Here is a 288,358-nt window from a genome sequence, read left to right as displayed (position 1 = left end):
TTTTTTATCAATTTTTCATCAAAATTCTATATCCTTCCGTCTTCTCAAATTTTATTCCTTCTATTTTCTCCCTTCAGGATAATGGGTTAAATCTTGAAAATTGGACCGCATATCTGGTCCACCTAAATCATGGATCATAAATTCTAAATCTTATCATATCCTTTCTAAATTCAAGTTTCAAGTTATCTCGTCACAAAATCTATTCTATTTCCCCTTCAGGTTAAGGGATAAACCTGAATCATTCTTTTCTTAAATTCTCTTCAAATATCTATTCTTTTTCCCCTTCAGGATAAGGGATAATCCTGAAACCCCGACCATTCTTCTTGCTTCAATCTCTAAATATCTTAAATAGGCCGATCTCCTTCCCGACTCTCAGTTGGAAAACCTAGTGTTCACACAGGTTATTTTGCTAAGTTTTCAAAATCTAAAGATCAAGTTCATCACTCCTCGTGTTGTTTGTCTCTCAGAAAGTCTCAAATTTTAGATCAGATCATTAAATAAAAAATAATTAAATGAAATGTCCCAGCTACTTCGCTGGTCGTTAAATGATTAAATGAAATGTCCCAGCTACTTTGTTGGTCGGTAAATGAAATGTCCCAGCTACTTCTCTGGTCGTTAAATGAAATGTCCCAGCTATTTCGCTGGTCGTTAAATGAAATGTCCCAGCTACTTCGCTGGTCGTTAAATGAAATGTCCCAGCTACTTCGCTGGTCGTTAAATGAAATGTCCCAGCTACTTCGCTGGTCGTTAAATGAAATGTCCCAGCTACTTCGTGGTCGTTAAATAAAATGTCCCAGCTACTTCATTGGTCGTTAAATGAAATGTCTCAGCTGCTTCGCTGGTCGTTAAATGAAATGTCTCAGCTACTTCGCTGGTCGTTAAATGAAAGGTCCCAAATTGTACTGGTCGTTAAATGAAAGGTTCCAGCTCTTTCGCTGGTCGTTAAATGAAATATCTCAGTTTACTGGTCAGAATGTCCAAAATCATAGATGCAATTAAAGGTCACATCAAAATCTATATTGAGTGATTATTTCACGAAGAATTCTCGAAAACTTTGCCAATTTGCTAAAAGCATTTGTTGATTCTAAATATTCTTACTGCACAGAAGAATCGCCTCTGATTACCTCTAGTATTCTTTCCAAAAAGGTAAAACGTTTTCGCGAAAAAGAGGTAAAATTCAAATCTTTTCCCTGTTGATCAACCAAAAGGATGAGAGAAATATCCTCGGTATGATTGGTGAAAGAAATATTCAATGACGTTGAAAAGCCAGAAGCGAATTGATATTGATCATAGCTATGACGCATATTTTAAGATGATTTTCTGGCAATCAGACAGTGGAAATATCTTGAGCTACAAAAAGAATTCACTTAATCCATATGCTCTCATTTTAAAGATGCAAATCAAATATCTGCAAAAGGGATCTCTCAATTGTCGTCAAGATCAAGGCGAATAAGCGAGCAGAACCCCGGGGCCAAAGAAGATTTGGATCATCTACCGAGATGAAGGAGTTTGTGAAGGATCCTTCCAGGGAAAGTTCAGATCACCGTCGAGATGAAGGCGAGTATGATGAACCTACCAACAAACCCTAAATGATATTTGATTTGTGCTATCATCAATAGACCCTTTGAGCCAATACCATCATATATAATCCCTGAAAAAATGAAGGATCGGAACATCTTCAAGATGAAGGAGTTTGTGACGTACCCTTCCCCTGAAAAAGAGAGAAAAGTCAGGACATCTCCAAAATGAAGGATGATGTAAAAAGCCCGAAAAAGTTCAATGACTCAAAAAGAGTGAAAAAAGATCATCATGAGAAAACACTCAGATATCAAACTACCTAAATTGCCAGAAGTCATCTTTTCTTATGCAAAATATTTGTTATCAATATCTTTTCTTTACTTGCTTTTATGAAATTGAGAATATTTCTTCTCTTCTCATATCAGGGAAATGGATAACTTCCTTGAAGAAAATCATCAGCGCTAAAAATTTTGAATTTGACTCTTAAAGACCGAGAGGTTAACCTCGTTGTAGGAAATACTCTGGGTAAAAGAGGGAATATCTTTGCACACATGCGCACATTTTCAAGCGTGGAAGTCAACTGTAAAATTCAATTCATCTTTTTCATTTTCAGTTCTATTTTCCAATCTCAAAGTTCAATTTAACTTTGAGATTTCCAATTCATTTTATATTCAAAAACTCCGATCAAATTCAAAGTTCAATTTAACTTTGAGATTCTTGATTCATCTTCTAAATTCCAAATTCAAACTTCAAAATTCAAGGTCTAATTTGACTTTGAAATTCATCTTTTATATTCAAGATTCAAATTCTAAATTTCATTTTAAAAGTTCAATTCAAACTTGGAAGTTCTTGATTCATCTTCTGAATTTAACAGCTCCAAATCCATTTTAGGATCCAGGGTTCAACACTCAAATTGGATCTCAGACTTTAAATCCAATTCCCCTTTAGGATCCAGAATCCAAATTTCACTTTGGATCTTAGACTTCAGATCCAATTTCATTTTAGGATCCAGAATCCAATTCCACATTTGGATCTCAGATTTCAGATCCAATTCCATTTTAGGATTCAGAATTCAACTTCCATCTTGTATCTCAGACTTCAGATCCAATTCCATTTTAGGATCCAGAATCCAAAATTCCACTTTGGATCTCAGACTTCAAATCCAATTTCACTTTAGGATCTAGAATCCAATTCTACTTTGGATCTTAGACTTCAGATCCAATTCCATCTTAGGGTCTAGAATTCAATTCTACTTTGGATCTTAGACTTCAGATCCAAATCCATCTTAGGATCCAGAACCCAATTTTACATCGGATCTCAGATCCCAGATCTTAAATCCATTTTAAGATCCAATTCCATTTCAAAATCTAGATTTCAAATCCAAGTCCATTCCCAGATCTCATTTGATCTCCCTAAATCCATTTCTATTTTTAAATACATTTTATTTTCTCAGATCCATTCTAAAATTCAAATTCAATATCACTTCAAAATTTTATCTTTTTCTCTTAAATCCATGATTAAATTCAAAGTCCATTTCTGACTTTGAAACTTCATTTCCTTTCATTTCAAAGCTTTAAATCATTCTTTCTCGAAGTCAAGATTTATTTTTCCAACTCTGATTTACTTCAAAAACTTAGAACTTCTCTGATCTATCTCAAGTTCTAAGTTAGATTCAATCATTTCTTCACTCCTTTACCAAGTTCATCTCAGAATACTTGGAAATTTCCAAATCATTCTTTTCAAAAGAGCATACATTCTTGCATTGCACAAGCATGATTCTTTGTGCATTTAGATCTTTAGGATAAATTCTTAGATTATATTTAGGCAAAGCAAAAGGCATAGATTCGATCCTTGGTTCGATTACCCCTGGTAAAGGCGCCAGGAATGGTCGAACCTCATACCGACGAGTGAATCCCATCTCTCCATTTTCTCGCAAATTTTCAAAACAGAGGCGAGTTATATTTCTAAATATTTTTCAAATCAACGTCAAGTGAGACCGCGCAAAAAAGTTCCTCTTCTCTTTCTTTCTCTTCTTTTCTCTTCTCTCTTTCTTTTCTTTCTTTTATTCTTCTCCCTTCAAAAATGAGGAAAATAGAGGTTAGAAAAGGAAAAGAGAAGGAAGAGAGAGAAATACACAAAAGAGGAAAAATTTTGAGATGATCACAGTTTTGGTGACCGTGATGGGACATTGTCTTTGTCTGGTCGAATTATGCCTTTGCTTTGCTTTAATATTATCTAAGTGTTTATTCTTCTATGTCAGCTTCATTTTTCATGCAAACCTTAGGAGCTTAGACTCTATCCTAAGCTGACATCATTGCATATAGGATCTAAGTATGGTTTGGTAGGACCATATTGAGGAGATTATATCCATGTTCACATTAGATTTAGGTCTTAAATACAACTCTCCTCAATTCTAGGGATTGAATGCAAAACAATGTATGCAAGTGTATGCTTCTCTTTATTTAAATCTATCTCTTTAGGACTTGCATTAGAGCCTTCTGATTTTATTGCATGTTGATCATATTTTGAAAAACATCCCTACCTATATTGTCCCGGTCTTCACGTTGCTAGTCTGTCTCACTGAACCATAGTTCGGGAGAGAGCCTCACAACTAGACCACATATTTGGGTTCGCGCCCCCCTACCACTTACCTAAGGGCCATAGTCCGAGGTATATCGGTAGGTGCTCAAGGATGTTGGGAAGCCTTTACCATAGAACCGAAGAGATATCTTATATGCCACGTACTTCGAGCTTTGGCTTGAGTATATCGGCGTACCTTGATTGGAATCAGATGATATAAATCTTAGAGTTAGGATTAAGGTCCTATCAACCATTTCAAATATTGCATATAGAGTCAGCTTTAGGGAGTGTTGTTTGTATATCCTTGCTTGTATATATGTGATTGTATGATATTTTATATCTTCCTTATATTTTCCAAAACCCTGGGTATATATTTCAAAATTTTCCTTTTTGTTTCTAAAAACCCAGGTGTATTTTTCTTTCTCTTCCTCTAAATTCCTTCAAAATTCTTCTGATCCTGCATGCAAGTTCTTCAAATTTTAAATCTTTACCATTTATTCTTAAATTTCATTTATTCTTTTTTTTTCTTTTTCTTCTGATTTTATATTCTTGTTTATATTTTCATAAAAATCTATTTTCATCGAGAGACATCCTTTTCAAAATGGTATTTTCTTTTATATTTTAGTCGGTTACTCTCCTTCGTAGGGTAAACAACGCAAATTGTCACAAATTTTGTGGCGACTCAATCCCTAGTAATGGGATACAATTTTTAGATTTCAACCTAAATCCTTCCTCTTGTCAAAAAGGTTTCTTTTGGTCTAAAAACCTCCAATTTCCTCTACAGAAAGCGCTGATATTCAAAAATGGTTCAGACAAAAGCTGGAAAAGAAAAGTTCCTCAACACAGCGATAGTGAGGCGGAAGAGATGAGCTCTCCTAAATCAGTCAGAGGACAGGGTCAGAACAAGAAAGATGACATCGACCCCGCTATGTACGATATGTTCCAAAAGATGATGGCAAGGATGATGTCGGAGCAAGCCGAGGCCAAGCTGAAAGAGGCAGTTCCTAAAAGCAAGCTGAAGAAGAAGCCTGTAAAGAAGCAAGTCAGAATCATCAGAAAGAAGGTATAGCCCGACACTACTTCTGAGGAATCAGAGTCAGTCGAGGAAGAATCAGAAGAAGAAGAGCAGATTGTCTACAAATAGAATCCTCCAAAGCAGTCCATAAAAATAGCTGCAGAAGAGCCTGAATCCGTAAACAAGCCCAAGTCTGGGGCTCCAGCAGAGGACCTGATGAGCAAGCAGATGAAGGAGATGAATCGAGCAATTAAGGACATTCAAGCCAAGGGTAAGGGCAAGCAGACCTACACTGGCGAAGATTTTTACGATGGTCTAGATGGGGATGATAACCTGGAGAACCTTCCTCGTAAATTTCTCAAGTTTGATGGAAGTGGCAACCCTAAAGCCCACTTAGCCACATTTTATGCAGAGTGCAGCCGTTTTAGGAAAGACAACAGGGCTCTGTTCATCTGTTTTCCCCGCAGCCTAGAGGGCGTAGCAGCCAGATGGTATGCTGACCATGTAAATCCTATCGAACTACGAGAGTTCGATAAGGTAGTAAATTTGTTCATCGAGCGCTTCTTATTCAACACTGAAGCCTCACCTACATTAAATCATCTTTACAACTTGAAGCAAGGAGAGACTGAAAGAGCAGGTGATTTCATTCACAGGTGGAGAAGCACCTGTAATAAGATGAAGGTACCCATTCCAGAGGAGCACGCATTGCAGGTGATCCTCAATAATTTCTCTCAGCCCATAAGGAGCCTCATCGCCACTTCCCCGGCAAAAACCTTCATCAAGTTGATTGAGCGAGCTGAATGGCTCGAAGCAGGAATAGAAAGCAGGCTTTACGAGGGCACACCTCTGGTCAAGAATGTCCAAGACTAGAAGAAAAAGGCTCAATTCACTCATTCAGTTGATGCCTCCTGCAATAATCTTGGCAGCATCAGCAAAGGAAACAAGAACAACAGTGGCAGTGGTCTGAGAGTAGATCAGCGCAAGGGGCAGAAGGAGAGATCTTATAAGAACAATGACAAGCCGCTTCCAATTGGCCCTCAGCAAAAGGCTGATCTTTAAGAGAAGCCCAAGTACATTAAGTGGGAGAAAGATCGAGTCTTCACTCCGTTATCTGAGAGTTTAGAAGTAATTATGAATTACCTTTTGAAGCACGGGATGATCAAACTCCCTAAAATCGCAGATCCTCCCGTAATGTTGGGAAAATTCAAAGACCAATTCTGCAAGTACCACAGGGCAATGGGGCATGATACAGAGCACTGTTTCGTCCTCAAGCACATGATACAAGACTGCATTGACAGAAGTGAGCTGATAGAGAACGAGGAAGAAGAGCGCCCAACAGTCCTGACAGAACCATTTCCAGATCACTCCAAGAATTGAGGATGCCCAAGTTTTTTTTTTCTACACTGTCATCTTCCTTTTTGTTAGTCATCTTGTAGGGGTAAGTCAGCCCAGTCTTTTATGAATATTTTTCTTTTAAAGTTCCTGTAAATATTCAGTCTTGTTATCGAACCTTTGCTTATCAATGAAATGTCAATTTTTCTTTTTATCTTTTTACTTCCTTCTTTTGCCATACTGGGGCATTTAAGTTCCTGTTCTTTCAGCATCATTCATGAGAGAAATGATATTACCTATGAGGGCTTTTCAAAAATCATGAAATTTTGAAAATATTCGTTATGACCAAAGAGTTCAAATATTCTTTGGTCCAACCTTTGTCAAAGATCAACCCTCGTGTTGAATCTTCAAAAATAAGTTTCTGAACCATTGCATTGAAAATTCAGAACTCGTGTTGATCCTATCTTCCAAGATCGGTTTCAAAATGTTATATTCAAAGATCAACCCTTGTGTCGGTCTTATCTTCCAAAATGGATTTCAAACCTTTATATTCAAAGATCAATCCTTGTGTTGGTCTTATCTTCCAAAATGGATTTCAAACCTTTATATTCAAAGATCAATCCTTGTGTTGGTCTTATCTTCCAAAGTGGATTTCAAATCTTTTTATTCAAAAGATCAACCCTTGTGTTGGTCTTATCCTCCAAAATTGATTTCAAATCTCCATATTCAAAGATCAACCCTTGTGTTGGTCTTATCTTCCAAAACTGATTTCAAATCTTTATATTCAAAGATCAACCCTTGTGTCGGTCTAAATCTTTCAAAATGAGTTTCGAATCATTCAAAAATCAATCCTTGTATTAATTTTAAATCATTATATTCAAAGATCAACCCCTGTGTTGGTCTTATCTTCCAAGATTGGTTTTTAAAACATTATATTCAAAGATCAACCCTTGTGTTGATCTTATTATCAATTTCGAATTGTTATTTTTAGAAATTTTGATCTTTTTTTTCGAAAATTAGATTTCAAACCATTGCCTTCAAAAATTGACCCTCATGATGATCTCTCATGTTTGATTTAAAGGATCAGATCTCGCGTTGATCATTCTTCTTGTGGTGGATTTTCTTCCCCAAAATGATTTCTCACTTATCTTTTAAATAAACATTTTCCTTTCAAGCTCCCATATGCAGGCAGGATCAGAAAAACTCCTTTTTCTCAAATCTTATAAATTTTTCAGTTAATTTTTGGTATCTTTATATGTTTCATTCATTTTATTCATATTTTTTATCAAGTTTACATCAAGTTTTCCTCAATTATATCAAATCTTATATTTCCTTTTCAGGTTAAGGGATAAACCTGATGCCTCTTTTTCATGAGGTATTTTCTAAATCTTGTTTACCCTTTCAGGTTAAGGGATAAATCTGATGCCTCTTTCTCATGAGGTATTTCCTTTATTTTTTTTGGCCCTTTCAGATTAAGGGATAAACCTGACCCTCGTTGTCTAAGGTGTACCCTTACAGGTTAAGGGATAAACCTGACCCTCGTTGTCTGAGGTGTTTCCCGCTCAGGTTAAGGGCTAAACCTGACCCTCGTTGTCTGAGGTGTTCCCATTCAGGATAAGGGATAATCCTGAGACCCCTCGTAGGAGCAATAATGCTACCAATGAGAATTCTTTTGTAAATACAAGTTTTGTCAATCTTTGTTAATTTTCTAGATTTATATCAATTTTCCTTCATTAAATTTTCTTAAATTCTATTCTTTTTCCCATTCAGGATAAGGGAAAATCCTGAGACCCCTCGTAGGAGCAATAACGCTACCTATGGGGATTCTTTTGGAAATACAAGTTTCGTCAACCTTCATTGATTTTCTAAATTTATATCAATTTCTATTTTATAAAAATTCCCTAAATTCTTTTTCCCATTCAGGATAAGGGATAATCCTGAGACCTCTCGTAGGGGCAACAATGCTACCTATGAGAATTCTTTTTGCAAATACAAGTTTTATCGATCTTTATTGCTTTCTAAATTTATATCAATTTCTCTTCAAATTCTATTCTTTTTCCCATTCAGGATAATTGATAATCCTGAGATCACTCATAAGAGCAATCATGCTACTCGTGAGAATTCTTTTTACAAAATAATTAAATTTCCTCAAATTCTCTCCATTTTTTATCAATTTTTCATCAAAATTCTATATCCTTCCGTCTTCTCAAATTTTATTCCTTCTATTTTCTCCCTTCAGGATAATGGGTTAAATCTTGAAAATTGGACCGCATATCTGGTCCACCTAAATCATGGATCATAAATTCTAAATCTTATCATATCCTTTCTAAATTCAAGTTTCAAGTTATCTCGTCACAAAATCTATTCTATTTCCCCTTCAGGTTAAGGGATAAACCTGAATCATTCTTTTCTTAAATTCTCTTCAAATATCTATTCTTTTTCCCCTTCAGGATAAGGGATAATCCTGAAACCCCGACCATTCTTCTTGCTTCAATCTCTAAATATCTTAAATAGGCCGATCTCCTTCCCGACTCTCAGTTGGAAAACCTAGTGTTCACACAGGTTATTTTGCTAAGTTTTCAAAATCTAAAGATCAAGTTCATCACTCCTCGTGTTGTTTGTCTCTCAGAAAGTCTCAAATTTTAGATCAGATCATTAAATAAAAAATAATTAAATGAAATGTCCCAGCTACTTCGCTGGTCGTTAAATGATTAAATGAAATGTCCCAGCTACTTTGTTGGTCGGTAAATGAAATGTCCCAGCTACTTCTCTGGTCGTTAAATGAAATGTCCCAGCTATTTCGCTGGTCGTTAAATGAAATGTCCCAGCTACTTCGCTGGTCGTTAAATGAAATGTCCCAGCTACTTCGCTGGTCGTTAAATGAAATGTCCCAGCTACTTCGCTGGTCGTTAAATGAAATGTCCCAGCTACTTCGTGGTCGTTAAATAAAATGTCCCAGCTACTTCATTGGTCGTTAAATGAAATGTCTCAGCTGCTTCGCTGGTCGTTAAATGAAATGTCTCAGCTACTTCGCTGGTCGTTAAATGAAAGGTCCCAAATTGTACTGGTCGTTAAATGAAAGGTTCCAGCTCCTTCGCTGGTCGTTAAATGAAATATCTCAGTTTACTGGTCAGAATGTCCAAAATCATAGATGCAATTAAAGGTCACATCAAAATCTATATTGAGTGATTATTTCACGAAGAATTCTCGAAAACTTTGCCAATTTGCTAAAAGCATTTGTTGATTCTAAATATTCTTACTGCACAGAAGAATCGCCTCTGATTACCTCTAGTATTCTTTCCAAAAAGGTAAAACGTTTTCGCGAAAAAGAGGTAAAATTCAAATCTTTTCCCTGTTGATCAACCAAAAGGATGAGAGAAATATCCTCGGTATGATTGGTGAAAGAAATATTCAATGACGTTGAAAAGCCAGAAGCGAATTGATATTGATCATAGCTATGACGCATATTTTAAGATGATTTTCTGGCAATCAGACAGTGGAAATATCTTGAGCTACAAAAAGAATTCACTTAATCCATATGCTCTCATTTTAAAGATGCAAATCAAATATCTGCAAAAGGGATCTCTCAATTGTCGTCAAGATCAAGGCGAATAAGCGAGCAGAACCCCGGGGCCAAAGAAGATTTGGATCATCTACCGAGATGAAGGAGTTTGTGAAGGATCCTTCCAGGGAAAGTTCAGATCACCGTCGAGATGAAGGCGAGTATGATGAACCTACCAACAAACCCTAAATGATATTTGATTTGTGCTATCATCAATAGACCCTTTGAGCCAATACCATCATATATAATCCCTGAAAAAATGAAGGATCGGAACATCTTCAAGATGAAGGAGTTTGTGACGTACCCTTCCCCTGAAAAAGAGAGAAAAGTCAGGACATCTCCAAAATGAAGGATGATGTAAAAAGCCCGAAAAAGTTCAATGACTCAAAAAGAGTGAAAAAAGATCATCATGAGAAAACACTCAGATATCAAACTACCTAAATTGCCAGAAGTCATCTTTTCTTATGCAAAATATTTGTTATCAATATCTTTTCTTTACTTGCTTTTATGAAATTGAGAATATTTCTTCTCTTCTCATATCAGGGAAATGGATAACTTCCTTGAAGAAAATCATCAGCGCTAAAAATTTTGAATTTGACTCTTAAAGACCGAGAGGTTAACCTCGTTGTAGGAAATACTCTGGGTAAAAGAGGGAATATCTTTGCACACATGCGCACATTTTCAAGCGTGGAAGTCAACTATAAATTTATCTTATTGGCAAAATTTTCTAGATATTCTAAGAATGAAATAAGTATTCAATATCCATTTTGATGCAATCTAGCGTTGTTTATATCTTCTAGAAGAGTTACCCCATTCAGTTGAAGTATCTCTCCTGTCCCATTACGGTTTCGAGAAATCCGTATGGTTGTTCCCACTCAGGTTAATGGTCAAAACCTGTATTTTCTGCGAGAGGTCATTAAATTCAAAAGCTGATTTAGTCTCAGCAATGAGACGTCCAAGTTCATCCCTTTAAAAAAAAAAGCTTTAGAGAAGCCATTTTCTTCCTCCTTTCGCAAACCCCTTTCGGATTTGTTCGTCCAAACTCCGAAGGTCCCATCATGGTCTCTTCACTCGAGGATTCCGTATGGTCATCCCCTTCAGGTTAAGGGTTAAGCCCGAACCTCGTGCATCGAGGTATCTTCCTTTTTCAGGTTTGGGTTAAATCTGAGTCTCGTTCTAACAAGTTTCCCTCGTTTCGACGAGGTGTTCTTCTTCCAGTCCCATCATGGTTCTTCCCATCGAGGAAACCATGCTTTGTATATCCATTTAGGATAGAGTCCTATTTGAGCTTCATCTCATGAGGCATTTTCCAAAAATGTCCCATCAAGATCCTCACATATTCCTTTCCCCATTTAGGTTATTTTGAGATATATTCATCCAATCCAGGTTAAGGGCTAAACCTGAGTCATTCCACAAAGATTGATCTTGCCTCACCCATGAGACTTGATCAAAACTCTTATCTTTCATCATTTCGGGATCATCACCCAAAGTCCCATCACGATTTCCTCATTTTCTACTCAATTATATCATTTTTGAGGATTTTGTCTTCCCCAAGCCATTCAGGATAAGATTTTAAACCTGAAAAACCATGTCTTTCAAATAAAATTCTTCCACACCCAGTTCAGATTTGCTGACTGGGGCATTTTCAAAATTTGGAGTGTTATCTTTGCCACTAAGCTCGGCTTTCAACCGGCTTAGTAGCAAAGAGGGGCATCTGTGAACACCCCAAATTTTTCAAAATCTTTTAAATATTCCCTTCTTGCCCCTAAATTCATTTTTGAGCAAAATGAGTCATTTTTAAATCTAAATTCCAGTTCAATTCTCAAGTTTTACTGAAATTAAATTCATTCTATATGTTTAAATTGATTTCGGATCTGGATCCATTGTCCAGATCCAAATCTGAGTCTCATCGTCCAAATTTTAAATTAAAATTATAGAAAATACCAAAAATAGTTTTTAAATAGCTCAGACAATCCATCCGATATCCGTTTGGATCCATCACATGTATTTCTCGATTCAAGTTTCAAAAACTCGAACATTTTTCTCAAAACTCGGGTCCAAACCCATTCTTCTGAAAAACATTTCCCCGAAATGGTCTGAAATTCTCAGAAAAATACTTTTGTAAGTATTTCTCAGAAAAATACAAAAAAAATTAGTGTTTAATCTTTGTTTTCGTGTAAAAACTTCGATTTTTGTTCCAAAAATACAAAAAAAATGGAAAAATCATGCAAAAAACCAAAAAAATCGGAAAAACTACGAGAAAAATAAGTGATTTTTAAAGATTTTGCCAAAAACCTCATTTTGAGCCATTTTACAAAAATCTTAAAAACAGGGAATCCTTCTTTCGGAAATTTGAGAAAGGGGAAACGGCCATCTCCCGCACGCTCCTCCCTCTCATTCCAAGCCTACATATTCAACAACTTCTTCTTCTCTCAGCCTTCCATCTTCAACTAATCTCCCGCTCAAACTCTCGATTTCCCCTTTAAGAAGAGGCCTCTGAGCCTCTTCAATGGATCTGTCTCCTACCTCTCACACTCTCCATTACGATCCATCCCTTTTTTTTTTTCCTCCTTCATTACTTCTTCTTCTTATTTTCCTGTTCTTCTTCCCATCGATTGAAGGAAGCCAATCCAGCCTTCTTTTTCAGAAGGCAAGCAGGCCAGTTGAGGGAAATCAATTCTCCCTACAACAATACATAGAAGCGGCATATCTTCCATCTCATATCGGATTCGCACACAGTAAGAGTCGCCTTCTCCCCTGTGCTCCTTCTGTAAGCATTTTTTTTTCCTTTTATTCTTTATTGCTCATCTCTTGCTACTTTTTTTTACTACATTCCATCTTGAGTTCCCCTTTTGAGTTATTTTTTGGTTTTCCTTATTTCGGGCCCCGTAAACGCACCCTTGAAGGAATTGAGTTGCCTATAGCAATCTAAATATCTCTCCGTGCGAGATTAACAGAATGCTTGCATTCCAACATTGCCTTTGATTGTGCGTTTTCTCCAAATTTCTTTTCTGATCTCTCAATTTATCTTTAATATTTTACCAATCTCATCTCTCCTTGCTGTTCATAATATTTAGTTTGCTTTAATTATACTTGGGTCTGATTATGGCGCTGCATTTCCGTTTTCATCACCTGATCCAGGGGATCATCGTTGTAGGTTTCCTGTATCATTTCAATTTCCTCTTTAAATGTTAATGTTCTTTTTTTTTATTATTATTCAGCGTTTAGTATCTGGTTTTATTGTCATCTCTCACTCCACGTCTCGCCTCCAATATTCGGCTACCCTTTTATGCATTTTCATTATTAATGAATTTAATGGATTTTCTTTTTCGCCTGATTGCCTTCTGCCCATTCATCATCTGAAAAAATACAGAAGTATTCAGAGCAATCAGCTCTGTAGGTAGATGCGATGGTCGGTAATCAGAAAGCAGATCACATGAGTGTTCACGATTCTCTCTTATTCAGATCTGAACTAAAAAACAAACAGAGAGAAATACGATTATTAGTCAAGGACTTTCAGAGGGTTCTCAAGATTTGAAGCTATCCGTCCTGGATCATATTACCGTTGTAGGGATTATGAATAAAATGATAACAAGATCAATGAGGACATCAGAATGGTGATACACTCAGGAATTCTAAGGTTTCCTCGAGGGGATGGGGACTGGCGTGAACACTGGACTCGGATCGTGTGAATATCACTCGAAGAGATTTTACTCTCTCTCTCTCTGATAATGCTGGTTGTGGCATGGTCTGAAGGTTACACATGCCCCATTTCATTATCTGATTTAAACATCGTTCGATAGCATTGCCATAATATTACCATGTATGCGTGGTGAATACTGGAGTATTAAAAACCCTGAGGTACTTTTCCTACTGCCTTGTAAAAACTGAGTTTCATTTTCTGCTATTCATGTAACCAGAATTTTTTTTTTGCCTATGACATTCCTGAAATTATTAGTTTTAAGCCATTCCAATCGCAGCCAGTTAGCAATGATTCTGCAATCCTGGCACTGAATATTCTTGTCAGAAACACTGACATTAGTGGGTTGAATATAAGAGACTTATGATGGTCAATTTTTAGAAAGAAGGTTGGCTTGCTGTATTCGTGTGGCTCAGGTACATATGCGCCAGGTCTTATGAGAGTGTTGCAACCTCCGCTCAGGCTTTGCTACAATGAAGATCTTGAGAACTGAGTCTCCATGTGGAGACAAAGTTTTACAATCGGCTATCGGCACTATAGTTTTGAATGAGAATGTTATCCAGGAAAGCTTTCAATGGAGTGAAATTTTGGTATGTAAAAGCTTAATATGTTCGTCTGGAATATCAAGATATCTGAAGATTTAGAGGTTGTTTGACATATTAAGAACCTTCGGTTCAAAATCCTCTGAAGCCTTGAAAGTTGTTTAAATATGTTGAGAGAGGAAAAGTTAGCATATTTGCTGTTGTATATTCCCCCTGCATCCCCATCTTGCACCATGTTCAGTTTAACATCATTATATCCATTATAGTACATCTACAACATGCGCGGTCATAATACCTCTTATACATATCGCATACCGATATCCATTTGGTCATCTGATGTTTTAATATACCACTATGATTCCATTAAACTTTTTCATTATACACTCACATCTGCTATGGCATTTTTGTACAAACCCTCACATTAGCTTAGCAAAACCCATTTCACAACCATCACACAACACCTCCTGCAATTTGTACTATTCACAATTACCACCTATCAGCACCTGTCAACCCCTTTCTACTATCCCACAGTGCCTCACCCTCACTGCCTTCATTTTCCATTACTAGTCCATTTCATTCCTAATTATTCCCTGCTCATCTTCCACCATTTATAAGTTGTATTGTACATTACTTTCTGCACCGTCACAAATGCACATACTCATCTCCATTTCCCACTGTTGGTACTATCCTTTAGCCACATCCAGTGTTCCCAACTTCCCCTTTACTACCACTGTGCTTGCAGCAGGACCCTGTGTAGTCCTCACATCACCACCAGCACGACATCCCACTATACCCATAGCATCATGACTACCTTCCTATGTTTTATCTCAGCACTTAAGATATAACAACGTCAAAATCTATATGTCCAGTTTGATCTAATAACCTTAGTAGGAAATATAACACCATCTAATGTCATCCAACCCATTTTCACCCTTTTGCTTGCCAAAATCTCATGGTATATGTCCGTAGAAATGTCAATGTATCCCAACATATTACAGCACCAACCCACCTCCCCTCCTCTACTGTGATTACAGTGATAGCCTTCCTCTGCTGGAACCTCCTCTTTTGCACCTCTACTCTTCTTCATATATAACCATAACATTATACCCGTGTGTTGTCACCTACCATTCTATATTACATAATATCACCTTCCGTAGCAACACCACTTATAGGTCGGTTCACTATATAAATGGCAACATTACAATGACATACTGCATCCTGTATATATCATTTAGGTACATACACTTCACCTCACTCAGCCTTCACTACCATCAACATATACCCTCCTGTTGAGTGTCTCTGTTAAACACTTCACCTGCACTTTTCCCATATTTCCACTTCACCGTCAGCATCTAATAGCATCTACAGCTTCAACATAGCTTACCCTCCAATAAACATCTGCACATCACCACCTATATACTTCACTTTCTGCACTATTTTCATCTACCATTCACACACTGCTGCATCTTCTCTTGTATATCATACTGTTATCACCTCTATATTGCCCTTTACTCAGCCCTAGCACAATACCACCTGCATCACAGCATAGCACTTTCACACATTATATCCTCATTTTCATTACCATTCATATCCTCAACATTTAGCATTCATTGGTTGTATCTCCAGCCCATCTCTTGCTATGTCTTCCCTTGTATATCATATGTATGTTACCTTTACATTTTATCATAACATATCATATAGGGCATTTGTTTCATCATTTCAATATACTCCAATGTATATGCTTCCTCATTTATGACATATTAGAAATTCATTAGCTTGAAGCATGGGCATGAGCATTTCCATTATTTACATTTTCAATCCAGTATGATACTTGTCTCTATATTTCTTTTACCTTGTCCTAACTTGAGTTTTTGCAGGAATCAGGTAGAAAAGGCAATCTTTCTACTTAAATTAGAAACTTGTGGTGTCAATTCCATTCAAATTGTAATAACTTAGATAATGAATAAAAATCTTACGCTTCTAGCCCTAGATTAGAATGTATGAGCATGCATCTTAGAAATTGCTCATTTTCATATCATTTCCCCTTTTATTTCAAAATTCACGAATGGTGAAACACGAATGGCACGTGCACCATTTTGTAAGAGGTAAATTAATCCTAAGTTGATGATTTACATCAACGGCCATAGTTGGGATGTAAACAAGACTTAGGATTTTTATCTTTTACGAAATAAACCTGGATCCACACTGTATCCGTTTCCAAAATTCATCATGTTTTCCTTAAATATTTTCTCCTTTTATCAGAATATAACTTAAAATTAACTCAAAATATATACCAATGGCCATAGTCAGAGTATATTGAGAGTTAATTTCATTTTAAATTCTATAAAAGCACCAAATGTATTTTATTCTTCTCTTGAATTTAAATATAGATTATTATATAATACATTCAATGACCATAGTCAAGGATGTATTATATCTTCAATCTTATTTTAATTCATTTAAAGAATGAAATCCAATTTCAAAAATTTAAATTCATTCATCATTTAGGATAGAACTGCATCATGTTTTTAAAAATTCCTTTTTCAAAACTCCAAGTAATGTAAATATCTTCTTCAATCAATCTTCAATTCTTGTAAAATTCAATTCATCTTTTTCATTTTCAGTTCTATTTTCCAATCTCAAAGTTCAATTTAACTTTGAGATTTCCAATTCATTTTATATTCAAAAACTCCGATCAAATTCAAAGTTCAATTTAACTTTGAGATTCTTGATTCATCTTCTAAATTCCAAATTCAAACTTCAAAATTCAAGGTCTAATTTGACTTTGAAATTCATTTTTTATATTCAAGATTCAAATTCTAAATTTCATTTTAAAAGTTCAATTAAAACTTCTTAGTTCTTGATTCATATTCTGAATTTAACAACTCCAAATCCATTTTAGGATCCAGGGTTCAACACTCAAATTGGATCTCAGACTTCAGATCCAATTCCCCTTTAGGATCCAGAATCCAAATTTCACTTTGGATCTTAGACTTCAGATCCAATTCCATTTTAGGATCCAGAATCTAATTCCACTTTTGGATCTCAGATTTCTGATCCAATTCCATTTTAGGATTCAGAACTCAACTTCCATCTTGGATCTCAGACTTCAGATCCAATTCCATTTTAGGATCCAGAATCCAAAATTCCACTTTGGATCTCAGACTTCTGATCCAATTTCACTTTAGGATCTAGAATCCAATTCTACTTTGGATCTTACACCTCAGATCCAATTCCATCTTAGGGTCTAGAATTCAATTCTACTTTGGATCTTAGACTTCAGATCCAAATCCATCTTAGGATCCAGAACCCAATTTTACATCGAATCTCAGATCCCAGATCTTAAATCCATTTTAAGATCCAATTCCATTTCAAAATCTAGATTTCAAATCCAAGTCCATTCACAGATCTCATTTGAACTCCCTAAATCCATTTCTATTTTTAAATACATTTTATTTTCTCAGATCCATTCTAAAATTCAAATTCAATATCACTTCAAAATTTCATCTTTTTCTCTTAAATCCATGATTAAATTCAAAGTCCATTTCTGACTTTGAAACTTCATTTCCTTTCATTTCAAAGCTTTAAATTATTCTTTCTCGAAGTCAAGATTTATTTTTCCAACTCTGATTTACTTCAAAAACTTAGAACTTCTCTGATCTATCTCAAGTTCTAAGTTAGATTCAATCATTTCTTCACTCCTTTACCAAGTTCATCTCAGAATACTTGGAAATTTCCAAATCATTCTTTTCAAAAGAGCATACATTCTTGCATTGCACAAGCATGATTCTTTGTGCATTTAGTTCTTTAGGATAAATTCTTAAATTATATTTAGGCAGAGCAAAAGGCATAGATTCGATCCTTGGTTTGATTACCCCTGGTAAAGGCGCCAGGAACGGTCAAACCTCATACCGACGAGCGAATCCTGTCTCTTCATTTTTCCGCAAATTTTTAAAACGGAGGCGAGTTAAATTTCTAAATATTTTTCAAATCAAGGTCAAGTGAGACCGCGCAAAAAAGTTCTTCTTCTCTTTCTTTCTCTTCTTTTCTCTTCTCTCTTTCTTTTCTTTCTTTTATTCTTCTCCCTTCAAAAAGGAGGAAAATAGAGGTTAGAAAAGGAAAAGAGAAGGAAGAGAGAGAAATACACAAGAGAAGAAAAATTTGGCGATGATCAGAGGGTCCCGAATTCGGGGACAAACTATAAAAAATACATTATAAATTAACCCTTAAATTTTCAGAAGCTAATTCGTCCAGAATTAGGCACTTCTTACTTACACAGTTCATCTACGCGATTTTCGGGTTGCACGCACAAAGCAGAAATACAAAGCACAGTCAATTTACATCAAATTATGTGCTAACACCCAAAAGCATACATTTCAATATTAATTAGGAAGTAAATTCCTTAAAAAATTTGCGGGTGTTACATTCTACCCTCCTTAAAAGGGATTTCGCCCGCGAAATCACAAAACAACAAGCAACCAAAAATGGTCAGATTTCGTCTGACAATGCCTAATCGGCCACAACTAAGTCTCTCGCAGACTTCTTCATACAAAACTTGGCAACATGCCTAGGTTGTTCACACTTGAAACACTTGCCATCAAAACGAGGACAAGTTCCATGACCGTGATGTACGTCACATTGTCGACACTTTTGTTGAACTTCTGGTCGCTGAGGTCGCTTTCGCTGGGCATTTGATCACTGAGATTGCTTCCGCTGGCGATTCGGCTGCACTTTTTGATGCTTCCACTCTCTAGTAGGTGGCGAAGATTCCACCTTACTAGGTTTCTTCTCGCTCGCAATTGCAAAAACTTGAGCCTGATGCTCAGCTTGGTCTTCATTCAGCAGAGTAGCTACCTCGATAGCTTCTTCGAGCAACTTAGACCCGCTAGTGAACACTTTAGTTCTCAAAGTAGGCCTCAGACCACGAGCAAACTTCATTGCTCGATCATGCTCCGCAACATAAACATTCAGGCAATATCGTTCCAAACAATGAAACTTCGTAATATAGTCTGACAAGGTCATCGTTCCTTGTTGCAAGTCCAGAAATTCTTGCATCTTCTTACTGCGCTCGTGCTTCAAAAAATAAGCAAAGTTAAAAACTTCGACGAATTCATCCCACGTAACAGTCGCGTCCTTGAATCTGACCAAAGAGACAGTGTCCCACCACTTCTCAGCATGGTCTTTCAAACAATAAGTACCAAAATTCACTTTCTTTTCCTCTGGGACATCCAAAACAGGGAAAATATGCTCTATCTCACGTAACCATGACTCAGCAGCTTCAGGGTCTGTCTTACCCATAAAAGCAGAAGGATCTAACTCCATGAATCGCTTATAGGTAACCGCACTACTGTTCTGCACACCTTGGGCTACGTGCTAAAGATTCTCACCCATCTGATATATCACAACCACTTGCTGCTGCATAACCTCTGCAAGGTTGTTCGCAATGCCCATAACGTCATTGCATCTAGTCCTCCAAGTCATCTATCTTGACAAAAAGGCAAAGTAAGTCAATCGATAGGTCTGAAAAACCTAGCTCGCGAAACGAAAATCGCAACAATCATAGAACAATCATGAACACAAAACACACATAATTCAGACCGAAACCACATTACAATTCAATCGTGCAGCAACAACACGACAAAAGCATGTTTTATGAACGAACTCGAGTGACACCAAACAAGGTCGCTATCGCTAGAAAATCACTATTCTAGATGACAAAAGTTAGAGAAACACCATTCTATCGAAACAAGGAGGGCCATCAACGAACTCGAGCGACACCAAACAAGGTCGCTATCGCTAGAAAATCACTATTCTAGACGACAAAAGTTAGAGAAACACCATTCTAACGAAACAAAGAGGGTCATCATCGCAAGACACGACAAAACACGAGAGTCATCATTACTCATCTAGCATCGTCACAAGATATCATCATCGTAGCATCATTAATCTTATCCTTGTTAATCACATCATCGTTAGAGAATCACCACCCTAGAGGCATCATTAGGAAATCACCTTCCTAATGGCATCGTTAACGAATCACCACGCTAACGACATCGTCAGTGAATTGCCATGTTGACGGTTTTGTGTGATCATCGCAAAATTTTTCCTCTTGTGTCTTTCTCTCTCTTCATTCTCTTTTTGTTTTCTAACCTTTATTTCTTCCCTTTTTAAATGGAGAAAAAATAAAAGATAGAAAAGAAGAGAGAAGAGAAAGAAAATCTCTTTTGCGGGGTCTCACTTGACCTTAATTTTGAAGATATTTAAGAAAATAACTCGCCTCCGTTTTGAAATATTTGCGGGAAAATTAAGAGATGGGATTCGCTCGTCGGTACGAGGTTCGACCGTTCCTGGCACCTTTACCGGGGTAATCGAACCGAGGGTCGAATTCATGCGTTTTTTCTTTACTAAAAGATTATCTAAGAATTTATTCTAAGTCTAAATGCAAAAAAGAATCATGCTTGTGCAATACAAGGATGTATGCTTTTTTTGGAAATGATTTGGAAATCTCCAAGTATTTCTGAGATGAATCTGATAATAGAGTGAAGAAAAGGCCTCTAACTTAGAACTTAAGATTAAAAGTTCTAAGTTTTTGGAATAATCAGAGTTTGGGAAAATAAATTTGAACTTCGAAATGGATGATCTATGAACTTAAGGTAAAAGGAGAAGAAAGGAAGTTTCAAAGTCATAAATAGACTTTGAATTTAGAATTTTTGAATTTTCAATCTAGGAGAAGGAATGGATATTTAGAATGGAATTGAATTCTAATTTGAAGCTTTGAAATCAGAATGAGATCTGAGAAATCCAAATAGAATTGTTTCTTGGACTTTTGGAAATCAAGATGAACTTTGGATTTTGAAATCTGGAATGAATATGGAATTGGATTTGGAATTGGGAATAGAATTTGATTTGAACTCTGGAATTCAAGATGGAATTTTAATCCAAGGTTTGGATCCTAAATAGAATTGGGATTCAAGATGAAATTGAGTTCTGAATTTAGAATCCTAAATGGGATTTGGATCTGAAATCTGAGATCCAATGATGAAGTTGAATTATGGATTTTAAATAGAATTGGATCCAAGATCTGGAATCCAAGATGGAATTTAGATATGAAGTCTGAGATCCAAGATGGAATTGGATCCGAAATTTGGAATGGAATTTTGATCTGAAATCTGAGATCCAAGATGGAATTGAATTCGAGATCCTAAAATGGATTTTGGATCTGAAGTCTGAGATCCAGGATGGAATTGAATTCTGGATCCTAAAAGGGAATTTGGATCTGAGATCTGAGATCCAAAAAGTAGAGTTTGCTTTTGGAAGTCTGGATCTAAGTTAGGATTTAGGATCTAACTTTTGATTTTTGGATTTTGAAAGTCCAAATGGGACTTTTGAATATGGATCTGGGTTTTGAAAACCCAGTTTAAAATTTAGGAAGGGTCAAACTTTTGAGATTCAGAATCAATCTCAAACTTTGGTTTTTAAAGATAAGAAGATAAACTTGGTTTTGATTTTAAAGATGAATCAAAAACTTCAAAGTTAAATTAAACTTTGAAAGTGAATTTTGAATTGAATTGGAAATTTGAAGTTTGAATATAAGATGATTTCAAGATTTCAAAATTTCAAAGTCAAATTGGACTTTGAAATTGAATTTTTTGAATCTGGAAATGAGATAGAATTGAATTTGAATCTATAAATAAGATTTGATCTGAGAAATGAAGAAAAAGAATCACTTGGAATTTTGAAAAGAGAATTTTGAAAATATGATGCAATTTTATCCTAAATGATGAATGAATTTAAAGAATTTGAAATTGGATTTTGAAAATCATATTTCATTCTTTAAATGAATGTAAATAAGATTAATGATATAATACATTCCTAACTATGGTCATTGAATGTATTATATAATAATCGCATTTAAATTCAGGTGAAGAATCAAACATATTTTGGTGCTTTTATAGAGTTTAAAATGAAATTAACTCTCAATATATCCTGACTATGGCCATTGATATATGTATTGAATTAATTTTAAACTAAACTCTGATAAAAGAGGAAAATATTTAGGAAAATATGATGATTTTGAGAAAGGATCTAGTGCGGATCCAATGTTATTTTGTACAAAGATAAAAATCCTAAGTTTTGCTTACATCCTGACTATGGCCATTGATGTAAATCATCAACTTAGGATTAATTACCTTTTATAAAATGGTGCACGTGCCATTTGTGTTTCACCATTGTGAGATTTTGGAAAAATAATGGTAAAAAGCATGAAAACAAGCAATTTATGACATTTACGATGCTTATTCATTCTATCTAAAAGCTGGAAATGTAAGTTCTCATTAAGACCTAACTTATTACAACATATAAAATTGACTTTACAACTCTAATGATATTTTCCATATATTCCCTACAAAACAACTGGATTAATATGAAAATAAAAGAAAATGGCACAGATCATATGGATGTTAAAAAAAAATGCTCATATACCAAGATATAAATGATGGAAAAATGACATATATGCTTATACATACGTATATATACATGCATATGTATAGGTATATGTATAGGTATATATATATACACATATATATATATAGATATATATAGCATGAGAGAGGAGATGAGATAAGGGGTTGTAGCCATAACAGGAAAAACCATGACAATGCATTGGTCATTGCTATGATTATGTAGGAGACTAAGGCAGTGCAAAGCATAACTGTAAGTATATGAAAGGCTGCGTGAAGGATCATGGGAAATGGATATATACAGGGGAACTGACATGCATCAGGTAAGAAAGATAATATGTGTGCATATATAGGGGGACTGACATTTAACTAGCATGCACTAAATGATATACAGGGGATATATGTGCACAGGGAATGGGAGTTGTGAGCTACAACAGCCTTACTTGGGTTGTTTGCGGGGAGGGTGAAACTGATGATAATGCTATAAATGGGCCTATGAAACTGAGAATGGATGTCGTGACCTGGCCTGCAACAATGGGCCGCGTGGGTTGATGGTAAAGGGGATGCTGTTATAGGATTGAACAACGGCAATCGTGATATTTGACAGGACTGTAATGGCTGGTTTTACTATGTTGGTGACACAGGGGGTGATGGAGTCATAGGTATAATGAGGCGGGATTACATATAGTATAATAAAGGGTAATTAAAGGGTTGTTATGTAACAGCAGGTAGGGGAGGTGTTTGCTGATGCAATGGACACATGGAGATAGCAAGGTTGCTATGGACGTTATTTCTGTGAGTACTGCTGTGAAAATCACAGCAGATGGAGGTGTTTTGTAGAGGCTAATGGTGCAAAGGGGTAGGTGCCTACATGATATTCTGGTTAATGAGGGCATACATTGGATGCCCTGAATTAATGGATATGTGGACAGGTGCTATGACGTACCAACACAGTGAATGTGGTATACTGCTGAAGGTTGTTGGATGGTAGTGAAATGAAGGGTAATTGGTGGCTTTGAGTGAAACATAGTAATAGGTTGAGGTGTGAGTGAATGGTGTTGAGCAAGCCATTGCGTGAATGAAGTGAGTTTATCATGCAGGATATACATGTCACATAAATGATGATTGAAGCTAAGAATGCAGAAGTAAAAAAAAAATAAGAAGAATTCCAGATAAATGTTAAGATGGTTGTTTGAAATATAAAATGACAATCTTCATTATACAATATTTAATATTCACAGGCTTGATAAAGAAAATGACTTCTAAAGGTAAAAATAAAGCAAAACTCGGGTAAAGGTGAGGAAACTAAAAAAAGTAACAGGTTAAACTGATTCAGACTATAGAATGAGTCCAATCCACAATATATAAAAGAAAACAACGTGTACCTGGAATGCTACAGATGAGTTATAAACATGCAGGGATATTATATGATAATAGTGAACTGGATGCACAGACGAATGTATCTGTGAGAGGAGAGCGGGGTTATCAGCTTGAATTTCATCAAATGGGTTCTATTAGGCAACAAGGTCCTCTTCATCTCGGTCAGAAGAGATGTCATTCAACCTCATCACGCTCCTATGTTCATCAGGAATTGGAGCACCACCCTGGATACATAGTTCAACAATTGTTGGGGCTTTGCCATAGTACCTCTTGAACTCATTTAGCATAGTAGGACCATTGGGGTTTGGCACATGCCACACTTAATTCACATCTTCCATTGTTACTTCCTGCCATACATGCAGACCGTTGCGAAATTGACGTTTTGTAGCTTTGCACATCCTCCCCTTGTGCCCCACAGGACTAGACTCGCACCTCAAAACAATACCCATAGGTCTTTACAACAAATTTCTTCATAATTTCCACTGCTCCATTTCTCATTATCAACCAGGACTCCAAGGTCTTGATGCTCAATTCATCTTCAATGGAATGGATAGGTCTAGTTCTTCTTCTAGTTGGGAAATTTGGCAAGTCTAGTCCTGATTGAATGCAGAACTCTATAATAGCAGGCAGCCTCTTGACTCTGAATCTTTCATCGTGCACAATTCTTGGTTTCTTTGTCCTGTCATCAAGATGAAAACACTAGGGAAAAACCCACAACATCTTCAACTTTTACCCTTGGTCCAGACATGCATGTCACTTATAAGACCACCGTTTGGGCCTGTATCTGTTCTGATTTTGTGGCCAACATGCCCAACATGAACTTCTGAACAAAACCTGCATTCACTATCTTTGTCAAGCCATTAAGAAGGTTGGTTTTTGCTTTGTAAACTCGATGAGCAATGGGTACAAGTTCTGGGATAAGTAAACCATTGTTAGGAGGTTCAAGTGTCCCACAAGGGTTTAATTTTCTTACTTCTGCCTTTACTCTTTGAATGAGTACTTTCATGGGTGTTGGATATGACTTTCTTTCAGATTTATCACAAGCTGGCCTAGGAAGGTCAACGCACTCCAAATCATTGTGGGCTTCTAATGAAAACAAAGAGCAAGAATATGGTACAAACTCCACTTTGTTGCTTACACATCTTTCAAGGAACTAGTTTTGGCATCTCATCTTTTGCTGCCTTTGTTATGCAGGTGAGCTCTTAGCAAAAATCGAGGCAATTCACAACTCTTGCTAACACAAGCTTCTCATTTGAACTAGTAAAAATAACAACAATCATGAATGGGCTCTATCATGAATCAAACACGCATCAAGCACTAACGTGCCATTTGGGTTCATACTGCCGATTGGCACTTCAGATTGGGGTCCATATCACCAACTGATCTCAGCCACTGGATTTCATTTCAGCAAGGCAATCCAAGCAGATCGGCTTATCAAAGAATCACCATCGCATATTGATCCGAGCTTATAGATACAGTAGTTTATCTATATCCACTCACCCTCAGCACTTGACTTGATAGAATTCACAGAGTTGGATATAATGGGGGATAAACAGGAAAGTGGAAACAGATAATCACCATTAATATGCAGGGGTTATGATGGTTGAGATATTACAGTAGTGATGATGCATGAAATGCACATCATGTTAACAAGTTAGTCATGCATTTTATGGTGTGATTAAGGTTTAAAACCCATGCTTAGATGCACTTTGATAGTAAGGGGTTGTGGTTCGAATTTCAGAGAAATCAGAGTTAAAATGAGAGAGTTATGGCTATTTCAGTGTTCGGGCACGGATTTTGAGGTGGATCAAATCCATATCCGACCCAATTAGGCTATTTTGGACTTTGGATCAACCTTTAGAAAGCCCAAATCCAACCCACACGCATATTCATACCCATTTAGAAAACATTTTGCAGAAAACCTCTCATAAAGTGGCGCAGAGTAAAAAATTTTATTATAACACTATTTTTAAAAATACCAAAAAGTATAAATACAATTTTTGAGTAAACCCTAGGCGTCTTTGGCATTGGGATTGATGCCGCCTACTGTGACTCTAACACCAGCCCCTTTCCAACCCCTCATTCCACCTCATTTTCCATTGAAGATCGGTTTTTGCTTAGAAATCAAGCAAAATTCTATCTCTCTTGTCATTTCTATTCATTTCTTTATCCTCCTTGCTGTGCTTAATCACCATTTGCTGTGTTTTTGCAGGTGTAGCAGATGTGGAGACCATTTATCTTGCTTGGAAGTGCGAAACACCCCAACAAGATGAGCTGGCCCTACCTCCATCCGGTTTTCTAAGCCCTCCGATCGCGAATCGGCACCCGTTCCATCTTCGGTGGATCTTCAATGTGTTGCAGCTGAAGAAACCCTGCTTGTGGTGATATTCCAGCATTCTCGAACAGTCCGGGACGTCAAGATAACGCCATTGTCCGCTCTCTTCTCCCCCACAATCGTTGGATCACCCTGGAGGTAGGTCTTCTTCTCTCTTTTCTTCTAGTTAAAGCCCAAATCATGTGTGCTTGTTTTTCTTTTGTTATTTTCTGTGTGTTTGATTTATTTTTATTGTTTTCACCTTAGAATAGCATTCGTGCACAGACCCGCACAGTAGATCTAGGTTTTGTTTCATTGTTTTTGTGTTCGTGTCTAAATTCCTCATCGTTTTCACTTAAAACGTGAAAATCGGCTAGATCCCCTTCTAGCCGATTTTCTCCTTCAGTCCATCATATTTTATTGTGTTGTTTTTTATGAAAAAACAGTAAAAAAGTTCATTTTGATTTAGTTTGGTCGTTGGTTTGATTGTTTGTTGTTTCAATTAAAAAGAAAAAAATCGGCTAGACTAATTCTAGCCGATCCTTGCATTTTGGAAAGTGCAAGTTTTGCATTTTTTTTTGTAGTTTTCTCGTGTCATCTGAGTTTGTTCCTCTGTTTCCAGTGCCCTTTATCTTCGTTTTAGATGATGGTAGGTTTAATTAGATGTCGTGTGATTTGTTTTGAAATAATTGTTGGGTTAGAGTTAAATTCAAGTATGTGCGTGTGATTTGAGTTTCAAGTTGTGATTTGTTTGTTTGTTTGGTGGCTTCACAGTCTCGTAAAAGTTGTGTTGGTCAATTTCATCAGTTTAGGATTCTTCTAAATATCGTCTTGGCATTTTAGTGTTTTGGGTGTTTTAATCATATTGAGAAAAATACAAAAATCGAGTTTTATTGTTTTCTTTGTTTTATAGCATTGTTCAGTCGGCTGTAGGTTTTCTATATAGTTTAGTTTAGTTTTTTTTCAATAGTATAATTGTTGCTTCATGCTTAGTTAAGTTAGACTTTAATTGTGCAATAGGGTTATTAGTGTTCATTCTAAATTCTTAGTGTTTTAGGTTGTTGTTCAAGTTTTATGTAATGTGTATTTCCAGCATACAATTAAGTTAATGTGTTTTCATTAGTGTATTTAGATTAATTAAGATCATGTGTTAATTTTGAATGGTCATTCAAATGGTATTATTTGATTAGTTTTGAAATTGTGTGTTAGTAGTAGAAAAAGTTGATTTTTAGTGTAAGTAGTCATCTTCCCCAAGGAGGGGCGTCAGCCATTAGAGCTCCAGTCGAGCTCTAGGCTGCTTTTGTTAAGTGTCTTGTGCATTTAGAAAGTCATTAAGATGTCTAGATTCATTGTATTAGGAGTTAGTAGTTTTAGACGTTTTTTAGTATTTGGCAATTTTGAATTAAGTGTTGTTTCCTTTATTGTATAGAGGGATATTTTTCAATTTCAATCTTGTCTTATTTTAGTTAGGTTTGGATTCAATTCATTTATAGATAGGTTAATTTCCTTGTCTAAGCTAAATTGATTTTTAGGAAGAGGATAGGTGAGTAATTGTGTTTTGGAATTTAATTTGGTAAGTTGGAAATCTTCTAAAATCGTGTGGTGTGTTTAAAGAAATATTTAAAGCTTAATTGTCCAAGTCAAAGTAGAAGAGAATTACCTATTGAGATTTGGAAATTTCTTTTGCAATTTAAAATACCTTCCAAAGGAGTGACCATGGTTTTGGAGAAAGAATATTTAACTGTTATCCAATCATTTTGAAAAAGTTCAAAATGTGTGGCCCTTGTTGAGCTGGACGGTTTCAACCCTTTGTTTCCCAGTTTATTCATCAAGCCATTATGGTAATTGTTACCCCCTTGGCTTGGACGGTTTTGAGTTGATTTAAAATTTCCAAAGGGAGCAAAGTCAAGTTCAAAAAGTGTAACTCCTCTCTAGTTGGATGATTTTGGATAGTCTAAGTTTTCCAAATTTATTCCTGAGCATTTACTCACATTTATCTTCATTTATTTAATAGTATATTCTAGATTTAGAATTACTTATTTAAGTTAATTGGTCATTAACTTTAGGATTAAGATTGAGTCCCTAATTAGATAAGTTTTAATTCCGAGTAATATAGTAGTGTTTAGGTGTAGAGATTTATTAGTGATAATTGACTTTGTCCTTTTTAATTCATTAGATTTTTATTTTAATTTCCTAATTTATTTGGTGTCTAACATAGTCAACTTAGTTGACCTAGCTAGGCGTGGCGTGAAACTAGTCCAAATCATATTAAAACCACACCATATTGGTCTTTAGCTGCTTATTTAATTTTAATTTAATTAATATTAGATATAGTGTAATTTAGTTTAGTGATTCATTTGTTTGGTTTACTTAGATTTTAGAAGTCATTGTTGGTTTAATGTGTAGTTGTTCATTGTGTTTGATTTGAGTAGTTTCTTTAGTTAAGTGTATTTAGTTAGTATTAACTGCAGCTGCTCATTCATATAGTTAGGTTTGCACTTTTAATTAGATTAGTTGCATTTGCATTGGTAGTTAACTTAGCTTTAGGCGTAATTTACATATTGTATTGCATTTTCATTTCATTTAGCATAATTGCTTTCATCATCTGCATATAAACTGTCATTCATTGTCATTTAGGTTTGCATTAGGGTTAGATTGCATTCTTAGTGTTTAAAATAGACTTACAAAGTGAATAGTGCATTGAAATCAAAACCCGGTTTTTTCCTATCGCACCATCATTATTTCATTTGCAAACATTTCGAGTTTTCTAGAAATTCTTTTTCTGTTCACTTTATTCATGTGTTAACTGTCTGCAGACCAAATTTCAGCTTGATCCGAGTTGGTTTGGTCTGATTTTTAAACGTTTTGTGAATACCGCTCTTTCGGATTTTAAAATTTCGGGACCTGCGATATCCAGATTTTTCCCAGTTTTGAAACACTTATATTTGGAATTCCAAATATTATTTTTTAATTCTGTAAAAACTGTCAGATTTTTGAATCTGTTAGTTACAGAATAAAACAAATTTTGAGAAAATCGAACCTTGTTTGTTTTGGAAAACAGTCATTTTCTGAAGAGCTGTCAAAAGTCTATTTTGCACTAGTTAGGGGTAGATTTGTAATTTCATTCATTTAGTCATTTTCGGTCTGTTTTCAGTATTTTCTGTATTTTAATTGCTGCATCTGCATCATTCAGCATTGTTAGACTTAGGTTAATTGATTTTAGAATTAGTTTGATATTTTCTTTATTATTTTATTATTAATCAGGTTTTAGTTGTTTAAATTCTTCAGAATTAGTTTTAATTTACATTTTAGTTTAGTTTCATTAAGTGATTTACTAACTTTGTATTTTCCTGTGTTTTTAGGTTGAAAAGCATAATAATTTTTCAGGGATTCTTGTTCAAGTGCGAAAAGTGAGAAGTGGTGAAAAGACAAAAATACCCTTGGTGTGCAACAGAAGACTGAATTGCTTTTCTATTTTATTTTTAGTGTTAATTTATAATTGTTATTCATCTTGTGATTGTAGACTGATTTTTGTGATTAATAAATTAAATTTCTTAGAAATATTTGAGTAATTCCTGTTCCCTGTGGATTTGACACGTACTTACCACTTTGTGGAAAGTCGGTTATTTACTTTTGGTTGATGATTTTCCAAAGATTTTATTGAAAAACTATCTTTTAAAAAGAACATTATCCAAAAAACCAACCAAATTTTGGCGCCGTTGCCGGGGAACGGCGAATTACTTATTTTATTTCTTAGAGTTTGATTTATTAATCTGTGTTAGCTAATTAGTTAGTTAGTTGTTTTTACTTTCTAGTTAGTAGGATTAGTAAGTGAATATAGGATTAACATAGTTAGTACATATAGGATTCACGTACTGTTTTCTAGGATTCACTTTATATTCATTCTGCAAGGAGCGCTTAGACAGGTGGGTTTTAGAAAAACTTAGTTTGTGATTTCCTGTATTTCTCTTTTCCATTAAAGTAGAATAGTTTACTTTGTTATTTCATTTACTGAGTTAGATATTTCTGACATAGATAATTTAGCATATTTGTTTATTAGTTGCTTTATTTATGTTATTTACATTTTAGTATCTATGTTAGTTTTAGTTTTAATTTTAGATTTAGGTCGTGTGCTTACATCTGGTCTTAGTACCAGTGTATGCAGGGGCGAAGAGCTCTAGGAACCCCATTACATCCATTTGTTGACAACCCAGAGAGAATTTTACATTCTCCTCAAAGTTCGACAACAATGGACGGTATGGATCATCCAGCTCCACCTCCAGTTTCTCCCCGTCCTTTGAGGGAATACTTCATTCCCACATATTATGTTCAGGCATCCTGCATTCGGAGACCCGATGTAGGAGCACATCACTATGAGATTAAGGCCAGCATTATTCAGATGCTTCCATCTTTTTATGGCCTTAGTCACGAGGATCCCTATCGGCACTTAGATGAATTCCTCGAAATTTGTTCTACTGTGAAGATACAGAATTTCAACGATGATGCTTTGAGGTTGACCTTATTCCCGTTTTCATTGAAGGACAAGGCCAATTATTGGCTAAAGTCCTTAGATTCTGTAGAGATAGGGTCCTGGGATCAGTTGTAGCAGGAGTTTCTTCAGAAGTATTTCCCCATTGGTCGTACGAACCAGTACCGGAGAGCCATCACTAGCTTCTCAGAGTTAGATGGTGAGCACTTTCATGAGACCTCGGAGAGAATGAAGGATCTCCTTAGGAAGTGTCCCCATCATCAGGTGCCGAGATGGCAGCTGGTGCAGAGCTTTTACAATGGATTGTCTGACAGGAATCGTCAGATGATCGACTCTTCATGCGGTGGGACATTCATGTTGAAGAGCGAGGATGAAGCATGGAGGTTGTTCGATACATTGGTAGAGAATTCCCTCCACCATGCTTCGAGCTCTCATTCGAATAGAGCCACACCCAGCATTCAGAAGAAAGCTGGTGTTCTTGAGATTGAACCATCTACTGCACTACAGTGCAAGGTAGACATGATTGCTCAGAAGTTGGACCAGCTTTTCTCAGGACCACCCACTACTCAACAAGTGTGTACTCTATGTGACAGGGCAAACGAAGTCCAAAATTCTCAAAATTTCTTAAGTTCTGTAACTAACAGATGCAAGAATCTGACAGTTGATTTGAAAATTTTTTTCTGGAACTCCAGATATAAGCATTTGAAAACCAGGATAATTTTGGAAATCGCAGGACCCGAAATTGAGAAACCCGAAAAAGTTGTTTTCACAAAACACTTAAAAACCAGACCAAATCAACTCAAAATGAGCTGAAATTTGGACTGCAGACAGTGAACACGCCAATAAAAAGAACAGAGCAATAATTTCTAGAACACTCAAAAATTTTGCACATAAAATGACAAGTGCAAGACAGGGCAAAAATCGGTTTTCAAAATTAGTGCACTATTCACTTTGGAAATACACTTTTGAGACTATGAATGTAAACTAAATGCAAACACAGTCCTAAATGCTGCTAAATGGCTGTCAAAACGCAGTGAATGAATGCAATTAAAAAGACTAAACAAACATGGAAATGCACCACACGAATCAATGCTAAATGTAAACTAAAGCAATCTAAAACTCTAATCTATACTAATTGAAAAACTAGAAACATGCCTTGCACAATCACACTTAATTTAACATTAGAAATATAAATGAATACGCTTGAACGAATTAGTTTAACTAAAACAAATACTAACTAAGGTTAATCGAAGACTAGGATTAATTAGGTGAGATGGTTCGGACTAGGGTTGGACTTTGACTAGGCTCACGACCCACCTAGCCTCACTAGGCTGGTTAGGTTAGGCAACTAATAAAATTAGAAACCTAAAGCTTAATTATTTATTAAAAACCGAAAATGAGAGGAACTAATTAAGCTAAATTAAATACACGTCTAAATAGAATTAAATACACACTAATTAATGCTTACCTAAGGACTCAATGCCTAATTTAACATTTAAATCAATACTTACTAAAAAGATTAAGTCTAAATCTAATCTATGTTAATATAGAAGGTTAGAAAAGAGGGTAATAATTGACAAGCCACGAATTTTGGAAAACTTGGGCTATAAAAAAATTGTCTAGCCCAAAGGATATGATTTTCCTTAATTGCTTTCAAAACCGATTTGGGAAGTTTAAGAAAAAACGTCCAGCCTAGAGGCCCACACGGTTTTGACTTTCTAAAAAAAAATTAAATAGCAATGAAACCCCTTTCTCAAAACCGTGGTCACCTCTTTTAGAAAGAAATTTTGAAACTCAAATTCGATTTCCCACAATTTAAGAGATCAATCCTGGTTCTTTTGGCTGGATACCCAAGGTCAAATCTTTCTTTAATTGTACCCAATGAATTTGAAGAAATCCAAGTTTGCCAAATTCGATATCCACACTTCAATTACCCAATTGACCCTTATCTAAAATGCAACCTTACCTAATTAATAAAATCAAACTATTACTAATCTAATTAACCTAACTTCTAAATAATGTAATGCAGGGGTATGAATGGAATATCAAACTCGACTTTCAAAAAGACTAATGTTAGCTAAAATCAAAATGAAAACTTAACTAAATAATACTACAAGAAAAAAAATGTTTTTATCCTAACTCACACAAATGAACCTAGACAATAATATGAATCTACCTAATCCTAAAGGCTTACCAAATACAACCTAAAACTCAAGCTTGACCTCTAATGGTAGACATCTAGCTTGGGGAAGACAACCTATTCTAACACCAAAGACTCGATTTTACCTAAACTAAGAAAATCGATAATAATTTTTTTCTTGTTTTTTATTTTGACAAACTCACACTAAGGAACAACTAACTTAATTATTCAACTAAATCAAATGAACATGCTGGGACACGACCTACTGGAATTTCAGCCCACAAAAACTGATGTTAAACTGAAATAAGCACAAATGCTTCCACTAGGACACGACACACCCTAAACGATTGATCTAACTCCACAAACATACACTATGACCAACGACCCAACAAGAAATAACACTAATTGAAACTGGAAATTAATTGCAACAATACATTTTCGACACACAATACAGCTAAATGAATTGCATAAATCAGAAAATAAAGAAACAATATAATCGGCTAGATTAGATCTAACCGATTGAATTTTCACCTCACGATTTTGCAAAATCAAACTGCACGACACACTTGGAACTAAGCCCACTTGAAATTTAAAACAAATTACACTAGCAATGACTTGAACGAGATCTGATTGACAAGTTCTCACTGCATAAAAATTTAAGACACACACCCTAAAGCGCCAAGAGCGACTAGATTAGATCCCCGGCAACGGCGCCGAAATTTGGTTGAGTTTTTAGAAACGATATTTTTAAAAGATAATTTTCAATAAAACACTGGAAAATCGTCAACCAAAAGTAATAAACCGACCTTTCACAGAAGTGGCAAGTACGGGTCGAATCCACAGGGAACGGGAAATATTCAAGTAATTTTAAAATTTTCAATTTATTAATTTAAACTTCTAAGTCAACCATCACAATTCTAACAAAATTACAAAATAAAACTAAAATTAATCTAGAAAAGCAATTTAATTCTTCTTTTGCTCGCCACGGGTAATTTCAACCTTTCACCAATTCTCAATTTTTCACGCTGGACAAGAATAACCTTGAAATCTTTAGTATGCTTTTCAACCTAAGACAAAGAAAATACAAAGTTAGTAAACAATTATAGAAAATTAATCTAAGAGTTAAAATAAACCTAATTCTAAAGAAATTAACCGACTTAAATCTGAATTAACACTAAAAATCAAATACAATACCAAAATAATTCTAAAAACTAATTAATCTAGGTCTAACTACGTTAATGGATGCAGATGCACTAACTAAAATGCAGAAAACACTGAAAATTAACTGAAAATAAATAAAACAATGAAATGGCTATCTTACCCCTAACTAGTGCAAAAATGACTTCTGACAGCTTTTCACAAACGGACTGTTTGACAGGGAAAATGAAGTCCAAAATTCTCAAAATTTCTTATGTTTTGTAACTAACAGATTCAAGAATCTGACAGTTTTTACGGATTTGAAATTTTTTTTCTGGAACTCCAGATATAAGCATTTGAAAACCAAAAGAATTTTGGAAATCGCAGGACCCGAAATTGAGAAACCCGAAAAAGCTGTTTTCAAAAAGCACTTAAAAACCAGACCAAATCAACTCAAAATGAGCTGAAATTTGGACTGCAGACAGTGAACACGCCAATAAAAAAAACAAAGCAATAATTTCTAGAAAACTCAAAAATTTTGGACATAAAATGACAAGTGCAAGACAGGGCAAAAATCGGTTTTCAAAATTAGTGCACTATTCACTTTGGAAATACAATTTTGACACTATGAATGTAAACTAAATGCAAACACAGTCCTAAATGCTGCTAAATGGCTGTCAAAACGCAGTGAATGAATGCAATTAAAAAGACTAAACAAACATGGAAATGCACCACACGAATCAATGCTAAATGTAAACTAAAGCAATCTAAAACTCTAATCTATACTAAATGAAAAACTAGAAACACGCCTTGCACAATCACACTTAATTTAACATTGAAATATAAATGAATACGCTTGAACGAATTAGTTTAACTAAAACAAATACTAACTAAGGTTAATCGAAGACTAGGATTAATTAGGTGAGATGGTTTGAACTAGGGTTGGACTTTGACTAGGCTCACGACCCACCTAGCCTCACTAGGTTGGTTAGGTTAGGCAACTAATAAAATTAGAAACCTAAAGCTTAATTATTTATTAAAAACCGAAAATGAGAGGAACTAATTAAGCTAAATTAAATACACGTCTAAATAGAATTAAATACACACTAATTAATGCCTACCTAAGGACTCAATGCCTAATTTAACATTTAAATCAATACTTACTAAAAAGATTAAGTCTAAATTTAATCTATGTTAATATAGAAGGTTAGAAAAGAGGGTAACAATTGACAAGCCACAAATTTTGGAAAACTTGGGCTATAAAAAAATCGTCCAGCCCAAAGGATATGATTTTCCTTAATTGCTTTCAAAACCGATTTGGGAAGTTTAAGAAAAACGTCCAGCCTAGAGGCCCACACGGTTTTGACTTTCTAAAAAAAATTTAAATAGAAATGAAACCCCTTTCTCAAAACCGTGGTCACCTCTTTTAGAAAGAAATTTTGAAACTCAAATTCGATTCCCCACAATTTAAGAGATCAATCCTGGTTCTTTTGGCTGGATACCCAAGGTCAAATCTTTCTTTAATTGTACCCAATGAATTTGAAGAAATCCAAGTTTGCCAAATTCGATATCCACACTTCAATTACCCAATTGACCCTTATCTAAAATGCAACCTTACCTAATTAATAAAATCAAACTATTACTAATCTAATTAACCTAACTTCTAAATAATGTAATGCAAAGGTATGAATGGAATATCAAACTCGACTTTCAAAAAGACTAAAGTTAGCTAAAATCAAAATGAAAACTTAACTAAATAATACTACAAGAAAAAAAATGTTTTTATCCTAACTCACACAAATGAACATAGACAATAATATGAATCTACCTAATCCTAAAGGCTTACCAAATACAACCTAAAACTCAAGCTTGACCTCTAATGGTAGACATCTAGCTTGGGGAAGACAACCTATTCTAACACCAAAGACTCGATTTTACCTAAACTAAGAAAATCGATAATAATTTTTTTCTTGTTTTTTATTTTGACAAACTCACACTAAGGAACAACTAACTTAATTATTCAACTAAATCAAATGAACATGCTGGGACACGACCTACTGGAATTTCAGCCCACAAAAACTGATGTTAAACTGAAATAAGCACAAATGCTTCCACTAGGACACGACACACCCTAAACGATTGATCTAACTCCACAAACATACACTATGACCAACGACCCAACAAGAAATAACACTAATTGAAACTGGAAATTAATTGCAACAATACATTTTCGACACACAATACAGCTAAATGAATTGCATAAATCAGAAAATAAAGAAACAATATAATCGGCTAGATTAGATCTAACCGATTGAATTTTCACCTCACGATTTTGCAAAATCAAACTGCACGACACACTTGGAACTAAGCCCACTTGAAATTTAAAACAAATTACACTAGCAACGACTTGAACGAGATCTGATTGACAAGTTCTCACTGCATAAAAATTTCAGACACACACCCTAAAGCGCCAAGAGCGACTAGATTATATCTAGCCGATTTTCTTTTGGATTTTGACTAAAACAAAAATTAAACCAGACCCAACGACAAACCTAGATCTAAAATGGACTTTGAAACACATTTTAACACAGAGAAATTCTGAAATAAAATCCAGAAAACAGAAACTAATAAAAAGATTGGAATCGGCTAGATTAGATCTAGCCCATTTAACAAGGATACCACACGCCTAATGCTGGATCGATTCCATCCTTCCAAACGACTTTCAAAACACAAAAATAGGGTAAAACGACAGTGGTTTTGCTGTCAAAGAACAGGAAAAATGCAGAGAATGGGCTGAGAGAGAGAGAATCAACTAGGTGGACTCGAATCTATCTAAAAGAACGGCAAAAGAGTAAGACCAACCTCCAGAGCGATCCAACGACTGTGGGGAAGGAAAGAGCGAATTTAACCATTGAAAACATGCCTCATCATCTTCGTTGATGCTGGAATATCACCAAGGAACTCTCCTTTGCAGTTGCACCACATTTGAAGTCCATCGAAGATAAAAAAAAGGAGCCGATTCTCGATTAGGTGGCTTAGAAGATCAGATGGAGGTAGAGTCGATCCTTCTTGTTGGAGTGTCTCGCACTTCCACGCAAGAAAAGGTGTCTTCAACCTCTGCTACACCTGCAAAACACAGCAACCAAGGTGAATATCCAACAAGGATGAAAAAGAAATGAAAATATCTGAAAAGAGAGATGAAGAAATGCTTGAATCTCAAGCAAGATCTTGATCTTCAATGAAGAATGGCATGGAATAAGAGTAGAGAAGAGGGCTGGAGCAAGAATCATGTGAGGGGCATGAAATCTAAGGCAAAAACCAGTTAGGTCTTGCTAAAAACGTTTATTTATAGTTTTGGCATTTTTCAGAAAAAGGGTTATAATAAAATATTTGTCTTTGAGCCCCTTTTGGAAGGGTTTTCTGAAAAACTTTTCTAAATAGATATGGATTCACGTGTGGGTTGGATTTAGGATTTTTAATCATTGATCTAAGGTCCAAAATAGCCTAATTGGGTCGGATATGGATCTGATCCACCTCGAAATCCATGCCCGAACACTAAAATAGCCATAACTCTCTCATTTTAACTCCGATTTTTCTAAAATTCGAACCACAACCCCTTGATATCAAAATACATCAAATCATGGGTTTTAAACCTTAAAATTATCAATAAATGAATGAATAAATTAATAGCATGATATGCATTTTATGCATCATCAATGCATTTTAGACTTAGAATAAATTCTTAGATAAAATTAAGGCAAAGCAAAAGGCATAAATTCGATCCTTGGTTTGATTACCTCTGGTAAAGGTGCCAAAAATGGTCGAACCTCATACCGACGAGCGAATCCCGTCTCTCCATTTTCCCATAAATTTTCAAAACGGAGGCGAGTGATTTTCAAAACATTTCTTTGGTCAAATGAGACCTTGCAAATGAGTTCCTCTCTCTTATTCCTTTTCTCACTCTCTCTTTCTTTCTTTTATTCTCCTTCAAAAAGGGAATAGAGGCTAGAAAGGCAAAGAGAAAGGAAAAGAGGACCGAGAGGAAAAATTTTGCATGATCACAAGATGGAAATGTGAGTAATTCCCATATGTATGTGAATCACATCATCGTTACATGGTGTGTCGCCGCTCTTGCGGGAGAACCAAAGTATTTAAGATCACAAAAGATATGTGTAAGCATTTCACCTTTCTAGGTTACGTAGTTTGACACACTTACGTGTCAAGGATGGAATCTAGGATATTTTCAACTTATGGGAATAACATTAGCATTTCCACGGTTTAGGGCATCGCGTATGCGGAGCCTGCTAATGATGTGATGAAGAATTCTAAGTTTCATAACTAGTAAAAAGGCTTCATATTCGTGTGGATGGCATAGAGCTCACCCGATTACTAATATTAAACTATTGAAACAGGAACAAAGGAAAGTACGAGGTTCACTATGGACTCGTGGTCAAATTTGGGGCCATCCGACTAGACAACCACAAGGTATAATACCTATGTGGCACAAACTCACATTGGAGTCTAAGGGATTACTGCCGAAACATTTGGACAAGGCACAAGAATGCCACGTGCCCGACTAGGTTCCACTAGATAGCGGACCCAAATCATATATATATATATATATAGTCTTTTCCTATCAGGTTCATGGAGCCCTAATCAAAACGTGGCCCTAACATTTGCACAAGGGGCAAAAAAAATATGGGAAAAAAAGGGGTTCGAGTTTGATCCTTTGGACCGGACCATGGCCAAGACACGGTCCCGGGTCTGAACCCCAAGGTTCAGACCAGGTGGTCACCGAAGGTGACAGCAGTCGAAAGGGGCACCTAATCCACAAAGGATTCGGGTGCAGTTGGCACCTGGTAGCCTATTGCAGTGCCACTGCAATAGGTTGGGTGAGTGCGGGTCTGGTCCTCTGAACCAGACCACTAGGTCTGACAAGAGTTCTGGTATGAACCCACGGTTCAGACCAGACGCCTATGATAGGCTGGGCGAGCTCGAATCGGGCTACCAAGGTGGCTGACACCCTATTACTAACATGTCGCCACGGTAAGAGGGGAAAAGGTTTGACATAGGTCTGGTCCTTTGGAGCAGACCACTCAGGTTTGCTGGGAGGACTGGTCTGAACCCACGATTTAATCCAGTTCCAAGGCGGTACAGTAGGGGTTCACTAACCTAGAGCGGCCAGCACTTGGGCGGCTACCTTGATGACAAGGCTAGACCGGCCATGCTGGAACTCGGGTCTGGTCCTCCGGACCAGACCAAGGGGTCCTAGCAAGGGTTTTGGTCTGAACCCACGGTTCGGACCAGACTCCCTGGTCAGGTGCCCGACACCCCCAAAGAGTCTGGCCAACCTGAGTGCCTTTGGCCCCGGGTGACTCGATGCTAAAAATGAATGGGTCAAGAGTCCCTTCCCCATATGGGACCCAGGCCACACCGTGGCCCTGATCAAGGTCCCAAGGGAAGCTGTACCAGTCCTAGATCCCTTGGGACAGGGTCTGTACACAGCTCCTCGAAGCGACAAGCTAAGCGGACGATGGTTGCAACTAGCAACCAGACTTGCACCAAGAGAGAGCGCCAAGGGTTTGGGTGCACCTGGACGAGCCCCGCTCGGTCCAGGGTGTACCCAGTAATGCTCATCACGCACAGGGGCATACCTACCATATCCAGCAACAGAGAAAACAAAATCAGTGGCATAAAAAAAATGCAGAGGCAAGAATCTAAGGAAAAAAAATAATAGCGAATTTCAGCGAGAAAACAAAGGAAACCATGGCCGACAAAATGCAATGCCTTCATCTTTCTTTCTTTTATCCTTTTTTTTTCAAAACTACAACGCATAGCCCAAGTGCAACAAAAAAAAGATTTTCTGGAACCAACATGATAAAAACAAAACAAAACAAAAAAAATAATGAGACGCACAAAATGACGATCTACACATTGGGAGCACCCTCTTGGTTCCATGCATCGAAAATAGGGAAAATACTTGGCCAAATAGAAATGCAATTTGGAAGAAGAAGAACACCACTAAATCCATTGGTGAAACATGCATACACAAATGCCTTGCCTTCACGGTTTCATGGTTCGATTACATGAAATTTCTGAAAAAATAAAACCAAATAAATGTATTGAATCTTCACCTTGGATGCTTGGAAGAGGAAGGATTCAGCTGCAAGGCTCTCTCCCAATGGTGGTTGAGCCACACCACACGGCTAAAAGAGGAGAAGAGTGAGGATGGGAGAGAGAGAGAAAGAAAGTCTAAAAAAAATTGCCCCTTTTGGGCTCTCATTTTTTTCCAAAAGGGGTTTTAAGGAGGTAGGTGGGTGTATGGACGGTGGAGATTTGCTTCACCAAGATGAAGGGTTGGGAGTGGGTCACGGTTTTCCACAGCCGCCCAGCTCCTCCATTCAGCTCTAAGAATTTGAAAAGGCCTTACTAAACTTTCAAAGATGCCATGGGGCTGCCGCCCCATGCATCCAATGAGGTACTACCCTCCTCATAATGGCTTCTATGAGGAAAACGAGAAAGGGATTTTGAAATCCCTTGGGGCGCCACCCTAAGCACTTGTCTTGGAGTGTGCCCAACCCCCATAATGAGATCTCATGCCTTATTATGAGGTCATGCTCATGGTAGGCTGGGCCAATCGTGGCCCACCCTAAGAAAAATCGGCTTACATAGTTTACCAGACTGCCATTACCCCCAGCTGGTCAACTTGACCAGCTGGTCTCATGGCCAAATTTGTCCCAATGCAGTCCTAAGTGGTCGGCCATGGGCTTGGTCGATCCTTGACCAACTATATAAAAAAAAGAAAGAACGTTTAATAATTCCTTTTATTAAGTAAGATTAAAATTAACTACGTCGTATACCTTATTTTGGTTTTAAATTTTCAATATCATTATCTATCCAACCCTATCCAAAAGGAAAATTTTCTCTTCTTACGGCATGGCTCTCGTATATGCCCTCGTTAAATTCTAGGTGATCTCTCATAAATCACATGCACTGACGGGGTTTTTCCATCATTTAGGTCTCAAATTTGGGGATAGCCCAAATATACATATTATAAACTTGACCTAAAATTTTTGGAGGTTAATTCGTCATAGTTTTCCCTCAATTGCTATTTACATTAAACTTACGCGATTTCCAACTTCGTGTTCTTACAAAGGTACTAAATCAAAAGTTCACGAATCAAACAAGAAATTTCCATTCACCACAACATTCTAATGCATTTTATGTGCAAGCATGAAACCGAGTATCCTCTAATGCATTTTTAAGAAATGCATGGTGGATTCAGTGGATTAGAACTGTGAAAGATGTATTTTGTTTTCGTTTTGTTTCATCCATGTATTATGCATCGCATGAGCACACACGCACACGGTTTCCTTCATGTATTTCAGACCTTGTTTCGACCCACACCATGGTTGGGTGTCCCACGACCTCTCTGTGGTCGTGTGGACCCCAAGCATGTGGAGCAACTAGGTGGAGGGTGGATGGAACACACCCTCTCAGCCTTGAGTGCTTGGGTTGCCCCTTTTTTTGGCACCCTAGCTCGCAAAACAAAAATCAAATTTTTATTTTGGTGGGTTTCCCTTTCATTTCTAGATTTGGGCTTCAGCTGGGAGACCCAGACCAGGGTCTGAACCACATGGTTCAGACCTAGTCAGTCTGCCCAGACTGACGTGTCTCTGGTCTGATTCCATTCAAATCAGACCCGGGTGCATTTTCTTTAGCCTTTGGGCGGCTGTCGCATGGCAGGCGCACCCACTCAGTTGGGCCGAGTTGGGTGCATCCCAGGCTGACCCTAGAGCAACCCAGCACCTTGAGGTTTGCTCAATTTCGGGTCTGCCAGCGTACAAAATTTTTTTATTAATGAGAAAAAAATAAAAGAGAAGAACAAACATGCCTAAGTCAAATTGGTTTTTCATGCACAAAATGGTATATAGGTTTCTATGTTTTTTTGTCTTTGCTTGCCTTGGCTGAACGGGTGAGTCTAAACCAGCTGGTCAACGAGCTGACCAAGCTGGAGGTCTGCCTTGTGGTGGCAGAAACCTGGCACTCCCCGGCTCAGCCATGAGGCGTGCAAACCGCGGTGGCCCGAACTTTCTACTTGTTTGGGTTTTGCGGCAGCAGCCTGTGCTCTTATACAACAGGTCTGCGTCGCATGATGGGTGTGGCAGAGACACACCGGGTCCAAACTCCCCCTGTTCATACTCTGTTGGGGTCTAAACATAGCTGGTCTAGGTCTAGACCCGTCAAACCAGACTTGGGCCTTCGTTTTTTGTTCCCTGCACATGGCAAGGATCGGCCCTTTGCTGCTGCATGCAGTGCAACAAGCTGGCAGCGTGCCTGCCCTGCTGGATACACCCTTTAGCTGTAGCTGGCAGCAAGGTGTGTGGTAGGGGTTGGCCTGCAGCAGGGTAGCTCAGTGGGCGTCCCACCTCGGCAATCGGGCTACAGCACCTCCTTGCTGCAGCAAAAGGGTTGGTGTGGCATCTCCTTGGCCTCCTTGCGAGTTGCGAATGCGAGGGTTAGGATAGCCTTCCTCCAAGTCACTTGGGCAGCAGTTTGCAGGCAATGTGTGCTGCCCATGGCCTGAGCATGCATTGCAACTAGAGTGGATTGGGTGGCAGCACCATGATTGCCGCCATTCCTTGCCAATTTGCAATAGCAAACGCGATGGTATGTTGTGGAATGATTCAAGAATCATACACGAAAATTATGGTTGTTTGTGTAACGAATGTTGTTGCTAAGCTACATCTCCACACTTGCACATTTGGCACGATCTTGATATGTAACATATGTGACATGCTTAGTTGGTACAATCCGCACTTTATCACGTTTAAGGAATTGTCGAAAATATGCTTGATGGAATTGAAATGCTTTCACATGCACATGGCTCATGTAAGGGCAGCAGGATGGTGTTAATGAATTAGCACACTTTTTGCACCACGCTTGACTATGTCTTAACACACGTGCACTACTTGACATGGCTACGAATTTCCTATCATATGCATTATATTCAAGCGTTGTGATGTTTCACACTATGCTTAATGAAGCACACTACTTGGCACAGTTACGAATTTTATGTTATGAGCATGATATGACATAAAAACATCAATGTTATAGCACGAATGAAAACTTGCCACTTGCACATCATGTCACTCAACTCAAACAAATTGATTGAATCATGCTTATAGTCAAGTGTTTTATGCTTATAGTTGAGCCATGAATGTGTAATGTTATTGCTTGCATAAATGTCTCGAATGAACTCTTATATGTTTCACATCTTATGGATGTATTTTCATATTTGACACTTGACTCATCCCAAATGACAAGGGGGCATGAACATCACAGTAGGGTTATGACACATGTTTACAAATATGGGTGCACTTTGGAACTCCATGGCAAGTTGTGTTGGGCGTTGGGCTCTTTTCTTGAGTAGAGCTCACTTGTGCTTGTTGTGTCATAAACCCCTAAATAATAAATGTGTGATGGTCGCCTTCACAGACGAAGTGCTCTTTGTAGTTGTGTGAGGCTTGAGCATGTGAATGGGCCCGGCTAGACTTTGTGTGTTGTTCGTGTTGCCCTATGGGAAACACAAGGCCAGATGGGCCTAAGTACCTCAAAATGAGGGAATGTTTACTAACTGAAGCCCTAAAAAGATAAACTGCTCAGTTGCCCATTCACAAAACAGTTCACCTTAAAGATGGTGGATGGTACAACCCTGAGTGACCGGTCGATTTTACGACATGTTTTAAGGAGCAAATGCGTCTTTTGGCCTCCAGTCACTCAGAGTTAGAGAGGTTGAGGTGACACAGCTACTACAATAGTACGAGTTGCAATCTGTCACCTATGCAAGGTTTTCTCTCGGCCACAGGCCGCTTGCATGAGGTTTACTCGGTATGTAGGTACCCCGGTTATCACATAACATAGAATAATAAATGCTGACGATATTTTTCACAGAATGCGAGGTTTTTTTGTGTACCCGAAGGAGTAATCAAGACAGAACAATTAAACTAACTTGCTAACTACTAACTTATGAGTTTATGTTTATGTCGTAGTTTATTTCTTAGTTGTTTAATTGCTTAATTTCACTATTTTAAGCATGCTAGTCACTTGATACTGTCATTTATTGCTTACTGCTCCTTGCTTATAGTTGCACTTGTTTAATTATTGCAAATGTTTTTAATTGTTCCATCATATTAGATTTACTTATGCTTTTATATTGAATAGCCATGTTGATATTTGCATATCATGCTATTACTGTTTATGTTTTTCATAAAATGGTATGTTGTGGATATTATCACACCAACTTGCAAGAGTACTGACCCCGCTTTATGGGGATGAAGGTAATGATTTCTAGTGTTGCAATGGCATCAGATATGCGGCGGAGAATTCAACCCACACTTTGGACTTCTGCGATCTTGGCAGTTGGTTTTAGGGAAATCCCTTGTTTTGGGAGATATTCTGTAAATGAAATGATGTATAATTTCTTTCTGTCTCATTTTGTAAACCAATGGTAATGAAATGTTTCTTATTGTTGTTTATCTTGTAATCCGCTCAGAATTTCCAACTGATTTCCCTTATGGTTTTTCGCTTGCGCAATATTTCAAAAAAAAAAATCTCTAAAAATCTAAGGGTTTTCCAAGTTGGGATTTTGGGGCGTTAAACTACCCGACCGAGCCCAGTCGACCTTGCCTTGCCCAACCTTAGTCTAGCATAACCTAGTCTAGGACTCAAATCTCTATCTCACTCGTCTTTTGGAGCCCGCTCCTAGCCAAAGTGCTATTTGTGCTCTCTCGTGCTCGTCAATCATAGAAAGGGCTACCTAAGCCCGAGGTGATATTTGATTTTTATCTTAATGTTTATTTTAATTCTTTAATGTGTGTATTTATGTTTTGGGTTATCTAATATTTCGTATATTATTTGTCTTGTGTTCTTTGAGAGTTTTAGTGGTCCCTTAACTCACTTTTTTTTATAAGATTCACAAAAGGTACGAATCACCACAATGCCACTGCTCCACATACAATGATCGAGAGTTCCTAGTTAGGTTGATCCCTCATCATCAAAGGAGGAAAATCTCTTAACCTTGAATAACGTACCCCACATCTTCTCAAATTCGGATCTTGTTTTTCAGACCCATTTTTAAAATGACTTTCTAAAGTGGAAAAACTCATATTTTTGTTTTTCAAAATAAAGGAGATTCACATAAGCACATCTTATTTCCAGTGGTCCCAAACAAGTTATCTTTACATATTCAATACCCTATTCTATTTGTTCGTATGCCTCATAAATCTAATTATTTTGTTTATAAATTATGTAGCTTTTATTATAAGCATGATTAGGGAACTTACTCATCTTCGTAAATAGTTTGTTTGTTTTTTACAATGCTTTTTCAATATTCACTCTCTTGTTATTATAGAAAATTTTGAATTTATTTAATACAATATGGCCACTGAGAAGACTGTGTCAGAGGGGTCCACACCCACATCATCTTCTAGTATTGGAGCACAACAACAAAAGCCAATGAAGAATTATGAACTCGGCCATCCTGATTATTTGTAGGCACGAATTAGTGTTCATAAGTGGATATAGAGAGAGAGAGAGAGCCACATCCAAAGCCAAAAATTTAGGTGTTCAACATTTTCCACAAAAAATGCACTCTCGATAAACACAGAAAGTTGTGATCAAACAAGCAGCAAAAACTTTAAGTGTTGGCCAAACAACAACTACAAATTTCAAAGTAGCCCATATCTAAGGCAACATGTACAAAAAAGATTGATTAGTTTGTAGGTACATTCTAGTCTCTTATCTTAAAAGCATCTAAAGAAGGGAAAGGTGACTATGTAATAAATTGCAGTGACCCATTAGCTTGCATTAAGGTTGTTGCTAACCTTAATGCCCGAATAGATGAAGTTGAAGATGCAGCCACCTACAATGGTAGTGGCGAGATAAAGATGAAGAGGATGAAGGAGGTACCTCACCAAGGGAAGGATGCAAACCTTAAGGCTAAGGATAAATACAAATTAATTTGATTGCAGCACCGGTTGTACTGAAACCAAGTCCACCATTGGTTCGTAACACTAATGGAAGAAGCGATGGAGTTACTACATTGGATTAATTTTCATAAATTTTTTAATATCACACCATGGAACATCAGTCACCCCCTCTTAGAGACCGTTGTGCAGTTTTGGAATTTGGAAACCAACATATTCCAATTCTGAGATCTTGAGATAACCATCATGGTGGAGGATGTATCACGAATCACTAATTTAAGTGCCATGGGAAAACATTGAGTGGACATTGATAGAGAGATTTCAAGTAGTTGTGTGATCTTTACTTGCAAGCGAATGATGATGTGTTCAACGAAGAAATGATCAAGTTTCTATGGCTTAGGAGCAATTATGACCCCATTAGGGAGAGAAAGATGAAGATGAAACTACCGTGTGTTAGAGGGAAGAGCAGTAGTAGGGTGGACAAGGAAGTGAGGGCATTCTTGATTTACTTCTTTAGTTCATGCTTATTCAACGACAATAGAGAAAAGTTTGTCCATGAACCGTATATCGAACTATTGCAAGACCTGGATTATATCGATCAATATGCATGGAAAGTAGCCTCACTTGCACACCTATATACAAGTTTGAGTAGCGCAAGGAGTGAAAAAAAAATATGGTTGGAGATATTGGTGTTGTTGGAGGTATTTATTCCTAAATTGTACCTAAACTTTTGATTTATACTCATACATTACTTAACATTGTACTATACTAGCAGACTGTGTATTAATCCTACACTTTTAATTTATACATACATATTGTGTATTAATCCTAATCTCTTGATTTATAGATATATATTATGTATTAATCTTTATTAATCATTGTATTAATCCTAGGTTTGGACATATCCATTGCAAGGCTCTAGATACGTGAATTTCTCCATGAATTTTCATGTGACACAATGTGGAGTTGGTCATGCAGCGAAGAGGGCCATGATCAAAGATTGGTGGGTCCTCGCATGAAAAGTGCCAAATGTATTGCATCGTTATGTAGGCTCACTAGGGCAGCTATAAATATTGTTGTCGATATTTCCTATGTTTTTATAAATGTATGTACGTAAGATTAACCTTGAAAAAAGTTTAAGTTTTGTAGGTAAATTGGTGCCCCTACGAAGGTGCGAAGGAGGATAAGGAGAATGTTGATGTGGTTGTAAGAGCACAAGGAAGGATATTTTGTTGCACAACATGAATGAAGTTGAGCGCCAAATGCCTAGCCGAGTCATCCGACAATTCGGATTTGTTTAACAACCACCCTGTCACCGTCGCATAATTAGTAAATTTATATCACTTTTCACAAAGGATCGGTATTCTTCTTTGAACTTAAAAACTAGCGTGATAGCGGTGAAAACATCAGCTTGTCGTCTATGGTACGTGCCACAAATGACGATTTTGCAACTGCTTAACAAGTTTCATGTTATCTCTTTGCAAAGAGGGCCTTTTAAGGAGAAGCACATAAAACCTTAAGTGGATTGGAAGCACAGTTGGATCTTGCACTAAAAGAAAACCACACATTGAAGGATATGATATGGAGTCAACCTCACATTCTTGAAAATGCAAATAAGGTCATTGAGGAGTTATCAGCGCACCATTGACAACATCCACAACAATTACTTCATGTGATTGTAATGTAAATCTGAGTGTGGAAGAAAAAACATTGTAACTCAATGATATTGTATATAATGTGATTTGAGTGTAAATGAGATTCATACTTGATATGAATTGTATGATTTGAGTGTATCAGCATGTTCATTTTGAATAAATGAATGCTGATTGCATGAGCATGTTTAGTTTGAATAAGTGAATGCTGATTTGGAATGAATAAATGTATGTATGAGCAATTTTTTATTAGAATGAGGAAGGTCGCAAAAAATAATTGCAAAAAATGACAAATATTTATTGAAATAAGAAAGTCTATATAAAATAAATACAAAAAATAACATATTTATTCGAATGAGAAAGACTGCATAAAATAACTTCAAAAAAATAATCTATGCTCATACAAACTTCACATCCATCATTGCACCTATATCTCAAGCATAAATTACAAAGTCCAACAACGTATACCTAGCTTTGTCATCTGCCTGGGAAAGATGGATGTCATTCAAATTACTATGATGAAGATCATTGGCACTAGTTTTCCCATATGGTTCTACATAATCTACAATGATCCCTTGACCATATACAACATTTTTCACTGTTTGAGACAATTTGATGATCAACAAAGGACTTAGCTCGATAGATGGTGCCTAAGATAAATGCATATTCTCCATATAATTCACAATTGTACAACACTTTTAACTGCTTCTCGTTTAATTGCTTATTGATTAACTTTGCTAACATCCAAGTAAACATCACTACTAAATAACATTGATTCTACATCATCATCATCTCAAACATCTATCTATATTTCTTAGCTATCTATGTTTGGAAAATAACTCTACTGAAGGCTCAATAAGTCTTCAACATATCCGGTTTTATGAGATATTAAAGTCATAAATTCCTTAAAGCTATTGTTTTTGGAGACTACTATAAATCTTCAATTAGAGTAATTTTTAAATGCCATCATTAACTACCTAAAACCACTATAAATCTTCAAAAGCTAGCATGTGAGAAAAGGTCATACATATATACTTCATACATTCAACTAACAAAACTATCAACAACAAGCACTTTGAAAACTAGCTACCCCCTATTCAATGCTTGTGCATAGTGAACCCTACCTCCATTATACCAATACAAAAACAACAAATCTTAATTAAAGGATAAACAAACAAACATAAATGATCTACAACATAAACAAATATATATCTATAAAAAAAACCATAAACATAGTAAACCCTAAATGATAAATTTGATGACAAATATTAAATAAAACACAAAAAAATATAAAAAAATATCTATAGTGACAACCAAAGAGAAATACGCATGGGGCTATTAAATAATCATATCTAAAAAAAAAAAGTTTAGAGCAAAATACAAAACAATACACATATATATAGTTTATATGAAACTCAACTTTTGAACTAGTAAATGGGAAAGTCGATGACAAAGAATACAGAGGGTTTTACAGGGAATCGCCACAAGAGAAGAAGAGCAATGCAGAGGGTTCTACATGGAAGTCCTCTTGAGACACAAATGAAAAAAAAAACAAATAAACAAAAATAAGTTTATATATGATTCAAGAACTCCACAAAAAATAAAGAAACTTGCATAGTATTCATCCTAAACATATCCGATGTATTGAAAATTTTGAATATTTATTAGAAAATCTGCATATATGTAAAGATGAACACATATATGTCATAAATTTGTAAATATTTGTCTAGTATTTACGATGTTGTGACCTTCAGTTTAAGTGGAGGTCACATGTTTTTCATGCAAATTTATGAAATATATGAGGATTAAGTTGGACATTTGCAATATTGCGACATTCATTTTAAGTGAAGGTTCACACATATATTTATGCGAATTCGTGAAGTATATGCATATTAATAGGATATTTGTGATGTTAGAGGTTTCAATCTAACAGGATGCGCGCAAATAAATTTATGCGATGTCTGTATTATGTATGTGACATAGGTGGGATATTTGTGATGCTTGAGGTTTCAATCTAACTTGATGTTCACCAATAAATTTATGCGAGCTTCGTGAGGTCCGCATAACAAAACGTGTGATTGTACATTTAAGTGAGAGTTTGCACAAGCTGACGAGCGGAGCGATATATCACAAAATTCCATCTTTTCGCACATGTGAAGGGTAAAAAGGTTCTAACGAAGTTGAACATTTGCGATTTTGGACATAGGAAGAATAACAAAAATTTCGGGATAGTTAGGGAAACATGTCAATTTGCCCGTACAATAGGGTCATTTTCCGTTTATCTTTTCTACAACTGTGAATCTTAGTCAAAACTTGGGTCAAGCTTGAGCTTGGTATGAAATTTGACAAACCATACCCATCTCTATATATTAATTGGACCCTTTGAATCTGACCCAGATTGTAATCAAGCCTCCTTGTTTATCACCAAAACTTGACCTTACAGGGTTTGGTATGGGTCCAGGTCAAACTCAACCCATTGACACCCCTGCATAATTGCATGTTTGGACCCGGGAGGTCCAAAAAAAATTTCATTTCTATAAATGTGAAGAAACCTGAAAAATGGTTATGGTTTGGACTTGGGCAAGTGACCGACCATATTCTACCTGTTTGCAATCCTGAGTCCTGAGTAGCCTCTCTGCTGCGGTTCATGATAGAATCGGAAGGCAATCACGAGTCCTTATCCGATACGAGTCGTCAACGAACCTGGAACCATCTCGGACCCCTCGATGCCTTTAAATATAGCTGCAGCTTCTCACATTTTGCGGGCAAAGGCGACTTTGAGTCTTGATTCTCAGAGAAGTCCAGATCGGATGGTGCAATACGATTGCACAAAAATTTGTCCATTAAGCACCCCCATCACCCTCCATCAGATCTTGGGTCCCACACCTGACAGGCCTATCCCCAAGATGGAGGGTAATCATGGAATTAATGCACAAATATTTGTGCAATCATATTGCACCTGATCTTTTCACGAGTCACGAGAGAGAGGTGGGACGGGCAGGCAGAGCAATGGGGAAGAGGCGGTTCGCTCAGGTCGCCACGAGCGACGAGGAGGATGAAGCCAACCCTCCGCCGGCGGCTGCAGGGCCACCGCCACCCCCGTCCTCGTCGGTGCCCTCTTCCAAGAAGAAGAAATTAGGGCTGGAGGAGGCGGCGGGCAAGGAGCCCGAGAACCAGGAGGACAAGGAAGCACCCGTCGACCTGAAGCCCGTTGGTGATGTCGTCAAGGTTTCTGGAAAGGGCCGCGACAAGAAGAAACACTACACAGCGTTTGAACTTGACGGCAATATGTACGAGCTTGTAAGTCTTCGAATTCTTTGCTTCTGTTGTTTCCTTCCTTGGTCGTGTTTGCGTTATCATGGGAATTCAAAGGCTTTGATTGATCGCAGTTGAATTTGGAATAATTTCTGTGGCGATTGCGGCAATCCGTTCATTTTTTCCTGTGATGTGAAGCTTTAATTTTGTTTGACTGCAAGGGAATTGAGGGATTTTGTGCAAAATTGTTTTACGTCTTGAGAAATTGTGATTTTGGCAGTTGGAGAGTAATATTTTTTGGTACTGCTTCTGATTGAGTTGCTTCCCTGCTACTGGAATCCATAGAGAAGATGAAAGTTGCAATGACAATGCTTGTTTTGGTTGATTCTGTCTAGATGAAAGTTCTGAGAAGATGGCAATCTGGTGTAGAAGTGAAAAGGTTGGAAGATATATTATCTTTTGATAAGTGTACCAGGCAGCGATTTCATGTATATATATATATATATAAAAGATTCTCCTGGAGCATCTACACCCACCTAGTAGAAACCATAGGTGTTGGCTGCATCTTCTTTCTCAATAAGACTTGATAGATACATTCAGCATAGTTTGTTTGATAGGAATCGTGACCTGGATGATGTTTTTTGGACATAGGAAAAGTATTTTTAAAGCCATGAAATTTTGGTACATTTTTGGGCCATTGATTGTTGAAGATCTTAAAAAACCTATATGTACTTCACAATGACATGATCCAAAACTTTTTTTTCTACTATAAATGCATGTGGATCATATCCATAGGGTCTAATCAATAAAAAATAATTTTGAAAAATTATAGTTTATATTAGGTGGATATTATATATCTACATATAAATAAATAAATAAATACATATAAGGTTAATCTAACATTAAACTTGTTGTGTTTAACATTAGATGCATTCAACTTTATTAAAATGACTAAAATACCTTTGAAAGAATAATATTTTTTAAAATGCATGGTTACTTTTTTGAGCATTATAGGTCATTTGAACTTGGAAGGAATTGAAAAGTTAACACCTTTTCCCGACAAGTAACTTTATGAAGCTATGAACAAACGATCCAAGCTCCACTCACAATTCTTCTCTTGATCTTCACGTACAAGAGACCAATCAAAAGATCCAATGGCTTTGATACCATGTAAGGAAACAAGAAATATAGCTAGAGAGTGCCTCTTATGAGCTTACAAGAACACAATCTCAAAGAACACAAAGACTACTTATTGGTCAATCACATAAGCACATACACATGGGCCACTTAGGAGCCAAGAACACCATAAAAAAATATAAAATTTGTATAACAAATATGCTTCAACAAGCATTACATACAAGAGGGGTTACACCCCCTATTTGTACACAAAAAGAAGCAAAGAAGAGCCATTGGGAAGTGCTCCCAACAACTAGAAATATAATTGTTGGGAGCACTCCCAACAGCTCTATTTGAAAAGCATTATAAGGACTATAATGTTCTTGATAAAAATAATAAAAGCCTAAAGTGCTCCTAAAAGTAATATAAAGGACTGTTATACCTCTAATGAGTACAATTTATTATAAGGATGTGAAAAGACTAAAATACCCTTATTGGGTATTTAACTATTACAATGACAAATATATATATATATATATATATATATATATATATATATATATATATATATATATATATATATATATATATATATTAACAATCATAACCGACCCATCCAGGTGTCCAGAGAGATCTTGGCTTTGGATAAAAGAAATTATTTGTCTTTTCCAAGTAAGAAAGTTTAAGGTAGTCATTTTTTTAATAAACTAGATGGTTAAGAAAGCTAGCTGAGACGACTGGAAGTAGAAGAGAAGTCCATAACAGGTAAGATGCAAAAAGGGAATAGACAAAAATTTTCTAAAGGACTGCTGCTGTTGTGTAGAAGAATGCTAAAAATTTAGTCACAAATCTGTCTGCGTTTTTTTATTTTGCAAATCTGATACAGTTACGAAAAGTATGTATTGCTAGCAGAAGATATTGAAAACAGCAAGAAGCGATGAATTTACAAAAGAAGGAAAAGAAGGTTTAACGTAACTCAAAGAAAGTCTCAATTAAAAGTAGGATCAGATCTAGGTCAGAAAGAAATAGGGAAGAAACCCAAACAGATTTAAGGAAAAATGAGGGAAAACCCAAATCGATTTTCCCTTCTCTTTGCCTCTTTTCATTAAATAAAGAGGACCCAAAACCAATATTAGGTTTTGATCAAAAAAGGAGACGGCAATGGAAGATGAAACAGAAAAAATAGGGCAGTACAATCGGGAGAAAAAAGGAAGAAAGAAAGAGGGAGAAAAGAAGAAAGAAAAAAAGAAGAGAGTGAAGCCAAGAATCTTTCGGGACTTATCTGAGTGGGGAGATTAAGGCCCAGCCGTGCTCATGATACCATGAAAATCATGCTCACGTCACCAATAACTCACAAGAAGGGAAGATGCGAAAACGGAGAAGAAGAAGGCTGCAGCAAATGATCTCCACACCCTACAACATAAGTCGTGGGTTCCTTATATTATCAATAAAAGTATATGTCCTATGTCACATGGGTGCGGGTGCGGGAGCGGGTGCGGGTGCGGGTGCGGGGATTCGGCACTTCCAAAAAACCTGGGTGCGGGGGTGCGGCAGGGGCAAAAATGTAAAAAAAAAATATATATATATATATAATTTTGAAGTTTTAACAGTTTTAACATTTAACAGTAAACATTGTCATAAACTCATAATATGATTTATCATGCATGTAGTATATCAACCTAAATATCAAATTACCTAAATATCAAATTATCAATCAAATAAGTAAAGCAATTACATAAATCGACCTAAATATCAACCAAATAAGTATGCATAAAAGAACTAAATTACATACCAAAGTATATCCTGATGAAGTAATGGATGCTAATAATTTTCTTCTTCATCATCAAATGCATCATTAGAAGGAATACTGGGCTCAGCTAAATCCATGTTTGTTACGTTGAATTCATGTTCTCCCTCGAAGTCACACTCTTCTGGGTTTACATCCCAAAATTTGGATGTTCCTTGTATGCATTATAAACCCAATTTGAAAATGATAAATACAATACAAGTATATTTAAATGAAAACTAAGAAATAATCAAATAACTAAGAGAGCAAATTAGTACCTGTATTCATCATTGCTTCGCGAAAGTAATCGAAGATTTGAATGAACATATACTAAATCCTCTACACGCTTGCTGGTGAGTTTATTTCTCTTCATGTTGTGGATTTGAGAATATGTGCTCCAATTTCTTTCACAACAAGATGAACTAGCAGGCTGCGATAGCAATCTTAATGCAAGACGTTGCAGAAGAGGTGTTTCCGATCCAAATGTTGACCACCATGTGATAGGATCTATATTATCTTCTTCTCTCGCGAATAATGCCGGTGCATATAATCTCGAAGATGAAAATTTTCCAAACTCTTGTGTGACTTGATGTAGAAGATGTGCTTCTGGAAAAAGTCTTGTCATACACATATTTCTATGTCTTGATAGCTCTGGGTCTAAATTTTGAGGGACACGACCAATACCACCAGCCCGCCACTTATTTGCATAATATTTTGGATTAAGAGAATCTGCCATGCAATGCAAAGGAGTGTTGCTCTTATCCCATCTTCTGACTAAAATTGAATGAATATGATTAAAAAAATCTGAATCATCCAATGCAGGATTTTTTTCTTCATGCATGAAAACTATAGCTTGTATTTTTTCAATCATATTATCCCACATTTCATAAACTCTGTGAAGCATGGGCTCATCCTTATCAACTTCTCTTAACATTTCCCAAATAGGTTGCGTAAATTGAAGGAAGTATACCACTCTGTCCCAAAACTCATCATCAAGAATGAATTTCTTAATTTTTTGAGCCTTCATATCATCATCAACACGATAGAATGTCCAATTTTCATCAGTCACCATGTTAATCAAAGCATTCTTCACTCTTTTAATCCTCTTCATCATCACAATGATGGACGCAAAACGTGTTTCAGCGACCTTCAACAATTTCAAATCAGAATGCCTATTAAATATAGCATTAGCACGATGGTGGTTAACAACAAAATTCCTAATGCTTTTGACATTTCTTTCTAAATCTTCAATCCATGAACATAAAGCATATGCTTGTGAATTTTCTTCTTCTTTGGGGTTGCATATGCTCTTTAGGGCTAGATTTAAGCTGTGTGCTACACAGGGAGTCCAAAAAATATGAGGGTACTCACTCTCCAAACTCAACGCTGCACTTTTACAAACCGGAGCGTTGTCTGTAATGATTTGTACCACTTTCTGATCACCCACTTCTTTTATCACTTCTATAAACAATCCCTTCAAATACTCTGCATTTTTATATTCCCCAGATGCATCAACTGCTTTCAAGAATATTGGGCCACTAAGCGAACAAGCAATGAAATTGATTAATGGACGCCTTTGAATATCTGTCCATCCATCAGACACAATGGAAACTCCATTTTGCTCCCATGAATATTTTTTAATTTCTAGCAACCTCTCCACGTTTGCCCTCTCTTCTGCAAGAAGTGTGGTTCGTATTTTTTCTGAACTTGGAGGCACATAACCACTCAAATTACAATTTGCCAAGGATGTTACTAAATCCTTCCAATAAGGATTTCTAGCCGCATTAAATGGGAGTGAACCAGAATAAAAATACCTCCCAACTTTTCTATCCAATTCTTCTCTTCCATATGTATTGAATGCTGCTTGTATCGTTCCTTTACCTCCTAGATTGACTTTTCTTTTTTTTTCAGCATCTTCTTGATGGCTTGCAAATGGCACACTGACTGCAGAAGAATCAGCCATTGCCTTTCTCTTCTCATATTCTTCTTGTATTTTCTTGTATTGCCTTCGCATTGACTCATCAACTTTTCTGCAAGCTGAAATGCCATGTCCTGGTATCTTCAACAAATGAGCCTTCACTCTTGTGTAAGACCCAACAAAATCTTTTTCACAGAGCTTGCATCAAAATCTTTTGTTCCCACCACCTCCTTCTCCAGTTTTTGCAAGTTTATCTACATGTATCCATAGTGGCCCCACATCATCAATCCCACTGCAACTATCAGCAAAACTAGCAGCAGAACTCACATGTTGGGATGAGGATGACGCAAGTCCTTTCCCTTTATCCGTCATTTTTATCCTGAAAACACAAAAAAAAAAATCATTACAATTTTCAATTCAATTCAAAAAAAAAAAACAGATGGGGGAGGGGCTCGGCCCCTCCCCTGTCAACCCAAAAAAAAAAAGCTGATGGGGGAGGGGCTCGGCCCCTCCCCTGTCGACCCAAAAAAAAAAAAGATGGGGGAGGGGCTCGGCCCCTCCCCTGTCGACCCAAAAAAAAAAAAAAGATGGGGGAGGGGCTCGGCCCCTCCCCTGTTGACCCAAAAAAAAAAAGATGGGGGAGGGGCTCGGCCCCTCCCCTGTCGACCCAAAAAAAAAAAAAAGATGGGGGAGGGGCTCGGCCCCTTCCCTGTCGACCCAAAAAAAAAAAAAAGGATGGGGGAGGGGCTCGGCCCCTCCTGTGCCGAAAAATGAGGGAGCAGGGGAGGGCTCAGCCCCTCCCCTGCCGACCCAACAAGAGACCGAGAGAGGGGGGGGGGGGTGCTCGGCCCCTCCCCAGCCGACCCAAGAGGACGAGAGACATACCTGCGAGCCGAGAGGAGGAGCCGAGAGGAGGAGTCTGGGAGGCGGAGCTGGGGGCGACGATGCTGGGGGCGGCGGAGCTGGGGCGGCGATGGGAGAGCTCGAGCTCAGGGGGAGAGAGAGGAGAGATTAGGGAAAAATTTTTTTTTTGCCCTAATCCTCCTCCTTTTCATCGGGGGGGGGGAAATTTCGCCCAAAAATTTGGACAAAAATGACCCTGGGTGCGTTGACCGCACCCAGGGTCGTGTTGACCGCACCCGGTGCCGCACCCGCACGCGATCCCGCGTCGCGTCGACGCGGGTGCGGCACCTTTTTTGCCGAGTCCCTGTGACATAGTATATGTCAATAATGCCCCTAAATTAGTGTACAAAGTAATTTACATAAGAGGAGCAAAAAAGGAAAACAACAAATATACATAAGAAGTTCCATAAAGGGCATCACACCAAAGACGTCAATCTGGATCTGGATCCAGACCCGTAATGTCACGTCTCAATAAGGTTGCCATGACCAAATATACACACGGTGATATTTGGTCATGGCAACCTTATTGAGACGTGACATTACGGGTCTGGATCCAGATCCAGATTGGCGTCTTTGGTGTGATGCCCTTTATGTAACTTCTTATGTATATTTGTTGTTTTCCTTTTTTGCCCCTCTTATGTAAATTACTTTGTACACTAATTTAGGGGCATTATTGACATATACTTTTATTGATAATATAAGGAACCTATAGGGTAAATATCTGGTACTAGTGAAGGTACAGACAGAACTATTGGGTAGAAATGACATTTTTTTTAAATGTTTAAATTTGGTGTTTCAGATCAGATACTACAGAGGTGTTCTAGGTGGTTTATTTAGTAGGAAATGATTTTTGAATCACACAATTGTAACATGTTTGTAGGTTTTAAAGGGATTAAAATAGCAATGGCCCACAATGTGCCAAAACTTCATTACTCAAAAATTGTGTTCTTACGTTGGAAAACACGATCCAAGGTCCAGCAACAAGCCATGCTGAACACATGTTTGTGGTTACATTAAGTTGATACAGCTTGCACCTATAATTTCTTGTTCATGAGTTCCAAAGCTTCATTAGCGCCAAATATTTTCCTTTATATAAATGTCTATTTATTTAGTTATGAGTAATGCATAGGTGCTTAACAGGTTTATCTCCTAAACCATCCTAAATGGCTTAAAAAAGCATGTGTAAGTGTTAGCTTGGTATGAGCTTACAAATGTATTTTTATATAATTTACTTATTAAAAAATGTGATTTAGATGGGGCACTTTTCATGTTTAGATGCATTTTTAGAGTGATAAAAAAATCAATGGCTCATATTACACTAAAATTTGATGATATTTGTGTTCTTACATTGGAAAACATGATCCAAGGTCCAATCCTCAGCAACAAGCCATGCTGAACACATGTTTGTGGTTACATTAAGTTGATACAGTTTGCACCTATAATTTCTTGCTCATGAGTTCCAAATCTTCATTAGCGCCAAATATTTTCCTTTATATAAATGTCTATTTATTTAGTTATGAGTAATGCATAGGTGCTTAACAAGATTATCTCCTAAACCATCCTAAATGGCTTAAAAAAGCATGTGTAAGTGTTTGCTTGGTATGAGCTTACAAATGCATTTTTATATAATTTACTTATTAAAAAATGTGATTTAGATGGGGCACTTTATGTTTAGATGCATTTTTGGAGTGACAAAAAAATCAATGGCTCATTTACACTAAAATTTGATGATAAAACAAATTTCTGGTAAAATTAATTCGATTCAAAGCACCACTTTTAGTAAACAAACAATAATAAACACATCTGTAGGTTCAGATTTAGCAAAAAACACCCATAACTGTATCTTTTTGAAGTGTTTAGAACATTTATGAGCTACTTGTTTTCCATATATGCATAAAGAAACTCTCAAATGGCCTTTTATTTCATTAGTGTATGTTTCCATGTCAATATGTATGTGTTTCTCTAGTTCTTGTTGGTGTGTGAATCCTCGAGGTACATCATGCAACCCTTGTGGCAAATCCCTGGCTTCTTGCATTGGCTGCAAATGCTATAAGACAGCAAGAGAGATGCTTTCTGTTTGAGGGCTCAGGTCGCAGAAAATAAGTCAGTGAAGCATACTCTTCACAAACTCTAAAACTACCCTTTATTTCCTTATATCAGTTTCACTTATCATTGTACAATCATCTTGTTGAAGAAATTGCCAAGGATTATTAGAGAACCATTCACGAGGTCTTAGGCAATTGCTAAGTTTTGAAGGTTGAAACTACAAATGTAGTTCCATTTATTCATGGAGAGCATTCTTTGGTAAATCTTTTTAATGTCCTTAGGTAAGCTTGTTAGGTTGTTTATTGCTTTTCATTCTTGTCATTTCTTTTTTGTTTTCTTATAGGAGGATCCTGTACTTTTAACTCCTGAAGCGACCAATGAGAAGCCTTATGTTGCAATAATTAAGGTTAGTGTGTTTTATCTCCTCCTTTGGATTGCATCAAACACTATCAGTTGTTTCTTTTGTTTGGTTCTCATGGACCAGCTGTTGACAACATGAATAGTAGTCGAGTGTTAAATATATATATATATATATATATATATTCTGTTTACTCCAAAATACCTGATAAGGGTATTTTGGTCTTTTCACATGTAACACAAGTTATTTATAAAAACTTATATTTAGGTTTTTATTTTTTATTTTTTTACTTTTCTTTATTTTATTTTTGGGACCCTTGGGGACCCCACAATTGTTGACGTTGGGGTCCCCAACGGTCATAAATGTGACCGTTGGGGCTCCCCAACATCTACCGTGTGGGAGCCCCAAGGCCTCCCTCTTTCCCCATTTTTTGTGTATAAATAGGGTGTGTTCCCCTCTTCAAATGTAACTTGTTCTCTCACTCTCTCTCAATAATATTCCTTTTTATGCCTTTTGGCATTACCCCTTTATGGGTTTATGTGTTTGCACATTAAGTGCTTATGTAATCTTATTCGTTCCCCAGGGCGAGACGCTAGGGCGGATGAATCCTAGATCCATCAACTCCTGCAACTGCTTCTTGAGCTCTTTAAGTTCGGCTGACGCCATCCGATATGGAGCCTTAGAAATTGACGCAGTACCCGACAGCAACTCGATGCTGAACTGCACCTCACGAGGTGGAGGAAGGCCTGACAGTTCCTCCGGGAAGACGGCTGGAAAATCTCGAACAACCTCCAAGTCTCCCATCGGGACTCGCGTCGACTCAGACTGGATGACACTGACCAAAAAGGCAGTGCATCCCTTCCTCAGGTAGCTCTGCGCCTTTAGCGACAAAATCAACTTGCTCGCCCGAACGGGTTTCACAATCTTGAATTTCACCTTGGGCATCCCTGGTGGAGATAAGACAATCCTACTATCTTGGCATCATACTTATTCAGCCAATCCATGCCTAGGATGACATCAAATTCCGTCATCACTAGCAGGATAGCACAAGCTGGTAAATGCCGATCTGCCAAGACTACATCCAACTCTGGTAGGTAGGCTGCACAAATGATGTTTTTTCCAATTGGGTTATACACTTCAAGGGTATTACACAAGGGTTTTACAGGTATGTGCAAAAACTCGACAAAATTTATCGAAATAAAAGAGTGTGTGGCACCACAATCAAAAAGCACAAAAGCCTTTTGGTTAGCGACAAAAAAGGTACCTTGTACTAGGTCGCCCTTGGTCAACCGCTCGGCCTTGGCGGTGTAGACACGTCCCGGCGCCCTCCTCTGCCCACTCGATTGCAGTTGTGGCGATTGATACTGTTGTCGCTGCTGTAGTGGTCGAAAGAGCAGAGGTGCTCCGCTGTTCTACCTGTAGTGGTCAGCCGCCTTTTTGCGACAATTGTGGGTGTAGTGGCCCCATCTTGCCACAATACAGGCATCCGCCTGTCTCGAGTGGGCATGCCTGCCCATAGTGAGAACGTCGACATCCGAGGCATACATTGCCAGTCTGCTGCCTGGTTGGAGGGTTGTCCTGAGGCCACTGACGCTTCGAAGGAGAATATCGTTTCCTTTCTTCTTCGCTCTTTATAGGAAGGAACGACCGTTTGCCTAGGCCGTCGGAAGGTGTCTTCGGCTCACCACCCGCAGCGGGTGGCTTCCTGCCCTTAGTACTCCTAGAGCGCTCCCAAGCTTCACTCAAGAGGGTGGCGGCAGCAACTGCCGCAGAGAAGGTCGAGGGCATGCTGGTTAGGACCCGATCCATGAGCCCCTCCTTCAGTCCCCGAGTAAACTTTCCTGCCTGCTCGCGATCATCAGCGAAAAGATTAGGGCAATAGGGTTCTAAGCTCTGGAATTTGGTGATATAATCCGTCAAACTCAAATTGCCCTAGCTGAGCTCCAAGAACTCCACCACCTTCTTCTTCTCCCTCACATGAGGCGGGAAGTAGTTCTCCAAGAAAGCCTTTCTGAAAGCTTCCCAAGGAATGAGTGAAATTCCCGAAAACTGCACACCCCGAGCGGGCATTGTCCTTCAACCTAAAGGTCCTGAATAACGTATTCTTGTCGTCAGGGACTGACAAGACTTCAAACACTTGTTCCACCTTTTCCACCCAGTTATCGGCCATGTCTGGGTCGGGCTTGCCGTCGAAGGTCGGGGGGTCAAGCTTTAAAAATTTCTCATACGTCACTGCAGTATGCGGGCTCGGCTCAGGAACGGGCGCTGGTTCCCTTTAAGAACGAATCTGGTCTCGCATAGCCGTTGCCAAGGAACTTACAGAATCCATCACGAATCTCCGTTGATCTGACCATTCGTCAGCAAACTCTTCATTCAAGTTCCTTACCATCATTGAAGTAAACAAGAAATACCAAAAATTAGAAATTTCAGGAAGCTCATAATAAAAACAAAAAACAAAAGTACTATTCATGCTTAAAATGAGTAGTTTACAAAAAACCCAGCAATGCTGGTACATAAGCAAAACGTGTCAAGCTACTTAACTCAACAAGGCAAAAATAAACCCACAAAGCAAGACGAAAAAGTATACTTACAACGCGATGCGGATGCTCAATGGTCAAGAATCTTTGCTTCCGTTAGCTTTGATACCAAGTTGTAATGCTCCAAATTTCAAACTTGCGAACCTTTTCAGAAAACAGGCAAGAGACTAGAAATATCTCTTTCCTTTAGAGTTTGTTTATGAAATCAACAAAAGACTATTCTTTTGTTAAATTCAGAAAGACAAGCTGACAACTTTAGGCGCGTTAGCTAAAAGAACCAAAACACACAAACCATGCTACTTGCAAGACACTTGGAAAAGCCATTTCCATTAAAAAAGTTTTCAAATAGTACAAAATTCGGATATCCCAAGGAAAATCCGTTACAAAAACCAAAACGTCTAGTACGCGAGCTAAGAGCAAACAACAACAAACAACAACAACAAGTACGCCTTCATCCCAAAACAATTGGGGTCGGCGATATGAACCAAAAAAGAAAATCATTTTGGGTCTTCCACATGAATCCTTCTCCTCCAATCATTTCTATCCAATGCCATGTCCTCGGTGAGGCTCAAAGCATTCATATCCTTTCCTATCACCTCCATCCATGTCTTCCTAGGCCTACCCCGACCTCTTTTAACTAATATATTTTCCCATTTCTCCATCCTTCTAACTGGAGCATCATTAGGACTTCGCCGAATATGTCCAAACCACCGTAAATGATTCTCTCTCATCTTATTTTCAATGGGTGCAACACCTACCTTCTTACGTATCTCCTTGTTCCGAATCTTATCTTTTATTGTATTTCCACACATCCATCTCAGCATACGCATCTCAGCTACACTCATTTTTTGAATATGATGTCTCTTGGCAGCCCAACATTCTGTACCATATAGTAAAGCAGGCCTAATAGTCATCCTATAAAACTTTCCCTTCAACCGCAATGGCATTCTACGATCGCACAACACTCCAGTTGCACTCTTTCATTTCATCCACCCAACCTTTATCCTATGATTTACATCTCCATCAATTTCTCCATACTTTTGAATGATAGATCCCAAATATTTGAAAGAATCATCCACCGGTATTTCTTGCTCACCAAGCTTCACTACACTCCCATCTCTATTTCGTTGCTTACTAAATCGACATTCCATGTATTCTGTCTTACTCTTACTCAACTTAAAACCTCTTGCTTCCAATGTCTGTCTCTATAATTTTAACTTAGCATTAACCCCAACTCTAGACTCATCAATCAAAACAATATCATCAGCAAACAACATACACCACGACACATTTTCTTGAATTGATCTCGTAAGCTCATCCATCACTATAGCAAATAGGAAAGGGCTTAAAGCAGATCCTTGATGTAACCCAACCGTTATAGGAAAATTGGTTGTCACCCCTCCACAAGTGCGGACATTGGTTACTACTCCTTCATACATATCTTTAATTATACTAATGTACTTGAGAGAAACACCTTTCTTCATCATTGTCCACCAGAAAACGTCCCTAGGTACTCTATCGTAAGCCTTCTCCAAATCAATAAAAACCATATGCAAATCTTTGTTCCTCTCTCTATTTCTCTCAATAAGTTGTCTAAGAAGATGTATAGCTTCCATAGTAGATCTTCCAGGCATAAAACCAAATTGATTCTCTGATATCACGACAACCTTGCTCAACCTATACTCAATCACCTTCTCCCAAAGTTTCATAGTATGACTCATGAGTTTTATACCACGATAGTTTGTGCAATCTTGTATATCACCCTTATTCTTATATAGAGGCACCAAAGTACTCTTCCTCCACTTATTAGGCATCTTATTTGTCCTTCAAATCTTGTTAAAAAGATTTGTCAACCATTCTAAACCTTTCTCTCCCAAGCATTTCCAAGCCTCGATAGGTATACCATCTGGGCCAACTGCCCTTCTTGATTTCATTTTCTTCAAAGCCTCTGCAATTTCCTTCTTTTGAATCTTGAGCATGAAGTCACGATTCATCTAATGAAAAGGAATGGACAAGTCTCCAAGATCCTGAGCTTGCCTTTCATTAAATAGCTTATCAAAATAATCTTTCCATCTCTCCTTAATCTCCTCATCTTTGACTAAAACCCTTTATGTTTCATCTTTGATACATCTAACCATACCCAGATCCCTCGATTTCCTATCTTTCATCTTTGCACGCCTATAAATATCCTTCTCGCCTTCTTTGGTATCCAACTTATCATAAACCTCCTTATATACCTTATCCCTCGCGCTGCTAACTATTTTTTTTAGCTTCCTTCTTTGCTATTATATACTTCTCCAAATTCTCATTATCATGACTCTTACTTAGATTTCTATAACACTCTCTTTTAACCTTAATAGATAATTTGACATCCTCGTTCCACCACGATGTATCCTTACCTAGCGGTGCATCGCCTTTAGACTCACTTAATACCTCCTTAGCCACCTTTCTCATGCCACCCGCTATCTGATTCCACATTGATTCTGAATCTTGCTCGAGACACCAATCAACTTCCTTAACTACCCGCTCTACAAACATTCCTTGTTTAGCTCCTTTCAGTGCCCACCACTTAATTCTAGGATCTATCCTATGTCTATCCCTTTTGCAACATTGTCTAATTCTAAGATCTAAAATTAATACTCTATGTTGTGTAGCTACACTTTCTCCCGGTATAACCTTACAATCGATGCAACAACCCCTATCTCTCTTTCTAAGTAGGAAAAAATCTATCTGACTCGTATTAACCCCACTTTTAAATGTTACTAGGTGAGACTCCCTCTTCATAAACCAAGTGTTTGCTAAGATCATACGCGAGCTAAGAGCAGGAAGAAGAAAATCTTGAAGCCATCTTGCCATCGCTCGTGGTGTACCTAATCATCACATGTACCCATAGAATTGGTTAGTTATGCGAAAAACTAGTAAGTGCACAAGAGAGACTACAGAAAACTGAACTATGTACATTTAATTCATTATGCTAAACAGTGTAAAGCAGATATGCAGTTAAGCGAGTAAGTAGTGCAAGCGAGTAAGTAGTGCAAGCACGTAAGTAGTGCAAGCGCATAAGTAGTGCAAGCGAGTCTCACGACCTAACAACCAGTGTGAACAGACTTTATGTTTCGATATTACTGGCTTGCGGGTACGCGCAAGCAAAACGTAAAAACAACTAAGACTAGTTCGGGCGTCTGTTATTCTATGTATTTTCAATAACCCTAATAGGTAGTTGTGTCCGCTCCTAAAGGGCGACTTTAGCCGAGAGAGGTTTCCCCAAAGGCAGGTAAGCAGTGCCACAGATGCATCCAACTTCTGCAGAACTGTTGAGCTAACTATTGTAGCCCCTTTTCCCTAACTCCAATGACTGGGGAGATCAAATCATTGCTCGTGGGGTGGTTGTTAACAACCTGTCCATTGGAGTTTTGTACCGCTCTGTCCTCTCCCTTGACAGACAACAAGAAGCGGATGAGTGTGTTAGGGGTTGCTTAACTAACGACCCATCGTATGCTGTGGTCTTTAAAACACTCGAGCATCTTGCCTGTGAAGGCGAATCAGTCACAATTTAAGTGATTACAACATTGTGCATTTAACACTATTCGAGGTCGAACAACCGTCTCATCCGATCATCGCAGTACTAGCGTGTAATGCACGACTACAAGTACTTTAGGATGAAAGGGGTATAACTCCTCAATAGGAGCCTCAACAGGAGTGTTTCACAAAGATGTAATGTTTATCAAACTTTACTTTTGACATTCTTTATCTTTTGAAACAACCAGCAACTTGTGCCAACATTTGGCATGCGATTTTCTAGAATCTCATCCGCTATCGGGGTATCTACATGCCGCATGACTCGATACCGGCCTCGATAGACGGGATACAGGTTTCTCAACAAAATCTCAAATCGTCTGCAGGACTGCGTACTCGAAGAACCCAAATCCCTGCTAGGGATCCCTCTCCTTCGACGATGATGAATCGCTAAGCTCCTGACTCAACTCTTGTCGCAAGAGGGAGAGCAATAAATGCCTCTTACATCCTCCACGAAGATGCCTTTAAAGCGTATGCAATGAGCAAAAACCTGAGCGTTATCTGCAATAACAAGGCAGTAACAACACATGCAAAAGCAAGAGCCTGGGCGCAAAGCGCGACGACAAAGTAAAGACTGACAGAAGGTAAAAGACACGACAAAAAGTAAAGGGCAAAGATCGCGAAACCGCGTCCTTGAGTTAAGTGTATACTCGTATAAATATATATATATTTGTATATATATATATATTTATTTAATGGTCATTTTTAGTTAGTTGAACTTAATTCAATTGTCCAAGTCTTCCGTGCAATCTTTCCCTACCTCGGAGAGTTGCAAGCTTGCTGGCGTCTGCGGGTGTACACGCTTGACGGCTCGGGTCGCGGAGCGCGAGCGGGATCCGTCGTACGAGCTGCAAAATCGACAGTCTTAGCATACTAATACCAAAAATAGAAGGTCAGGGACATTGCCGTGGTCCTGACGTGAAGGAAGCAGAGGCAGGGGCATCGTGCCCCTGCCCTCCTATTATCAACGCAAGAAGCAGGGGCAAGGGCTGCGAGCCCCTGCTGACCTGCTGTCAGCAAATTACGAGGAGACCCCTATCTTCAGAAAGCGAGGGCAGGCAGGGCTGCGCCCCTGCCTGACAAAGTAGAAGAGAGGCAGGGGGCTTCGCTTTTGCTTGTCGAACATGCACGGAGGCAAGGGCTTGGCCTCTGCCTAATGAAATGCGAACAGGAAGGGGGCAAAGCCCCTGCCTGATGTCAAGGAAGAACGAGGCGAGGGGGCTTGCCCCTGCCTGCCGAAAAACAACGGAGGCAGGGGCGATGGCCCCGCCTAAAGAGCGAAGAGGCACAGGGAGGGGGCTCGACCCCTCCCCTTCCGAAACAAAGAGCAGGGAGGGGCTCGACCGCCTCCCCCACCATAACAAGAAGCACGAGGGGGCTGACGCCCACCCCTGCCGTAACAAGAAGCAGGGAGGGGGGCCGACCCCTTCCCCTGCCGTAATAGGGAGCAGGGAGGGGGCTCAGCCCCTCCCCTGCCGTAACAGGAAACAAGGAGGGGGCTCAGCCCCCCCCCCCTCCCCTACCTACAAGGGTGCAGGGAGGAGCTGGCCCCTCCCCTGCAACAAGAGGGTACCGGGAGGGGCTCGGCCCCTCCCTTACCAACCACGTCGCAGGGAGGGGGCTTTGCCCCTCCCCTGTGATTTAGGGCAGTAGGGAGGTGGCTCGGCCACCCTCCCTGCACAACAGATAGGTGAGGGAGAAAGAGAAATGAGGGAGCGAGATGGGAACAAGAGAAAAAGAGGGGAGAAAAGGTGTACCTGTGGGTCGCCGGAGGAACTCGCCGGAGGGAAGGGGGTCGCCGACGAAGCTCCGGTCGGTCGACAATCGGAAAGGAGGTCGTGGGTGGCAACGATCTGACAGTGGTCTCCGGCGAATCGAGGAAGACAAGAGAGTCGGTGAGGAAGAGAGAGTCGAGTGAGTGAGTTGAGAGAGACAGTGAAAAGGGTAGAGGGGAAGGAGGTTTTGAGAAACCTCCCCCCTTTGCCTTGCTGTCTCTCAAAGGCACGAGAGGCGGTGCCTCTAGCTGAATCCGGGTCGGGTCCGGATCCGACCCGAATCCAAACTTTTTTTTTATTGTTACAGTTGGACCTACAAGTGTTTCTCACTTGTTAGTTGTATTTCCGCTCATTTCATTACAGTCGAGATCATAAAACGAAGAGTATGATATGTTCACATAAGTGTATCCATTTTTGTGCTTAATTGGTTCATTATGTTATTCTTTGCAGAGCTTGCCTTATTTTTTCTATTAGTAACTTCTTCCTTTATCTTAAGAGCAACGCACTGGAAAATTTAGTTCTATTTTGCATGGTACTGGTTGAAAAAGGAGACATAAAGGAATAGGTCCAAGAGTGCAATAAGTTCACGCAAGCAAGTACTTCAACTCACACAAGGCCACCAAAGGCAAATAGCAAATAGACCAGGGCTCCCAACCCACTCACAGGCCACAATGGGCATAAGAGAGAGGACAAAATAAAAATTAATAATTTTATTAACGAAGAATGCTCAAGAGCAAGCATGCTTCAAATGGGGTCTAAACCCAATATATACACAAGAGCGAGGGGGATTAGCCATTAGACTAGACCTAACAGCTGGAATTTCAACCAAACCTCTGGAATTAAGTTGTTCCAATTATGAAATGCAAGCAAGGAACCAAAATGATGCCAAGTTGCTAACAGGAAATTTTTAATAATTCTGGGCAAATTTTGAAATTTCATTGGTGTATAGATAGTCAACATCAGCATAGATGTAGATGGGTGGATGCAAATGTAAAACAGGTCATACTTGCTAGAAGCAAAAACTGCACAAACTTATGCCCAAAGAATCAATTCTTCTTGCTTTAACTCCATTTAAGACATGCACATGCACATGCACACAAACACATTTTGTATGTATATGCATGTATTAAGTTGATATATATGACGTGCAAAGATACCCAGTCTTTTAGTTTCTGCTTGTAGCTTTGTAGTTCAAATGCTGCCGTTAGGAGGAATTGTGTCAAGGATGACACTTGAGAATGCCCTTTAATCTTATAAACTGCTGTTTCTATTGCTGTTCTTCTGCAAGTCAAAACTTTTTGTGTACTTCCTTGTATGGTATGGTGGTTCTTTTCATTTTCCCTCCACTTTTGGTTCTAGGATATTACACAGGCAAGGGATGGGAGTATGGCTGTACTAGGACAATGGTTTTATCGCCCTGAGGAAGCAGACAAAAAAGGTGGAGGAAGCTGGCAGGCATGTGATACACGGGAACTGTTTTATAGCTTCCACCGTGACGAGGTCCCTGCTGAAGCTGTTATGCACAAATGTGTAGTGCATTTCGTTCCATTAGGAAAGCAGCTGCCACTTCGTTCAGTACATCCAGGTTTTATTGTGCAAAAAGTGTATGACACAGTTGAAAAAAAGCTCTGGAAGCTTACTGATAAGGATTATGAAGATAGTAAGCAGCATGAAATTGATCTTCTTGTTCAGAAAACTCGAGAACGCTTGGGAGAGCTTCCTGACTTGGAAGTTGAAGAGGGTTCTGTTGATCAGGATGATCATTTGTCAACTAGGAGAAATCTCCGGAGGAAACAGATTTCTTCCATTAATGTTTCTAGGGATGATGACACAGCTAAATCTGATCAGTTCATGAAAACAGAAACTCCGGGAAGTTGTACAAATGAAGCTTCTGAGTTTTATATAATTTTATCAAACTTCAAAGCGCTTACTGGAGATAGTTATCGTGATAAGTCATTAGAGAAGCTGCTTCAAGCAATTTACTCTGTACGTGACACAAATGAGCAGATAGACAATACAGCTAAGGCTGGGGCTGTTTCTAATAGGCATGGTGGTCTGTCAGCTAAGACCATAGATACATCAAATGGATCTCAAGAGAAAACTCAAAAGGTCAGGCTTTACCTTCCATCTAAATGTTCTCTGTAGTTTTTTATCATGCTACTTTGTATCTAAAAAGAATTTCTTTCTAATCGTTTTGGCTGTCAAGTCATCGTATTCTATTGCTATCATATCATATTCCATTCTGTAGTGTGTGTGGCATCTTTTGGTATATCTTCTTCTCTCACTTGTAAGATGTATAATTTTCATGCATCTCTCAATCATATTGAAGTTAATTATAGGCAAGTTTTTTCACTTCTGAGGCCTGCAAGGCATGAATATCTATAAAAGAACAATAAGATACAACCTACAGTTATTATACTTTGTAAGCTTATGGTCATCTGTGCTGATATGCATCTCTTGAGGCTTTTAAGGCTAATGGAGGCAAAGTGAACTTTTGGCCTCTTTGTGGGTGAGGTCTAGGTTGAATTTACATCCTTGACCTTTTTGTTTGCTAGTTCATTGATGTTTATGTGGTTGGAGATTCCATTATCAAATGCTAAAATGACTTTTATATTCATCTAGAGGGAAAGAGTCCATCTATCTCACCATATATTTTGTTGGGGTTGAAACTAACAATCTCCTAAACTGTTTATTTTGTATAAAAAGGCCATTTCTTCATGGGGTGGGGAGGAGGCAAATAAGTTTTTTCTTTTCTTTTTTCCTTATCGCTTTGTGCTTTCTTTTTTGTTGTTGATTCTTCTTATGAAGTGGTTGTGGTTTTATTGTATTTTATTTTTCTTGTTACATTATGTATGTAATATTAGTTCTTCGTTCTTGACTTTATATTTTGATTTATTTTTGTTAGAGTTATTTTGTGTAAAATCACTGTAAAGGAAAATAATTCACTCTGAAAATTTTCTTATTTATTTATTTGTTTGTTATTCATTTTTATTTATAAGTTTGTTATTTTTTGTGGGTTTCCTTTTTTGAAATAGATGCTTTTTATCTTTATGAGATTATTCATTCATTCTTGATTTTGGCTTCTTATTTTAAAGTTTAAGTTTGTTATTGCTAGTGGTTTTTTTCAGAGAAATAAAATTAATTAAAAAAAAGAGGATGTGACTGTGAAATTGTCTACGAAGAGACAATACGCGCACAAGCACAAATACTTTATAAAAGATGTGCACGGAGGCACTCTCACAACACTTGAACAAAATACGCAAAAAGCGTAAAGATAGCAAACACGCACTAAGGCATGTATTTTATAGAAAAGAGCAAATGCTTGAGGCTCTCAAGCTTATCAAATAACAAGGGGGAACACCCCTATTTATACAAAAGCAAAGAGGTGCAAAGGGGGGCTCCCAAAGGAGTCGTTGGGGAGCTCCCAACAGTCACATTTGTGACCGTTGGGGGCTCCCCAATGCACCTTTATGAAAAAGAAAAAAAATAATAAAAAAAAGAAATACAAAAAAATAAAGAAGGAAAATACAACATATTCCAAATGGAATATGCGCAAGATAGGAAATTACAAGAATATCCTTTTCGGGTAAAAATAAAATATGTATATAAATATATATATATACTTATATATATATAGATACATATATATATAATATATATATATATATATATATATGTATATGTATCTCTATGTATATAAGTGTACATATTTATACTTACAACAATGGTTTTGGAGATACATTTTAACACCCCCCTCAAACTTACGGTGCAATAACCACAAGTTTGTCAAGAAGGAAATGAAATCTGGGCGAACATAGTGCTTTTGTGAAGAAGTCTGCAAGTTGATACTCAGACGTCATGTATGGTAGATCAATGACCTTCTTCAAGTATTCTTCTCTGACATAATGACAGTCCATCTCTATATGCTTTGTTCGCTCGTGAAAGATGTGGTTCTTGGCAATATAAATTACACTTTTATTGTCACAACATAGCTTTGTTGGTTCTCTGATAAACACTCCCATATCTTCCAAAAGGCGTCGAATCCATACAATTTCCATGGTGGTAGATGTCATGGATCTATATTCGGCTTCAGTGGATGACAAAGAGACCTGTTGCTTTTTACATCGCCATGAGATCAAAGACTCACCTAAGAAAACACAAAAGCCAGTGGTGGAGTGACGATTACTAGGGTCACCTCCCCAATCTGAGTCAGTATAAACAAGTAATTTTAATTCAGAAGAAGAAGATAAAAATACTCTCTTATTCACTGTGCCCTTCAAGTATCTGATGATGCGAAGAACAACACTCATATAAACGGTTGTGGGAGCGTGCTGAAACTGACTGGCGATGTGGATAGCATGTGACAAATCGGGTCGAGTAATGCTAAGGTACATCAAAGAGCCTACCAACTGCCTGTAAGGAGTGGGATCAGTTAGAGGAACACCATCGTCAATCTTGATTTTTGATTCCACGACTTCAGGAGTTTCACAAACTTTGTCATCAGAAATCCCTGACCTGTCAATAATCTCACAAGCAAGTTTAGATTGAGATAGAAAATATCCTTGTTGAGAATAGGCAACCTCAATTCCAACAAAATATGTCAGAAAACCCAAGTCTGACATCTCAAATTTTGAAGTCAAGACGACCTTAATATCCTTTAACTCCTTGAACATCATCACCTGTAATTAGCATGTCATCAACGTAGAGTAATAGTATCACAATCTCTGCATTAGATTTTCTAGTAAATAAAACACTATCAGTATAACATGAGGAAAATCCATTTTCTAGCATAACACTGGTAAAATCTGTCATACCAGGCTTTGGGGGCCTGTTTCAAACCATAGAGGGCCTTTCGAAGAAGAAAAACTTTATCTTTAGGAATCTTCATGCTTGGTGGGGCATCCATATACACTTCTTCGTTAAGATCATCATTTAAAAATGCATTTTTCACATCCATTTGAAAAATGTTCCAATTTTTAATAGATGTAATAGTAATAAGACAGATGTAACCATTCGGGTTACAGGAGCAAAAGTTTCTTCATAATCAATTATATACTCTTGCCCATACCCTTTTGCGACTAGGCGAGCTTTATACCTTTTCAGAGATCCGTTGCTCTTAGTTTTAACCTTAAAAACCCATCGACAACCTATAGTTTTCTTTTCTATGGGTAGAGTTTGGAAATCCCAAGTTTTAGCCTTTTTAAGAGCATTAAGTTCATTTTGCATAGCTTCTTGCCATTCTATACATTTTTTAGCTTCTTCAAAATTTCTCGGTTCAAAATAAGAGTGAATGACACTAAGACAAACCCTATATCGAGGTGAAAAAGAATCAAAAGAGACAAAACGAGTTGGAGGTCTCCTATTCCTTTCAGATCTTCTGTGATCGAGAGTAGGGACAAGCTCACTATATTGGTCAATAGCACTTCTAAAGGTGTCTTGGTTTCTACGAGAGTAGGTTATTGGATCACTTGAAATTCTACTTTCTTGTTCATTGAGTGAGTTATGTCCACCAACATCACCATCATTTTCCTCATCATGGTTTGATGGTACATCATCATCACTAGATATATCATCATTACTGGACAATAAATCAAATAGGAAGGAGTAATCATATTTTATGTTTGTTGTGAATGTTTATGCTTTGCTACTTTCTGAGGCATATGCCTCAGCTCAGAACACTCCTACCATATCACTTTGTTTTTTGCTTTTTCAACCTTGTTGTACACTAACAGAGGGGAAATCCACTTGAACAGAATGAGTGCTAGAATTTGACAGTCAAAGTTGTGTCATAAGAACGAAGAATTTGCTAAAGGTACAGTATGTGTATGCAATGCAGATGTGTATGTGTGCCTGTGTTTTCGGTGGATGCATTGTAAATACTTGTAATGATCTCAATTTCATGAATCTCAAAGATATCAATAAAAGAAAAGAATAATGTTGTGACTATAGTAAAAGAAAAAAAGAAGAATGAAGCACTACTCCCTAGCATTAACCTTTGCAGATAGAGATGTCATGTCACAGAAGATTAGAGTCCTGCTTCCCATCTTCAGATTTTAAGCAGAAAAGATGATAAGACCGGGCAGTTTCCTGATGGGGACTGCTTCATATGTCTGTGTTACTGTTTGTAGGTCCCACAGAGATTGGTGCTTTTTGTGAAAAGCACTCAAGCACCTGGGCTTTTAGGGAAGCTGTAGGCACCTTAGTCAAATTCATAAAAGAACAGGAAAGAGTACCAAAGTCGAAAGCATGAAAAATGGAGGCTGATGGGAAACCTAGTCACTAAGTTCATTAGGTGGCCATATCTAGAGATTAGGAGAAAGTTCCATCAATGATGGCTGAAGCATGCACCATTTCTTCAGTTCTAATACATTAGTTCATGGATCAGCAGTGAGGTCATCCACTTAGATATATCATTCTCAACCTCCAACAATTCTAGATTCTCCACAAATAGTTGGCTGACCATTGTATTACTTAAACTGACTATCTTGCATAGATATTATCATTTTTCTGAAGTTTTCAATATGACTACTATACAAGGGGACATGATACAGGTATCCTGTGACATAATTTACTGGCTCAGAAAATGGTGTACTCTGATATCTCTGCTAACTCAGTGCATCCAAACTTGATTTTGGGATATTCTCCAGAGATGTGATTAACTATGTTCAATGGGTCCAAAAACATGCGTAGTGCATGCTAGCGAATTGATCAATTTGAATCTCATCTGAGTTGTAACTTGCTGGCAAGGGTATATTTGTTCCTTCATCCAGATTTCTTTTTCTTTTTTGTTTCAGATTGTTGTTTTAAATTTCTCTGTTGAACTGGTGTAAGATTCAGGACTTCCATCTTGCTTATGGTTTCCAAATTGTATATTTGTTGGTAAATATATCAGGACTTCCATTCTGCACATATTCCATATGAAGGCGATGTGGAGAATCAATGACATGTTTGCTCTTTTATTTTTCTTAAAGCCTTGATGAAATGAGGTCATTCTTTTAGGGTGAGGAAAGCATTGGTTGGCCAGATGCTGCCGTTTCAGCTGTTACTGCTCTTGAGAAGGCTTCACATGAGAGTCTTGGCTCAGACCTTCAAAAGTATAACCAAAAGATGCGGCAGTTGGTTTTCAACCTTAAGGTTTACATCTTCTGCATTTGTTGCATCTACATTTCTTCACTAACTTTTTGTGATGAATAAGTAGGTTTCTGTACTGTCATGTATTTGCATTCCAAATGCATCATCTTGAAAAATATGCATGACATCTGATAAGAGATCTTCTGAGTTAGGCAACTAGTGTCCAGATGCTTTTTACATGGTAGAGCAGGCTATGCAGCTGTATATGCCCTAGATTATGATCATTGGCTTCGTTGATATTATCTTCTTCTGCTGGATTTCTTTTGCTTGTTATTTTTTTATTCTTTCTATATGCAGTATATTATGAATCCTTGGCGTAGGTGAATAGCTGGATAAGCAGTCTAGTTTATGCAAAAATGATCCACGTTCTTCTTCCTCTAGACAAAGTGCACTGCAAATTGCTGTTTGTGTTAACAAGGAAGAGATTTGAAGCAATATTAACCACTAGTGGTAATGAGTTTGTAGCCTTTGATGATGAAAATCAGACTGTTATAAAAATTCTTGCTTAACAATGACAGAGAAGGTACGATGAGTTTGTCTCGAAGGTGGTCTTCTGGAAATCTCTAGGGACTTATCAAGCAAAGCCATTAGCTGAATTGAGGAAACAAAGGTATGGGTGCGGATGTGGGTGTTGATGTGGATGCAGCGATGCGGCACTTTCAAAAAACGCCAGCGCAGGGGTGAAGATATCTATAATATATCTATATCTATATACACACACACGCGCGCACATGCACACACACACACATGAGTCTGTTTTGACCTAGGTGATTCAGACCTGGGTCTTGTTTGACCTAGGTCTGATAAAGATTTTGGTCAAAGCATCTGAGGTCTAATTTTAATCAGACCTTGGTGGTCAAACCAGACCCAGGTCTGAATCAGACCTGGGTCAAAAAGGCCCAGGTTTGCTTCAGACCTGAGTCGAAACAGGCCAAGGTCTAATTTCAGACCTGGATCAGTTTTGACCCAGGTCTGAATCAGATCTGTGTCTCGTTTTTGGGCCCAGGTCTGGTTCAGACTGTTTGAACTGGGTGGTCAAACCAGTCAAATAGGCCCAGGTCTGCTTCATGTTAGAATCTCATCTGGTACCTGTATTGAGAAAAGAGAGAGAGAGAACAGAAGAAGAAAGGGAAGAAGGGGCCGCGGCTGACACGATTTCAACTATTGAAATCGTGACCTAAACTTGTATTAATATGTTTAAGAAACAATATGGATCCGGGTCTGGTGCATTGTCCAAACCTGAATAAAATAAAACTTTACAAACTTTACATGTCGCGGGTCCTATCAAGACTGTACATACAAAAGGTGTATTCGGGTCGGGTCCTAATAACCTAGAATACACTTTTTCACCCCCCCCCTCGTCAAGTTGATCATGATTTTGGACCATGAACAACTTGCCTTTAAGCATCCAAAAACGATCCTTTGTCAAGCCCTTTGCAAATATGTCTGCAACTTGTCTTTCAGTATTGACGAACTCAGGCTTGATCTCTTTTTCTTCAACCTTTTGTCTTACAAAGTGTTGGTCGATCTCAATGTGCTTAGCGCGATTGAATGACATGTTGAGAGCACTTTGATTGTCACATAGCAAGGTAGAGTGTGAGATCTTTTCTTCTACTTCAGTTAGTAGATGCCTGATCCATGTGGCTTCGACAGTAGCGGCAACCATGGATCTATACTCAGCCTCAGTGCTTGACCTAGCGATAGCCTTTTGTTTTCTACTGCTCCAAGAGACTAAATTTCTTTCAATGAAGACACAGTATCCTGATGTAGATCTTCATTCATCAGGATCCCCTGCCCAGTCTGCATCACAATGTACAGCAAGTTCATGCTCATTTTTGCCATATGACTGTGGTGAATATATCAATCCATCCCCAATGGTCCCTTTCAGGTATCTAAGAATCTTCTTAACCGCTTCCATATGTCCAGTACGTGGTGCATGCATAAACTGAGACACTTGATTGACTGAATAAACAATATCAGGACGGGTGAATGTGAGATACTGTAACATCCCTATTAAACTGCGATACCTGGTGGGGTCCTCACACAAATCTCCATCATGAGCGCTAAGTTTTTGGTGAAGCATACTTGTAATTCCTAGAGGTTTGCAGTCTTTCATGTCTGCCTTGCAGAGAACATCTACGGTGTACTTGTGCTGAGTGAGCGTCAAGCCATGAGCCTGGTTGTCAACTTCTACACCAAGAAAATAGCGCATGACAGCAAGATCTTTCATTTTGAACCTTTGACCTAGTAAGTTTATTACTTCTTTGATGTGAGCTTCAAAGTTTCCTGTGATGACAATATCATCAACATAAATTAACAGTAGAGTGGTCACATTCTGGCTTCTAAAAATAAATAATGAGTGGTCCAGTAGGAAACGTGAAAATCCATGTTTTTGAATCTCAAGCGAGAAGCTGTCAAACTAAGAACAAGATGCTTGTTTTAGACCATTGATAGCTCTCTTTAGCCTGCAGGCATGAGTTTTACAATTTTGTTCTAGATATTCAGGGGATTGTTCCATGTAAACTTCCTCCTTCAAATCCCCATGCATGAATGCATTTTTCACATCAAGTTGACTCAACTTCCATCCATGTTCAACAGTTAGGAAAAAAATAATTCGAATTGTTCTCGTTCTCACCACCGGACTGAAGGTCTCATCATAGTCTTGCCCTGCTTCTTGGGTAAATCCTTTTGCCACCAGTCTTGCCTTGTACCGTTCAATGGTTCCATCTGGTTTATACTTTATTTTTTAGACCCATTTACATTCGACAACATTTTTGTCAGGTGGTCTGGGAACAACTTCCCAGGTTCCACATTCATGTAAGGCCTGCATTTCATCATTCATGGCTTCTACCCATTTGGTAGAAGTGGCTGCCTGATAGTACATAATAAGTTCATCTTCCTTATTGAGAGCAGTTAAAAAGAGCTGAAAATTCAAGGAGAAGTTGTTATAGCTGCCCACCTATCAATAGGATGTCGTATCCGATTTAATTTTTTAACCTTTAGAGTATGAGAGGAAGTAGGATCGGCGACTGAGGCATGATTTGGATGGCTTGATGCTTTCGGTCTCTGTCTAGAATAGAAAATGCCTTTGTATCTGCCCGGTACGGATGATGGTACTTCTTCCTCATCCTGAGATCTCGATGTCCCAGTGTTCTCAAACATTTCTTCTTCTTGCTGCACACAATCTGGGGAACAAACTTCATTGGAACTAGCAAAAAATTCTGAATTCAGCCAAGGATAGTAAACTTCAGTTGTGTTAGAGGCCATGTCCGTTGTGTCGGCTCTGTGATCAAAATTTTGCTCATCAAAGACAACATTCCTTGAGATTCTGATGCGCCTGTTGGTTGGATCATAACACCTATATCCTTTGTAGTCATTAGCGTAACCCACAAATCTACACTTCTGAGCCTTGTCCTGAAACTTGTTTCTAAGAGACTGATCAATGTGCACATAACAAACACATCCGAAGACTCGCAAATCATGATAACTAGGGTGAGCTTTAAAAAGACAGTAATAAGGAGACTTATTTTCCAGAACAACCATAGACAGTCTATTTATCACATGTACGGCAGAACGAAAAACTTCTGTCCATAGGTTGATGGTAAGATTACTGTCATGAAGCATACTCATGACACTTTCAACGATATGCCTATGTTTTCGCTCAACAATCCCATTTTGTTGAGGGGTGTGTGGACATGACACCCTTCTTTCTATTCCGTTATTTTGAAGAAAAGAAATAAAGTCACGAGATGAGAACTCCACACCTCCATCACATTGGAAAAATTGGATGGACTCAGAAAATTGATTTTTACTAAGGAAAGAAAATTTTGAAACAAAAGGAAAACTTTCGACTTATTTTGTATGAAATATATCCAAGTGTATCAAGAATAGTTATCAACAAAGATTACGTAGTATCTGCTCCCAGATGCAGAGACAATTGAGGCGGGTCCCCATACATCAAAAAAAATTATCTCAAAAGGTTTTGAAGCTCTCTTATTAATGGAATAAAAAGGCTATACATGACTTTTGCATGAAAGACAACTGAAACACTTCTGACTTTTCTCATCCCCATTGAGACTTTCTTTTGGAATGAGATTATCAGAGACAAGTTTCTCAATAAAATGACTCCTACAATGCCCTAATCGACTATGCCATATGAAAGACTTATTACATTCAGAAATACTAAAAACATTTGCAGAAGAGGAGGAACACGACTCTAATGAAGACTTCGAATCTCGATGAGCATGGCGAACAGAATGACATGGAGCTTCTTTAAAGACATACATATTGCCTCGTCTCTTTCCTTCAACGAATGTTTCCCTCGTGCGTAGGTCCTTGACCTGCATAGAGAAGAGAGTGAATTCAACTGAAGCATGATTATCATAAATAAGTTTGGAAACAGAGACAATATTTTTCTTGATGTCAGGAGCGTGAAAAACATCAGAAAGTTCAAAAGTAGAATGTGACATGAGAATGACAGTTTTTCCAACATGAGAAACAGGATGGTGGGATCCATCACCAGTGACAATCTTACTCTTGCCAAAATAAGGAATAGGGTTAGAAAGTTTACCTGCATCACCTGTCACATGTTGTTGCCCCTGAGTCGACAAACCAAGTGCCTTCATCACTCTGCTTCAATTTTAATTCTGACAAGGCGGATATCAGCAGATCTTTAATCTCTCTACTATCTCTGATATTTGTGAACTTTCTTTTGGTTTCTGTCTGTGGAGCATTTCCTTTATTTTCTGGATTATGCCAACAATTCGCCTTGATATGCCCCCTTTTATTACAAAGGAAGCAAGTGAGGATGGATCTTTATCCCTGCGCATGAGTCAACATATTTGGAGTAGAAAGTAAACCACGTCCTCCGTGTCCACTTTGCCATTGCTCCTCTCGTCCTCATCCTCGTCCTTAACCATAAGTTACTTCTGTGACAAAAACTTCTTGGCTAAGTCACACAAACTCGGCTAAGGAGGCGCCACACTCGAGTCGACACACCCCGACACGGGTGCGGCTTCGGACTCGGCCCATACTTGGTCAACGCCGAGGCGTACTCGGTCAATGACTCGAGGCCGAGACCGTCCACATTTTGGACTCGGTCAACTTTGACCGAGTCCAAAAATGTCCGTTTTGATTTTTAAAATACGTTTTGGATACGGGTCGAGTCAGTTTCGGACCCGACCAGATCCAAATTTCATCTGCAGCCAAACCCTAAAAGGGGTTTATCGATAGGGAGAGGGGCTTACCCTCTCAATTTTGCCTCTCCCCCTCAGCCCCTGCAGCTTTCTCCTACACCCACGCCGACGATCCAGACTCCGACGACGGTACGCACATGTGCCAGCCACCGTCTCCCCCTCCGTCAACATTCAACAGGTATGTCGACCCTTCTGCACCCTCTGCTCGCAGCCTACCTCCTTGCACCCTCTGCTTGCAGAAGAGGGGCTCGACCCCTCTCTGTGCCTTCTATTCACAAAGGAGGGGCTTGGCCCCTCCTCGTTTCGCTTATGTCAGGCAGCACCTCCCGCCTCCACCCTCTACCCTCTGCTCGCAGAAGAGGGGCTCGGCCCCTCCCTTTGCCTTCGATTCATAGCAGAGGGGCTCGGCCCTTCCTCGTTTCCCTTATGTCCGGCGTGGCAAGGCTCGGCCTGTCAACCGAGCCCTCTCCTTCCCCTATCGAACAAAAGGGAAATGAGGAGGGGCTCGACCCCTCCTTGTTTTCCCTGCTGCCTTTGGCTTTTTGGCAAGGGCGAAGCCCCTGGCACTGATAAGGTTCAGTAGGGACTTGCCTTGCCCCTCTTTTTTGCGTTAGATAAGGGGTAGAACCCCTATCTCGAACCTGGTTTGCAGAGGAGGGCCTGGTTTGAACCTGATTTGCACAGGGGGAACGAATCTGGAGCTCCTACTACTATTATTTTGAAGTGTTTATTAACTTTATTTTATTTACTTATTTTCTTTTCAGTTTTTACTTTTCAGATATAATGGCGAGTTCTAGCGGTAGTGTCAATACATTTGGTTCAAGTTCTAACCCTGAATTAGAAGTTTCTCAACCACTTTGGAGGCTTGTGACAAAAGGGGTAAAAGCTAGTAGTGGTGGTGGTGGGAATATGCAGTTTTATTGTAATCTATGTAAGACTGTTTTCACAAGTTCTTATACGCGTGTGAAAGCACATCTTTTGCATATTCGTGGTCAAGGAATTAGGGCATGTTCTGGGGTTGACAAAGACATGTTAAAGCAATTAAAAAAAGAACATGAGGAAGCTGAAAAGAAGGAAATTGCAAAGATAATAAGCGATTCGATTAATTTGTCTTTTTGAAGACTGTTGATACATCTTGAGAGTATAAAGATATTAAATATTTAAAGAGATTATTTGTCGAAGTGATAAAAGAAGTGTGTGAAGAAAGTGTGGTGCAAATCATTACTGACAATGCTCCAGTTTGCAGTCGTGCATGAATGAATTTGGCAAGTGAAGATACATATTCACATATTTTTTGGACTCCTTGTGCAACACACAATTTAAATTTGGCACTTAAGAGTATATGTAATCCATCAAAAGATGATACACATGCACGTAAAATATGTTTATGGATTGAGGAAATAGAGCATGATGTTCGAAATATTAGAAATTTTGTTGTAAACCATCATCATGCTCTTTCTATATTTAATAGGCATTCTTATCTCAAGTTACTGAAAGTTGCTGAAACTCGTTTTGCTTCTCTCATTGTTATGATGAAAAGAATTAAACAACTCAAGAATGCATTGATGATGATGGTGGCTGATCAAGATTTGGGATTTTTATCGTACTGAAGATGATGTCAAGGCTCAAGCTATCAAAAAATGCATCTGTGATGATTTTTGGTGGGATAAAATTACATATTTTGTTGAATTTACAAAGCCTATTTGAGAAATGTTGAGAGAAGTTGACAAAGATGTACCCATGCTTCATAGAATTTATGAAATGTGGGACAATAGGATTGAAAAAGTTCAAAGTATCATTTTTAAACATGAGAAGAAAGATATTTCACTTGATGATTCAGAATTTTACAATCATGTACATTCAGTTTTAGTGAAAAGATGGGATAAAAACAATACACCTTTGCATTGCATGTCACACTCTCTCAATCCAAAATACTATGCAAAAAAATGGTTGACAACAGGTGTTGGTCGTGTTTCTCCAAATGAAGATCCTGAGATATCAAAAAATAGAATGATATGTTTGGGAAGACTTTTTAATGATCCTCACATGTTTAAGGTTGTAAATAGTGAGTTTGACAAGTTTTCTACTGGGAGATTTGATTATTTAGCAGCACTCGTGGCAAGGGACGAGGAAGATCCCCTTAATTGGTGGGCAACATATGGATCAGAGACACCAAATCTGCAACGTCTTGCAATGAAGTTGTTCTCCCAACCTGCTACATCATCTTGTTGTGAAAGAAATTGGAGTACATATGCTCAAATTCACAACATTAAAAGAAACAAACTCACTAGTAAAAGAGCAGATGATTTGGTTTATGTTCACTCAAATCTACGATTAATTTCTCGCTGCACCAAAGAAGAGTATAGGTACTTTTTTTTCTTTGTATTCAAAGTTTGTATTTAAATATTTGTATTCAAAATTTGTATTTAAATATTTGTATTCAAAGTTTTAAGTTAAACACTAATATAGTCATTTTTTGATGCAGTTGTGGACCATCCAAGAATTGGGATGTAAATCCCGAAGATTTTGACTTGGAGGGAGAACATAATTTGCATACTCTCAACATGGACTACCTTGATCCTGTTCTTCCCTCTAATTCAGACGATGAGGTAGATTTATGATAAGTTTTGTTGTTTATCACACTCGCGAGCTTCTTTATGTGTTATATTTTGGTAAGTTTGTGTTAAGAATTGCTTTTTTATTTTTGCTTTAAAATTTACAATCTTTATGTGTTAATTTATTGTTATATATATACAACAACAACAACAACTACGCCTTCATCCCAAAACAATTGGGGTCGGCGATATGAACCAACAAAGAAAATCATTCTGGGTCTTCCACATGAATCCTTCTCCTCCAATCATTTCTATCCAATGCCATGTCCTCGGTGAGGTTCAAAGCATTCATATCCTTTCCTATCACCTCCATCCATGTCTTCCTAGGCCTACCCCGACCTCTTTTAACTAATATATTTTCCCATTTCTCCATCCTTCTAACTGGAGCATCATTAGGCCTTCGTCGAATATGTCCAAACCACCGTAAACGATTCTCTCTCATCTTATTTTCAATGGGTGCAACGCCTACCTTCTTACGTATCTCCTCGTTCCGAATCTTATCTTTTATTGTATTTCCACACATCCATCTCAGCATACGCATCTCAGCTACACTCATTTTTTGAATATGATGTCTCTTGGCAGCCCAACATTCCGTACCATATAGTAAAGCGGGCCTAATAGTCGTCCTATAAAACTTTCCCTTCAACCGCAATGGCATTCTACGATCGCACAACACTCCAGTTGCACTCTTCCATTTCATCCACCCAACCTTTATCCTATGATTTACATCTCCATCAATTTCTCCATACTTTTGAATGATAGATCCCAAATATTTGAAAGAATCATCCACCGGTATTTCTTGCTCACCAAGGTTCACTACACTCCCATCTCTATTTCGTTGCTTACTAAATCGACATTCCATGTATTCTGTCTTACTCTTACTCAACTTAAAACCTCTTGCTTCCAATGTCTGTCTCCATAATTCTAACTTAGCATTAACCCCAGCTCTAGACTCATCAATCAAAACAATATCATCAGCAAACAACATACACCACGGCACATTTTCTTGAATTGATCTCGTAAGCTCATCCATCACTATAGCAAATAGGAAAGGGCTTAAAGCAGATCCTTGATATAACCCAACCGTTATAGGAAAATTGGTTGTCACCCCTCCACAAGTGCGGACATTGGTTACTACTCCTTCATACATATCTTTAATTATACTAATGTACTTGAGAGAAACACCTTTCTTCATCATTGTCCACCAGAGAACGTCCCTAGGTACTCTATCGTAAGCCTTCTCCAAATCAATAAAAACCATATGCAAATCTTTGTTCCTCTCTCTATTTCTCTCAATAAGTTGTCTAAGAAGATGTATAGCTTCCATAGTAGATCTTCCAGGCATAAAACCAAATTGATTCTCTGATATCATGACAATCTTCCTCAACCTAGACTCAATCACCTTCTCCCAAAGTTTTATAGTATGACTCACGAGTTTTATACCACGATAGTTTGTGCAATCTTGTATATCACCCTTATTCTTATATAGAGGCACCAAAGTACTCTTCCTCCACTCATTAGGCATCTTATTTGTCCGCCAAATCTTGTTAAAAAGATTTGTCAACCATTCTAAACCTTTCTCTCCCAAGCATTTCCAATTCTCGATAGGTATACCATCTGGGCCAACTGCCCTTCTTGATTTTATTTTCTTCAAAGCCTCTGCAATTTCTTTCTTTTGAATCTTGCGCATGAAGTCACGATTCATCTCATGAAAAGGAATGGAAAAGTCTCCAAGATCCTGAGCATGACTTTCATTAAATAGCTTATCAAAATAATCTTTCTATCTCTCCTTAATCTCCTCATCTTTGACTAAAACCCTTTGCGTTTCATCTTTGATACATCTAACCATACCCAGATCCCTCGATTTCCTATCTCTCATTTTTGTAATCCTATAAATATCCTTCTCACCCTCTTTGGTATCCAACTTGTCATAAACCTCCTTATATATCTTATCCCTCGCGTTCCGAACTACTTTTTTAGCTTCCTTCTTTGCTATCATATACTTCTCCAAATTCTCCTTATCACGACTTTTACTTAGATTTTTATAACACTCTCTTTTAACCTTAATAGATAATTTGACGTCCTCGTTCCACCACGATGTATCCTTACCTAGCGGTGCACCGCCTTTAGACTCACCCAATACCTCCTTAGCCACCTTTCTCATGCCACCCGCTATTTTATTCCACATAGATTCTGAATCCTCCTCGAGACACCAATCAACTTCCTTAACTACCCGCTCTACAAACATTCCGTGTTTAGCTCCTTTCAGTGCCCACCACTTAATTCTAGGATCTATCCTATGTCTATCCCTTTTGCGGCATTGTCTAATTCTAAGATCTAAAATTAAGACTCTATGTTGTGTAGCTACACTTTCTCCCGGTATAACCTTACAATCGATGCAACAACCACTATCTCTCTTTCTAAGTAGGAAAAAATCTATTTGACTCGTATCAACCCCACTTTTAATTGTTACTAGGTGAGACTCCCTCTTCCTAAACAAAGTGTTTGCTAAGATCATATCATAGGACAAACCAAAATCTAAAATCCTTTCTCCACTATCGTTTCTTTCTCCTATACCATAGCCTCCATGGATACTCTCAAATCCATCCCTACTAACACCTACATGCCCATTAAGGTCACCGCCGATGAAAAACCTTTCTCCATAAGATATCCCTTGTACTACTCCATCTAAATGTTCCCAAAATTGACGCTTAGTGGAATCATCTAAACCTACTTGAAGTGCATAAACACTAATAATATTAATAATATCCGTACCTAATACTAATTTAATAAGTAAAATCCTATCACCCTTCCTACGGACTTCAACTACATTATCTATAAACTCACGACTCATAACAATCCCTACTCCATTCTTATTCCTATTTATTCCTGTATACCAAATCTTATATCCCCAAGGTTCTATCACTTTTGCTTTCTCACCTACCCATTTGGTCTCTTGTAGACATAAAATATCAATCTTTTTCCTACACATAACATCTACTAACTCTACCAACTTACCAGTTAAAGACCCTATGTTCCAAGTGGCTAACCTAATTTTATGGTCTTGGACTAACTTCTTTACCCCCACCCGTCCAACAAAGTGAGGGAACCCTTGCCTATTTGACACCACACCCGGGCGCCGGTGTGACGCGTCGCTTCCGGGCGACGACCTAGCAACCCTTGCCCATTTATCACTGCCTCCGGGCCTATAGAGTACAACGCGTCGCTCAGTAGGGAACGCCCCAACGAAATTCTCATATTGGTTCATATTCATAGGGTATGACTAAGTTTTTATGCTGGTTGTCACAGGCCTACCGCAACCCTCCTCCTTTATCCGGGCTTGGGACCGACAGTGTATAACTAAACAGTTATACACAGGCGGAGTTATTGTTATATATATACTTATATATATTTAAAATATATATTTTTTAATATATATATATATATATATATATATATATATATATATATATATATATATATATATATATATATATAATATAGTCGAGTCCCCGTGTCCAATTTTTTGGAATTGCGCCGCACCCGCACCCATGTGACATAGCTTCTTGGGAATTTGTATGAACACGAGTTTCTTCAAAAAAACCCTTCAGAGTCATTTCATACTGGATCAATTTTACTGTCAAAACGTAGCAAAACGATTCATTTGATCATAAGCTGGATCAATTTAACTGTCAAAACGTAGCAAGACGATTCATTTGATCGTAAGCTGTGAACCTCCTCGCAACAAACTTGTTCTCGTTTATAGAACGGGGTCTCTGCATTTAATCATTATCAGGGCATCGTTTGTCGCTCTCACTATTCCTAACAAACGCTTGTCCTGAACAACCTTAATCTATTCTCATCTCTCAAAGCCTTACGCGGCCAACTGTCACCTGTTATGACTCACTAAGGCGTCATACTTTCTCAGAAAAGCTCACCCATCCGTAGAAGGTCCAAAACATGACCATGATCTAAAATCGCTAAAGATCTGATTTTCACATCAGGTATCAACATATAATCATGCTAAAACAGAAAGCCAAAACTATAGATTTATAACTGGCTTTCTCAAACAATCTCAGAAGATCATCACAGCTCACCATAACTTTTTATGGTAAGCAAAAACACAAGTTCCACGTCGGATCGCTCGATTCGAAAAATATACGACCGGACAAGGAATTACCGCCCTAGAGGGTATACCTGGTCTTGAACCATACAGTTCCTCACAGGAGTTCACCGTCTTTGCGGCTACCCGTTCGTGGACAGTATACATCCTCACAGAGAATCTACCACTCTAGCCGGGTCACATGGTCTTGATCATACATATCCTCACAGTGAAACCTTTGGGAAGCTGGTCTCCAACAAATGTCATATCCAATGAAAAAATCATTGTGATACACGCATCAACACAAATGACCGCTCTCAGGGTCGATAGCCACTATTACAATCAACAAGATCAATGCCGGATCACCTGGTCTGGGAAATGTATAACCTCACAAGGAATTCCGCCCTAGATGGTATACCTGGTCTTGGACCACACACTTCCTCATAGGAGTGCACTGCTTACTTGCTTTGAACTGCTTTCCTATTTGCACCGCTTACCTTGTTGCACTGCTTACCTGTTTGCACCGCTTACCGCTTGCACTACTTACCTTGTTGCGTTACTTGCCCGTTTGGACTGCTTATCTGTTTAGCTGCATATCTGCTTTAAACTGCATAACCTGCTGAATTAAATGTACTTAATTAAGTTTTCTGTTAGTCTCTCTTGTGCACCTACTAGTTTTTTGCTAAACTAACCCATTCTATGGGTACGAGTGATGATTAGGTACACCCCGGGCGATGGCGCGATTGCAATATGATTTCAAGACTTCTTCTTTCTGCTTTTAGCTCGCGTCCTCGACGTTTTGGGTTTGTAACGGATTTTTCTTGGGATATCCGAATTTTATGAGTTTTGGTTCTTTTAAATAACGTGCACAAAGTTGTCAGCTTGTCTTCTGAATTAACAAAAGTATAGTCTTCCGCTGATTTCATAAACACACTCTGGAGGAAAGAGATTTTCTCTAGTCTCTTGCCTGTTTTCTGAAAGGTTCGCAAGTTTAAAATTTTGGGGCGTTACAGATTGGTATCAAAGCTAAGGAAAGTAAGGATTCTTGACCATTGAGCATCCGCATCGCGCTGAGTATACAATTTTTCTTGCTTTATAAATGTTTTTAGCGTTGTTAAGCTAAGTGGCTTGACACGTTCGACTTATCTACCAACATTGCTTGGTTTTTGTAAACTACTCATGTTACGCATGAATAGTACCCATGTTTTGGCTTGTATTTCGAGTTTCTTGAGATTTTTGATCTTTGGTATCCCTTGTGTTACTTCAAGGATGGTAAGGAACTCCAACGAAGATTTTGCTGACCAATGGTCAAATATTAAGAAAAATTACCCTGACTTGTATTTTTACTAATGTAGGCCAAGGTAATTTCGCGGACGAAATTTTTTTAAGGAGGGTAGGATGTAATTACCTGAGTAAAAAAAAACCGTTTGGATCCGGTCCGGATCCGGATCCGGACTCGGATCCGGACCCGGATCCAACCCGGGTGATGAGTCGGCCGCGTGCTTTTAAAAGCACGCAACGACGAAGGGGGGGGGGGGGAGGTTCTCAAAACTTCCTTCCCCCTCTTGTCTCTCAGTCTCTGCATCCTCTCCCCCTCTCTCACTCTCTCGGTCTCTCTCCCCCGACCAACTCCCTCTCTCTACGTTGCCGAGCACTGCCACCGACGCCCCCTCCTTCCGGCGAGCTCCCTTTCGACGAGCACCTTTCGGCAGCCTCCCCAAGTACGCCCCTTTCCCCTCTTTGCTCTCTCGTTTCTTCCTCGATCCTCTCTCTTTCTCCCTCACCTTTCTGTTGCACAGGAAGGGGTTCGAGCCGCCTCCCTGCTGCCCTAAATCACAGGGGATGGGCAAAGCCCCCTCCGTGTAACTCTTTTCAGCGAGGGAGGGGCCGAGCCCCTCCCTGCACCGTGTTTGGTAAGGGAGGGGCCGAGCCCCCCTCCCTGTGCCACTATTAGGAGGGGAGGGGTCGAGCCCCCCTCCCTGTTCCTTACTCCCTGTAGGGTCACTGGAGGGGTCGAACCCCCTCCCTGTGTCCACTCTTAGCAGGGGAGGGGCCGAGCCCCTCCCTGCTCTCTATATCAGAAGGGGAGGGGGGACGAGCCCCTCCCTGCTCTCCTGTCAGCAGGGGAGGGGGGGTCGAGCCCCTCCCTGCTCTCCTGTCAGCAGGGGAGGGGGGGTCGAGCCCCTCCCTGCTCATAGATGTGACAGGGGAGGGGGTCGAGCCCTCCCTGCACCCTCATCTTCTCCGTGTTCAGCCGACTGACAGGGGGCAGAGCCCCCTGTCATCACCTCTTGTCGGCAGGGGGACTTCCCCCCTGTCTCCCTCTTTGGTTCGATCGACAGGGGAGCAGAGCCCCCTCTCCTTGTTCTTTCACATCAGGCAGAGTGGGGCAGAGCCCCCTGCCTGTGTCTTTTCTTCGACCGGTGGGCATGGTGGGAGGACTGGGTTCCTTCACGTCGCCCTATGCTTACTGGGTAGGGGAGGGCCGAGCCCTCCCTGTGTTCTATTTCTGCTTGGCAAACAAGGGCTCGTCCCCTGTCTTTGTTTCTTTTTTTTGCAGGACAGAACTGAGTCGTCGCCGCTGCCCTTTTTGCAAAGAAGGTAGATGACTGAGCCTCTTAGCCCTCTTTGCATATTCGGCAGGCAGGGGCGAAGCCCCTTGCCTCCCCGTTAGTGGCTTGCAGGGAAGGGCCTCCCCTCTTTGCTCTCTTGGAAGACAGGGCAAAGCCACCCTCGTTGTCTTCTTTAGGCAGGGGTGCAGCCCCCTGCCTCCCTGTTTCTCGCTCACAGCAGGTTGGTAGGGGCTCACAGCTCCTGCCCCTGCTTCTTGCGCTTATAGCAGGTGCGCAAGGGCATGATGCCCCTGCTTCCCTTACGTCAGGACGACGACAGTGCTCCTGACTTTCTATTTTTGGTGTTAGCTTGCTAAGATCGTCATTTTTGTAATTCGTACGACGGATCCCGCTCGCGCTCCGCGACCTGAGCCGTCCATCGCTTACAGCCGCAGACGCCAACAAGCTTGCAACTCTTCAAGGTAGGGGAAGATTGCACAGAAGACTTGGACAATTGAATTAAGTTCAATTAACTAAAAAGGACTATTAAATAAATAAATAAATAAATAAATAAATATATATATATATATATATATATATAGAAATATATATATTTATAAGAGTACACATTTAACTCAAGGACGCGGATTCACGATCCTTGTCCTTCACTTTCTGTCAGTCTTTACTTTGCCGTCCCGCATCACGCAAAGGTTTTGCGTTGCACTCCTGCTTACAGCCTTTACTTTGTCGTCATGCATCGCGCAAAGGTTTTGCGTTGCACTCCTGTTTACAACCTTTACTTTGCCGTCGCGCATTGCGCAAATGTTTTGCGTTGCACTCCTGCTTACAGTCTTTACTTTGCCGTCGCGCATGACACAAGGGTTTTGCGTTGCACTTCTGCTCACAGTCTTTACTTTACTGTCGTGCTTTGCGCCCAGGCTCTTGCTTTTGTATATGTTGTTACTGCCTTGCTATTGCAGATGACCCTCAGGTTCTCGCTCATTGCATACACTTTTAAAGCATCCTCGTGGAGGATGCAAGAGACATCTACCACGCTCCCCTTTGCGACAAGAGTTCAGTCGGGAGCGAGCGATACATCCTCGTCTAAGGAGAGAGATACCTCGCAAGGATTCTGGCTCTTCGTGTACGCAGTCCTGCAAAGTCAACTTGAGATTTTAGGGAGTTGCGCAAAAGCATCAAATATTGCCCAAATCGAAGCATTTGGAAGGAGGTGATTGACTGGTTCTGTTGAGAAACCAATATCCCGTCTATCGAGGCCGGTATCGAGTCATGCGAGGCGTGTAGATACCCCGATAGCGGACGAGATTCGAGATAATCACATGCCAAATATTGGCACAAGCTGCTGGCTGTTTCAAAAGATAAAGAATGTCAAAGTAAAGCTTGAAAAACATTACATCTTTGTGAAACACTCCTGTTGAGGCTCTTATTGAGGAGTTATACCCCTTTCATCCTAGAATACTTGTAGTCGTGCACTACACGTCTAGTACTGCGATGATCGGATGAGACGGTCGTGCGACCTCGAATAGTGCTAAATGCACAATGCTGTAATCACATAAAATGGCCTTACTTTCGCCTTCACAGGCAAGATGCTCGAGTGGTTTAAAGACCACAACATAGAATAAGTCGTTAGTTAAGCAACTCCTAACGCACCCATTCGCTTCTTGTTGTCTCTCAAAAGAGAGGACAAAGCGGTACAAAACTCCAATGGACAGGTTGTTAACAACCACCCCACGGACAATGATTCGGCCTCCCCAGTCATTGGAGTTAGGGGCTATAATAGTTAGCTCAACACTTCTGCAGAAGTTGGATGCATCCGTGGCACTGCTTATCCGCCTTTGGGGAATCCTCTCTCGGCTAAAACCGTCCCTTTAAGAGCAGACTCAACTAGCTATTCGGGTTATTGAAAATACATAGAATAACAGACGCCCGAACTAGTCTCAGTTGTTTCTACGTTTTGCCTGCGTGTACCCGCAGGCCAGTAATATTGAAACATAAAGTCTGTTCACACTGGTTGATTGCTTGCTTGCTTGGTAGTTCAGTATGCTACTCATTGAGCTGTACCCGCATGTCGAGGCGTTACTCTAGTTTTTTAAACTGCTTATGCAGTTTTTTGCTAACATCTAGCTTCTGATACTAGTTAACTGCTTATAATAATAGGATTATGCCAGGTGCTACATATTAGCATATGACTTGCTTTACCCCTTGGTTGATCTGCTTGATGCTTGTTGCAACATTGCACTTGTTGCAACATTGCACTTGTTGGCTTGCGTCTCTTATGATTGATGTGATTGCATACAACTCGTAATGTACGAACTGGTGGCAACTAATATTGTGATATAACTACTGTCGTATGATTGCTTATCATGTGTAGCTTATGAATGGCTTGCGATGCAATGGTTTATGCCTTACGATTAATTTAATTACTTGCTGATGGTAATTATATGTATTACGAGCATTGTTATGAGTGCTTGTCTTATTTAGTTGTTTTGTTTGACTGTTGGATATAGTTAGTTACTCTTCGCCTATAGAATCAACTGGATTGCCATATCTGCATGTTCTCGTGTGTCGTTTACGCATGCTTTGTTGTCCTATTTGAGGATTGCAATGTTCCTTGTGGCAATAACATGATGCGTAGTATTATATGTTTCTGTGTGATGTGATTGATATGCCACGTGATAAGAAATGTTGGAAGTATGCGATAATATGTTCATGGTTCTTATAACCTTATTGGAGGAATGGGTGATCGTGTGTTTTATTTTACTATGTGAAGTGATATGATGCATATTGCTGATATACATGCTTGTGCCCATATTGTGGCTATTGACCCCAAGAGCGGTCAATTGTTCGGAGCAGTCAATTATATGCATGCATGTATCACTAAGTAGGGTGTTTGTTGAGGACCTCATTTCCAAAGGTTTATCTGCGAGGACATGTATGATCAAGACCAGGTAACCGGTTAGAGTGGTAGATTCTCTGTGAGGATGTACACTGTCCACGAACGGGTGGCCGCAAAGAAGATGAACTCCTGTGAGAAAGTGTATGGTCCAAGACCAGGTATACCATCTAGGGCGGAATTCCTTGTGAGGTTATACATTTCTCAGACCAGGTGATCCGACATTAATCTTGTTGATTGTAATAGTGACTATCGACCCTGAGAGCGGTCATTTGAGTTGATGCGTGTATCGCAATGATTTTTTCATTGGATATGACATTTGTTGGAGACCAGCTTCCCAAAGGTTTCACTGTGAGGGTATGTATGATCAAGACCAGGTGACCCGGCTAGAGTGGTAGATTCTCTGTGAGGATGTACACTGTCCACGAACGGGTAGCCGCAAAGACGGTGAACTCCTGTGACGAAGTGTAGTGACTATCGACCCTGAGAGCGGTCATTTGAGTTGATGCGTGTATCGCAATGATTTTTTCATTGGATATGACATTTGTTGGAGACCAGCTTCCCAAAGGTTTCACTGTGAGGATATGTATGATCAAGACCAGGTGACCCGGCTAGAGTGGTAGATTCTCTGTGAGGATGTACACTGTCCACGAACGGGTAGCCGCAAAGACGGTGAACTCCTGTGAGGAAGTGTATGGTTCAAGACCAGGTATACCCTCTAGGGCGGTAATTCCTTGTCCGGTCGTATATTTTTCGAATCGAGCGATCCGACGTGGAACTTATGTTTTTGCTTACCATAAAAAGTTATGGTGAGCTGTGATGATCTTCTGAGATTGTTTGAGAAAGCCAGTTATAAATCTATAGTTTTGGCTTTCTGTTTTAGCATGATTATATGTTGATACCTGATGTGAGAATTAGATCTTTAGCGATTTTAGATCATGGTCATGTTTTGGACCTTCTACGGAAGGGTGAGCTTTTCTAAGAAAGTATGACGCCTTAGTGAGTCATAACAGGTGACAGTTGACCGCGTAAGGCTTTGAGAGATGAGAATACATTAAGGTTGTTCAGGACAAGCGTTTGTTAGGAATAGTGAGAGCGACAAACGATGTCCTTATAATGATTAAATGCAGAGACCTCGTTCTAGGAACGAGAACAAGCTTGTTGCGTGGTGGTTCACAACTTACAATCAAATGAATCGTCTTGCTACATTTTGACAGTTGCACTGCTTACTTGCTTTGAACTGCTTACTTGTTTGCACCGCTTACCTTATTGCACTGCTTACCTGTTTGCACCGCTTACCGCTTGCACTGCTTACCTTGTTGCATTACTTGCCCGTTTGTACTGCTTACCTGTTTAGCTGCATATCTGCTTTAAACTACATAACTTGCTGAATTAAATGTACTTAATTCAGTTTCCTGTTAGTCTCTCTTGTGCACCTACTAGTTTTTCGTGAAACTAACCCATTCTATTGGTACAGGTGATGATTAGGTACACCCTGGGCGATGACGTGATTGCAAGATGACTTCAAGACTTCTTCTTTCTCTTCTTAGCTCGCGTCCTGGACGTTTTGGGTTTGTAACGGATTTTCATTAAGATATCCGAATTTTGTGAGTTTTTGTTCTTTTAAATAACGTGCCCAAAGTTGTCAGCTTGCCTTCTGAATTAACAAAAGTATAGTCTTCCGCTGATTTCATAAACACACTTTGGAGGAAAGAGATTTTTTCTAGTCTCTTGCCTATTTTCTGAATGGTTCGCAAGTTTGAAATTTTGGGGCATTACAGAATTTGTCATCAAAGGTCTTGTCCTAGAACGCCGCAACAAAAATGGTTTAGCGAAAAGAAAGATAGACATATAATAGAAACCATTAGGACTCTTTTTAATTTCAAAAGATATTCCAAAATTTTTTTAGGCCGAAGCCGTTCTAACCTCAACATACTTAATTAATAGAACTGCTTCGTCTTTGTTAAAAAATGTTTCTCTAATTACAAAACTTTTTAAAATGACTCCCAATTTTAAAAGACTGAGAATCTTTGTTGTAAGTGTTATGTTCTTACTCATAAAAATGATAAACTATCGCCAAAACCAAGGTTTGTATTTCTTTATTCATAGCACTCGTTCATTAAGGACAATTTTTGGCCTGATTATATGACTCTATATCGAGGGGCAAAGTTTTCACAGGATACAAATATATCTGGAGGCCTATGTATTCTAGTTGATTTCCTAAGAGTGCTTGGTTCTATGCTAGAATATTGTTCTAAGGCATTTTGATGTCTGTCACTAGTTCTTATTTCATATTGGATAACTGGAGGTTCACTACCAATGTCAATAGACCCACTATACTGAATGTTGGATTGAGGTTCATCATTAACATCATTGTTTAATATCTCACTATTACTTTTAAGAAGTAATTAAAGAAAAGAGTAATCGTTATTTTCTTTAATAGGCACATTTAAATAAGAGAAACTTTCTTGCTCTATAAACGTAACATTCCTTGATATATTTATCATTTTTAAAGTCATAACATCTAAATACTTTTTGGGTTTCTCTATAAGCAAGAAAAATACAAGGAATAACTCTTGGTGAAAGTTTGTTATTTTTATTTACAAGGACAAAACATTTATATCCAAAAGTCTTTAGTCTGAAACAGAGTTACCAGAAGCTTCTTAGGTAGGTGGGAAGCTCGCTTCGGAAGCGCGATACTATTCGCTTCCGAAACTTCATGGGAATCTCGATTCCCTCACGCTTCTTCTATGCTTCCCACACACATGGTCTATGCTTCCTATATGCTTTTCTCACGTTTCTTTTCATGTATTTTCTCTCATGCTTTCACTTACTTTCCATGTACTTTCTTTAAATTAGTAACCATCATTGTTAGATTTTAACAAAAATTTAACTCTTTTACTGAAAAATCATGAAATATAAGAATCATCAATTTTATTTTAGTTTTTATTGGTTTCTTGTTCGATTCCTATTCAATTAGCATATTGCTTCATTTTTTTTAATATTTTGCTTTTAAATTGATACTTTTCTTCCTGCTTCCTATAAATTTTAAAATGCTTCACTTCTCGCTTCCACTTCCCGTATCCTTTCCTGCTTTCGCTTCCTAGTTTGACAACCTTGGTCTGAAATAGTCAGGGTTCTTTATAAAGTTTTTCATAGAGAGAAATATTTTGAAGTTTGGTTGAAGGAAGTCTGTTTATGAGGTAAACCGAAGTGAGAGCAAATTCTGCCCAAAAGTGTTTCAGAACATTTTTAGATATAAGCAGGGTTCTAGTGGTTTCCACTATATGCCTATCTTTTCTTTCGGCCAAACCATTTTGTTGAGGCGTGTTTGCACAAGATTTTTGATGTAAAATGTCGTGATTCTCCAAATAATTTTTAAAATCTTTTGACGTATACACTCTCCCTGAATCAGACCGAAATATACAAATATTGGTTTTAAGAAGATTCATGACAAGTTGTGAAATGTTTTGAAAGTTTCAAAAACTTTATATTTGTGCTTAAGAAAGAATATCCAAGTAAAATATGAATAATCATCCACAAATATCATAATAAGTAAATCCTTCTTTAGAGGCAATAAGAGCAGGACCCCAAACATCCAAGTGTATTAATTCAAGCGGTTTGGAGGCAACAAAAGTTTTCTATTGATAGTGAATGACTTATTTTCCCAACAATACAGTCAGTACATTAGATTTTTTTTTTTTACAAATTTTTCTCAAATGAGATATATTGGACAATTTATAAATGCTAGGATGACCTAGTCTTTGATGTTATAGAAAAATATCCAATTTTGTCTCTTGAAGCAAAAAAAATCTTTGGAAATGATCAACCGGTCAATGTAGTAGAGATCTCCTTATCTATGTCCTTCCCCAATTTGCTTGCTGGATTGAAGAACTTGTATAAAACAGTGGTTAGATATGAAGGAGACCTTACAACCATGGTCGTTTATTGGGGAAGCTAAAAGAAGATTTAAGTTAAGTTTTAAAACAATTTTGATTTTTAGAATAGAAAAATTTGAAGAATTATTCAATTTCCTTAATTTCAAGAGAGGATCCATCCGCGGTAAAAACATTAGATCTACTTGAATTAAAAACACAATAAGAGAGCATAATACTATAAGGGGTTATATGAAATTAGGCACCAAAATCTAGGAGTTAAAAATCTTACCGGGAGGTGAGGAAGAGGAGACTGCAGCACCAGTTAAGAAGGATGAGCTTTTGAGTTGCGGTTGTAGAGCTTTTGAATTGCGGTTGTAGAGCTTCTGCAAGTTGAAACAAGGACATGCCTTGGTAGCCGGAGTTAGAGGCTTCCTTGTTCTCCTGAGAAGCTTCTAGGGTAACTACTCTTTTTTCATCGCTTTTGAATTCAGAGCAAAGAGATTTGATGTGCCCCGGTTCTCCACGATTATGACAAGTAACTTTTCTTTTTTACCATATCTCCTATCATTGATCCTTGACTTCCAAGAATTATTCTTATAGAAGTGAGGAGGCTTATAGGAATGAGTATTGACACCGGGTTTAGAAACCGCCAATACCTTGTCTTTGGTCTCCCTAGATTCGGTCATGGATTTTAGCCTTGTTTCTTCCATACAAACTTAGGCTAAAGTCTCATATAAAGGTGGAAGCTCCTCTTGATTTTTGTTCTGGTGGATGATGGAAACACGAACATGTTCAAATTTGGGCCAAATTCCTCTCATGAATTGAAAAAATTGCTTAATAAGGATTTGATTTTTTCTACGGCGAGCATCATCAAGGGTATCCCAAATATGTTCCATTTTAGCCATTTGGTCCCAACGTCTTTTGAGAGTACCATAGTACTCTCTAACGCTTCTATCACCTTGCTTGCATTTGTGAATCTTATCTTGTAATTCCCATTTATGGGCACCATCATGTTGGGTATAGGTTTATTTGATATAAACCCATGCTTCATCCGCCCTCTGAAATTCTAATATATTCTTGCAAGGTTCTTCACACATACTCCCTATAAATATGAATAAAACATTGGCATGTCCTACATCCTATGCCTTAATGGCCTTTTTGTAATCTAAGATAGTCTTTTCTCTCTGTTTGTCTTTAAGAGATTCCTCTTTTGTAACATCATCTTCTTGTGGGAATAGGTTGAGGTTCTGATATGAAGTCATCAACATAGTCCCACAAATCTTTGCCCACCAAAATTCTTTTCATAGGGGTGGCCTACATGTTATAGTTTTTCCCATCAAATTTGACGAGAACAACCGTAGCTACTGTTTTTTTGACCATTGTTCTAAGAAAAGAAAGAGTAGGGGAAGAGAATAGATAGAGAAAAGAAAAGAAGATTGCAAGAATTATGTTGAAGAAATTTGATGGTACACTTTTCGAGGCAACGAACCAACAAACTAATGCTCCACCAATCTCACGATCCTCCTATTGATCTTCAAGTACATGTTACAACTCAAAAAACCAATGCTCTGAAACCATGTTGTAATGAAATGAGCAAAGTAATACAAGGGAGTGCCTCTTATGGGCATACAAGAACACAATAGCAAATGGCACAGGGACTTCTTATGGGTCAACGCAAGATTACAATCACATAAGCCACTTATGGGCCAAACACAAACATAAAAAATATAGGATCTTATTAGAAGAGTGCTTGAGAACAAGCTTGACATACAAAAAGGGTTACACCCAAAAAAAGAAGCAAAAACGTGTCATTGGGAAGTGCTCCCAACAACTAGAAATATAACTATTGGGATCACTCCGAACAGCTCTATTTCAAGAGTATTATAAGGACTATAATGCCCCGCAAGATTACAATCACATAAGCCACTTATGGGCCAAACACAAACATAAAAAATATAGGATCTTATTAGAAGAATGCTTGAGAACAAGCTTGACATACAAAAAGGGTTACACCCACAAAAAGAAGCAAAAACGTGTCATTGGGAAGTGCTCCCAACAACTAGACATATAGCTGTTGGGATCACTCCGAACAGCTCTATTTCAAGAGTATTATAAGGACTATAATGCCCTTGATAAAAAGAATAAATTATAAAAACCTAAAGTTCCCCTAATGAATACAACTAATTACATAACGGGAAATAACTAAAATACCCCTAATGGGTTTTACTTATTACATCAAGATATATATATATATATATATATATATATATATATATATATATATACTTTAACACGTAACTAAACCAACAAAATCACAATACAGTGCCACTAAGGCTACAATGGATCACAAAAGCAAAGTGGCCACTTATGGACCTACACACTCTCACAAGGAGAAACACAAAATGCTTAGAAAAGCATACCTATTACAATGGGGAAGATCCCCTTATATAGACAAAAAGAAAAGACACAAGAAGAAGAAGACACAAGAATAAGACAAAAGAAGAAGAAGACTAAAGAATAAGACAAGGGAGAGAGCAAGGGGGGCAGCCCAACTAGAGGTTGGGCTAGCCCCCAATGGTCATAAATATGACTGTTGGGACTAGCCCAATGACTAGTTGGGCTGTCCCAACAGGCATATTGACTATAAAAAAACCAAAAAAGGAAAATAATAAACAAAAGCTACAAAGCCCCTAATAGGCTGACTGCTATTACAACGGGAATGACTGAAATATCCCTGTTGTGTATTTCAGTTTACATACACAACAATAAAGTCAGCCCCTAATGGGCTGACCCCTATTACTATGGAAAATGACTGAAATAACCCTGAGGACTATCTCAGTTTACATACACTATATATTTACAAAAAGTACACAATCTCTTAACACTTACCTTGCAGTTGCTGCTTATGTAATTCTTGCTAATATATATCTTGCCTGAAGTGCCTCAAGTTCTTATTCCATGTGACATTGATGACCTAAAAACAACTTTCAGACCAATGCTGTGCTGGCAAGGCGTTTGCTAGACCAAGAATTGGAACCATCTGTTATTTTGAACATGTCTCCCACTGAACTGAAGGTAGTGCATCCATGTACTCACTTCAATTTATCTTATTTACTGATTTATATGTGTCACATATTGTGCAAAGTGAATTTTAATTCTGAAGTAGGCCATTGGTATTAACTTCTCTCATATGGCAATAAATCATGAATCTGTATGTTCATGGAGTTCTGTTTCTGTATGGGTACTTTATGTGTGCCCACAAGTAATTCTGTTTTAGTCCAAATTTCGTTCATGTTCAACTGAGCTGCATATATTAGATGTCCTGAAGGAAATTTTTTGTCTCTATTCTTCCTTAGGAAATGCTTCCACAGATTTTATTCTTTTATTTTGAAGATAACAATGGTAACAAGTATAGACATTGTTAATGGTATTGATATGTACAGGAATGGAAATTTTTCCTTTAGATGACAAATATTTAAGTATATAGTGTGCCAAAACTAAAACCCTTCACAAAATAAAGTGTTAAACAGAATGAAAGATAAACTGAAATTTTGCGGTTCAGGGCGTAAAAGATCTCTAAAAGTTGAAATTTTATTATTCCACTATATATAGGAAATTTTCACAATAGGAACACTGAGCATTTAAAGTTCTTGTGATTTGTCAAGTGCCAATGCATACACATCTCTATATACATGTACCAACATTTGAAACTTTCAAACATGCTGATTTAGGGTTGATCAACCATTTTAGAGCACAATGCAGACTTTCAAAGGACTTTCCATTTGATGTCATATCAATTGGGATAGGTGTCACATATGGACCTGTGAATTTGGACAGTTCTGAGCAAGGAGGTTTGGGAATTTGGCGACCTTAGAATTTTAAGAATCAACTGTATATGGATCTTTGGTTAGTGTAATTGAAAGTGAAGGATCAAAAGGAGAGTGTAGAAACAGTTTATAAATTCGCCCCGATGGAGTGTGACTAGTCCATTAGTATCACAGACATTCAGCAAGGAAATTGAAGTGAGAGGAGAGGTGCTGCTTGTTATATATATATATATATATATATATATATATATATATATATATATATATATATATATATATATATATATATATATATATATATATATATATATATATTCTTTATGGATTTATATCAAAATACCCGATAGGGGTATTTTGGTAATTTTGTTGTACATTTTATTTTTCTTAGGTTTTTCTTTTCTTATTTTTTTGTATTCTTTTTTTTCTCTTTTCTTTTTTATTTTCAATGTATTGGGACCATTGGGGGCCCCACTCTTATAGTCGTTGGGGTCCCCAACGGTCATTAATATGACCGTTGGGGCTCCCCAACGACTATAATGGGGGAACCTCGTTAAGGACCCAATTAACTTCGAGGTTGCGTCGTTTAAGCCTCAAATCCACCATAGTTGCGAGAGCGAGAGTGGTGGAGGCCGAAGCACATTCCATGAGGTCGAAACCATGGAATTCTACGTGAAGAATGCAACAGGGAAAAAGCATGTGCAATGACAAGGCAAAAACGAAAGACAATAATGCGAAAAGCAAGAGCCTGGGCGCGAAGCGCGATGACAAAGCGAAATAACAGAAATAGGAAGTGCAACAGCAAGAGACAAGGATCGCGAAACCGCGTCCTTGAGCAAAAGACATGAAGTAGTAAATACGAAAGCAAAAGCCTTGGCGCAAAGCGCGGAGACAAACAGAAACAGGAAATGCGAAAACAAAGGACAAGGATCGCGAAACCGCGTCCTTGAGCAAAAGACAGTAAGTAGTAAATACGAAAGCAAAAGCCTCGGCGCAAAGCGCGACGACAAACAGACACAGGAAATGCGAAAGCAAATGACAAGGATCGTGAAACCGCGTCCTTGAGCAAAAGTGTAACGACCCCAACTCATCCCCTTTGAAAATGTGGATTTTTTTTTTCAAACAGTGCGGAAAACTTCCCAAAGACCCAGGGTCCTCACAGTTCCAATTTCAACTGGATAGCCACAAAAGAACTTGCAATTAACATCCATAATCTAACCAATACCTTTATTCATGAATTAAAAACTAATCTCAAATATAAAGTGTTTGACTCAACAGAAAGTAATGTAACCACTGATGACCATAAGCAAATAACAAGAACACTAGACTGAAAAACCAAAATAAAGAGCCACTCTGTCCACAAAGGAAACTGTCAAAACTCATTGTGACTCCCGCGCCCTCGACAGTAGCTGTCGACTTCACTGATCACCTGTTTCTGCGAAAAACCAATGAAGTAGGGTGTCAGAATCGAAATCCTGAGCACAACTACTTCTTAATGAAACAAGTTAGATAAAGAGTTAAGATGAGATATCATGCAACAATTGAAGGAAAATACATACAAGACAGTTTTATATCATTTGAGAAACTATTCATGCAACAATCGTAAATGCTAAACATGCAAAGACAGTAAAGCAGTAGCATGTACTAAGAATTCAGCATGTAACACGAAATAAACATTCAACACTTACCATCATGTAATGATTACGGAATCATTAAAGTATGCATGCTCTAATGCATAATAGGAAAATGCATGTCTTTTGTGCAATGCATGAATCATTTTATTATCTTCCATTAAGTCTTTTGTTTCCTTAAGCATGCTCTATTAAATGCATACAACTTTAAGTTTCTCTTTTTAATTACCGTTGCCCGCGGATACACCAAACGGGTACAAACCCCGAGGTCAAGTTAGGTTCCCAGGGTAGCTTAGCACACAATTTGTATTTTATTACTAGGTTCCAAACTTAGCCCTCGACCGAATCACCTTCGGAACATTAGACCTCCATATTTAATGTCGGGGACACAAGGGACACCCCACGCCCACAAGTGCCACTTCCTTGGTACAAAAAACAACAGCTGTGTCAAACACACCACTCTCGGGTAAGGTGGCGGACTCTCCCTAAAACCGTGGCCAGGAGAAGGAACCTCAATATCGGGTTCAGGGAACCAAAGTTAAGCACACGGAGTTTTGTATCCTCACAGTCTCCCCAAGACCGGATTTCTAAGATCCCCATTCTCCAGATGGGTGATCCCAGAAGGTGTATTACACTGTGCTTTATTATTACTTTTTATTAAAAATTAATTTTCTTAAGTTTTGCAACATCATATGCAAAAAGAAAGATAAAAGCTCGCATCTACCTCGCGAGAGCCATCACAGGACTCCGGCCTGTGGAAACATATAGAACAGTGCAATAAAGCTGAAATATTAATAAAGCATGATCTTTGCAATGAATTGAAATGAGTAAGGGAAACATTTCCACAGCTCGGGTTTACCAAACCCTCGATGATTCATTTTGATCACCGGAGCACTAATGCAAGAAATCACAATCATATGTAATGTATGCAGTGGTATTAACATGCCTGCAAGGTATAGTCATATATGTACCAAATTAATCCATTGATAATGAACATGAAATATGACATTCCCATATGCAAATTAAACTGCCCATGTTATACCCTTTTTCCCGTTCATATGCATGGTATGCACATGCATGCATCTTTATGCAATTATCACCACATATGGTTCTAACCATGAATTGTATTGAGATGAACAAAAGAGCATTCATGTATTTATGTATATGCAACAACACATTTCAAGTTCATCAATGTGTAAGCATGTTCCAACAGTCATGAAAACCACCTCAACTCCTAACGTAAAAAGAAGTAAAACTGTAGGTACATAATTCATGCTCAAGATTTATCATGCATCAAAAGATTAGAATTTTAACTTTCCAATCACATAACCAGGCCTTGTTTTCATATGCTAACAACCTATGTTACTAACATGTCATGATTCCCAGCATAAGAGAAGTTTTGTAATTAACAGCACAGCCCAGCCGACCCTATCGGCTGGGTCTGACAACATATACACAGGCCCAAAACAGGGACTGTGTATGCTGTCCGGAAACGTATCACAAAAGGGAAGCCATGTGCTAACATCCCTGTTTATATATATATACAGACCTATATATATATGTCTGTGAAAAGATTAAACCCAGCCCAGCCGACCCTATCGGCTGGGTCTGGCAGCATATTCACAGGTCCAGTGTGGACCTGTGTATGCTGTCAAAAACGACAACATAACCCATTTCGAAAACCACCATTTAATTACTTTATATATATATATATATATTTTTTTCTTAAAAGAAACACACCAAGCCCAGCCGACCCTGTCGGCTGGGTCTGACAGCACATTCACAGGCCCAGTTGGGCCTGTGGAAATTGTCAAGTAACCCCCACCTATGCAGAAAATACATATATAACATTTTTGTTACAACCCTGCCCAGCCCAGCCGACCTTGTTGGCTGGGCTTAACAGCATATACACAGGCCGAGTGTGGGCCTGTGTATGCTGTCAACAACAGCATAAAAATTTATTTACGCAAAACTGCCTGCAAATGATATTATGTGTTTTTTTTTTTAAGAAGACACCCACGCCCCAGCCGACCCTGTCTGCTGGGTCCAACAGCATGTACACAGGTCCAGTTTGGACCTGTGTAGGCTATCACAAACAACAGCACTACAAATTTCAAAGAACTGATTTTTTTTTATTGATTCATATACCTTTTTTTTTTTGAAAAGAGTGGGTCCAAAAGCATGTACACAGGTCCAGTTTGGACCTGTGTATGCTGTCAAAAACAACATACCACCGATTTTGCAAAACTGCCCCCTAGTATATCATATATATATCTACATATATATATTTTTTTCTGAAACAACAAAAATACAGCATATGCGAAAAAGGATAACGGTGGAAATCGAGGGTCCACTGTTCCTCTATGGATTTCCATCAAAAGATGCATGGAAAATCCAATCTTTACTTTATTTCTCACTCGTTTCAAGAAGTACCTGTACCTTTTTGGAAAAAAGAGAATAGAGGTTGTGGAGGGCGTTTGGGCTGAGCTCCGATGCCTCCCACCTTCTTCTTCTACCTCCTGCACTCCTCCTTTCTTTCTCCTCTCTCTCTCTCTCTCTCTCTCTCTCTCTTCTTCTCTCCTCTCTTTTTCCTGTTTTTTTTTTCTCCAACCAAAAGAAAGAGAAAGGGCTGCCCCCCCCCCCCCCTTCCTTCTCCTATTAGTAGCTGGAAACTCTTTAGTGAGTTTCCAAATTTGGGTCTCCCACATTAGGGAGTTTCGAGGTTTTTGGACTCCTTTACTAATAAATTTTTTGTTGACTTTTTGACCTACCTTACTAAAAAGGTATGGAAACCTCTAAACCCCTTTTAATTAGGGAAGAGGGTTAACCCTAAACCCTCTTAACCCAAATCCCGAAATTAATAAAAATCATTAAATTAATAAATTTATTTTTTTGAATTTACTTATTAATAGGTATTCAAAAGTTCCCAAAATTGGTCATGTTGACCATGGGGACTTTTTATGTGCTAATAACCCCAATTTAAAGCTTTCAGCTGAACTTAAAGTCATAAAAATGTTAAGCTTGGATTTTGGATTGGATCCGGATCCAAGATCCAAGATCCAAACCCATACTCATACAAAATTTGGATTAGGACTTGTATCAACTCCAGATTTTTATAGGACCTAACTAGGACCCAAATCCATAAAAATTTGGATCCTACACCTTGGATTCAATCCGATCCAATTTCGGATCCGTATCAACAAACTGCTAAAATTTTAGAAAACGTGATTTCTGGGCCAACCGAAACTCGGATTTGAAAAAGTAAAATACCATTGCGCTCAGAATTTCGAGACGCATCCAACGATATATTACATGAATATCAAATTCCGAATTTCGCCCGAAAATAACCCGAACTTCGCTTGAATTTTGCTTGAATTTAAAGGTTGAATTTATAACTCTTTGCCACACATCGATTGGCTTGTCTAGACCCTGATGATGAGACTTGGGTCAAACCCAAACTCTAAGACCTTGGTCTAAAACTCGAGCCTCAAACGATTTTCTTACCAGACTTAGCCAAATTTCAAAGTTTTCATGAAGCGACTAAGATCTGAAAACACGAAATCTTACATCCCTACCCCCTTAAAAGAATTTCGTCCTCGAAATTAGAACGTACCAAATAAAAGAGGATAGTGTTGACGCATATCTGCCTCAGGCTCCCAAGTGCATTCATCTAGCCCATGATGCTGCCAACGCACCTTTACGAACGGAATCGTCCTACTGCGTAGTACCCTTTCCTGGCGTTCCACAATCTCTATCGGCTTCTCGTCCGTAGTTAAGTCAGGTTGTACCTCGATCGCCTCATAATAAATTACGTGTGAGGGGTCAGGTACGAACTTTCTCAACATCGAGACATGAAAAACATCATGAATCTGCGAGAACTGAGGAGGAAGTGCTACCCGATATGTCGTCTCTCCGACACGTCCAAGGACTTCGAAAGGTCCGACGTACCTAGGACTCAACTTTCCTTTCTTTCCAAACTGGAAGATACTTTTCGTAGGCGAGATTCGAACAAACACGTGATCGCCTACCTTAAAACTGAGCTCTCTACGCCGCTGATCGACATAACTCTTTTGCCTACTCTGAGCTGCAATCAACCTTTGCCGAATTAAACGCACCTGATCCGCATAGTGCTGGACGATTTCTGGAGACTCCATTGCTGTCACTCCAACCTCATCCCAACAAACTGGAGATCTACACGGTCGGCCATACAATGCTTCATACGGAGCCATACCAATACTAGCATGAAAGCTATTGTTATAAGAAAACTCTGCAAGCTTCACATGTTTGTCTCAATCACCTGCCCAATCCAAAGCGCACGCTCTTAACATATCCTCGAGCATTTGAATCGTTCGTTCTGACTGCCCATCTGTCTGCGGATGGAAAGCAGTACTAAACTTAAAGGTAGTGCCAAGGGCTTTCTGAAGTTGGCGCCAAAATCGAGATGTGAACCTCGGATCCCGATCTGACACTATCGAACGAGGCACTCCGTGAAGCCTAACAATCTCCTCTACGTAGAGATCGTCCAAGCTTTCCAAGCTTTGACTAATCCTGATCGGAAGAAAATGAGCACTCTTTGTCAACCGATCCACAATCACCCATATGGCATCTCGTTGAAGTCGAGTCTTAGGCAGCCCTACGATGAAGTCCATTGAGATATCATCCCACTTCCACTCTGGAATCTCAAGAGGCTGCAAAAGACCACCTCGTCTCTGGTGTTCAATCTTCACTTGCTGGCAAGTAAGACACCGAGATACGAACTCCGCGATGTCCCGCTTCATCCCATTCCACCAATACATCCTCTGAAGATCTTTGAACATCTTGGTGGAACCGGGGTGAACAAAATACTTTGACCTATGAGCTTCACTCATCAACTCTTCTCGTAACGCTTTTGGAACCCACCATCGGTCCCCGAACATAATGGTTCCGCCCTCCTCCAGGCGAAACTGCGCTTCTGGCTTCTGAGCACTTTCGCACAACTTTTCAAAGTCCGGATCTTTTGATTGGAGTTCCTCGATTCGATCTATGATCTCTGGTCGTGCCTGCATTCCGACACAAAGGATGCGCTCGGAGTCGTCAGAAAAAGGTTGCCATCGTACGAACTCCTTGACCAGATTCCAACTGCGTCCAATCAAGCTAGCTGCTGTGACTGACGCCTTTCTACTAAGTGCATCAGCCACCACATTCGCCTTACCCGGATGGTAAGCGATGGAGAAGTCGTAATCCTTTAGGAATTCCAACCACCTACGTTGCCTCAAATTCAAGTCCCTCTGGGTGAAGATATATTTGAGGCTCTTGTGATCGGACATCACCTCAAACGTTTCCCCATAAAGGTAGTGGCGCCAAATCTTCAACGCATAAACTACTGCCGCTAACTCCAAGTCATGTGTGGGATAATTCTTCTCATGCACCTTTAGCTGTCGGGAAGCGTATGCTATGACATTTCCATGCTGCATAAGAACACAACCCAGTCCAGTCCCCGACGCATCACTGTATACCACAAAACCGCCCGTACCGGAAGGCAATGTCAAAACCGACGCTGTGGTCAACCTCTTCTTTAACTCTTGAAAACTGTCTTCGCAGCGAGAGGACCACTCGAACTTCATTCCCTTCTGCAACAACCGAGTCATCGGAGCCGCTATACGCGAGAAATCTTGAATGAATCGACGATAATAACCCGCCAATCCCAAGAAACTTCTAATGTCTGCCACCGTCTTCGGTTGTTCCCATAACAAAACGGCTTCCACCTTGGCTGGATCCACCTCTACACCTCTCTCGGATATCACATGACCAAGAAACATCACCCTATCGATCCAAAACTCACACTTTGAGAATTTAGCGTAAAGCTGATGTTCTCTCAGTGTCTGCAGCACGAGTCGCAAATGCTCTCGGTGATCTTCCACACTCTCTGAATATATCAGGATGTCATCTATGAACACGATGACAAAAGAATCCAGCCACAACCTGAAAACCCGGTTCATCAGATCCATAAATGCCGCAGGGGCATTTGTAAGTCCAAAGGACATCACTAGAAATTCATAATGCCCATATCTGGACCTGAACGCTGTTTTAGGAATATCTTCGGTTTTAATCCTCAGCTGATGATATCCCGAACGAAGATCGATTTTCGAGAACACCTTGGCCCTTCTCAACTGATCAAACAAATCATCGATCCTAGGCAAAGGGTACTTGTTCTTCAGCGTTACTTGATTCAACATGTGGTAGTCAATACAAAGTCGCATTGAACCATCCTTCTTCTTAACAAAGAAGACCGGGGCACCCCAAGGGGATACACTCGCTCTAATAAATTCTTTGTCAAGAAGCTCCTGCAACTGCTTTTTCAGTTCCCCTAACTCAGCAGGTGCCATGCGATACGGAGCGCGAGAAACTGGTGCCGTACCAGGCATTAGCTCAATCGAGAACTCAATTTCTCGATGCGGAGGCAAACCCGACAAATCCTCGGGAAAAACATCCGGGAATTCGCGGACAACATTTAACTGATCCAAGGGCGTCGCCTGACTGCCTTGAGCAGAAACACTGGCCAAGAATACCATGCAACCCTTCTTATGGTACTTGGAGACCTTCAAAGCTGACACGATCCTCACCCCATCGGTCGGTCTCGTCGAATGACACAGCAATGCAGACAATTTGGGGTGCTCCAAGATTACCTTCTTGCCCCGACACTGGAGGGTCGCATTATGCTTGGACAACCAGTCCATACCCAAGATGACATCATAAAATGTCATATCCAAAATGACCAAATCGGCGGACAACTCATGGCCTTCTATCACCACGCATACGGATGGAAAATACTTCCCGCAGGAAGTGGACGCACCCATAGGTGACATCACATCAAGAGCCCTTTCGAGGCTAGATGGAACCAAATCAAGTAACTTTGTAAACGAAGAGGAAATAAAGCTGTGTGTTGCACCCGAATCAAACATAACACGTGCAAAGTGTTCGGCAACTAAGAATATACTTTCGATCAGATCAGCCTGATCATCCTGGGAGGTTGCTGTCGCCGCGTAGACCCGTCCATTGGTCTTGCGCTGACCCTGCTGCTGTTGAGGCCTCTGCTGCGGTTGCTGCTGCTGTCCACCCGGAACCGCAGGCTTGTTCGGACAGAAGGGGGCAATGTGCCCTGGCTGTTGACACTGGTAGCAGACCCCCTTAAACGATGGGCAAAAACCTAATGGATGATTCTTGCCGCATCTGCGACATGCCGGCTGGGCCTTCCCCTGTTGTCTCCGTGGCTGAGGTCGGCCCTGTTGCGCGCCCTGCTGTCGCCCGTCACGGGTCCGCTGCTTCTTTCCGTTCTGCACCCCCCCTCTTGTTGGAGGATTCTTCCTGGTCCCGCCTGAAGAACCCCCTCCGTTGCCACCCCTCTTTTGAAAGCCACCTTTGGATCGTTCCCAGTCTTCGGTCAGTGCGGTGGCTGACTCGATCGCCTCGGCCAGGGTAGAAGGACGACCCCCGAGCACACGAGTTCGTAACTCATCCTTCAGTCCACGCACGAATCTAGCCGCCCTTGCCTTCTCTTTCTTGAAGAGGTTTGGGCTATACTTCTCAAGACTCCGGAACCTGGTGTAAACACCCCAAAATTTCACTCACCTTCTTGATATCGCCCTCAATCACCACATTTCAGTTCTTCAGAAGCAATGAAGGGCAAAATAGTCATTTTTTTAAGATTGAACCTGGCAGAAAGTCCTAAATTTCACTCTTGAGCCTCAAAATTTCTATATTTATGTTCAGAGACATCTTCAAATTTCAAAATCCTTTTTTTCGGGACAAAAAAATTAGAATTTCCAAGTCTAAGCTCAGGGTGCATTTCACAGAACATGTCTTTGCATAGCATTGCATCATTTCACTGCATAGCATGTCAGTTTGAGATCCAGAACTCCTGATTTTCAAAATTATCAATTCAGATTTGATTTTTAAACTTTTTCAAATTGATTTTTAAAACCCTGGGTATTCAAAATTACCAAATTTTCCCATTTTACCCCCAGGACTTTGAATTACAATTTTTTTTTAAGAAAAACAATCTGGATATTTGGATATTGATTTTAAAGATTTTATCTCAAAACTTTTTGCAAAAAGGATTTTAAATCTCTTTACAAAATTTTTACATTTACTTTATCCATATTTTTGCCCTGAAAAACCATTTTTTTTTTTAAATTCTTGAAAAACAAATAATGTTTTATCTCGTATCTTCAAATAAATGGAGCGGGACCCGCCTTTGAACTAGCATCATACTCAGACTCTCAGGTAAGTTTCTTATTCTCAAGCGGGACCCACCCGAAGTTCATACCAATTTGCAAATTTTTCTTTTTAATTTCTCAATATTTATTTATTTATATTTTAGTTAGTGGGCCCACACACATGTGGCACCCTTTTTGAAAACAAAAGATTTTACAAAACAAAATAAAGCTTTATTTTCAAAAGGATTTTAAAAGTGGATTGAGGTGGCATTTCCATAAAAGCCTCTCATTTATTTCAATACTCATTTTTTTTATTTTTTTTGATTTGTTTAAATAATTTTTGTTTTAAGAAGGAGGCAGCCTTAAATGGCACAGCCGAACTTCCAAAAAAAAAATAATATAATAAATTTGATTTTTACCTAAAACTTAGGTAAATGAAACAAAGTTTTGAAAAAACCCAAGATGCGCCTCTTTTAAAAACAGCAAGTTTTCAAAATAATGAGGCATCGGTTTCACGCCTTTGCAAAATTTTCAACAAAATTTTCAAAAAATTTTAACGGAACCTCATTAAGGGGGAAGGGGCTGCGTTTCTTTTGGGGGAGAAAGGAAAGTTTTAAAAGGGGCAGGCACTCACGAAGGAGAGGGGATGGAAATATCGTTTTGGGGGTTTTTGCAGGAGGAAGCTTTGCAGCATGAGGGAGCACCCAATCTTCTTCAACCCAGCCACAGGAGGCTTCCACCTCCAGCAGCTGCCGCACATCCCTACTTCAACCACAACCACAGGAGAGTCACCCCAGCGCCATCCTTCATCCATTCCAGCCCAGCCGCAGGAGAGCCATCACCGTTTTCCCCATCTGCCTCCAGCCCAGCAGTAGAAAATCGATTTTTGATTTCTTTCCAGCAGCCGCAGGATAGTTGCTGGTTCAAAAGCCACAGGGAATCCAGCCGGCTCCTTTCTCTTTCCTTCAGTCTAGCAGAAGAAGATCGGCCCCTTGGCATCGTTGGCAACAGCCTCATCGGGTGCAGGGGATTTATAAGTCCAACAGCAGGAGATCAATCATTACTGGCTGGTTATTGATTTGTTTGGTGCAGGGGATTCATAAGCTGGATTAACGTATTGATATCAACTTGTTGCTAAAGAGGATCGATCACTGCAAAATCTGGTGCGTATTGTGTAATCGGATCAATCATTTTTTTTTTTTTTTATCGATATTGAGGTTTGAACATTCAGCCACTAATTGAATTTCAGCACCGGTTAGAGGTTTGGATCCATTCCAGCCAATTGGAATTTTGAAGAAATGTAAAAATTGGTCACGATGGGCTGTGTTTCTTTTTTTTTTTTTACTGATATTGACTGAATCAGACGAATTTGTAACGTTCATGTATTGTTTAGAATTTCTATTTCCTATCTTCAGTAGATTCCTGTTTTATTTTTCCGATTTCCTGATTGTTTACTCTTTGAATTGCATATTGTTCAGTCTTTTGAATCTCATGTCTGCATTTCATAGGATTTTCTGTTTTTCATATTATTTCCAATTTCCTGTATTATTTTGAGCCATAATTTTGGATTCAATTTTTTTTTTTTACTGAAAATCTGTTATTCATTGCATTGCCCTGCATTTTCTGTTAAGTGTCTCTAATTTCCTGTTTTTAACCTTTCAATTTTCTGTTTTGTTTTTACAGTGTATCATTAAGTCCCTGTTTTGCATATTTTCAGTACTAGACCTTTCATTTTACTATTCTAGTTTTAATACAGATTTTATCTTATTTTCTGTTTTGTTTTTAAAAGCCATTTCCTGTTTTAGTGATTTCATTTTCCAGTTTTAAAACTGATTTCCTGTTTTCTAGCATTTTTATTTCCTGTTTTATAATTCCAATGTTTCTCAGTTTCTGTTTTACATTCATTTTCCTGTTTTTTTTCTTTTTTGTTTTTCTTTCTGTTTTTACAGAGATTTCATGCCTCTACTCTGAGCACCTGTGTCAATGCCATTAATCCCTAGGATTGGCCATGAGACACACTTGGTTCTTGCAAAATGCAGTTTTAAAAGAAGTTGTATTCATATAATTTATTTAGGGATCCATGTTTTCTGAGTTCATGCTGTCACCAATATGCAATTTTGAGATTAGTTTTGTATTTTCCCTTTTGGATTTTGGTTATAGTTTTGTTTTACTATATGTGATATCAATAAATGCATGTTTTCCTTCGTTATTGCTCTTTTTGAATATGCCACATGATATTTGAGTGGCTACCAAATGTGCAAGTATTGTATCTACTTGGGTGCTGACCTTGACTCATTTTTTTTTTTTTTTAAAAGAGTTGAACATTAGTGCATTGTAATATACCAAATCGTTTTGCCTCTTACTATGATGCCGTTCTGTATGACTTGGATTTTGCTAATGGCTAAAGGCGAAGTAGTAGTCCAAGTACATCTTTCTCATGCCATTTTTTTTTTTTTTGTGCTGCTTGTGATTTGATACTGTGAAGGGTGCTGGTTGAGACAGTAATGCTAAAGGGGTGGAGATTGATAGTGGAGAGGGTGGTTGGTGAAAGTAAATTGAAGTTTTTGTAAAATGCTAGAAGTTTGTGATTGAAGTTTATGTGAAATGCTGGAACTTTGTGAAGGTGGTTGTGGATCTCTTCATCTATATTAGTTTTTAGGCATAAGTATATAGGTAGACACTTTTCTTGTAATTACCCCTCCATTATCACATTACACTTAGCATAAATTTAAGCATTTAGAGATATATGTATATATTGCTCATTCAAGTTTAAGCATGATACCTAGATATTATCATAGGCATTTCAGTCATATTTTAGCCATTGTATTATATATTCCGGTAAGTATCGTTATTAATGTAACATTTGTAAATTTCTCTTTTGTATGTCGTACTTCTCGTACTAATTCTCACTTTTGCAGGAAACTCTAGAAGATGCTGATTCCTTGGCTCCATTTCATTTTTTTTTTTACTTTATGATATGCAATGTAATAATCCAATGTAAACCTTGGAATAAGATTTACTTTTATTGCTTAGCTTAGGCCGCATCTCATATAGTTTGATTTCAGTAATATCCTGATTCTATGATGCATATATCTCAATTTTCAAAATTCACCGTGGATGAACACGAATGGCACGTGCACCAACTCTTAGAGAGTTGATGAACTCGGTGGAGTCCATATTTACGGCCCTAGTCGGAATATGGACGAGACCCAGATCCATCATCTCTCTACCAGTCACATTGAGCCTACACTCTTAGGCTATCTTGAAAATGCACCTCATATTTCCAATGTTTTCAAAATATTGTGAATTAACTCAAGTAAACTCTGAACATATTCATGGCCACAGTCAGAATATGTGAAGGATTTACTTTGGCTTAATCCACATTTTTTTTCAACAAATTTTTCAGAAAGTTTTTCAAAGTGCATTCATTCATTCAAATCATCTGCATTATTCGTTTTTCTCATGATTTTCTCAAGAGATTTTCACTTCATGGAGTCGATTTCTCAAGAAACTATGATGATATTCGAAGTTGGATTTTCCAAATCAAAGTTTTCCTGTGATTTTCCTTAAAAAGTTATTTTCTTAAGATCCATTTGCAAAAGGAATTTTCATCTTTCTCAAGAATAAAAAGCTGATTTTCAGATATTTCAAAGATAAAATTCTTAGGATTTCAATTTCCTAAGTTCTAAATTTCCTTCTCCAATGAGTTTCCCTACAAAATTTTCTATTATTTTCCTAAGAAAATTCTCAAAATCCAAGTTTTCCTGATAAGTGTTTTTCTTTTCAAATGATCATCTTTTCTCAAGAATTCCTTCATTTTCCTGAGATTCTTATTTTTTCATGGTTTTCTAAGTCTTTCTAAACTTTTTCAAAATTTTCCTGAGATTTCCATTTCTTCATGATTTTTCAAAGCTGATAAACTTTCTCAAGATTTTCCTGAGATTCTCATTTCTTCATGGTTTTCCAAGTCCCTTATAAACTTTCTCAAGATTTTCTCGAGATTCTCACTTCTTCAATATTTTCCAACTCTTTATAAACTTTCTCGAGATTTCAAACCTTCTTCGTCTGAGTTTTTCTGAGAGATTGATTTCCATATTTTTCCTGAGAAATGCTTTTCAACTCCAAATGTTTTCTAAGCATACATCGTAGTTTTCCAACCCATATTTTACCAAATCTCATAGCACATGCCTGAATTCTCTGTGCATTTAGGATAGAACACAATTTCAATGATTTTACTAAGTTAAGCACAATTTTGGTCCTTGGTTCGATTACCCCTGTTAAAGGCGGCAGGAACGGTCGAACCTCGTACCGACAGGTCGAGTCCCATCCCATGGATTTTAAATGGGGTTTTACAATTCGGGTTATTGAAAATACATAGAATAACAGACGTCCAAACTAGTCTCAGTTGTTTCTACGTTTTGCCTGCGCGTACCCGCAGACCAGTAACTCCGCTTGTGTAGTTATACACTGCCGGTCCCAAGCCCGGATAAAGGAGGAAGGTTGCGGTAGGCCTGTGACAGCCAGCATAAAAACTTTGTCATATCCTATGAAAATGAACCAATATGAGAATTTCGTTGGGGCGTTCCCTACTGAGCGACGCGCTGTACTCTCTAGGCCCGGTGGCAGTGATAAATGGGCAAGGGTTGCTAGGTCGTCGCCCAGAAGCGACGCGTCACACCGGCGCCCGGGTGTGGTGTCAAATAGGCAAGGGTTCCCTCACTTTGTTGGACGGGTGGGGGTAAAGAAGTTAGTCCAAGACCATAAAATTAGGTTAGCCACTTGGAACATAGGGTCTTTAACTGGTAAGTTGGTAGAGTTAGTAGATGTTATGTGTAGGAGAAAGATTGATATTTTATGTCTTCAAGAGACCAAATGGGTAGGTGAGAAAGCTAAAGTGATAGAACCTTGGGGATATAAGATTTGGTATACAGGAATAAATAGGAATAGGAATGGAGTTGGGATTGTTATGAGTCGTCAGTTTATAGATAATGTAGTTGAGGTCCGTAGGAAGGGTGATAGAATTTTACTTATTAAATTAGTATTAGGTACGGATATTATTAATATTATTAGTGTTTATGCACCTCAAGTAGGTTTAGATGATTCCATTAAGCATCAATTTTGGGAAGATTTAGATGGAGTAGTACAAGAGACATCTTATGGAGAAAAGCTTTTCATCGGCGGTGACCTTAATGGACATGTAGGCATTAGTAGGGATGGATTTGAGAATATCCATGGAGGCTATGGTATAGGAAAAAGAAATGAAAGTGGAGAAAGGATTTTAGATTTTTGTTTGTCCTATGATATGATCTTAGCAAACACTTGGTTTAGGAAGAGGAAGTCTCACCTAGTAACATTTAAAAATGGGGTTAATACGAGTCATATAGATTTTTTCCTACTTAGAAAGAGAGATAGGGGTTGTTGCATCGATTGTAAGGTTATACCAGGAGAAAGTGTAGCTACACAACATAGAGTCTTAATTTTAGATCTTAGAATTAGACAATGCCGCAAAAGGGATAGACATAGGATAGATCCTAGAATTAAGTGGTGGGCACTGAAAGGAGCTAAACAAGGAATGTTTGTAGAGCAGGTAGTTAAGGAAGTTGATTGGTGTCTCGAGGAGGATTCAGAATCAATGTGGAATAAGATAGCGGGTGGTATGAGAAAAGTAGCTACGGAGGTATTGGGTGAGTCTAAAGGCGGTGCACCACTAGGTAAGGATACATCATGGTGGAACGAGGATGTCAAATTAGCTATTAAGGTTAAAAGAGAGTGTTATAGAAATCTAAGTAAGAGTCGTGATAATGAGAATTTGGAGAAGTATATGATAGCAAAGAAGGAAGCTAAAAAAGTAGTTCGGAACGCGAGGGATAAGATATATAAGGAGGTTTATGACAAGTTGGATACCAAAGAGGGTGAGAAGGATATTTATAGGATTACAAAAATAAGAGATAGGAAATCGAGGGATCTGGGTATGGTTAGATGTATCAAAGATGAAACGCAAAGGGTTTTAGTAAAAGATGAGGAGATTAAGGAGAGATGGAAAGATTATTTTGATAAGCTATTTAATGAAAGTCATGCTCAGGATCTTGGAGACTTTTCCATTCCTTTTCATGAGATGAATCGTGACTTCATGCGCAAGATTCAAAAGAAAGAAATTGCAGAGGCTTTGAAGAAAATAAAATCAAGAAGGGCAGTTGGCCCAGATGGTATACCTATCGAGAATTGGAAATGCTTGGGAGAGAAAGGTTTAGAATGGTTGACAAATCTTTTTAACAAGATTTGGCGGACAAATAAGATGCCTAATGAGTGGAGGAAGAGTACTTTGGTGCCTCTATATAAGAATAAGGGTGATATACAAGATTGCACAAACTATCGTGGTATAAAACTCATGAGTCATACTATGAAACTTTGGGAGAAGGTGATTGAGTCTAGGTTGAGGAAGATTGTCATGATATCAGAGAATCAATTTGGTTTTATGCCTGGAAGATCTACTATGGAAGCTATACATCTTCTTAGACAACTTATTGAGAGAAATAGAGAGAGGAACAAAGATTTGCATATGGTTTTTATTGATTTGGAGAAGGCTTACGATAGAGTACCTAGGGACGTTCTCTGGTGGACAATGATGAAGAAAGGTGTTTCTCTCAAGTACATTAGTATAATTAAAGATATGTATGAAGGAGTAGTAACCAATGTCCGCACTTGTGGAGGGGTGACAACCAATTTTCCTATAACGGTTGGGTTATATCAAGGATCTGCTTTAAGCCCTTTCCTATTTGCTATAGTGATGGATGAGCTTACGAGATCAATTCAAGAAAATGTGCCGTGGTGTATGTTGTTTGCTGATGATATTGTTTTGATTGATGAGTCTAGAGCTGGGGTTAATGCTAAGTTAGAATTATGGAGACAGACATTGGAAGCAAGAGGTTTTAAGTTGAGTAAGAGTAAGACAGAATACATGGAATGTCGATTTAGTAAGCAACGAAATAGAGATGGGAGTGTAGTGAACCTTGGTGAGCAAGAAATACCGGTGGATGATTCTTTCAAATATTTGGGATCTATCATTTAAAAGTATGGAGAAATTGATGGAGATGTAAATCATAGGATAAAGGTTGGGTGGATGAAATAGAAAAATGCTACTGGAGTGCTGTGCGATCGTAGAATGCCATTGCGGTTGAAGGGAAAGTTTTATAGGACGACTATTAGACCCGCTTTACTATATGGTACGGAATGTTGGGCTGCCAAGAGACATCATATTCAAAAAATGAGTGTAGCTGAGATGCGGATGCTTAGATGGATGTGTGGAAATATAATAAAAGATAAGATTCGGAACGAAGAGATACGTAAGAAGGTAGGTGTTGCACCCATTGAAAATAAGATGCGAGAGAATCGTTTACGGTGGTTTGGACATATTCGGCGAAGGCCTAATGATGCTCCAGTTAGAAGGTTGGAGAAATGGGAAAATAAATTAGTTAAAAGAGGTCGGGGTAGGCCTAGGAAGACTTGGATGGAGATGATAGGAAAGGATATGAATGCTTTGAACCTCACCGAGGAATGGCGTTGGATAGAAATGATTGGAGGAAAAGGATTCATGTGGAAGACCCAAAATGAATTTCTTTTTTCGTTCATATCGCTGACCCCAATTGTTTTGGGATGAAGGCGTAGTTGTTGTTTGTTGTTGTTGTTGTACCCGCAGACCAGTAATATCGAAACATAAAGTCTCTTTACACTGGTTGTTGGGTCGTGAGACTCGCTTGCACTACTTACGCGCTTACACTACTTACTCGCTTGCACTAATTACACGCTTGCACTACTTACTCGCTTGCACTATTTACGCGCTTGCACTACTTACTCACTTGCACTACTTACCCGTTTGCACTGCTTACCTGTTTAGCTGCATATCTGCTTTACACTGCTTAGCATAAAGAATTAAATGTACATAATTCAGTTTCATGTAGTCTCTCTTGTGCACCTACTAGTTTTTCGCGAAACTAACTAATTCTATGGGTACAGGTGATGATTAGGTACACCACGAGCGATGGCAAGATGACTTCAAGATTTTCTTCTTCTTGCTCTTAGCTCGCGTCCTAGACGTTTTGGGTTTTGTAACGGATTTTCCTTGGGATATCCGAATTTTGTACTATTTGAAAACTTCTTTTAATGGAAGTGGCTTTTCTAAGTGTCTTGCAAGTAGCATGGTTTGTGTGTTTTGGTTCTTTTAGCTAACGCGCCTAAAGTTGTCATCTTTCTAAATTTAACAAAAGAAGTCTTCCGCGGATTTCCTAAACAAACTCTGAAGGAAAGAGATATTTCTAGTCTCTTGCCTATTTTCTAAAAAGGTTCGCATGTTTGAAATTTGGGGCGTTACAATATTGCTTCTCGGTTTTCGCCAATCGGGTTACAGAATGTCGTGTGGATTTTTATCGCTCGTGAGCAAAAGTTTATTTAGATTTATTATTTGTGTGTGTGCGGCGGTAGCGCTTTGTCTTTGTGAGAGAGACGAGTAGATCGTGTTGTGCGACAGTTGCACTAGACTTTCAGGATCCTGAGTTTGGTTTTACTTTTCATCGTATCAAAAAGGTAGGATTCTAAAACTAAAATTTGTAGGATGTTATTCATGTTGTATGATAGAATCTCAAAGTTAGTTTGTATGGACACTGAATTCGCACCACGGGCACAGTGTTAGAAATGTATTGTATTGCTTATATAATTGTGCATTGCAGGTGTGTAGCGGAGCAATTGAACGATGCTTAATGCTAAACATCACATGCGTCTAAAAAAATGCCAAGCAAAAAGAAAACAATAAGAAAAAGAAAAATGCAAATGGAAAAGCATGCAAATCGAGTAAATACCCGTGGTAAGTAGTGCAAACGCACCACATGTTAATTACTTTCTTTAATGCAACACTCTCATGCTCACACACTCACTTAGTTGTGGATATATAAGACTGTTCTGCTGGAGTTTGTAGATTATGTTGAGCATGATTTGAATGTATGAGAATAGAAGTGTCTTTATTTTTGTAGTTCAGAGACCATGCTAGTCATAGTTGTAGTTAGCGGGATATTGGAGTGTATTTGTTGCAGGTACATGTGTGACATTGTTGTGATATAAATGATTGAATGTATTGCCATGTTTGACGTGATTGTATCCATGCTTGCATGAAGTTATTTTCGAATTGATTATGCCTTCCATGTGAAATTGTATCATGAAAACATGCTTAAATTGAATGTATCGTGTTTATGAATGTGATTTCATCTTTCTAAATATCCTTGTAATGGGTGCAAATATGATGTGAAGGTTTTGCGCATGAAAATGTTGAGTTATCTATGCATGCATAATAGTTCATGTGAGTGCATTTTATGTTAAGCATGATTGTGATTAAAGCATGCATGCAATCATGTTAAAGACTGAATTATGCATATGGGCATGTATAGTAAATCATGACATAATAGGGTCATAAATGAAAGTGAATACAAATTTGTTATGAATATACATGAGAGCATGTAAATATGAATTATGCAAGTGACATAGACTTTGATATCATGCATGAGAGCATCTAAATATGAATTATGCAAGTGGCATAGACTTTGATATCATGCATGAGAACATGTAAATTTGAGTTATGCAAGTGACACAAACTTGTAAATTCATGCATGAGGACATGAGTGCATGAGAGGGTTATCTTGTGAGTATATAATGCTTGGCTCTGACCTATGACTTAATAATAAAGATAACCCCGGACCATGGGTCCATTTGAGGCGCCAACAAGGCTGGGCTCTCTCAGATGGCAGGATCCGTTCCGATCTCGTGTCCTTTCGGAAGAGGAAAGGACGGTACAAGCCTCGTGGGACATGTGTTTTGAGGACTGAAGGCGCCTCTTGTCCCCGTCCCACTGAGGTTAGGGGACAGGTCTACCAATGAGTCCTAGGTGGTAGGACCATAGCTCTACAGAGTTAGGGATGCATGCCCGATTTTTCGCCAGCGATTTTGGTTTGGCGTATGCCAAGACTTGGGAGCATGGGTCCGTTCTCCCAACCGCTGTAATGTAAGGTTGAATCGCTTGGGAAAGAACCAATTAAGCCATAGGCGGGTAATAAAAAATACATAGAATAATAAATACTTCTATGGTTGTTTCTGGATGTCTATACCCTCTATTGTACGAGATGAGTTTGAATAACAAGAGAAACAATTAATTAGATTTTTAGGATAACTGCTTCCATATGCATAATCATATATGGTGAATATGTAAAGACTTTTAAGTTTGCATGATTATTGCATGTGAATTTTGTCACATGTGAATGAAAAAGACATGTTTATGATTGGTCACGTAATTTGACTTGTTGTTATAAGCCAAGGGCTTGGTTGATGCACGTGAGGTGCTTGTGTGTGCGAGGCACACGAGAAGGGTCAAGATAGGACCTGTTCTATTATTATATTTGAATGCAAAGTGCATAATTCTGATAAATGACATGTGAATATGTAATTGAAATAATGCATGCTTTAGTCATAAGTTGGACATGAGCATGTTTTCTCTTGAGCATAAAGAAAGTGAATGATAGTATTGCATGATAGATTGTATTTTTGCTTCACTTTGGAGTATGCTATAAACTGTTAGTTTCATTCATTTATGCAAATAATTATCATGTAAATGAATGAATATGAAATTGAATATCATGAATTAAAATGTGAATGAATTTGAGTTCCCATGCACACAAGTGATGTAATTATGAATGTCATAAAATGAATGATGGTTTATGTGATTGAATCTCATGTTCTTATTATGATGTGGATTCCCTTGACTCTCATTTCTAAAATGATGGGAATTACACTTGATTGCATCATTTCAACTTGAATTGCATTATTTAAGTTTAGTTTTGGTTTCCTACGGGCATGTGGTTGATGCTCTATAATATTTACAGATAACCTCGTGGAAGATTGAAGCGAAGCGCGGGCTACTGTGTGGTTGAAGTCTCCACTCTTACCTAGTACGATTCTTGGAGGGATCAGGTAAAAGTTTGAGTCGGTTAAAAACTTGTGTAAATTTTACTTTTTGTCTGAATCCTTACATTTAAAGAAGTCTATTATTTTGGAATGAGAACATTTTTAAATTCTGTCATTTCATTCCTTTTATGTTCTTGCATATGGTTTAGAACTTTAAGTTTTTATGTAACTCCTCAATTATCATAAATCTTGATACATTTTGTCTTCCGCATTTTCTCTTTCATATGGGAGAAGCCTTTAGAGTAATAGTCCCAATCAAGTTGTGTCTATGAATGATTCCGTACTGGATCTGATACTGGGAGGCTAATATATACTTACAATTGCGCTCAGGTGGGCCGTCTAGTATTTGGAATGGTTGAAATGCGGCCATAGATGAACTTGTTGGCATATTACTTTTGAGAACCATATGAATTGTTTATATAAATAAAAAGTTTTAAATTTTTTTCAAAATTTGGGATTTGGAAAAGGTTTAAAAGGTTGAATTTTTGAGGGACATTACAAAAAACTCTTGATGGTAAGGATCACATTAAAGCAATCGATAAGCATCAAACTAAGATTGAAGATTTGGAAAGTAACCACGCCAATTTTATGAACAATGTTGACATAAAGATTTGTGCCAACATTGCTAAATTTAGAAGAGCCAATGAAGCTTGGTTTTTTCTTAAGGGTATGTATATTCAAAAGGATCTAGCTAGAGAATTTTTTTGTCAAGAAAAAATTAGATCCACTAAACAAGGGGACATGAGTGTCCAAGATTATTTTAATGCTTTGTCTCCCATTTAGGATGAATTTGCTCTTTTTGAGCCCAAGTGGGTGGCTCCGAAAGATATTGAATTAAGAATGAGAACAAATTGAAAAAGAACATTTCTTTCAATTTCTTCACGGTCTTAGACCGAAATTTGAGGAAGTAAGGGCATCCCTTCTTCATAGAAGCAAGGCCTTACCTATTGAAAATGCTCTTGCCGAAGTATGCCAAGAGGAAACACATCTTGGTAGGACTCATAAAAGTGATGAGATCTTGGCCGTTACTAGGCCGAGATCCAATGTTAAGCCCTATAAGCCTCCCCACCTTGCCAAGCATAATGGCTTTAGAAAGGGTGTTATTTGTCACTATTGGAATGGACCGGGTCATATCAAACCGGTTTGCCTTAAGCTTAAAGGAAAAGTGACCGCGGTAGAAAATGTCCAAAATAAAGAAGTGAGCAACAATGGATGAGACATTAAAGACACTCTAAATCAAATCTCGGAGGCACTTCAACATCTTCTTAAGTGTTCCTCTACTTCGGGTGCCGCCATCGCAACCTCCTTATTGTTAAATTATATATATATATAAATATATATATATATATATATATACTTATATATATATATAAATTCGTGTATATATAAGTATATATATGTATATATATATATATATACATAATATATCTTTTTTTATTTTTCTGTATAAACCAAAAACCCGCTAGGGGTGTTTTGGTAAATCCACATGTACCTTTTCTTTTTTCCCTTTTTCCTTTTTCTTTTTACTTTTTCAGCTTTTGCTTTAAAGGACCATAAGGGCCCCCACCTAGCTAGTGGTTGGGGCCCCAACAGTCATATTTATGACAGTTGGGGCTCCCAACGACTAGAAGGGAGCCCCCTTTATGGTCTTCCTTTATGCTCTCCTCCTCTATATATAGAGGAGGCTCCGCCTTGTAAATGTATGGGTTTTACACCCTTCTCTTCCTTTCTTCAATAATATCCAACTTATGACTTTAAGTCATTTTCTACTTTTGAGAGTTTTGTGTGTGCACATTTAGTGTTTGTGCTCTTGTCTCTAGTGGACACTCTTAAAGAGTGCTTTTTGCTCTATTGGTGCTTCCGCCTCTTTTCATTACATGGTATTGGAGCTCGGTTGGTGATTGGGCTTTTCTTTGTTATCTTGGAGCGTGTGCCTCTCAAATTTTTGAAGAAATGAAGGATATTTGGTGCCGATGGAACGTGACTCTAAAGTGGAGCTTTCTTTTAAGCTAAATGGGTCCAACTATCTCATGTGGGCATCCGCTATGGAAAATCATCTTAGAGGTAAGAAACTTTGGGTTTTGTTATGAGAACTACTCCCAAACCCTCTCTTGTTCTCACCAAAATCAAAAATGAGGTTGAAAAAGCTTTAGATGGCGATCTGCGCATTAAAGCTATTAATGACCATCAATCCAAAATTGAGGATTGGGAAAGTAACCATGCCAAAATTTTGGCATAGTTTATGAACAATGTAGACCTTAAAAATTGTGCTAATATTGCCAAATTTAGAAGGGCCAATGAGGTTTGGTTTTTCCTTAAGGGTATGTATACCCAAAAGGATCTTGCTCGACAATTTTTTTGTCAAGAAAAAATCTGTTCCACCAAACAAATGGATATGAGTGTCCGGGACTATTTTAGCTCTCTAACCCCTCTTTGGGATGAACTTGCTCTTCTTGAGCCTAAGTGGGTGGCTCCGGAAGATATTGAGTTAAGAAGGGAACAAATTGAAAATGAGCACTTTTTTCAATTTCTTCATGGTCTTCGCCCGGAATTTGAACAAGTTAGGGCATCTCTTCTCCATAGAAGCAAAGCTCTACCTATTGAAGACGCCCTTGCCGAAATATGCCAAGAGGAAACTCGACTTGGCTTAAGTGTTAAGAGTGATGAAGTTTTGGCCGTTACTAGGCCCAGATCAAATGTTAAAGCATATAGACCTCCTCACTTTAATAAAAATAGCAATGAGCCTAGAAAGAGAATAATATGCCATTATTGTAATGAACCGGGGCACATTAGACCGGTTTGTCCCAAACTTAAGGGTAAAGTAGCCGCGGTTGGAGAAAATTCTCCAAAGAAGGAAGAAGAAAGTGCCAAAGAGGGAGATATCAAAGAAACTCTTAATCATATCTCCAAAGTTCTCCAACATCTTCTCAAGACTTCTTCTTCAACTTCCGGAGCCGCCATCGCCTATTCTTCATCACCTCCAGGTATGTGGATACTAGACTCTGGTGCTTTTTTTCATATGACATCTCATGAAAACTCTCTTTTAAATGTTTTTTCCGAACCCATATCCTCTTGTGTTTCAACTGCCGATGGAACATCATTGAAAATTGAAAGTATTGGAACACTTGATTTTAAAAACTTTTTCGTTCCTAAAGTAAGAATCGTTCCAAAAATTAATTTAAATCTTTTTTCCGTTTCTCAAATCAGCGATCATGGATGCCAAGTCTCTTTCTCACCTAAAGATTGCACCGTGCAGGATCTCCAGTCAGGGAAGTTGATTGGGCAAGGCCATAGAAGGGGTGATCTCTAATTTATGGACTTTTTGACTCTTCCATCTAAGTCATCTTGCAATCTTGTAAAAGACAAAAGTATTGAAATTTGGCATGAGAGACTTGGCCATCCAAATTTTGTAAAAATGTCTCTTTTTCCGTTTTTGAACAATACTTGTAAAGACAATCACATGACTTGTAAATATTGCATTTTTGGGAAATCTAAAGCTACTCCATTTCCTCAAAGAAGTTACTTTACCACTCGGCCATTTGAACTTGTTCATTCCGATGTGTGGGGACCTTCCCCTATTTTGTCTAAAGGAGGATTTTCGTATTATGTGGTCTTTATTGATGACTTCACTCGATTTACGTGGATTTACTTTCTAAGTCGCAAATCCGAAGTTTTCTCTTTCTTTAAAGAATTCCATGCAATGGTTAAAAATCAATTTTTGGGAAATCTATCTATTCTTAGGTCCAATTCGGGAGGCAAATATATGTCCAATGATTTTCAGAGCTATTTAAAAGAAAATGGAATTTGTCACCAACGCTCTTGTGCCAACACTCCGCAATAAAATGGTCTTGCGGAAAGAAAGCATAGACACATAATAGAAACTACAAGAACGTTATTAATTTCAAAAAATATCCCAAAATCCTTTTGGGCCGAAGCGGTTCTAACCTCAACATATCTTATCAATAGAACTCCTTCATCCTCTTTGAAAAATCTTTCTCCATTTGAAAAACTTTACAATATGTCTCCCGATTATAAAAGACTAAGATATTTTGGATGTAAATGCTTTGTTCTAACTCACAAAAATGATAAACTTTCTCCTAGGGCTATTGAATGTATTTTTTTGGGATATGGCGAAAAACAAAAAGGTTATCGGTGTTTTGACATGCTTAAGAACAAACTTTATATCTCAAAAGATGTCACATTCCTTGAAGAGGAAAATGGTTTTTCGCACCAACCAAATGAAAATATTGATTATTCCTTTCTATTTGACTTGTTGCCTCAAGAAAACATCATAGATGATCATATTGATCCTAGTGAATCCCTTAGCGAAGATCATTTTGAACATCCAAATAATGTTCAAAACTTAGAAGAAAATGTTTAAAGTCAAATACAAGTCTACTCTAGAAGAAATGAAAGGAATCCTCCTTGTGCCCTTGAAAAATTCTCTCAAAGTGAGTCAATCGAAGAGACCTCCCAAAGAAAATCAAATCGTATTTCCAAAGTACCAAATAGATTTGTTTCTTATGATTCTTTTTCCCTTAACTTTCGAGCATGCCTACTTGCTCTTCACTCCTTTTATGAACCATCTCATTACAATGATGATAAACAATAAGCTCATTGGAATGAAGCTATGGAACTAGAACTTAATGCTCTTAAAAGGGCGCAAACTTGGGAAATCATTGATCTTCCCATTGGCAAAAAGCCCATTGGATGTAGATGGGTTTTTAAAGTAAAAACTAAGAGTGATGGTTCATTGGAAAGGTATAAGGCTAGGTTGGTAGCCAAAGGATATGCCCAAGAGTATGGGGTAGATTATGATGAAACTTTTGCCCTAGTTGCTCGAATGACTAGTGTTCGAGCGCTTATTGCTATAGCCTTGGTTAAAAAATGGTCAATCTTTGAACTTGATGTCAAAAATGCCTTTTTGAATGGTAATTTGAATGAAGAAGTTTATATGGAACCACCTCCAAGTATGAATTTAAATGGAAAAATTTTGAAATTAAAAAAGGCCTTATATGGACATAAGCAAACTTTTAAAGCTTGGTATGACAGGTTTAGTAATGTATTAATGAATTTAGGTTTTTCTTCTTGCTATACTGACACTGCTCTTTTTGTTAAAAGGAGATATGACTCCATTATTATGCTTCTGCTGTATGTTGATGATATGATCATCACTGGGAATGACAGAAAGAGAGTAAATGATGTTAAGTCTATGTTAAAAGAAACTTTTGATATGTCTGATCTTGGATATTTGAGATATTTTTTAGGAATTGAAGTCGCTTATTCCGCGCGAGGATACATCTTATCTCAAATGAAATTAACTGCAAAAATTTGTACCAAATCAGGAATATCTAATAAAAAGAAAGTTGAGACTCTTGAAGTTATCAATGCAAAACTGAGACTTGAAGATGGTGTTCTTCTTGAGGATCCAACCCCCTACCGACAATTAATCGGATCCCTCACCTATCTTTCCATCACACGTCCAGATATAGCTCATGCGGTTCATGCAGCAAGCCAGTTTCAGCATGCACCTACTTCGGTTCATATGGCGGCCGTAATGAAAATTGTGCGATATATCAAAAATACCATCTCCAAGGGGCTCTTCTTATCCTCTTCCTCATCTCTTGAATTGACTGCTTTTACTAATGCTGACTAGGGAGGAAATCCCAATGATCGTATCTCAATTACGGGTCTTTGCAATATTTTTAGGTGAATCTCTCATTTCGTGGAGATGCAAGAAGCAGCAGAAGGTCTCACTATCATCTACTGAAGCTGAATATCGGGCTATGACAATGACAACTATGAAAATCGTATGGCTCAGAAGTCTCCTTGGCGACATGGGCGTTTCCATTTCCACTCCCACCAAGCTCTGCTGTGATAACAAAAGTGCGATATACAGTGCCAACAATCACACCTTTCATGAGCGGACCAAGCATATCGAAATTGATTGCCATTATGTTCGAGACGAATATCTCAAAGGGACCATCACATTACCATATGTCACTTCAGAATATCAACTTACTGACTTCTTCACCAAGGCACTCCCAACTCCACGATTCATGTTTCTTCTTGGCAAACTTTCGGTCTTCTCCCCGTAAAGTTTGAGGGGGCATGTTAAATTATGTATATATAAATATATATATACATATACTTATATATATACATTCGTATATATATAAGTATATATAAGTATATATATATATATATACATAATATATCTTTTTTTATTTTTCTGTACAAACCAAAAACCCGATAGGGGTGTTTTGGTAAATCCACATGTACCTTTTCATTTTTGCTTTTTTTCTTTTTCTTTCTTTTTTTCCTTTTTTCTTTTTCTTTTTACTTTTTTAGCTTTTGCTTTAAAGGACCATAAGGGGCCCCACCTAGCTAGTCGTTGGGGCCCCAACAGTCATTTTTATGACCATTGGGGCTCCCAACGACTAAAAGGGAGCCCCCTTTATGGTCTTCCTTTATGCTCTCCTCCTCTATATATAGAGGAGGCTCCCCCTTGTAAATGTATGGGTTTTACACCCTTCTCTTCCTTTCTTCAATAATATCCAACTTATGACTTTAAGTCATTTTCTACTTTTGAGAGTTTTGTGTGTGCACATTTAGTGTTTGTGCTCTTGGCTCTAGTGGACACTCTTAAAGAGTGCTTTTTGCTCTATTGGTGCTTCCGCTTCTTTTCATTACACTTATCTCCTCCAGGTATGTGGATTTTGGACTCCGGTGCTTCTTTTCACATGACATCAAATAAAAATATTCTTTCTAATGTGTATTCCCCTCAATAACATCTTATGTTTCAACGGCCGATGGGACTTCTTTGAAAATTGAAAACGTTGGAACACTTGATTTAAAATATTCTCAAGATTTTTTTTTTCCAAAAGGGTAGTTCCAAAAATCAACTAAAACTTATTTTCGGTCTCTCAAATTACCGATCATGGTTGCAAAGTATCTTTCTCACCTAAAGATTTCGCCGTGCAGGATCTTCAGTCAGGGAAGCTAATTGGGCAAGGCCATAGGAGGGGCAATCTATATTTTATGGATTTTTTTACTCTACCATCCAAGTCATTTTGTAATTTTGTAAATGTCAAAAGTATAAAAGTTTGGCACAAGAGACTTGGCCATCCAAATTTTTCAAAGATGTCTCTTTTCTCTTTTTTGGGAAATTCTTGTAATAAGAAAGTTATGACTTGTAAAGATTGAATCTTTGATAAATTAAAAGCCACTCCATTTCCACAACAAAGTTTTGTCTCTACATGCCCGTTTGAATTGGTCCTCCTATTATGTCTAAGAGAGGTTTCTCATATTATGTAAGATTGGATTCAGGAGCACAATATATGTCAAATGAATTTCAAACTTATTTACGACAAAATAGAATTTGTCATCAAAGATCTTGTCCTAATACACCGCAACAAAATGGTCTTGCGAAAAGAAAACATAGGCATATTATAGAAACAACTAGAACCCTTTTAATTTTTAAAAATATTCCAAAGTATTTTTGGGCCGAAGCCGCTTTAACTTCAACATATCTTATTAATAGAACTCCTTCGTCATCTTTAAAAAATGTTTCTCCTTTTGAAAAACTTTATAATATGTCTTCGAATTTCAAAAGGCTAAGAATTTTTTGTTGTAAATGTTATGTTCTTACTCACAAAAATGATAAGCTTTCTTCAAAGGCTATTGAATGTGTTTTCTTAGGTTATGGTAAAAAACAAAAAGGATATCGATGCTTTGACTTATCAAATAATAAACTTTATATTTCAAAAGATATTACTTTTCTTGAAAAAGAAAATGGTTTTACAAATAATGAACCAAAAGAAAACACTGATTATTCTTTCTTATTTGATTTACTACCTCGACAAGATGAATCAAATTCGATTCAGAATCTTGAACTTTTCAATGATGTTGAAAATCAAAATCAACAAACTTTTAGCGATGAAAGAAATGACTCATGAAAATATAGATGTACATGTAACAAATAATACTCAAGTTTATACTAGAAGAACTGAAAATACTCATCCATGTGCTTTTGACAAATTTTTTCAAAATATATCTTTAGAAGAATCATCTCAAAGGTCAAATCGTATCTCTAAAGCACCAAATAAATTTGTGTCTTATGAGTCTTTTTCACCACATTTTAGATGTAATAACCTCAATTTTTGACATTTATTTGTTTAAATTTATTTGAAAATAATGGGTATTTTTCTGAATTTGTGCCTCGGATTCGTTACTGTTATCAGATCCATAAAAGAATCCGTAAATAACCCATAAAGGGGTAATTAGGTATAAATGATATCAACCACTATTTAATAATAATAATACTAAATGAATAAAATTTTAATTTTTAAAATTAATCCGAGGATCCACAGTTGGATCCATTTGGATCCAACTTGTGGATCCATATCGTATGGGGTCGGTTTACGGGTCTCAGGTCCGGACCCGAGCCGCGCCCTGTGTAACAACTTTTTAAAGAAAATGGGCAACCCGATAAGGGTTGCCCGATAAAGCTGAAACAAAAACAAGAAAGGGCAGGGGGGGGGGTTACGCAGTGTGTAACCGACCCCGTGCCTCTCGGCATGAGGGGAGGGGGTTAGCCGATAAAGGGGGAGTGGAGAGGGGGGTCTTGCCCTCTTCACTCGGTCTCTCTCTCTATCTCTCTCTGTCTGTGTGCGCAAGCGGGAGAAAAGGGCACACCGGAAAACCTGCGGCAAACAACAGCCCTCGTCGCCGGCAAAGCTCTGGCTACCTACTGCCACCGAAGCCCTCCTCGAGCATTCCTGTCACGGCAGCAGTGAGGGGCGACTTCAGTCGGCCCTGCCTTCGCGTCTCCAGTCTCCGATCGCCGGAAAAGCTTTAAAAAGGTATGGGTCTTCTTGGAATCAGGGTGAGGGATCGAACAGGGGTTCGATTCCATGTGTGGGTTTGAGGGGAGGTTCCACGGGGACTCTGTAGTTGGGGATTTTGGTGAATCCGACATCGGAAAGCCCCAAATCTTTGATTTGGGGGTTTCGGTTGTCATGAATAAAGGAGTGGGAGAAGGTTATGAGGGTTGACGGAAACCCCAAGTCAATCGAATTTGGGGGATTCGTCTGCCATGATCAAAATAAAATAAAAAAAATTGGGGAGGGGGGGTTTGTTAAAATATGATGTATATTTATATATATATATCTATATATATCGATTACGACACATATACATATATATGATATATATATATGTCTACGTGTCTATCTATATATATAAATATATATATATATATTGTAAAACCCCACAGGGGTATTTCTGTCATTTCACCTGTACACGCATATCCTTGATATGCTTTTTCCTTTCTTTCTTTTTCCTTTTTTCTTTTTCCTTTTTGTATTTTTTACTTTTTCCTTTTTTACATTAGAGAGGGGTCCACATAGAGTCGTTGGACCCCTCCAACGGTCATAAATATGACCGTTGGAGGGGCTCCAACGACTCTATGGGAGCCCCTCCTTGGGTCCCTTGCTGTGTATAAATAAGGGGCTCAGCCCCATGTATTCCTTAAGCTTCTTTTGAAGCATTCTATGAAGTGAGATATATTTTTTTATCTTCTTTTTGTGCTTGACCACTTTTGTGGTTTATTTTGCCCTTTAGTGGCATCTTGTGTATGTGCGTGCTTCCGTGCTTTCACTTGGAGACGTTGCTCTTTTCATTTGGCACTTCATTACATGGTATCAGAGCATTGGCTAAGAAGGCTTCATTGGATCCTCCATTGACAAGTAATACCTCTCCTCTCTCTTGTCTTATAAATTTTTCTTCTAATGGCCAACAAAGATGCAAAAATCGATCTCTCATTCAAATTGGATGGGACCAATTATCGTATGTGGGCGGCCGCTATGGAGAATAATCTCAAAGGTAAAAGGCTTTGGGGTTATGTATGTGGAACCATTCCGGAACCACAACTTAAGTTAACTAAATTTGAAGGAGGTGAAGAAAAGGCCTTAAATGAAGAAGAAAAAGAAAAGGCTATTCTTGATTACTCTTCTAAAATGGAAGATTGGGAAAGTGAACATGCTAAAATCTTAGCGTGGTTCATGAATAACGTCGAATTGAAGATTTGTGCAAATCTTGCTAAATTCAAGAAGGCTAATGAAGCATGGTTTTTCATGAAAGGTATGTACACTCAAAGAGACCTTGCTAGGCATTTTTTTCTTCAAGAAAAGGTAAGAGCTACCAAGCAAGGTGATATGAGCATTAGAGACTACTATAGTGCTCTATCCTCTTTATGGGATGAACTTGTCCTTCTCGAACCTCAATGGGAAGGAAGTGCTATTGCTATGAGACAAGAGCAAATGGAAAAAGAGAGGTTCTTTCAATTTATTCATGGGCTTCGTCCCGAATTTGAACAACTTAGAGGATCTCTACTTCATAGAGCCTCTACTCCTCTAAGTGATATTTTGGCCGATTTATGTCAAGAAGAAACCCGTTTGGCCTTAAAAAGGGATGTTGATGAAGTACATGCCGTGTCTAGACCCGACAACAATGTAAGATCATATAAACCACCACATTTTTGGAAGAACAATGGTGGAGGAAGGAAAATCATTTGTCATAATTGTAATGAACCGGGCCACATTCGTCCCGATTGCCCTAAATTCAAGAAGAAGGTAGCTTCTGTGGGAGAAACTCCTTCAAACATCAATGAAGATTCAAAGAAGGATGGTGACATAAAGGATTCCATCGCTCATCTAACCGAAACTCTCCAACAATTTATGAAGATGAACGCCTCTACATCATCATCCTCACCTTCCACTTCCGGTGCCGCCATCTCTTCATTCCCAGGTATGTCTTCTTGGATTCTTGATTCGGGTGCCTCTTTCCATATGACTCCAAATGCATCACTTTTGTCAAAACCAAGTCTCAATAAGTTTAAATCATATGTATCCACCGCCGATGGAACTTCTTTAAATGTTGAGGGTATTGGAAACCTTGAGAAAATTTATGACCAAAACAAAGAATTTTTTGTTCCCAAAATCCGAATCATCCCAAAACTTAATCTAAATCTTTTCTCCGTCTCTCAAATCACCGATTTTGAGTGTAATGTCTCTTTTTCACCAACCCATTGCTATGTGCAGGATCTCCGGTCCGGGAAGCGGATTGGGCAAGGCCATAGAAGAGGGGACCTTTACTATATGGATTTTTTGTCTTTGCCATCCAAATCATTTTGTAATCATGTTCAATCCAAAGATATTGAGACTTGGCATAAGAGACTTGGGCACCCTAGTATTTCCAAATTGTACCTTTTTCCATTTTTGGAAAAATTTTGTAATACAAATACATTTACATGCAATGATTGTATTCTTGGGAAAATTCACTCTCTTCCATATTCTCATAGCAATTTTGTGTCAAAAAGGCCTTTTGAACTTGTGCATTCTGATGTATGGGGACCGGCACCCATTATGTCCAAAGGAGGCTTCTCTTATTATGTTTCTTTTATTGATGATTTTACTAGATACACATGGGTTTATATTATCAAGAATAAATCTGATGTCTTCACTAATTTTAAAGAGTTTCACGCTCTTGTTCAAAATCAATTCCAACACAATATAGCCATTTTTAGATCCGACTCAGGAGGAGAATACATGTCTAAAGACTTCCAAAATTATTTTAAAACAAATGGAATTTTGCACCAAAGATCTTGTCCTAAAACTCCGCAACAAAATGGTCTTGCGGAAAGGAAACATAGGCATTTAATTGAAACCACAAGAACTCTTCTTGTGTCTAAATGTGTTCCTAAAAACTTTTGGGCCGAAGCTCTTCTTACCGCAACATATCTTGTGAATCGTATGCCCTCTTCCTCTTTGAAAAATGTTTCGCCCTTTGAAAAATTATTTAAAATTACTCCCGATTTTAATAGATTAAGAATCTTTGGATGCAAATATTTTGTACTTAGTTTAGGACAAGATAAGTTGTCACCTAAAGCTATTGAATGTGTATTCATTGGCTATGGTGAGAATCAAAAAGGCTATAGATGTTTTGATATTCGAAACAATAAATTATATGTGTCGAGAAATGTAAACTTTATTGAAGAACAAAATGGTTTCGATATCCACACATCTAAGGAAGACATCGATTATTCTTTTCTATTTGACTTAGCTCCTAGATTTGAGTCTCCTGAGGCTATTTCTTGTGATACTAGTTGTGATGGAATTTCACATTATAATATACAACAACATGACAATACCTCCCAAAATGAAAACCTTAATGATATAAATGTTTATACCCGACGGATAGGAAATGAACATCAACCTGCTATTGACAGATACTCTCAAGACTTCTCTTTAGAAGAATCTACTAACAACAATCTACCTAGGAGATCTTCTCGTACCAGTAGGCCACCACAAAAGTTTGTGTCCTATGAATCTTTTTCTCCAAATTATAGGGCCTGTCTTATGTTAATACATTCGTATCACGAACCTACATCTTTCAAGGAAGCTAAAGATCACCCACATTGGATTGAAGCCATGAAAATCGAATTAGAGGCTCTTAACAAGGCCCAAACCTGGAGCATTATTCCTCAACCTTTAGGGAAGAAGGCAATTGGGTGTAGATGGGTATATAAAGTCAAAACTAAAAGTGATGGGTCTCTTGAAAGATACAAAGCTCGTTTGGTAGCAAAAGGCTATGCCCAAGAATATGGGATTGATTATGAAGAAACTTTTGCTCCCGTGGCCAGAATGACTAGTGTACGAACCTTAATTGCTTTAGCATCCATCAAACAATGGCCTATATACCAACTTAATGTTAAAAATGCTTTCTTAAATGGAACTTTATGTGAAGAAGTTCTTATGGATCCTCCGCCGGGTCTTGAAATTGGGAAAGGCAATATTCTAAAATTAAACAAAGCTCTTTATGGGTTAAAACAAGCGCCAAAAGCGTGGTATGATCTCTTTAGCAAAGTAGTTCTTGATAATGGTTTTTCCTCATGTTACACTGATACTGCTTTGTTTGTTAAATCCTCTAATGAATACATAACCATTTTGTTATTATATGTTGATGATATGATTATCATAGGTAATGATAAGAAAGGTATTGATCTTATTAAAAATATTCTTAAGAAAAATTTTGATATGTCTGATATGGGTTTTTTGAGGTATTTCTTAGGAATTGAAGTTGCATACTCACCCAAGGGGTATGTCCTATCTCAGATGAAGCTTGCCTCTGATATTATTGCTAGGTCTGGGCTAACAGATGACAAAAGGGTGGAGACTCCAGAAGTGATCAATGCCAAGATGAGAGCCAATGATGGCACTCCTTTAGCAGATCCCACGCCTTATCGTCAATTGATTGGATCATTAACATATTTATCTATTACCAGGCCTGACATTTCCCATGCAGTTCATAGTGCAAGCCAATTTCAGACTGCTCCTACCACCACTCACATGGCAGCAGTGATGAGGATTATCAGATATCTAAAAGATTCCATAACTAAGGGAGTATTCTTATCCTCTTCTTCACCTCTTACTTTACTTGCGTATACTGACTCTGATTGGGGGGGTAACCCCGATGATCGTATTTCTACCACAGGTTATTGTGTGTTTCTTGGGGAGTCACTTATCTCCTGGAGGTGTAAAAAGCAGCGTAAAGTTTCTCTCTCATCTACTGAAGCTGAATATCGTGCGATGGCCACCACCACAACTGAGATTATATGGTTAAGAAGCTTACTTAAAGATATGGGTGTCTCATTCTCAACTCCCTCAAAGCTATGCTGTGACAACAAGAGCTCCATTTATATCGCTAGCAATCACACTTTTCACGAACGAACGAAGCATATTGAGATGGACTGTCATTATGTTCGAGATGAGTTCCTACGTGGCACCATTCAACTCCCATATGTTCCTACCGAATATCAGTTGGCGGACTTCTTCACCAAAGCCTTGCCTTCGCCTCGCTTCTATTTCCTCCTTAGCAAACTCTCGGTGATTTCACCGTGTGTTTGAGGGGGGGTGTTAAAATATGATGTATATTTATATATATATATCTATATATATCGATTACGACACATATACATATATATGATATATATATATGTCTACGTGTCTATCTATATATATAAATATATATATATATATATTGTAAAACCCCACAGGGGTATTTCTGTCATTTCACCTGTACACGCATATCCTTGATATGCTTTTTCCTTTCTTTCTTTTTCCTTTTTTCTTTTTCCTTTTTGTATTTTTTACTTTTTCCTTTTTTACATTAGAGAGGGGTCCACATAGAGTCGTTGGACCCCTCCAACGGTCATAAATATGACCGTTGGAGGGGCTCCAACGACTCTATGGGAGCCCCTCCTTGGGTCCCTTGCTGTGTATAAATAAGGGGCTCAGCCCCATGTATTCCTTAAGCTTCTTTTGAAGCATTCTATGAAGTGAGATATATTTTTTTATCTTCTTTTTGTGCTTGACCACTTTTGTGGTTTATTTTGCCCTTTAGTGGCATCTTGTGTATGTGCGTGCTTCCGTGCTTTCACTTGGAGACGTTGCTCTTTTCATTTGGCACTTCATTACAGGGTTTCCCTAATTGGGACTCGATAAACCAAATGCGGAACAGTGGGGTTGATTTGTAATAAAAAAAGGAATTATTGTGCATGTAAATGAAATTACAAAGGAGGGGAACTGATTGTTTTCTTGTTGGAATCTTGGTTTTCTTTTGGACTTACATGAAATTTGGGTATTGTATTCATGACCGAATGTATGATTTTAGAAATCTGTTTCAATTATTTTGAAGTTTCATTCTATGATATGTCAACTGTGAAGGCCGACTTATTAGATGCACAAGCATACCCTTGTGTGCAGCCTGTACACACGCTAGTGTAAGGTACAAAAGAGATGCCGTACGAGATTCTGGAAACCTAATTTGGGTTACCACCAGATTTACATAGGAATTGCTGATTTATCAGTGCTTCTAGAATAATAAGGCAACGAGGGTGTAACGGTAAACCGCACACATGAGTGAACTCTATATTTTTCTCTTTTTCTTCAGCACCATTCATATTCGGTATAATAGGTAAACTGGGCACATTTGTTATCATTAGCTCAATGAATTTTTGTTTGTTGCAAAATCTTATTGAGAGTTTGACTGTTTTCATTAATGTTTTCTAAGTTATCCATTTACAGAAGTATTGGTCATCCGCACTGATATTTTAGGTTGTTCATTAACAGAATCTTGAATGGGTTCATTAGTATTTTTCTGTTAGGCAATCTATTGATAGAAGTTGGAATTTCTTCACTGTACTTTTCACTTTCACATTGACAGAAGGTTGCACCTCAATCTAATATCCTGTAGCTTGAGGGTTATAAGTAGTGGTGTTATCCCCAACACCATTGTCGTTGGGATCATCTTTATATCTCTGATCTGCAACATTTGGGAAGTCATTGATGACATTGACCGTGTAGTTTCGGTATGATCGGTGGAGTTATAGTCGGTTGGGTCAAAATGATTGTTCACCTTGGGGGATGGGGTTATATGCTTTTTAATATGATGTTCAGTATGTGGTGGCATTGAGAGTATTACTAGCTGGACTGGATTGACTATAATTCTAACTAGGAGGTTGGCGGGTCTGGGATTGTTAAGCCCGACTAACTTACCTAGCATATGGCGAAGCTTACACTTTTGCACCGTAATTATGTAAATGTTTTGCATTTCATCATACTAGTTGTGAAATCTGGAATGTGCGCATGTCTGGGTTATTGATGTTTCTTCTTGGGCATGAATGCTTGATTCATTATGTCAAATGATACATGTACACTCACACACTCAAGGAAACCATAGATTGGTTAATACCCGTATGTGATGTAGGTAACACACATAGTGAAAATGCTTATGAATGAGTACTGACATGCATATGTTTGGGTTTATGATTGCATGAGTGCACATGCTTTTGGCACTTTGGCCTAGTGTTATGAATGAAACACTACTTTAGTTTTATTATGTGATGCACCGATCGCCTAAATGGACCATCATCGGCCTGAAGAGCCGTGGGTATAGTTTCATTTCACATATGTTTTTAACTGCATCACTTGAACCACATAAGATGGTTTGGCACATTACTACACTGTTCTAGTTGTTTATACGGGCTGAAGTTCCGTATGGGTCCCCGCAAGGGAGGATGCGGGTTTTCACTTTACTTTTGCATATGGTGTTGCAAACTTAAAGAACTAACTTTAATAAAAATATAATAAGAACAATGTAATATACGTTCTAGGATATCTCATATGGAGTATGAGAATATTAGAGATCCGGTCCTAGGGAGACTGTGAGGATACAAAAAACTCCGTGTGCTGTAATTTGATCCCCAGAACCCGATATCGAGGTTCTTTCTCCTGACCACGGTTTTATGGAGAGTCCGCCACTTTACCTGAGAGTGGTGTGTTTGACACAGCTGTTGTTTATAGTACAAAGGAAGTGACACATGTGGGCGTGGGATGTTCCTTGTGTCCCCGACATTAGATGTGGAGGTCTAATGTTCCGAATGTGATTCGGTCGATGGCTAAGTTGGAACTCAGTAATAAAATACAAATTGTGTGTTAAGCTACCCTGGGAACCTACTTGACCTCGGGGATTGTACCCGTTTGGTGTATCCGCGGGCAATAGTAATTAAAAAGAGGAACTTAAAGCTGCGTGCATTTAATAGGGCATGCATATGGAAAGATGGAACTTAAATGAAAGATACAACAACAATAACAACTACGTCTTCATCCCAAAACAATTGGGGTCGGCGATATAAACCAAAAAAGAAAATCATTTTGGGTCTTCCACATGAATCATTCTCCTCCAATCATTTCTATCCAATGCCATGTCCTCGGTGAGGCTCAAAGCATTCATATCCTTTCCTATCACCTCATCCATGTCTTCCTAGGCCTACCCCGAGTCCTTTTAACTAACATATTTTCCCATTTCTCCATCCTTCTAACTGGAGCATCATTAGGCCATCACCGAATATGTCCAAACCACCGTAAACGATTCTCTCTCATCTTATTTTCAATGGGTGCAACGCCTACCTTCTTACGTATCTCCTCGTTCTGAATCTTATCTTTTATTGTATTTCCACACATCCATCTAACCATACGCATCTCAGCTACGCTCATTTTTTGAATATGATTTCTCTTGGCCGCCCAACATTCCGTACCATATAGTAAAGCGGGCCTAATAGTCGTCCTATAAAACTTTCCCTTCAACCGCAATGGCATTCTACGATCTTACAAGACTCCAGTTGCACTTTTCCATTTCATCCACCCAACCTTTATCCTATGATTTACATCTCCGTCAATTTCTCCATTCTTTTGAATGATAGATCCCAAATATTTGACACAATCATCCACTAGTATTTCTTGCTCACCAAGCTTCACTACACTCCCATCATTACTTCGTTGCTTACTAAATCGACATTCCATATATTTTGTCTTACTTTTACTTAACTTAAAACCTCTTGCTTCCAAGGTCTGTCTCCATAATTCTAACTTAGCATTAACCCCAGCTCTAGACTTATCAATCAAAACAATATCATCAGCAAACAACATACACCACGACACATTTTCTTGAATGGATCTCATAAGCTCATCCATCACTATAGCAAATAGAAAAGGGCTTAAAGCAGATCCTTGATGTAACCCAACCGTTATAGGAAAATTGGTTGTCACCCCTCCACAAGTGCGGACATTGGTTACTACTCCTTCATACAACAACAACTACGCCTTCGTCCCAAAACAATTGGGGTCGGCTATATGAACCAAAAAAAAAAATCATTCTGGGTCTTACACATGAATTCTTCTCCTCCAATCATTTCTATCCAATGCCATGTTCTTGGTGAGGTTCAAAGCATTCATATCTTTTTCTATCATCTCCATCCAAGTCTTCGTAGGCCTACCCCGACCTCTTTTAACTAATATATTTTCCCATTTCTCCATCCTTCTAACTGGAGCATCATTAGGCCTTCGCCGAATATGTCCAAACCACCGTAAACGATTCTCTCTCATCTTATTTTCAATGGGTGCAACGCCTACCTTCTTACGTATCTCCTCGTCCCGAATCTTATCTTTTATTATATTTCCACACATCCATCTAAGCATACGCATCTCAGCTACGCTCATTTTTTGAATATGATTTCTCTTGGCCGCCCAACATTCCGTACCATATAGTAAAGCGGGCCTAATTGTCGTCATATAAAACTTTCCCTTCAACCGCAATGGCATTCTACGATCGCACAAGACTCCAGTTGCACTTTTCCATTTTATCCACCCAACCTTTATCCTATGATTTACATCTCCATCAATTTCTCCATTCTTTTGAATGATAGATCCCAAATATTTGAAACAATCATCCACCGATATTTCTTGCTCACCAAGCTTCACTACACTCCCATCTCTATTTCGTTGCTTACTAAATCGACATTCCATGTATTCTGTCTTACTCTTACTCAACTTAAAACCTCTTGCTTCCAATGTCTGTCTCCATAATTCTAACTTAGCATTAACCCCAGCTCTAGACTCATCAATCAAAACAATATCATCAGCAAACAACATACACCACGGCACATTTTCTTGAATGGATCTCGTAAGCTCATCCATCACTATAGCAAATAGAAAAGGGCTTAAAGCAGATCCTTGATGTAACCCAACCGTTATAGGAAAATTGGTTGTTACCCCTCCATAAGTGCGGACATTGGTTACTACTCCTTCATACAACAACAACAACAACAATAACAACAACAACAACTACGCCTTCGTCCCAAAACAATTGGGGTCGGCTATATGAACAAAAAAAGAAAATCATTCTGGGTCTTCCACATGAATTCTTCTCCTCCAATCATTTCTATCCAATGCCATGTTCTTGGTGAGGTTCAAAGCATTCATATCTTTTTCTATCATCTCCATCCAAGTCTTCCTAGGCCTACCCCGACCTCTTTTAACTAATATATTTTCCCATTTCTCCATCCTTCTAACTGGAGCACCATTAGGCCTTCGCCGAATATGTCCAAACCACCGTAAACGATTCTCTCTCATCTTATTTTCAATGGGTGCAACGCCTACCTTCTTACGTATCTCCTCGTCCCGAATCTTATCTTTTATTATATTTCCACACATCCATCTAAGCATACGCATCTCAACTACACTCATTTTTTGAATATGATTTCTCTTGGCCGCCCAACATTCCGTACCATATAGTAAAGCGGGCCTAATTGTCGTCCTATAAAACTTTCCCTTCAACCGCAATGGCATTCTACGATCGCACAAGACTCTAGTTGCACTTTTCCATTTTATCCACCCAACCTTTATCCTATGATTTACATCTCCATCAATTTCTCCATTCTTTTGAATGATAGATCCCAAATATTTGAAACAATCATCCACCGGTATTTCTTGCTCACCAAGCTTCACTACACTCCCATCTCTATTTCGTTGCTTACTAAATCGACATTCCATGTATTCTGTCTTACTCTTACTCAACTTAAAACCTCTTGCTTCCAATGTCTGTCTCCATAATTCTAACTTAGCATTAACCCCAGCTCTAGACTCATCAATCAAAACAATATCATCAGCAAACAACATACACCACGGCACATTTTCTTGAATGGATCTCGTAAGGTCATCCATCACTATAGCAAATAGAAAAGGGCTTAAAGCAGATCCTTGATGTAACCCAACCGTTATAGGAAAATTGGTTGTCACCCCTCCATAAGTGCGGACATTGGTTACTACTCCTTCATACAACAACAACAACAACAATAACAACAACAACAACAACTACGCCTTTGTCCCAAAACAATTGGGGTCGGCTATATGAACAAAAAAAGAAAATCATTCTGGGTCTTCCACATGAATTCTTCTCCTCCAATCATTTCTATCCAATGCCATGTTCTTGGTGAGGTTCAAAGCATTCATATCTTTTTCTATCATCTCCATCCAAGTCTTCCTAGGCCTACCCCGACCTCTTTTAACTAATATATTTTCCCATTTCTCCATCCTTCTAACTGGAGCAGCATTAGGCCTTCGCCGAATATGTCCAAACCACCGTAAACGATTCTCTCTCATCTTATTTTCAATGGGTGCAACGCCTACCTTCTTACGTATCTCCTCGTCCCGAATCTTATCTTTTATTATATTTCCACACATCCATCTAAGCATACGCATCTCAACTACACTCATTTTTTGAATATGATTTCTCTTGGCCGCCCAACATTCCGTACCATATAGTAAAGCGGGCCTAATTGTCGTCCTATAAAACTTTCCCTTCAACCGCAATGGCATTCTACGATCGCACAAGACTCCAGTTGCACTTTTCCATTTTATCCACCCAACCTTTATCCTATGATTTACATCTCCATCAATTTCTCCATTCTTTTGAATGATAGATCCCAAATATTTGAAAGAATCATCCACCGGTATTTCTTGCTCACCAAGCTTCACTACACTCCCATCTCTATTTCGTTGCTTACTAAATCGACATTCCTTGTATTCTGTCTTACTCTTACTCAACTTAAAACCTCTTGCTTCCAATGTCTGTCTCCATAATTCTAACTTAGCATTAACCCCAGCTCTAGACTCATCAATCAAAACAATATCATCAGCAAACAACATACACCACGGCACATTTTCTTGAATGGATCTCGTAAGCTCATCCATCACTATAGCAAATAGAAAAGGGCTTAAAGCAGATCCTTGATGTAACCCAACCGTTATAGGAAAATTGGTTGTCACCCCTCCACAAGTGCGGACATTGGTTACTACTCCTTCATACAACAACAACAACAACAACAACAACAACAACAACAACAACAACAACAACAACAACAACAACTACGCCTTCGTCCCAAAACAATTGGGGTCGGCTATATGAACCAAAAAAGAAAATCATTCTGGGTCTTCCACATGAATTCTTCTCCTCCAATCATTTCTATCCAATGCCATGTTCTTGGTGAGGTTCAAAGCATTCATATCTTTTTCTATCATCTCCATCCAAGTCTTCCTAGGCCTACCCCGACCTCTTTTAACTAATATATTTTCCCATTTCTCCATCCTTCTAACTGGAGCATCATTAGGCCTTCGCCGAATATGTCCAAACCACCGTAAACGATTCTCTCTCATCTTATTTTCAATGGGTGCAACGCCTACCTTCTTACGTATCTCCTCGTCCCGAATCTTATCTTTTATTATATTTCCACACATCCATCTAGGCATACGCATCTCAGCTACGCTCATTTTTTGAATATGATTTCTCTTGGCCGCCCAACATTCCGTACCATATAGTAAAGCGGGCCTAATTGTCGTCGTATAAAACTTTCCCTTCAACTGCAATGGCATTCTACGATCGCACAACACTCCAGTTGCACTCTTTCATTTCATCCACCCAACCTTTATCCTATGATTTACATCTCCATCAATTTCTCCATACTTTTGAATGATAGATCCCAAATATTTGAAAGAATCATCCACCGGTATTTCTTGCTCACCAAGCTTCACTACACTCCCATCTCTATTTCGTTGCTTACTAAATCGACATTCCATGTATTCTGTCTTACTCTTACTCAACTTAAAACCTCTTGCTTCTAATGTCTGTCTCCATAATTCTAACTTAGCATTAACCCCAGCTCTAGACTCATCAATAAAAACAATATCATCAGCAAACAACATACACCACGGCACATTTTCTTGAATGGATCTCGTAAGCTCATCCATCACTATAGCAAATAGAAAAGGGCTTAAAGCAGATCCTTGATGTAACCCAACCGTTATAGGAAAATTGGTTGTCACCCCTCCACAAGTGCAGACATTGGTTACTACTCCTTCGTACATATCTTTAATTATACTAATGTACTTGAGAGAAACACCTTTCTTCATCATTGTCCACCAGAGAACGTCCCTAGGTACTCTATCGTATGCCTTCTCCAAATCAATAAAAACCATATGCAAATATTTGTTCCTCTCTCTATATCTCTCAATAAGTTGTCTAAGAAGATGTATAGCTTCCATAGTTGATCTTCCAGGCATAAAACCAAATTGATTCTCCGATATCATGACAACCTTCCTCAACCTATACTCAATCACCTCTCCCAAAGTTTCATAGTATGACTCATGAGTTTTATACCACGACAGTTTGTGCAATCTTTTATATCACCCTTATTCTTATATAGAGGCACCAAATTACTCTTCCTCCACTCATTAAGCATCTTATTTGTCCGTCAAATCTTGTTAAAAAGATTTGTCAGCCATTTTAAACCTTTCTCACCCAAGCATTTTCAAGCCTCGATAGGTATACCATCTGGGCCAACTGCCCTTCTTGATTTCATTTTCTTCAAAGCCTCTGCAATTTCTTTATTTTGAATCTTGCGCATGAAGTCACGATTTATCTCATGAAAAGGAATGGAGAAGTCTCCAAGATCCTGAGCATGACTTCCATTAAATAGCTTATCAAAATAATCTCTCCATCTCTCCTTAATCTCCTCATCTTTGACTAAAACCCTTTGCGTTTCATCTAACCATACCTAGATCCCTTGATTTCCTATCTCTTATCTTTGCAAGCCTACAAATATCCTTCTCGCCCTCTTTGGTATCCAACTTGTCATAAACCTCGTTATATACCTTATCCCTCGCGTTTCGAACTACTTTTTTAGCTTCCTTCTTTGCTATTATATACTTCTCCAAATTCTCATTATCACGACTCTTACTTAGATTTCTATAACACTCTCTTTTAACCTTAATAGCTAATTTGACATCCTCGTTCCACCATGACGTATCCTTACCTAGCGGTGCACCGCCTTTAGACTCACCCAATACCTCCTTAGCCACCTTTCTCATGCCACCCACTATCTTATTCCACATTGATTCTGAATCCTGCTCCAGACACCAATCAACTTCCTTAACTACCTGCTCTACAAACATTCCTTGTTTAGCTCCTTTTAGTGCCCACCACTTAATTCTAGGATCTATCCTATGTCTATCCCTTTTGCGGCATTGACTAATTCTAAGATCTAAAATTAAGACTCTATGTTGTGTAGCTACACTTTCTCCCGGTATAACCTTACAATCGATGCAACAACCCCTATCTCTCTTTCTAAGTAGGAAAAAAATCTATCTGACTCGTATTAACCCCACTTTTAAATGTTACTAGGTGAGACTCCCTCTTCCTAAACCAAGTGTTTTATACCACGATAGTTTGTGCAATCTTGTATATCACCCTTATTCTTATATAAAGGCACCAAAGTACTCTTCCTCCACTCATTAGGCATCTTATATGTTTGCCAAATCAAGTTAAAAAGATTTGTCAACCATTCTAAACCTTTCTCTCCCAAGCATTTCCAAGCCTCAATAGGTATACCATCTGGGCCAACTGCCCTTCTTGATTTCATTTTCTTCAAAGCCTCTGCAATTTATTTATTTTGAATCTTGCGCATGAAGTCACGATTCATCTCATGAAAAGGAATGGACAAGTCCCCAAGATCTTGAGCATGACTTTCATTAAATAGCTTATCAAAATAATCTTTCTATCTCTCCTTAATCTCCTCATCTTTGACTAAAATCCTTTGCGTTTCATCTTTGATACATCTAACCATACCCAGATCCCTCGATTTCCTATCTCTCATCTTTGCAAGCCTATAAATATCCTTCTCGCCCTTTTTGGTATCCAACTTATCATAAACATCCTTATATACCTTATCCCTCACGTTTCGAACTACTTTTTTAGATTCCTTCTTTGCTATCATATACTTCTTCAAATTCTCATTATCACGACTCTTAGATTTCTATAACACTCTCTTTTAACCTTAATAGCTAATTTGACATCCTCATTCCACCATGATGTATTCTTACCTAGCGGTGCACCGCCTTTAGACTCACCCAATACCTCCTTAGCCACCTTTCTCATGCCACCTGCTATCTTATTCCACATTGATTCTGAATCCTTCTCAAGACACCAATCAACTTCCTTAAGTACCTGCTCTACAAACATTCCTTCTTTAGCCCCTTTCAGTGCCCACCACTTAATTTTAGGATCTATCCTATGTCTATCCTTTTTGCGGCATTGTCTAATTCTAAGATCTAAAATTAAGACTCTATGTTGTGTAGCTACACTTTCTCCCAGTATAACCTTACAATCGATGCAACAACCCCTATCTCTCTTTCTAAGTAGGAAAAAATCTATCTGACTCGTATTAACCCCACTTTTAAATGTTACTAGGTGAGACTCTCTCTTCCTAAACCTAGTGTTTGTTAAGATCATATCATATGACAAACCAAAATCTAAAATCCTTTCTCCACTTTCGTTTCTTTCTCCTATACCATAGCCTCCATGGATACTCTCAAATCCATCCCTACTAATGCCTACATGCCCATTAAGGTCACCGCCGATGAAAAGACTTTCTCCATAAGATATCCCTTGTACTACTTCATCTAAATATTCCCAAAATTGACGCTTAATGGAATCATCTAAACCTACTTGAGGTGCATAAACACTAATAATATTAATAATTTCTGAACCTAATACTAATTTAATAAGTAAAATCCTATCACCCTTCCTACGGACCTCAACTACATTATCTATAAACTCACGACTAATAACAATCCCTACTCCATTCCTATTCCTATTTATTCCTGTATACCAAATCTTATATCCCCAAGGTTCTATCACTTTTGCTTTCTCATCTACCCATTTGGTCTCTTATAGACATAAAATATCAATCTTTCTCCTACACATAACATCCACTAACTCTACCAACTTACCAGTTAAAGATCCTATGTTCCAAGTGGCTAACCTAATTTTATGGTCTTGGACTAACTTCTTTACCCCCCACCCGTCCAACAAAGTGAGGGAACCCTTGCCTATTTGACACCACACCCGGGCACCGGTGTGACACGTCGCTTCCGGGCGACGACCTAGCAACGCTTGCCCATTTATCACTGCCTCCGGGCCTATAGAGTACAACGCGTCGCTCAGTAGGGAACACCCCAACGAAATTCTCATATTGGTTCATATTCATAGGGTATGACTAAGTTTTTATGCTGGCTGTCACATGCCTACCGCAACCTGTTAGATTTATATCTGTATTGGATATGGATCCGATTTCAGGATCCATATCCGAACAGATCCAAACGAATGTGGCATACTTGTAATTTCTGTGTTGTTTTTATTATAAATACATACAGCAAAGAGGGTATCGATATCACGTACCCTATTTTCCCATTCAGCATCCCTTTTCTTTCTCTCTCCCTCTTCTCTCTTCTCTTCTCCCTAATTTGTATTTTCAGGTTGAAGGCAGATCTCCAAGGTTTGAAGGTGCAGATTCTAACATGGTATCAGAGCATCCGTGATCGATCTTTTCCCTGTATTCACGCCTGTCACGATAGAGCAAGTCCTCTTCACGATCGAACGAGTATTCTGCAGGATCAAGCGAGCCTTCACGCCCGTCGCGATCGAGCAGCGAGTCTTCACGCCTGTTGCGATCGAGCGAGCATTCTTCAGCCTCTCAGCCACGATTGATCACGATTAAACCTCGCTCCACCGAGCCACGACTGATCACGATCAGATAGTCTTCACGCCTGTCAATCAGACCTCGCTGGTTCGCTGGTTTTTCTTCTTTGCAGCTGCCAATCAGATCTCATTTCACCGAGCAACATCACGATCAAACCTCGTTCCACCGAGCATCTGTGGACACGCAGTCAAGTATTTTTACCTGTCAATGACTGCTGAGCATTGATTATCTCATTCCAGTTGAGCATTAGCAGTCGAGCATCCTTGCCTGTCCACGTCTGCTGAGTATTGAACTTCTCATTTTTTTTTGGCCGAGTATTATTTTTTTTTAAGGGCAATATTATATCAGCATCATAATGTCTACCCTCTCTTCGAGTTTTCTTTCCCAACTCATTTCCCAAAAGTTAACCCATTCCAACTATTTTGACGTGGAAACGTCAGATAGTCCCTTTCATTAAGAGCCATTGTCTGTATGGTCACATTGATGGCTCCACCCTAGTCCCGCCTGAATTCATCTTGGGTGAAACAAAGGAGGCTACCAGTTCAGGGACCGCTACAGATAATATCCCTAACCCAGCATATGCTGTATGGATGGCACATGACCAGGCTTTAGTGGCTTATATTACTTCTACTCTCTCTGAAGAAGTACTTGCAGGCATTGATGATGATATCTCGGCTTTACAACTATGGAATACACTTGCAAAGACATACTCTCAAGTTTCAGAAGCTAGATATCTTCAATTGAAGCGTCAATTTCAAAGTATCAATAGAGGCTCTAGATCTGTACTTGAGTATCTTTATGAAATTAAAAATGTAAGCGATCAACTTGCTGTTATAGGTCATCCTATTTCAGACAAGGATAAAGTCCAGCAGGCCCTTAGTGGTCTAGGGTCAGAGTTTGATATATTTTGCACTGCCCTAGAGGTTCTCCCTGTCTTACCCTCTTTTGAAGACTTAAAGGCAAAACTGATTCAGCATGAGGCTAGTAGAGTTCACAGGCATGATGCTTCTATTCCTACTTCGGCTAGTATTTTAGTCACCTCTACACATGGTACGTCAGGGCAGCGTGCACACATCTTGGGTCATACATCTGGACAAGGAAAGGGTATTCTCCCTACTCCTCAGGGCAGCACTCATGTTAACTTGCCGAAGCGCATCCCTACATGTTTTTATTGCAACAAGAGAGGACATGTTAAATCTGAATGTTGGCACAATCCTCAGAACAAATCTAAGGGAGGTCGACGTGATCACAGGCCAAACCCCTCTGCCATTCCTAGATCGTCTTCCTCCTCCTTCACACCTGATGCTCAACAACTCCTAATGACGGCGATTTCTAATCTGAATCTCAAGCAAAACAATGATGGTGTCTGGTATGTGGACTCCGGTGCTGCCGCTCATGTGACTGATGATGCAGGTAAACTATCTAGCGTTTCTCCATACTTAGCAAGAGGTTCTGTAGTTACAGGTGACGGCACCCATCACAAAATCACTCACATTGGAAATGCACATGTGTCTTTGCCAAATACTTCTCTTCCTTTACAAAATGTTTTAGTTGTTCCTAATGTTAAGAAAAACATCATTTCAGTATCTAAACTCATTGATGACTCTTCCACATCAGTTGAATTCACTCCTTCCTCTGTTTTTGTCAAGGACCCTCTCACCAAGACGATATTCGCTGAAGGAATTCGTGAAGGCAACATGTACGTCCTCAAGGAAGCTCCTCCAGTGTCCAAGTCCAGTCCGCTTGTTTCTCCTTCAGTTGATCCGAATGAAGTCAATTTGACTCAAGTTGATATGCCGACCATTTGGCATAATCGATTAGGCCATTGTAGTCATTCTTTTATTGCCAGTCTTGTTAATAATGGATTGTTACACAAATCCAGTTTGAAATTTGTTAGTGAGTCAGGCATGTGCTCAAGTTGTCAACTCTGTAAGAGTCATGCTCTTCCTTTTAATTCCATAAATAAAAGAGCTTCTAAATTGTTTGAAACGATATACTCCGATGTTTGGGGACCAGCTCCTGTCTCATCTCCTTCTGACAGTAGATACTATGTCATTTTCGTTGATTCCTTTTCTCGCTATACATGGATACATTTCATAAAACACAAATCTGAAGTGTTTCATCTATTTACCCAATTTCATGCCCTCATCCAAAATAAATTTTCATCCAACATAGTGCATTTTCAATGTGATGCTGGTGGTGAATATTTATCATCTGAATTTACCGAATACTTGCTGAATCATGGCATCACTAGACAGATATCCTGTCCACACACACCACAGCAAAATGGCATTGCAGAACGCAAGCACCGACACATTGTAGAGACTGCCTTAAGCATGCTTCATGACACTGATCTCTCTATGACTCTATGGACTGAGGCATTTCACACAGCTGTTTATGTTATAAATCGACTGCCTCTAGCTCTTCTCGCTGGGAAATCTCCTTTCTTTCTTTTGAATAATGAGCATCCTAAATATGATGAGCTTCGGGTTTTTGGATGCATTTGCTATGTTCATGTTGATTCCAGCATCCGGAACAAATTTCAGACACGAGCTATAATGTGTCAGTTTGTGGGTTATGCGGATCATTATCGAGGCTATAGATGCTATAATCCCCTTACAGGTCGTATACATGTTTCAAGACATGTCGTTTTTGATGAACTCAGATTGCAATTTCATACTTCATCCAAGGCCGTTCATGATTCAGCATCTAGACTATATGATCCATGGCTGTGTTCAACTATCTTAAGTGGTGGAATTCAACCGACAATTTTTCCAGTTTCTTCTGACAGTACTCACATTGAAGCAGATATGTCTGATGCCCAGATGGATAGTACTCATAATGAAGCAGACATGTCTGATGCTCAGATGGATGATCCTCCTTTAGACAGGTTCTCTGGCTTGGTTTATTCTCGTCGCACTCCTGCCCCTACCATTGACTCTGCCATTGTTCCTTCTCATTCACGAAGGTCCACTCGAGCAAGACATCCCGTGGATAGATGGATAAGCTATGACTCTTTCACTTTGGATTTTCAACTTTTTATGACCAGTTTGCATAAACAGACTGAACCAAAGTGTTATTCTCAGGCCTCTCACAATTCCCGTTGGATTGAAGCCATGAATGAAGAAATGGAAGCCTTGAATGAATGTCAAACATGGGAAGTCGTTCCTCGACCAAAGGATAAGAATATTGTTGGATCCAAATGGGTTTATAAAATCAAATATAAACCAGATGGAAGTATTGATAGGTATAAAGCTCGTCTTGTAGCCAGAGGTTTCACTCAACAACATGGGGAAGATTATGATGAGACTTTCAGCCCTGTTGTTAAGATGAGTACAATCCGGGTTATTCTCTCTCTTGCAGTTACTTTTGGATGGTCATTACATCAACTTGATGTCAAAAATGCTTTTCTTCATGGTTTTCTCAAAGAGGATGTTTACATGGAACAGCCACCAGGATATGCTACTAGTGATCCTAATTTATGGGTGTGCAAGTTGCACAAGTCATTATATGGGTTAAAACAGGCTTCTCGTTCATGGTTTGAAAGGTTCTCTCTTCACATTCAAGAAGCTGGTTTTCAGAAGAGCGCCCTTAACCATTCTCTTTTTATCTATCACAAAGGAGGGATCACTACTTGGTTATTGATATATGTGGACGACATTATTCTCACGGGTAATACTTCTTCTCATATTGTCCAGATCAAAGAAGTGTTAGAACAACATTTCAAAATGAAAGACCTTGGGGACCTCAGATACTTTTTGGGGGTTGAATTAGACAGGACTAAGGATTCCCTTACCCTCTCTCAGCACAAATATGCCCTTGATATTCTTACATCCTCTGGTATGACTGATTGTAAGCCCACTAACACACCCAGTGTTTTGCATACAAAGTTGAACGTTTCAGATGGCAGTCCTCCATATCCTGTTCCTACTTTTTATCGCAGTATTGTTGGGAAACTTCAATATTTAACATTCACTCGTCCCGACATTGTATATGCCGTCAATCAGGTTTCCCAGTTTATGAATGCTCCCACAGATGCTCATATGGAAGCTGTCAAGCGTATCTTACGTTACCTCAAGGGGACCATTGGCGATGGACTTACTTATAAACGCGTCTCTCCTACTGTGGATGGCCATATTATCTCTACATACACTGATGCTGATTGGGGAAGCGATCTTGATGAACGCCGCTCTGTTTCTGGCTATTGTGTCTTTCTTAATTCTAATCTTGTGTGTTGGAGTAGTCGCAGACAACGCGCCATTGCCAAATCCAGCACAGAAGCTGAATATAGGGCCATGGCTGCTGGCACAGCCGATGCTACTTGGCTTCGTCATCTTCTTGGGGAATTGTCTCTTCCTATTGCTCAGTCTAACATGCTTGTTGACAACCAAAGTGCCATCAAAATCTCATTCAATCCCATCCTTCACAGTCGTACCAAACACATTGAGATTGATCAACATTTCATCCGTCAGAAAATAGAAGATGAGGAAATCTCCCCTGCGTATATACATACTTCTGAACAAGTTGCTGATCTTTTCACCAAAGGACTTACTGGATCACAGTTTTGGTATTTGAAGAACAAGTTGGGCATGATGAAATATCATGCACAACTTGAGGGGGGATGTTAGATTTATATCTGTATTGGATATGGATCCGATTTCAGGATCCATATCCGAACAGATCCAAACGAATGTGGCATACTTGTAATTTCTGTGTTGTTTTATTATAAATACATACAACAAAGAGGGTATCTATATCACGTACCCTATTTTCCCATTCAGCATCCCTTTTCTTTCTCTCTCCCTCTTCTCTTCTCCCTAATTTGTATTTTCAGGTTGAAGGCAGATCTCCAAGGTTTGAAGGTGCAGATTCTAACACAACCCTCCTCCTTTATCCGGGCTTGGGACCGGCAATGGATAACTAAACAGTTATAAACCGACGGAGTTAGAACTTAAATGAAAGATAACACAAGAAATCATGCATTGCACATAATCATGCATTTTCCTGTTATGCATTAGATCATGTATGTTTGAATCATTCTCTATATCATGACATGATTTTGTGGTAGCATATGATTTACTTCTTGAAATCATGCTGAAAGGTTTGGTTATTTAGTCCTTTATATATGGTACTGCTTTACTGTTCTTGATTGGTGAGCATATGTAATTGTTGGTAGGTATGGATATTTGAATGCTGCAAATTTTATATCTGCACTTACTCAAATCATTGCATGAGATCTTATCCATGTTTTTTGTCTTATCTGGTTTCTTTAGAAGTAGCTGTGCTCAGAATTTCGGTTCTGACACCCTACTTTGTTGGTTTTTCACAGGATATGGTGAACAATGAGGTTGAACTAGCTACTGGGGATGGATGAGAGTCATACTTGAGCTTGACAGTTTCAGCAGGGGACAAAGTGACTCTTTCTTCAATCCTTCTTGCTTTTTCAGTTGTTACTTTACTTTCAGTTGAATAAAACATTATCTCTGAAATTTACTTTTACTCATAAATAAAGAAATTGTTTTGGTTCTTATGGATGATGGTTGCAAGTTCGTTTGTGGTGTTTGAGCTATCCAGTTGGAATTGGAATTGTGAGGACCCCAGGTCTCTGGGAAGTTTTCCGCAACTATAAAAAAAATATTCCGCATTTTTAAAAGATATAATTTGGGGTCGTTACATTGAAGCTTGTTTATTAGCCATCCACTCATTTTATGAACCATCTCATTATAATGATGCTAGACAATATGCACATTTGAATGAAGTCATGAAACATAAACTTAATGCACTTAAGAAAGCACAAACTTGGGAAATTGTTAATCATCCTCAAGGAAAGAAACCCATAGGATGTAGGTGGGTCTTTAAAGTAAAAATAAAAAGTGATGGTTCCTTAGAAAGATATAAGGCTAGATTGATAGTCAAAAGATATGCAAAAGAGTATGGGGTAGATTATGGTAAGACGTTTGACCCGGTAGCTTGAAAGACAAGTGTTCGAGCTTTTATTGCTATTGCTTCTATTAAAAATGACATATTTATTAACTTGATGTTAAAAATGCCTTTTTAAATGGAGATCTTAGTGAAAAGGTCTATATGGATCCTTCTCCTGGTATGAATTTAAATGAGAAAGTTTTGAAACTAAAGAAAGCATTATATGGTCTTAAATAAGCTCCCAAGGCTTGGTATGACAAATTTAGTAATGTATTGATTAACTTGGGTTTTGTCTCATGTTATACTGGCATTGTTCTCTTTGTTAAGAAAACAAGTGATTCTATTGTGATTCTTATTCTTTATGTTGATGATATGATCATCACAGGAAGTAACAAAGAGGGAGTAAATGACATTAAGTCTATGTTAAAGAAAACTTTTGATATGTCTGACTTGGGTTTTCTGAGATATTTTTTAGGTATTAAGGTGGCTTATTCACAGAGAGGTTATATTCTATCTCAAATAAAGCTGGCAACAGACATTTGTGCTAAGTCGGGGATTTCAGATGATAAGAAAGTAGAAACTCCTGAAGTTATAAATGCTAAATTAAGGCTTGAAGATGGTGTTCTACTTGATGATCCTACTCTTTGTCGACAATTAATTGGATTTCTTACTTATTTGTCCATCACTCGAATAGATATCGCTCATGCTGTCCATTCCGTAAGCCAGATCCAGCATACTCGTACGACAATTCATATAGCTGTCATGAGAATTGTGCGATATATCAAGAATACTATCTCAAAAGGGATTTTCTTATCCTCTTCTTCTTCTTTTGATTTAACTGCTCATACTAATGCCGATTGGAGAGGTAATCCCAATGATCGAATCTCAACTACTGGTTTTTGTATTTTCTTAAGAGATTCGCTTATTTCTTGGAGGTGTAAGAAGCAACAAAAAATATCCTTCTCTTCAACAGATGCTTAATATCGTGCCATGACAACTACAACCATGAAGATTGTAGGGCTTAGAAGTCTTCTTTGTGATATGAGGTCATCATCTCAACTCCTTCCAAGAACTGTGACAACAAAAGTGCAATTTGCATTGCAAGCAATTATACTTTTCATGAGCGCACCAAGCATATTTAAATGGATTGTCACTATGTTTGAGATGAATACCTCAGGGGAACTATTATATTACCTTTTGTTACATCAGAATATCAGTTGACTGACTTCTTCACCAAAGCGCTTTTGACTCCTCGCTTCTTGTTTCTTCTTAGCAAACTTTCAGTTTTCTCCCTGTAAAGTTTGAGGAGGGGTGTTAAATATATATATATATATATATGTATATATATATATATTTATCTAAACATGCGTGTATATATATTTATATTCTTTGATAAGAGGTATTTTGGTAATTTTACTGTACATTTTATTTTTCTTAGGTTTTTCTTTTATTATTTTTTTTGTATTCTTTTTTTTCTCTTTTCTTTTTTATTTTCAATGTATTGGGACCATTGGGGGCCCCGCTCTTGGGGTCTCCAACGACTATAATGGGAGCCCCAATGCCCCCTTCTTAAGTGCTCATTTTCTTCTATAAATTGAGGGGCTCTCCCTCATGTAAAGTAGCTTTTGTTCTCTCTCTTTTTCGATCATCAATAATATTTTTTGCCTTTTGGCATTTGCCCCTTAGTGGGTTTGTGTATTGTGCACATTATGTGCTACTTGGCTCTTTGTTAAACTCTTTAAAGAGTTCTCTTATAATTTCTATTTTCGCATTCTTCATTACACTGCTGTACCATGACTAGGAAATGGAACACATGCACATGTATTGTGTTCCACTTTGATGCATATATTTATAATATTTTCCTTGAATGTAAAACTTAAAAAATCTAAGATACCAGTAAGTATGATGTCTAGAATAGACTGGATAAAACAACTGCAGAAAGAAGAATCAAATATGTGGTTTTAAAGGTGCCTGAAGTGCCACACGCAGTCTCTATGTCAGTTGCTAAAGTTGGCCAAGGTGCATGTGGATTGTGTTCCATTTTGATGCATATATTTATAATATTTTTGTTGAATGTAAAACTTAAAAAATCTAAGATACCAGTAAGTGTGATGTCTAGAATAGACTGGATCAAACAACTGCAGAAAGAAGAATCAAATATGTGGTTTTAAAGGTGCCTGAAGTGCCACACGCAGCCTCTATGTCAGTTGCTAAAGTTGGCCAAGGTGCAGGTGGATGTGACTCAAAACCGCTAGTGAAGAAAGCTTTATGCTTTAGTAGCAGTACATGGATCTTAAAAAAGAATTTCACATCCAAGTTTTTTGATAAGATCCTGATGCATTTGATGATCAGCAGTTGGGCTGGGCCAGAATAAAAAATAGGATATCAAATGCCTAGAGGATATCATTGGTAAAATTCATCTGCATCATTATCTAATTCTTGTGGTTGCTCTATTTTGTTTTGTCCTACATGTTCCTTAAGTTGTGATCACATATATCTACTGTAACAGATTATCTCTTACTTGTCCTTGGCCACCCCTTTCATCTCATGGGAGAGTATGTAATACCCATGATTTTTATCAGATAAATAAGCTTGAATTTAGATCCTTAACCTGGTACAAGGATATTTTAGTGTCGTATTTGTTTATTTATATTTGGATCTCGGGTATCCTGTTTGGATCTGCTATGTTGGATCACAAATATCCGGCTCAGAACTTCGATATTTCATTCGGATCTTGGATATTGGATCACGGACATTAAATTGGACAATTGTTTAAGGATTTCGGTCAAATGGATCGGATCTCTGATATCGGATCCTCAATATCCGGGTTAGGATTTATATTAGATCCAGGATGAATTGAATAGACCCTCGAGTTTAAATTGGAAAAAAACAAAACAAAACAATAACAAACCTTATGGAGAGTCCATAGTAGTTTATTTGGGTCCATAGTATTTTACAAGATCTTCGGATCTCAAAACTTTATGCCGGAGAGATCTGAATCCAAAATATTTTTATTTGGATCTTGGACGTCGGAAACTCCAATATTGCTATGGATCCTTGCATCGAAAGCGTAAGGATCAAAGTATCTTTAATTGGATTCGTGATGATTTATTTGGATCCATGGTTTCAATCATGTAATAAAGAGAAAAGTTTTCGGATCCAGGATCCATGAAGGATCCATATATAAATGTGCATATATATATATATATATATATATATATATATATACACACACACACACAACTAACTCGAGGATCCACAGTTGGATCCCATTTGTGGATCCGCATCACAAGGGGGCAGCAAGGATCCAACTCAAAATTGGCTTTCGGGTTTCGGGTCCGGACCCGGGCTGCGCCGATGAAAACAAACCTTAACGAAAAAAAGAAGCAAAAGTTTGATTTACATAATTTAACACCCGAATCCTCTTCCTCCCACTCTCCTCTTCTCTCCCTCTCTGTTTTCCCCTCTCTGTCTCTCTGTCCCTCTCGACCCGAGCTTGGCAGCGGAGAAATCGTCATCGGCCGGCCATCCTCTCACGACAGTCGTCTCCGATCGTCGGAGACACACCGGACAAGGTAGGTTTTACTGTCCATTTTCTTTAGGGTACATTGTGCGTTCGGGTATGCGGTGTGGGTTGTTCGAAAACCCCAAATCAATTGATTTGGGGATTTCGCCTACCATGAAAGGAAACCCTAATTGTACAAGAAATTGATGATTTTTGGCTATTGTGAAAATTCCGACTGCTAGGGGTCTAATCAGAGTTACCGGAAACGCCCATGGGATAGGGGAAGGGCGCTTCCCCAAGATGCGCTTCAGAAGCGCAAAACACGACGCTTTCGAAACGCGTGGGGAAGCACATGTTTCATTAAGGAAGCGCGTCCCCCTTTAAAGGGAAGCGCGTCCCCCTATAAAAGGAGACACACTTCCCTTTAAAGGGGTATGTGTGTCCCTTTAATGGGGGACACATACCCCTTTAAAAGGGGACACTTTCAAGGTTATGACTAGTTTGCCCTTAAATAAATTTTTTTTACACGTGTGCTTTAAAAATCAACACGTGAATATGCCCTTTAACTAAGGGTAAAATCAACATTTTACAAAACCCGTGAAAAAACAAAACCCTGAGGGCTTAGGGTTTTATTTTTTCACGCATCCGAGTCCCTCTCTCTCTCTCTCTCGAGTTTTCGGCGAGTTTCGAGTTCCAGCGACCTCCGACGACCTCCTCCCTACTTCTGGCGATGAATCCATTCAGGTACGCTCACTTCTCTTCTCTCACTCTATTTCTTCTTTCTCCTCTCTCTCACGCTCTCTCACTCTCTCTGCTGGGTCCTCAGTGAAAAGGGGTCGGCATGGGTTTTCTATCAGACTTGCCGATGTGTTCCCCTTCATTCATGCTGACCCCAGGTTGGCTTTTTGGGAAGCTCATTCCCACCTTGCTAATGGCCATGCTGGTATGCCAACAGCTAATCGGTCAGGTGGGATTGAGTTCCCACCTTGCTCTACTGGCCTGCCAACAGTAATCGGTTAGGTGGGATTGAGTTCCCACCTTGCTAATGACCCTGCTGGCCTACAAGCAATAATGAAATTTTGGCACATTTATGGCTGGTATTAGAGTATTGTGTTGGTGGAGATCTTATGACCTTGCTAAGACAGGTAGTTCTCTTCTCCTATTCCTATTTTCACCACAAAATTCCACAGATTAAATATTCCATTAGCAAAGTTTTTTTATTATACTTCCTAGGTCCATGTCGTGCTTCATATTTTTTGCTCATGACCTTTTAATGGTTATTTTTTTTGTTGGAATAGGTAACAAGACACATAAACATGATTTATATTGCTCCTCATATTGGACAAGAAAATCATGCCATTTTAGTTAATTTTTATTGCTGACATTCTCAGAAGATCCCCCCCTCTCTCTCTTGTCCTTTTTATTTCATGTAACTGATAACAAGAATATTTAATGTAGTTTTACATTTTGTAGTGGAAATTATATAGTTAATCTTGACTCCAATTTTGGCCAAGTGAAACTCGGTGTGGCAGCCAGACAATAATATTTTACAGCATTGTGAATATTAATTTTGACCAAATGCATAAAATGTTTATATCCCCTATATATGGCCATACCCATGTGACATTGAGATAAATGTAATCTCATTGTCTCAGCAGTTTGTGGAAACAAGAGTTATTTAAATTTTGAAACACATGCCACGGGGTAACTTATTTGGTTTTAAATGTAAAGGCCTGTCAACAAGAATTTGATTTCATAATTTAAATGGTTGGGAATGTCAAAGATAATACCTATTTATGTAATTCATACTTAATAGTGTTACAAGTTGATGGGCCTTGGTTAAGCTATCTATAGTTCAAACTTGGGACCAAGTCTTTTTTTAAACCACGTTTACCAAAACCCATCTTCTTCATTCATCCCTCTAGAATTTTCTAAGCATCAATAGCAGAAAGGTTAATCAAAACCATTTTCTAAGCCCCATTTTTTTCATTTTTTTTCGCTTCCCCCTCGCTTCCGGTTCGCTTCCTAGGTCGCTTCAAAGACGGTTCGTAATTTTCTTCTAAGTGGTCCCACGCTTCCCCGCTTCCTAAATTTTTGAAAGTGCCTCGCTTCCCGTATCGCTTCTCGCTCCCGCTTCCTTGACTGGTAACTCTGGGTCTAATTGAAAAAAAAAGGGTGGTGTTTTTGTTTTGTTTTCAGATTTCTGTTAAGGGTATTGGTGTCGGGTTGCAAGGAGGAATGCTCGGCGGATTAGGGATTTAGGGCCTGCGAATGACCTAACGAAAGTGAAAATAGGGGTGGGGGGGTGGGTAATACCAATACCCCTGCTAAGCCCTTGCTCAGTTCAGACTTCACTGCCTTTAATCTCTGTAGGTAATAAGAGAAGAAAATAGTGTAAACACAAAAAAAACCTGTCAGCGTGTATTACAATATACGGGTTGCTAAGTGTGTTTTCACCTGGGACTTTATATGAGAACTCTCTGGCCTGCGTAAGTCTAAAGTTTTGCAGTTTAGCATAATGGATTCTTTTGTTATTATATATCCTTTATTGAGTAAAATCTGTGTGAGCATATCTGTCTGTTTTAGAATCATGTTAACCGAAATCGTGATGGTATATGATGAACTGCAAATTTATGGTTTAGAGTCCAATCCCAATCCAGAGACTAATATGCGTGAATGGAGCTGACATGCTTGTTTTTAATTTCTTTATGAAATGTTTTTGTTGGTGCGATAAAGACAGATTGGTGGTATATGTCTAGATCCGGAACATAGCCCATCAATTATACATTATCAAGTTACAATCTGGCTGAATGCATTAGTCCTTGGTCACAATCCTGAGTTGTGTCGTATAATCACTTTTGATATGCCTAGATAAGCTGACAGATATCAATATAAATATACTCGAGACTTGTTTTGGCATTTGGCGTACATGTTAAAATCTACGGTGAATATAGATTAAGCTCAATTACAAACTGAGAATTTTTGGTGTTAAAAACATTGAATGTATTCAATTTCTGTTGAGTACTCAAGAATAGGAGTTTCTTCCTGTTGAGTACAGGACCGAACTCATTCTGTGACTGAGCTATGATTGTTTACGTAACTCAATAATTACTTGTATGCTAGTGAGTGTCTTCTGTTTTTTTTTAATAGCTATTGTATTGTAAATATCAGAAAGATGATGGTTCGGTTTTATCAGGACATATGGCCAATTATGTATCATCCTTTAATATATATATATATATATATATATATATATATATATATATATATATATATATATATATATATATGTGTGTGTGTGTGTGTGTGTGTGTGGTTGAAAGTGTTAGTTTGGCTACATTATTAGGTGTAGTGTTAGATGATTTTCGATTTTTTTTCTTTTAGGTTATGAAAATCTTGCTTTACTCAATCATTAAACTGTCACTGTTTATTCCCTACTGAAAATCATGATTCGTAGGTTTTTGAGAATATGTGTTTTGGTTTGGAAATAAAAAGACCTTGTAAAATCGTCAATTGATGTATGAACAACAACATATGCATTTAATCAGAACTGTGTGTCAGCATATTCTGTCTGGCTGAGACGAAAAGACAAAATTTGTTTGTTTGTGAAACTGTCCAGCCGGTGTGTATTGGTAGGGCACCCAGGAATTTTTTGACACCTACATCATACATTTATCCTGCTGATTTGTTATGAAGTTGTTACACTTATGAATGCCAACAACATAGTCGTACTCTACAGATTTGATAGGCATTGGATCTGTTCGCATGTGAATGCCAACAATATGAGTCTATTATGCATAGAGATGAGTAGCATTATTTCTCTTGCAGCTTAAGTACAGTCTGTTAAAATGTTGTGAATCTTGATAGATGAATGCTCAAGATATGCCTGCAATGCTTTTACCTGTTAAGCTGCAGCTGCTCTAATGCTCAATGCTTATTAAGTTGTATATCATCTAAACCTAATGGTAGGTTGTGGCAAATTGCTATTGAAATATATATATATATATATATATATATATATATAATGAATGATGATATGGTAATCGAACCTACGGGTCGGTTTGTTGTGGACGCATGTGTGTCAAGCCAGTATGTTGAGGGTCATGCATGAACTTCAAAATTATAATGTGAATTCTTATGGAAATTGGAATATATAAATATTTTTGACTGACTGGTTTAAAGGCACTGGGGCTTGTGTGTTTGTCTGGTTTAAAAGTACCGGAGCACTCTGAGTGGGTTTGTTCAATGAAGAAAAAAAATGTGATGTTTATACCTTAGTAAAATGGCTAAGGTTGGGGACCTACTACTATGGTAGTAGAAGGTAGTTGGGGAAATGCCCCTTTACTTTGGGTAATTTAAATAAATGAAAAGATTAACCCACTCAAACTCGGGCTTATCTTGGAGAGGGTAGCTCGTACAAAACTCTGGAGACATGTATTTAACTATTTCGAGCGAAAATGACTCGTTGGTCCCCAGTCCTCGGAGTTAGGGGGGACCCGGACTACCAAAACTTAATTCAAATACTATAAACTTACCTTGTAGAATCGAGAAATGCAGAAAAAGTTTGGAGGAACACCCGAATTTGGGTTTTTATATCCAAGTAAAACAAGATTTCAAAATTGAGATATGTAAATCGATCCTGTCAGAGTATTTCGAATGAATGGAAGCCTAAAACAACTCAGATTGATCTGAAAATTGATTCCATGGATTTTTAACTCTTCAAGGAAGCATCTTCATTTAACAGATCTCAAAAATCATTTTTAAAACTCGAGATATGATTAAAACATTGAGAAATAATTTTTGAAATCAGGAAATTGAGCTTTGACAGACAAGTTTCTGTAATTTTCGAGTTTCAGGGGCTAAATTGATTCAATTTCTTCCAAATTTGTCGGAGAAGTTGCTTAGTTTAACCATGAAACATTTCCAATTTACAGATCTAGAAAATGATCTCCCATTGGGGAGATCCCATCTGATCAAGTTTGTCAAAAATCTGTAAAAGCCTGTAAAAGAAAAATAAACCGGTTTCTGATTTTTGATCCGAATGACAAATGAAAACTTAATGAAATTTTTTTAAAATTGACATGAATAAACTAGACATTTTAATGAGAAAACTCCTTTTTACAGATCTAAAAAATGATTTCTCATTAGGGAGATATGAATGCAACAAGTTAGTTTTAAGTTTGAGACATGCCCGAAATTGAAATCAGACAATGTCTTGACTTAAAATGCAAAAGAAATATAAATACTTCATAGAAATAGATGAAAATTTACATCAAGAAACTAGACATGCGAAGATCCTTTTTACAGATCTCGAAAATGATCTCCCATTAGGGAGATATGACTTTGACAAAATGTATAAAATTCTGAACTAAGAAGAAAAAAGATGATTACCTTACACCAAAGAAGGATGAAGAAGATGAGGATGCTCTAATAATGACGCCAACTCCAAGGCGGAAGGAAGGGGAGAGAGAGGAAGAAGAAGAGAAAGAGAGAAATCCTTTTAATTATCGCAATTTCTCAAATCTTCAAGTTATGGAAAAGAGAGACCCCCAAGGGGTCTATTTATAGTTGAGAATTGGGATGACTTTTGCAAAAATGATAGATATGAGACTAAAAAATCTCAAAAAAGGAGGTGCCAAGCCCATGTGAGCATTTTTCTTTTGTTAAATGGGCAAGAATGCCCTTTTGTGAAAAAGGTTGACACAGGGTGCCCATGTGAGTCATTTTTGGGTTTTAAAGATGGGCAAAATGCCATTTTTTTGAAAATTTGACACATGGCATCACCTTGTGGGTGATGCTCATGTGCGTTTTTAAAAGCAAATGGATTTTTAAAGGTTTTGTAAAAACGATTTTTATTTTTGATTTTGAAAATGCCAAGTGGTGCTCCTCTTTGAAAACGACATTTTTTGAATTTTGATTTTGAAATTAAGAAAAAGGGAAATGAAATATGAAAATAAAAAGGGGAATTTTAGAAACAATTGGATTTAAAAAATCCAATCTTGATTTATGAAATCCGAATTGGGCAAAAATCGGATCCAGATTGAAATTTTGAGAATTTTTACAAAATATTGATTTTGGCTTCTGAAATTTCAAAGATTATTTTGAAATTGGGGATAAAAAATGGATTTTGATTTTAAATTTGAAATCCTCAAATTGATTTTGAATAAAAATTGGATCTGGATCCATTTTAACATTTCGAAATCCAAACTGAATTTTGAACTGGATCCAGGGTATTTTTCAAAAGATTTTTTGCAAAATGGTGGATTTTGATGTAAAATCCAAAGATTGATTTTGAAATTAGGAAAAAATTGAGTTTTTTGAAAGGGATCTGGATCCGATGTTTTGAAAAAGATTGGATCTGGATCTCGATCTGAATGAAAAATTGGTTTAAAATGGGAATCAAACCCTAAACATGGATTTCTGAAGAATTGAAAATGGAAAAGCCCCAAATTCATAATAAAATTGGGATTTTTGATTTTGGATCTTGGATCCAATTCCAAGAATGGAATTGAATCTTGGATCTGAATCAGAAATCAAGAAGTGAAATTGCATCTTAGATGTTTAAATGAATCTGTGTTCAGAAATTTGATTGAATTGAACTTCTGGACGGATCAGAAGGTGGATCCCGACTTAAATGGATCCGAAATGATTTAATTGGATCTTGGATATCTGATGAGATATTCCAGGTTCAAAGAATAAAATGGGACTCTGGATATGGATTTCTGAATGAATCAGGTGAAAATCCAGGTCCGGGATGAAGTTAGATCAGAGTTACCACTCGAGGAAGCGGGAGCGGGAAGCGAGGCACTTTCAAAAATTTAGGAAGCGGGGAAGCGTGGGACCACTTAGAAGAAAATTCCAAACCATCTCAGAAGCGAACCGGAAGCAAGGGAGAAGCGAAAAAATGGAAAAATGGGGGAAGCGAGGGGGAAGCATGGGGGAAACGTGGGGGAAGCGCGCTTCCCATAAATGGGAAGCGCGTTTCCCATAAAAGGGAAACACACTTCCCAAAAAAGGGGGACGCTTCCCCTCACGCTTCGGAAGCGCGGCGTTTTGCGCTTCGGGGAAGCGCGCTTCCCCTTTTGCTTAGGCGCTTCCGGTAACTGAGTTAGATACCCGATCCAGCATTGGATTTAATATCTGAATTGAAATGGATCGAATCTCGGATATGGATAAGATATTAGATGAAAAAATTGATCCGAGTCCGAATTAGGACTTGTCTCAGTTCGGAAAAATGTCAGAAACAATGTCCTGAAGAAATTTGTATTTTTTTGTTTTTCGCCTTGCAGGGGGTAGAAACATGGTACAATACTGGTCTAAACTAATTTGAGCTGGATTGGATTGGAATGAACTGAATCAGAAGCCAATTATACTGAGCTAAACTAATTTCGGAGCTAAATCACTAGCTCAACCAACTGGAGTCTGCTTGATCTGGATTGTATCGAGCTTAAACGAGCTAAAATGAGCTCAAATGGGCTGAAACAAAGGTTTAAGTGACATTGAACTGGAACTGAGGTGTTCAAACTCTTGGTGAACTTACATAAAACTCACTGGGATGAGATCTAATGGATTTGATTGACTCGGGGATAGTTTGGTTAAGATTCGAACTAAAATGAGCTTATTTCGCCTAAAACGAGCTAAATTAGCTGAAATGGTCAGGATTCATTCCTCGCGAGCTCAGGAGAGATAGAAATGACAAATATTCTAGCTTCTCTGAACTTGAGATGAGTTTGGTAAAACCTAACTGACGAAAAAGTCTAAAAGTGACCTGGGGGTAAAATTATAATTTTATTGGCTGAACTAGGGTAAACTGGTCTCTAAACTGGAATGGACCTAGGGGTGAGGCTTGATACTTCCCTGCAGGGGTTTGGCATATGAGAAAAGAGATGTCCGGAATGGACTTGAAAATTTTGGGGTGTTTACACAATTCTAATCAGATAAAAAATCTGATCCAATCAATATATATATATATATATATATATATATATATGCTTGGCCAAAAGAAAAAGAAATCGACATGTATCCATGCATATAAAAAACATACAGATCTACTAAATTCTCTAGACTTTGACTCACCCTGATAGGCAAAAATTGGGCACTCTTCGTCAAACGGTCCACAATCACCCATTTGGCATTGTGCTGACAATGGTCCTCAGTAAACCCACGATGAAATCCATCGAGATGTCTTCCCACTTCCACTCGGGGATGTCTAACGGTTGAAGAAGTTCACTAGGTCTCTGATGCTCGATCTTCACCTGCTGGCAGGTGAGACACTGAGACACAAACTCCACAATATCTCGCTTTATTCCGTTCCACCAATATGTCCGTTGGAGATCCTTGAACATCTTGGTAGAACCGGAGTGAACAAAATACTTAGACCTGTGGGCCTCACTCTCAAGCTCCTCTCGCAATGCCTTCAGAACCCACCATTTGTCCCTCAACATAATGGTCCCATCCTCATGACAGAATTGTGCATCAGGCTTCTGGGCACTCACACACAACCTATCGAAATCCGGATCGTCCGACTAAAGCTCCTCAATACGGTCTATAATCTCAGGTTGTGCCTTCATCCTAGCACAAAGGATGCATCCTAAATCGTTTGCAAGCGTCTGCCACTTGACAAATTCCTTAATCAAATTCCAAGTGCGACCAATCAAGCTGGCTGCTGTCTTCCTGCTCAGTGCGTCTACTACTATATTCACCTTACTAGGGTGGTAGGCAATGGTGAACCCATAGTTCTTGAGCAACTCCAACTACATGCGCTGCCTCAAATTCAGATCCCGCTGCGTGAAAATGTACTTGAGTCTCTTGTGATCAGAAAGGACCTCAAACTATTTCCCATACAAGTAGTGACACCAAATCTTTAGCGCGAAGACAACAGTCGCTAACTCCAAGTCATGCGTGGGTATAAAACCCAAAAGTTTGAGTAATTTTATGCATTTTGGGTCCAAGATCCATTATCGGATCCAAAAGAATATATATATATATAAATATATATATATATATATATAAATATATATATATATATATATAATAAAAAGATTTGGGTAATTGGGGTTGGACCCAAATAGATCCAACCTGTGGATCCACCATCCACTTCAGACTCGGATCCACGTTCCTTGTGGATCCAGCATCAGAGAATCAACCCAGATCCAATTGGATCCCTCAATTTGGGCTGACCCGGATCCGCCTCTTGCTTGGGAGCCGGATCCACTTTGATAGTGGATCCAGCGTCACGGGTCGCAGGACCCGGACTCGAGCAAAAAGTTTGCATATTTATAAAAAGCACGAATCGTGCCTAGGGCACGATTCCTACAAACAAGATCAAGATGAGGGGAAGGTTACGGAAGGCCGTAACCGACTCCCTCCACCTTTCGCGGAGGGAGGGCCTTCGTTCGATAAAAGGGAGAGGGTCTCGCCCTCTTTCTCTCACGCTCTCTCTCATTTTCGTGCATGACTGCAAGGCCACCAGAATCGGCTCCATCACAGTCATAGCACGACCAGGGACACACGACGCTACCGAGATCACGAGCAGCAGCGCCGACCACCTCCTGTGCTCCTCCAGTCGCCGGAAAAAGGTAGGTTTCTGTAGTTCCTTTTCTGTTGGCATTGATTGCGTCTGGTTGTGATTGGGACGGTCTACTGAGAAAAACCTTGTTATCGCACGATCGGGGTTTTCCAGATGGGGTTCATGGCTGCTGAAAGATTCATGTGAGTAATCGGGCATTTCGGCTGCCCTCTTAGAGACCGGCAGGGTCATCAGCTGTTAGAGATCCCATTTTGAGAAAATGGGGGTTTCGGTTTCTTTGAAACCCTGTGGAACCGACTGCAGAGAAAAAATAAAACAAGAAACCCAATCTTGGGGTGGGGGTTTCTGTTTGACGTATCGGATGACCCCAGGTTCTGGGATATTCGATTATGAGTATAGAGTCATCTAAGAAAATTGGGGTTTCTGATTTTTGGAGTCTGATAATCTCCGATTTGGGGATTTCCGATTCTTGACCCCAGAAATTGTGGGTTTCTGATGGGAGTATCGGGTAAGTTCAGATTTGGATTCCGATTCTTTTGGTTGAACAATCGTTGAGCATGTTCTTTTCAGCTTCTGTAAATATTTTTCTTTAAATCTTGATTTCAATTGCTGTTGAAAAGCGGTGAAGGTCTAGTTCAGTCACCAAGGGAGGGTTATTTCAGATTTGGATCATTTAGGGTTTATATTTATTTTGTTATCTGTGTGTTGTGTCATCGGATGTAATAGCTGTTACATTCAGCGGTTGGCGATCAAACAATGGTCCCAGGTTACCACTGGGCAATGACTTGTTGCATATACATCGACTGTATCAATCTGTGTTTTTAAATTTAACATTTAACGTGAGTTCTGGCCTACAAATGTGTAATTTGATGAATTAAGGTGGAATGAGTTATAGTATGAATACTTATATAATCTGATTATACGAAAGAGAATTTCCATCACTGAAACTATATAAATTGTGTGAAGACTTCATCTATCCGATTAAAGCCTATTAGGTGATATATAAACCTGAACACTTTGTGGTACACTTGAAAAAAAAAATAATAGCATTTTGAATTTAGTTCTGGACAACCGAATGTGCGGGTGCGGGGATTCAGCACTTCCAAAAAACCCGGGTGCGGCAGGGGCAAAAATGTAAATATATATATATATATATAAAAGGGGTCAGGGGAGGGTTTTTTCAAATTTCATTTTATATACAGCTACACGATAGCACAAGCAAGGCTACCACCATCATTGAAAAGTTAGGAGCTGACAGCTGCTGTCAGCAGATTTTTTTTTTATATACAACTACACGATAGCACAAGCAAGGCTACCACCATCATTGAAAAGTCAGGAGCTGTGAGCAGTTGTCAGCAGCTGACAGCTGCTGTCAGCAGATTTTTTTTTTATATACAGCTGCACGATAGCACAAGCAAGGCTACCACCATCATTGAAAAGTCAGGAGCTGACAGCAGCTGTCAGCAGATTTAAAAAAAAAAAAATTCGCAGCCCATTTCATAGGGCAATTTTTTAAAAAAAAAAAAAATCCAAAAAAAAAAATGTTATAAATGATCTTGGGTGCGGTCAACGCACCCAGGATCGGGTTGACCGCACCCGGTGCCGAACCCGCACCCGCACCCACGTCGAGTCGCGTCGACGCGGGTGCGGCACTTTGCTAGCCGAATCCCTGTGACATAGGTTATAACATAATCTGATCGTTATTGATTTTAAAGCTTGATATAATGACATGTTTGTGTCGTTTGTGGATATAAGGGTCACTCCGTGAGAAATTCTAGACCTTGAATTGAGGTTATGTTGGGGTCTTCTATGAAAAGATGAGGCCATCTTGAGAAATAGGAATACGTGGAGGTTATTCAGAACACGGAGACTTAGAAATAATGAGAACAACAAACAACGATGTGATTTAGTACGGATTTTGCTATCAAAGAAATCATGTATGAATTTTGTTTAGATCGACTTTTAGCTCCAAAGTTCTCATAAAAACACATTGTGTTTTGTCTTGATCCTTATATGTTGGAATATATGTTATGAGCTCGCACACATACGTGCATCCTTGTCAATACCAATTCCCTCAGATTATGAGCTCTACAAGAATCCTGCAATGGAATTTCGAGGGCGAAATTCTTTTTAGGGGGAGAGTTAAGCCCAGATACATGAGACCATTTGAGAATTTGGAAGAAAAGCCTGTGAAAATATTAGATCGAAGCGAGCAGGTCTTATGATCTAAGACCGTTTCTTTTGTCAAGGTGAGATGGCAACATCATGGCATCGAGGAAAGCATGTGGGAGCCTGAAGCTAAAATACGGGAGAGGTACCCTAATCTTTTCGAGTAAAACTTTTACAGGCAATTTTGACAAAATTCTTTTTAGGGGGGTAGGATGTAATAACCCAAAATTTTGAGTAATTTTATGCATTTTGGGTCCAAGATCCATTACCGGATCCAAAAGAATATATATATAATAAAAAAATTTGGGTAATTGGGGTTGGACCCAAATAGATCCAACCTGTGGATCCACCATCCACTTCAGACCCAGATCCACGTTCCTTGTGGATCCAGCATCAGAGAATCAACCCAGATCCACTTGGATCCCTCAATTTGGGCTGACCCGGATCCGCCTTCCGCTTGGAACCCGGATCCACTTTGATAGTGGATCCAGCATCACGGGTCACAGGACCCGGACCCGAGCAAAAAGTTTGCATATTTATAAAAGCACGAATCGTGCCTAGGGCACGATTCCTGCAAACAAGATCAAGATGAGGGGAAGGTTACAGAAGGTCATAACCGACTCCCTCAACCTTTCGCGGAGGGAGGGCCTTCATTCGATAAAAGGGAGAGGGTCTCGCCCTCTTTCTCTCACGCTCTCTCATTTTCGTGCGTGACTGCAAGGCCACCGGAACCGGCTCCATCACAGTCATCGCACGACCAGGGACGCACGACGCTACCGAGATCACGAGCAACAACGCCGGCCACCTCCTGTGCTCCTCCAGTCGCCAGAAAAAAGGTAGGTTTCTGTAGTTCCTTTTCTGTTGGTATTGATTGCGTCTGGTTGTGATTGGGATGGTCTACTGAGAAAAACCCTGTTATCGCACGATCGGGGTTTTCCAGATGGGGTTCATGGTTGCTGAAAGATTCATGTGAGTAATCGGGCATTTCGACTGCCCTGTTAGAGACCGACAGGGTCATCGGCTGTTAGAGATCCCATTTTGAGAAAATGGGGGTTTCGGTTTCTTTGAAACCCTGTGGAACCGATTGCAGAGAAAAAATAAAACAAGAAACCCAATCTTGGGGTGGGGGTTTCTGTTTGACGTATCGGATGACCCCAGGTTCTGGGACATTCGATTCTGAGTATAGAGTCATCCAAGAAAATTGGGGGTTTCTGATTCTTGGAGTTTGATAATCTCCGATTTGGGGATTTTCGATTCTTGACCCCAGAAATTGTGGGTTTCTGATGGGAGTATCAGGTAAGTTCAGATTTGGATTCCGATTCTTTTGGGATTCAGATTTGGATCATTTAGGGTTTATATTTAGTTTGTTATCTGTGAGTTGTGTCATCGAATGTAATAGCCGTTACATTCAGGGGTTGGCGATCAAACAATGGTCCCAGGTTACCACTGTGTAACTGGGCAATGACTTGTTGCATATACATCGACTGTATCAATATGTGTTTTGAAATTTAACATTTAACGTGAGTTCTAGCCTACAAATGTGTAATTTGATGAATTAAGGTGGAATGAGTTATAATATGAATACTTATATAATCTGATTATACGAAAGAGAATTTCCATCACTAAAACTATATAAATTATGTGAAAACTTCATCTATCCGATTAAAGCCTATTAGGTGATATATAAACCTGAACACTTGGTGGTACACTTGAAAAAAAAATAATAGCATTCTGAAGTTAGTTCTCGACAACCGAATGTGTTCGTTTCATTTGGACAAATAGAACATTCTTATATGAATTCTTGATTAGCTGAATGTGTATATTTCATGCTGGAAAGTTCATCCTAATTACATTAAAGCTTGTTAACTGAGTCTTGTGTCTGTTCATTCTAAATATAAACATGTTAATTTAATTTCTGCTAACCATTGTGATTATTACATTTTGTATAGCATGGCATCTTTATGTTCATTTCGGGACAGCTGAATGGTGTATAGGTCGATCAGCCTTGTGAACTGATATCTGTGAGTGCTTTGATTTCAAATGATCAGCATGTACTTAAAATAATATATAAATATATATAGATTGATTTGAACTAGAAATGTCTAATGAATTGGTCCAATTGATTTGAGGTTGATGAACCAGACATTTATAGATATAGACAAACACCTATGAGGTCAAAACCTTGGATCAAACTTTTTGAATGTCTTAGGTTCTTATGTATTTAACCAGTTGCACCTGCGTAAATAATGATACTAAGTGGGTTACATCTATAGTTATAGATGCTGCACCCAGTTGCAGTTTGGGCTATTAGCCTGTGTGTTATGGCAACAAAAATAATGAAAACTTAATCATAAATGTTGGGCGACCGACTGGTTTAAAGGTACCAGGGTCTTGGTACTTGATAGTTTAAAGGTACCGAAGCATTAATAATAATAATCATAACAGTGATAAGAAACTTAAATTTAATTATTGTGTGTTTGACTGGTTTAAAAGCACCGGAACACTCTGAGTGGGATTAAGAAATCAATGTGGAAAAAGGATGTGGATGGTTGATACACCTTGGTAAAACAACTATGGTTGGGATCTACTACTATGGCAGTAGAAGGAAGTTGGGAAATACCTTGAACTTCGGGAAAATGATTAACTAATGAAATCAGTTTTTGAGGCTTACCTTGGAGAGGGTAGGTGGTACAAAACTTCGAGGACTTGTGTTGTGTTTCGAGAGTGAAGCGGCTCGTTGGTCCCTGTCCTCGAAGTTAGGGACTAGGACTACCTATGTGTCCTAGGTGGTGGTTCCATGTTTTCTGCAGAAGTTAGCGATGCATCCTGTTTTGAGTTGATTCCTTAGGAGATTCTCTCGGCTATTAGTCGCTCCCTTGGGGATTCAGTCTCAGTTAGAATGTTCGGGTTAATAAAATACTCTTGAATAATATACCCCCGAACGTTCTTTTTTGAGATGGTCACCTGTGCCCGTGCGTACCCGCGGGGTAAGATAATTTAAACACGATTTAGTGCAGTTAGGTATCACAGTGAGTGAAAATACTAGAGATATATGTTTATGTTCTTTAACATGCGTTATATTTTGAGCTTGTGATAAAATAAAATTATGAAATATGTATATACGAGGTAGTTGAACACTTATCTGAGAATTGTACATGTTAATGATTATAAAGGTTGCAATACACATTTCACTTATTAATATTACACTCTGTTATTATTATGATTGTTGCATACCATACCTCTTTTGCTTATTAATGCTGCACACTATACTTTACCTGCTCTGTTATGGTTGTTGTATACTGTTCACATACTTATGTATATGAATGTTGGCTTCTGTTGCATAAACTGCCTACTTATTTAGACATATGTTGAGATTCACCTTTGACACCCACATCACATGCTAGATTCATGACATACCTGCATTAAAAGTTACAGTTTTTCTACTTAGACGTGGTAGTTTAATTCCTCTAATTTTTACCATTTTCAGGTAAACGAGTAGACTTATGAGCGGTTGCGTGATCATGCATTGGATCAAGATTGTTGATTTACTGTTCCAGTGATTCCTTGGGTTTATGGTAATTTAAATATTCATATCATAATGAAATGAAATACCTGTGTTGAGTTTCCTCTCAAATGTAATGTTTCGAAATGCTTAACCTTATATTGGTTATTCTTTTAGCTGTTAAAAAAAAAACCCAAATAAATCTGGGTTAAAATTTCGGGGCGTTACAGTGGGGTAGTTCTTTTCGTGCACCTTCAGATCTCAAGAAGGGTACGCGATGACCTTCCCGTGCTGCATCAAGACACAACCTAATCTGGTCCCTGAAGCATCGTTGTACACTACGAACCCGTCTGTCTCAGACGACAAAGACAACATTGGGGCTGAGGTCAACCTCCTCTTCAGCTCTTGGAAGCTCTCCTCGTATTGAGGTGACCAAACAAACTTCACCCTCATCTGCAAAAGCCGAGTCATTGGAGCATCTATCTGCAAGAAGTCTTGTATGAACCGACGGTAGTAGCCCGCCAATCCTAAGAAGCTCCTGTTCTCTGAAACCGTCTTCGGCTGCTTTCAAGACAACATTGCCTCCACTTTGGTTGGATCAACCTCAATGCCTTTCTCTGAGATCACGTGGCCGATGAACATCGCCCTCTCATGCCAAAACTTACACTTTGATAACTTAGCATACAACTTATGTTCTCTCAGTGTTTGCAACACGATCCACAAATGCTTTTGGTGCTCTTCCACCTATGTCACATGGGTGCGGGTGCACGACACTTTCAAAAAACTTGGGTGAGGGGGTGCGACAAAAATATAATTATATAATATATATATATATATATATATATATATATAAAGTCCAAAAGTTGGACATAAATGACCTTGGGTGCGTTGACAGCACTGGGTGCGGGTGCGACACCTAGTTGGCCGAGTCCCTGTGACATAGCCCTCCACGCTTTTAGAATAGATTAGAATGTCATCAATGAATACGATGACAAACAAATCTAGCAACAAACTGAAGACTTGATTCATTAAGTCCAAAAACGTTGCATCTCCATTGGTGAGTCCAAAAGCCAAGAACTTGTAGTGCTCATATCTAGACCTGAACGCAGTCTTAAGAATATCCTCTGCCTGTATCTGTAACTAATGGTACCCGGAATGAAGATCGATGTAATGACCCTAACTCATGCCAGTTGAAAAGTGACAATTTTTTTTTTTTACAATTGCAAAAACATTCCCAGAGACCCGAGGCCATTACAACTATAACACATCCACAACCCCAAGGGATCTTATACCCATCTTTCAAACCAAACTAATTTTATTAATTGAATTCATGTAGTATGAAGACATGTTCAAAAGAATGTAAATAAAGCAAAAGGGATAGAGTCACGCTGTCCCAAAAGTGTCTGTCAAGTAGTCGTGTAGCCCTCGTAGTTCCTCGCAAAACAAGTCCCTTCCTTGGACCTCAAAGACTGCAAAAACACAAAAGTAGGGGTGTCAGAATCCAAAGATCCTACGTAGAGGTCCCTCTAATGAAACAAATAAGTAAAAATAACATAAATAAGATTCATGCAACATTTTTGAGGGGCGCAATTATAACAAATACATAATCCCAATGATCATTCAAGCAATAGAGAACAATTGCTAAACAAGAGGAAACAATTATTATCCACAAGAAACATCAATTAAGCAATAAAGACATTTATCATGCAATAGGGAGCAAATATTATGCAATCACCAATACATCACAAGTAAATGAACAAGTAAATTTGCATGATTTCAGTGTACATGCATGAATAAATTAATTTATTTTATCAGAGTTTTCTTTTTTAACTCCAAATTAACTTCAATTTAAATATAAAAGTGAATTTAAAGCTGGATTTTGGTTGGGCATGGGCTTTAGATCTGGATCCGGATCCAATATCCAAATCCATATCCAAACCCCAATTGGATCTTTGGCTGGATCAATTCTAAATTAATATGGGTCTTGGACAGAGTCCAAATGCATATTAATTTGGGTAAAATGCATTGGATCCAATCTGATCCAAATTCGGCTCGTCGAGGAGGTCATTTTTTGAAAAAATGCGATTTTCGGGTCAACCGTAACCCGAATTCAGAAAAATAAAATATCGTTACGCTCAAAATTTTGAGATGCATCTAACGATATATAACTTGAATTTTGCTCGAAAATAACCCAAATTTTGCTCAAATTTAAAGGTTAAAAATAAAACTTTTTCTCACGTTTTAACTGGCTCGTTTAGGCCTTGCCGATGAGACCTGGGCCAAGCACAGACTCAAAAGCATCGGCCCAAAATCGAGAATCTACCAATTTTTCTTCTATACTTAGCCAAATTTTTGGAAAATCTCAAAATGACAGTGTGAAAATACACGATATTACAATCAATCTTAGAGAACACCTTTGTCGTACGCAACTGGTCGAACAAGTCATCAATCCTAGGCAAATGACACTTGTTCTTCACGGTTACCTGGTTGAGCATGCGGTAGTCTATATAGAGTCCCATGAACCCATCATTCTTGACAAAAAGAACTGGTGTACCCCAAGGTGACACACTCGGCCAGATGAAACCCTTGTCAAGAAGTTTCTGCAGCTGCTTCTTCAGCTCAACTAGCTCTACAGGTGCCATGCGATATGGCACACGCGATATTGGTGTTGTGCCAAACACTAGCTTGATCTAAAACTCGATCTTCTAGTGAGTTAACAAATCCGACAAGTCCTTGGGGAAGACATCCAGAAACTCACGAACTACGTCCAACTGCTCCAAAGGTGTCGCCTAACTGTCCGTAGCGGACATACTGGCCAAGAACACCATACAACCCTGCTTGTGGTACTTGCAGAACTTCATAGCCGAGATGATCTTCACCTCACTCACAGGCATAGTTTCTTGAAACACCAGTGCAAACAAGTCGGGGCCCTCCAACAAAACTTTCTTCCCCAGACACTGAAGAGTGACATTGTGTTTGGACAACCAGTCCATACCAGAATCACACTGAAGAGTGACGTTGCATTAAGACACAACCCAAACCTGTCCCAGAAGCGTCGGTGTAAATCACGAAGCCGCCTTGACCCGAAGGTAAGGCCAAAATAGGAGCAATCGTAAGACGTTCCTTCAACATCTGAAAACTGCTCTCGCACATGTCATCCCACACGAACTTAGCTTCTTTCTTCAGGAGCTGCGTCAAGGGTAGAGAGATCTTAGAAAAGTCCTGGATAAATCTTCGGTAATACACAGCTAATCCAAGAAAACTCCGAATGTCACGAACATTCCTCGGCTGCTGCCAACTGAGTACAGCCTCGACTTTCGCTGGATCCACGGACACACCTTCCTTGGAGATGACATGTCCAAAAAACATGATCTCTTCGAGCCAAAATTCGCACTTAGAGTACTTAGCGAACAACCGCTCCTTTCGCAAGGTTTCGAGAATAACTCTCAAGTGCTCACGATGTTGCTCCCAGCTATCAGAATACACCAAGATGTCGTCGATGAACACGATCACGAAGGTGTCCAAGAAGGGTTTTAACACCCTATTCATGAGATCCATGAATGCTGCAGGAGCATTAGTGAGTCCAAAGGGCATGATCGTAAATTCGTAATGCCCATACCTGGTCCGGAAGGCTGTCTTGGAGATATCATCTCCCTTAATTCTGAGTTGATGGTACCCAGATCTAAGGTCGATCTTTGAGAAGATCTTGGCTCTCTGCAACTGATCGAACAGATCCTCGATGCGTGGCAACGGGTACTTATTCTTTATTGTCGCCTGGTTAAGCATTTGATAATCGATGCACAACCGCAAAGATCCGTCCTTTTTCACGAACAAGACGGGAGCTCCCCAGGGCGAGACACTGGGGCGAATGAATCCTTGATCCATCAACTGCTTCTTGAGCTCTCCGAGCTCGGCTGGCGCCATTCGATATGGAGCCTTAGAAATTGGCGTAGTACCCGGCAGCAACTCGATGCTGAACTGCACCTTGCGAGGTGGAGGAAGGCCTGACAATTCCTCCGGGAAGACGTCTGGAAAATCTCGAACAATCTCCAAGTCTCCCATCGGGACTCGCGTTGGCTCAGACTGGATGACACTGACCAAAAAGGCAGTGCATCCCTTCCTCAGGTAGCTCTGTGCCTTCAGCGACGAAATCAACCTGCTCGCCCGGACGGGTTTCACGATCTTGAATTCCATCTTGGGCATTCCTGGTGGAGATAAGACAATCCTGCTATCTCGGCAGAAAATCTTGGCATGATACTTGTGCAGCCAATCCATGCCTAGGATGACGTCAAATTCCGTCATCACTAGAAGGATTAGCACAAGCCGGTAAATGCCGATCTGCCAAGACTACGTCCAACTCTGGTACGTAGGCCGCACAAATGGTGTTTTTCCCAATCGGGTTATACACTTCAAGGGTTATATGCAAGGGTTTTACAGGTATGTGCAAAAACTCGGCAAACTTTACCGAAATAAAAGAGTGTGTGGCACCACAATAAAAAAGCACAAAAGCCCATTGGTTAGCGACAAAAAGGGTACCTTGCACTAGGTCGCCCTTGGTCAACTGCTTGGCCTTGGTTGAGTAGACGCGTCTCGGCACCCTCCTTTGACCGCTCGCCTGCGGTTGCGGCGTCTGATACTGTTGTTACGACTGTGGTGGCCGAGGGAGCAAAGGTGCTCCGCTGGTCTGCCTGAAATCGTCAGCCGCCTTTTTACGACAATCACGGACGTAGTGGCCCATCTTGCCACAATACAGGCATCCGCCTGTGTCGAGCGGGCACACCTGCCCAAAGTGAGATCGCTGGCATCTGGGGCATACGCTGCCAGCCTGCTGCCTGGTTGGAGGGTTGCCCTGTGATCGCTGACCCTTCGAAGGAGGATATCGTTTCCTTCCTCCTTCGCTCTTTACAGGAAGGAACAATCGTTTGCCTGGGTCGCCATAAGGTGTCTTCGGCTCACCACCCGTAGCGGGTGGCCTCCTGCCCTGAGCACTCTTAGTGCGCTCCCAGGCTTCACTCAGAATGGTGGCGGCAGCAACTGCTGCAGAGAAGGTCGAGGGCATGCTCGTTAGGACCCGATGTATGAGTCCCTTCTTGAGCCCCCGAACAAACTTTCCTGCTCGCTCACGATCATCCGCGAACAGGTTGGGGCAGTAGGGTTCCAAACTCTGGAATTTGGCGATGTAATCCGTCAAACTCGAATTGCCCTGACAGAGCTCCAAGAACTCCACCTTCTTCTTCTCCCTCGCGTGAGGCGGGAAGTAGTTTTCCAAGAAAGCCTTTCTGAAAGCTTCCCAAGGAATAGGCGAAATTCCCGAAAACTGCACACCTCGGGCCATGTCCCACCAAGTGCGGGCATTCCCTTTCAGCCTGAAGGTCTCGAATAACGTCTTCTTGTCATCGGGCACTAACAAGACCTCGAACACTCGTTCCACCTCCTTCACCCAGTTATCGGCCATGTCTGGGTCGGGCTTGCCGTCGAAGGTCGGGGTCAAGCTTCAGAAATTTCTCATACGTCACTGCGGTATGCGGGATCAGCTCAGGAACGGGCGCTGGTTCCCTTTGGGAACGAATCTGGTCTCGCATAGCCGCTGCCAGGGAACCTAGGGAATCCATCACGAATCCCCGCTGATCTGACCATTCGTTCGAGTTCCTTGCTATCCTTAGAGTAAACAAGGAATACCAATAATTAGAAATTTTAGGAAGCTCAAAACAAGCAAAAACAAAGTACTATTCATGTTTAACATGAGTAGTTTATGTAACCCCAGTAATGTTGGTACATAAGCAAAACGTATCAAGCCACTTAACTTAACAATGCAATGTGCACCTACTAAGCAAGAAGAAAAGTATACTCACAGCGCGATGCAGATGCTCAATGGTCAAGAATTCTTGCTTCCCTTAGCTCTGATACCAAGTTGTAACGCCCCAAAATTTCAAACTTTCAAACCTTTCAGAAAAACAGACAAGAGACTAAAAAGGAATCTCTTCATCTCAGAGATGGTTTACGAAATCAGCGGAAGACTATACTTTTGTTAATTTCAGAAAGGCAAGCTGACAACTTTGGGCGCATTAGCTAAAAGAACCAAAACGCACAACCCATGTTACTTGCAAACACTTGGAAAAGAACCGCTTTCATTTAAGAAGTTCTCCAAATAGTTCAAAAATCGGATATCCTAAGGAAAATCCGTTACAAAAACCCCAAACAACAGGACGCAAGCTAAGAGCAGGAAGAAGGACGTCTTGGAGCCATCTTGTCATCGCGCCATCGCTTGTGGTGTACCTAATCATCACCTGTACCCTTAGAATGGGTTAGTTTCGCGAAAACTAGTAGGTGCACAAGAGAGACTACAAGGAATTGAATTATGTAAATTTAATTCAGTAGGTTACGCAGTTTAAAGCAGATATGCAGTTAAACAGGTAGCAATGCACGCAAATAACTAGTGCAACCGCGTAAGTAGTACAATCAAACAAGTAGTGCAAGCAAACAAGTAGTGCAAGCGAATAAGTAGTGCAAGCGAGTCAGTAGTGCAAACGAGTCAGTAGTGCAAGCGAATCAGTAGTGCAAACGAGTCAGTAGTGCAAGCGAGTCAGTAGTGCAAGCGAATCAGTAGTGCAAACGAGTCAGTAGTGCAAACGAATCGGTAGTGCAAGCGAATCAGTAGTGCAAGCGAGTCTCACGACCTAACAACCAATGTGAACAGACTTTATGTTCTGATATTACTGGTCTACGGGTACGCGCAGGCAAAACGTAGAAACAACTGAGACTAGTTCGGGCGTCTGTTATTCTATGTATTTTCAATAACCCGAATAGCTAGTTGAGTCCGCTCCAAAGGGGACGACTTTAGCCGAGAGAGGATTCCTCAGAGGCTGAAAAGCAGTGCCACGGATGCATCCAATTTCTGCGGAAGTATTGAGCTAACTATTGTAGCCCCTTTCCCCTAACTCCAATGACTGGGGAAGCCAAATCATTGCCCGTAGGGTGGTTGTTAACAACCTGTCCATTGGAGTTTTTGTACCGCTCTGTCCTCTCCCTTGATAGAACAACCAGAAGCGAATGGGTGCATTAGGGGTTGCTTAACTAACGACCCATCCTATGCTGTGGTCTTCAAACTACTCGAGCATCTTGCCTGTGAAGGCGAATGTGAGACCATTTATGTGATTACAGCATTGTGCCTTTAGCACTATTCGAGGTCGCACGACCGTCTCATCCGATCATCGCAGTACTAGACGTGTCGTGCACGACTACAAGTACTCTTGGATGAAGGGGGTATAGCTCCTCAATAGAATCCTCAACAGGAGTGTTTCACAAAGATGTAAAGTTTATCTACTTTACTTTATCTTTTGAAACAACAGTACCTTGTGCCAACATTATGCATGTGATTATCTCGAATCACATCCGCTATCGGGGTATCTACATGTCTCGCATGACTCGATACTGGCCTCGATAGACGGGATACGGGTTTCTCAACAGAACACCCACTAAGAAGTTCGCTCGCTCCCGACTAAACTCTTGTCGCTAGAGGGAGAGTGGTAAATGCTCCTTGCATCCTCCACGAGGATGCCTTTAAGGCATACGCAAAGAGCAAGAATCTGCGCGTCATCTGCAATAGCAAGGCAATACCAACACATATGCAAAAGCAAGAGCCTAGGCGCAGAGCGCAACGGCAAGGTAAAGGCAGTAAGCAGAAGTGCAACACTAAATCTCGTCGCGATGCGTGACGACAAGTAAAAATTGATAGAAGGTAAAGAGCAAGGATTGCGAAACCGCATCCTTGAGTGAAGTGCGTACTCGTATATAAATATATATTTGTATATATATATATATATTCATTTAATGACCGTTTTTAGTTTAATTGAACTTAATTCAATTATCCAAGTCTTCCATGTAATCTTCCCCTACCTTGGAGGATTACTAGCTTGCTGACGTCTGCGGACGTACACGATTGACGGCTCGGGTCGCGGAGCGCGAGTGGGATCCGTCGTAGCTGCAAATATGCGATATTAACATGCAAACCCAGACAAAAGCAAAAGCAAGCCAAAGACTCGACTTCTCCGATACATAGGGCTGGGGCCAACTGTCCCAAATGACTCGAAAAAAAGGATGGGGCATGGCCAAATGAGCCTTGTCGCCTAAAGAGGGATGTAGTCAATGCGAGGAAATGACTCACGTTTACTAGGAATTCCTCGCTGGAGACCAACAATTGTAATGATTTGTCCCCATTACGATGTAGCTTCCAAAGATTCCCCGAGCCTGTCGACCAAGGGTATAGGCTCGCGCACAAAGGGGCAGGGGGGCATCAGCCCCTGCTGGCAAACAAAAAGGCAGGGGCCGATGGCCCCTGCTGACGAACAAAAAGGCAGGGGCTGATGGCCCCTGTTGGCAAACAAAAAGGCAGGGGCCTATGGCCCCTGCTGGCAAAAAGAAAGGCAGGGGCCTATGGCCCCTGCTGGCAAAAAGGAAGGCACGGGCCGATGGCCCCTGCTGGCAAAAAGGAAGGCACGGGCCGATGGCCCCTGCTGACAAGAAGAAAGTCTGGGGCCTATGGCCTCTGCTAGCAAAAAGGAAGGCAAGGGCCGATGGCCCCTGCTGGCAAACGAAAGGCAGGGGCCATGGGCCCCTGCTGACAAAAAGAAAGGTAGGGGCCATAGGCCCCTGTTGGCAAACGAAAGACAGGGGCCATAGGCCGCTGCTAGCAAAAAGAAAGGCAGCGATGGCCCCTGCTGGCGCAACTAAAAGGGGCAGGGAGGAGGGTCTCGACCCCTCCCCTGCCGTAGCAGAGAGCAGGGAAGAGGGCTCGGCGCCTTCCCTGCCGTACAGAAGTTGGGAAGAGGGGCTCGGCCCCTCCTGTGCCGTACGAAAGTAGGGAGGAGGCTCCGCCCCTCCCCTGCCATACGAAAGCAGGGAGGAGGCTCAACCCTCCCCTCCCTGCGTAACGGAAAAACGAGGTGGAAGGAATGAGAGAGAGAAAGAGAGACGGAAAGAGGAGAAGAGGAAAAATGTACCTGGGGAGGCTGCCGAATAGAAGCACGCCGGAGTACACGTGTCGCCGATGGCCGCGGGTCACCTGCGTCGGCAACAATGGACGAGCGAGAGGGAGAGAGTCGGGAAGAGACGAGAGGGTGAGAGGCGGTGAGGGGGTTTTGTAACCCCCCCCTCCCCCTGCCTCGCTGTCTTAAAAGGCAGGCGAGAGGCGGTGGTCTGGGTCGGGTCCGGATCCGGCCTGAACCAAGACAATTTTTTTTTTTTCACCACTATATCTCTCAATAAGTTGTCTAAGAAGATGTATAGCTTCCATAGTTGATCTTCCAGGCATAAAACCAAATTGATTCTCCGATATCATGACAACCTTCCTCAACCTATACTCAATCACCCTCTCCAAAAGTTTCATAGTATGACTCATGAGTTTTATACCACGATAGTTTGTGCAATCTTTTATATCACCCTTATTTTTATATAGAGGCACCAAAGTACTCTTCCTCTACTCATTAAGCATCTTATTTGTCCGTCAAATCTTGTTAAAAGATTTGTCAGCCATTTTAAACCTTTCTCACCCAAGCATTTTCAAGCCTCGATAGCTATACCATCTATGCCAAGTGCCCTTCTTGATTTCATTTTCTTCAAAGCCTCTGCAATTTCTTTATTTTGAATCTTGCGCATGAAGTCACGATTCATCTCATGAAAAGGAATGGAGAAATCTCCACGATCCTGAGCATGACTTCCATTAAATAGCTTATCAAAATAATCTTTTCATTTCTCCTTAATCTATTCATCTTTGACTAAAACCCTTTGCATTTCATCTTTGATACATCTAACCATACCCAGATCCCTCGATTTCTTATCTCTCATCTTTGCAAGCCTATAAATATCATTCTCGCTCTCTTTAGTATCCAACTTGTCATAAACCTCCTTATATACCTTATCCCTCGCGTTTCGAACTACTTTTTTAGCTTCTTTCTTTGCTATCATATACTTCTCCAAATTCTCATCATCATAAATCTTAGATTTCTATGACACTCTCTTTTAACCTTAATAACTAATTTGAGATCCTCGTTCCACCATGATGTATCCTTACCTAGCGGTGCACCGCCTTTAGACTCACCTAATACCTCCTTAGCCACCTTTCTCATGCCACCCGCTATCTTATTCCACATTGATTCTGAATCCTCCTCCAGACACCAATCAACTTCCTTAACTACCTGCTCTACAAACATTCCTTGTTTAGCTCTTTTCAGTGCCCACCACTTAATTCTAGGATCTATCCTATGTCTATCTCTTTTGCGGCATTTTCTAATTCTAAGATCTAAAATTAAGACTGTATGTTGTGTAGCTACACTTTCTCCCGGTATAACCTTACAATCGATGCAACAACCCCTATCTCTCTTTCTAAGTAGGAAAAAATCTATCTGACTCGTATTAACCCTACTTTTAAATGTTACTAGGTGAGACTCCCTCTTCCTAAACCAAGTGTTTGCTAAGATCATATCATAGGACAAACAAAAATCTAAAATCCTTTCTCCACTTTCATTTCTTTTTCCTATACCATAGCCTCCATGGATATTCTCAAATCCATCCATACTAATGCCTACATGTCCATTAAGGTCACCGCCGATGAAAAGCTTTTCTCCATAAGATGTCTCTTGTACTACTCCATCTAAATCTTCCCAAAATTGATGCTTAATGGAATCATCTAAACCTACTTGAGGTGCATAAACACTAATAATATTAATAATATCCGTACCTAATACTAATTTAATAAGTAAAATTCTATCACCCTTCCTACGGACCTCAACTACATTATCTATAAACTCACTACTAATAACAATCCCTACTCCATTCCTATTCCTATTTATTCCTGTATACCAAATCTTGTATCCCCAAGGTTCTATCACTTTTGCTTTCTCACCTACCCATTTGGTCTCTTGTAGACATAAAATATCCATCTTTTTCCTACACATAACATCTACTAACTCTACCAATTGACCAGTTAAAGACCCTATCTTCCAAGTGGCTAACCTAATTTTATGGTCTTGAACTGTCTTCTTTACCCCCACTCGTCCAACAAAGTGAGGGAACCCTTGCCTATTTGACACCACACCTGGGCGCCGGTGTGACGTGTCACTTTTGGGCGACGAGCTAGCAACCCTTGCGCATTTATCACTGCCTCCGAGCCTATAGAGTACAACATGTCGCTCAGTAGGGAACGCCCCAATGAAATTCTCATATTGGTTCATATTCATAGGGTGTGACTAAGTTTTTATGCTGGCTGTCACTGGCCTACTGCAACCCTCCTTTATCCGGGCTTGGGACCAGCAGTGTATAACTAAACAGTTATACACAGGCGGAGTTTTACGATCTCAATTATGAAACTCAAAAAAAAAAAATTCCTTTGAAGCTATTGGAAGCACAAGTACTTATTTTATTGAAGCTCTGCTGATTGATTAAGTGATCTCAAATCGTTTTGTTTTTTTTCATTCGGCTTGTTTGCTTATTTATTGTGCCATTGATATGGATTACTCCTCGTCGTCCGGTCCCTTTGCAAATTTCTTGAATCAGCTCGTTATGGAAAAACTTACTCATTCTAATTTCTTGACCTAGAAGAGAAAAATACTTCTGTTTATACAGAGTCAGGATCTCGATGAACATCTGGATGGTTCTGTTCCTGTACCATCACCACTTATTTTGCAGGAAACCAAGGACGAGAAGGGTGACACAATTACTAAATCTGTTAAGAATTCAGAGTATACAGCTTGGAGGAAGCGAGATCAGTCTTTGGTTGCTTATATTACGTCAACACTCTCTCAAGAAGTGTTGGCTACTCTTTCAGATGATTGTACTGCGGCCGATCTATGGAGTAAGCTGTCTCAGACATACTTTCAGATATCAGAAGCCCGAAATGAGTTTCAAAGTTTGAAGAAAGGTTCCATGACAGTTATGGAATACATAGGCTGCTTGAAGAGTATTACTGACCAATTGGCGGTTATTGAAAGTGCTATTTCAGATAAAGATAAAGTTCAACAACTCCTCAATGGATTTGGGTCCATTTTGACATGTTTACCATAGCTTTGTCATGCCTTCCCCACTTGCCCACCTTTGACGACCTTCAAGCGAAACTTCTCCAGCATGAGATGACTATGAAACAAAGGGCAGAAGGAAATGAATCAACTCGTTCTCATTCAGTTTTGGCCATGGACACTTCTGCAGGTTTTCGACGAGGGAATGGAGGGCATCTAGGAGGCAGAGGCTGCAGACGTTTTGGGTAGGGAGGACATGGTATCTTGCCTACACCTAATATTTCTGGTGTTTTTAATGCAGGGAATCAGAGGTGAGTGCCACTTGTTTCTTATCTAATAAAAGAGGACATGTGAAAGCTGATTGTTGGTTCAATCTGCAGAACAAGGGAAAAATAAACAAAATTGAGAATAAGTCAGCTACTATTATGGACACCAAAGCGCCATCTACATATGTGCAACAACTCTTGCTATCAGCATTATCAGAGATGACGATCAAGCAAAATGAACAAGGAGAATGGTATGTTGATTCCGGTGCTGCCACACATGTCACGGGTAATGCAGGTAAGTTATCTCACTTATCGCCTTATCTAGAAAAATGTAGTATGGTTATGGGAGATGAAACTTATCACTCCATTAGCCATACCGACAGTGCACATATTCCTATGTCAAAGTCCTCACTTCACTTGTCCAATGTCCTTGCTCCTAATATTAAAAAGAACATTGTCTGTAGCAAAACTTGTTGACGATATGAATTCTTTAGTCGAATTTACTCCCTCTTCTGTTTATGTGAAGGTTCTACGAACGAAGGAGACGTTCGCTAAGTGAGAGCGACGAGGAAACATGTACGTCTTCAAGGAGATTCTCTCAGCTTCTATTCTTCAGTTGAAGCCATCCAAGCATTCTTTAGTGTCTTCGTCTTCAGAGTCTGTCTTTCACTCCATTGGAAGTTTTTAATTCATCTCATTGTAATAAGCCAGATATCTGGCACAGTCGCTTGGGACATTGTAGTCGGGGTTTCATTGAAAATCTTGTATCCGATGGTCTTCTTCCAGAGTCTAGTTTATGTTCCTTTTTAGAGAATAAAAAATGTTCATCTTGTGAACTCTGTAAAAGCCATGTTCTTCCTTTTCATATTATTAATAAAAGAGCTTCAAAGCCATTTGAAATTATTTGTTTTGATGTTTGGGGACCCGCACCTATTCCTTCTTTCTCTGGCAGACGCTACTATGTTATCTTTATTGATTCTTATTCCCGCTATACTTGGATATATTTCTTGAAACAGAAGCATGAAGTTTTCCAAATATTTCAGGAATTTCATTCGATGGTCAAAACAAATTTTCCCTATGATATTGTGCATTTACAATGTGATGGTGGAGGTGAGTATTCATCGAACGAGTTTATTGCCTTTCTTTGGGATAAAGGAATAAGTCAACAGGTTTCTTGCTCCATACCCTTCAACAAAATGGGGTTGCAGAGAGGAAACACAAGCATATTGTCGAAAGTGCGATGAGCATGTTACATGACAGAAATGTACCCATTAGTCTTTGGACATAAGTTTTTCACACATCTGTTCATGTCATAAATCGTCTTCCTATGGTACTTCTGGATCAAAAATCCCCTTATTATATTTTATTTAGGAAACATCTCTCTTATGATGAGCTGCTTGTTTTTGGTTGTGTATGTTATGTGCATATTGATTCATCTCTGCGAAATAAGTTTCAGGACAAGGCCGCTAAGTGCAGATTTGTTGGGTATTCAGATGAATACAAAGGCTATCGATGCTATGACCCTGCTATAAAACGTATTAGGACTTCCAGGAATGTAGTTTTCGATGGGCAAATTTTTCAGATCAATAACTCTGAAGTGTTGCCATCTCGAGAAATAGATGTATATGATCCATGGATGAGCGCAGATCTTTTTGCCAATACAGGAGAGACATGTCAGACGACTTGCTCTTCCTTCGACTTGAGTAGGGAGTTGGATGACTCACAGACGTATGTTGAGCCATCTTCAGTTGAGTCACCTCTAGTTGCACGCTTCTCTGGACAGATATACACTTGAAGGGACAAAAATACAGGACCGAAGGATGTGGAAAACATCTCTAATGCTCTGACTCAAAGGCCGTCACGCATCAGGCATCCTATTTAGCGATGGGTTAGTTATGAGACCTTTTCTCTTGATTTTAAGTTGTTTCTATCTCAGCTCACAAAGCACAATGAACCCACTTGTTTTAATCAAGCTCTTCAATCTCGTCTTTGGATTGAGGCTATGAATGAAGAAATGGAAGCTCTTCATGAGTGTTAGACTTGGAAAATAGTACCTCGGCCAGAAGGAAAGAATGTGGTTGAATCAAAATGGGTTTATAAAACAAAATATAAGCCCGAAGGAAGTATTGACAGATATAAAGCGCGGCTTGTTGCTCGGGGATTCACACAACAATATAGTGAAGATTACGATGAAACTTTTAGTTCGGTGGTCAAAATGGGCACAATTCGTGTCATCATATCCTTAGTAGTCGACCGAGGCTGGAAGCATAGCCAGATGGATGTTAAAAATGCAATCTTGCATGAAAATTTAAAGGAGGAAGTATATATGGAGAAACCTCCTGGGTATGCTGAGAAGGATCCTACTGCCTAGGTATGTGGTGTGAGTTTTATGAAAACAATTTTTAAAATAATATTTTTAATAAAAACAAGTGTGAAAGTCAGACATCAAATAATAAAAACCGGCTCACACAAGTGGTGGAGTCCGGGTCGATCTCAGGGAATGAAAAATACTTGTATTCAAACACACAAGCTAAACTACTCTTTATTGCCAAAATAAAAAGAATTAATTAAATAACTAACTAACTAAGAGAGTACGACCCTACGCAGATGGCTTAAACAAAATAAATAAATGGTTTTATTACAAACTCAATTAATAAAATAAAATAAAACCCTAATCTAAAAAGAAAAGAAAAGGCTTCAGTGCTTCGAGTCTTCTTGTCCCTTCTTAAGGTAATGTATATTTTCTTGAACTTTTGCTTTTCTGAGGGCTCCCTGAGGACCTTTCTGAGGGTCTGAGGGTCCCTTGAGGAGACCTTTTAGGGCACGAAAAGGGCTTTACCACACGTTCCAATGCTTCCCTGCAAGACACAAAACACAAAACAAAGTAGTACGAGGGACAACTAACAAGAATTTACTAACTAATGATAAAAAGAATTCAGCTAAAACACAATTTGAATTAACTAAACATGAACTAAACTATAGACTAACTAATAGTAAACTACACTAAAAGACAAAATAGCAAAACTACCTAACTAACAAGACTTCAACAAAGCAAATGTAACAAACTAAACTTAACTAATTCAAGAAATCAAGAATTCAAGAAACAAAGAGAACTAAAGCAATCAAGAATATAGTCAGTTGAACATGATAACTAATTGATTACACTAATATTAATAAGTAAATCACGGCTAATGATGTCCTATGCTAATCGGCTAACTTAAATCAATTAAAACTAATATTAAACTAAATGCGAGGACAATTAATTACAGCCGAATGACACAATGCAAGATGCTATATGAATTTTAAAACAAGGAAAAAAAAACTAATCTAATCTAATCTAATCTAAACAATCAAGAACCATTTAAGTAATTTAGACTAACCAAATAACAATAATTAAATAAACTATCTATTAACAAATAAGAAGAGACTAACTACAAGATTATCGATTAACAAATAACCTATACTAAGTTAGCTGGACGGTATAGACAAAAAGAAACAAGAATATTAACTAACCTAATATAATGTCTAACCTAGCAAATAAATGATATATTATACTAACCTAAGCTACACGACAGCCAACGTTACTTAACTAAAACACACAACGTCAAAACATAATTTCTAAAGTCAATTCACAACATGAATACCTAGTATATAGAATAAATTAACATTACTACCTACAGCTAATTTATGCTAACCTATATACAAGACGTTAACTAAATCACAATAACAAAGACCAATTACCAAGCTAAACGACTTTGAGGTCAAACAATAAAAAAAAACAAGAATCAATAAAACACATCAATATGCATGTTGTGGCTAATAATTTACCCAAAATTACTAAACACTATAACTATCTAACATGACCTAATATAAAACACTAAACAAAGGAACATAAACGGATGAACCAAAAAAAAGAAAAAACATAAACATCTGAACCAAATAATGTAACGCCCCAAATTTCAAACTTGCGAACCCTTTTCAGAAAAACAGGCAAGAGACTAGAAATATCTCTTTCCTTCAGAGTTTGTTTATGAAATCAGCGGAAGATTTTTCTTTGATAAATCATAAGGCAAGCTGACAACTTTGGGCACGTTAGCTAAAAGAACCAAAATTCACAAGATTCGGATATCCTAAAGGAAATCCGATACAAACCCAAGCGTCCAGGACGCGAGCTAAGAGCAGGAAGAAGAAGTCTTGAAGCCATCTTGCAATCGCGCCATCGCCCGTAGTGTACCCAACCATCACCTGTACCCATAGAATGGGTTAGTTTCGCGAAAAACTAGTAGGTGCACAAGAGAGACTAACAGGAAACTGAATTAAGTATAATTAATTCAGTAGGCTACGCAGTTTAAAGCAGATATGCAGTTAAACAGGTAAGCAATGCAAGCAGGTGAATAGTGCAAAAACGTAAGTAGTACAAGTGAATCATCAATGCGAGCGAGTAAGTAGTGCAAGCGAGTCAGCAGTGCAAGCGCGTAAGCAGTGCAAACAGTAAGCAGTTCAATGCAAGTATGCAGTTCAACGCAAGTAAGCAGTGCAACTGACAAACGCAGCATATAATGGGCGAAGGGTAACTAACTCTACCCGTCAGCCAAACAAAACAACTAAATAAGACAAGCACTCATAACAATGCTCGTAAAACATATAATTACCATAAAATGGCTCAGCCCATCGACAAGTAATTAAATTAATCGTAAGGCATAAATCATTACATCACAAGCCATTCATAAGCAATCATACGGCAACAGTTATATCACACTATGTAAGCAACTTATAAGACAAGCGGTCACATCAATCCTAATTGCCACCAGTTCGTAGATTACGAGCTGTATGCAATCACATCAATCATAAGAGATACAAGCCAACAAGTGCTACGCTACAATAAGCACCAAACAGTTCGACCAAGGGATAAAGCAAGTCACATGCTAATATGTAGCAACTGGTATAATGCTATTATTATAAGCATTTAACTAGCATGAGAAACTCCTTATTACTCCGCAAAGAACTGCGTAAGTAGTTTAACCAACTAGAGTAACGCCTTGACAGGCATGCACAGTTCAACGAGTAGCATACTGAACTATCGAGCAAGCAAGCAAATTAGTAGTGCAAGCGAAGCAGTAGTGCAAGTGAATCAGTAGTGCAACCGAATCAGTAGTACAAGTGAATCCGTAGTGCAAGTGAATCTCACGACCCATGACCAGTGTGAACAGACCTTATGTTTTGATAATTACTGGCCTGCGGGTACGCGCAGGCAAAACATAGAAACAACTGAGACTAGTTCGGGCGTTTGTTATTCTATGTATTTTCGATAACCCGAATAGCTAGTTGAGTCCGCTTCAAAGGGGAGGACATTAGCCGATAGAGGATTCCCTAGAGGCTGAAAAGCAGTGCCACAGATACATCCAACTTTTGCAGAAGTGTTGAGCTAACTTGTGTAGCCCCTATCCCCTAACTCCAATGACTGGGAGGCCGGATCTTTGCCCGTGGGGTGGTTGTTAACAACCTGTCCATTGGAGTTTTTGTACCGATCTTTCCTCTCTCTTGACAGACAACCAGAAGCGAACGAGTGCGTTAGGGGTTGCTTAACTAACAACCCATTCTATGCTGTGGTATTTAAACCACTCGCGCATCTTGCCTGTGAAGGCGAATATGAGGCCATTTATGTGATTACAGTATTTTGCATTTAGCGTTGTTCGAGGTCGCACGACCGTCTCATCCGATCATCGCAGTACTAGACGTGTCGTGCACGACTACAATTACTCTATGATGAAGGGGGTATAACTCCTCAATAGAAGCCTTAACAGGAGTGTTTCACAAAGATGTAAAGTTTATCAACTTTACTTTATCTTTTGAAACAGCAGTACTTTGTGCCAACATTATGCATGTGATTATCTCGAATCACATCCGCTATCGGGGTATCTACATGTCTCGCATGACTCGATACCGGCCTCGATAGACGGGATACAGGTTTTTCAACAGAACACCCGGTAAGAAGTTCGCTCGAACCCCCAATTCGGGATCACCCGAGATAAGCCAAGAAGGCGAGCAAAGCCAGCCAGTCACATCCTTCCAAATGCTTCGATTTGGAGTAGTCTTTGATGCTTTTGCGCAGCTCCCTAAAATCTCAAGTCGACTCTGCAGGACTGCGCACCCGAAGAGCCAGGATCCTTGCGAGGTATCCCTTTCCTTAAACGGAGGTGTATCGCCAGCTCCCAACTGAACTCTTGTCGCAAGAGTGAGTGATAGATGTCTCTTGCATCCTCCACGAGGATGCCTTTAAGGCGTACGCAAAGAGCAAGAACCTGCACGTCATCTGCAAAAGCAAGGCAATACCAACACATATGCAAAAGCAAGAGCCTAGGCACAACAGCAAAGTAAAGGCGGTAAGCAGAAGTGCAACGCAAACCCTCGCACAACGCGCGACGGCAAGTAAAGACTGTAAGAAGGAGTGCAACGCAGAACCTTTGCACGATGCGCAACGGCAAAGTAGAGGAACTGTAAACAGGAGTGCAACACAAAACCTGTGCACGATGCGCAATGGCAAAGTAAAGGACAAGGATCGCGAAACCGCGTCCTTGAGTTAAATGTGTACTCGTATAAATATATATGATATATATATATGCATATATATTTATTTATTTGTCCCTTTTAGTTAATTGAACTCAATTCAATTGTCCAAGTCTTCTGTGCAATCTTCCCCTACCTTTGAGAGTTGCAAGCTTGCTGTCGTCCACGGATGTACGCGATTGGCGGTTCGGGTCGCGGAGCGCGAGCAGGATCCGTCGTACGAGCTGCAAAAGTAACGATCTTAGCAAGCTAATACCAAAATAGAAAGTCAGGGGCACTATCACCGTCCTGACGTAAGGGAAGCAAAGGCAGGGGCATTGTGCACATGCGCACCTGCTATAAGCGTAAAAAGCAGGGGCAGGGCCACGAGCCCCTGCTGGCATACTGTCAGCGAACAACTTGGAGGCAGGGGGTCTCACCCTTGCCCGAAGAAGACAACGAGGGAGGCTTCGCCCTGCCAGCCAAGAGAGCAAGGAAGCGAGGCCCTTCCCTGCGAGCCACTAAGGGGGAAGCAGGAGGCCGCACCTTGCCTTTCAACAACGAACGGAGGCGCGCCCGATGCCAATGAAAAGCGAGGCGAGGGGGCTTTCCCCGGCCTGCCGAAAAACAGCGAAGGCAAGGGCGATGCCCCTGCCTAACGAGAAAAGAGGCACAGGGAGGGCTCGGCCCCCTCCCTTGCCGTAACAAAGAGCAGGGAGGGGCTCAACCCCCTCCCCCGTCAAAACAAAGAGCAGGGAGGGGTTTCAGTCCCTCCCCTTCCGTATCACGAAGCAGGGAGGGGGCTCAGCCCCTCCCCTGCAAGAGGAAAGGGCAGGGAGGGGCTCAGCCCCTCCCCTGCCGTGACAGAGGGGACAGAGAGGAGGGGGCCGAGCCCCTCCCCTGCCGTGACAGAGGGGGCAGAGAGGAGGGCGCCGAACCCCTCCTCTGCCGTAACAGGAGGTAGGGAGTAGGGGCTCGACCCCTCCCCTGCCGAAACAAAGAGCAGCCGAGAGGAGAGAGAGTGGCGAACGAAAGAGGGGGAGGTGCGTACCTGGTGGTCGCCGACGGCGGCATCGTCGGCGTCGGAGGGAGGTCGCAGGTGGCGGCAACGTTGACGTCGGGTCGACAGGGGCCTCCAGAGGGTGGAGAGACGAGAGAGATCGAGAGGCGGTGAGGGAGAGAGACAGTGAGGAGGGGGGTTCATGAACCTCCCTCACCTCCCTTCCCTCGACCTTAAGAGGCACGGGAGAGACGGTCGGGGTGCCTGACCGCCTGTCCCCCCCCCTTTGGATCCGGGTCTGGTCCAAAACTGGATCCGACCTGATCCAATTTTTTTTTATTACATCCTACCCTATTTAAAATAATTTCGTCCGCGAAATTTCTATTGCATTCATTGGTCAAAATACAAGTCAGGGAATTTTTCCCTAATATTTGACCATTCGTAAGCCGAATCTTCGTTCGAGTTCCTTACCATCCTTGAAGTAAACAAGGGATACCAAGGATCAAAAATCTCAAAAAGCTCGAAAAGAAGCAAAAAACATTTGTACTATTCATGCGTAACATGAGTAGTTCACAAAAGCCTAGCAATGCTGGTACATAAGCATAGCATGTCAAGCCATTTAGCTTAACAACGCTAAAAACATCTATAAAATAAGAAAAATTGGATACTTACAGCGCGATGCGGATGCTCAATGGTCAAGAATCCTTAGTTCCCTTAGCTCTGATACCAAGTTGTAACGCCCCAAATTTCAAACTTGCGAACCCTTTTCAGAAAAACAGGCAACAGACTAGAAATATCTCTTTCCTTCAAAGTTTGTTTATGAAATCAGCGGAAGATTTTTCTTTGATAAATCATAAGGCAAGCTGACAACTTTGGGCACGTTAGCTAAAAGAACCAAAATTCACAAGATTTAGATATCCTAAAGGAAATCCGATACAAACCCAAGCGTCCAGGACGCGAGCTAAGAGTAGGAAGAAGTCTTGAAGCCATCTTGCAATCGCGCCATCGCCCGTAGTCTACCTAACCATCACCTGTACCAATAGAATGAGTTAGTTTCGCGAAAAACTAGTAGGTGCACAAGAGAGACTAACAGGAAACTGAATTAAGTATAATTAATTCAGTAGGCTACGTAGTTTAAAGCAGATATGCAGTTAAACAGGTAAGCAATGCAAGCAGGTGAATAGTGCAAAAACGTAAGTAGTACAAGCGAATCATCAATGCGAGCGAGTAAGTAGTGCAAGCGAGTCAGCAGTGCAAGCGCGTAAGCAGTGCAAACAGTAAGCAGTTCAACGCAAGTAAGCAGTGCAACTGACCAACGCAGCATACGATCCATTTGATCGTAGGCAGTGAACTACTACGCAACAAGCTTGTCCCCTGATCACCATCAGGACATCGTTTGTCACTCACTACTTCTAACCAACGCTTTGTCCTGAACGATCTTAACCTATCCTCATCTCTCAAAGTCTTACGCGGCTAACCGTCACCGGTTATGACGCACTAAGGCATCATACTTCCTCAGAAAAGCCTACCATTCCGTAGAAGGTCCAAAACATAAACACCAACTCAAATTGCTAACGATCTGATTCTCACATATGAGTCCTACATGTAATCATGCTAAAACAGAAAGCCGAAACTATGAATTCATAGTTGGCTATCACAAACAATCTTAGGAGATCGTCACAGCTCACCATAACTTTCTGTGGTAAGCAAAAACACAGGATCCACATCGGATCGCTCGGTCCGGGAAATATACGACCTGACAAGGAATTACTGCCCTAGAGGGTATACTCGGTCTTGGACCATACACTTCCTCACAGGAGTTCACCGACGTTGCGGCTACCCGTTCGTGGACAGTGTACATCCTCACAAAGATTTTACCGCTCTAGCCGGGTCACCTGATCTTGATCATACATACCCCCACAACGAACCCTTTGGGAAGCGGGTCCCCAACAAATGCCATATCCAATGAAATTCATTGCGATACACGCATCAACACAAATGACCGCTCTCAGGGTCAATAGCCACTAATACAAACAACAAGATCAACGCCAGATCACCTGGTCTGGGAAATGTATAACCTCACAAGGAATTCCGCCCTAGATGGTATAACTAGTCTTGGACCATACACTTCCTCACAGGAGTTCACCGTCTTCGCGGCTACCCGTTCGTGGACAGTGTACATCCTCACAGAGAATCTACCACTCTAGCCGGGTACCTGGTCTTGATCATACACGCCCTCGCAGATAATCTTTGGAGATCAGGTGTTCGACAAACATCTTACTCGGTGATACACGCATCTATACAATCGACTGCTCCGAACAGTTGACTGCTCTCGATGTCAGTAGCCACAATATGGGCACAAGCATGTATATCAGCAATATGCATCGTATCACTCCACGCAGAAGCATATAATCCTACGCATCGTATGATTGCCATAAGGAATATTGCAATCCTCAAATAGGTCCTCAAAGCATGTGTAAACGACACATGAGAACACGCAGATATGGCAATTCAGTTGATTCCATGGGCGAAGGGTAACTAACTCTACCGGTCAGCCAAACAAAACAACTGATTAAGACAAGCACTCATAACAATGCTCGTAAAACATATAATTACCATAAAATGGCTCAGTCCATCGACAAGTAATTAAATTAATCGTAAGGCATAAACCATTACATCACAAGCCATTCATAAGCAATCATACGGCAACTGTTATATCACACTATGTAAGCAGCTTATAAGACAAGCGGCCACATCAATCCTAGTTGCCACCAGTTCGTAGATTACGAGCTGTATGCAATCACATCAATCATAAGATATGCAAGCCAACAAGTGCTACGCTACAATAAGCACCAAACAGTTTGACCAAGGGATAAAGCAAGTCACATGCTAATATGTAGCAACTGGTATAATGCTATTATTATAAGCATTTAACTAGCATGAGAAACTCCTTATTACTCCGCAAAGAACTGCGTAAGCAGTTTAACCAACTAGAGTAACGCCTTGACAGGCGTACACAGTTCAACGAGTAGCATACTGAACTATCGAGCAAGCAAGCAAATTAGTAGTGCAAGTGAAGCAGTAGTGCAAGCGAAGCAGTAGTGCAAGTGAATCAGTAGTGCAACCGAATCAGTAGTGCAAGTGAATCAGTAGTGCAAGTGAATCCGTAGTGCAAGTGAATCTCACGACCCATGACCAGTGTGAACAGACCTTATGTTTTGATAATTACTGGCCTGCGGGTACGCGCAGGCAAAACATAGAAACAACTGAGACTAGTTCGGGCGTTTGTTATTCTATGTATTTTCGATAACCCGAATAGCTAGTTGAGTCCGCTCCAAAGGGGACGACATTAGCCGAGAGAGGATTTCCCAGAGGCTGAAAAGCAGTGCCACGGATGCATCCAACTTCTGCAGAAGTGTTGAGCTAACTTGTGTAGCCCCTATCCCCTAACTCCAATGACTGGGAGGCCGGATCTTTGCCCGTGGGGTGGTTGTTAACAACCTTTCCATTGGAGTTTTTGTACCGATCTTTCCTCTCTCTTGACAGACAACCAGAAGCGAACGAGTGCGTTAGGGGTTGCTTAACTAACGACCCATTCTATGCTGTGGTATTTAAACCACTCCAGCATCTTGCCTGTGAAGGCGAATATGAGGCCATTTATGTGATTACAGTATTTTGCATTTAGCGTTGTTCGAGGTCGCACGACCGTCTCATCCGATCATCGCAGTACTAGACGTGTCGTGCACGACTACAGTTACTCTAGGATGAAGGGGGTATAGCTCCTCAATAGAAGCCTTAACAGGAGTGTTTCACAAAGATGTAAAGTTTATCAACTTTACTTTATCTTTTGAAACAACAGTACTTTGTGCCAACATTATGCATGTGATTATCTCGAATCACATCCGCTATCGGGGTATCTACATGTCTCGCATGACTCGATACCGGCCTCGATAGACGGGATACGGGTTTTTCAACAGAACACCCGCTAAGAAGTTCGCTCGAACCCCCAATTCGGGATCACCCCAGATAAGCCAAGAAGGCGAGCAAAGCCAGCCAGTCACATCCTTCCAAATGCATCGATTTGGAGTAGTCTTTGATGCTTTTGCGCAGCTCCCTAAAATCTCAAGTCGACTCTGCAGGACTGCGCACCCGAAGAGCCAGGATCATTGCGAGGTATCCCTCTCCTTAAACGGAGGTGTATCGCCAGCTCCCAACTGAACTCTTGTCGCAAGAGTGAGTGATAGATGTCTCTTGCATCCTCCACGAGGATGCCTTTAAGGCGTACACAAAGAGCAAGAACCTGCACGTCATCTGCAAAAGCAAGGCAATACCAACACATATGCAAAAGCAAGAGCCTAGGCGCAACGGCAAAGTAAAGGCGGTAAGCAGAAGTGCAACGCAAACCCTCGCACAACGCGCGACGGCAAGTAAACACTGTAAGCAGGAGTGCAACGCAGAACCTTTGCACGATGCGCAACGGCAAAGTAAAGGAACTGTAAACAGGAGTGCAACACAAAACCTGTGCGCGATGCGCAATGGCAAAGTAAAGGACTAGGATCGCGAAACCGCGTCCTTGAGTTAAATGTGTACTCGTATAAATATATATGATATATATATATATGCATATATATTTATTTATTTGTCCCTTTTAGTTAATTGAACTCAATTCAATTGTCCAAGTCTTCTGTGCAATCTTCCCCTACCTTTGAGAGTTGCAAGCTTGCTGTCGTCCACGGATGTACGCGATTGGCGGCTCGGGTCGCGGAGCGCGAGCAGGATCCGTCGTACGAGCTGCAAAAGTAACAATCTTAGCAAGCTAATACCAAAATAGAAAGTCAGGGGCACTATCACCGTCCTGACGTAAGGGAAGCAAATGCAGGGGCATTGTGCACATGCGCACCTACTATAAGCGTAAAAAGCAGGGGCAGGGCCACGAGCCCCTGCTGGCATACTGTCAGCGAACAACTTGGAGGCAGGGGGTCGCACCCTTGCCCGAAGAAGACAACGAGGGAGGCTTCGCCCTGCCAGCCAAGAAAGCAAGGAAGCGAGGCCCTTCCCTGCAAGCCACTAAGGGGGAAGCAGGAGGCCGCACCTTGCCTTTCAACAACGAACGGAGGCGCGCCCGATGCCAATGAAAAGCGAGGCGAGGGGGCTTGCCCCGGCCTGCCGAAAAACAGCGAAGGCAAGGGCGATGCCCCTGCCTAACGAGAAAAGAGGCACAGGGAGGGCTCGGCCCCCTCCCTTGCCGTAACAAAGAGTAGGGAGGTGCTCAACCCCCTCCCCCGTCAAAACAAAAAGCAGGGAGGGGGCTCAGCCCCTCCCCTACCGTATCACGAAGCAGGGAGGGGGCTCAACCCCTCCCCTGCCAAAGGAAAGTGCAGGGAGGGGCTCAGCCCCTCCCCTGCCTAAAAGGGAGCAGAGAGGAGGGGCTCGGCCCCTCCCCTGCCGTGACAGAGGGGACAGAGAGGATGGGGCCGAGCCCCTCCTCTGCCGTGACAGGGGGGACAGAGAGGAGGGGGCCGAGCCCCTCCCCTGCCGTGACAGAGGGGGCAGAGAGGAGGGGGGCGAACCCCTCCTCTGCCGTAACAGGAGGCAGGGAGGAGGGGCTCGGCCCCTCCCCTGCCGAAACGGAGAGCAGCCGAGAGGAGAGAGAGAGTGGCGAACGAAAGAGGGGGAGGTGCGTACCTGGTGGTCGCCGGCGGCGGCATCGTCGGCCTCGGAGGGAGGTCGCAGGTGGCGGCAGCGTTGACTTCGGGTCGACAGGGGCCTCCAGATGGTGCAGAGACGAGAGAGATCGAGAGGCGGTGAGGGAGAGAGACAGTGAGGAGGGGGGTTCGTGAACCTCCCTCACCTCCCTTCCCTCGACCTTAAGAGGCACGGGAGAGACGGTCGGGGTGCCCGACCGCCTGTCCCCCCCCTTTGGATCCGGGTCGGGTCCAAAACTGGATCCGACCTGATCCAATTTTTTTTTTATTACAAATAAACTTTATAACTAATACTAACTCTTTAAGCTACCTAAGTGACTTAATGATCTGAATCAACTACCATGCAGGCCTAAACGACTTTGCTGAAATAAAGCACACAAATGGTTCTAGCAATCGTTGGTTGCTTAATTTGATTAGAATAAATTGACTGAATAACAAGTGCGTCTTGCATGTATAGCCAGGTTCAGCAGCGTATCCTGCTGATCACGCTGGCTTGTCGACACTTTGGCTATGATCACAGAGATGTAATTTTTTTTTTATGAATATCACAGCTGATCAGCAGTTGTGAAGGATCAATCAACGATTAATGCAGATCGGTGTGCAAAATGCTGCTCAACAGGTTATACAATCAATCGGCCAGACTTGATTAGGATGGGTTTGACGCACTCAACGAATCAGTCCAGTCATAAAATATTCTGAATGGGAAGGTGACCTGATCAACGATATGCAAGATCTTGTATATGCATGTTTTTTTTTAGATGATGCTAGAGATCTATATGCACGATGCAGAGATGTACAAAATAAAATAAAGTTATGGAATGCAATGCTATAAACTACGTGAGCTAAATGAGACAAGAAGAGAGGCAAACCATGATTTTTTTTGCAAAGGGATTGAGAAGAGGAAGATGGAGATTCCAGCTGCGTGCACACGGTCCCGATGAAGAGGAAGAGGCTGCCGATAAAGAAGGGGTTCGAGGCTTGATGAAACGGAGGGGGAGAAAGAAGAAGGGGCGAAGAAAAGCGGAGGAGAAATCGGCAATAGAGGGAGAGAGAGCAAGGGAGAGAGAGAAGAGAGAGGCAAGATGGAGGGGGTGTGAGGGCTGCTGGAAAAACAGCCTCCATGGCTGTAAAAGATGAGTTTATAATAATCTAATTAGGTTAAAACAGGTTTTTCAAAAAGAGTCCGAAGATTTTTGCTAATTTCCAAAACAAGGTCTCTTATGAAAAACATGTTTTTCTAAAAATCAAAACTTACTAAACTAGTTAAAATTTAGCTAATACAAGCCTAAACTAATTGAACTACAATTAACAAAATCTAAATCTAATAAAAACACTAAAATTGCAGGGAAAGCTTTGAAAAACCCAATTTTTTGATAAAATTCAATTCAATACGGTTTCTCAAAACTAACGATAAAAATGGATTTTTATAGTAATTTTAACATGGATCATGCAAAAATAATGATTATTAAAATACAAATATTATGCATGATCAGTATGCAAGCTAAGGAAATCTCTGTATGGGTTGAAACATGCATCTCGTTCTTGGTTTGAAAGTTTCTCCATGTAAATTCAAGGCTATGGTTTTAGAAGATGCTCTCTAGACCACTCGTTCTTTATTTACCAGAAGACCGACATCGTTACACTTCTTCTTATATATGTTGATGACATTGTGATCACTAGGAGTTCAGATAATCATGTGCAAGACGTGAAGCATTTTTTGATGAAAACTTTCAAGATGAAAGATTTAGGGGAGTTAAGGTACTTCCTTGGTGTGGAGGTTGACAAACAAAAAGACACATTGACACTCATGCAACAGAAATACACTCTTGATCTTCTAGAAATAGCTGGGATGACGAATCGCAAACCAGTCAACACTCCGAGTGTATTACATCAAAGGCTGAGTTCTGAAGATGGCCACCTTTGTGTCAACCCTACAACGTATAGAAGCTTTGTAGGGATGTTGCAGTATTTGACCTTAACCAGACCTGATATAGTTTATGCTGTCAATCAAGTATCCCAGTTTATGCATGCTCCAACGGAAGGTCATATGGAAGTTGTGAAGCGCATTCTACGCTATTTAAAAGGAACTATAGGAGACAGACTTATTTATCGCAAGAATGATAATCTACATAAAGGACATGAACTCATCACTTATACAGACGCAGATTGGGCAGGGGATCCAGATGAGAGACGATCTGTCTCTGGATATTGTGTATATATTGGACACAATTTAGTGTCTTGGAGCAGTAGAAAACAAAAGGCAGTTGCACGATCGAGTATAGAGGCTGAATACAGGTCGATGGCTCTAGGCACAACAGAAGTTACATGGATTAGACATTTATTGAGTGATCTTGGGGAGACAATTATTCGGTCATTTCTTCTTTGCGACAATCAGAGCGCAATAAACATTGCGTGTAATCCTATTCAGCATAGCAGAACGAAGCACATTGAGATTGATCAACATTTTATACGACAAAAAGTCGAGATGAAAGAGATAGAACCACGTCATGTTCCAACAGAAGATCAAGTGGCAGACTTGTTTACCAAAGGGTTAACAACACGTCAATTTTGGCTATTGAAGAACAAGTTGTACATGCTCCAAAATCATGTACAACTTGAGGGAGGGTATTAAAATAGATCTTGCGCATGGATCTGGATCTGGATCCAAATTCATACACACGTTAATTCTTTTAACTATGCAGTTGACGTCTTTTTCATTAATGGCATTTATGTAATATGCATGTTATGTTGTAAAAGCCTTTTAATGTAAAGAGATTAGGGCTTGGAGAGCGTGTCTAACATTAGCCACCCCAGCCATTATGCATCTCCCTCTCTCCCTTTTCTTTGTTTCCTGTGCAGGCTGAACAGACCCCTCACGAATCTCATAGGCTACACGTTTGTTAGACAACTTCACAAATGAACATCATGACTCTGCTTTTCTTACTTTTTTCTTTACATTAAATTATTCATGCACTCTGATTCTTTTTATGCAATTGTCTCGAGACTACTATTTCTTAATTAATAAAGTTTTGGTTTGCTATGGTGTGGATGATAAATGTAAGATCCCTTGTGGTTGGTTATCCAATTGTGAGTGAAATTGTAAAGGCCCCGAAATATTTTCGCAATGGTTTAAAAAAAAAATCCGCATTTTTTTAAGAGGTATGAGTTGGGGTCGTTACATTATTCCTCGCACCACCGCTGCCATTCCCGTTTCCTCCCTTCTTCTACGATGCGCCCTTGAACCGCTCTTATTCCTCGTTCAGGATGGATACATACTCTATCACATTACTGAATTGCGGTAGGACGACTCGTCATCACGCGAACCCGGAGATCGTCCTTCAGACCGCTGATCATGCATAAGTTTCACAATTTATTCATACTATTCTATGCATGATCCATCGAAAAATCGCATTAAAAACTCTTTTTTATTAGTGTTTTTGAGAAATTGCTTTAAATTCGAAAATAAAGGTAAAATCACATTTTAAACCTTTCCCTACGTTTTTCAATGGTTTGATTAGTTTAGGACTTTTTCAATTGTAGTTTAATTAGTTTACGAATTCCAACTAGTATTTTACTTTGTTTAGGAGTGTCTTTTTATGAAACACGTTTTTAGAGGAGTGCAGTTTTTAGAATTTTCAAAACTTAGTTGAACTTTTTAGAAATTTTAGTTTTAACCTAGAATTGCGTTATAAATAGTATTTTTCTAGCCATAGGGGATGTTTTTCCCTCTTGAGAAAACACATGCCTCTTTTCCCTCTTCTCTTCCCTTCCCCTTCATTCTCGTTCTCAATCGGTTCTCCCTCGTTCTCTTCCTTTCTCCCCCGTTTTCGCCTTGCTTCTAACATTTCCCCGCCCCTCTCGATGGAGGCACGTGCAGCTCAAAGGTAAGACAACTTTCTTTTTCTCAACCCCTCCATCGGAAACAGATCATGAGGTATGTTTCTTCTCCCTCGTTTCTCCACAGTTTGTAGTGTTTCATTGCTTATAGTTTAGATGAGTCTTGTTTTATCAACTACAAAAAAAAAAAATTTAAAATAGAGTAGATCTGAATTTCTTTATTCTTAGATTTAGTTTTTTTCTAAAAATAAATTAGGGAAAATTAGTTTTTATTGAATTTCTTGATTTTTCAGGCATAGTTTTAGGTTTTTCTTGAAATCGTTAGGTTTAGATTAAATTATTTTTTGTGTTTCACGTGATTTTAATTTAGTTTAGGTTCAGATTTATCGTAGATTTAATTTAGATTAGGTTTTTGATTATTTGGTATTATTTAGATTAATTAATTAGATTTCTTTAATAGCCGATTTAAGGTTTTTGTAAATCTTTTTTATTTCCTTTTAATTTTTGTCAATTAGATATGAATATCTTTTGTTTATTTTCAATATCAGAATAGTTTAGTTAGTGCTTAATTCATGTTTTTGCTTTTTGTTAGTTGTTTAAATTAGTTTTATTCAATTATTAGATTAAATTAGATTAACCGATAGAATAATTAGTTATTATAATTATTTTTTTTTACAATCAAATAGGATAGATTAAGTTATTGTCTTCCTTAGTTAGTTTATTGCGATTTTTAATTCTAGAATTTAAATTCAATGTTTAGTTAAATATTTAATCACACTTTAGTTCAATTATTGTTTTTAGCATAGTTAATTAGTTTTTTATATAGCCGATTTAGATAAAGAATAGTTCTTTTTGATTAACAGTTTTTAATTTTACGTTAATTCCTTTTCTTATTGATTAGATTAGAACTGTACTTAGTTTAATTACATTAGAAGTAAATTAGTTTAAATTAGATTAAATAGCTTAAATTTAATTAGATTAGCCGAATTATGTTTTTATCCCAATTATCGTTTTTTGTTTCAATAGAATAGTTATTATTATTTTTTTAACGTGAGTAGCTACATATTAAGGTAGTTTTTAATGAAGTTAGATTAGGTTATTTGATTCAAGTAATTTAATTAGTTTGGAATTATGTTTAATCGTGTACACCATGTAGATAAGTTATAATAGTAGCTGCCTATTTCTCTTTTATTTCAATTCGTTGTTAGTTAGGTAGATAACTTAGATTAATTTATTTATTGTACCAGATTAATGCTAGTCTAATATATTAGTTAGTATGGCTTTAAATAGAGTCACGTTACTTAGTTTTAGTTTAGATTGGGTTTATCTTACCTAGTTTATTAAAGAAATAGAATAACCGATTCTTTGTTTTATTAGTTAAGAAGATTAAATAGCCTAAGTTAATTATTTTATTATTAGTTATTTCTAGATCTAATCAGTTAGCTTTGCTGATCCGTACAGTAGATAGTAATTGTTAATTAGTTAGTTTTTTTTGTTTGTCATTTAGCTAGTTGTTTGTTAAATTCAATTCTTGATTTATGTTAGTTTTCTTTATTTCTAGATTGTTAAATTTGTTATTTCCGTATGGTAGTGGTTAGATATTAGGTTAGTTAGTTTTTGTTAGTTTTTTGTTCTTGTTTATTTAACATGTTAGTAAAGTTTTGAATTTTGTATGTTAGTTGGTTAGCATTGTTAATTAGTTAGTTGATTTTCTTTGTTAGTTAGTTCTTGTTAGTTTTCGTTATTTATTAATGTTAGATTAATTAGTTAGTTAGTTATTTATATTAGTTTTAATTCCTTTCTTGATTTTTGTCTAGTTTACTTTCTCGATTTAGTTAATTCGTTATTAGGTTATTAGTTGACTAGTTTCTTGATTGTTAGTTAGTTAGTTTTACTATTTTGTCTTTTAGTGAAGTAGTTTGTTACATGTAGATAGTTTGTTGCAGATTAGTTATATTCGTGTTTTTATGATTTTTGACTAAACTAACACTAGATTTTTTTTTAGTTTGTCTGTGTTTTGTTCTTATTTTGTGATTTCGCTTTGCAGGGAAACGGTTAAACGTGCGATAGACTCTCAAAAGTGCCCCTGAAGAGCCTTCTGAGGTCCACAAAAAGTCCCCTCAAAAGGCCCCTTAGGGAGCCCTCAATAGGAAATAAAGAGCATAAATTAAAGGCATCAAAAGGACTAGAAGCTCAAGCAAGAATTTAATCAAATAATAAGCAATTTTAATGAAACAACTAAGTATCTAACTAAGAACCCAGTAAACCATACAATCAAGAATAACCAAAAGCAAGTAAATCTTATACTACACTAATCAACTCTCTATGTACTAAACTATAAAGCAAGTAAATCAAACTTTTCAACAACTAAATAACTAATTAATTAACTAAATTTCTCTAATCTAATTTTCTAACTTCTGACAAAAACCAGAGTCTACTCTAATCTAAAAATACTCAGAAAAATAGCATAATAAAAACTAAAACCTAATTTTACTGAAAATTACTAAACTACCATAACTACTAGTCAAGCAAGAAACACCGAGACAGACTGTGGGAGATTGGGAGTTTGGATAGGTAAACGGGGTCAAATGGTTATGAAATTTTGCAAAGATACTCTTGAAACACTCAGGGACCAGACCCAATTTACAGAATTTAAAAATTCTACTGAAATCCTCAGAAATTGATTTTTGAAGTTACAAAATTGCCCCTAGACAACAATGCAGTCAAGCAGAAATTTCTGCAGAACTAGTTTCCGAAATCCGATCAATTACCCGACCAAATCAACATGAAAAATCACGAAAATTGGAAGGAAGATAGTAGACACTCTGATGAAAACAGTGAAACCAACCTCAGGTCAAAATTCGTTGAAAACATATATAAAATAATGACCTCAAGTTGACTGAAAATTCGACTTCTGCATAAATTACTATTTTGACTTGGCTTGACTATCTAATTAACTAAAAACCTAAAAATTAATTACTACAACTTAACTACTGTTGAAAAGAAACAGAAAATGTATGAATTAAAATCTAATCTAAATCAGAGAATTGAATGAAATAATTCAAAAATAAAAACAACAATAATTACTTAACTAGCTATGCTATACTAACAATTCTAAGCATTAATCAATAAAATCTAAGTGAACTCATTTAATCAACTAAACTAAAACAAGAAGTACATAATACATAATAAGAACAAGGAAGAAATATAATGACATAAATTAAAACCTAACTATGTACATGAAACTAAAATAAGGATTAAGCAAATCAAAGAAAGACTACACGACTAACTCTAAAACTGACTAATTAAATACTAAAACATGTAACTACTAACTAACTTTAAGAAATGAATTAAATTAACTTAAAACAATGAAAGGAACTAACCTAATATACTTAACCTAAACTATACTAACTTAACTTGAAATTCAAAATTAATTTAAAGGTAATCTAACTTACTTAAAACGATTTAAAACTAATTAAAGCTAACTAAAACTAATTAGGGCACAGGGGTCGGTTATTGAATGAATTAAGACTTGAATGCTCACGCCCCTTAGTGGACGCCACTATGGACTAATTACTACTTAACAAAAAAAAATTGCTTAAACAAATAAGTAAGGAAAACAATTAAACAATTACTAAAATTGATTCAACAATTAAGAAAGGCAAGAATAAAATGCAAGAATGCAAAACGTCTAATCCTTAATGACTCCTTAAGTTACTTACCAAAAAAAAATAATTACCCTAATTAAAACAAATCAACAAAATATGACAACTATTCTAATGAATTTAAAAACAAGACACTCTCTAAGACTAAAGAAAGAAACAAATTAACTTACCTAAAATACACAATTGATGATTTTTTATGAAACCCTAATTGAAAGTCAAAGCATACTAAAAAAAACATATGCTAACCTAATTATTAATTCCTTGATTAAAAAATATTATTCTAAATCTAATTAACCTAAATTAACCAAATTTGATCAAATAAAAATTAATGACACAAATAATAAAAATTGTAAAACAAGCTATACTACTCAACTAACCTAAAACCGAATATGTGATAATATCCTAACTAATTGACTACAATTGATTTCAACAATTAATAAAAGTATATGCAATCTAATTAACTACTGTGAACTTACTGTTAAAATCCAGAATTAAAATTAGTAAAATTAATGTTAATGATTTAACCCTAACCTAACCGACTACCCTAATTCGGCTAACTCTAACCCTAACCAAATGCTACAAGTCGGATCTAGCTGCAGCTAGATCACGACTAGACTTCTAAAATTATAAGTCTTCAATTAACTAAAAACAAAACTAAAAAAAATAGAAAGCAATTCTATTTACACTATTCACACTACTCAGTCGATTAAATATTAAAGATCGAAACCGATAATGTTTAGTTCAATCGTCTGAATAGGAAAAATCGAGATCGGTTCTTTCTCATGCAAGAACACGATCAACTTTAAACAATGAACTCCTTAAACGAACAAGAACATTAGACACACACACACGGACACTCTAACGACAGATCCATGACCAGACTCGACACGACACTTGACACTCCTCTAACTAGAAGAAAGGGATGAAAAGACTTACCTCATCGCTGTCCGACGAATTGGGGAAAAGAAAGAATGGTTAATGTGTATGGAGAGCACACCTTTTACGTCTTGAAAGGGTTGTTACACGCTCCAAGCTGCTGCAATCATCCGGGAACCGAGTTATGGAGGGGGAGGTCGGTGTTGGAAGCAAAGCATGAGGATCGGTTGAAGAGAGAAAACGACCGATCCTCGATAGTGGTGGACGGCACGCCGAATCTGAGTAGAAAGCTCCCCGAAATAAGTGTAGCACCTGTAAAAATAAAATGACATCCCACACCAAGAAAGCCCAAACAAGAAAAAAAAACAGGAGAAGAAGAAGAAAAAGATTAAGAAAATAAAAATCATATAAGGGGGAGAGAAAGAGAGAAAGAGAGAGAGAGAAAAAGAAGAAAGTGGGAAGGGGGGGGCAACTTTTCCAAAACACAAAAAACGTATAACCCTTAGGGTTTCTAACTATTTAAACTACTACAAATTGTTCCTAATTCTAATAACTACTATAAGACAAATCTTATTTCTAATTACTTACTATAATTATTAAATATTGCAAAAACCATCTAACTACTTGCTATGGAGGTTTTTTTTTTTGAAAAGTTCATGGACTAAAGACTAGATCACGTGGGTTTATGGATCTAGTCCATGATCCAATATTTAACCTTTGGATCAGATCTGGATCCACTTTACCTTGAAGTTCGCTCTAATTACCTTGAAAATGCTCCATTTTCTTTATTTTAGCTTGGATTCGAGTAAATTTCAAACCATGGCTTCCTTGTACCTAATTCCACAAATACATGAGTTTTTATCCTTCAAAATACATATAAATGCCTGAATAATGTATGAAAATGATATGCATTTCATGCATCATCAGTTTGGGTTCTGACTTGTGCAGGATTGGATGGAGTCAATTTTGAATTTTGAACTCTTTGACTTATTGATTAAATAAATAAAGTTAAATTTATGGTTTTAAATTGATTCTATGCTTGGAATGGTTGATGGAATGAATATATTAAATCTGTGATGCACCCCTAGTCCTTGGGAGGTTTTCCGCAATTGTTAAAAAAAAAATTGCATTTTTTTTCGAGAGTTAGTTTGGGGTCATTACAAGGTCTGGGCGGTGGGGCCTTATATTGCTGCCTAGGTTGTCATCGCCTATGCTTTTTTTAAAGCCTAAGCTTTTTATTTTTTTATTTTTTTTTGAAGACATATCATTTGTTTTCTTTTTTGAGGATGAGGAGAAGAATAAGAAAGAGAAGATATGTTATTTGTCTATTGCTTGTATTATGTCTATTGTTGGGAAGAATAAGAAGAATAAGAAGAAAAAGACATTATTTGTCTATTGCTTGTATTATGTCTATTGTTGAGAAGAAGACATTATTTGTCTATTGTTTGTATTATGTCTATTGTTGTTGTTAATTTTTTTATATACATGATTTTATTTTTTGTATATTGTTCATTCATATTGTTAGTTGTATGGTTTGTTTATGCTATTCTTAATTTATTCTTAATTTGTTTGAGTAGGTTAAGGTTACGTAATATAATTGTTTTGCAGAGTTCAACGACATTATTTGTCTATTGCTTATTATTGATTGATTTTATGTTGTATACATGTTTCTTATTATGTTTTTTTTATTTTTTATTTTATTTTGAGTACCACCTAGGCCTTTTTAGGGGCTCACCGCCTAGCGCCTATGACAACTAAGGTTGGAACCAAGGTTGTCTGTGACGTTACTATGGGGTGTTTTGATACGATACACACCCGTATCTTACGATACATCCCTGTATCTGTAAAGGTCGGAAAAAAATTTGTTTGGATCCGGTCGGATCTAGATCTGGACCCGACCTGGATCCAAAGGGGGGACGGGCGGTCGGGCACCCCGACCGCCTCTCCCGTGCCGTTTATGGTCGAGGCAAGGGAGGTGAGGGAGGGTCACGAACCCCCCCCCCCCCGCTCACTGTCTCCCTCTCGACTCTCTCTCCCTCACTGTCTCTCGTTCTCCCTTCCCTTCTCCCTTCGCCGCCGCCGCCACCTGCGACCTCCCTCCGACGCCGTTGCTGCCGGCCATCTCCTTCCCTCTCTATGCTGCGAAGGCTTCGGCGACCCCAGGTACGCTTCCACCTCCCCTCTTTTCTCTTCCTTCCGCCTCCTCTTCCACTTCTTCTTCTCGGTGTGGCGTAGACCGACAGGGGGGCAGCGCCCCCTGCCGTTGCCTCTCATCGGCAGGGGGTTACCCCCTGCCTTTCTCAAGATCGGTCGATGGGGGGGGGGGGGGGGAGCTGAGCCCCCTGTCGTCGGCAGGGGGACTCCCCCCAGCCTCTCTCTCTCTTTGGGTCGATTGACAGGGGGGCAGAGCCCCCTGTCGTCGCCATTCACCGGCAGGGGGCTCCGCCCCCTGTCACTCACTATGTCGGCAGGGGGCCCCGCCCCCTGTCACTTGCTGTGTCGGCAGGGGGCTTCGCTCCCCCTATCCCTCTTGTTTTGCCGGTAGGGACCGAAGCTCCCTGTGTCGGCCCACCCTTTCGGCAGGGGCTTCTGCCCCTTGCCTTTTTGTGGGTTTTTCGGCAGGGGCGGAGCCCCTGCCTCTTCGTGGTTCTTTCGGCAGAGGAGAGGCTCGCCTCCCCTCTTCTCTGTTTTTCCTTTGTCAAGGCAGGGGAGGGGCCGAGCCCTCCTCCCTGCCTCCTGTTACGGCAGAGGAGGGGCTCGCCCCCCTCCTCTCTGTTCCCTCTGTTTCGCAGGGGAGGGGCACGACCCCTCCCTGCTTCTGTTATGGCAGGGGAGGGGCACGACCCCTCCCTGCTTCTGTTATGGCAGGGGAGGGGCACGACCCCTCCCTGCTTCTGTTACGGCAGGGGAGGGTCATGACCCCTCCCTGCTTCTGTTACGGCAGGGGAGGGGTCGAGCCCTTCGTCCTTGCTCCTTGTTCCCTATCATGGCAGGGGAGGGGTTGAGCCCCCTCCCTGCTTCGTGTTATGACAGGGGAGGGTCTGAGCCCCCTCCCTGCTCATTGTGTTGGCAGGGGAGGGGCTGAGCCCCCCCTGCTCATTGTTTTGACGGGGGAGGGGGTCGAGCCCCTCCCTGCTCCTTGTTGCGTCAGGGGAGGGGGTCGGGCCCTCCTTGTGCCTCTTCTTTGTTTTTCGGTGAGCCGGGGCAAGCCCCCTCGCTTCGCTTTTCCCTGGCATCAGGCAGGCCTCCGTTCGTGGTTGATAGGTAGGGGCTTTGACCCTGCCTCTCTTCTGCTTTGTCAGGCAGGGGCGCAACCCTGCCTGCCCTCGCTTTATGAGGGCAGTGGTGCAACCCACTTGCCTCCTCGGAGTCCGTTGACAGCAAGTCAGCTGGGGCTCGCAGCCCTTGCCCCTGCTTCTTGCGCTTATAGCAGGTGCGCATGTGCACGATGTCCCTGCCTCTGCTTCCTTTACGTCAGGACGGCGTTAGTGCCCCTGACTTTTTAATTTGGTATTAGCTTGCTAAGATCGGTACTTTTGCAGCTCGTACGACGGGTCCAGCTCGCGCAACGCGACCCGAGCCGCCAATCGCGTACATCCGCGGACGACAGCAAGCTTGCAACTCTCAAAGGTAGGGGAAGATTGCACAGAAGACTTGGACAATTGAATTAAGTTCAATTAACTAAAAAGGGACCATTAAATAAATATATATATATATATATATAGAAATATATATATATATATATATATATAGAAATATATATATATATATATATATATATATATATATATTTATACGAGTACACATTTAACTCAAGGATGCAGTTTCGCGATCCTTGTCCTTTACCTTGGCGTCGCGCATCGCGCGTAGGATATGCGTTGCACTTCTGTTTACAGTCTTTACTTTGTCGTCACGCTTTGCGCTAGGCTCTTGCTTTTGCATATGTGTTGGTATTGCCTTGCTATTGCAGAGGTGCAGGTCCTTGCTCTTTGTGTACGCTTTAAAGGCATCCTCGTGGAGGATGCAAGGGGCATTTACCCCTCTCCCTCTTGCGACAAGAGTTCAGTCGGGAACGAGCAACACATCCTCGTCTAAGGAGAGGGATACCTCACAAGGATCCTGGCTCTTTGTGCGTGCAGTCCTGCAGAGTCGACTTGAGGTTTCAGGGAGCTGCGCAAAAGCATCAAAGACTGCTCCAAATCAAAGCATTTGTAAGGATGTGACTGGCTGGTTTTGCTCGCCTTTTTGGCATATCTCGGGTGATCCCGATTTGGGGGTTCGAGCGAACTTCTTAGCGGGTGTCCTGTTGAGAAGCCCGTATCCCGTCTATCGAGGCCGGTGTCGAGTCATGCGAGGCATGTAGATACCCTGATAGCGGATGTGATTCGAGAAAATCACATGCATAATGTTGGCACAAGGTACTGCTGTTTCAAAAGATAAAGTAAAGTTGATAAACTTTACATCTTTGTGAAACACTCCTGTTGAGGCTTCTATTGAGGAGCTATACCCCTTTCATCCTAGAGTACTTGTAGTCGTGCACGACACGTCTAGTACTGTGATGATCGGATGAGACGGTCGTGCGACCTCGAACAACGCTAAATGCAAAATGTTGTAATCACATAAATGACCTCACATTCGCCTTCACGGGCAAGATGCTCGAGTGGTTTAAATACCGCAGTATAAAATGGGTCGTTAGCTAAGCAACCCCTAACGTACCTATTCGCTTCTGGTTGTCTGTCAAGGGAGAGGACAAAGCGGTACAAACTCCAATGGACAGGTTGTTAACAACCACCCTATGGGCAACGATCCGACCTCCCCAGTCATTGGAGTTAGGGGAAAGGGGCTACATTAGTTAGCTCAACACTTCTGCAGAAGTTGGATGCGTCTGTGGCACAACCTTTTTTGGGGAATCCTCTCTCGGCTAAAGCCGTCCCTTTGGAGCGAACTCAACTAGCTATTCGGGTTATTGAAAATACATAGAATAACAGACGCCCAAACTAGTTTCAGTTGGTTCTACGTTTTGCCTGCGCGTACCCGCAGGTTCGTAATTATCGAAACATAAGGTCTGTTCACACTAGTCGTTGAGTCGTGAGATTCGCTTGCACTACTGCTTCGCTTGCACTAGTGCTTCTCTTGCACTACTGATTAGCTTGCACTACTGCTTCGCCTGCACTACTAATTCGCTTGCTTGCTCAATAGTTCAGTATGCTACTCGTTGAGCTGTGCACGCCTGTCAAGGCGTTACTCTAGTTGGTTAAACTGCTTACGCAGTTCTTTGCGGAGTAATAAGGAGTTTCTCATTTTAGTTAAATGCTTATAATAATAGCATTATACCAGTTGCTACATATTAGCATGTGACTTGCTTTATCCCTTGGTCGAACTGTTTGGTGCTTATTGTAGCGTAGCACTTGTTGGCTTGCATCTCTTATGATTGATGGGATTGCATACAGCTCGTAATCTACGAACTGGTGGCAACTAGGATTGATGTGGCTACTTGTCTTATAAGCTGCTTACATATTGTGATATAACTGTTGCCGTATGATTGCTTATGAATGGCTTCTGATGTAATGGTTTAGAGCAGTCGATTATTGATGCATGCATCACTGAGTGGGGTGTCTGTCGAGCACCTGATCTCCAAAGGATTATCTACGAGGGCGTGTATGATCAAGACCAGGTACCCGACTAGAGTGGTAGATTCTCTGTGAGGATGTACACTGGCCGCGAACGGGTAGCCGCAAAGACGGTGAACTCCTGTGAGGAAGTGTATGGTCCAAGACCAGGTATACCATCTAGGGCGGAATTCCTTGTGAGGTTATACATGTCCCAGACCAGGTGATCCGGGCGTTGATCTTGTTGTTTCTATTAGTGGCTATCGACCCTGAGAGCGGTCATTTGTGTGGATGCGTGTATCGCAATGATTTTCATTGGATATGACATTTGTTAGGGACTGATCTCCCAAAGGTTTCGCTATGAGGTTGTACTTTTCTCAGATCAGGTGACCCGGCTAGAGTGGGAGATCTCTGTGAGGATGTACTCTGTCCACGAACGGGTAGCCGCAAAGACGGTGAACTCCTATGAGGAAGTGTAGGGTCCAAGATCGGGTATACCCTCTAGGGCGGTAATTCCTTGTCCGGTCGTATATCTCTCGGACCAAATGATCCGACGTGGATCGTGTTTTTCCTTACCATAAAAACTTATGGTGAGTTGTGACGATCTTCTGAGATTGTTTGTGATAGCCAACTATGAATTCATAGTTTCGGCTTTCTGTTTAAGCATGATTACATGCTTGACTCAGGTGTGAGAATCAGATCGTTAGCGATTTGAATTAGTGATCATTTTTGGACCTTCTACGGAAGGGTGAGCTTTTCTGAGAAGGTATGACGCCTTAGTGCGTCATAACCGGTGACGGTTAGCCGCGTAAGACTTTGAGAGATGAGGATAGATTAAGGTCGTTCAGGACAAAGCGTTGGTTAGAAGTAGCGAGTGACAAACTATGTCTTGGTGGTGATTAGATGCAGAGACCTCGTTCTAGGAACGAGGACAAGCTTGTTGCGTAGTAGTTCACAGCTTACGATCAAATAGATCGTATGCTGCGTTGGTTAGTTGAACTGCTTACTTGTTTTGAACTGCTTACTTGCGTTGAACTGCTTACTGTTTGCACTACTTACGCATTTGCACTGCTTACTCGCTCGCACGCCTTATTCGCTTGTACTGCTTACGTGTTTGCACTATTCACCTGCTTGTATTGCTTACCTGTTTAACTGCATATCTGTTTTAAACTGCGTAACCTACTGAATTAAATGTATTTAATTCAGTTTCCTGTTAGTCTCTCTTGTGCACCTACTAGTTTTTCGCGAAACTAACCCATTCTATGGGTACAGGTGATGTTTAGGTACTCTACGGGCGATGGCGCGATTGCAAGATGGCTTCAAGACTTCTTCTTCCTGCTCTTAGCTCGCGTCCTGGACGCTTGGGTTTGTATCGGATTTCCCTTAGGATATCCAAATTTTTGTGTGTTTTGGTTCTTTTGGCTAACGTGCCCAGAGTTGTCAGCTTGCCTTATGATTTATCAAAGAAAAATCTTCCGCTGATTTCATAAACCAACTCTGAAGGAAAGAGATATTTCTAGTCTCTTGCCTGTTTTTCTGAAAAGGTTCGCAAGTTTGAAATTTGGGGCGTTACAACTTGGTATCAGAGCTAAGGGAAGTAAGGATTCTTGACCATTGAGCATCCGCATCGCGCTGTAAGTATATAATTTTTCTTATTTTATAGATGTTTTTAGCGTTGTTAAGCTAAATGGCTTGACATGTTATGTTGATGTACCAACATTGTTGGGTTTTTTGTGAACTACTCATGTTACGCATGAATAGTACGGATGTTTTTGGCTTCTTTTTCGAGTTTCCTCAGATTTTGATCTTGGTATTCCTTGTTTACTCCAAGGATGGCAAGGAACTCGAACAAAGATTCGGCTTACGAATGGTCATATATTAGGGAAAAATTCCCTGACTTGTATTTTTACTAATGTAGGCCAAGGTAATTTCGCGGACGAAATTATTTTAAGGTGGGTAGGATGTAAAGGTCGGGAATTTTTTTTTTTGTTTGGATCGGGTCAGATCCATATCTGGACCCGACCCGGATCCAAAGGGGGGACGGGCGGTCGGACACCCCGACCGCCTCTCCCGTGCCTTTTATGGTCGAGGCAAGGGAGGTGAGGGAGTGTCACGACCCCCCCCCCCGCTCGCTGTCTACCTCGCGACTTTCTCTCCCTCACTGTCTCTCGTTCTCCCTTCCTTTCTCCCTGCGACGCCGCCGCCACCTGCGACCTCCCTCCGGCGCCGTTGCTGCCGGCCATCTCCTTCCCTCTCTGTGCTGCGAAGGCTCCAGCGACCCCAGGTACGCTTCCACCTCCCCTCTTTTCTCTTCCTTCCGCCTCCTCTTCCACTTCTTCTTCTCGGTGTGGGGTCGACCGACAGGGGGGCAGCGCCCCCTGCCGTCGCCTCTCATCGGCAGGGGGTTACCCCCTGCCTTTCTCAAGATCGGCTGATGGGGGGGGCGGAGCTGAGCGCCCCTTCGTCGACAGGGGGACTCCCCCCAGCCTCTCTCTCTTTGGGTCGATTGACAGGGGGGCAGAGCCCCTGTTGTCGCCATTCACTGGCCGGGGGCTCCGCCCCCTGTCACTCACTGTGTCAGCAAGGGGCTTCGCTCCCCCTGTCCCTCTTGTTTTGCCGGCAGGGAGCGAAGCTCCCTGTGTCGGCCCACCCTTTCGGCAGGGGCGGAGCCCCTGCCTCTTCGTGGTTCTTTCGGTAGAGGAGGGGCTCACCTCCCCTCTTCTCTGTTTTTCCTCTGTCAAGGCAGGGGAGGGGCCGAGCCCTCCTCCCTGCCTCCTGTTACGGCAGAGGAGGGGCTCGCCCCCCTCCTCTCTGTTCCCTTTGTTTGGCAGGGGAGGGGCACGACCCCTCCCTGCTTCTGTTACGGCAGGGGAGGGGCATGACCCCTCCCTGCTTCTGTTACGACAGGAGAGGGGCATGACCCCTCCCTGCTTCTGTTACGGCAGGGGAGGGGTCAAGCCCCTCCTCTCTGCTCCTTGTTCCCTATCATGGCAGGGGAGGGGTTGAGCACCCTCCCTGCTTTGTGTTATGACAGGGGAGGGGCTGAGCCCCCTCCCTGCTCTTTGTGTTGGCAGGGGAGGGGCTGAGCCCCCTCCCTGCTCGTTGTTTTGACGGGGGAGGGGGTCGAGCCCCTCCCTGCTCCTTGTTGCAGCAGGGGAGGGGGTCGGGCCCTCCCTGTGCCTCTTCGTTGTTTTTCGGTGAGCCGGGGCAAGACCCCTCGCTTCGCTTTTCCCTGGCATCAGGCAGGGCTCCGTTCGTGGTTGACAGGTAGGGGCTTTGACCCTGCCTCTCTTCTGCTTTGTCAGGCAGGGGCGCAACCCTGCCTGCCCTCGCTTTATGAGGGCAGGGGTGCAACCCCCCTGCCTCCTCGGAGTCTGCTGACAGCAAGTCAGCAGGGGCTTGCAGCCCTTGCCCCTGCTTCTTGCGCTTATAGCAGGTGCGCATGTGCACGATGTCCCTGCCTCTGCTTCCTTTACGTCAGGACGGCCTTAGTGCCCCTGACTTTCTAATTTGGTATTAGCTTGCTAAGATCGTTACTTTTGCAGCTCGTACGACGGGTCCAGCTCGCGCTCCGCGACCCGAGCCGCCAATCGCATACATCCGCGGACGACAGCAAGCTTGCAACTCTCAAAGGTAGGGGAAGATTGCACAGAAGACTTGGACAATTGAATTAAGTTCAATTAACTAAAAAGGGACCATTAAATAAATAAATAAATATATATATATATATATATATATATATATGTATATATATTTATACGAGTACACATTTAACTCAAGGACGCGGTTTCGCGATCCTTGTCGTTTACCTTGGCGTCGCGCATCGCGCGAAGGATATGTGTTGCACTTCTGTTTACAGTCTTTACTTTGCCATCGTGCTTTGCGCTGAGCTCTTGCTTTTGCATATGTGTTGGTATTGCCTTGCTATTGCAGAGGTGCAGGTCCTTGCTCTTTGCGTATGCTTTAAAGGCATCCTCGTGGAGGATGCAAGGGACATTTACCGCTCTCCCTCTTGCGACAAGAGTTCAGTCGGGAGCGAGCGACACATCCTCGTCTAAGGAGAGGGATACCTCGCAAGGATCCTGGCTCTTCGTGCGTACTGTCCTGCAGAGTCGACTTGAGGTTTCAGGGAGCTGCGCAAAAGCATCAAAGACTGCTCCAAATCGAAGCATTTGGAAGGATGTGACTGACTGGTTCTGCTCGCCTTTTTGGCATATCTCGGGTGATCCCGATTTGGGGGTTCGAGCGAACTTCTTAGCGGGTGTCCTGTTGAGAAACCCGTATCTCGTCTATCGAGGCCGGTGTCGAGTCATGCGAGGCATGTAGATACCCCGATAACGGATGTGATTCGAGAAAATCACATATATAATGTTGGCACAAGGTACTGTTGTTTCAAAAGATAAAGTAAAGTTGATAAACTTTACATCTTTGTGAAACACTCCTGTTGAGGCTTCTATTGAGGAGCTATACCCCTTTCATCCTAGAGTACTTGTAGTCGTGCACGACACGTCTAGTACTGCGATGATCGGATGAGACGGTCGTGCGACCTCGAACAACGCTAAATGCAAAATGTTGTAATCACATAAATGGCCTCACATTCGCCTTTACAAGCAAGATGCTCGAGTGGTTTAAATACCACAGCATAGAATGGGTCGGTAGTTAAGCAACCCCTAACGTACCTATTCGCTTCTGGTTGTCTGTCAAGGGAGAGGACAGAGCGGTACAAGCTCCAATGGACAAGTTGTTAACAACCACCCTACGGGCAACGATCCGGCCTCCCCAGTCATTGGAGTTAGGGGAAAGGGGCTACATTAGTTAGCTCAACACTTCTGCAGAAGTTGGATGCGTCCGTGGCACAACCTCCTTTGGGGAATCCTCTCTCGGCTAAAGTCGTCCCTTTAGAGCGAACTCAAGTAGCTATTCGGGTTAGTGAAAATACATAGAATAACGGACGCCCGAACTAGTTTCAGTTGGTTCTACGTTTTGCCTGCGCATACCCGCAGGTTCGTAATTATCGAAACATAAGGTCTGTTTACACTGGTCGTTGAGTCGTGAGATTCGCTTGCACTACTGCTTCGCTTGCACTAGTGCTTCTCTTGCACTACTGATTCGCTTGCACTACTGCTTCGCCTGTACTACTAATTCGCTTGCTTGCTCGATAGTTCAGTATGCTACTCGTTGAGCTGTGCACGCCTGTCAAGGCGTTACTCTAGTTGGTTAAACTGCTTACGCAGTTCTTTGCGGAGTAATAAGGAGTTTCTCATATTAGTTAAATGCTTATAATAATAGCATTATACCAGTTGCTACATATTAGCATGTGACTGAAAGAATCTGAATAGGGCTTCAAGATAGTGCGCCTTCAAGCTTTTGGAGAATAGCCTTCAATCTGAAAATACAAAATAAAGAGAAGAGAGGAGAGGGGGAGAAGAGGAGGATGCCAAATGAAAAGTAGGGCACGTTAAAAGTATCGTGACCCTCTCTTAATAAGATATATATAGGATCTAATACTACTGAACAAAATACATGAAAAAATATACAGGATTACAAGTATGCCACCGCCCAAGCATGGGGAAAGTATACGCTCGGATATGGATCCAATATCGGATCCATATCCGATACAAATACAATTCTAACATCCCCCCTCAAGTTGTGCATGAGTTTTCATCATGCCCAACTTGTTCTTCAAATGCCAAAACTGTGATCCAGTGAGTCCTTTGGTGAAAAGATCAACAACTTGTTCAGAAGTATGTATATATGTAAGGGAGATTTCCTCATCTTCTATTTTCTGACGAATGAAATGTTGATCAATCTCAATGTGCTTGGTACGACTGTGAAGTATGGGATTGAATGAAATTTTAATGGCACTTTGATTGTCAACCAGCATGGAAGATTGAGCAATAGGAAGAGATAATTCCCCAAGGAGGTGACGAAGCCAAGTAGCATCGGCAGTGCCAGCAGCCATGGCCCTATATTCAGCTTCTGTGCTGGATTTTGCAATGGCGCGTTGTCTGCGACTACTCCAACAGACAAGATTAGAATTGAGAAAGACACAATAGCCAGAAACAGATCGGCGTTCATCAAGATCGCTTCCCCAATCAGCATCAGTGTAAGTAGAGATAATATGACCATCCACAGTAGGAGACATGCGTTTATAAGTAAGTCCATCACCAATAGTCCCCTTGAGATAACGTAAGATACGCTTGACAGCTTCCATATGAGTGTCTGTGGGAGCATGCATAAACTGGGAAACTTGATTGACAGCATATACAATGTCGGGCCGAGTGAATGTCAAATATTGAAGTTTCCCAACAATACTGCGGTAAAGGGTTGGAACAGGATATGCAGGACTGCCATCTGAAACGTTCAACTTTGCATGCAAAACGCTGGGCGTGTTAATGGGCTTACAATCAGACATACTAGAGGATGTGAGAATATCAAGGGCGTACTTGTGTTGAGAAAGAGTGAGGGAATCCTCAGTCCTGTCTAATTCAACACTCAAAAAATATCTGAGGTCCCCGAGATCTTTCATTTTGAAGTGTTGTTCTAACACTTCTTTGATTTGGACGATATGAGAGGAAGTATTTCCCGTGAGAACAATGTCATCCACATATATCAATAACCAAGTAGTGATCCCTCCTTTGTGATAGATAAAAAGAGAATGATCAAGAGCACTCTTCTGAAAACCAACTTCTTGAATGTGAAGGGAGAACCTTTCAAACCATGAACGAGAAGCCTGTTTTAACCCATATAATGACTTGTGCAACTTGCATACCCATAGATTAGAATCATTAGTAGCATATCCTGGTGGTTGTTCCATGTAGACGTCCTCTTTGAGGAAACCATGAAGAAAAGCATTTTTGACATCAAGTTGATGTAATGACCATCCAAAAGTAACAGCAAGAGAGAGAATAACTCGAATGGTACTCATCTTAACAACAGGGCTGAAAGTCTCATCATAATCTTCCCCATGTTGTTGAGTGAAACCTCTAGCCACAAGACGAGCTTTATACCTATCAATACTGCCATCTGGTTTATATTTGATTTTATAAACCCATTTAGACCCAACAACATTCTTATCCCTTGGCCGTGGAACGACTTCCCATGTTTGACATTCATTCAAGGTTTCCATTTCTTCATTCATGGCTTCAATCCAACGGGAATTTTGAGAGGCCTGAGAATAACACTTTGGTTCAGTCTGTTTATGCAAATTGGTCATAAAAAGCTGAAAATCCAAAGTGAAAGTGTTATAGCTTATCCATCTATCCACGGGATGTCTCACTCGAGTGGACCTTCGTGGATGAGAAGGAACAATAACAGAATCAGTAGTAGAGGCAGGAGTGCGACGAGAATAAACCAAGCCAGAAAATCTGTCTAAAGGAGGATCAGCCATCTGAGTATCAGACATGTCTGCTTCAATGTGAGTACTATCCATCTGGGCATCAGATATTTCTGCTTCAATGTGAGTACTGTCAGGAGGGGCTAGAAAAGTGGTCGGTTGAATCCCATCGCCTAAGATATTAGCACATAACCATGGATCATATAGTCTGGACGCTGAATCATGAATAGCCTTGGAAGAAGTGTGAAACTGCAATCTGAGTTCATCAAAAACATGTCTTGAAATATGTATACGGCCTGTTAGGGGATTATAGCACCTATAGCCTCGATAATGGTCTGCATAGCCCACAAACTGACACATTATAGCCCGAGCCTGAAGTTTGTTCCGGAGGCTGGAATCAACATGAACATAGCAAATGCATCCAAAAACCCGAAGCTCATCATACTTAGGATGCTCATGATTCAAAAGAAAGAAAGGAGATTTCCCTGCGAGAAGAGCTAAAGGCAATCGATTTATAACATAAACGGCCGTGTGAAATGCCTCAGTCCATAGAGTCATAGGGAGATCAGTGTCATGGAGCATGCTTAAGGCAGTCTCTACAATGTGTCGGTGCTTGCGTTCTGCAATGCCATTTTGCTGTGGTGTGTGTGGACAAGATATCTGTCTAGTGATGCCATGATTTAGCAAGTATTCAGTAAATTCAGATGATAAATATTCACCACCACCATCACATTGAAAATGCACTATGTTGGATGAAAATTTATTTTGGATGAGGGCATGAAATTGGCTAAACAAACGGAACACTTCAGATTTGTGTTTTATGAAGTGTATCCATGTATAGCGAGAAAAAGAATCAACAAAAATGACATAGTATCTACTGCCGGAAGGAGATGAGACAGGAGCTGGTCCCCAAACATCAGAGTAAATCGTTTCAAACAATTTAGAAGCTCTTTTATTGATGGAATTAAAAGGAAGGGCACGACTCTTACAAAGTTGACAGCTTGAGCACATGCCTGACTCACTAACAGGTCTCAGACTGGATTTGTGCAACAATCCATTATTAACAGGGCTAGAAATAAAAGAATGACTACAATGGCCTAATCGATTATGCCAAATGGACGGCATATCAATTTGAGTCAAATTGACTTCATTCGGACTGATAGGAAAAGAAACAGATGAACTGGACTTGGACACTGGAGGAGCTTCTTTGAGGACGTACATGTTGCCTTCACGAATTCCTTCAGCGAATATCGTCTTGGTGAGAGGATCCTTGACAAAAACAGAGGAAGGAGTGAATTCAACTGATGTGGAAGAGTCATCAATGAGTTTAGATACTGAAATAATGTTTTTCTTGACATTAGGGACGACTAAAACATTGTGTAAAGGAAGAGAAGTATGCGGCAAAGAAACATATGCATTACCAATGTGAGTAATTTTGTGGTGAGTGCCATCACCTGTAACTACAGAACCTTTTGCTAAATATGGAGATGCACTAGAGAGTTTACCTGCATCATCAGTCACATGGGCGGCAGCACCAGAATCCACATACCAGACACCATCATCATTTTGCTTGAGATTCAGATTAGAAATAGCTGTCATTAAGAGTTGTTGTGCATCGGGCGTGAATGAGGAGGAAGACGCTCTAGAAATGATAGAGGGGGTTGGCCTGTGATCACGTCGACCTCCCTTAGCTTTGTTCTGAGGATTGTGCCAACATTCAGATTTAACATGTCCTCTCTTGTTGCAATAGAAACATGTAGGGATACGCTTTGGCATGTTAACAAGAGTGCTGCCCTGAGGAGTAGGAAGAATACCCTTTCCTTGTCCGGATGTATGAGCCCAAGTATGTGCACGCTGTCCTGACACACCATGTGTAGAAGTAACTAAAATACTGGGCGAAGTAGAAATGGAAGCATCATGCCTGTGAACTCTACTAGCCTCATGCTGGATCAATTTTGCCTTTAAGTCTTCAAAAGAGGGTAAGACAGGGAGAACCTCCAGAGCAGTGCAAAATATATCAAACTCTGACCCTAGACCACTAAGAGCCTGCTGAACTTTATCCTTGTCTGAAATAGGATGGCCAATAACAGCAAGTTGATCGCTTACATTTTTAATCTCATAGAGATACTCAAGTACAGATCTGGAGCCTCTATTTATGCTTTGAAATTGACGCTTCAATTGAAGATATCTAGCTTCTGAAACTTGAGAGTATGTATTTGCAAGCATATTCCATAGTTGAAAAGCTGAGATATCATCATCTATACCTGCAAGCACTTCTTCAGAGAGGGTAGAAGTAATATAAGCAACTAAAGCCTGATCATGTGCCATCCATACGGCATATGCTGGATTAGGGATATTATCTGTAGCAGTCACCGAACTAGTAGCATCCTTTGTTTCACCCAAAATCAATTCAGGCGGGGCTGGAGTAGAGCCATCAATATGACCATATAGACAATGGCTCTTAATGAAAGGGACTATCTGACGTTTCCACGTCAAATAGTTGGAATGGGTTAACTTTTGGGAGATGAGTTGGGAGAGAAAACTCGAAGAGAGGGTGGACATGATTATGCTGATATAATATTTGCGTTTCCAAAGGTACTCGGCTGAAGGATCAGGCACTCGGCTGAAGAATGAAGATTAAACTCAGCAGATCATGGCCTGGTTGACAGGCGTGATGAAGAAGGCAGACGTAACTCAGCAGTTCGTCGATCGTGGCTGGAGAAGACTCGCTCGTGGCTGGAGAAACAGGCGTCGATCGTGGGTTGCTCTGATACCATGAAAGAATCTGAATAGGGCTTCAAGATAGTGCGCCTTCAAGCTTTTGGAGAATAGCCTTCAATCTGAAAATACAAAATAAAGAGAAGAGAGGAGAGGGGGAGAAGAGGAGGATGCCAAATGAAAAGTAGGGCACGTTAAAAGTATCGTGACCCTCTCTTAATAAGATATATATAGGATCTAACACTACTGAACAAAATACATGAAAAAATATACAGGATTACAAGTATGCCACCGCCCAAGCATGGGGAAAGTATACGCTCGGATATGGATCCAATATCGGATCCATATCCGATACAAATACAATTCTAACATTCTAACAGTGACTTGTTTTATGTTGAAGGTAAGGTGAGATGCGCAGCGACCGAGGTAGATAGAGAGAAAGAAAGAAAGAGAGAGAGAGAGAGAGAGAGAGAGAGAGAGAGAGAGAGAGAGAGAGAGAGAGAGACGACTGGAGAATAATAGAACTTCATCTCATTCAATTAGGGCTAATCTCTATATTAAATAGAGATAGTCCAAGGAAAACAATTACACCTAGGTCCCTCATTAAAGAATAAGATTCAAATAACCTCTAGTTTAGAAAAACTTATTTACTAAAAACATCTTAGTCTCAACACTCCCCCTCAAGCTGGAGCATAGATATCAATCATGCTCAACTTGTCACAACACTTTGAAAAATTTGGTCTCGCCAGGGCTTTGGTAAAAACATCAGCTATTTGATCTTCGGAAGATACATGATCGATGCAGATATACCCAGCCTGAACCAAGTCGCGGATATAGTGACAGTCAACTTCAATATGTTTAGTCCTTTCATGAAACACTGGATTGTTGGCAATATATGTAGCAACCCTATTGTCACACATCATCAACATAGGTAGGGATACTTTCTCCTGAAGCTCAGTCAAGACTGATTTTATCCACATAATTTCAGTTGCAGTCTGGGCCATTGCTCGGTATTCAGATTCAGCACTCGATTTGGCTACAACGGTTTGTTTCTTGCTCCTCCAGGTAACAAGATTTCCTCCCACAAACACACAAAATCCAGATGTTGACTTCCTATCTTCAACAGATCCTGCATAATCCGTGTCAGTGTAAGCAACAACGTCCAAAGATGGATTTCGTTTAAACAACAGACCTTTACCAGGAGATGCCTTTAAGTACCGAATAACCATCATAGCTGCATCCCAGTGAACTTTTGTAGGTTTATCCATGAACTGACTGATTTTACTCACAGCTAATGAAATGTCAGGTCTAGTAACAGTCACATATAGTAACTTACCCACCAAGGATCTAAAGCTGGCACTGTTCACATACTCAGACTTCTCATCGAACATGTGAGTTTTGGGATCCATTGGAATATTAGCTGGCTTGGCTCCTAGCATTCCAGTCTCTTTTAATAAGTCTAACACATACTTTCTTTGAGACAACACTAAGCTCTCTTTGTTTCTTGCAACTTCGATACCCAGAATATATCGAAGGTGACCAAGATCTTTAGTAACAAAGTGTTTCTGAAGATGATCTTTTGTGGTAGAAATATCTTGGACACTGCTCCCTGTTAATATGATGTCATCGACATATACCACCATAACAACAATTCCAACACTGGTTTTCTTGATGAACAAGGAGTGATCTGAAGCTGACCTGACAAAGCCAAAACTCGACATTACCTCAAATAATTTGTGAAACCATGCCCTTGGACTCTGCTTCAGGCCATAAATAGCCTTCTTCAACTTGCACACCTTCTTACACTCCCCCTGAACCTCGAAGCCTGGGGGTTGTTGCATGTAGACAGTTTCATGCAAATCCCCATACAAAAAGGCATTCTTGACATCCAACTGAAACAAGGGCCATCCATGATGCACAACAACAGAAAGAACAAGACGAATAGTGCCAAGACGAGCAACTGGGGAGAAAGTTTCAAAAAAGTCAACACCATAAGTCTGAGTATACCCTTTTGCAACCAACCGGGCTTTGTATCGTTCAATTGACCCATCCGAGTTGTATTTAATGGTATATACCCATTTGCAGCCAACAATATCTGCATCAGTTGGAGGATCCACCAAATCCCAAGTGCCCCTAGAACATAGGGCATCCATCTCATCCTTCATAGCCTGCATCCATTTGGGGTCGAATAGAGCCTAACTGTGATGAAGCGGAACAGAGGAGGCAGACAAAGCCGAGATAAATTTCTTCATAGAAGCCCCAAGATTAACTTCAGAAACAAACTGAGAAATGGGATGAAGGGTGCACTGTCTTTTCCCTTTTCGCAGAGCAATAGGAAGATCCTCATCAATAGCAGAAACTTCAATATGCTCAGAGATACTTGCTTCAGGAGAAGGAGATAATGGGGGCCTGGAGGTAGGTGGTAACCTGTGAGTATACACTATAGGAGGGTTTCTGTATCGAGACTCCCCAGAGGATGGAGCCACAGGCTTTGGAGTGAACGACTCTAAAGGAAAAGGGGGAATTGGCAGAGGAAAAACATCACCCTGACTATCTTGTAACCTTGGAGTAGTACTCGAAAAATAAGGAATAGACTCAAAGAAGGTAACGTCCGCACTGACATACTCTTTATGAGATATAGGGTCATAGTAACGATATCCTTTTTGGTTCTTAGGATACCCAAGGAAAACACATTTAATAGACTGCACAACAAGTTTATCTCGATCAGGACCCAGCTTATGCACAAAACACACACATCCAAAAACTTTAGGGGGGATAGGAAAGAGAGGAGCCTCTGGATGGAGAATTTGAATTGGGATCTGGTCTTCTACAGAACTTGACGGCATGCGATTTATAAGAAACCCGGCTGTCAAAACCGCATCGCCCCAGTATGTAGCAGGCATATTGGATTGAATCATAAGGCACCAAGCAACATTAAGGATTTGTCTATGTTTCCTCTCAGCCACCCCATTTTGCTGGGAGGAATGGGGACATGTAAATTGAGGTTGAATCCCATTAACAAAGTAGAATTGAAGTAAGTCTTTGGATTTGAACTAAAGAGCATTATCAATGCGAACAATTTTAACACATATGTCAAATTGAGTTTTTATCTCTGCAATTAAAGATTTAAGAATGACAGGACCTTGAGACCGATCTTTTAACAGGAGCACCCACGATAGTCTCGAGAAGTCATCAACAATAACTAGATAATAACGACATTGAGACCTATTCAGAATCCTACTCGGACCCCACACATCTACATGAAGAAGATCAAACAATCATTGACTTGATGGACTCTGACTGGAGGGAAAAGAGCTTCAACAATGTTTTCCCAATTGACATATTTCACACTGAAAAGAAACTGAGGGAGGTATATGAGGAATGACACGACGAAGTTTTTTCACTGGAAGGTGACCCAAACGATGATGCCACAATAGAGGACTTGAGGATGATGTAACAGCAGAATAGGCCGAAACCTCTGATTGGTATAGGTAATACAAACCACCTTCCTCATAGCCACCACCAATCCTTCTCCCCGTCAGCAAGTCCTGAAAGGTGCATCCCATAGGATAAAAAATCAGTCTACAATTCAACCATTTTGTCATTCGACTGACGGATAATAAATTCTGTGGAAACGAAGGAGCATGAAGAACATGCGACAATTGAAGAGTAGGGGTAATAGACATGTTTCCCTGCCCTACAATTGGGGAAGAGCTACCATCAGCAAGACGTACCCCTTTTTGACCTGTCACAGGTTTTAAACTCAAAAAAATTGCTTGAGTTTCCGCACAAGTGACCAGAGGCTCCAGAATCAATGACCCACCTACCACCTTGAGCAGATAGGCCATCACCTGCCGAGCACACAACCTCCGCAACAGAAGACTTCGAATTGGATGATCGTAAAGCAAGGAGCTCGTCATATTCAGCCCTGCTAAGAGTTACACAATCATTGGAGGAATCTGCATCTGATTTAACCACTTGAGCCATAATATAAACTAATGGGCTTGATTCACAAAATGCAGGAGCAACCACACGCGCATACCCACAATCAACAACAAGCCCGACTATATCAAGTTTTGACTTTACCAATGAAATCTGAGAAACACGACCTCCGACTGTTCAGATCCAAACTTCAAATATAATTTTAAAGAAACTTGACCAAAACCTTCCACCTCAACCAAGGATGACTATAGGTTGTAAATCAAGATCATACATCCAACACGAATTAGAATGTGTTACCATCACACATCCGCCACTACGACAACCAGTAGCAGCACCCAACACAGAATCCCACTTCAAAAGACAAGGTTCCCACAAACAGAATATTTTTCAACACAGTAGGAAATCACACCTGCTGATTTCTTGGTTTCAAACATCAACATAGTCAAAAGGATCACGACACAGCACCTAGATGCACGACCAACAATACTATGAGCACGCAGAGACTTCTTTCAAGCCTGCTGAATCAAAAGGATCATGACACAACACCCAACTGCTTGCTAAATAGAATCTGAGCACAACCAGCGATAACATGAGCAGAAACAAAATAATTTTTTTTTTCACATTTGCTCCCAGCCATATATATCATGACAGCAAAAAAAATCAATTTCACGACTGCTTTTTCTGATCAGCAGCAGCCTCAACGCAATACAGTCACAGCACCAGCACACACGACCTATGCCCTTCACGATTGGCAATAGTCTGATCACGATCCAGCGACACCACTCCTGCTTCACACTTCACGACCAACATCATCCACGACCACGACAGGCTGAATACCACGACTACAATAGGCTGTCTACTACGACTATACATCCACCACTATAGAGATGCATATCACAACTACGATAGAGATGCATACCTCGACTGCACATCCACCACGAATATGCCTCTGATTCATGCTAGATCTGAAGCAGTTTGGATCAATCGTATTGCTTGCTCCTTCCACGCACAACTACCTAGACTTTCACAAGCTGTAGATGTTGACAACGATCACCATCTAATCTGCTTCAGATCACTGGTTCACGATGATAAGACAACTTTTCCTGTAATCACTCAAACTTGGCGCAGCGCACGAGATCACGCTCCCAAGGACAATGGCTCTGATACCATATTGAAGGTAAGGTGAGATGCGCAGCAACCAAGGTAGAGAGAGAGAGAGAGAGAGAGAGAGAGAGACGGCTGGAGAATAATAGAACTTCATCTCATTCAATTAGGGCTAATCTCTATATTAAATAGAGATAGTTCAAGGAACACAATTACACCCAGGTCCCTCATTAAAGAATAAGATTAAAATAACCTCTAGTTTAGAAAAACTTATTTACTAAAAACATCTTAGTCTCAACACTTTATCCCTTGGTCGAACTGTTTGGTGCTTATTGTAGCGTAGCACTTGTTGGCTTGCATCTCTTATGATTGATGTGATTGCATACAGCTCATAATCTACAAACTGGTGGCAACTAGGATTGATGTGGCCGCTTGTCTTATAAGCTGCTTACATATTGTGATATAACTGTTGTCGTATGATTGCTTATGAATGACTTGTGATGTAATGGTTTAGAGCAGTCGATTATTGATGCATGCATCACTGAGTGGGGTGTCTGTCGAGCACCTGATCTCCAAAGGATTATCTGCGAGGGCGTGTATGATCAAGACCAGGTACCCGACTAGAGTGGTAGATTCTCTGTGAGGATGTACACTGTCCGCGAACGGGTAGCCACAAAGACGGTGAACTCCTGTGAGGAAGTGTATGGTCCAAGACCAGGTATACCATCTAGGGCGGAATTCCTTGTGAGGTTATACATGTCCCGGACCAGGTGATCCGTGCGTTGATCTTGTTGTTTGTATTAGTGGCTATCGACCCTGAGAGCGGTCATTTGTGTGGATGCGTGTATCACAATGATTTTCATTGGATATGGCATTTGTTAGGGACTGATCTCCCAAAGGTTTCGCTGTGAGGTTAGACTTTTCCCAGATCAGGTGACCCGGCTAGAGTTTGAGATCTCTGTGAGGATGTACACTGTCCACGAACGGGTAGCCGCAAAGACGGTGAACTCCTGTGAGGAAGTGTAGGGTCCAAGATCAGGTATACCCTCTAGGGCGGTAATTCCTTGTCCGGTTGTATATCTCTCGGACCAAATGATCTGACGTGGATCTTGTGTTTTTCCTTACCATAAAAAGTTATGGTGAGTTGTGACGATCTTCTGAGATTGTTTGTGATAGCCAACTATGAATTCATAGTTTCGACTTTCTGTTTAAGCATGATTACATGCTTGACTCAGGTGTGAGAATCAGATCGTTAGCGATTTGAGTTAGTGATCATGTTTTGGACCTTCTACGGAAGGGTGAGCTTTTCTGAGAAAGTATGACGCCTTAGTGCGTCATAACCGGTGACGGTTAGCCGCGTAAGACTTTGAGAGATGAGGATAGATTAAGGTCGTTCAGGACAAAGCGTTGGTTAGAAGTAGCGAGTGACAAACTATGTCCTGGTGGTGATTAGATGTCGAGCCTCGTTCTAGGAACGAGGACAAGCTTGTTGCGTAGTAGTTCACAGCTTACGATCAAATGGATCGTATACTGCGTTGGTCAGTTGAACTGCTTACTTGCTTTGAACTGCTTACTGTTTGCACTACTTACGCATTTTCACTGCTTACTCGCTTGCACTACTTACTCGCTCGCACGCCTTATTCGCTTGTACTGCTTATGTGTTTGCACTATTCACCTGCTTGTATTGCTTACCTGTTTAACTGCATATCTGTTTTAAACTACGTAACCTACTGAATTAAATGTACTTAATTCAGTTTTCTGTTAGTCTCTCTTGTGCACCTACTAGTTTTTCGCGAAACTAACCCATTCTATGGGTACAGGTGATGTTTAGGTACTCTACGGGTGATGGCGCGATTGCAAGATGGCTTCCAGACTTCTTCTTCCTGCTCTTAGCTCACGTCCTGGACGCTTGGGTTTGTATCGGATTTCCCTTAGGATATCCAAATTTTTGTGTGTTTTGGTTCTTTTAGCTAACGTGCCCAGAGTTGTCAGCTTGCCTTATGATTTATCAAAGAAAAATCTTCCGCTGATTTCATAAACCAACTCTGAAGGAAAGAGATATTTCTAGTCTCTTGCCTGCTTTTCTGAAAGGTTCGCAAGTTTGAAATTTGGGGCGTTACAGTATCTTACAATACACTACGATACGGGGCGTATCTTAAGATACAGTATAAATGCAGTTTAAATGCACTTATTTCAAAAAAAAAATCGAAAACATATAAGGCCCCTTGTGGCTAGTTCATATTCATCCCTAAAGAGCTTAAGAGTGATTTAGAGAATTTTTTTTTTCAAAAAAAAAGAGAAGATGATATTGATGATTGACATTATCTAATTCATTTTTGTTTGAAATTAAAAAAAAAATAGTTATGTAAAATTTTTAAGCATTAAAAAACCAATGTATTTTTTTTTGTTTATGTAAACACACATTATTATGAATCTTGTTACTTCTTAGCTTAGATTCATTATTTAATATGCATATTATTTCATAGTTTGCATTTTTCTTGTGAGATTGCCATTTATAGCATATTATCTTGATTATTTAAGGTTCAATGTTTTATGCATGCCATTCATACCAAGACATAAATGCTTCATATGTGATTTTGTTGTTGTATTTTGTGAAATTCATCATTGTTTCATGTGTTGTGATTTTTTAGATTTTTTATTTTTATTTTTCTTGATTTATTTTAACATTTTGAAATTTTTTTATTAAAAATTTTCGATACGATATGCTACAGTGTAACTATGGGCCCGACCGATATGGGTTATGATACGATACATACAACCTTGGTTGGAACAATCATAAATATAACCGTTCGAGGCAGTCCAGCAACAAGTTGGACTCCCTTAATGCCCATCTTGGCTCTATAAATAGAGCTCTTCTCCTCATTGTAATATATGCTTTTTACAAGCATTTTGGTGATTGTATAAATCCTTTTTTTTAATATTATGATCCTTGTGTGATCTATGATCTTGTGTTTGTCTCCTTAGTGAGGTTGTATTTGACCCAATAGTGGCCTTTAGTGTGTTTGTGATCTCTTATAGCCCTTAGTGGCATGTTATTGTGATTATTAATAATTTCATTTCATATGCTTCATTTTGAAAATGCCCATGTCCTTCCCTTTGTACCCGTGTCGTATCCTATAAAACACACCTGATCCATGTGACATGGTTGGTTCGTATCCTATAAAATACACCTGATCTGTGACATGGTTGGTTTTGAAGACTTCAGTATATTTTATGTCATCCATGAATTGGATTTACTTAATCAATGTTGGAGTAGGTATTTTAGGTACAGGCAATATATGTTTGGTCTGCAGCTTTGGCATCATTTGAATATTCATTGCTGCGTTGATGTTCAACACGCAAAGATCTCTTTACTAGGGAATGTTGCAAGGATAAATGGAAAAATAAGCATATTAAAATCTTGAAATCTTATTGGCAAGATTTAAGGATAAAATAAAAAGAAAGAACATGGAAAAAAGAAGTTGAAGCTTTTTATAAAATAACAGGAAAATCTCTGGTGATACATATGTAAAATTAAAAATTTCGCGTTGTATTGAGAATGTTGCGACATTTTCTGAAGTTTGTTTTATAACGTCTTCAAAGTGTGATATCCTTTTGATTTATGAAAGATTCTTGTGGGATATATGTTTATTAAGGAGAAAAACAACCAAGAAAAACTCTTGAGAGATACGACCAGCTAAGAAAATTAAGGGACGAGCGAATGAAAATAGAGAAGATATGAAAGGAAATAGAATGATAGATGCACTAAAATTGAGAATATTTTTTAATTACTGAGGAAATCCCCCTCATATTTTTAATCTCTAGAAGGGTTCACCTATTGATTAAAAAAAAAAAGATAAAAAATAAATATAGAAATTAGATAACAAGGATACAATAGAATGTGTGAATTTTTTGGCTGCTTGTAGTTCCTAGGGTTCAATTTTATTGCAATTGGGAGCATGGTCTATGTAGTTTTATGGCAAACTCTGTTATACTTGTCAGAACGAGGGAAATTACAGTTCATGCCTACTTGGAGCACTAAATATTATTATGGTATTTCTTGTAATGCAGGAGTCTTTTTAATACCTTAAAACCAAAATATCGTTTGATTTTTTTTTTCTTTTTGTAATAGTTATAAGCATCCCATCATTTTGACATATTCTGTTGTAATGAACTCAAGTTGGTTAAAGTGTTAAAAATGGTCTCATGGTTGTGTTTTCAGGAGGGAATAACTGCGGAAGAGAAATCAACTCAGGAGCCTCAGCAATCAGAAGAGCCAATGCAGGTGAGTGTCATTCTCTTCATGTGCTCAAAGTCCCTTCGGAAGTGCTTGTGTTTGTTAAAAACAGTTCAATTTCTTTCCAGAACTTGAGAATTTTTTATCATGTTTCCAAGGTGCTGGTTGGGTTCAACAGGCAAACTAAATAGGCCAAATTTCTATTTTAGTATTCAATTTTTTGTGTTCATCCTACACACTGATGATACTTGAACCTGGAAATAGATGACGGATGTTCGATGCAAGAGATGCATGGAGAAGAAAGTTGGAGTTTCTGACATCATTACGGTTGGCCATGGCGACAGATATCAGGTAGGTATATACATCTTTGCTAGATTATGAAATGAAACAAGATGTGCACAATCACAATGCCAACGAAGGGCTACACAAGTGCACACTCACAATATGATCACTAGAGATCAATAACAATCTCACAAAAGAGATATACAATCACAAAGAACACAAAGAGAATAAGAAGCTTTTGTATTTCACAAATATGTTTTGAAAAGCTTATATCAAAGAGTTAAAGAGTGCTCTATTCATAGAGCTTATACATGCACACAAACAAGGAGGAGAGGAGGCAGTCCAGCTAGTCGTTGGAATGCCTCCAACGGTCAGAAATATGACCGTTGGGAGCAATCCAACGACTAATTGGACTGCTTCTCAGTCAGTCCTTTACAAAAGACAAAAAGCAAAAAGAAAAATAAACAATAAAAAGACCTAACTAAATTCCTATACAGTCCCTAGTGACCGATATTTATAAAAAAACCAAAATGCCCTTGATATACATATATTTATATAAATATATATATATATATACATATATATATGTATATATATATACAATATATTTTAACACTCCCCCTCAAACTTATAGTGAGATCACCGAAAGTTTGTTAAGAAGAAACAAAAAACGTGGTAGAGAAAGAGCTTTGGTAAAGAAATCTGCAATCTGAAACTCATTTCGATATCTTTCGTTTGTTTATGAAATGTATGATTGCTGGCTATATATATGGCACTTTTGTTATCACAACATAACTTTGAAGGTTCTGAAACATCAACACCCATATCTGAGAGTAAGAATTTCACCCACACGACCTCGGTTGTTGTTGTAGCCATTGCCCTATATTCAGCTTCCGTGGATGATAAAGACACTTTCAGTTGCTTCTTACATCTCCAAGAAATGAGAAAATCACCTACAAACACACAAAAACTCGTAGTTGAGTGACGATTATTGGGATCTCCTCTTCAGTCAAAATCAATATAAGCAATAAGATTTAAAGATGATGAAGTGGATAATAATAATCCTTTAGATATATTTTTCTTGATGTATCGAGCTATTCATAAATTGATATAGGCGCATGCTGAAACTGATTTGCAGTATGCACTGCCTGCGCAATATCTGGCCTAGTAACAGATAAATACATTAGTGATTTGACAAGTTGCCTATAAGGAGTTGGATAATCTAATAAGACTCTATCTTTAGCTCTCATTTTAACATTTATCACTTCCTCATCGCGTAATAATATCAGTTGCAAACTTAATTTGAGACAAAATGTATCCCCTTGGTGAATACTTCAATACCTAAAAAATATCTCAAAAAACTAAGGTCAGTCATATTAAAAGATTTCTTAAGCATAATTTTAATTTCTTCACTTTCCTTCTGACCATTCCCAGTAATGATCATATCATCAACATATAAAAACAAAATATTAAGGTACCTGTAGATCTCACAAAAAAAGCAGTGTCAGTATAATAAGACTTAAATCCAAAATTTAGCATAGTTCCACTAAAACGATTATTCCATGTTTTAGGAGCTTGTTTAATCCCATATAAAGCCTTTTAAAAATGAATAACCATTTCATTTTCAATAGTCAAACCAGGATCTATGTAAACTCCTTCATTTAAATTTCCATTTAAAAAAACATTCTTAATATCTAACTGATATATAGGCCATTTTCTAATGGATGCTATTGCAACTAGAGTCCTAACTATTGTCATGCGAGTTAGTGGAGCAAATGTTTCTTCATAATCCATTCTATATTCCTAGGAATATCCTTTTGCAACTAATCTTGCTTTATATCTTTTTAGGGACCGTCACTCTTAGTTTTGACTTTAAATATCCATCTACATCCTATTGTCTTCTTTCTCTTAGGAAAATGTTGGATTTCCCATGTATGAGCTTTATGTAATGCATCTAATTATATTTACATAGCTTCTACCTATTCTTTTATGTCTTTGGCTTCTTTATAGTTAGATGATTCATGATATGAATGACTTGCTAGAAGACACACCCTATAGTTGAGAGAGAAGGATTCATAAGAGACAAACCTAATTAGAGGCCTATGTATTCGTTTAGATCTTCTAATACTAGATTGTTCAATATTTATTGGTTATGTAAAACTCAAAAAAAAAAATTTAAATGACTTTGGATTTGGGTCGGATCCGGACCTGACCGGACCCAACTGAGGCACCGCCTCCCTCGCAGTCTCTTAAAGACAGCGAGGCAAGGGGGGGGGGGGGAGGTTCTCAAAACCTCCCTTTCCCCTCTTTGCTCTCCCGTCTCTTCTCTCTCACCCTCACGCTCCCTCGACTCTCCCCCTGACCGTCTCTCTCTGCACCTCCCCCCCCCGATGCTCCCCCTCTCACTTTCCCCTCACCGCCTCTCGCTCTCTCGCCCGACTCGTCTCTGCACCCTCTCTCTCGCTGGAGACCCCTGTCAACCAGCCGCCACCTGCGACCTCCCTTCGACGTCGCCGCTGCCGCCGTCGACGATCTCCAGGTACACTCCTCTTCTTCTTTGTTTCCCCTTCTCCTTTTGCTTTCCTTTTGTCGGCAGGGGGCTCTGCCCCCCTGTCGCTTGCCTTGTCGACAGGGGGCTCCGCTCCCCCTGTCCCTCTTGTTTTGCTGGCAGGGAGCCGCTCCTTGTGTCGGCCCACCTTTCTGGCAGGGGGCTCCTCCCCCCTGCCTCTTGTGGATTTTCCGGCAGGGGCAGAGCCCCTGCCTCTTCGTTGTTCTTTCGGCAGGGGGCGAGGCTCCCCTGCCATTGTTTTGTCTTCGGCAGGGGGCTTTGCCTCCTCTGCCTTCTTATGTTTCCCGGCAGGGGGCGAGCCCCCCTTGCCGTCATTTTGTTTTTCGGCAGGGGGCTTCGCCCCCCTGCCTTGATCTTGTGGCCGGCAGGGGCAAAGCCCTTGCCTGTCTCGTTTCCAGCAGGGGGCTCTGCCCCCTGTCCTGTTTCCGGTTGAGGCAGGTTCGACAGGGAGCCTTTGCTCCCTTCTCTGCCTTTTCTGTCCTGGCAGGCAGGGAGCATGAGCCCCCTGCCTCTGTGGCTTTTTGTCGGCAAGTGTGAGGCCCTTGCCTCCTGCACCCTTGCAGGCAGGGTGCAGTGCCTCTGCATCTCTGGCGTCTGGGAGCAGGCTTCCCTGCCTCTGGCACCCTGGTCAGCAGAGTGCAGAGTTCTTTCCTTTGCAGCCTACAGGCAGGAAGCCTTGCTGCCTCTGTTGCTCTTCTGCATTTTGCAGGGAGTGAAGCTCCCTGCCTACCCTCGTATCGGGGTCCGGTACTGCTGCAGGTCTTATCGGACCCACTTCTCATTTGTATTTTGGCATGCTAACCTTTTTAGTATCATAGGTTATAAACGGTGGATTCTGCTCGCCCTTCGTGGCTTGAGCTCGTGCTTACCTACGCCGTTGGCATACGAGGACCGCAACCCCTCAAGGTAGGGAAAGATTGCACGGAGGACTTGGATAATTGAATTAAGTTCAATTAAACTAAAAATGACCATTAAATACTTCTAGAAAATCGCATGCCAAATGTTGGCACAAGCTGTTCGCTGTTTCAAAAGATAAAGAATGTCAAAGTATAGTTTGAGAAGCATTACATCTTTGTGAAACACTTCTGATGAAGCTCTTATAGAGAAGTTATACCCCTTTCATCCTAGAGTACTTGTAGTCGTGCACTACACGCTAGTACTGCAATGATCGGATGAGACGGTCATGCGACCTCGAACAGTGCTAAATGCACAATGCTGTAATCACATAAAATGGTACTATTCGCCTTCACAGGCAAGATGCTCGAGTGGTTTACAGACCACAACATAGAATGGGTCGTTAGTTAAGCAACCCCTAACGCACCCATTCACTTCTTATTGTCTGTCAAGGGAGAGGACAGAGCGGTACAAAACTCAAATGGACAAGTTGTTAACAACCACCCCTCGGGCAATTATCCGGCCTCCCAAGTCATTGGAGTTAGGGGAAAGGGGCTACAATAGTTAGCTCAACACTTTTGCAGAAGTTTGATGCATCCGTGGCACTGCTTACCTGCCTTTGGGGAATCCTCTCTCGGCTAAAGCCGTCCCTTTAGAAGCGGACTCAACTAGCTATTTGGGTTATTGAAAATACATAGAATAACAGATGCCCGAACTAGTCTCAGTTGTTTCTACGTTTTGCCTGCGCGTACCCACAGACCAGTAATATCGAAACATAAAGTTTGTTTACACTGGTTGATTGCTCGCTTGCTCGATAGTTCAGTATGCTACTCGTTGAGCTATGCACGCCTGTCAAGGCGTTACTCTATTTGGTTAAACTGCTTATGCAGTTCTTTGCTGAGTAATAACCAACTTCTCATACTAGTTAAGTGCTTATAATAATAGCATTATGCCAGTTGCTACATATTAGCATGTGACTTACTTTACCCCTTGGTCAAACTGCTTGGTGCTTGTTGTAGAGTAACACTTGTTTGCTTGCGTCTCTTATGATTGATGTGATTGCATACAACTCGTAATCTACGAACTGGTGGCAACTAGGATTAATGTGGCCGCTTGTCTTATAAGCTGCTTACATATTGTGATATAACTGATGCCGTATGATTGCTTATCATGTATAACTTATGTGTAAGTTTTCCCTTTTGTTCCTGTATTGAGAAAGAGAGAGGGAGAGAAAGAGAGAGATCGACTGCGGCTGTCATGATTTCAGTGAAAGAAATCGTGACCTAAACATGTATTTAAGTTTACATTACACTATGGGTCGGGTCTGGTATATCCAGACCCGATAACTAAATACATGATTACATGATCTTTACATACATGGACGGTGACATGGATCGGGTCGGATCCTGCACCTTTTTCACCCCCCCTCAAGTTGATCATGGTTTTGGACCATGAACAACTTGCTTTTAAGCATCCAAAAGCGATCCTTGGTTAACCCTTTGGTAAATATGTCTGCAACCTGTCTTTCAGTACTGACAAACTCAGGTTCAATCTCTTTTTCTTCAACCTTCTGCCTCACAAAGTGTTGGTCGATCTCAATGTGCTTGGCATGACTGTGATGTACTGGATTGAATGACATATTGATAGCACTTTGATTGTCACAGAGCAAGGTAGTGTGGGAGATCTTTTCTCCTACTTCAGTTAGAAGATGCCTGATCCATGTGACTTCGGCAGTGGCAACAGCCATGGATCTATATTCAGCCTTAGTGCTTGATCTAGCTATAGCTTTTTGTTTTCTACTGCTCCAAGAGACTAAATTTCTTCCAATGAAGACACAATATCCTGATGTAGATCTTCTTTCGGCGGGATCTCCTGCCCAGTCTGCATCACAATATATAGTAATTTCGTGCTCGTTTTGACCATGGGACTGTGGTAAATATATCAATCCATCCCCAATAGTCCCTTTCAGATATCTAATGATCCTCTTTACCGCTTCCATATGTCCAGTACGTGGTGCATGCATAAATTGAGACACTTGATTGACTGAATAGACAATATCAGGTCTAGTGAATGTGAGGTATTGTAACATTCCTATTATGCTGCGATACCTGGTGGGGTCATCACACAGATCTTCATCATGAGCGCTAAGTTTTTGATGAAGTACACTCAGAGTTCCTAGAGGTTTGCAGTCTTTCGTGCCTGCCTTGCTGAGAACATCTACGGTGTACTTGTGTTGAGTGAGTGTCAATCCATGATCCTGGTTGTCAACTTCTACACCAAGGAAATAGCGTAGAACTCCAAGGTCTTTCATTTTGAACCTTTGACCTAATAAGTCTTTTATTTCTTGGATGTGGTCCGCAGAGTTTCCTGTGATGATAATATCATCGACATAAATTAATAATAGAGTAGTCACAGGCTGGCTTTTAAAGATAAATAATGAGTGGTTCAGCATGGAACGTGAAAATCCATGTTTCTGAATCTTTGATGAGAAGCTATCAAACTAAGAGCGAGATGCTTGCTTCAGGCCGTAGATGACTCTTTTTAACCATGCATACATGGGTTTTACAATTTTGTTCTTGATATCCAGGGGGTTGTTCCATGTATACCTCCTCCTTCAAATCCCCATGTAAGAATGCATTTTTTACATCAAGCTGACTCAACTTCCATTCATGTTCAACAGCCAGGGAAATGATAATTCAAATCGTTCCCATTCTTACAACCGGACTAAAGGTCTCATCATAGTCTTGCCCTGCTTCTTGAGTGAATCCTTTTGCTACAAGCCTTGCTTTATATCGTTCAGTGGTTCTATCTGGCTTGTACTTGGATTTTGTAGACCCATTTGCATCCGACAACATTTTTTGTCAGGTGGTCTGGGAACAACTTCCCATGTTCCACATTCATGCAAGGCTTGCATTTCATCATTCATGGCTTCTACCCATTTCATAGAAGCTGCTGCCTGATAATACATGATGGGCTCTTCATCCTTATTGATGGCAGTTAAAAATAGTTGAAAATCCAAGGAGAAGTTGTTATAACTAACCCACCTGTCAATAGGATGCCGTATGCGATTTGATTTTATGACTGCGAGGGTATTAGAAGGAGTAGGATTGGCGACTGAGACATGATCTAAATGGCTTGATGTTGTCGGTTTCTGTCTGGAATAGACAATGCATTTGTATCTGCCCGGTACTTCCTCTGCATTCTGTGACCCCGACGTCCCAGTGTCCTCAAATACCTCTTCTTCTTGTTGCACGCAATCTGAGGAACATGTTTCATTGGAGCCAGCAAAAAATTCTGAGCTTAGCCAAGGATAGTAAATTTCAGTTGACATATTCGTTGTGTCAGCTCCGTGATCAAAATTTTGTTCATCAAAGACAACATTTCTTGAGGTTCTGATACGTTTGTTGGTGGGATCATAACACCTATATCCTTTGTAGTCATTTGCATATCCCACAAATCTGCACTTTTGGGCTTTGTCTTGAAACTTTTTTCTCAGGGACTGATCGATATGCACATAGCAAACACATCCAAAAACACGCAGATCATAATAACTAGGATAAGTTCCAAAAAGACAGTGATAAGGAGACTTATTTTTTAGAATAACCATAGGCAGTCTGTTTATCACATGCACGGCAAAATGGAAAGCTTCTGTCCATAAGTTGATGGGAAGATTGCTGTCATGAAGCATACTCATGGCACTTTCAACGATATGCCTGTGTTTTCGTTCAGCAATTCCATTTTGTTGAGGGGTGTGAGGACAAGACACCCTTCTTCCTATTCCGTTACTTTGAAGAAAAGAGATAAAATCACGGGACGAGAATTCCCCACCTCCATCACATTGGAAAAATTGAATGGACTCAGAAAATTGATTTTTGATAAGGGAAATAAAATTTTGAAACAAAGAGAAGACTTCCGACTTATTTTTTATGAAATATATCCAAGTGTATCGAGTATAGCTATCAACAAAGATTAGATAGTATTTGCTCCCAGATCCAGAGGCAACTGGGGCGGGTCCCCATACATCAGAACAGATTATCTCAAAAGGTTTTGAAGCTCTCTTATTAATGGAATGAAAAGGCAATACATGACTCTTGCAGGAAAGACAACTGGAACATTTGTGATTGTTCTCATCTCTATTTAGACTTTCTTTTGGAATGAGATTATTAGATACAAGTTTCTCAATGAAATGACCCCCACAATGTCCTAATCGACTATGCCATAAGAATGGCTTATTACATTCAGAAATACTAAAAACATTAGCAGAAGAGGATGAACACGACTCTAATGAAGGCTCTGAATTCAGGTGGACAGGGCGGACAACATGACAAGGAGCTTCTTCAAAGACATACATATTGCCTCGTCTCTTTCCTTCAACGAATGTTTCCCTCGTGCGAAGGTCCTTGACCTGCACAGAGAAGGGAGTGAATTCAACTGAAGCATTATTATCATCAATAAGTTTGGAAACAGAGACAATATTTTTCTTAATGTCTGGAGCATGAAGAACGTCAGAAAGAGTAAGAGTGAAATGTGACATGAGAATGACAGTTTTTCCAACATGAGAAACAGGATGGTGGGATCCATCTCCAGTGACAATCTTACTTTTTCCAAAATAAGGAATGGGATTAGAAATCTTACCTGCATCACCTGTTACATGAGTTGCTGCCCCTGAGTCGACAAACCAGGTGCCTTCATCGCTCTGCTTCAATTTCAACCCTGACAAGGCAGATATCAGCAGATATTTAATCTCTCCACTGCTTGAGAACTTCCTTTTGTTTTCTGTCTGTGGACCCTTTCCTTTATTCTCTGGATTATGCCAACAATTCGCCTTGATATGCCCCTTTTTGTTACAAAGGAAGCAGGTAGGAATGGATCTTGACCCTTGCGCATGAGCTAACATATTTGGAGTGGGAAGCAAACCACGCCCTTTGTGTCCACTTCGCCCTTGTCCTCCTCGTCCGCGTCCTCTACCATAAGTCACCCTTGTGGCAAAAACTTCCTGAGAATTTGTGTGAACATGAGATTCCTCAGAGAACCCTTTCAGAGTCATCTCATACTGAATTAATTTTGCTCGCAACTCATCAAAGGTAGGAAGGGCAGGAAGACACAATAGAGAAGTGACGATCATGTTGTAGTCGGATCCCAATCCACTCAGAGTCTGTTGTACCATATCGCTGTCACTCACCGCGCATCCTATAACTGCAAGTTGGTCTGTGATAGTCATCTTGTTCAGATATTCCATGATGGTCAAGGAATCTTTTCTCAACATCTGGAATTCCCTCTTGAGAAAAACCATTCTCGCCTGCGAAACTTGTGAATATGTTTGAACCAATTTTTCCCAAAGTTGCAGAGCAGTACAATTGTCGGGAATGGCAACAAGGACCTCTTGGGACAAGGTGGAAGTGATGTATGCAACCACTGATTGGTCTTTCCTTTCCCAGTTGAGGTACTCAACATTCTTGACATACACAATTGAACTTACTCCTTTGTCTTCTTTTTCTTCTCTCGTAACAAATTCGAGTGGGACGGGAGTGGTTCCATTAAGGTGACCTAAGAGACCTTGACTCCTTATAAAAGGAATGATTTGTCTCTTCCAAATCAAGAAGTTTGAGGTAGTTAACTTTTCAGAAACGAGTTGAGTGAGAAAACTTGAGGAAAGATTGGATGAAGAGGAATGAAGATCCATGAAAAAAGAGTTGTAACAAGAAAGGAAACCCCTTTTTCTTTTTAAGTATTCACAGAGTGCTCAGTCTGCAGTCAGAGAGGTTTGCTGATCGCCCCTTTTTTTTTTTTGCCCTGAGTAACTCAAAGATAGACGATCGGAAGTTGTCAGAACTGTTAGAAGAAAAACTGTGTTTTCAATGTGAATCCCACTCGTAACCCAAATGATACGAGAAAAGTCAAAAGAGAGCAAAGAAATGAACTGTCGCACAACAGGTTGGACAGCAAAAAAATTTTTTTTTTTTGGAATCCCAGATTATATGTCAACTGGGGTTATGCAGGAAAAGAGATCTGAATAAAGAAAGAATATTCACGTGAAGTAGATTCACGTGAAATTCACGACCTTTTGATGAACAGCGTTCACGTGAATCAAGATTCACGTGAATCCTGCGTGAACAGATTAGGGATTCACGTGAGATGTGAATCCACTAAAGGAAGATTTGAAAAAAGTGGGAAAACAGAAAAGGGAAAACGAGAGGTGGAGATTGAAATTGTGGTAAAAAAAAACTGAAAGAAATGAAGGAATCGTGGTAGAAAAAAAAACTGAAGGAAATGAAGGAAAGAATAGGCGAAACCTCAAACCTTGATTTGCCGCACCTTCGGAATCCACTTCAACCCTTAGCTGGATCTTGGCTCTGATACCATGTAAGTTTTCCCTTTTGTTCCTATATTGAGAAAGAGAAGAGAAAGAGAGAGGGAGAGAAAGAGAGAGATCGACTGCGGCGGTCACGATTTCAGTGAAAGAAATCGTGACCTAAACATGTATTTAAGTTTACATTACACTATGGGTCGGGTCTGGTATATCTAGACCCGATAACTAAATACATGATTACATGATCTTTACATACATGGACGGTGACATGGATCGGGTCGGATCCTGCACCTTTTTCACCTTTTTCATTATGAATGCCTTGCGATGCAATAGTTTATGCCTTGCTGATGGACTGAGCCATTTGATGGTAATTGTATGTTTTGCGAGCATTGTTATGAGTGCTTGTCTTATTCAGTTGTTTTGTTTGGCTGTCGGATAAAGTTAGTTACTCTTCGTCTATAAAACCAGCTGGATTGCCATATCTGTGTGTTCTCATGTGTCGTTTACGCATGCTTTGAGGTCCTATTTGAGGATTACAATGTTTCTTGTGGCAATAACACGATGCATAGTATTATATGCTTCTGTGTGATGTGATTGATATGCCACGTGATAAGAATTGTTGGAAATATGCGATAATATGTTCATGGTTCATGGAACCTTATTGGAGGAATGGGTGATCGTGTATTTTGTTTTACCATGTGAAGTGATACGATGCATATTGCTGATATATATGTTTGTGCCCATATTGGTGGCTACTGACCCCAAGAGCGGTCGATGGTTCAGAGTAGTCGATTGTATTGATGCATGTATCACTGAGTAGGGTGTCTATTGAGGACCTGATCTCCAAAGGATTATCTGCGAGGGCGTGTATGATCAAGACCAGATAACCGTCTAGAGTGGTTGATTCTCTATGAGGATGTACATTGTCCACGAACGGGTAGCCGCAAAGACGGTGAACTCCTGTGAGGAAGTGTATGGTCCAAGACCAGGTATATCATCTACGGCGAAATTCCTTGTGAGGTTATACATTTCCCAGACCAGGTGATCCGGCATTGATCTTGTTGATTGTAATAGTGGGTATCGACCCTGAGAGTGATCATTTGTGTTGATGCGTGTATTGCAATGATTTTCATTGCATATGGCATTTGTTGAGGATCGGGTTCCCAAAGGTTTCTCTGTGGAGTATGTATAATCAAGATCAGGTAACCGACTGGAGTGGTAGAATCTCTGTGAGGAGGTACACTGTTCAAGAACGGGTAGCCGCAAAGACGGTGAACTCCTGTTAGGAAGTGTATGGTCCAAGACCAGGTATACCATCTAGGGCGGAATTCCTTGTGTGGTTATACATTTCCAAGACCTGGTAATCTGGCTAGAGCGGTAGAATCTCTGTGAGGAGGTACACTGTTCACAAACGGGTAGCCGCAAAGACGGTGAGCTCCTGTGAGGAAGTGTGTCATCCAAGACCAGGTATACCCTCTAGGGTGGTATTTTTCTGGTGAGGTCGTACTTTTTCCCAGAACTAGCGATCCGACGTGGATCTCGTGATTTTGATTCAGAGTTACCGAAAACACCTATAGAATAGGGGAAGCGCGCTTCCCCGGGGAGACCCGTAACCCGGCCCCAGGTCAACATGGATCCACAAGTTGGATCCAAATGGATCCAACTGTGGATCCTCGGATTAATTTTTTAAAAACTTAAAATTTTATTTATTTATTGTTTTTATTATTATTAAATTGAGGTTTAAATCAATTAATCCTAATTACCCCCTTTATGGGTCCTAGATCCGTAATGTGGATCTAGGCCCAAATTGCATAATTTGAAATATTTTATAATAAAAAAATTCGGGTTTTACAGGTTAGGAGTCGGGACCCAAAATAAGATATGCATCGTATCGTGAAAAATCATTTCTTTTATTAAAAAATAAAAGAAATCTAAAAGGTAAAAACATAAAAAAAATCTAAAAATTTCATAATTCAAACTCATGGAAAAAAATTATGAACTACATATGATATTGAATATCTAATAATCAAGATAAATATATTATGAATGGAATGCATATCTCACAAGATACAAGGGTGTATTGTATGCCCTGTATCATGGTGTATTGTACCCAATACAAATATGATGCATCTGTATTGAGATACGGGTATGTATATTGAGTTGCCTGATAGCTATGATGCATATCGTAGTTTACGGTATGTATGCCACGATGCTTACAAACTAGTTTCAGAGATTCTACTAGTAGTAAAACTGACAAGAATGCACATTCTCAAGTTTTGCATGACAACCTACTGATCATTTTCTTTTTTATCTTCAGTTTTCAGCTTTTAACTATTAGAATTTCATTTGATAGGTGTTGATATTGATTGTTTAGTGCATTATTGTCAATACTTCTCAGAAATGCTGAAGAGTTCTATGGATGGGGAACCGTGTTTGAGAATGGCTTGAGACCATGTTGAAAGGAATCCTGTGAAGCTAAAATAGGCCCTTTTTTTACTAGTTTTCCTGTTTCTCCAATGTTACCAACAACGCAAATGAAAGTTTTGAGTTGGATTTCTCATTTATTATGAAACTGACCAAATTATGGCTATCTAGGGCATGTTATGGATGCCCAATATTTACGTTTGACTGTTTTGGTGACTATTAGTAGAAAATCTTATGATAATGCACGGTGCATTTGAACGGCATCAAAACTGGTTATGATATTCTTTTTTCTTTTTTGAAAAGAAAACTGGTTATTCATATTCTAATTGCTTATGGTTTTCTGGATTAAAAGATATTGACAAAGATTGACATGAGATCTGTTTTGCTGATCTTGGGATAATGCAGTTGGAATGCCTGCAATGCGGCAACACATGGTATACTACACGTGATGCCATTTCATCCTTGACACAAGAGACCACAAACCTTTCTGTTCCCGTTGGCACTGCACCATGGGCAACTGCTAAGTTTGAGGATGTTGAGAAGAAGCTGGTCAGTCCCTGCGAAAGTGAGAAACCATCACCAGATATCTTCCAGAAGAGTAAGTCAGCTACTCTCGAGAGCCAGAAATCATTCAATAGTAGGTCAAGGACTGGGGATCCTTCAGGGCTGCTGGGTAAAAAATAAACTATAAAACATAAACTGTTCTACATATTTCTGTAGGTAGTTCAGCCCCTTGTACATTTTAGGTTGTGCATATTTTTGGTTTGCCTTGCTAGAAGGGGCTGATGTTGCCAATGGAACAAATAGGACTAAAGATGTGACGTAACAATAGGTTTTCTTTTTTCTTTTATGGTGGCAGAGACGTGTTCATGGTGTGTGCTAACAATTTAAGAAAATGTAATGTGAATCGAGAGGGATGTGGGATTACCATGCACAAAACATGATAATCTTGTTAGTAGCAGCTCATCTCTCTCTCTCTCTCTCTCTCAGAGTTGTAGCTGCCCATACATCAACAGCGCTATTAGATCCCAAAAGATACAACCGGGTGTCAAAAAATAAGCCTACCAAAAGGTTTTTTTTCTTGAAGGCAAGCTGGGGTTAGGCAGACCCCCACCACTTATTGCAGCTAGCCAAAAGGGGTTTTTAGCAGTGGGTCATGACGGCCACCAAAGATGTCTTTGTTAATTTTTTTTTGGAAGGCAATCTGGGGTTAGTCCGATCCCTAGCAGATACCTCTTAAGCCCCATGTGTCAGAGGGATTCGAACCTGGGCCTTCAGCTTGGCACGGGACCCCGCTTACCACATGGGATACCACCTCGATGGTACATTGTTTACCTACAGCTCTCACTTAACCTATCAGCAGCTACACTCTGCTAGACGTGTACGGGGTGAGTCAAAACCCGATACTGAGTTGTTTTGACTCAATGAAATACAATAGATGTGATTTATGAGTTGCGATATCTCAATCATCGAGAAAGCATGTGCACACAATGGATCGCCAAAAGCTGATTATTACCAAATGGAGCATGTAAACCTCATAAGATAAAAAAATGGGTTTTGTTAAGATAACTGCAGGTACAATGGGTTGCAGCAAACATCTCTCTCTCTCTCTCTCTCTCTCTCTCTCTATATATATATATATATATATATATATATATATATATATATATATATATATAGAGAGAGAGAGAGAGAGAGAGAGAGAGAGAGAGATCCATGCTAAATGAAAACAAGCTACTAGACTTGTGTTTTTTTGGCAATTTCAACTCTCCATAGATACAAGAAATTGATATTTGGATCATGCATTTGGATGGAAAAAAAGAAATTTGGAACCTTAACAACTTATGAAAATTGTAGATCATTGAATTTTGAAACCTTATAAAAGCCTATTCATGCATCAAAATCAAATGCTTTAAGAACTGAAACTTATAAAAACAAGCATATAAATTACATCTGTATGGCCAAAATTTAAAAGAACTAGAAAATCTAATGTTTTATTTAGCACCGTGCCCATTTAGCATGGATGTACTGCCACACACACACACACTATATATATATATATATATATATATATATATATATATATATATATATATATATATATATATATATATATATATATATATATATATATATATATAATCTACAAAATGGGCACGATGCTAAATGAAACATGTCACTAGATTTTCAGTGTTCTTTTCTAAATTCCAACCCATAGATGTTTTCATTGTGATTGGTTTAGTAGAAATGGATACTTGGATCATGCATTTTGGCTGAAAAAAATTCTTGACTAAAATTTTTATTGAAAATTGTAAGCCATTGATTTTTGAAACCTTTTAAAAACCTATCCATGCATAAGAATCAAATGCTCTAATATGTGATTCCTATAAAAACAAACATACAGATCATACGTTAGAATTTAAAAAAAAAAATACCGAAAATCCATTAACATATTTCATTTAGCACTGTGCCCATTTTGTAGGTTTCCATGTTCATATATATAAGATGGGTGTTACGGTCCGAAATTTAGAAGATGACCCAGATTCAGTGCTCATGATCTAGACGTCACCTCCAAAGCCCCAGGAGGGTCGTCCAACAGTGTTTGGGTCCTAGGATGATGACATGACAACAAATGTGACTTCTCCAATTAAGGAGAGGCTGATTGTTTAGAGTCCCAGTTAGGATGAGGAGAAGCCGAACACGTGGCATCACTAGGAAGCAAGAAAATTTGCAGAGGGAGCTCCACTTGAGAAGGTGTGAATCCAGAGAGTTACAGAAGACGTCCCCCTTCTAAAAAATGATTAATTAGATTAGATAACTTTTAATTAAGTCTTTAATTAGTTAAGTTAATTAATATGGAGTTCTTAATAGAGTAGAAGACCTAGCTTAGATGGGTTATTGATTTTTCTTAATTAGATAAAGTGTGGGTGAATTAGGACTCAAACCCAGCCTCCCTATATAAAGATGTCTAGGGTTTCTCATTTGAATTATGAATAAAATAAGATTATTGAAGTTCTCACTTCCATCTCTCTTTAGCTGCCCCCCTCTCTTTATCTCTCCCTATTGTCACTTTCATTTCTCTCTCTACTCTCTCTTCTCTCATGACCTCTAGTCTTTTCAACATATCAATCACACAAGGGATGGACATCCATCCCATTTACTCGAGCTTGAACTCCCTAAGCACCCGAATTGTGCATTTTGTCTTCCCAGTGAGCTGAGTGACTTCTCCGCGTTGCAAATTGTTTGTCTGAGTTTTAGAACATGGGGAATTTCATCTCAGCCTTCTATAAACCACTTAGGTACCTCTACAACCCTTCCTTGGCCTTAGATTAACTTTCAATGGCTTTCTAGAGCCCAAAACCTTAAACTATATCCTGTCGGGTGTCTGAAATACCCAAATTCTCTAAACTGATAACCTTTGTTCATTAACAGCCTTTCTTAGTATGCAGATCATATCCCAGACCCTCACACACATTTCTAGGTGTTCCTAGAACCCTTGGACCAGATACTTTCAGATTTGGATCAAAACTATACCTGAAATGAAAACCAAGTCCAAACTGCTTTTACCCGATTTAGCTGTTTTGTCATATTTTTTCTGTACCTCCCAAACTGTTGAGATGTACCACGGCATAGATTTTGGGGTTGCAAGTAGCAACCACAATAAGTGGTATCAAAGCCAGGTTGTACCAAAGCACATCACAACCCCGAGTGTGGTGGTTGACATGTTAAAACTATGTATGAACCTAACCGCAATTATGGACCGAATGCACACAACACACTATGAGCCGAATTTAAAGATGCATTTGGTGTTTAAAGCACTTGTCACAAGATTCTTATGATATGAACCACAAGACACATGCAAGGGGGCGTGTAGATCCTGGGGTGCATGTCGAGCCTCTCTTTGTCAGTGCTTATTAGCAACCCAGTGAGACAAGCAAGGGTAAGATACAACTCACACGTGCACTCGACAATGCAGTGCAATTGGCAAACAACAAAGTCGAATAGGTGGAAGAGTTCTCACTTGAGGCAACAAACTAATAGGGTCAACATGAAGGATGCAATTGTTGCCAATTGGTTGTGGTCGTTCTCATGCAGTCGCAACATTTCGGCAGCTCCCCGAAAGTGCAACCTTGTCACCTCTACGAGCTCAGTTGCATGCTCCTCACCAGCGCATGCACTCACAGACCATGTTGCCAACTCCTCCACCGAGACTCAATTTGGATTGGGAGTTCAGCAACAACTTTGAAGCTATGATTGAACAACTGTGAAATTGTCCCAATGCATAGGGGTGATCAAAACCTTGTGTTTGATCTTAGAGGCATAGAAATTCAGAGGGTTATGGTTTCCACTTTAGGGGCAAAGTGGTGTGGAGCATGGTGGTCTGTTACAACCTAAAATTTAGAAGTTGATCCATATCCAGTGCCCAGGATCCAGACACAACCTCCAGAGCACCAGGAAAGTTGTCCAACAGTGTGTGTGTGTGTGTGAGACCCTTGCTAAGATTGCATGAAAAATTGAGCCATTTTTTTTAAATAGAGCATACAACAAAAAATCAAATATTTATTTCTATTAAATATTTTCTTAACCCTTTTTTTTGCAAATATTTTCTAGCACTAAGGAAGAACAAACATTTTTACAACAGTTTCATTTCATTCATGTATTCATCACTGATTACAAAATTCAGGAGGCGAACCAACACTGAGTTTCAAAAAAATATATTTAATTACATTTCTAATATAATCCCAAAGTATAGAGCACTCCCAGGAAGAGAAAGGTTCATGATCCAGCTCCAAAGATACTCCAGTTATGTGCATCCGTCGCTGCCAAGCCCACCTATTCATGGTTTTCTGAAAAAAAATAAAATGAGCAGGGGTGAGACAAACCACAAGTCTCAGTAAGTAACACAACCACACAATATGCAATAGTGAACATGGGTAGGTCACCAAGCCAAACTAGATTCCAACTAAATCCATGGCTAACAATGAGTCACAAATTCTGACTCGACAAGATTTGACTGGACAAGACCTCTAACTCGAGCGGTCAAACAAACAACTAACAAACAACTGAACATAACCTAAATGTATGCATTTAACAATTCTTTTCCTTTATTTAGGTTTATTTGTTACTCTCTACCAATGCACATTACATTTTTTATTAGTTCTTACTTTCATTATTATCTCCGTGAGGGCACCACCGCCTCGGGTTGCTATAGGCTTGCCAGTCGATCTAGGGGTGTGCATTTATGAGTGATTTAATATTTTATTTTAAACCCCACAAGAACACGGGTCGCCAACACCAAGGTACATAAATCCTTCGTCAAGGAGTTTCTTGCCTTGAAAAAGAGACGTAGTGCACTACCACTAGTGTATGTAGCTGGACCTCCACAACAAAAAGAAGTCCTCGCCCCCTAAGCCATCGTGGTCGGAGACTGGTGCACCATAGCCACCAAAGTGGGGCCCACAAAAGTGGCAACTCAGCATAATCCCATGGGGTTGGGTGCAAGCTCGCTCTCAAGGCGAGTGAAGAGTCACTCAAGGTGACAAGTTACCCCATCTTTCAGGGTGTAACCAAAATATGTGTATCTTGTTTATTCTAATTTTTGATTCATTATCAAATTCTTAGTTTCTCAAAGTACCCTTTAGGTACTCATGGCCTTGCCAAACAAGACATACTAAAATTTATTTTTACAATGTCATTTTCTAAAGATAGTGCAAACATCTCGTTGCACTCGAAATGAGTTGTTACTATGCTTAGCCATTAAGCTCTCACTTGGGAAAATCATTTCCCAAGGTCCATACCTAGAAAAATAAATAAATTTAAGGATATTCATAAATCTATAATTTACGAATCCCAAACTTCATACACTACCCCTAGGCTCTTGTATAGGTTAAATGTTCTTTCTTCTTTATTTTATATATATATTTTTATCTCTAGGTCTAATTCATTATTCAAGGCTTTAGAATAACTAAAAATAAAATTTTTAGTTTTCTATCTTTCCTCTCTTTTTTTTCTTCCTTTCTGCTATTTATTTGTATAATATTTTATTATTATATATATATATTGCTTTATTGTTATTATTTTTTCAATAGCCCTAAGGGTTGAATGCATGCACATCTCTAGATTTACTTATTTGTATATAAATAGATTATTCGAAGCATACCCAATTCTCATTTTTTATTTTTTCTTAAGCTAACTATTTTGTTTTTGTTATCATTAATATATATATATATATATTTAAAATTTTTTTTATACACATGAACTATATGGGAATCATGCATGTAGAAATATTCATTCTAAGTGCAACATGATAGAATTATTCAACCATGGCAAAAATTTATTTTTATCTGCATGTAGGGCACAAAAGTAAGAATTCTTTTTTTTATAACTATGACTGGCCGTAATTTTTTTTTTGTATTTTGACTTAGCAGCAGGCCTATTCAGCAAATGGAGTCAACACGTAAAGTATAGACAATTTTGTCACCTTTGTATTGAGCTAAATTTTAAAATTTTTTGACCACTGGTTGTCGAGTTACGACTCAAACCAGAAAACTGGTTGTGGACCTGTGTTTTCCCTACTTGGGATAGACCAATTAAAGACAATCCTGAATAAGGTTGTAACTTACTATTTTTGTCGATGGATAGAACATAAAAGTTGTAGATATACTTGTTAGTAGTCTAATAAAATAAAAATCAGGATTTTCTGAGTCTGGATGACCCAAAAACTAACTAAAGAGTGGGCCAGACTGATACAGACCTGAACAGTCACTAGAGTGGCATTTCTGTTCCCGAATATTTTTTTCAGAGACAAATCTCAAATTTGGAAAATAGTAAAACATAAAAATTTTAAATAAAATTGTTAGTCATCCAACACAACAAAAATCAGAATTTTTTTAGTTTGAAAGACAAAAAAAAATAGACTAAATGGTGGGTTAGACTAACACAGCCCTAGACAATCACTTGAGTGGTTGTCTTCCCTGTTCTTGGACATTTTTTACAGTGATAACTTCTGAATTTGGAAAATATGAAAACACAAAAATTATAAATAAATTGTTAGCAATCTAATATGATAAAAATCCGATTTTTTTGTGTAACACATGCGATTTTGATGCAGTTTAACTTTTATATTAAAGCAAAATTCAAGTTAAATCCAGGTTAAAATCAAGTTAAATTCTGGCAAAATTCAAGAGTTTAAGTTGGACTAGGACTCCATTTAGATCCGTTATGAGTCGTAGATCTCGTAGGAGATCTGATTCGGCGATTTGGATTTTGGTTGGTTCAAAAAATGCAATTTCTTGATTTTCTTGAAATCTTTGGTTTTCTTGATTTTGAATTATTATGAAATTAAGTCTCAAGTTATGAAGAACATTGCAAGAATAATTATAAAATTTAAAATATGTAGACTAAACAAAAAAGTAAATGATTTGTATATTTTTAGATTATGGATATTGAATTTGGATCTAAATCCTAGCATTCAGGTCTAATATGGATTCAAACCTTAAATTAGATAGTGGATTTAACTAATGGTATTTGGATCCAACCCAATTAGGTTAGATATAATCCATGACATTTGAATCTAATTAGGGATGTATTGGATTAGATATAAATAAGGATTTTTTGGGATCCAATCTCATTGGATTAGACCCATAGGGTAGGACGCTCTAAACAACGTCATTATTGTTTCAACAAAAATTTCGGCTGATAAGTGATTCACCTATTAAATTGGAGTCTACCTTAAAGTTCCTTAATTTGAGGGTATTGAAAATGACTATCTACACGCCCAAATTGATGTTGATTTGAGCATTTTATCATTGACCAAAGTTCATGCCTAATTGTATGTTGAAAATTAATATTTTTTAACATTGATTGAATTTTCTTATCGATTTGTGTGAGTACGACTAAATCTAAGACCACCACAATGATCTACATTTTGAGAGCTATCAAATCGACTATTTAAACATCAAATTATGTTGACTTTTTGAATTTGTAGGCTTTCCAAAAGGTTACCATGTCACTAGAGCCCAAGCCAGGGCAAGAAGTTCTCACTTTTCTTTTGTAGTTTAATTAATTTTGAAATGTAATGAATTAGGACTCATAATTTATTTATTTTTTTATTAATAAAAGAAATTAATAGATATTAACCTCTTATATTAGAAATAAGACTCTTACCTAAGCCCATCTATAAATAGAGGCCCTTATGAGGAGGATTAACAAAGTTAGTTCTCTCTCTCTCCTATTCTCATTATAATTCATCTTTTTCCATCTTCTTCTTCTTTCTTAGAACTTTTTCAGTAGTCATTAAAGATCCTCTAAGGTTTGAAGATGGAAGACAAATACCGATTTACGTTTGAGAACCCGATTAAGGTAGGTACATTAATTGCGTAGGCATAGATTTTTCCAAACGCATGATATATGCGTGAGACAATTTTTAGATTTAAACCAATGATGCATCAGACCTTGAAACACCTCTCTAAGATTGATTTTTAATCTAGAGGATACATTTTAAGGATCTTTGTTATCATAGAATAAAAAAAGAAACACGATTTTTGAAACCGGATGATTTTCGAGCTTCTTTTGTGAAAAACGATTTGGAAAAAACTTCTTCTTTTTTATTTGTTAGATCTTATTTGTTTCAACAGGTTTAATATGTTAATCTTAGGTTATATTGATAAAATATAAGTTTTATAAGTTCTGAAAATTTGTTATATGCTTGAATCCATATTCTTGTATGTGAAAAGTTATTTTAAAGAATGTTTTGGCAAAAATGTTTTTAAGGTTTTGATGTTTTTGATAAAAAAAGTTGATATGAGCATGTATGATGGATTATATCATGTTTAACATAATTAAACATGTTATTGCATAAAGAATCAATATTTTCATGATTGTTTAGGGTTTCGTATGATTCTTGCATAGATGTAATCATATTTGAGATATTTCTTGAAGGTTTTATGATTCTTTGATGATGTATGTTATTGTTTTAGCAAGATTAGCATGAATATGAGTAAATATGTGTTATGTGATGATGTAAATATATTTAAAGCATAAAAAATCATGATTGTATGAATTTTTACCTTGCATCTTATTCTTGTTTAATGAATCTTGCATGAGTTTGATTCTTGGCTTTGTTGTCCTCATTTTTTATCCTGGCTTATTTTAGAAAAAAAATGCTATCTTTATGAAAATGAAGTCAATAAATTAAAATAAAAATACTGGATAAGAATCAATATAATCTTGTTTCATTTTGTTTGGACCAGTATTGAGGCTGAAACATCCATTGCAACAAAGCATAATTTGTCTTTCTTATCTGCAGGATTGTTCTGACCCACGATTTTAATGATTCTAAAGACCCAACCAAGACTGATCAAAATAAATTAGAAAACACTTGGGTGAAAGCTAACTTGTACAAGATGATCCTCTAAAAAGGGTTTTGTCAAAAGATTTTTTTGTAGGTTTGAAGAAATTTTCCAAATTGAGATAAATTTCTGTAGTTGATAGGATCTGTCTTGTAATTTTCTTAAACAAGGTTTAGTCTCAGAATTTTTTTGATTTTATTATAATAAATTTTTTGGTTCTGTTTATTTGACTATGTTCCTAAGACATGGGGGAATTCCTAGTAAAATTGGAAAAGTATAATTCAGTTCCTGTGGTTTTTGGTGGGTTTTTTAAAAATGGGTTAACAAGGATCCAAATTTACACATTATGACATGTATGGATGCTTAATGGTATTTTTTATTACGCAACATGATTATGGATGTTTATCTTAAAATTTATGTTGATATGCATGCAAACTGAATGTATTCCATGTTATTCTTGATTTATAACCATTCATATAACATGCACGTTATTGAACGTTATATATCAAAAGGCATGACCAGTGTAAATTAAATTATTGCACATATTGTTTGATTGTTTAAGCATGATCATGGATTGCATGTGGTTGCAACCTTTATGTATGCATGTGAGCATATGACATGGTGATAATGATGTATGATATAAGCATGAGTGTGGTTTGGTGTTAGCCTGGGTTCGGTGGAACCTATGGGTGCATGTGGTGCACCAGAGACAAAAAAGTTATCCATGCACATAATTATATAATTACCTCGTGGAGGTTGGTTTCACAGTGTGACTGTGGGTATCTGGATGGGTCAAACCCGACTTGCTTATGGAATCTCCAGTGGAGAGATTGGGCAGGTGAGCGTAATTTAATTTATGAGCCTAATAATTAAATAATACCCATGACCCATTCAGAACAGGTCCTTTGAACTGGGGCTCACCTTAAAGAAAGTGGGGTTACATACTACTAGTTGACCGTTGTTTTATTTTGGAGGGCAGCAACGCAGCAACGGCTCCTGGTCCCCTATCTTCGATTGTAGGAGGCTCAAACTATCACGTGTCTTAGGTGGTATGTCCAAAATCTTTATAGAGTAGGAATCGATTTCGTGCAAAACCACTGAGAGTTTCTCTCGATTACGGACCGCTCCAGTGGAACCTCAGTGTGACTTTGTAGATTCTTTAGTTAAATGAGGTTAATAAAATACATGGCATAATATACCCCTCATTGGATTGGTTGAATCAAAGTTAGGAACCTGAGAGTGTACCCTTGAGCAGAAGGAAGAGTGGAACATGAGAAATCAAAATGAAATATTTCAGATTATGCATAAATTGTTATTTCATTGACATGATGTATTGTAGCATGTTTATCCTGTAATATGAATGCAAGTATGATTAGTTGTGTAAATGTGATCTATGCTTAATTTTAATATTGTGATGCATGATTTAGATGATATATGAAAATATATCAATGTTTATTTATGTGATTGAAATATTTGTATACATGTGTTTTGGTGATTACCTAGTGAGAGTGTGGACTTATGCCTCTACTTATAATATTTCAGGTAATGAGTAGACTGGAGGGTGATGATAGTTGGTTTGGGGTAGCCTAAAGAGGGTCACAGTTCTTTAAGGCTTTGAGAGACTTAATATTTTTATTATTTGGTTATTTGATTAAGTTTCGTAAACTCTGTTAATTTTGAGACTGATATTTAATTTATTTTTAATGCAAACTATGGTTTGATTGAATTATTCTAGTCTTAATTGTGTGTGTGTTGTATCTGTAACCCGCCCAAGGCTTGAACCATATTTAAAAAAGAGTTTTCGCAATGTTCTTGAAAATCATGTAAAGGGGTTTTAAAAAAAATCCTTAAATTTTCGGTTTCAAAAATTGGGGCGTTACATTCTCACTTTGGAAGACCTATATACGAACTAAATGGTGGGCTAGACTGACACAACCCTGGACAGTTACCTGAGTGGCTATCATCTCTATTCCAGCATGTTTTCAACAGAGGTAACGATTGAATTTGAAAAATATTAAAACACAAAACTTTTAGATAATATTGTTAGCAATCTAATGCAATAAAAATTAGAATTTTTTGAGTTTGGAAGACCCGAATATAGACTAAATGGCAGACTGGACTGACACAACCCTGAACAGTCACCTGAATGGTTGTTCTCTCTGTTCTAACATATTTTTAACAGAGATAATGACCTAATTTGGGAAAGAATAAAACATAAAAAATTTAGATAAAATAATTAGTCATCCAACAGAATAAAAATCAGAATTTTCTGAGTTCAGATGACCTGAATACGGACTGAATGGTGGGTTGGACTCACACAACCCTGGACAGTCACCTGAGTGGATGTCCTCTCTATTCTAGCATATTTTCGATAGTGATAACTTCTGAATTTGGAAAATATTAAAACACAAAAAAATTAGATAAATTGTTAGCAATCTAACGTAATAAAAATCAGAATTTTATGAGTTTGGAAGACCCAAATATAGACTAAGTGGTGGGTTAGACTAACATAGCCCTGGATAGTCACCTGATTGGCTATCCTCTCTCTTCCAGCATGGTTTTGATAAAGATAACAACATAATTTGGGAAAGAATAAAACAATTTTTTTAGATAAAGTGATTAGTCATCTAACATAATAAAAAATAGAATTTTCTGAGTTCAGATGACCTGGACAGAGACTGAATGGTGGGCTGGACTGATGCAGCCTTGGACAGTCACCTGAGTGACTGTCCTATCTGTTCCAACATGTTTTTGACAGAGATAACGACCAAATTTGGAAAAGAGTAAAATAGATTTTTTTAGATAAAATGATTAGCCATCCAACTCAATAAAAATAAGAATTTTCTAAGTTCGGATAACCCGGATACTGACTGAATGCTAGGCTAGACTGATGCAGCCTTAGACAGGCATCTGAGTGACTGTCCTCTCTGTTTTAGCATGTTTTCGATAGAGATAATGGCTGAATTTGTAAATAAGTAAAACAAAAGGATTATTGGAGAGTTCGATAGATTTTCAATAAGGTAAACCACAAAATTTTTTGACTTCAGACGACAGAGTTATGATCAAAATACTAACAGTGGGTCTTCTTAGACAGAATTTCGAGTTACACCAAAACATTCATAAAACATTACAAATAAAAATTTATATTAATCTGATTTTAGTTTTATTGTTTATAGTTCGACCTGCACAAAAACACTTCTAAAAGTATTTTCTACAATGTAAAGATCCCTTCCTCCATAACCTAACTTCAGTTAGTCCAAAACAAATAAGTATTGCAAAACTAAGCCAAAAACCAAAAATTGCATATACATAGATATATATGTTACACATTTTTTTTTCCAGATTATCTAGCATAACATTTTATCAAGACAAAATTTTACCCATTCCATAAAGCTAGAGGAAAATATAGATTTTGCAGCCATTAATTTTTTTGACAAAGCCTAACTCGAAACAAGCCTAACACATGCCACTACCGCATAGAAGGGGTCGACACCTACCTTGATTCGCAAAGTCCAACAAGTACAATCCCCAGACGCTCCTAGACATACCTTTTAGCGTGATTCTTCAGCAGTTCTCCTCCTTAAAATTGTCCAGAACAAAAACACAATGAGAAAAAGGCAAGAAAAAATTAGAAAATCATTTCCTAAGAATAACAAAACACAAGAGAAAATGGAGACGGAAGATTCGACCTACTCGAATGGACTAGACATTCACCCTTAGGCTGGGTGTCTCCGAAAATCTCCACCAACCAAACTCCCTAGCTGGTGACCTCCTCAACTGCACCCACTATGGCTGAAAAGGTGAGTGGTACCGCCCAATGATCCAAAAATTCTACCAGCAAAAATGGGTTGATGCTAAGAGAGAGAGAGAGAGAGAGAGAGAGAGAGAGAGAGAGAGAGAGAGAGAGAGAGAGAGATTTGAGAGTTGAGGAAATGAGAAAGAGAGTGAGGGACGGTTGGATGCCCCCCTCTTCTCCTTCTCTCTATGGCAAAAAGCCCCCCCTCCTTTCCTCTCTATCATTATTTTTTTTTAACATTTATTATTATTATTTTTTAATCCAATAAATGGATTGGCCAAAATGGGTTGCACAACTTCTACTCCTATATGGGAGTAGCAGCTTGCTGTTGCCAATGTATGCAGACCAAGATTTGCATGCATTGTCCCCAGAAAAGGTGGAATTGCTAATTTCTTTTTATGTTTTAAATCTTCTTTTTTTTTTCTAATTTTTGAATGGCTATAGGGGTGGCAAAGGGGGTTCCTATCACTCAAGTGAGCTCACTGCATAAGCTAGGGGTTAACAATGCATGCAGACCCAACTCTGCATGCATTGGCCCAAGAAGAGGTGGTTTTGAATGCCTCTTCTCACTTTTAAAACCAAATTTTCTACTTTTTAAATCACCTCAATCTACAAAATAATTTTAAAAACCCTACCTTAGTCAAAACCTAGTCAAAGTGCATGAGACCAATATGGGTCTCATGTAGTTGACCTGGCTGGTCAACAAAGGTTAGAATGACTATATTCCTTAGGGTCAAAAATACCCCTAAAAGGCTATGAAATTACTTGAATTGCCACCAGAACTTGTCGAGGGTGTTCTGAAGTCAATTCAAGTATGATTTTGATGAAATAAAAGTAAAAAATCATTGAAATTTCATTATAAATTCATATCCCTAATTCTGAATTTGTTTTTGAAAGAAAATTACTTGAAAATTAGGGTTTTTACATTCTACCCTCTAAAAAAAAATTTGTCCTCAAAATTTTACCTGAATAATAAAGGATATTGAATTCACATGTCTTCCTCGGGTTCCCAGGTGCACTCTTCCAAACCATGATATTGCCATCGCACCCTAACCAAAGGAATCACCTTGTTCTGCAAGACTTTTTCTTGTCGATCGACAATCTCAACCGGATTTTCCTCTACTGTCAAGTCTTCTTGCACCTCTAGGTCTGCATAATCGATCACATGGGAGGGGTTATCAACACATTTTTGCAATATAGACACATGAAATACATTATGAATCTAAGCTAATTGCAGTGGCAAAGCTATCCGGTATACAAAACTACCAATCCATTCCAAAATCTCAAACAGTCCAACAAACCTTGGACTCAACTTGCCCTTCTTTCTGAAGCGAAAGATGCTACGGGAGGGCAAGACCTTCACAAAAATATGGTCTCCCACCTCAAAAGTTAGTGAGTGATGCCTTCTATCTACATAACTCTTCTGCCTGCTCTACGCCATGAGCAACCTCTAACGAATCATCTGCCCTTGGTCTATGTAATGCTGAATAATCTCTGGTGACTCTATCGCTCGTTCACCAACCTCGCTCCAACAACTAGGAGAAAGACAAAGCCTTCCATACAAAGCCTCATACGGGGCCATCTGAATACTCGTATGGTAGCTATTATTATATACAAACTCTGTAAGTGCAACATGTCAATCCCACTCTTCGAACCACTCTAAAATGCAAGCACGTAGCATATCCTCCAAAGTCTGAATAGTCTTCCCTGACTGACCATATGTCTGAGGATGAAAAGCTGTGCTAAATTTTAAATTTTTGCCAAGCGCACTCTGCAACTGCTCCAAAAATTGAGAGGTAAATCAAGGGTCACGATCTGATATAATAGATCGCGGAACACCATTGTAAGACCCGCAATTTTTCAGTTCAAACTCTAAATAAATTCTGGAGGCATTTTTCAGTGGAAAATAGCATTTTTATTGTAAAGCAAATCAAACTGATTCCTGCGACCCAAATATACTTAGGATATTCGTATCTTCACGAATATATGCTCAAGCACTCTGGAAGCCATAACTTCTTACCTGAACGAAATCAAGAGATTCGTACTAGCCAACTTTCTTAGTTACGTCAATACGAAGATAATGGTCTACTTAGAATTTTTCGGAAAAAAATGTTGGAAACTCTACTTTTTGTGGGACCCACGAAAATATTGGTGGAACCCATAGAAATATTTCTCAAAAAATATTCTAGAATATTCCAGAGCCTTCCAGCACCTTCCAGGGAATATTCTATGGAATATTCCTTCTGGATAAGATCAAATAGTCAGATGGATAAGATCAAAAGTAATTTCTGAAAAAGCTATGGACCAAAATGGAAATTCTGAAACTTGGGGCCCAAGTTTCAGAATCTATAAATAGGGGTGCTCTCTCTCTCTAAAAATCGCCACCCCCCTTCTCTCTCTAGAAAACCTCCCCTACCTAGCCTAGCCCACCTAACCTGGTCTGAGCCTGCCTGACTTGGTCCTAACCCATCTGACCTGGTCCTAACCCACCTGACCTAGGTCTGAACCCACCTGACCTAGCTCAAACCCAGTTGACTTGACTTGAACTTGGTTTGGTTCAAAGTCAAAGTCCAAGTCCTTTTTCGTCCGAAGTTCAGATTTGATCCTTTTTGGAGTCGGACCTCTCGGAGGACGGATTGAAGCATTTGAAGCATCGAGGAGTTGTTTCTTCCTCAAATTGAAGTAAGTTCGCTTCATTAATCCATCTCTCTCAAGTATTTGATTGTTTGTATATAGCATATACTTTCTAAAGTAATATCTTGCTTTAGTTCTTGGTTGAGCTCCTTTTGAACACTTCGGTGTTCACCTGCTTGCCTCGCAACTATCGTCGGATATATATGTTCAAATACGCAGTATATGCGTTCTTAAAAATGGTATCTTGCCCTAGTTCTTGGTTGAGCCCTTCAGAACACTTTGGTGTTCACCCGCTTGCCTCGTAACTATCATTGGATGCGAATCTAGGTGTATATCTGCTGATTCTGCCGACGCGTCCTATATCACACATGCCATGTAATTTACCTTTGCCGTCACGTTGTATGATGCCAAGGCTCATGCTTTCTGCAATTTCCGATTACTGCACTTCCGATTATGCATTTACTTACGTCGTCGTGTTGAATGACACCAAGGCTTCTGCTTTCTGCAAATATATATGTAGAATATTTCGTTCAGTTACACACCCTGAACAATAGTATATGCATTTCCTTACGTCGCCGCTGTATAAAGCACAAGCTTCTGCTTATACTAAATATATGACGCGTAAATGAGCGTTCAAATGGAGACCAACTCCAAATCGCCAATGTGATCCCCTTACCGCTCCTCGTTCAAGATTCTGCTTGGCGAATGAAGCCCCTATTGGAAAGACTTCGCTTTTTGGCAAAATGCTCTTTACGTAAAGACTAAGTCAATTACGTATGGCTTGGCTATAGCCTAGGGTTCCTGCAACCTTGATGGATGCAAAGTACGCACAACGGTGCACATCCATTTCCCGAGTTAAGCGTAGCGATTTCCCACCAAAGAGGGGAGATGCCGCTGAAATGAATAAAAGAAATGCATGCTTTCCCTGTTAAAGAGAGAAAGTGTTGCTGAATTTTTTAAAAGCTAAGAATAGCTCAGAAAGAACGTAGCAGGATACTCCGTCATATAGCGGAGTGCTACCCAGTTCATAGACCACCTTCTACGATGTAGAAAGGTTTGTCACACCACTGCCGATAGAGCAGGTGAGGTGCTGACGGAATGGTTGGCAAAAGAGCTGCCAGAACCAGTTAAGTGGCACAGCAATGCTGTTTGTTGGAACGATGTCAGAATGACTCGTCTCTCTGATACCTGTAAGGGCACCGTACTTGTAAGAGCCGTTACGCCAAAGTAGTGGTAGCGCCTTGACGAGGTCCTGAGCTCGTTGCGTAAAAGTACGCCAAGTAGCCGATCCGTAGAGATCGAGTTATGTGCATGCTCCTTGTGAATTATCAGACAACCAGACTCATAAGGGTCGCTGAGCCAGAGTGTGTTTTTTCCACTGAAAGGGGTGAAGTGCTCGTCAAGGCCGAAGTGCCGAGAGCAGAGTTAAGCATGCATATGAATAAAACCTTTGTTCCTCGGTGAAAGCCGTGTGGTTGATTGGGGTCGGGTACATACTTCTCAAAGGCTGCCCTATAGGCATGCAATGTTCGCCAAGTAATTGTAAGACCGACAGACCCCTTTCAGAATTTCTCACCGAGGAAGACGGTGATGGCGCAACCTTGAGTGACATATATTTCACCCAAACCTGATAGAGTTCATTGATGACCTCCGTCACTCAGAGGTATGGAGGTCGTGGTTATCCTTAAATATCTAAGGATTGAACCCAAGTACTGCAGTGGCAGAATGCATTCGAATACCTAGTAAGGATCTCTTCTGGTATGTTGTACCGTCCTACTAGGGGGATGGGGTCAACAGGCCTCTGAGGTATCTAAAATACATAGAATAATCAACCCCCAGATCGTCGCGTTGTTGCCCAGATATGAGTCCCCTAAGCCCAGGGGGAGGTGCAATTATCAAAACAAAGCATTAGCTTAGGTACAATGATACTTTAAATGTATACGTGTATGGACGTTGTTGAGTCAGTCCTGCATAACCTTTGTGAAGGTGTCATGGTCGGTATACTACTGGACCAATTGGGAAAGAACCCAATTAATATCCGTACGACTAAGCGAAGCTCAGAGAGTTGTCCTTAGATTCGTAGGATACGGAGGTGCCAAGCATAAAGGCTTGAGATAGACATCCATTCGTGACTCTGAAGAGGTCAGAGCTAAGTCGTAGAGACTTGAGTGGTTATTCCAACTCACAGCTCTGAAGAGGCTTATGCGAAGTCATGAAGACTTGCGTGGACGTTCAACCCATAGCCCCGAGGAGGCTCTTGCGATATACGCTAAGTCTTGGAGGCTTGAGCATCGTTATTACGAATTGCGACCCTGAGTGGTCTATGCATTTACTTGAGTTGTATGGACGTGTGATTGCTTGCTTACCAGACCATCAGTGGTTTTGACCCCGTTTAATGGGGATTTCAGGTGTTGGACCTGCGTTGCGATATGCGGAGCAAGACGGCATCGAGTTCCAGGGTTTCTCTAGACAGAGTTGTACTGCTTCCTTTTATTGAACCTATACTGCTTTTTCAAGCAGTAATGTTGTAATAAACATGTGGTTTTCAATAAAATGAAACACTTTGGTGGTCAATGAGTTGCTTGGCCACATACAAGCAACGTGCTCGGGGTTTTCTAAAACTGACGACTCATTATTGTCTGATTCCGCTGCTAAAAGTTTTTCTAAGTTCTGCTGCAAAGAAAAAAAAAAGAAATTCATGAAAATTTTAACTTAGCTTTGTTTTGAAAATCCGAAGCGTTACAACCATGCAAGCAAACAATCTCATCAATGTACAATTTGGCTACCTTCTCCAAAGATCTATTCCTGCTAATCGACAAGAAATGAGATGATTTTGTCAATTTATCCACAATCACCCATATTGAGTCATTACCTCTATAGGTTCTTGGCAAACCAACGATAGAATCCATCGTGATGTCTGGTGTAACTTTTGTGAAAATAGTTTTTAAAACAATTTTTCAATAAAACTCTCATGTAAACTATATATCAAATAATAAAAATAAACCAACTTACACTAGTGGTAAGACCAGGTCGAACTCAGGGAACAGAATAAGACAATGCACAATTCACTTTATCAATACCTCAAAAATAAAAAAATTACAATGACTATAAAATAACAAATAATAAAATCCTAATCTAAACTATGGGACTCCAATGTCAGCTGAAGAGGCCACAAAATTGATCTTCACTACCTGCCCTCCTCCTTATGAATTTGAACCTGCAAAATAACCTAAGCTATATAACTAAAATAACAATGTTAGTACTTAATACATTTAGCACCAAAAGAATTAAGGAAACAATGAATGACTAATTGAGATAATTAACAACTAAATATCTAACTAATAAAACATTAAAATTATAATTAATCGAATGTAATTAAACTAATGCTACTACTAATAACTACAACTACACTACACTAGACAACTAACTATTAAATATACTACAAAGCAAGTAAATCATGAAACTAAACAACTAATTAAATAATTAACTAAATTAATCGAAACTAATTTACTAACTTCTGATAAAACAACAAAATCTAATCTAACTACAAATACTTAAAAAAATAACAGAGTTAAAAATTAAAACCTAATTCTAAAGAAAATTACTAAACTACCCTAAATACTAGTCAAGCAGGACACTTCAGGACATATTTTGGGAAATTGGAAGTTTAAAAATGTAACCGAGACCAGATGGCCGTGAATTTTTATAGAGAAATTGTGGAAACACTCAAGGATCAGACCCAATTTACAGAGTTCAAAAATTCTTCCAAAATCTTCAAAAAATGATTTTTGAATTTATGGAAATGCCCCTTTAGACAACAAACTCTAGAAAACCAGTTTTCAAAATCAATTTAATTACCTGACCAAATCAGCATAAAAAATTATGAAATTTGGCAGAGACATAGTAGACATGCTGACAAAATCAGTGCAAAACTTTTAGGTCAAAACTTATTGAAAACATACATGAAATGATGACCTTAAGTTGGCTGAAAATGCAAATTCTACAGAGTTTACTACTTTGGTTTTGCTTGACTAATTAATTCACTAAAAATATAAAAAAATAACTAATTAATCAAAACTTAATTAATGCTAAAAAGAACAGAAAGTGCACGAATTTAAACCTAATCTAAAATAGAGAATTAAATGGAATAATTAAGAACTAAAGCAATAACAACTATCTAACTAGTTAAGCTACTATTACACTAACAACTAAGCATTAATCAATAAATTCTAAATAACTAAATAACTTAAATAAACTAAACACATTAACTAATCAAAAATTAAATACTAAGGAACTAAGCAAGAAAGAAATATCAATGTCATGAAATCAGCACAACTATAATATGTAAAACTAAATTATTTAATGAAATACACAACTAATTAAGCTATGCATAGACTAACAAACACCTAGACTAAGCAAAAAATTCATGTAACTTAAACAATCAAAATAAACTAACGTGAGGTACTTCACATATACTATACTAAATTAATCTTGAATTTAAAGATGCAATTTAAAGCAAACCTATCTTAAAACAATTTAACACTAACTTAAGTTAACTAAACCTAATTAGGGCATAAGGGGTGATTTTTGAATTGATATGGGAATTGATTCCTCGCGCTCCTGAGTGGACCCACTATAGCTAATTTGACTTACTAAAAATAAAAGATTAATTTGAACTAATAATTAAAAGAAGCAATTAAATAAATTACTAAAATTAAGCTAAGAAACAAGAAAGGCAAGGTTGAAAACATTTACCTATGCTAAAGACCTCCTAAATGAGTTACCAAAATAAAACTTTCTCTAATTACAACCAAAGGAATAAAATCTGGAAATTAACCTCAGCATTCCAAACAATAAAGCAATTAAAACTTCAAGAAAAATATGACTCACTTGCCTTAATTGACATCCTACACGATTTTGAATGAATCGTACTCACTAACCCTAATTACAACCAATCATGTGAAATAAGGAAAATACTATACTCAATTCAAAGTAAGGATCTAATCCTAAGAATTAAAATGGAAACTAACCTAAGTCTTAGGAAACTACAAATTACTTACCTAAAATACACTACATGATTTTCAAAACCCTAATTCAAAGTCAAATCTTGCTAAAAAAATGAAATGCAAAAATATTTATGCTAACCTAATATACTAATTACAATCAACAGGAGTGTTTCACAAAGATGTAAAGTTTATCTACCTTACTTTATTTTTTGAAACAACAGTACCTTGTGCCAACATTATGCATGTGATTATCTTGAATCACATTCGCTATCGGGGTATCTACATGTCTCGCATGACTCGATACCGGCCTCGATAGACGGGATACAGGTTTCTCAACAGAACACCCACTAAGAAGTTCACTCGCTCCCGACTAAACTCTTGTCGCTATAGAGAGAGTGGTAAATGATCCTTGCATCCTCCACAAGGATGCCTTTAAGGCATACGCAAAGAGCAAGAACCTGCGCGTCATCTGCAATAGCAAGGCAATACCAACACATATGCAAAAGCAAGAGCCTAGGCGTAGAGCGCGACTGTAAGGTAAAGGCAGTAAGCAGAAGTGCAACGCTAAATCTCGTCGCGATGCGTGACGGCAAGTAAAAACTGATAGAAAGGTAAAGAGCAAGGATTGCGAAACTACATCCTTGAGTGAAGTGCGTACTCGTATATATATATATATATATATATATATATATATATATATATATATATATATATATATATATATATATATTCATTTAATGGCCGTTTTTAGTTTAATTGAACTTAATTCAATTATCCAAGTCTTCCATGCAATCTTCCCCTACCTTGGAGGGTTACGAGCTTGCTGATGTCTGCGGATATACACGATTAATGGCTCGGGTCGCGAAGCGCGAGTGAGATCTGTTGTAGCTACAAATATGCGATATTAACATGCAAACCTAGACAAAAGCAAAAGCAAGGCAAAGACTCGACTTCTCCGATACATAGAGCTGGGGCCAACTGTCCCAAATGACTCGAAAAAAAGGATGGGGCAGGGCCAAATGAGCCTTGTCGCCTAAAGAGGGATGTAGTCAATGCGAGCCGATGACTCACGTTTACTAGGAATTCCTCGCTGGAGACCAACAATTGTAATGATCTGTCCCCATTACGATGTAGCTTCCAAAGATTCCCCGGGCCTGTCGACCAAGGGTATAGGCTCGCGCACAAAGGGGCAGGGGGGGTGTTATCGTCGCAAAATTTTTCCCGTCTTCCCTATCCTTGCGGAAGAGAGAGGAAAATGCTTTCGCGATTCAAACTTGACCGGATTTTGGAAATTGTTTTGAAATTACTCGCCTCCATTTTGAAAATTGCGGGAAAATCCATGGGATGGGGCTCGACCTGTCGGTACGAGGTTCGACCGTTCCTGCCGCCTTTAACAGGGGTAATCGAACCAAGGACCCAAAATTGTGCTTGACTTAGTGAAATTGACGAAATTGCGTTCTATCCTAAATGCACAGAGAATTCAGGCATGTGCTATGAGAATTTTGTAAATGTAAATTGAAAAATATGATGTATGCTTAGAAAATATTTGAAGTTGGAAAGCATTTCTCAGGAAAAGATAGAAATCAATCTCTCAAAAAAACTCAGACGAAGAAGGTTTGAAATCTCGAGAAAGTTTATAAAGAGTTGGAAAATCTTGAAGAAGTGAAAGTCTTGAGAAAAATCTTGAGAAAGTTTATAAAGACTTGGAAAATTATGAAGAAGTGAGACACTCGAAAAAATCTCGAAAAAGTTTATCAGATTTGAAAATCATGAAGAAATGGGAATCTTAGGAAAATTTTGAGAAAGCTTAGAAAGACTTGGAAAAATGAGAATCTCAGGAAAATTTTGAGAAAATTTATAAAGACTTGGAAAACTATGAAGAAATAATAATCTCGGGAAAATGGAAGGAATTCTTGAGAAAAGATGAACTTTTTGAAAAGGAAAATACTTATCGGGAAAACTCAGACTTTGAGAATTTTCTTAGGAAAATGAGGGAAAATTTATAGGAAAGATTCATTGGAGAAGGAAATTCAAAACTTAGGAAATTGAAATCCTGGGAATCTGGTTTTTTGAAATATCTGAAAATCAATTTGGATTTTTGAGAAAATGAGAAATTCCTTTGAAAAGAATCTTAAGGAAATAACTTTTTAAGGAAAATCAGAGGAAAACATTTGATTTGGGAAATCCAACTCCGAATATCATCATAGTTTCTTGAGAAAATCGATTCCATGAAGTGAAAATCTTTTTAGAAAATCATGAGAAAAACAAATGATGTAGATGATGTGAATGAATGAATGCACTTTTGAAAAGATTTCTGAAAATTTTATTGGAAAAATGTGGATTAAGCCAAAGTAAATCCTTCATATATTCTGACTGTGGCCATGAATATATTCAGGGTTTATTTGAGTTAATTCACAATATTTTGAAAACATTGGAAATATGAGGTGCATTTTCAAGATAGCCTAAGAGTGTAGGCTCAATGTGACTGGTAGAGAGATGATGGATCTGGGTCTCGTCCATATTTCGACTAGGGCTGTAAATATGGACTCCACCGAGTTCATCAACTCTCTAAGAGTTGGTGCACGTGCCATTCGTGTTCATCCACGGTGGGTTTTGAAAATTGAAATATATGCATCATAGAATCAGGATATTACTAAAATCAAACTATATGAGATGCGGCCTAATCTAAGCAGTAAAAGTAAATCTTATTCCAAGGTTTACATCGGATTGTTACATTGCATAACATAAAGTAAAAGAAAATTGAAATGGAGCCAAAGAATCAACCTCTTCTAGATTTTCCTGCAAAATGAGAGTTAGTACAAAATAAACGAGGAAATGGACATATATATATATAATATATACAACGAAGAGACATATACATATATCAAAATGCTAAAATAAGTGCTAAATGTCATGTAACGATGGAGGTGTAACTATATGAGAAAATATATGGATGTTCATACATGGAAATAAGAGCACATGAAGATATATATATATATATATATATATATATATATATAAGTACATATCTATGTATATATATATATATACATATATATATATACATATATACGTATACATATAGATAAATATATATAGATATACATATATATATAGATATATATATACATATAATGAGAAAATATGTACATACTAATGAAAATTACGTATAATAGGTAAAACCAGAAATTACAGGTATATACAGTTTCTGTAGGTGATTTCACACAACCATACTTCTCAAGTTATAATGCAATTTCCAGTAAAAATGGGTATGGGGCCTCCCTATATATCCATAATAAAGCATGCCAAAGATGGTTGGGAGATCACGATTGGATATAGAGATATCCGTTCATGAATATGGCCAAATATCAAGACTGCACACTTGCAGCAGAAAATGAATATGTGCAGGAAATGGGTTGTGGAAGCATCATGGGCTATTTCAAGGATATCATGAAAAGGATATGAAAAGCTTGGTGAATAGGTGAAAATGTCGTGGAAAATGATGAAATAATATGTATAATTGGTGCTGCAAATGGGGTGATATAGCAAACAAGAATTTAGCACTAAGTTAAGCAAAATTTCATAAAACCAAGGGTGATATTCCAGCCATAGCTTCATAAAACAGGGATTTTAACAGCAAGCTGGACAAAATCTCATAAACCGAATGATGGTGTTCCAACATAACTTCATAAAACATGAATTTGCATATCAAGCTCATAAATCAAATGATGAAGTTCCAGTCATAACTTCATAAAACAGAATTTTTGAACATCAAACTCGTAAATCAAATGATGATATTCCAACATAACTTCATAAAACAGAAATTGTAACATCAAATGATGAAGTTCCAGCCATAACTTCATAAAACAGGAATTTGCATATCAAGCTCATAAATCAAATGATGATATTCCAGCCCATAGCTTCATAAAACAGAAATTGTAGCATCAAATGATGAAGTTCCAGCCATAACTTCATAAAACAGGAATTTTAAACATCAAGCTAAACAAAAATTTCATAAATCAAATGATGATGTATTTACAAGAGTAAGAGAAAAGAAAAATACATGTAATAGCAAATACTCATGAAGGGATATATATATATAAGTATATCTATACATATATATATACATATATATATCCATATATACATATACACGTATACATATAGATAGATATACAATAGATATACATATATATAGATATATATATACATATAATGAGAAGACATATATGTTTGATGGAAATTCCACATAATGGGTAAAACCAGAAAATACAGGTATATACATTTTCTGTAGGCAATTTTACACAGTCATATTTCCCAAATTACAACATATTTCGCAACAAAATCAGGTATGAAGCTTCCCTATATATCAATAATGAGGCATGCAAAATATGGTCAAGAGATCATGAACGGATATGGATATATCCGTTCATGAACATAGCCGATTGTTAAGACTGCACTTCTGCATAAAAGAGGAGTATGGATACATATGGAATGAAGAGCTACTGAAATATACAGGTGGTCGATGGAAATTAGAACTATTATGCTAATGTACAGAAATTTTCACATATATACAAGGGAAACTTTAAGGTAATATGACATGAAATAATCACTATAGAGATGTAAAAAAAAAATTCTGCAAGATATTAAGTGCAGGAACTAACATAATAACATGCATATGTTAGATGACCAACAAATTATACCTCCTGAGCTTATTAAACTTATAGGATCAATCTTACCTAAGCTAAATTCTATCACATAACATAAACTTGACCCTATAACAGACATAAATTTGAGCCCTAGCACCTCAACATCCAATGATCTATGCAAGGACATGAAAGGTGATGCTAAATTCCAGTATGGGAGAAGGTCTACAAAAGATAACTTCCTAAGCAATCCTATGCTGACAAACCTCAGAATCCACTGATCAAGATGTGGACATATCTAGGAAGGCGTTGTCAGAGTTGGTCTTTTCAGAAAGCTGATCACAGCAGATAGTGAAGAGTTACAATGTAAAAGTGGTATATCAAGTGTTTGAGTACCATTTCTACAGCAATGAGCAGGTCACGGATCTCACAGTCAAGAGGGAATTAGCAGTAACGACTTCATCAAATACGTGGTTCTTCTCAGGATATATATGGTATCCTTAACGCTTTCTAGGAAACTGAAGTATGCCATGTATGTATCCTCAGGAAGAAAGTTGATGGAAAATATCAATCAAATCAGAAAAACCTCCAAGCAAGGGATAACCAGGGGACTGCCATATGAATCCAAGAAATAAATACTATAGGTCCAAGGTCTGTGCCTTAAACCATTAACTGCAATTTGAGAAAACAAGTTTTTGGGACACAGAACAGTGATGACCCACAGGAGAAATAAGTTGATTCAAAAGAAAAAATTGCCAAAGGAAGACAAACAGCAAAACCATATTTTTCTTGGGATTTAGAGAGAACAAGTAATTCTAAAAGTATACCTCTTGATTGGCTGGTGCTGATGAAACGTGATTCCTCTGTGGCTGGACTGTAGAAAAGGGTAAGAACGTTGCTGGAGATGATGAGAAAGTGGACGGCTAGGACTGAAGAAGAAGCACGTTGGCTGGGACTGAAGAAGAAGCACGTTGGCTGGGCTGGTTTTCCTACTGATAGGCTGAAGAAAATGCAGAAACTGGCTGGATTGAAGGGTGTGCGGCAACTTCTGGTGGGTTGAAGAAAGGCTGAAACGCAGATGTTGGAGATGGCTCCCTCTTTTGCTGGTGGGCTGGAGGAGATGCAGATGGCTGGAGGTGGATCTCCTGCGGCTAGAGCTGAAGAAGGATCGGATGTTGATGGTGCTGAAGGCAGGATGAAGACGTGGCTGGGCTCCGGCTGAAGATGGATCTCGATCGCAAAATAGCTGGGGCTGAAGAAGGTGAAAACGCCCCTCCCCACCTTGAGAGCCTCCTGCAAAAACCGAAAATCCAATTCAAAAAAATCCCCCCCCCCCCCCCCCCCCGTGAATGCCCTGTCCCCCTCTTTTTTAAAACTTTACCTTCTCACAAGAAAACGCAGCTCTCCCTTCCGTTACAATTTTTTTTTTTTTTAAAAACTTTTGAAATTTTTGTAACTGAATTTTGAAAACTCGTCGTTTTAGGGTCTGGGCAAAATCTTAGGTTTTTAAAATCATTTTGGGTTTGTTGATCTAAGTCTTAGATAACTAAGCATTTTAAGCAAGTTCGGCTGTGATTTTTTTTTCTTTTTTCTTTAAAACTGTTTCTAAAAATGAATAGTGATATCATAAAAAAAAATTTAATGATAATAATAAATGGGAGATGCCACCTCAGCCATCTTTAAATTTTTTTTTTTTTGAAAATAAAGCTTTATTTTATTTTATAAAATCTTTTATTTTAAAATGTGGTGCCACATGTGTGTGGGCCCACTAACTAAAATATAAATAAATAAATATTGATAAATTAAAAAGAAAAATTTGCAAAATGAACTTTGGGTGGGTCCCGCTTGAGAATAGGAAACTTACCTAGGGGTCTTAGTATGATGCTAGTTTAAAGGTGGGTCCCGCTCGAGATAAAACATTATTTATTTTCAAGAATTTGGAAAAATTGGTTTTTCAGGACAAAAATATAGATAAAATAAATGTAAAATTTTTTGTAAGGAGATTTAAAATCTTTTTGCAAAAAAATTTTGAGATAAAATCTTTAAAATCAATAACCAAATATCCAGATTGTTTTTCTTGAGAAAAAATTTTGTAATTCAAAGTCCTGGGGGTAAAATGGGAAAATTTGGTAATTTTGAATACCCAGGGTTTTAAAAATCGGTTTTTAAAAGTTTAAAAATCAAATCTGGATTGACAATTTTGAAAATCAGGAGTTCTGGATCTCAAACTGACATGTTATGCAATGAAATGATGCAAAGTATTCATGCAATGCGATGCAAAGACATGTTTCAGTGAAATGCCACTCTGAGCTCGGACTTGGAAATTCTAACTTTTTGTCCAGAAAGAGGATTTTGAAATTTTGCAATTTGAAGATGTCTCTGAACCTAAATATAGAAATTTTGAGGCTCAAGAGTGAAATTTAGGACTTTCTGCCAGGTTCAATATTTAAAAATGACTATTTTGCCCTTCATTGCTTCTGGAGAACTGAAATGTGCCGATTAAGGGCAATGTCAAGAATATGAGTGAAAATTTGGGGTGTTTACAGGGGGCATCGGCCCCTGCTGGCAAACAAAAAGGCAGGGGCCGATGGCCCCTGCTGGCGAACAAAAAGGCAGGGGCTGATGGCCCTTGTTGGCAAACAGAAAGGCAGGGGCCGATGGCCCCTGCTGGCACACAGAAAGGCAGGGGCCTATGGCCCCTGCTGGCAAAAAGAAAGGCAGGGGCCGATGGCCCCTGCTGGCACAATTAAAAGGGGCAAAGAGGAGGGGCTCGACCCCTCCCCTGCTGTAGCAGAGAGCAGGGAAGAGGGCTCGGCCCCTTCCCTATCGTATAGAAGCAGGGAAGAGGGGCTCGGCCTGTAAGACTCACAATTTTTCAGAAAATATCTGAATAAAATTCATGAGGCATTTACCGGTAAAAATAGCATTTTTTTTCTTAGAATGCGAAACAAATCAATTCCTGCGAGCCAATTATACTTAGGATATTCGTCGAATCGCGAATATATGCTCAAACACTCTGGAAGCCATAACTTCCTACCTGAACGAAATCAAAGGATTCCTGCGAGCCAACTTTCTTAGTTACGTCAATACGAAGGGAATGGCGTACTCAGAATTTTTCAGAAAAAAATCGCCGGAAACCCGAAATTCTTGCGGGACCCACGAAAATATTGGTGGGACCCACAAAAATATTCCTCAGAAAATATCTGGTGGAACCCACAAAATATCCCATGGAAATATCTAGGTGGGCCCCACACCAAGAAACCTCTTCGAATTAAAAAGAAACCAAGGGGGTAGAAGGGGCATGGAAAAACCCAAGAGGAGGTGGGCTTGGGCTATAAATAGCCCTCCCCACTCTCTCTCTTCTCATAAAAATCGACCCCCCCTCTCTCTCTTGCCTTCTCTCTCTCTCCTAAACCTCCCCTACCTAGCCTAGCCCACCTGAGCCCACCTGACCTGGTCTGAGCCTGCCTGACCTGGTCCTAACCCACCTGACCTGGGTCTGAACCCACTTGACCTGGTCCAAACCCAGTTGACTTGACTTGACTTGAACCTAGTTGGGTTTAAAGTCAAAGTCAAAGTCCTTTTTGGTCCAGATTCCGGTTTGGATTTCTGAACCCAGACTTAGCCTACTTGAGCTGAGTTCGAACCTGCTAAACCCAGTTGACTTGGATCGAATCCTGTTTGGTTCAAACCACTTAGGTTGAGTAGCTTGACCTGCTCTACCTCTTTCTCAACTAAGTCAGCTTCATCTGACTTAGTCTGACCTCTTGAAGGAAGGCTCGAAGCCAAAGAAGCAACCCGGAGCCATTTCTTCCTCGATTTGAAGTAAGTTCGCTTTATTAAACCATCCCTCTCAAGTATTTGATTGTTTGTATATAGCATATACTTTCTGAAGTAGTATCTTGCTTTAGTTCTTGGTTGAGCCCTCTAGGACGCTTCGGTGTTCACGCGCTCGCCTCGTAACTATCGTCGGATATATATGTTCGAATGCGCAGTATATGCGTTCTTCAAAAATAGTATCTCGCCCTAGTTCTTGGTTGAGCCCTCTAGGACACTTCGGTGTTCACTCGCTCGCCTCGTAACTATCGTTGGATACAGATCTAGGTGTATATCTGCTGATTCTGCCGACGCGTCTTATATCACACAGGCTATGTAATTTACCTTTGCCGTCGCGTCGTATGATGCCAAGGCTCCCTGTTTTCTGCATTTCCGATTATTGCATTTCCGATTATGCAATGTATTTACTTACGCCGTCGCGTCGAACGATGCCAAGGCTTCTGTTTTGTTATATATGTAGAATATTTCATTCAGTTACACACCCTGAACAATAGTATATGCATTTCCTTATGCCGCCGCTGTATAAAGCACAGACTTCTGCTTATACTACATATATAGCGCGTAAATGAGCGTTCAAATGGAGACCAAACTCCAAATCGCCAATGTGATTTCCTGACCGCTCCTCGTTCAATATTCTGCTTGACGAATGAAGCCCCTATTGGAAAGGCTTCATCTTTTTGGCAAAATGCACTTTACGTAAAGACTAAGTCAATTACGTATGGCCTGGCTATGGCCCAGGGTTCCTGCAACCTTGATGGATGCAAAGTACGCACAACGGTGCGCATCCATTTCTCGAATTAAGCGTGGTGATTTCCTACCAAAGAGGTGAGATGCTGCTGAAATAAATAAAAGAAATGCACGCTTTCTCCGTAAAAGAGAGGAAGTGCTGCTGAAATTTCTGAAGAAGCTAAGAATAGCTCAGAAAGAACGTAGCAGGATACTCTGACATATAGCAGAGTGCTACCCAGTTCATGGTTTGCCCTCTACAACGTAGAAGGGTTCGTCGCACCACTGCCAGTAGAGCAGAAGAGGTGCTGACGAAATGGTCGGCAGAAGAGCTGCCAGAACCAATGGAACGGCATAATGATGTCCGTTGATAGAACGATGCCAGATCGGCTCGTATCCTTGTGCCTGCAAGGGCACCTTGCTCGTAAGGGCCGCTGAGCCGGAGTAGAGGTTGTGCCTTGGCTAGGTTTGGACTCGTTGCGTAAAAAATACGCCGAGTAGCCGATCTATTTAGATCGAGTCATATGCATGCTCATTGAGAACGGTTACGCAACCAGACTCGTAAGGGCCGAAGAGCCAGAGTGTGTTGTTTTCACCCAAAGAGGTGTGATGCTCGTGGTGGTCGAAGTGCCAAGAGCGGTGTTCTGCTTGCATATGAATAAGACTTAAGGTCGCACATACCCCGCGGTTGAAAATCGTGTTAGGGGTACCCCCTCAGTAATGACTGTGTTGGGGCGGACTGAATGGGGTCGGGTACATACTCCCGTAGTGCTAAGGCACGGGCTGCCTAAATGGCATGCAGATTCTGTCCAAGTAATTGTAAGACTGGCAGACCCCTTCAGGAATTATGCTCACTGTGGAATGACAGTGATGGTACAACCTTGAGAGACATGTATTTTACTTTGGACCTGATAGAGTCCACGATGGCCTCAGTCACTCATGGGTTTTGGGGTCGTGGTTATCCTTAAGATCTAAGGATTGAACTCAACTACTGCAAGTAGAGGATGCATCCGAATATGGGCCTAGTAGGGTTCTCCCAGTTGAAACACACTGCCCTACTATGGATAGGGTCAACAGGCCTCTGGGGTATCTAAAATACATAGAATAATCAACCCCCAGAACGTCGCGATGATGCCCGAACAATAGCTCTACCTACGTACCAAAAGCGGGAGCGGTTAATTATCAAACAATGCATTAGTTCTAGGTACAGCGATGCTTTGAATGTATGAGTGGATGACGTGTTGAGTCAGTCCTGCATAACCTTTGTGAAGGTGTCATGTTCGGTACACTACTGGACCGACTGGGCAAAGACCCGTGTTGTATCCGCACGACTAAGCGAAACTCGAGGAGTTGTTCTTAGATGCGTGGGATACGGATGTGCCAAGTATGAAGATTTGAACTAAACATCACTTTGCGACCCGAAAGAGGTCATGGCTAAGTCGTGGAGACTTAAGCGGTTATTCAAATCACAACCCTGAAAAGGCTTGCTCTAAGTCATGAAGACTTGAGCGGATGTTCAACTCATAGCCCTGAGGAGGCTCCTACGATATACGCTAAGTCTTGGAGGCTTGAGCGTCGTTATTGCGCATTGCGACCCTGAGTGGTCATTATCGTACTTGAGTTGAATGGATGTATGACTGCATGCTTACCAGACCATCAGTGGTTCTGACCCCGTTTTATGGGGATTTCAAGTGTTGTACCTGCGTGGCGATATGCGGAGCAAGGCGGCATCGAGTTCCAGGGTTTCTCTAGACAGAGTTGTACTGCTTCCTTTTATTGAACCTACACTGCTTTCCTAAGCAGTAGTGTTGTAATAAACATATGTTTTCGATAAAATGGAACACTTTGGTGGTCAATGAGTTGCTTGGCCACATACCTGCAACGTGCTCGGAGTTTTCTAAAACTGACGACTCATTGTCGTCTGATTCCGCTGCTAAAAGCTTTTGTATGTTCCGCTGCAAAGAAAAAAAAAAGAAATTCATGAAAATTTTAACTTAGCTTTGTTTTGAAAATCCGAGGCGTTACAGAATTGGTATCAGAGCATGTGTCTGAGAAACTTGGTTCAAGATCCGTCATGGTCCCGATATTGCACTGTAAGTATATGTTTTTATGCTTTTGTTCTGATCTTGGTGCATCTTTGTATAGATGGCAACTCATGACTCCCGAGGATATTGCTATCGTTGCAAGGTCATGCACGATGTGTGTATATGCCCGTACGAAGTCCAAGACTGCCAATACTGTGGCGAGGATGGGCATTCCGCCAACGAATGCCAAAGGAAATATACCGCCGGTATGGGTCGGCGGGCATCAAAGGGTCTCAAGGATGAGATTCGCGTATCAGTGGACTACATCACTCTAGTGTTGGGAGCAACCATACCCCAACATCTTCTGATGAATTACCAAGGTTGAGGGATTTTGATTTGAACTTCCCTGCGGAGGTCTATCACTCGCCAAGCTACCATCCGGCATCACATACGCCGAGCTTAAATGGCAGGAAAAAAAGAGGGGATTCTTTCTGTTCGCCGATCATTATTCCAGACTCCCAGAGTCTTGATCTTGCTGACTGGGAAAGTGGACTGGAGTCCCTCATATATCCCCAATATTCGCTTGCTAGTGCGGAAGTGCCGCCCAAGCCAAAGCTAGTAGTGCCTGCTCCAAGGCCATGTGGCAATAGATGGACCTTTTGGACTTCGTCATCATCAAAGAAATCCAAGTCTTAAAGAGACTGGTGATGTTTTGGAGTCAGTAGACTCATGTATATAGTTTCTCAATGCCTAAAGTCTGCCAGTGCGGCATGACGTTTTGTTTAAGGCGATGTTTGTGTAAATGTGATGTATATTAAGTAAATAAAGCTTTTTACTTCCATATGTACATTGAGAAACTAAAAACAAGTGCTTGTGTGTGCATAGATAAATGACTCCTACAACGAGGAGAACCACGCCAAGCGAGGAGTCCCATACGCAAGGATTCCTGTTGGAAACACTCAACAACCTGGTTACAGCCATCCGTGAAACAAGGCCAGAACCAGTCGCACCACGAAACGAGCACCTGGGAGGAGTGACTTATGAGAAGTTCCTCAAGCTTGACCCGCTAGTTTTCATTGGCAGAGCCGATCCTGAGCTCGCGGAGAGTTGGATCGAAGAGACAGAACGTGCCTTCTCGGTACTGAGAGTACCAGAAGAGAAAAAGACCAACTTTGGCACGTATCGGTTGAAAGACAATGCACGGAAGTGGTGGGATACCACTAAACTTATCCAGTTCTCACAAGTCGAAGTCATTCCTTGGACTGACTTTCGGAGGACTTTTATGGATAACTACTTCCCGTTGCATTCCAGAAACAAGAAAAAGATGGAGTTTCTGGAGTTGGAACAGGGCGGTATGAGTCTAATGGACTATACCACCAAATTTCAGAATCTAGAGCGCTACTGCTCTCGATTGTTCGAAACAGACCAAGAAAAGGCCGACAAATATGTGAATGGTCTGCGCGAAGGGCTGCGATCTCGAGTGATAACAAGCATGCCTTCGAATTTTCAGACTGCGGTAGCAGCAGCTTCAAAAATCCAAGAGGATTGGGCGCGATCTAAAGTGATCATAGCAAAGAAGCCCAAAGTGAATGGTGGGAATCGTAAAAGGACGTTCCCAAGTGGCCAGGGTTCACGACAACCCTTTCAAAAGAAGAAGTTCCAAGGAGGGAACAACACTCAACAAGTCGTGAGGCCAAGACAGAACCCAACTCTGAATGGTCAGCAGTCCAACTTCAGCTGCCCAAGGTGTCGTATGAACCACCCCGAAAAGCCATGTCCTCGTGACATTGGTGGGTGCTTGTATTGTGGCAAGATGGGCCACTTTATAAGGGATTGCGCCGAGAAGGCTGCAGATGAACATAGGAGTAATGCCGGATCTGCCGGACCCTCTCGACCAGCGCCACAACGTTCTCAGTTTCAACGACCTCCACCTAGAGTAGAACAAAGGCCTGCTGCAGGTCGTGTATATGCTCTAACGACTGAACAAGTCGAAAATGGTGACCTGATTGAAGGCACCGTACCTATTAATGGACATGCAGCTTACGTCTTGTTTGATTGTGGTGCTACTCATACGTTTATCTCTGACGATTTCACCGAACAACTCCACGCCTCGGTGCAACCGATTGATAAAATGATTGAAGTGTATAACCCGTTGGGTTCACGCACCAAATGTATCCGGTGTGTGAAAAATTTGGATATTGAGATAGCAGGGCAACACTTGCCTACTGACACCATCCTGATCGATATGATACAGTACGATGTCATTCTGGGAATGAATTGGTTGGCTCAGAATAATGCCAAGATTCTGTGTCGCGAGGGCAGAGTAATTCTATCTCGACCCGGATTGCCTAAGATGGAATACTGGTTATCCAAACCAGTTCCACAGAAAAGGCTCATATCAGCACTTAAGGTACAAAAATACCTTAGGAAGGGTTGTGTGGCCTTCCTGTTGAGTCTCTCGGTGGAAAAATCCAATGACCAACCCCTTGAGAGTTTGGAAGTGGTGCGGGAGTTTCCCGATGTGTTTCCTGAGGAATTGCCAGGACTTCCGCCACTTCGTGAGGTTGAATTTGGAATTCAATCCTTACCTGGAACAACGTCGATATCCAAAGCCCCGTATCGAATGGCGCCAGCTGAACTCAGTGAGTTGAAGTGTCAGTTGGAAGAACTGATGAAACAAGGGTTCATCCGTCCTAGTATGTCACCGTGGGGAGCCCCACTGCTGTTTGTAAACAAGAAGGATGGATCCCTTCGGTTATGCATCGATTATCGGATGCTTAACCAGGCAACTGTTAAAAATAAGTACCCGTTGCCTCGAATTGAGGACTTATTCGATCAACTCAGAACAGCGAGGGTGTTCTCCAAGATCGACCTCAGGTCTGGGTACCATCAGCTCACAGTTAAGGAAGAGGATATACCCAAGACTGCCTTCAGAACGAGATACGACCATTATGAGTTCGTAGTAATGCCCTTCGGACTCACTAATGCGCCTGCTGCCTTTATGGATCTAATGAACCGGATATTCAGACCATATTTGGATAGCTTTGTCATTGTCTTTATTGATGACATTCTCGTATATTCTGAGAACTAGGAGCAACACGTGGAGCACTTGAAAATCGTCTTGAAAACCCTTCAAGATAACCAACTCTACGCTAAGTTTTCAAAATGTGAATTTTGGCTAGATAAAGTGATGTTTCTTGGCCATGTGATCTCAAAAGATGGAATCGCCGTGGATCCTGCGAAGGTGAAAGCTGTGATGGACTGGAAGCAGCCAGAAAATATCACTGAGGTCCGTAGCTTCCTTGGACTTGCCGGATATTATCGGAAGTTCATACAAGACTTCTCCCGAATCGTCGTACCCATGACGAAATTACTAAAAAAGGGAGTCAAGTTTGAATGGACTAACCAGTGTTAGGAGTGCTTTGAGGTTCTCAAACAGAGGCTTACCACTGCCCCTGTCCTTACCTTACCTTCTGGTTAGGGAGGCTTCGTGGCTTATACCGATGCCTCGGGAATAGGTCTGGGTTGTGTGTTGATGCAGCATGGCAAAGTAATCGCCTATGCGTCACGACAGTTGAGAGTCCATGAGAAAAACTATCCAACCCACGACTTGGAGCTTGCCGCGGTAGTGTTCGCGCTTAAAATCTGGCGACACTACCTATATGGAGAGAAATTTGAGGTCATGTCGGACCATAAAAGCCTAAAATACCTCTTTTCTCAAAAAGAACTCAATATGCGGCAATGGCGATGGCTGGAATTCCTCAAAGACTACAAATTCACGCTTTCCTATCACCCTGGAAAGGCGAATGTTGTAGCAGATGCCCTTAGTTGCAAGACTGTTAGCACTCTGGTCAGCCTAACCAGACAATGGAAGTTGATGGAGGATTTCGTCAACTGGAAGCCATTTTTGGCTGATTCTGGCAGAATTCAAATGTCATGTTTAACAATCCACATTGAGTTTCTCGATCACATCGTAGCCGAACAGTTCAAGGATCCCTAGTACTTGGAATTGAAAGCTCGTGCCGAAAAGGATGACACTTTCTTCCATTTGAAAGAAGATGGAGGAATATGGATGGAAGAAAGGATTTGGGTTCCAAATAACCCTGAGCTAAGACAGGAAGTACTCCAGGAGGCTCATAATAGCAAGTACACCATTCACCCTGGAGGTACGAAGATGTTTCGAGATTTGCAGAGGAAGTAATGGTGGAAGGGTATGAAGCGTGATGTGGCTACGTTTGTCTCGAAGTGTTTGATCTGCCAGCAAGTTAAGATCGAACATCAGTGCCCTGGTGGAAAGATGCAACGGATCGAGATTCCAGAATGGAAATGGGAAGGCATTACGATGATGCAAGACCCGCAATTTTTCAGAAAATATCTGAATAAAATTCATGAGGCATTTACCGCTAAAAGTAGCATTTTTCTCAGAATGCGAAACGAATCAATTCCTGCGAGCCAGTTACACTTAGGATATTCATCGAAACGCGAATATATGCTCAAACACTCTGGAAGCCATAACTTCCTATCTGAACAAAATCAAAGGATTCCTGCGAGCCAACTTTCTTAGTGGCATCAATACGAAGATAATGGCATAGTCAGAATTTTTAGGAAAAAAATCGCCGAAAACCCGAAATTCTTGTGGGACCCACGGAAATATGGGTGGGACCCACAGAAATATTTCTCAAAAAATATTCTAGAAGATTCTAGAATATTCCAGCACCTTCCAACACCTTCCAGAGCCTTCCAGCTCCTTCCAGCACCTTCCATAGAAGGGATTCTCAGAAAAGCCCAAGGGTATAGAGGGGATTCTGAAACTTGGGGCCCAAGTTTCAGAACCTATAAATAGAGGACCCCCCCTCCTTTAGAAAATCGCCAACCCCTCTCTCTCTCCTGCTTTTCCAAACATCCCCTACCTAGCCTAGCCCACCTGAGCCCACCTCACCTGGTCTGAGCCTGCCTGACTTAGCCTGAGCCTGCTTGACCTGGTCTGAGCCTGCCTGACCTGGTCCTAACCCACCTGACCTAGGTCTGAACCTACTTGACCTAAGTCTGAACCCAGTTGACTTGACTTGAACCTGGTTTGGTTCAAAGTCAAAGTCCAAGTCCTTTTTCGTCCGAAGTTCGAAGTTGATCCTTTTTCCAAATCGAGCCTCGTTCGAAGCGTTTGAAGCAATCGGAGTCGTTTCTTCCTCAAATTGAAGTAAGTTTGCTTCATTAAACCATCTCTCTCAAGTATTTGATTGTTTGTATATAACATATACTTTCTGAAGTAGTATCTTGCTTTAGTTCTTGGTTGAGCCCTCTAGGACGCTTCGGTGTTCACGCGCTCGCCTCGTAACTATCGTCGGATATATATGTTTGAATGGCAGTATATGCGTTCTTCAAAAATAGTATCTCGCCCTAGTTCTTGGTTGAGCCCTCTAGGACACTTCGGTGTTCACTCGTTCGCCTCGTAACTATCGTTGGATACAGATCTAGGTGTATATCTGTTGATTCTGCCGACGCGTCCTATATCGCACAGGCTATGTAATTTACCTTTGCCGTCGCGTCGTATGATGCCAAGGCTCCCTGTTTTCTGCACTTCCGATTACTGCACTTTCGATTATTCATTTACTTACGCCGTCGCGTCGAACGATGCCAAGGCTCCTGCTTTCTGCAATATATTTACTTACGCCGTCGCGTCGAACGATGCCAAGGCTTCTGTTTTGTTATATATGTAGAATATTTCGTTCAGTTACACACCCTGAACAATAGTATATGCATTTCTTTACGCCGCCGCTGTATAAAGCACAGGCTTCTGCTTATACTACATATATAGCGCATAAATGAGCGTTCAAATGGAGATCAAACTCCAAATCGCCAATGCGATTCCCTGACCGCTCCTCGTTCAAGATTCTGCTTGACGAATAAAGCCCCTTTTGGAAAGGCTTTGCTTTTTAACAAAATGCTCTTTACGTAAAGACTAAGTCAATTACGTATGGCCTGGATATAGCCCAGGGTTCTTGCAACCTTGATAGATTCTGCTTGACGAATGAAGCCCCTATTAGAAAGGCTTCAGCTTTTTGGCAAAATGCTCTTTACCTAAAGACTAAGTCAATTACGTATGGCCTGGCTATGGCCAAGGGTTCCTACAACCTTGATGGATGCAAAGTACGCACAACGGTGCGCATCCATTTCCTGAATTAAGCATGGCGATTTCCTACCAAAGAGGGGAGATGCCGCTGAAATGGATAAAAGAAACGCACGCTTTCTCCGTAAAAGAGAGGAAGTGCTGCTAAAATTTCTGAAGAAGCTAAGAATAGCTCAGAAAGAACGTAGCAGGATACTCTGACATATAGCAGAGTGGTACCCAGTTCATGTATTGCCTTCTACAAACATAGAAGGGTTCGTCGCACCGCTGCCGATAGAGCAGTGGAGGTACTGACGAAATGGTTGGCAGAAGAGCTGCCGAAACCAGTTGAACGGCATAATGATGTCCGTTGATGGAACGATGCCAGATCGGCTCGTATCCTTGTGCCTACAAGGGCACCTTGCTCGTAAGGGCCGCTGAGCCGGAGTAGAGGTTGCGCCTTAGCTAGGTTTGTACTCGTCGCGTAAAAATACGCCGAGTAGCCGATCTATTTAGATCGAGTCATATGCATGCTCATTGAGAACGGTTACACAACCAGACTCGTAAGGGCCGAAGAGCCAGAGTGTGTTGTTTCCACCCAAAGAGGTGTGATGCTCGTGGTGACCGAAGTGCCAAGAGCGGTGTTCTGCATGCATATGAATAAGCCTTAAGGTCGCACATACCCCGCGGTTGAAAATCGTGTTAGTGGTACTGATCATGCATATATTTTAGGGATTTTTCTTATAAAAATATGCATGATTTCATGAGAAAATGATTTAAAAACCCAATTTTATGTTAGTTTCGAGTAAATATGCTAAAATGATTTAAAAATAGAAAATGCATGAAAAATAGTTTTATTTTACATTTTAATGCCTATTTTAGTATTTGACATAATTGTAGTAGTTTAGTTTTTGAAAATCATAAAAAAATTAGAGTTAAAATAGACTTAGTTTTGTATTTTCTAAAACATAGTCATTTTGAGTTGTTTTGTAAATAACTTTTTGAAGAGAGGTTTTTGAAATGCAATTTTACAAAGAAGAGGGACTTATGGAGAAAAGTTAAAAATTATAAATATCATACGTAGGGGGAAGAGAGGCTTGTCTTCTCTCTTTTGCCCAAACCCTCTCTTCTTCCCCTTCCTCTCCACCTCTCCTTACCTCTTCTTCTCCATCATATAAAAATATGCATGATTTCATGAGAAAATGATTTAAAAACCCAATTTTATGTTAGTTTCGAGTAAATATGCTAAAATGATTTAAAAATAGAAAATGCATGAAAAATAGTTTTATTTTACATTTTAATGCCTATTTTAGTATTTGACATAATTGTAGTAGTTTAGTTTTTGAAAATCATAAAAAAATTAGAGTTAAAATAGACTTAGTTTTGTATTTTCTAAAACATAGTCATTTTGAGTTGTTTTGTAAATAACTTTTTGAAGAGAGGTTTTTGAAATGCAATTTTACAAAGAAGAGGGACTTATGGAGAAAAGTTAAAAATTATAAATATCATACGTAGGGGGAAGAGAGGCTTGTCTTCTCTCTTTTGCCCAAGCCCTCTCTTCTTTCCCTTCCTCTCCACCTCTTCTTACCTCTTCTTCTCCTTCTCCCTATTTTCCTGTCTTTTTCTCATCTTCTTTCCGGTGGAGAATTCCAACAAAGGCTGAAGTAAGAGAGAGGATTCCACCTCTCTTCTAACCCTTCCAATTCGGTAAGGGATTCTTCTTCTTCTTCTTCTTTCTCTTATTCTTCTTCTTTTTCTTCTCAAATTTCTTCTCTTATATTTTCTTTTCTTAGATGTTGCAGTTTAGATTAGTGTAATTAGTTTAAAAAAAAAAAAAGAGGAAAAGAAAAAAAGAAAGAAAGTATTGATGCATTGGTCCTTCCTTTCCTGTTCTATGAATTTTTTTTCTGTTCATCATTTTTAATGACTTTGATTTCACTGTGTAGTTTCTATTTTCAATAGCAATTTGCTTAAGTTTCACATGTCATAGTTGATTTTTACCTTTGTTTTGTGTCTGTATTTCAAATTCATTACCTATTAGCATCAGCAGAATATGAAATTTTGAAATCCGATCAACTGATAACTTGTGTTTTACTGATTTTTCCAACAATCAATAGTGCTTTGTGTGAGGGATAATCGATCATCTGATCGATTATCAATTCTTTTGGCAATCAAGTGCATAATTCTGAACAACAGAGGCCGATTTATGTAAAGGATGAAGAATCAGATATGAAACTATAAAGGATTGATAAACATTTGAGAATCCGGTGATAATCTGGATCATCGTGATTTAGGATCCGATGCTAATTTGAGCATCAGATTTCTGTTGCTTGTGTGAAGAATCAACACGATCACCTGATCTATTGAACTCAGGTGATGTTCGGTGTTCTGAAGTAATTTTCTCCCATTAAAAATTCAAGATTATCATCATAACTGAGAATCCGGCAACACTCTGATTATCGGATATCATTTTGAAATGAAATTCTTGTTTTCCGGCGGATTTCTTGAATTCTGATCACCGGTGTTTTACTTTTTGTCTGATTGCTGGTGGGAACTATTCACTGTGAAGCAAGACCGATCAGGAATCATTTGCTGCTGCCGTGGAAATCTATTTTGTTGTAATAAGAAATCCATTGTGCTTCACCAGAATATTTGTTTACCGAAAAATGCTGTTCACGGTGAAATAAAATCCTATGAATTTTGCTGATTAAAAATTAGTCTGTGTGAAAATTAATGAATCGTTTGATCGATCTTCTGAGTTTGTTTTGGCTTGATTGAACACAGATCGATTGAGTTTTCAGCTTAATAAATTGTTATCTACTGTGATATTTGGTGAATATTGATCGATAGATTCATAGGATTGCTGGATTGGGTTTGAATAACCGGATTGCTGGATTGGGTTTGAATAACCGGATTTCTGGATTGGGTTTGAATAACCATATACTGATTGTTGGATTAGTTGTATTGGATTTTTAGCAATATAAAACATCAGGTGTTCGGGTATCATTTACTGAGTTTCCGATTAGCTAATAAGTAATGGTTAATACTTGATTTGTTAGTTGAATTAATTAGTTGTTAAAATGATTTGTTAGTCAAATTGAGTTGTTAAGTTGACTGAATAATATTTTTAGCATTACATATTTTTTTCTTCTTAGATGATTAGTTTTATTACTTTGCAATTAAGTACATTAGTGTTTAGCATTTAGGTTAATAATATTTGATTTCATTAGTGTATGTTCAATTTAGCATAAAATTTCATTTAGTAAACAATGCATGCCTAGTCATACTTACATTCGTTTAGTATTATCATTGCTTATTTCAATATAATTTTCAACATTCATTTCATGCATTTTAGATAGCATCATTCTAGTTTTATTCTTGTATTGTGTATTGCTCGTGTTTTGTTGGACTTGTGCAGGATCGCAAAGGAGTGAAGTTGAAGTGCACATATGACACAAAGCACATAAAGATAGAAGATTTCTTTTCTTTTCTTTTATTTTAGAATTTAGGCAATTTGATTGGGTTTGTAAATATTGCACTTTACGCCCTCTGCGAAGGGTATTCATTTGTTGTAATAGCTAGTTGTTTTTACTTTTCTTAAACATTTTACATTTCAATAATTCAGCAATAAAGAATAGTTTAGAATTGTGTGCTTGAATACAATATATTCCCGTTCCCTGAGTTCGACCCGGTCTCATCCACTAGTGAGAACCGGTTTTTATTATTTGATGTCTGGTTTTCACATGTTTTTCATATAAAAATATTTTCAAAATTACAACGATTTAAAAAAAAAAGACATCAGGTACCCCCTCAGTAATGACTGTGTTGGGGCGGACTGAATGGGGTCGGGTACATACTCCCGTAGTGCTGAAAGCACGGGCTGCCTAAATGGCATGCAGATTCTGTCCAAGTAATTGTAAGACTGGCAGACCCCTTCAGGAATTATGCTCACTGTGGAATGATAGTGATGGTACAGCCTTGAGTGACACGTATTTTACTTTGGACCTGATAGAGTCCACGATGGCCTCAGTCAGTCATGGGTTTTGGGGTCGTGGTTATCCTTAAGATCTAAGGATTGAACCCAACTACTGCAAGTAGAGGATTCATCCGAATATGGGCCTAGTAGGATTCTCCCAGTTGAAACACACTGCCCTACTATGGATAGGGTCAACAGGCCTCTGGGGTATCTAAAATACATAGAATAATCAACCCCCAGAACGTCGCGTTGATGCCCGGACAATAGCTCTACCTGCGTACCAAAGGCGGGAGCGGTTAATTATTAAACAATGCATTAGTTCTAGGTACAACGATGCTTTGAATGTATGAGTGGATGACGTGTTGAGTCAGTCCTGCATAACCTTTGTGAAGGCGTCATGTTCGGTATACTACTGGACCGACTGGGCAAAGACCCGTGTTGTATCTGCACGACTAAGCGAAGCTCGAGGAGTTGTCCTTAGATGCGTGGGATACGGATGTGCCAAGTATGAAGACTTGAGCTAAACATCACTTTGCGACCCGAAAGAGGTCATGGCTAAGTCGTGGAGACTTAAGCGGTTATTCAAATCACAACCCTGAAAAGGCTTGCTCTAAGTCATGAAGACTTGAGCGGATGTTCAACTCATAGCCCTGAGGAGGCTGCTGCGATATACGCTAAGTCTTGGAGGCTTGAGCGTCGTTATTGCGCATTGCGACCCTGAGTGGTCATTATCGTACTTGAGTTGAATGGATGTATGACTGTATGCTTACCAGACCATCAGTGGTTCTGACCCCGTTTTATGGGGATTTCAGGTGTTGTACCTGCGTGGCGATATGCGGAGCAAGGCGGCATCGAGTTCCAGGGTTTCTCTAGACAGAGTTGTACTGCTTCCTTTTATTGAACCTACACTGCTTTTCTAAGCAGTAGTGTTGTAATAAACATATGTTTTCGATAAAATAGAACACTTTGGTGGTCAATGAGTTTCTTGGCCACATACCTGCAACGTGCTCGGAGTTTTCTAAAACTGACGACTCATTGTCGTCTGATTCCGCTGCTAAAAGCTTTTGTAAGTTCCGCTGCAAAGAAAAAAAAAGAAATTCATGAAAATTTTAACTGAGCTTTGTTTTGAAAATCCGATGCGTTACAGAATTGGTATCAGAGCATGTGTCTGAGAAACCTGGTTCAAGATCCGTCGTGTCACGATATCGCACTGTAAGTATATTTTATACTTTTTGTTCTGATCTGGGTGCATCTTTGTATAGATGGCAACTCATGACTCCCGAGGGTACTGCTATCGTTGCGGGATCATGCACGATGAGTGGGTATGCCCGTATGAAGTCCAAGACTGCCAGTATTGTGGCGAAGAAGGGCATTCCGCCAACGAATGCCAAATGAAACATACCACCGATATGGGTCGGCGGGGATCGCTTGGTCTTAGGGATGAGACCTCGCGTGTTAGTGGGCCACATTACTCCAGTAGATGGTGTAGCCGTACTCCAGCAACTTCTGATGAACTATCGTCTCTGGTAGGATTTGACTTGAACTTCCTTGAGGGATTTGGTCAATCGCAAGGCTATCAACATGCATCATGTACGCCTAGCTTGCACAGTTGGGAGGAGGGATGCAACAACTCCTATAATCCCATTATGATTTCAGATTCCTCGAATCAAAGTACTATTATATGGGGGAACAGAGCGGCTTCACCAACGCCGAGTCTGAATGGCCAGGAAGAGGGATACAACCCCTATCATCCCGTTATGGTATCGGATTCCCCGAACCATGATGCCACTGAATGGGCAAGTGGACCGGCATCACTGATCTATCCACAAGAGTCGCTTGAGAGCGCGGAAGTGCCGCCCATGCCAAAACTATTAGTGCCTGCACCAAGGCAATGTGGAAGTAAACGATACTTCGGGTTCTTTGGGTTAAGAAAGAAATCCAGTTCCTAGAAGAGACTGGTCGTGTTTTGGAGTCAATAGACTCATGTACATAGTTTCTCAACGCCTAAAAGTCTGTCAGTGCGGCATGACATTTTATCTAAGGCGATGCTGGTGTAAATGTGATGTATATTAAGTAAATGAAACTTTGCTTTGATATATACATTGAGAAACTAAAAACAAGTGCTTGTGTGTGCATAGATAAATGGCTCCTACGACAAGGAGAACCATGCCAAGTGAGGAGTCCCATATGCAAGGATTCCTGTTGGAAACACTCAACAACCTGGTTACAGCCATCCGTGAAACGAGGCCAGAACCAGTCGCACCACGGAACGAGCACCTAGGAGGAGTGACTTATGAGAAGTTCCTCAAGCTTGATCCGCCAGTTTTCATTGGCAGAGCCGATCCGGAGCTCGCAGAGAGTTGGATCGAAGAGACAGAACGTGCCTTCTCGGTACTGGGAGTACTAGAAGAGAAAAAGACCAACTTTGGCACGTATCGATTGAAAGACAATGCATGGAAGTGGTGGGATACCACTAAACTTATCCAGTTCTCACAAGTCGAAGTCATTCCTTGGACTGACTTTTGGAGGACTTTTATGGATAACTACTTCCCGTTGCATTCCAGAAATAAGAAAAAGATGGAGTTTCTGGAGTTGGAACAGGGCAGTATGAGTCTAATGGACTATACCACCAAATTTCAGAATCTAGAGCGCTACTGCTCTCGATTGTTCGAAACAGACCAAGAAAGGGCCGACAAATATGTGAATGGTCTGCGCGAAGGGCTGCGATCTCGAGTGATAACAAGCATGCCTTCGACTTTTCAGGCCGCAGTAGCAGCAACTTCAAAAATCCAAGAGGATTGGGCGCGATCTAAAGTGATCATAGCAAAGAAGCCCATAGTGAATGGTGGGAATCGTAAAAGGATGTTCCCAAGTGGCCAGGGTTCACGACAACCCTTTCAAAAGAAGAAGTTCCAAGGAGGGAACAACACTCAGCAAGTCGTGAGGCCAAGACAGAACCCAACTCTAAATGGTCAGCAGGTCAACTTCAGCTTCCCAAGGTGTCGTATGAACCACCCCGGAAAGCCATGTCCTCGTGACATTGGTGGGTGCTTGTATTGTGGCAAGATGGGCCACTTTATAAGGGATTGCGCCGAGAAGGCTGCAGATGAACATAGGAGTAATGCCGGATCTGCCGGACCCTCTCGACCAGCGCCACAACGTTCTCAGTTTCAACGACCTCCACCTAGAGTAGAACAAAGGCCTGCTGCAGGTCGTGTATATGCTGTAATGACTGAACAAGTCGAAAATGGTGACCTAATTGAAGGCACCGTACCTGTTAATGGACATGCAGCTTACGTCTTGTTTGATTGTGGTGCTACTCATACGTTTATCTCTGACGATTTCACCGAACAACTCCACGCCTCGGTGCAACCGATTGATAAAATGATCGAAGTGTATAACCCGTTGGGTTCACGCACCAAATGTATCCGGTGTGTGAAAAATTTGGATATTGAGATAGCAGGGCAACACTTGCCTACTGACGCCATCCTGATCGATATGATACAGTACGATGTCATTCTGGGAATGAATTGGTTGGCTCAGAATAATGCCAAGATTCTGTGCCGCGAGGGTAGAGTAATTCTATCTCGACCCGGATTGCCTAAGATGGAATACCGGTTATCTAAACCAGTTCCACAGAAAAGGCTCATATCAGCACTTAAGGTACAAAAATACCTTAGGAAGGGTTGTGTGGCCTTCCTGTTGAGTCTCTCGGTGGAAAAATCCAATGACCAACCCCTTGAGAGTTTGGAAGTGGTGCGGGAGTTTCCCGATGTGTTTCCTGAGGAATTGCCAGGATTTCCGCCACTTCGTGAGGTTGAATTTGGAATTCAATCCTTACCTGGAACAACGCCGATATCCAAAGCCCCGTATCGAATGGCGCCAGCTGAACTCAGTGAGTTGAAGTGTCAGTTGGAAGAATTGATGGAACAAGGGTTCATCCGTCCTAGTATGTCACTGTGGGGAGCCCCAGTGCTGTTTGTAAAGAAGAAGGATGGATCCCTTCGGTTATCCATCGATTATCGGATGCTTAACCAGGCAACTGTTAAAAATAAGTAACTGTTGCCTCGAATTGAGGACTTATTCGATCAGCTCAGAACTGCGAGGGTGTTCTCCAAGATCGACCTCAGGTCTGGGTACCATCAGCTCACAGTTAAGGAAGAGGATATACCCAAGACTGCCTTCAGAACGAGATACGACCATTATGAGTTCGTAGTAATGCCCTTCGGACTCACTAATGCGCCTGCTGCCTTTATGGATCTAATGAACCGGATATTCAGACCATATTTGGATAGCTTTGTCATTGTCTTTATTGATGACATTCTCGTATATTCTGAGAACAAGGAGCAACACGTGGAGCACTTGAAAATCGTCTTGAAAACCCTTCAAGATAACCAACTCTATGCTAAGTTTTTAAAATGTGAATTCTGGCTAGATAAAGTGATGTTTCTTGGCCATGTGATCTCAAAAGATGGAATCGCCGTGGATCCTGCGAAGGTGGAAGCTGTGATAGACTGGAAGCAGCCAGAAAATATCACTGAGGTCCGTAGCTTCCTTGGACTTGCCGGATATTATCGGAAGTTCATACAAGACTTCTCCCGAATCGCCGTACCCATGACGAAATTACTAAAAAAGGGAGTCAAGTTTGAATGGACGGACCAGTGTAAGGAGTGCTTTGAGGTTCTCAAACAGAGG

At 39.5% G+C, this 288,358-nt stretch overlaps 2 protein-coding genes across 7 annotated transcripts; one reads left to right on the top strand and one right to left on the bottom strand.

Moving 5' to 3' along the window:
• Positions 1–50,774: 50,774 nt before the first annotated feature.
• Positions 50,775–242,501, top strand: LOC149828644 (ASI1-immunoprecipitated protein 3-like). Of its 6 annotated transcripts, none has more exons than XM_090017663.1 (8): positions 50,775–51,107; positions 59,175–59,237; positions 68,449–69,186; positions 74,077–74,211; positions 98,456–98,539; positions 229,069–229,131; positions 229,348–229,434; positions 241,968–242,501. In XM_090017663.1, the coding sequence occupies exons 1-8, from the start codon at positions 50,817–50,819 to the stop codon at positions 242,244–242,246; spliced, it is 1,740 nt and encodes a 579-aa protein (XP_089873789.1). In that variant the 5' UTR covers positions 50,775–50,816; the 3' UTR covers positions 242,247–242,501. The 6 variants fall into 6 exon arrangements, with proteins under 6 accessions (XP_089873789.1, XP_089873788.1, XP_089873793.1 ...); XM_090017662.1 differs by having other exon boundaries at positions 68,437–69,186; XM_090017667.1 differs by lacking the exon at positions 241,968–242,501 and adding an exon at positions 241,537–241,808 and having other exon boundaries at positions 68,437–69,186.
• On the bottom strand, positions 52,132–56,798 carry LOC149828645 (uncharacterized). Its single transcript, XM_090018109.1, has 3 exons — positions 56,768–56,798; positions 54,649–56,261; positions 52,132–52,274 (listed from the first exon to the last, which is right to left on the bottom strand). Exons 2-3 carry the CDS (start codon positions 55,976–55,978, stop codon positions 52,132–52,134), a joined length of 1,473 nt encoding a protein of 490 aa, XP_089874235.1. The 5' UTR covers positions 55,979–56,261; positions 56,768–56,798.
• Positions 242,502–288,358: the final 45,857 nt, after the last annotated feature.

This window comes from Nuphar pumila, chromosome 9 (assembly GCF_984573655.1).
Source record: "Nuphar pumila chromosome 9, dmNupPumi1.hap1.1, whole genome shotgun sequence".
Lineage (NCBI taxonomy): Eukaryota > Viridiplantae > Streptophyta > Magnoliopsida > Nymphaeales > Nymphaeaceae > Nuphar > Nuphar pumila.
Note: the sequence above shows the minus strand (reverse complement) of the source record. Positions and strands in the feature narration are given on the sequence as shown.

What these genes read in the sequence shown, in the direction of transcription:
- LOC149828644 (XM_090017662.1), top strand. Translation starts at nt 50,817, where the DNA reads ATGGGGAAGAGGCGGTTCGCTCAGGTCGCCACGAGCGACGAGGAGGAT. An exon ending in AGTTGGTTTTCAACCTTAAG is followed by an intron (nt 74,212 to 98,455) that starts GTTTACATCTTC and finishes AACAACTTTCAG; the next exon opens with ACCAATGCTGTGCTGGCAAG. An exon ending in GCCATGGCGACAGATATCAG is followed by an intron (nt 229,435 to 241,967) that starts GTAGGTATATAC and finishes GGGATAATGCAG; the next exon opens with TTGGAATGCCTGCAATGCGG.
- LOC149828645 (XM_090018109.1), bottom strand. Translation starts at nt 55,978, where the DNA reads ATGCGAAGGCAATACAAGAAAATACAAGAAGAATATGAGAAGAGAAAG. An exon ending in AAATAAGTGGCGGGCTGGTG is followed by an intron (nt 52,275 to 54,648) that starts GTATTGGTCGTG and finishes TGTTCTTGTAAG; the next exon opens with CTCATAAGAGGCACTCTCTA.